Source organism: Denticeps clupeoides, chromosome 3 (assembly GCF_900700375.1).
Source record: "Denticeps clupeoides chromosome 3, fDenClu1.1, whole genome shotgun sequence".
In the NCBI taxonomy this organism is placed as follows: domain Eukaryota; kingdom Metazoa; phylum Chordata; class Actinopteri; order Clupeiformes; family Denticipitidae; genus Denticeps; species Denticeps clupeoides.
This window is the reverse complement of record NC_041709.1, coordinates 16,982,014-17,261,869: the sequence shown is the minus strand read 5'-3', so window position 1 is coordinate 17,261,869 and position 279,856 is coordinate 16,982,014. Positions and strand designations below refer to the sequence as shown.

Below are 279,856 nucleotides of genomic sequence, written 5' to 3'. Positions count from 1 at the left end.
TGGAGGTGGATGCAGCACCACAGCAAGACCTCAACAAGGTCTTGGAAGAGATCCGTGCACAGTATGAGGCCATAACAGACAAACACCGGCGTGATCAGGAGACCTGGTTCAATGACAAGGTCAGCATTCAGTCTTTCTGTGTGGGCGCGATGCATGGCTAGAAATGACAGAAAAAATACCTTATAATAATTACAGTTAGAACCCTATCATCTAGAGACATGTTCTTGTGCCCTCTTTTATCCTCATTGAGAATTATAAAGAGTCATGTGGACCCATAATTAACTAAATCGCAGAATTACATGGCGTGGAGTACGTGCATCAGCATGACAGCGCATGGAATAATCCTTTCATTGTGCAGTAAAAACACATGATTATTGCATCAAGAAAAGCAAAAATGTGCATTGTTTCATCTCTAAAACTACAACCTCTCCATACCTCTGCTTTCCACAGTCAGTGACCCTGAGCAAGGAGGTTGCCATCAGCACAGAGTCCATTCAGACGTCGAAGACAGAAATCACAGACCTTAGACGTACCTTGCAGGGCCTAGAGATCGAGCTGCAGTCCCAGCTAAGTATGGTAAGCTGAACACGAAGGTGCAGAACAAAGAAAAAAGGGGCAATGACAAACAATGAGGGGACTTTGGGGGGAAGGGTACTTTGTAAAATCAGAACATACTGCACCAAAATACAAATGAAGTTGTAGCATTCAGGAACAACTGAACATGGTCTGATGATTGCGATTTTCCAGCCCCGTTCTTGATCCCGGTTTTCAGAGAGCGCGGCTCATCCACAGGTGTTTTTGCTCTGTTCCTCTTCCCTGCCGTTCACACCCACACCACAAGCTGCAGCTACAATACATCAAATCCGCCTGGAGTTCTGCAAAACATGTTATTGCCATAGCACTGCAGTGCACTCTGGGTATTGGACTCAGATGGAGATGGAAACCACACCATACGCGGTTGTGTAACAGGATAATTAGCCTCAAACTTTGTCTCAGCTGACTCCGCAGAGACGTCATTTGGAGAGGGGTCATTTTCTGAGCTTATTCAAATTTGGACTGGAACTGCGATTTATATGTTTTGCATCAAAATGTTAAAAAAGTGCTGCATAAAAATGAAATAGAAACAGTGAGGCATCACACAATATCTCTCAACACACCCCTCGTCCACATGACATTCTTTTCCCCCTTACTTGTTGTAAGACCCAGTGGGTTGAGCAATTTTTTTCCTAAAGCCGGACCATTCTGGGAGAGCTATGAAGTGAGTCAAAAGGAATGTGGGATATTTTGGAAAAGGGCAGGATGTTCAGAACATCTGAAGCTTATCGTACTCAGGTGTCGAATGACACATGCTTGTAACTTTTATTTCCGCACAACTGTTTTGTGTCTCAGTTTTAGAAGGTTGGCTGTTGGGGAAACTAATACACATGCACAATTGAGCCTGAAGACCGTGTCATTGTTGGCACATTTTTTACTATGCGGTCGGCAATTGTGTGCAACACAGAATACTGAAACATCATCAACATCACATCGACATCATCTCATTTACACTCGCAAGACTTGCATTACTTAATACTTGCATTACTTAAGACTTTCTCTTCCAGAAGAATCTGGCTTCACAATCTTCCCAATCTCGTTCCCATGTACAGAAAGGAGCGCTGGAGAACACACTGGCAGAGACAGAGGCCCGTTACAGTGCCATGCTAGCAGGCTACCAGAACCAGATCAACATGCTGGAGCAGGAGCTGGCACAGGTGCGGGCCAGCATTGAGCAGCAGGGGCGTGACTACACAATGCTGCTGGACATCAAGAGTCGGCTGGAGCAGGAAATCGCCACCTACAGGAGCCTCCTGGAAAAGGAGGAGACCAGGTAGGTACAGCCAATTTACACCCTTCATAAAAATGCAGATTTAAAAGAGCAAAAAAGTCTACTCACATTAAATTCCATCATTTGTTCTTTTTCTAGGACTCCAGGATCAGGTAATAATCATGGGAGAAAATATGACACTGTAAGTATGATAGACATCTTGCATTAATTGCATTTCTAATTTCTTTAGGTGGCGTGACAACAACTGTCACAACCAAAACTGTGCGAACCAACTAGACACCAGGAAGGTTGGCTTCAGAAACACTCAAAGCCCACTCAACACTCAAGTGTAATGTTAGCAATGCTTGCAAGGTGATGTAACTGGTTCATATTCCCCCAGGAAGTGTTACAGGCATAATAAATGAACTCTCACTGTGCTAGAAGTGATGAATGTGTTTCTGAAAATAAACTACTGGTGACAGCAGACTTTTACATTTCTTATTGGGTTTCTGTTTTTCCAATTCGTGTCAATTTGTGTCATCCAAATTACAATAAGAAGAACAAGAAGAAATATCTGGGTTCATGAAACTTTCAGTTACAATTTCCTGAAATTGAAAGTATTCACTGGGTATGAAAGGTCACAATTCACATGAATATAATAGATTTGCCACAATCATTAACCTGTATTGCTTCGGTATATTTGCACTCAAAACCACAACTGAGACAAGGTGAATGTGAGCATTTGCCTTCATGTTTGCCTTTAGACCAAATAGGCACGCCTGGTTGGCTAACAGCCACTGGCTCTCAAGAGCAGAATTACGACAGAGGATTACGACATACATCTACAGTGATCCCTCTGACACGGTTGCCTGGATACAGTCTGACTTGGAAAACAAACTGCCGTTTGTAATACAAAGAGAGGCTTTGTTAACTGCATCTTTTATCTGCAGTGACCATTAACCCCAGTGGAAGTCATCACTGGGTGCAGTGAATTAGGAATGTTGCATATTGGGAGGATTCTTTGGGAATTGATTGTCATATTTGAATATGACTAAAAATGGAAAAGGCAAAAAAATTGTGTCATGCATAAACATCATTTATGCATTCAGATAAAGGCGTTTCACATTCTTATTTTTCAACTTATTTGCTGCTTTATTCGTCCCTTTCACCTTCATTCCAAGGACTGCACAGTATGCCAGGCTCACCTTGCCAACCAGTACTATTCACACAGCAACAGCATGACTACCTGCATAATATATAGGGTTAGGGTTAGCATATAGGGTATATATACACCATATATATGGTGAGCTAACACTAACCTACTACACTTGTCTAGACTCTTCTATGTCTTGGCCCCTCATGGTGGAATGAACTTCCCCTTGAGGTCAGAACAGCACAGTCACTGAGTATGTTCAAACAGCAGCTCAAGACCTTCCTCTTTAGAGAATATTTAGATTAACTTGTAACCTTCTCATTTTCTGACTTAAGTATAGAAACTACAACAGAGTGAATAAAAAGATTGTATTCATAGTTGGGGACCTAGTGAACCAAAATTGATCACTTCATCAATGGTAACATGAAAGCATGTTGTAAGTCGCTCTGGATAAGGGTGTCTGCCAAATACCTTAAATGTAAATGTAAATATAGGGTGTGCTAACCCTAACACTATATATTATGCAGGTAGTCATGCTGTTGCTGCGTGAATATATGTATAGAACACCCTTTTTTGAGATTGAAAAACCTGATCTGTCAGGTCACAGAGTTCTTCAGAACTAGAATGCTGTAGTGTCTGGCACCAAGCCATTATCAGATCTTTGCAAGATGGTGCCTCCAAGGATCTGTTTTTTCCAGTACATTGTCCTTTATTCTGATGAAAGATGCCATCCCAGCAGAACATTGCATAACACTGTCTTAATCCCCTACTGCATCCTGGGGAAATGCAGGATTCGTCTTACATAAGACCTGGGCACCTTTTTCTATTCTTCTGCGGTCAAACTCACTGGTAATTGGTCTGTAACTACACAACAACTAATTGTGTATTTAACAGTTTGAGCCTTTGAGCTCACTAGCTATGAGCCTTTGCTGATTCGCCAGTTTTCTTTCCATGGATCATGTTAGGTAGGTCCACCACTGCAGACCAGAATCATCCCACATTTACACCCTCATCCAAAGCGACTTACAATAAACAGTGACAAGGACAGCCCACCTGGAGCAACTTAGGGTTAAGTGTCTTGCTCAGGGACACAATTTGAGGCCTTCTTGTTTATAGGTGAATGTGTTACCCACTAGGCTACAACCACCCTGCGAGCTGCAATTTTGGACCAACCATCTAACTATCATAATTTGGTCCTTTCAAAACTCATTCAAATTCTTACAAAATTCCACTTACTGCCTAATATAATCAATGATATTCAACTGGTATTATATTGTGGTATTATATTCCAATTTTTGTCTGTGGTTTGCTGCAAGGGAATTTTCTCCACCACATTGTGCAGCAGCAGTGTGTGACAGGGCAGCAGAGAGCAGCTGCCGAATGTCAAACACTTGAGAAGCAGAAGTGCTTCTTTGCTCAAGCAAAAAGCCACGAAGCGTTTTTGTGGTTGCCACACCCCTCATCTTATCAACCCCAGCTGTGGCCTCATTCTGCTGCAGCCTGCCCAGCTGCAAAAGCGGGACCTTTATCTCCAAATATATTACTGACTTTTGAAATATATCAGTTCAGTGTCTGGTTTTACTTGGAAATCATTGAGTCACACATGCTCTGTCTCCACTCTGCAGTGAACCAGATTTTACCATAAATCAGCATATGGTTCATATGCAGGATTAAAAGAGATTCTATAATTGCAATGAATTACATTATCTCCTTTTCACTGGTGTTGTAAAATCTATATACATACAATAGATTTCTGTAGATACATTTAGATACATTTCTGCATGCTGTGACCATAGCAGCCAGTGTTGGACAAAGTACACAAAGTATGTATTTGAGCTGGAGTAGAGATACCCAAGGCAACATATTTGACTTTGTTTGGAGTAGGGGAAATGTAAAAAAAAAAAAAAAAGATCTTCACAGATGGAAATACTTTAGTAAAGTAGCGATAGATACTATAGTACTATAGAAACTACTTACTATAGCAATACATTGGATTTACTTCATTACTGTCCTCCAGTGCTAGGACCCCCTAGTTGGCTGCCAACACTTTAATGTTAGGCATTAGTCTGTTTTATTACGTATTGGGTTTCCTATTTTGAGTGCGTGGTCAGTGATTCATTTTTTCCAGAACTGACTTAACTTCTTTGTTCTTTGTTACTTGCTCAGTGTTTTTCCTTCTGGTGCTCCATCTTGTCATGTGTCGGCAATGGTTTGTCTGTTGTTGCTTGGATTCAGATGGCTGTACTTTTTTTTTGTTCTTTGGACCTTCTTTTGTTCCATTTAATGTTCAATAAAGTCACCCGTATCCACCTGAACTCCTGCCCCTTAATGCTTAAGAGCTCATCTAATATTTCGTTCTGGAATAAATGTGTTTTAACAAAATGCATTTAACCCATCAAAGTCTTGCAAGCAGTGGGCAGTCCAGCAAGTAGTGAGTAGTTGTGTACCTTGCTCAAAGGGATCTCAGTGGCACCTTGCCAGTTTGGGACTTGAACCTGCAACCTAACAGTTAAGAGTTTGGCCACCACTGCCCCTTAAAAATGTTTGATTATCGGACAAATTAGGTATTCCTGAGCTGCCATTTATCCAGAGATGCTTTTAGGGTCTATGGTATGGAATATAGAACCTGATATTCCAGTTTTAATATCAACAGAGTGATATCAGATTAGGCTTTAAAAAAACAAAGCTCTACTCATGTGTTTCTAAACATTTTATTAATCCTTGTTTAAATATACATAATTCTAAGTTACTTTATGAGTAATATTAGAATGTCATGTATTTCATGAAAATTCCTGTCAACACTTAGGTGTGTCCTGACATTGACTACAGAATAAGAGCGCCACCTGCTGCATTGACATGAAACTGTCTTGAAAATACTTGGACAACTGTGATGTCTAGGTGCCCCTGATTATGATAATAAGAATGATATGAGAATGGCAAATGCATTCATATATCTACATTTTAACCAAAATATAAATCTGAAGCATAACAATTAAACAAGGGAAAGGAGTGTAAAAATTTTGAATGAGTGAAAAAGTAAAGACAGGGTGATGTGCAAGGCAATTCTGTAACAACACTTGCCTATGAACCAGAAAACCACGAAGCCTCAGGTTCAAACCTCAATAATGGAGTCAGATAAACAAGGTCAATGCAATTGTCTGATTTCTTCCCCTTCTTCTTCTGCAGAGTTGGAATTCCATTCTGTGGTACATTTTACACTGTCAACAGTAATGCATGAGTCAATAGAGACAAATAGATGGCTGTTACACAATCCCATATTAAGCCAATGTACCCATCTGTAAATCTCTAGTAAAACCCATCAACATGCATATAAGTCGATCTCTGTGTGTCTGTGTGCACATGTGCTAGTTTCACGATTGTGGGCATAACCTGATTGCAATATAGAAAAAGAAAAAAGCTTAAATATAAACATAATTTTAGATTTCATTAGGAAGTGAAATAGTATATTTTACATTACATTACAGCTATGTGGCATCCAGGTGCATAGATACAAATTATATCTTAAATTCTTACAGATTCGGTTGTTGTTAAATTATAATTGATAATTGTCTGGATAATTATCAGAAAGATATTCTAAGGATTACATTATAAATTTATAAAATTGTCATTCTGATGGGGTCGATGCAGTAGTTTACTGCACACTGTCCCTGATCATTATGTTTGTCCTATTTTCTTGTCGCTTGGGGGCACTGCTGGCTTTCAGATATTCACAGCAGCATGATGCTGCCACCATGCTTCACACTGGGGATGGTGTGTTTGAGGCGATGTGCAGTGTTTGAACATCTTGTCTGATTGCCAAAAACTAATTTTTGGTATTATCTGACTAAATAACTTTTTTCCACTTGACCATGGAGTCTCCAACATGCCTTTTGGCATATTCTACTTCAGTATAAACTGTATAAATTGCTAGTGGTCATTTTGAACATCGCCCGTTCATTGTTGGTATTTCGTCCCTCAGTACTGCTTGCATTTACTTAACTTTTTATTATTGATTTTTCGGTATTTGAACCCCAAACTGTCCCCGCAACTTTTTGGTAATGGGTACACTTCTTTAGCCGCAAGGTCATCATTGCCCCCTAACAGTCCCACACATAGTTACATGGTCCCATAAAACACACTTTCAATCATTAGCCTCCTAGAATACACAAGTACATCAACATCAAACATCGGTCTGTAATTTTTGGGCGATTTCACTCTGCCTGAAATGCCAAGCAGTACCCTGCTGTACAGCGCCATCTACAGGAGTGGACATTGTAGTTGCATACTGATTCTCATCTCTACTGACCTCAATAAAGTAGTTTGCAGGATCCACACTCACAATGATTTTAGGGATCAGAATTGACTCATCAATATTGATACCATGCAGAAAACACGTTTTATTCATCCCATTTTGTGGGTCTCACTAAGATCCCTCAGTGTGCTCTGGAGATGGAGGGTGTTTCCATCCACTCTGTGAGTTCTCTCCTCCAGCTTGAAGATTACATCTTACATCTTGAAAAAGCACAGATGGGTCCTGGACAGTGGTGGATAGCAACAAAGTAAATGTAATTTCTTACTGTACTTAAGTAGGTTTTTTTACTTTTACCCTGGTACATTTTTACTCCACTTCTTTTTCAAAATGCACTTTTTTACGTTTAATAATGTAACCGTTGACCTGTTAGATGTGGAGCGGTGCATCTCCTCCTTGCCTTGTGCTTCCCTGACTGATTTGACTAGTCTTCTGTTTAAGTAGTCATTTTGAGCCAGATCTGGACAGCAGTATTTCTGCTGCCTCTCCTGATGGTTTTATTTTATTTTCCTATCCTTAATTCTGGTTATGTTCGATCTCCTCTGGTCTTCATGTCAGTTATAAATGAATCCCATAGATATCTACCTGTCAGGGGCAAAGTGGCATACAGAAGTAAAAGACCATTGTCTTGGTTAATTTCTAATGTCAGATTTGTATTTATGACAGAGCCATGAATAAATTGATACAGAAGCTATTTGCGTATAGGCATTTTTAACCAACATTTTTTATTAAAAAAAAAACTTCAACTACACTCGTACTACATGCAGAACAATGCAAATACAGTAACCACAAAAAGGCCAGTCATGTAAGCTGAAAAACGCTGGCAGACTTCATGATAAGCCCTGTAGCGTACCACACATACATTTATATTTACGCTTTTATCCAATGCAACAGGCATTTATATGGATTTGAAGAGAATTATAGACAATAAACTGTACACAATACATTTTTCAGACAAGGAAAATATTTAATCTGAAAAAATAACATTCATTTACCTGCTTATTTTGAAAAAAATAATTAGACATTACATTACATTTACGGCATTTGGCAGACGCCCTTATCCAGAGCGACTTACAACGTGCTTTCAAGTTACCATTGACAAGGCAGGTCCATACACAGAGACATTTTGTATAGATTTGTCAAGAACTATAGACAATGTGTCACCGTCCACGGAACCAGAACGTTAGCGCGTGTAGGAGGAGACAAGGAACCCTGGTGCGGTGTGATGCAAGGAGTTCCCTCTGACTTACTATGCGAACGCGAACTGGCATGAGCCGCAACACCACACGGATGTTGTTGTTAAAGTACAATTTAGGATGGGGCAGGATGAGAGGAAGGAGTTGAGAAGAGAGGAGAAGATTCGGAAAGAAGAAGAGGAGCCAAGTCTAGTTTGACGGGTGTCAATCACTGACTGAGTGGCATCTTGCCAACGAGTCACTATTACCTCGTTTTCGTGTTGCTCCCAGTCACATGGATGGAATCATGTGACAGTACGCCCACCTCTAGGGCCGAACCCCGGAGTGGAATCGTACACTGCCGCTACACTGGAATCGCTACACTGCCACTACTCAGTCACCAAGGAAGTGTCCAGGACGAAACGACTCAGGATCCAGGACCGCTCCTCCGATCCCTAGCCGGCCCAGTGCACCAAATTCTGGACCCCCCGACCCCTGCGCCGAGAGTCAATGATTCGTTTGACCGTGTAAGCCAGTCCCCCGTAGACGATTCGTGGTGGCGGCGGATCCGGAGCCGGCGGATGAATAGATGATCTGATGAAGGGCTTCAGCTTGCTGACATGAAATACTGAATGGGAACGGACAGTAGGTGGGAGTTGGAGATGATAGGCGAGGGGATTCAGCCGGCTGAGGATCTGAAACGTCCTGATGTACCGAGGGGACAGTTTGTGTGACATGGTCCTGAGACAAAGAAACTTCCGGCATTTATGGGGCGTCAGGATTGGATTCCGGTGTGGAGCCCAGCTGCAGGCAATCCTGACAGAGCCCCCCCTCCAAGGGCTACGTCCTCGAAGCCCCAACAGTACCATCAGTGGAGGCGGCGGGGCGGACGGCGGCAACCACAGGGCTCCTGCCCTGCTGTGTCCTCCCCTTGGAGGACCCGGTCCCTCGGGCTGGCTCCCCGGCGTGGTCAGGCGTGGCGGCCCCGGTCCCTCGGGCTGGCTCCCCGGCGTGGTCAGGCGTGGCGGCCCCGGTCCCTCGGCCTGGCTCGCCGGCGTGGTCAGGCGTGGCGGCCCCGGTCCCTCGGCCTGGCTCCCCGGCATGGTCAGGCGTGGCGGCCCCGGACCCTCGGCCTGGCTCCCCGGCGTGGTCCCGCGTGGCCGCCACTGCACACAATAATCAGGGCCGATCCATCTGGGTACGTGTGGGCCCTGTCTCCACACGTCTCCTCTGACACGTCTTGTGTCACCCCCTGCACCGCGCAGGGAGATTGTCCCAGAACCTCCGGCGACTGTTCCAGGCACCCCAGGCTGGTGCCTTCTGGGACTATGCAGCCCCTCTCGCTGCCCGGCCCTGGTGCCAAGGGGGGGGCATTGCCAGACCATCCGGCTAGCCCCTTCTGCGTCCGTTGGGACAAGCAGGCCCTCTTCCTGCCTGTCCCAGCTGGGTCCTCATGCCTACCCGGGGGCTCTATGGCACTCCACCCCTCTGGAGGCAGACGCAGGCCCATGCCTGGCCCGCCCTCCTCACTGGCTACCGGAGGACCCAGCTCAATCGCTTCCCCACCTACCCTCCCCTCAGGAGGAGTCCCCAACCCGAACTGCACCCCCCCAAAAAATTCTTTGGGGGAGCACCCCCCCCGGCTGGACTTAGGGGTACCTTGGGGCTTGTCCACCTCGCCTTGGACCAGCACATTCGGGTCAGGAACCTCCTCCCTGGGGTTCGGCTCCGCGGCTGGGTCGCCATCTAGTGGACACAAAGAGGGGAAGTGGGGGCGACATACGGACACATATGCCACGCACACACACACAGACAGAGACAGACAGAAGAGAGGGTCGTCTGGCTCCCTCTCTGGGCTCTCCGGGACCTCCTCAGGGGGCACAGCCAGGATCTCGGGAGGTGCGACCTTCTCGTCGCCCGCCAGTGCTTGGTCTTCTTGCCCCGGATCCTGACTGGCGCTGGACGTGGTGGAGGGGCAGAGTTCGATCCCTGGCTCAGGCTCTGGCCGATCAAACTCTGCCCTCAGTCTCTGCTGGAAGTCCCGAAAACTCCTGTCTGTCTCTCCCTGCTGCCAGAGGGCTGCGCTCCAGCCCCATGCTGACCCAAGCAGACACGCGAGGATGGTGGTGGTCTTATCAGTGTCTGCTGCCCCACTGAAGGGTCCCGGGACAATTGGGCTGTCCCACACGGGGCTGGGCTCGTGGGTGGAGATGGTGGTAGGTGTGTGGTGTGGAGGGGGGTGGACGTCTTCTCCAGCAGGTGTGGGCGCTGCTGCTGCGCTGCCATTTCTCTGGGGAACGTCTGGGCAGAGGGAAGGCGGGTCAGCGACTGGAGCAGGAAATAAAGTGAAGTGATTGTCACATGTGATACAAAGCAGCACAGCACACGGTGCACACAGTGAAATTTGTCCTCTGCATTTAACCCATCACCCTGAGTGAGCAGTGGGCAGCCATGACCAGCGCCCGGGGAGCAGTGTGTGGGGACGGTGCTTTGCTCAGTGGCACCTCAGTGGCACCTTGGCGGCTCGGGATTCGAACCGGCAACCTTCTGATTACGGGGTCGCTTCCTTAACCGCTAGGAATGGAGGATTCCCCGCGAGGCAGTCCCGGCAGCGCAGTTGCTGGCTGGCGACCTCCCGTCGCCCTCTTCCACCAGCTTTCCTCACACTGCTGGGAGGGACGTGGGTCTCCACGGACCTCGTGACGATCCTGGATGGGCGTGATGGGCGGAGCCATCCCGGCACCAACTGCCCAAACGGCGTCATCCTGGTCGTCGTCCGTGTCAACCTCGTACCCCCGGAAGTCACATGGGTCATCACGGACGCCGCAATGATCTCGGACGCGCACGCTGGGCGGAGCCATCCCGGCAACGACCGCCCACCGAAAATCCACGTCATCATCGCTTTCATCATCAGTGTCCTCCCACCGGTGACTCCGAGGGTCGTCCACCCTGCGGACGACATCCGCAGGGAACGCCGCCGTTGTTTCCGCTTCTCACCCCCCTGGAAGTGACGTGGGTCCCCACGGACCTTGCGACGATCGCAGACTGGCGCGATGGGCGGAGCCCAACTCTCGTCTCCCGTGCTCTCGTCGTCTGTGTCGTCCCAGTCCACGGGGAGCCTTGCCAGCAGAGCGCAGAGTTCTTGGCTCGACATGGCGAAGATCGTGGGGGTCGCATCTTCTGCGCTCGCTGCCCACGTCACTTCCTCGCTGCTGCCGACGCCAACGTCCTCGCTCCGCCCACTCACCCGCCGACGTTGTCGCTTCCGGGTTTCGCGGAGTTTCCCGGGGGTGACGTCATCACTTGGCACCGTGTACCACGGCTTCTCGGGGAGAAAACGCTCCACCAGAATGGGCGGCGCGTCTCTCCCCTGGCGTCCGCGTTCGCCGCGCCGGGCTGCGTCCTTCGCGGCGTTTCTTCTCCTCTGCTTTTTACCTCTGCGCTTTTGGGTAGGTCTCTGGCATTCTGTCACGACTACGGGCTTACGGGGGAAGGAAGCGCAGAGGTCTGACATGCTGGGAAGGGGTTTTTATTAACAAATAAACAAAAAAACACAAATAAAGACTGGCGTGGTGGCCGAAAACAATTTAACTTAAATTACGAACATAAACTAACCCGTAGGCGTGTGGCGATTGCCAGAACTCAAATTACAAACACTGTTATCAACTGAAGTTCACGAAAATGCCAGAGACCCAGAAGGGGCGGAAACTTCCGGCATTTATGGGGCGTCAGGATTGGAGTCAGGTGTGGAGCCCAGCTGCAGGCAATCCTGACAGACGTGTTGGTCCGATGCAAAGCACTGCAGGTATCGTCCACAAAATCACTTTGCACAAAATCACTTTGCACAAAATCACTTTGCACAAAATCTTTGCGCTTTTTACTTTACTCTTTTTTTTTATGGCTCTTTTCTTTAAGCATTGTCTTTCACTCATTTGCACACCTTCACCCTACCAGTTACACATTTTTTATGTTAAAGACGTAAAAGTGTAATATTTGGTTATATTTGCAATATTTGCAAATTGGTTCATTGTACACTTGCATCATTTGCAATACTGTGGTCTGTAGCAGTCGCAAAAAGCATTACATTGCATATCATACCATGTATGACTATATATGTGACAAATAAAATTTGAATTTGAACACTCGGCGAATGAAGGAGAGGGTTTGTTGGCATCCTGGATGGCCCGAGGGCACAGAGGAGTGACCCCAGTGCAGCACATACCGGCAGGTGTTGGGGACATACAGGTGGGATGTTGGCTGGGCCAGGGTCGGACGTCTGGGCAGCCCGGACCTTAGTCTCCAGGGACCACCAGAGAGGACACAAGATGCGGTGAGGTGGGAGAATGGGTTCAGAAGATAAGGAATCTGGAGTGTGCTGTTGGGACAGGGTGTCGGCTTTTTAGTTCCTGGAACCGAGACGGTAGGACAGATGGAAGTTGAATTGTTCAAAGAAAATGACCCACCTCGCCTGTCGTGGATTGAGTTGTTTAATGGTAATTAAGTTTTTGATGATCAGTCCAGACCAGAAAGGGGATGTCACAGCTTTGCAGCCAGTGTCACTGCTGAGTCAGAGGGAACTTCCGTGTGAAGAAGCAACATGGGTGCAGTGTCAGGTGAAAAGGCTGTGTAGAAGGTTTGGTGAGAGCAGTGAGTGGTGCTGAGACTGTACTGTAACCAGGGATAAAGCGACGATAGAAATTCGCAGAGCCAAGAAACCGTTGCAGCTGTTTTAGCATTGTGGGTAGGGGTCACTGCCACTGCTTCCAGCTTCTTTCCAAGGTGGGTGAGTAGATGAGGACGTCATCCAGGTAAGCATACACCCACCGTCCCAGCATGTCCTGGAGAGCATCATTAATGAACTGCTGAAAGACGGCGGGTGCATTGCAGAGTCCAAAGGGGATGACTAACCAATGGGGGCGATGAATGCTGTCTTCCACTCGTCGCCCTTTCAGATACGGATGAGGTTGTAGGCAGAGTGTCGATCCAGCTTTGTGAAATACTTGGCCACCAAGAGGGCATCGAGGGTGGTGTTAGTGAGTGGCAATGGTGTTCAATTTTTTACTGTGATTTTATTCAGGCCACGATAGTCCACACCATCTCAGACCACCATCCTTCTTGGAGACGAAGAAGAACCCTGCCCTGGCTGATGAGGTTGATGGGATGGTGTCGTTCTGAACAGCCTCTGCCACAAACTGCTCCCTGGCCAATTGCTCTGCTTTCGAGAGAGAGTAGAGATGTCCTCTGGGTGGCGTGGTCCAGCAGCGACAGGAGCAGCGCGATCTGCACTCTGGAAGTAGGGTAACGGAAGTAGGGTAAAGTGCTTTGCCGCTCCCCACGGTCCCGTTCCATCGCTCCGGGAGCCTGAGACTGGGAGCCGCGGGTGCCCAGCAGCCACCTCATGTAAACGGTGCTGCAGTTGGCGAACCTCCTGTGACAGACATTCTATGAGGTTCGACTGGTGCGCTACCCGATCACATAAAGCCGATCACGGGGTGGCAGTAGCCTAGTGGGTAACACTCTCACCAGGAGACCCAGGTTCAAATCCCACTTATCCCAATCCCATTGTGTCCCTGAGCAAGACACTTAACCCTAAATTGCTCCAGGGGGACTGTCCCTGTGTAACTACTGATTGTAAGTCGCTCTGGATAAGGGCATCTGATAAATGCTGTAAATGTAAATGTAAAACAGCAAAATCCACGGGATTCACAGTAGGCTCAGTCATTCTGTCATGGTCCATGGAACCAGGAGGAGACAAGGAACCCCGGTGCAGCTGGATGGTCACCCGTGTGCTTGGGGAGATCCGTAGCGAGACACACCAGGACCAGGATACGAACCCCATGTACTGGTTGATTGGTTTCTTCCCAGTGATTGGTTTCTTCCCCGAGTCTGATCAGTTGACAATGACGACGACAGACAGCGAGGAAGAAGATGGTGATGTGGGGGTAAGCTGGTGGAAGAGGGCAACGGGAAGTCGCCAGCCAGCAACCATGCTGCCGAGACTGCCTCACGGGGAATCTGCCTCTCCAGCTCCAGTTGAGGACACAACTTCCATCTACCCAGAAATTCCCCAGCTGAACGGCAGCACGGCACCAGCACCCCCGCCTGCTGTAGAAGATGTCCATCAACCTCCACGCCACACGGCCACCACCACCAGAAGGAGACCCAGCGGCGAAGCCGAAGTTCAGGAACGAAGATCCTCCACAGGACAGGGAACAATGCAGGAAGCATCAAAGATGTGCGGAGACAGGGCCCGCAAGTACCCAGAAGGGTCGGCCCTGTTTGTTGTGTGCAGGTTAGAGGGACCAAGGCCTCGAGCCAGAGGGTCCAGGTCCTCCAAGTGGAGGACACAGCAGGGCAGGAGCCCTGTGGTTGCCGCTGTCCACCCCGCCTCCTCCAGTGATGGTACTGCTGATGTAACCCGTGGAGGGGGGGGGGCTCTGTTAGGATTGGCTGCAGTTGGAGACATCACCTGTGCCCAATCTCGACAGCAGATAAGAGGCACCAGGCAGATGCCCATCGGCGGCGCCGACATTCTTTGTGAACTCTTTGTAAACTCTTTTGTGAACTCTTTTGGTTTCTGTTTTTTGTGGACTCTGCAAGTTATGTGTGTAGTTTGAGTTCTGGTAATCACCATATGCCTGTGGGCTAGTTTAAGTTCTCCCCTTTGTTTCCCCTGTTTTCGGCCATTGTGCCGTTTGGTTTCTGTTTTTAATTGTTCCCATTATGTCCCGCCTCTGCACTTCCGTCCTTTAAAGTGAACTGATTGTCACATGTGATACACAGCAGCACAGCACACGGTGCACACAGTGAAATTAGTCCTCTGCATTTAACCCATCACCCTGAGTGAGCAATGGGCAGCCATGATAGGCGCAGTGTGTGGGGACGGTGCTTTGCTCAGTGGCACCTCAGTGGCACCTTGACAGATCGGGACAACCTTCTGATTACGGGGCCGCTTCCTTAACCGCTAGTCCACTAGACCACTGTCAGGTGTCAGAACAGCAGCTGTGTCTTTCCTGTGTGGTGGGGGAGGCTCCAACAGCCTGTTTGGAACTTTGGAAAAAGATCTATAAACAATGAACTAACTATAATATATAGACCAGTGCCACAAAAAGAAGCTGTGCCTTTCCTATGGGTTGGGGTGGGAAGACAAATGCTCGGGTCTGTAACATGAATAACATTATTGTTGAACACAAAATTTCCTAACATTCATAACACACAAAATAAAATCATACTTATGAAATGTTACGCATTGACTCTTCACTCATTAAGACAGCGTACACGGGGCATCTTTGCTGGTACCTTCAGAGAATGAGCTTGGAACCCCCTCCAAATTGATGCAGAATTGATACATGCTGAGAGGCTGAATGCGACTAGTGTATATATCTATGAGTGAATCCAAAGGGTGATGTACTTGAGCCTTTACAACATGACAAAACATGCCGTGCCTGTTTTCAGTTAAAGCTAATGTTTTAAAAATTAAAAAAACTGTTTAAAATTAACTGTCACTGTTGTGCATTTGATCTCAAGCGATGCCAGATCTCAAGCGTGACAAGTGCTGTCAAATACAATCAAGTGTTTTTTATTTATAAAAAATAAATTAAAACACCTGCATTTTTATGTAAATGTTTGATAATTGTCAATTGTCAAATGTTTGTTTAAATATATAAAGCTAAATTAATATGAATATGTGAATATGAAACCATAAAAGTGTTCAAAAAATAAAATGCTCAATATGTAGCAAGGTTATTTAAACAACGCATTACATTTATACACAGGCAGAAAAAATAATGACTCAGAAAGGGATTTAAATATGTTCACTTTTATTTAGGTGTTTGGAATGGAATGTCAAAATAACTTTTAAAGCAGAAAATGCATTTTTTTATAGTGTTTACACCTTGTATTGTATCCTTCTCTTTTTTATTTTTATTTTCTTTAGTAACATCAGTTGTGGGATTGAGGCTTTACTTCTTGACAACCTCCACATCTACATCCTCTGAGCGGGAAACCACCTTTCCATCCACAACTTCCTCAACGACCGTCCTTACTCTCTTGGTCACGACTGGTTCATCTGAGGAGAGCAACATGAATTCAGTCATTTCAACAGCCAACGAATGTTGAGATGTTCTCAGCCAACCATAGCAAACATTTTTGACATCTGATTAAAAAATACGGTTTCTGAAATCGCTTACGCTTGGGAGGAGGAGGAGGAGGAGTAACTTCAACAACCTTTGTTGTGACTACCTTTTTCCTGAAATCGCAATTGAAATCTAATGAACTATTCTGCAGTACTTCATAATAAGAGAAAAAAGTTTATGTTTGCACAGCATTCAATGGAGAAACAACTGTTTATTCAGCAAAGAAAAAAATAACTCTTCAGGCATTTGAATAACAAAAAAAAAAAAATTATGAATTGCAAATGTGTTCGGCCTGATCTGAAAATAGAGCAACGTCTACCTTGTGTCCTCCCCGTCCAGCAGCCTTCTGTACTCGGCGATCTCCAGCTCCAGCCTGGTCTTGATGTCCAGCAGCAGCTTGTACTCGGTGGCCTGCCGCTCGATGTCACCGCGCACCTGGGTGAGCTCCACCTCCAGGTTGTTGATGAGCACCTGCAGATGGCTCAGCTGCATGCTGTAGCGATGCTCTGTGTCGAGGAGCGTCCCCTCCAGCGCCGCTTTCTGGCGTTCGCGAAGGCGCAAATAAGCGCATAATTACTCAATACATCAAACCGCAATGTTATAAAAACAAAACACTGGACTGGAGGTCTTTACCAAACTAAGCTGTGACTGCAGTTCGATCTCTAGGGACTGCAGGGTGCGCTTGAGCTCGCTGATCTCACAGCGCGACGTCTGAATGGACTCTGTGCTGGAGGTCACCTGCTTGTTGAGCTCGTCAAACTGCGAAAGAAGCAAAGGTCGGGTTCATAGGTCACTTTTACGCCTTCCAACGGGACAATAAACGCTTTCTGTGTATGTGTGTTAAATGAGATACTGAGGGAGTTTGCTCACCTTGCCCTTGTACCAGGCCTCCATTTCACGTCGGTTCTTATCAGCAATGCCCTCGTACTGAGTGCGGATCTCATCCAGAACATGGGTCAGGTCCTGCTGGGGTGCAGCGTCCACCTCCACGTTGACTGAGCTTGAGTTCATGTGGGCGCGCAGGACAGCCATCTCCTGCAATGTGACAGGGGTACATTCTCTTGCAAATTAAAGTCAAATTCGACTGCTCTTCAGATGTCTAGGTGTGTCCACACCCAGAAAGATTATCGCCAGTGCAACTCATTGGCAAATAACTTTAATCAGTTTACTAAATCTAAAAAACTAGTAAAATCATTGACCTTGAACCTGAAAGTAAAATGTGCTGGATGCACTGTACACACCTCCAGATGGTTCTTCTTGAGGTAGACCAGTTCCTCCTTCAGGCCTTCAATCTGCATCTCCAGGTCTGAGCGGGTCATCGTCAGCTCATCCAGAACCTTCCTGAGCCCAGCGATGTCCATCTCCACCATCTGGCGCATGGCAAGCTCATTCTCATACCTGTTACGAGAAGCAGTCGACACATTTCATTAATTTTTTTCACAGGCCATTGATTCATCTCATGCTACTCTATTAATGACAGCAATTTGAGACGTCATATTCACTTGATTCTGAAGTCCTCAGCAGCAAGCTTGGAGTTGTCGATCTGAAGGACAATCCTGGCATTCTCCTGGCTCGCCGCACTGATCTGCAACGGAAAACAAGTAGACATGTCGTTCAGCGTAGCCAAAATACAGTGCCGTTTCCAGGGCAGGGTTTCAACAGAAGCACACATCAGAATATTGTCCTCATGTCTGCCACCATGATGTAATTCCAAAACACTTAAGCTGACGGCAGTCCGTCAAAGAGAAACTCCTAACCGGCCCGACAGTCATGCAGCTGTGCAAACACAACGAACAACTGGCTCCCGGAAAGGGCTAATGCCCCTAAGCTTCGTAATTCATGCTTCAACTTTTCATTTCGGCCACAGTACTTATGCAACTGAATTGGTCTGTTTACGTTTCACCGTGACACTCCTCAGGAATCTTATTAGCTCATACATGACATAAGTCTGGTGACTTCAAAATCTTTTGTTTCGGGGCATTAAAAAAATCTTTTGTTGATGGCTGGAGTTCCGGATTTTCTGTATTAAGGAGAATCCAGAAACATAGCTGGACTTTATTACTGTAATATTATTAGCCATATATGATTGTTATTATTATCACTGTATTGTTCCAACAGATTTTTTTGATGACAGTGGTGTTATCCAGCATTATTCTCTATCTATGTTTTTTGTCTTCTTATTTGTCCTTTTTCATATTACAGTTTTTTTACAAATAGTTTTTTTATCTGTTTATCAGATATAAAATAAGATTCGGCAATTAAATCATTGCCACCTGATATTACAGTGGCAAGTAAAATAATTTTTGTTTACCTTTTTGCGCAGGTCGTCGATGATGACGAAGTACTTGCTGTAATCCCGGGACACGATGGTCCTCTTCTCGTGCCACTCGCGGATCTGGCGCTCCAGCTTGGCGTTGGCGCTCTCCAGGGATCGCACCTTGTCCAGGTAGGAGGCCAGGCGGTCGTTCAGGTTCTGCATGGTGGCCTTCTCGTTGGTGGACACGCCGAAGCCATTGTCCCCGCTGAGCGCGCTGGACAGGTCGAAGCCGCTCCGGGTGCCGGCGGCGTAGGAGACGCGCACGCTGCTGCCGCCCGCGCCCCCGTACACGCTGGGCGCCCTGCCGGTGGCGATGCGCTTGGTGTAGCCGCCGGCCAGAGACATGGAGGACGCGGGTCGGCCGCTGGAGTAGCTCAGGAGGGACGCGGAGCTCATTGTGAGGACTGGAGAGGCTGGTGGTGACACCGGACCTGGGCGCCGAATTTATAGGGGCAGAGGGGGCGGGGCGCGCGTAATTATTAGCGGTGAGATACGCATCTCCGCAGGTGTGGCACCAGGGCGCGTCGCGGCGCTGCACGCAGGACAGATCTTCTGCTCCGATGACATTCGTTACGTGATCGCTACCGCAGATGAAAATGCCAGAACCATATTTCATTTCATTAGTTGGACGGGGAGACTGAATCCAGACTTCAAAGACTTAAAAAAAAAAAAAAAAAGTTCTGCTTTTTCATTGTAATGTGCACTTTGGTCAGTATCTGGTATAATATATAGTTAGGGAGAGCAGGCAGTAAATCACTTCAGTAAAATCACAATCAGTAAAACCTTCAGATGTTCAGGTGTTCACAGCCGCTAATAAAACCACCAGCCTGTAACTGTCTGTTGAGTTAAAGCTTGTTCACCCATCACTCACATGTATGAGACCAAGAGAGATCATGATAAGCTCAGATAAGTTCTTCACCAAAGCAGGACAGTACACACCACATGGATTTCACAATAATAATTCAACGATAACGTTTAAAATGTTGTTTACTGAAAGTCCACTTGTGGGTTTGCAGTGAAAATATAGGGCATTCTCAAAATATGGGCATTTAATGTGGGCAAATGTTTTTATCAAAACAAACACCGTCAATACAAACCAGAGTATGGAAGAGTTTTCACCGTCTTTTTCACCATCAAAAAATATTCATTTTAAATATCTTTTTTTTACCTTAATCTTTAATGAAATGGAATAGCCACCTTCATAAAAGGTGATACAGTGATGCTGATGGAAGATCCTAAGGCAAAACCCACAAGCAAGTAAAGTCATTTTAAAACAGCAATAATGATAATTATTCTTAAGCACATTTATCCTATAATCTTCACTGGACCATCCCTCTAATGAAGTGGAGTCACCTTTCAACTGAGGAGTGGTAACCTTCCTAAACTATAAGCTTCCTAATCATCCCAGAAGCTCTGAGGCAGGCAAAACTAGCTTGGTAAAAAAAAACCTTGCTACAGGTAACCATGTTTGGCAAAATGGAATCCTTTAATGATTAATTGCAGAGAGAAAATGTTGGACGTTGAAATGCGGGTACATTACATGAGGTGGTGACAGGCGTGTCCAAGTGGCTGGGTGATACAGGTAAACCTGTTCCCCTGCTCCAGCCTGATGAACAGGCAGATTGGGAGACATTGCAAGACAATGGGGGTATTGATTGGTGCCCCTGTTGGTGGACTATTGTGATGAAGATCACTCCTGGGTCAGTTCACATCTCCCTCGAAAGTTCAAAAGTAGAGAAGTTGTAAATGTACCTAAAAAGTGGCACCCAGTCTTTAATCCGCCCGAATCTGGCGTTTCTCAGTGTCTCCTTATTCCATTGTTTTATGTTTAAGGGGTGAAATTAATGGGTTTGGATTGGCCAGGTTTTTAATGTTTCAGTAGTCAATGTGTTTCGTATATTGTAAATCGTTTGCCTTCAAATTAAGGTCATTCTGTTCAAAGATTGTTGTGCCAAAAGGTACAGTCTCCTCTAAAATTAGATGATTCAGCAAGAGGACATTATGACCATAATAACTAAAACCGCACTTTTACTTTTGGCACTTAAGGACATTTCGAAGGCATGTTGTACTTACATGGATCATGAACAAAAGAAATCTGTGCATGTCTAGAGTTAAGTGCTTTTGAACCCGCCAAAATGAGTCATTTTTGAGATGTGCCACGGAACTGAATGATTTATGACGCGACATAAGTGAATCACCGTAGCGTGCGCAGATGTGCCTGCATACGTTATGAGTTTCTTACGACTTCCTGGCATAAAATGCTTTTAAGATGAACAAGGTTTTGTGAGACATCCCCATTAACAGTTTAGCTCTTGTAACACCTGTTCTAGCCAGACTGATGGCTGTCTTACAATGTCCTCTTCAGTCTACACCCGAGTCTAGACAGAATTCTTCAGCAGTTAACAAATGTGACTACTGAGTCTGTGTACAGGCCTGATGGAACATTCCTGCTTTTGCACATGATGCAACATGTGTTCTATCTCCTAATTTGCTAAAAAGATCAGGGGTCAGCATCTTGTGGTTCAAAGGCAGAACTAGGAACAGAGTTTAAAAAATGACCTTTTTTATTGATCCAAGTCAGGGTCAGATCATCATGATCAATCTGGCCTTGTTGAATGTTATGAAACAAGACAATGTCTCGCCAACATCATAAACATGCTTGTACAGCATTCATTCATTCGCCATCATGATCATTTTCCCGCACAAACATGGATCTGTTATTAGAACCTATATCATGCCATGTATTTTGGGGGTATTATTAATTACAAATACATGATACAGCAGTAGAATTAATCATGTTAAAATTGTGAAGCATATGAACATCTTCCACATTTAATCAATCAAACAAAATTCACACTTCATTTATTGAAATACATCTTAATACAAACCTCATTTCACTACACACAGTGAGCTCCACATACTCATCATTCTGCACATAACACAGCTAACACTGTCCTAACACAAGTTAGGACAGTGAGTGTCTCGTGATCAGATGTATATGATTAAGAAGTTACATTCCTGCCCTAAACCTTGAGGCTTTTATTCAGACAACCACCAACAACTTGGAAAAGAGGAGTGGGTGGCACATGGGGCTGCTTGTTCATAGTGATGAAGTTGAGACAGAAGTTCAGGAGCTCCACCCAAATGAGATAGCAAGGTTGCTGGAGGCAACAACTCATGACTGGCCCGTTCTGTGAACAGAAGGCCATGGGGGGGTGTTACACCTGTCAGGAGGTCAATGGCCATGTGAAAGTGAAAGTGACTGTTTCTGTCATTGTGATACACTGGTTCACAGCACACAGTGCACACAATGAAATGTTTCCTCTGTATTTAAAGGTCCCATGACATAATATTTTTTTGCTTTTATGTAAGTCTTAGTGTCCCCTAATACTATATCTGAAGTCACTTTCTGAAAATCAGCCTTGGTGCAAAATTACAGCCATTATGAGCCAGTCCAACAATGTATGTAGCTTTAAATGCTAATGAGGAGGAGAAAGGCAGGACGAGGAAGAGAGCGGCCTATAGAAGTGTGGGGGCAGTCGCGGAAATAACAACATTAACACCATTCACCAACCACAATGTCTGGTGCAGACAGAGATCAAATTAACCCTCTGGTTCTTCAGGGTCTCGCATGATGAAACTAAAAAAATTCATTTGTGCTCGTTTTTACATCCAGTCACCATGCAACTGCAATGCTTTGCTCATTTGCAAGCCCAATGATCGGTGGAGCAAATTTTTCAGGGGAGGGGTGTGAAATTCTCTGGGCAGACAAAGAATAAGTAAGGGGAGGTAACCTTCCCTATTATGACAACATAAGGGGCCAAATTCCAGATCCAACCGATCCAACTGAAATTGCCACTCTGAACGGCAAAGCAGAATAACTACAGTAACTAGTTACTGTAACTACTGATTGTAAGTCGCTCTGATTAAGGGCGTCTGATAAATGCTGTAAATGTAATAATGTAAATGAATAACCAAAGCACTCTTTATATATATCACCATTTCTAGCCACTGCAGGACCATAGACAGGCTTGCGGAAATCGTATTAATGTGAAAATAGAAATTTTCATTTGTAATGGAACCTTTAATCCATAAAAACTTTGTTAGCAGTGAGCAGCCATAAAAGGTGCCTGGGGACAAGTGTTGTTTTCGTCAATGAAATTTATGACGTGACCTTTTTGACGTGATGAAGAGGAGATATGTAAATGCTGGTCCTGTGATAACTATAACGATAATGATAACTATAACAAATTATATTGTAATATTGTTTACTAATAAAAACAAAAATGGATCTGGAATAGATATAGAGTATTATTGAGTCCATAAGGAAATAATAACATAATAATAAGATAATCTTGATTTAATTATAAAATGATTTTGACTAAAAAAAATTTGTTCTGTTCTTCTAGGTGCTTGCACTACAGAGCATCCAGAAAGAATACACAAATCAATTTCCCCACATTTGGTTATGTTACAGCTTTATTTCAAAATGGATTAAATCCTTTTTTAATTCAGATTTTAAAATCTAAATTCTACACACAACACCTCATAATGACAACATGAAGAAAGTTTACTTGAGGTTTTGGCAAATTTGTTAAAAAATTCACAAAGTATTCACAAATATCCATTACCATGAAGCTCAAAACTGAGCTCAGGTACATCCTGTTTCTCCTGATCATCCTCAAGGCCGAACGCAACTATGACGTCGACAACCAGACAGACTGCTGGCAGTCCAACTCGCCCTGGACACACCAGTTGGAGGGGGGCGTTCATCCATTCCTCGCCCTTACTGATCATAATTACTCTGGAAAACGTTCCAGAGAGGCTTGACGCCTCAACCCATGACAGGCCAGGAGGTCGCTGTTTTTCAGTCGCTTTCCTACCGACCCGGCACCAGGATCACCAAGGCTGACGCTGTCTCTTGGCTGCACTTGGATGATGAACACCCCTGCATCTAGGACACCATCATCCCACTGGTTCACATCCTTGCCCCGTACAATGCACCCTCTTCCAAGCAGTCACAGTGGAACACACAAATTAACCCCTTTTTCTAGCCACTCCACCTGACCGAACCCATGGCCATCTGACCACAAGTACTACAATGGGGACATCATGACTCCCTGTTCGGGCATCATGGCCACCAACGCACCCAAGAATTGATCCAGTGTGTCTTCTGGTGGGCAGCTTTCGCTGGTGACGTCACTGCCTACATGGCCGCCTGCCCCTATAAGCCCCCAAGGCCTCCTGCTTCCATTACAAAGACCACACTTCCCCTGTTCCACGTCTCACCAGACAATCTCTAATCAGACCACAGTTCATGGCACCGTTCTGGATATCACCCCGACAGCCAGAAGGAGCAAATCAACCAAGCACTAGAGAATTACCTGAGGTGCTAACCCACCTCCTGGTCCAAGCATCTGCTTCTCGTATAACTGGCCCAGAACCAGCACATCTCATCTGACACAGGACAAAGACCATACGTCACAATCCATGAAGCGACAGGCAGGGTGGAATCACCACTACATTGGTCCCTTCCGAGTCCACTGCCATGTCAACCTGGTTTCCTACCAGCTGTGTAAGTCCCTCCATGTAAGTCCTGTTTCCCACATCTCCCACCTGATCCTACCAGAGATCAGGTCCCCCCGATGGTGGGGAGGCGGCCATGACAGTTAGTCATCCTGTGATAACAAAATATGACTGAGACTACTTTTTTGACTTGTTCTGAACAGGTGTTGACATTTACATTTGCAGCATTTATCAGACGCCCTTATCCAGAGCGACTTACAATCAGTAGTTACAGGGACAGTCCCCCCCTGGAGCAACTTAGGGTTAAGTGTCTTGCTCAGGGACACAATGGCGGTAAGTGAGATTCGAACCTGGGTCTCCTGGTTCACAGGCGAGTGTGTTACCCACTAGGCTACTACCACCCTAACCAATTATCATTTTAATTTCTCTACCTGGGAGGAACAGTCCCATTAAACAGACTGCAAACGTTTAGGCTACAGACACTGATGCAAAGAGAACTGATGCAAATTGTTTGGGCAACATTCTCTAACAGCAGTGAATGATGTTCTCTATGCTTGAAAAGATGCTTGGAGCGCTTATGTCTGGGAAAATTTTAGAAAGATTTTGTTACAAGTAGCAGAAAAATGCAAAGAATTCCAGGATGCCTTTTTGATATGATCCAGTCTGGCATGTTCTCTGATCGTGTTCACAACAGGTGCAGTGGTGGCCTAGCGGTTAGGAAGCGGCCCCGTAATCAGAAGGTTGCCGGTTCAAATCCCAATCTGCCAAGGTGCCACTGAGGTGCCACTGAGCAAAGCACCGTCCCCACACACTGCTCCCCGGGCGCCTGTCATGGCTGCCCACTGTTCACTCAGGGTGATGGGTTAAATGCAGAGGACAAATTTCACTGTGTGCACTGTGTGCTGTGCTGCTGTGTATTACATGTGTCAATCACTTCACTTTTTTTTATAATTATATGATTGTATAAAGCTGCCCTGTTGTGTCTGTTCGCTGTGGTTCGCCGGGAGGACACCGCCAGCCCCCTTTTCCCTGACCAGTGTTGGCTTTATGTTCTGCAGGGTCCTGACGCGCCCAATGGGTTTTCCGGATGGTCGAGGACGCCTGCCCCATAGTCCAATGTCTGGTGGTGTTCAAGATTCCGTGTATGAACTTACCCGCGACACCACCGTCTTGTCCGGATTCCAGCTATGCACCTTCGGTAATCGCCAGTTCCCCGCCAAGTATCATGCCATGTTTTTATCGTTTCCCCAAGTGTGACAGACTCTCGGCGGCCTACGAAAGCTACCGTGGGGTCGAGAAGATCTGTCATGCCGTCCATGTTTCCCCTGGCGATTCCGGAGGCGGGGAGTACCAACAAATTTGTGTGGCCGGACCTTGACAGTCTACAAAAGCTACCGTGGGGTCGAGGAGATTTACAACTACAATGTTTTACAATGTTTAAATGTCCCCTGTCACCTTGCGACCCCAGCCCTGCAACTTCCCCTCGGTTCCGGACCGTACTCAAGCCTGCCACGCTTCTGTTCTCTCCCTCCACGGCCACCACAAGTTCTCCTTACTGACCACACTCAGCAGCACCCGGCCACCCCTCTCGCCCGCTCACCAGCGGCCTCCCTCTGCCAAGCCTCCCGCCAGCCAGCCACTGCCCCAGCGTCCACGGAGCTCACCTCCTTTCCAATCACCGGATCCGAACATGCCATGTCTGCCCGTATGCCCCCAAACTCTGGCAGTGACACTGACTTATTCTCACATTATAACCATTTCTCTCTCCAAATAGGCAAAAAAAAATAATTATTGATTTGTCTGGGCCATGTGTGAAATTGTTTCTTCCACAAGCCTGAGCAATTAATAACAACACTAGTAATAAAATGATAAATGATACAGGCGATGGTGGTGCTGGGATTGAGTGCCTTCAGGAAAGAGTGCCCTCTGTCTAATTAGCCTTTATCTGCTACTTGGGGGGGGTGTCCTTAAATTTTTAAATAAAAACATTCAGTATATCTACACTAGCAGAGGAATTTACTAGGGCTGCTACTAACAATTATTTTAATAATCAATTCTGTCATTTTTTTTTTCAAAGAATCTGATAAAAAAAAAACATTAATTTCCAACCCTTTATGCAAACAAAAGAATGCTTTACATCTGTAAAATCTAGATTCATTTTTAATAAAGTGCTACCTGAGCTGCCAGAACAATAAATTATTTATGTAAAAAAGAACAATACAAATCAGAAACTTTAACAGGATTTGTTTGAATGTCAGACCTTGATCTCTACACTACAATGCAGCCGCTCACACTCGCAGGCACACGCACTTTTGCAGATGAACACATTCACAAATTCTCACACTAACACACACAAACACACACACACACACTTACTCTCTCTCACATGCTCCTGTCTCAGGCTCGATCTTTGCCTTCTGCAGAAAACAGCTGCTCAGATGATTTTGATGTGGAAGGGATGCAGAGGTAAGAAGTGAAGTGATTTTCATTGTGAAACCCTGCAGCACAGTACACGGTGACACAACGAAATGTGTCCTCTGCTTTTAACCATCAGCTTGGTGAAACACAGCATGAAAGGGCAGCAGTGTGTGAGGACGGTGCTTTGCTCAGTGGCACCGTGGCAGTTCGAGATTCTGTTGTCACGTGGGCTGCTGACGAGCTTGCTGTTTTGTCGTGGGAAGAGAAATCGGCGGGTCAGACCAGACGTCTGCTAAAACAGACCACACTGTGGACCAGTCATATTGCGTTGTCTGTTTTAACGTGTGTAGTGTTGATCACAAGCAGCGTCAGGTAACAGGCGTTAGAAACGCTGTTTAAAGCTGTGCTTTCTTCTTAAAAAATGCAGGCAAATTTTCATTAAAATGCTGGTGAATTATGGCCCATATGGCCTTGTATCTTTCCTCTACCTCCGTAGGGCTCCGCCCTGTCTATGAGGTGCCAAACTCTGCAGAGAGTCTGCTGCTGCTTTTCCAGTGAGGACTGAAAATTCAAGGGTAACGGGTTGTCCAGCAATCGACTGATTATGGGTCCACTTCCTTACTCACTTGGGAAGTGATCACTGCCCCCAGGTGAGCACTGATGGTAGACTGCTAAATGGCCACACCACAGAGTGCAACAAATTCCATTGGGTTCACGCTTTTTGGCTGAGTCATGTTATAACAGGCCTTGTGAATTTGACACCCTGAATTAGTGTTGTGACATGGGGGAACCCAATTGTAAATGTGCACAATTGAGGAGGTGAGTCACCTTTGATCTGTGAATGAGCAACACGTAAAACTTTTGCAGCGGTGCACAGTATGAAGGGCAGACGAGTGGCTCCGAATTAATGTAAAATGCTTACTTGGTGTTCAGTTGATGGTCCAAAGACTGAGTAGACTCACTGATTGAGTGCTGCTGATGAGTTTTCCCCTCTTTTTATGTCCATGAACCTACTTCTGCAGTCCTGTGGCAGTCACAAGATAAGTGCACATGACAGTCTTTGGTCTATTTTACTGTGCGTAAACTTTTGGACTGTGTATAGATTGTGTATATCTTTGCACACATTCCATTAAAACATATTAGTAGGGGTGCAATGATTCATGTTCATAGATCAATGCTGCGATATTCACCTGCTCCATTCTGCAATTGGGTTCACTTATATCATGTAATTTTTGTATCAGAATCATGGCGCTTAATCTCTGACATACTAACTGACAAAGTTGATTTTGTATTGTTGAAGTGATGGGAAGATCAATCCAAAAAAATTAATACACACTCACACACATGACATACACAAAGGAGATGGTAATGGCAGTGAGGAAAATGGTTGTTTTTAGTTGTATTTTCAGATCTACAAGTTGTGTCATTTATAAAAAATCTGAAAGGCAAACTGACTATATACAGTCGCAGAGCAGCTGAATAGGGGAAGTAGACCTGCCCAACACACTTAATTCTGATTTCAGTTTTGTTTCAGTTCTGTCCAAAATATCAACTTCAAAACATCTTCTGAAATCAGTTGTTAAAAGTGGTTAGTAAAAGTAAGCTTTCCCATATCACCCACCAAACTACTTCCTTCTCTAAAGAGGTGATAAAACCAGCCCATGTGACCCAACATGCGTAATTAAATTACCAACCCCACAGGTTCCACCCATTTCTGTACAGGGTCCAACCAGCTATTTGAATAAATTGTGTGATGCCAATGCACAAACAAAAAGCAGGATTAGGCCCGGAAACTCACTTCTGAGGTCCAACAGCAAAAAAGAGACATACACGCAGTATTGTTAGTGCTACCTAACACAACCAGGAGTGTGAGGTTTAAAGGGACTGAACAGATGCTGTGTGTCATGTGGGCATGGAGTGTAATTTCTCAGTGCTTGACTATGAATGTGACATGAGTCACATGTGAATAAGTGAATGTGCTCTGACATGAGTGGATGGTGACTGTGCCGCAGCAGAGGTAGTGCCAGGTGTGCCCCCCTCTAGAATGAGGCGCAGGGCGGAGTGTACAGGTTCGGTGGACGTCCCTCATCTGCATCGCATCCAGGATGTCATCAGCCCTTACCCAGTTCTACACCTACATTGAGCAGCCCTCCCAGTGGATTATATATTGGATTAAATTCCACTGGTGACCTCACCATCACCACACCTGATAATTTAGTGATGGTGATGGAGGTCCCAGGTTGACTGCCATACTCTGTCCCTTGGCCTGTAGTTAGTCTCCGCTGATTAGCCTGCTCGTTCTGTCACCAAGTGGCCACCCCAAGCCGTGCATAGCAACCCCCCTAAACACAACTGCCAAACCGTCAGTTGGTGTTGGACCTTATGGGAACAGTGGTGGCACACCGCTGGACGTCACGTGATTCTTCAGCGAGTTTTGGCAGTACTCAGTCAGGGAAGGAAATGTGCCCAGTCCACAGGGTTGTTCTGACATCAAGCTCACAGAAACCTTTCCAGTTCTGGTTAGTTCTCTCACCCTGTCCATTTGTTTGTGGAGGATAACCTGTGCTCCCAGCCTCCGGAAAAATGCCCTCCACACATGAGAGGTGAATTGGGATCCGCGGTCTGACAGGATCTCCTTTGGCAGTCCATAAAACCTGAAGAGAGACTCTACAAGTATATCAGCAACTTGGAAAACATTCAGAAGAGATGCCAAGAGAAGGAAATGGGACATTTTAGAGAAATTGTCAACTATCACCATGTTGGCAGTGAGTCTGAGTGGAGAATGTCTGTGATGAAATCCACGGCAATGTGAGACCATAGCCTGTGTGGATTTGGCAATAGCAGTAGCTTTCTCACTAGCAGTTGTTTCAAGTACATGGCGCAGGATTGATGTGCTGTTCAACTTCCCTAGGCAGGTGTACTTACGCTTGTTAAGCTTGTTGGTCATTCTTTCCCAATTAGACAACTGTTGAAGGGACAAATGTCTTACCTTCAGGGCACCCCAGAGGAGCTGCTTTCGGTCATGACACCTGCCTGAATCCATGCCTAATGTCCTCTATGAAATTCTGTCCTGGGTGTGATGGCCACTCCATAGTCCTGGTCTTGACATTATAAAGTCTATCTTGGATAACATGAACAGACATAGTTATCTGTGATTAACGCTAGGGTGCCCCTGGCCAACTAGGTTGCGTCTGATCACTATCTTGTTTACCCAAATGACCTCTATTTCCATAATTAGTTTCCTTGTTAAGCCCTTGCCTCCCAACATTCTTGGGTTAAATAGGGTTAAATTACTTTCCATTTCTAGGCACCCATGCTTGATTTGCGCAAGTTGCGCAAGTGTGCCTTCTGCCTCTTCCTCATTGTGACATGTATGTACAAACATTCTGTAGTTTCTGATGATATTCGGCCAACTCGCTTCTGAAGGTGGTTTGCACCGTGCAAACCATTAGTTTTATATATATATATATATATATATATATATATATATATATATATATATGTGTGTGTGTGTGTGTGTGTGTGTGTGTGTGTGTGTGTGTGTGTGTGTGTGTGTGTGTATGTGTGTGTGTGTATATATATATATATATATATATATATATATAACTAATATATATATATGTGTGTGTGTATATGTGTATATATATATATGTGTGTGTGTGTGTATGTATGTGTGTGTGTGTGTGTGTATATATATATATATATATATATATATATATGTTTATATATGTATGTATGTGTGTGTGTGTGTATATATACATACATACATACATACATATATATATAAACATTGAAACAGTTCATAAATATCATATTTCACATTTATATATATATATATATATATATATATATAGATAGATAGATAGATAAATGTGAAATATGATATTTATGAACTGTTTCAATGTTTGTGTGAATATAATTGATTTATTATCTGTTAGATAAATGGTTATGTCCTGGGCTATAAAGACTAGCCCAAGTTTTCCAACAGAAGATTTGAGAGACTTTGTCACGACTACGGACTTACTGGGGAAGGAAGCGCAGAGGTCTGACATGCTGGGAATGGGGTTTTATTATAACAAACCATAAATTAATACAACTAAACAATGGCGCGGTGGCCGAAAACAATTTAACTTAAATAAAGAACATAAACTAACCCGTAGGCGTGTGCCGATTGCCAGAACTCAAATTACAAACATACACACTGTTGCCAAATGAAGTTCACGAAAATGCTGGAGATCTGGAAGGGGCGGAAATATCCGGCATTTATGCGGTGTTGAGCACAGCTGCCGTCAATCCTGACAGACTTACCATTTATTATTTATTTTTAATGCATATATTTTTTCAGTGGTCCTGCACAGGAGGATCTTCATGCCCCCATTACAGCACTAAACAGAGAGTACAGGAAGTACCATTCACATTCAGCATTGTTTGAAAGTTTAGCAGTCTAAAAAATATTTTTTTCTTCATGAAGTGTCTTTCCTTTTACAAAATGTTGAAATGTTGAACCTTAAACTATGAGTAAGCATCATTGCAAGCATATTTTCCTTTCAACACACTCAGTCAAACACTTGAATACCAGTGTCCCTCAAATACCAAAGACTAAAATGTAACTTAATATGTAAATTCTTAAAGTGTGTGATTCTACATGAGCGTGGCATAGCTGAGTGAAGGGTTAAGTGTTCATTATTCACACAAGACAAAATTACTTTTGTTACAAGACAGCTTTAGATCTCCATCACCTTTGGGATGGCATTTGTCACACCCTAAGAGGAACATTCCCCAAACCTGTGATTCCAGATGCCCATCAGCACAAATCACTATCCACGTATCCATCTGTGTTGTCCCCCACCCCCCACCCCCCTCAAACCAATTGTGTGTGTATTATGAGTAAATTTTTTATCAAATAAACCCCATGGCCAAGAATATGTCCTCACCAAAAACAATTCCATTACTTGACTCATTAATATAATTTACTGAAAGGCATTCAAATTTTAAACATTAAACTTCCAAACATTAGCTTGTACTCTTGTTTCACTCTATCCATCCCACGACTAAAGGCAGAATGGTTTATGACATTTATGAGAAAAAAAAAACATGTCCAGCAGCTCAATAAAAGTGTTTGCTTTTGCTGTCCAATAATGCCAGGATTAAACACAAGCAGATGCTTACTGGATTGTTTTGTACTCTTAAATGACCATAAAACACGGGGCTTAAGAAGCTAAGTGGGTTTTGCATTGAAGAAGGTTTCCCCATTTCTTCTGCTAAACATGCTGCTTTGTAAACAGCCTCCAGCACAAAGAGTGCTTGTCAGTCAGAGAAAACAATTATTTGTAGGAGTGCCCTTAATGACTTTTAGGAGAATGAGGACAGGCAAATGCCTCTATGTACCCAAACATGTTGGGGCAATCCAACAGAAGTCTGATTCAAGCAGAACTGCTGGTGTGTCTGGCGCTTGCTGGTTTCAAACATGAATGCATAATTAGTTTAATTTGTATGTTTAGTCTGTCCAATTCAAATTTCACACAAAAGGCCACCATTTAATATCTTGTTTGTATATGGGAGAATGGGAGGTGAAAGAAATCAATTATCCCATCTCAGGTCTCTCCAGGATCCCTGGAGAATGAATCTGCAATGTTGAACATGAATACAATTCCCGTATTGGATGACAGCACAGTAGTAGTCACCTCAAATATCTCCAGATCCCTGGACTTGCAGTTCCCCCCTACACATTATACTACTTGGCATGAAGGTCATTATTAAAATGCAGATTTGGGTAAGGAGTTTAATTCTGGTTTATGATGTATGCAGATGTAAGCAGAAGTCGCTGTGATGCTTTTTTTCTGAAAGACTGAGGAATGTGAGTTTAATCCTTCCTTTTCAGAATTTTGTTTCCCTTGAGACCATAGTTTTAATCCCCACTAAACCTTGACCTGTCAGGCCGTTTTACAATCATGTGCTGATGATAAATACAAGCACATGTGTGTTTGAACGAAAGCCCCTTTTGTATGCCAGCGCCTTTTTTTTTTCAATAATCTATTTCTGATGTTCTGGAGAACCTGCACTGGGGGTCTCTTCTGTCCATAGACCCTGCAGGACAGGCAGCCCGGTGTCTTCGTGCTTTCAGATCTGACTGCATCTTCTCGGAGGCTGTCGTGAGACCAGACTGTTTTTCTGGGAGAGTCTTGCATGCCTTAGAACAGGCCGAGCCACATTCCCAACCCACAGTCACACGGGTGAGAGACTCACAGATCCCAGGCTCACAGGTGAATCGCAGGCTGGGTGGAGCAGTAGTACGAGGGAGCGGATTATTTGATGCTATCAAACTCATACATCTCCATACTTTGATCCACGCCCTCTTGCTGGGTGGATGGGCAATAACAGGGGACTCGACCTTCACCCAGTGGGAAACAGAGACTGAGAGAGAGGAGTGACGGTATGTAAAGTGGACCTTACCTTTCCACAGAGTGCATGTAGGCCATGATTTGGCGTTGATGTTTATGTCCTTTACTTTCAGTACTTCAGAAACAGACAGTACAGTTTCATTTGATTTTCAGGGGAATAAATATATGTTCCTGACACCTGGCATCCTGTTATATGACAGGAACAGACAAATGTGACAAATTCTCTCACATTGTGATCTGACAGTTGTTTTGACTTTGCCTTTAAGCTCTAAAAGTGTGTCAGGATAGTGAACTGGATGTTGTGCCCTGAGACCGGATGCCTTGTGCCACAGCAAGCGTGCCAAACTCCACCCATGTCTACCTCAGACTTCTTCAAACAGCAATGTCAAATGAAATGAACAATGAAATGAAAACTATTTTACAAAGAAAACAGACGTGCAGAATACATCAAAGATGTTGGGCTAATGCTTACCTAAAAATAAATAAATTAAAACTGTCCCTAAAAACTGTCCCTAAAATGTGCAGATGCAGGAAAACAGTAAAGATCAAAAAGACAAAGTGGAACTGAAGGCATCAAAAGGAACATTTTCCTAAAGCCACATGCAATGCCGTTAGACAAGTAGACTCCTGTAAATGGTACTGATTACAGTCATTAGAAGTTATTATTTTTATGAATTAGATTCAGAACTATTCTATTCCCACAAAGACTTGTTTTTTTCTGTCTCATATCTCTCATATATTTACTTCGGATGGTATTCCGTTTATATATTTGTATCTATTGCAAATTGTGATTTATTTTTCTATTTCTCAATGAGTAAAATATTCATCACATACATACACATACATATAAAAATCCACACAAATCCACAGATTTAAGTTCAGAGGAGTGTGTGAAAAGACAATCTTAAAATATGCAATATATAACAGAAGTAATAAGCTCTTTATATCATAATAACGAATGATAAACATGCTCTTCACATATATAATGTGTCAAAAAACACAAAGTCCACACACAAAGACCAAATAGTCCAGATACCTTTCCACTCAGTTTGCCTTCACCTTAGCTGAAGTCTTCAAAGAAGGTGTGGCCGATGATGAGCATACAGATAACTGGAGGACTCTGCCCATTTGACACCAGGAGCAAACAAACAGACACAGGTGTATACGGTTGCATCTGAAATCCAGTCTTCTTCTCATAGCGTGTATCTGCCTCTCACTATATGATCATATGTTATCAACAACAGATTAACTGGTGAAGGCAAATGTCTGTAGATAAATATTATATTAACATATATTTATTCATGTACATAGTGCTGTCAAACGTAACAGGTTGATTATTTACAAATTTATAAATATTTAACATTAAATTCTAAACACTAACACTAAAATATTTAACACTAAATTAAAACTAAATTGACGCAAAGGATACAACTGAGCCAGAGACAATCACTACATATGAAGAAACACAGTAAAGGACACCAGCGAGACTGCTGTCAAGGCACTCAAACAGTGGAGAAGCATGCCTGTAATGAGAGTGGAAATCATTTATAACCACAAACTAACATAGTTTATTACATTTTTTTAATCATGATTAATAAATAGCAAAATGTTTATTTATTTGTTATTTTTGAAAACCAATTAAACAATTAGCCTTAATGTACAGCATTTAACAGCAAGTTTAACATTTAAATAAATATAATTTATAGACAGCATTTCTTAATTATGAACCCTTGTCTGTCTTTATTAAAACAAAAACCCACCGAGTCATTTTATTACATCTTGCCCAAGTCATAACTTACTCATCTGGTGACACGGTGGTTTTAAAAACCATCCATTAACCATGTAGCTACAAAAGTCAGAGTTACATTGACATTACATGAGTCCCTCCATTATCCTCAAAACACACAAAACACGGCAATATCAACACAGCAATAAGCAGTAAATAGTGCAACCTACAATAAGGAGAGCGAGTGAAAAGGAGGGAAAGAATGGTTATGCAAACACATTTGGCACCAATTGAGGTATTTCCCACAAGCATTCACACCCACACAGAGGCCAAAAAAAAAAAAAAGCTAAACTCGGCCTGCCTGTCCCAGCATGCAGCAGTGTGTGTTTACGGACTTTGTCTCTGCAGCTGATATTGTAACAGGAATGAAAGTGACCCAGTAATCCCGGATCAGAGAGCTCAATAGCCCGCCGCTGCCCTCGTGGATGTAAGCGGCGCTCCCACCCACTGCTCTGCCCTCCCAGGGCTGTCGTCACAGGCACCCGCCCGGGCAGCGGGGGTGGCTGCAGACACCGAGCTCACCGAGAATCCCTAACTCTCTCTTTCTGCCCGGCCACAGGGGAGCCGCTGGGCAACGGAAGGGTGTCTAGAAGGCAAAGAAGGCCAAAAGTGAGAACAACCCAGACCCCAGTGGCCGAGAGCAGGGGGAGCCAATGAGCTTCTGTCAGGAGTGTCTGTTCCTGTAGACGTCCTGCCAAGGCGACTGTGGAGCAAGAGGCACATTGGTGCAGGAGTGGTGTAAGTCATGCTGGGTAATTCACTGAGTAAACATTGACCAAGTCAACAGCTTTGTCTAAAGCAATGTGCTACTGCCCCCCTTGGCAGTGTGGCGCTTCTGCAAAACCTTCTTATGTTTTATTAACAAATAGGCAGAGGCGGTATGGAGAAGGTGGACGATGCAGAGTGGGCCCTGAGGGGTCTCAATGATCGCCTGAGGGACTTTCTGGCGCACGTGAACAGGCTGCGCGAGGCCAACTGCCACCTCGAGCAGCAGATTTTGGAGTGGGGCAGGAAGAATGTGTTTTACCCCCACGACTGGACGGAGCAGGAGAGGATCATACAGGAGCTGCGGGCTCAGGTGAGCACTTCAGAAGCAGTCACTCCTTGCACAATATCAGATGCCATCATAAAACGTTGCACCTCATTTATTATCACCATAGCCAAAGTGGCTATCAATTCTATCATTTCAGAAACTGACGGCATGCTGTTGGCATTTCAAGAACCAGATAGAAATGTACTTTTTCGCGTGCTTCTCTACAATTGTTTATTTCTATTGTGATAACTTATTGTGGTTGAGAATAATCACTGCATTGTCTTAGTGCCTGATCTGGCCATGACCACTCCTTCATTTACTTAAAAGCTTGCTTTGCAGACCTAGCCCAAATAAAACACAGTGGTGTCTTTTATTTTTTGTGCTGTAAAATGCCTGGGGCAGTAGTTTCAGGATAGTATGCTGTACTGATTTTACACCACGAGAGAACCAAATTTGCGTTGATTGTGCTTACTTTTTGGCTGAATAGGGCAGGCAACCCAGTCAAAAGAAACTTCCTGACAAAGCTAATTTGAGCATTTTTCTGCACAAATGTACTAATGGCCAATTAGAGGATCAAAGAGCAGGAAAAATGTCATTTAATATAAATACAAAAGAAACAAGGCATGATGGCCAAAAGCAAACAAGCACAGCACGAAGCTCAAATGGAAACAGCCTTCCAGTAATGCTTGGGGTGTGGGACAAACTAACAATTAAAGGACTTTAATTACCCACACCAAACTAAGTATTTGATCCCCTATCAGCAATATTTCCGGCTCTCATTTGTATTTTATATAGGTATCGAGCTGACATCGGAAGGTTCTCAACTAAAAGACAACTGTCCATAGATGTCATGACAGCAGAACAGGGCAGGAAAAAAGATGCAATTGCTCGACTCAAGCAGAGCCGGAAAACCAAACACAAACACTCCAAACTCTGCACCATGGCCAAGACCAAAGAGCTTTCTAAGGATGTAAGTGACAAGATTGTGGACTTACACAAGGATGGACTGAGCTACAAGACCATTGCCAAGAAGCTGGGTGTGAAGGTAACAACGGTTGATGCAATTGAAATGGAATTATAATGATAATGAGAACAGTGTGGAATTAGCCCAGAACTACTCGGGAGGAATTGTCAATGATCTCAAGGCAGCTGGGACTATAGTCACCAAGAAAATAGTTGGTAACACACTACGCTGTGTAGGACTTTGCTGGGGCAGTGCTGGCCTGGAATTTAAGGAAGCGGCCCCGTAATCATAAGGTTTGAATCCCAATCTGCCAAGGTGCCACTGAGGTGCCACTGAGCAAAGCACCGTCCCCACACACTGCTCCCCGGACGCCTGTCATGGCTGCCCACCGCTCACCAAGGGTGATGGTTAAAAGCAGAGGACACATTTCAGTGTATCACTGTGTGCTGTGCTTCAGTATTTCACAATGACATTCACTTCACAGTTTTTATTCTGCCAAGGGGTAAGGACAACTGGTCCCTATAAAAGGGAGGATGGATGGGGCGATGTACCGTCAAATCTTGGGTGAGAACGTCCTTCCCTCAGCCAGGGCATTGAAAATGGGTGGTGGGGGGGTATTCCAACATGACACCAATCCAAAACACACAGCCAAGGCAACAAAGGATTGGCTCAAGAAATCATGTATTACAATCTTGGACTTATTCTCTGTGGAGGGAACTGAAGGTTTGAGTTGCCAAACACCAGCCACAAAACAAGATCTGCAAAGAGGAGTGGTACAAAATCCCACCTGAGATATATGCAAACCTTGTGGCCAACTACAAGAAACGTATATCCTCTGTGATTTGCAAAGGGATCAAATCATTGTTTCATTAATGAAAATGCAAAATAATTTTTAACTAATGCATTTTTCTGGATTGTTTAGTTATTGTTCTATCTCTCACTGTTCAAATAAAACCACAATTGAAATTATAGACTACTTTCTTTGTTAGTGGAAAAACTTGCAAAATCAGAAAGCACTGCTTTATTCCATTGGTTGACACTGAATGAATGTCTCATACAGCTTTGCACTTTTTTGGGATGACTGTGACTAATTTTGTTATAATTTTGTAGAGCACCTTACACTCACTGACACAAGTCGATATTTTCTTTTATTAACATTATTTCAAGCCTTTTTTTAGGGGCACAAGAGGGAAACCCCTAGATCAGTGGTGCTTAAAGTTTTCACAATAAGAATCAACACCAAAATATTTTCCATTCGAAGTAGCACCATTACGCCCTGCATTAATAACACTAATAGTAGAGTTTTTAACAATTTAACTAGTTTACACAGGATGCAATATTATTCGTAATATGAATAGTATTAATATTAAAATGACTATGTATAGTATAGTTAATACTGTACTGCATTAAAAACAATCACACTGAATAAAAATGCACAACAACTGTGGATATTACTAATCTGTCAAGTTGTGCGGGTGAAGGATTGAGGAGGCGTGGAAGCTCGGCATTAGGTGAATAACAAATAAAATATTATTAGATACAAGTACAGTAATACTGACAGGCTGAGCCAAACTCAACAATATAAACCCAACAATGTTTTAACTATTTGTGTTTTAAGGGACGTCCACAACACTGACTTAAACATAAATCCACATAATCCACATTAAGACAAAAGAGACCACAGGGAATGATTAAGAAAATAGTTTTCATCTTTTGTATCGCTGGGAATTGGCACGTATTTTCTTCAGACTTTTCCTCATAGCAGAGCATCTGAAGATCCGACAGGTTTGTAATTTCTCTGTTTAACTTGGCAGATAAGCAGTTTACTCATGGAAAACGCCCAACTGGCACTGCAGTCAGACAACTTCAGATCCAGAGCCTCAAATCTACGGACAAGGTTGGTAACTTTCACATATGACCAGCATCAGTGTCACCACGACTGCACTACTGCAAATATTAGCTAATATTTATATAGATAGTTAATATAGCTAACACTTAAATATTTTTTCTCTTGATATGTTCATTTAACATTAACAACAACATTGTTCACTAAATTCAGTACTGAACCATCAAGCAAAATCTATTTTTTATTTATCTGGATGCATGTCTGTAATTATTTTTAAATTAGCTTTTTGCAGTTAATAAAGATACCTTCTGAAATAAAGATGGAAGAAATTTAATCAACTACAATTATCTTCCTTAAATAGCATAATTAGTGAATACAGAAGGTAAGAACTGGTACCACACCCAAAGTTTAACAGAGGAGTGCTTGTGGGGACACCTTCCTCAGTAAATATTAGCCTACTCACAGCAGCGTTTTAGTCCGAGCCAATAGATAAATTAATAAACGATTGTGTTTCACAAAACAAAAATAATTTTCAAGTGAAAGCATTGTGAAAGGATTCTAATATTGGGCAATTCCTTAGGCACTTTCGTTACCTAGGGCCACATACACCAAAGTTAATCATTTCATGACACAACATGGATCATCTTCATTTCACACATGACTGTTCCTTGCGGTGTCAGCAGGAAGAAAAACATAAAATGGTTTAAAGCAGTTGCTCAGATGACAGGCTATACCTGTTTTATGATATTCCTTATATCACATGATGTACGACTGAAATGTCACTGCACATTTCTGTGTACCACAAGGCACGGGCAGCATTTCTTACAGTCCGTTGCTCTGTGTTTTGCTTGCCATGTGTATTATAGGTTCATCAGCACAAACACGGTTCCCCCGTTGTTGTTTTTTGCTTAAGGAAGAGAACTCAGCGTGCAGCACTGGCATGTTAAACACTGAGGTCTGTGAGCCAGGAGCTCTTCACTGTGGTTTGCTGGTTTGCACTGCGCAGCTGAATTACACCTCTGCTCTTCAAGCTGCATACAAACACACCCGTGTTAGTGCTGCATTCGCACTTTGGCCCTGCACTGATGTGGAGTGACATGAAGGCATCAGGGCCAAAAACACACATTAACCCCTTAAAGGCCACAGCATCCACGGCAAAATGATGGCTTGGGTTTTTTCAAACATTATCCTGGCTGTATACTTAGAAACAGCAATTATGTATAGTGTGAATAAAGTGTAGCTCACAGATACATTGCTCAAGAAGTTTATACATTTAAAGGACATGTGCATATAAACGTTTTACAATAACTCTAGTAATTTATTACCAATGAATCACTCATGAATAAAATTAATTCTCAAAAGAAAAACCATCAAATTTACTCTGGGCCTTTTTAATTTTTACTAGATGTAAAAGTAATTTCCAGGCTGTTTATTTTAATAAATATTTAAAATAGTTTTTGGACTTGTTAATTCAACACTAATTCACGAAAGTGGCTGCACCATGAAACTCCTTTAGGCCCTGTACCTACAACTGCAGTGCAGCACAACCACAGACATTATTGCAACTATTACAGGTTTCCCAATAATGTTGGGAATGTAATGACTGTTGTGACAATAAATCTTTATTAAATGACGACAAGTCATTCCATCTACCATTTCTACCAAAAAAGAAAATGTAATAAGGTTGAAAGATATAAAAACCACTTTTTAAATTTAGCATTGTTTAACTGTGCATTTGTGACCTGCGTCTTGTGTCTTCATCTCACAGGTATGAAGTGGAGCAAAGGGAGACTGGTCGATTGCAGCAGCAGATGATGTTGTTGAAAGAGACCCTCAAAGAGGCGGAGCAAGCAAACAGGTTGCAGGAGGTGGAGCTTAGCAATGTCAGGGATGAGCGAAAGCAAATGCAAGAGGACCATGAAGTAGGATTCCACTTGGACCTGTTTGCTTATGTTTTTATCTTAATTAGGCATTTAATTAGTGTTAGTGTTTGATATTATATTATTATATATTGTACACTGCTCAAAGACCTTCTAGATCTGAATGAATGACATAATTTTATTAGATACTTTGTTCTTTACATAGTTGAATGTGCTGACAACACAATCAAACAATCAAAATTATAGATGGAAATCAAATTTATCAACCCATGGAGGTCTGGATTTGGCTGATCCAACTTTGATGTAATGTCCTTAAAACAAGTCAAAATGAGGCTCAGTAGTGTGTGTGGCCTCCACGTGTCTGGTCTCCTGCAGGATCTCCTCCCAGACCTGGACTAAAGCATCCACCAGCTACTGGAAAGTCTGTGGTGGATAGAGCGAGACATGATGTCCCAGATGTGCTCAACTGAATTCAGGTCTGAGGAATGGATGGGTCAGTCCATAACATCAATGCCTTCATCTTGGAGGAACTGCTGAGACACTCCAGCCACATGAGGTCTAGCAGCCACACACTCTGTCACGTTTCTCACATGTGCTCAGTGTAAACCTGCTTTCATCTGTGAAGAGCACAAGGTGTCAGTGGCCAAATTTGTGTTGTCTAGCCAATGCTCAACGTGCTGTACGGTGTTCGGCTGTAAGCACTTGGAGTTACATTGTGTTGTTTAAGTGTTCCCTTTATTTTTTTGAGCAGTGTATAATATTATTGCCAAGTTTATTTAATTTTTTTTTTTACAAAGTAAGATTTATTACTACTTACTACTTTTCCTTCTCACTATTTTTGCCCATCAGACATTGATTACTCATTGATTTCACACACACACACAAACCCACAACGTTACACTTTCTCCAGATTTCTTTGTAATCTTTTGGACCCTTCCTGGGAGTCTCTCTCTCTCTCTCTCTCTCACACTCACACACACACACACACACACACACACACAAACCCACAACGTTACACTTTCTCCAGTCCCCTTCATTGTGTGTGTTGGCCCTGATCATCTGATGATCCACTCTTTTTTCCTCCCTCCTACTCTCCCTCCCTTTATCCTTCCCACTCCCCTTCTCTGTTACACTCTCATCTCCCCCTCACCTCCCTCCCTCTTTCCAACACCCTCTCTCACACTCACACATACTCAGTGTTGCTCTCCGTGGCTGATTACAGGAAGCTCTCGCTCTGCAGCAGCAGCAGCAGCAGGCCAGCCACTGTGACGATGCACTAGCACGGTGGGCTGTGGGGGAGGATGGCAGAAGGATGGAGCTTTCCCAGCTCCTTGACCGCATCAGGGTGCAGTGCGAGCGCATTGGCGCTGCCAGAGGCCCAAATCCAGCCACGGGACTCTCAGAGCTGGAGTCTAGCAACGGCGCAGCAGCAGCATGCAACGGAGCCAGTGTCGCACAGGTATGCAGAGAGCCATTCTCATCCTCCCTCCCTCTGTTATATTTCTCATCCTACTCTTCTCTCCTCCTCTAACTGCTACCAGACACACCCTGCTGATCCATGCTCGGGACATCTGTCTCAGGTACTGCAGTGGGAAGAGGGGGAAATGGTGGGGGAAGGGTTTGAGACAAATACAGTTTCAGTTTAGGTCTCGCAAACCAGGATGCTGGCATCTTGCTTTAAAACACTACCAATCAGGGCAATTCTATCAGTTGAAATCCTCTCTCTATGCAATCCCTCCCATTTACTCTCCAGAATTTTTTGTATTGCATTCTTCATCCATATTAACATTTATGCATGAAGGAAGAAAGGAAGCAGAATTTCCTCAGTACTTTTGTCTGTGTTGAGAGTGGTAGTTTTTCATTTTTGTTGCGGATGTTCTATTCTGTTTGCTACATGCTTAGATGTGGAACAACGATGACTGGGCACTTCTGTCAATACTAAAATTCACCACTGTGTGTGATTCACAAGGAAAAACCTGACCAAAATTAAACAATTTAGATGTGTTCACATGCATTCATACACATTTAAACAACTGTGCATTTATTTGTTCCACAGTTTTAAATTTAACTGAATATTTTAGTATTTAAAAAAGCATTTATATAGCAATTATAGCATTTAAAAATGTATGGAACATTATGAAAATGAACTGCAGCATTAAAATGCAATATGCAATATTTCAAATTACGTAATTGATAATTTATGGAAAAATAACGTACTGTAGATTTATTAAAGCTTTACCATTTTCATTCAGACCAGGATTGGATTTGCATTACTCACCTCATATAGCATGATATATACGAGGTGTTTGTGTTTGTGTGTGTGTGTGTGTGTACACAATACACAGTATATAAATACTGGTAGATGGAATGATTTTATAAATATTTTATAGCTGAATAATATAAGGCAAGGAACATCATGTAATATTTTTGCTTAGGTGTGCTTTATAGACATTTAAACATTCAGATTACTTAATACTTTACTTAATGTAAATGCATCTCTTATTTCCTTTCAAGGACATAACATTAACATAAGTTAAGACATAGATTACTTACCTTAATTAAGTACTGCAATATGTCTTTGTGACCTTTAGGTTTAATGATAAACTGGCATTGATGTCTTTAGCCCTGAAACAGACATGGGATTCCTAGAAGGTGCCCTCCATTAATATTTGAGCAATATTCAAATGACGTGATCCCAAGAGTATCCTTTCCTTAACTTGACAGCCTTGGGTGCCCTTCTCTATTGATCTGCATTGACAGTTAATTGTCTTCCCGTCCACTTATTCAGTGGTTTCTGATTCGAATCCCGATTTGCCAAAGTGCCACTAAGGTGCCACTGAGCAAAGCACCGTCCCCACACACTGCTCCCCGGGCGCCTGTCATGGCTGCCCACTGCTCACTTAAGTTGATGGGTTAAAAGCAGAGGACACATTTCGCTGCGTGCACCGTGTGCTGCGCTGCAGAGTTTCACAATGACTTCACTTTTTGTGACTTCACAATGACTTCACACTGGAAATTCACTTTTTCACTTTCACTTATTCCACATCAGCTGCTTACAGTGATACAGCTTTCTTCACACTTCTCTATATTTTAGTTCAGCTGTGTATGTAAAATGTTTCTGTGTTACAAACACATATGTTTTGCAGCAACGGGCAGAGGCAACATGGGCCCAGGTGATCCAAGGGGAAGAAGCCCTTAGAGAAGCCAGGGCTGAGCTGGCAGACGCGAGGAAACAGTGGCACAGTCTACAAATAGAAATAGAGTCACTGCATGCCCTGGTGAGTCAGTTACCTAATTGCAAGAAATTTACATCTACCTAAAGACAACTGATCTCACCCCCTTTATGCCAACAGCCTATTTTCTATTGTGATCCTTCAGAATGATAATGCACCCTACAACAATGTACAAATTACTAAATCAAAATTTCTCATATCTCAGTCTGATTGATCATCAGTAGCTCAAAGAAACAAGTTGCGGGAAAACCAAGTGAGATCTACACAAGATTTAAAGAATCTGCTGGTAACTTCCTTGTGCCAGATACACTGATCTCTTCAGAAGTCTTCTTCTGGCCCATCTAGTTAAAAAATGACTTGGTGCAACATAATGTTAAAGGTTAAAACGTTAGAACAAGTTAAGGTTAAAATGTTAGGACAGATTGGCTGAGTGATCAGTGAGAGGCCTACAGTGATGTTATATCACGGTATAACCCTTTATATGGTCTGTTGTTACCCCGATAACTGACCCCAGGAGAAAGGTCTGGAGACCTCTCTGCATACCACGCAGCACCAGTACTCCTCTCAGCTGCAAGATCTATCCCAGGTGGTTCAGGACCTGGAGGGGGAACTGGAGTCAGTACGAGAGGGTCTAGCAAACCAGCGGCAACGACACAACCAGCTACTTAACACAAAAATGAGATTGGAGGGTGAGATCACCACCTACAGAAAACTTCTGGACAGCGAGGAAGGAAGGTAATTTGGTTAAAAAACTGTAAATTGTGTGATTAATATTATGAAAATCAATTCATTTGCTTGAGACTGAAAACGTTTTAGATAGAAGCTTAAACAATAATAGATGAAATATTTCTGCAAAGGTAAGTTCTAAATTGATATAAACAGTATATATGCAGACAACACAATGTAACTATTTCCATAAATATAGCTATATATACCATGGTATAATACGACATTTGTGAGTGCTGGAGACCATTGGGTGGACATTTTTACAAACTTTCTGCAAGGAAATGAAAAATAAAACATGCGGCTGCACTAAAGGAGGATTCATTTCATCTCTCAAACTTCTTGCTTTTCTTAATACAAGGTTTACTGGGATCACTTAATCCTTTGTTTACTCAAAAGATTCTATTAGTCTTGTTTTTCTAACATGTGGCTCTTCAATAGATGTTAAACACTAAGCCACAGACACAATTCTCACTGCGATGGTAGCAGACGCTACCCCAAACAAACCTAAGCTGGTGGATCAACTGCTCTTAAATACAGAAAAAACGATTATCTGCTGTCCGTAAAGTTTGCTTTATAATGAAAATAAAGGTTCTAGGTAGCATTAGATGAGTGATACTGCTGTCTGTCTCTAGAGCACTTGAAGCTTTAGGTGTTCAGGGTACGTGTAGGATTTCAATGGAAAACAAATGCATGTCAAGGCAGATAAGTTCTTGTAATTACTTTGATACTGAAACCAAATGAATTGGAAAAGTTTTCTTTGTTCAGGGATACTCCCTTTCCTGGGAATTCAAACAGTTCAATTCTGAAACCCATGATTTTCCAGTTCGTTAGAGTTGTTCAACTTAATCAAACTTAAAACCAAAAATAAAACTCAATCACACCGCACAGTGTACAGTTTTTTGGGAGCACTGATGACAACTGATTTGCATCTATGCTCATGGTTTTAAACTACACAACAGAAAATGTAGGGACCTTATAAAAACTGCATGAGCACAACAGGTTTCATATAAGAAATGCAATAACTTAATAATTAATGTAAAATAGTTGATTTCTTTCAAAAGAGGCATTCATGAGATGCCTAGTTTTTAGAGGTGAAGACATAAGACATTTTAACAAAAAAAACATGTATGAAGACAAGTATGAAGGGTACTACTACAACATCACTACAATATTCACTACAACATACAAGTCACATGGTCACATGGGCTCAGCATTAGAAGGAATCAGATCCAATCAGAATCAGAAAACTTTATTAATCCCAAAGGAAATTGCTTAAATGTTAATTTGCTTAAATTAAATGTTGCTTCTCATTGTTGTGTTGTTTTTGCACTGCAGGTACTTTACCCAGGAAGTCAAGGTAGGAGGGTTGAAGCCATGGAGAGGTTCCATTATTGAGGTTCATCAGAATGGAATAGAGCTGAGTCCAGATGACCCAGAGGAAGTACAGCCAATCACAAAATTCCACACTAAAGACTTCAGAAAGAGCCCAGCAATTCTAAAAAGGCAGAAGAGCCTTGTAATACTAACAGGTGGGTCAAATGCCTGTGAGATATAAATGTATGTACATTTATATACAGATTATTCCAGTCAAATGTGTATGTGCCTTATGTTTATGCAGAACCAGATGGGAACAAAGATGTGAAAATTGCCACAGTGAGGACTCAGATCTTGCAGGGCAACATGGTTCAGGAGAGTGCAGAAGGCCATACGACCGTAGAGTGAGTCCAGTTCAGATCTGATTATATAAACACAGAAAAAAGTACTGCAAATAGAAAGAAAACTGATGTAGTGTCAAGCAATGAAAAGGTTCACATAGACCACCACTATGATTTTCTGTTAGATGGGCCATTACAAATTACATTTTTCCACATTACTGTAATTGAGTAGTTTTTGAGAGTAATTTGTAAGTTTATAAGTTGTTTTTAAATTAGGTAATTTTACTTTTACTCGAGTACATTTTACCCAAGTTTTTACTAAGTAAAAAATTAAATGCAGAAGAAAAAAAATTCACCTGAATTCACCTGTTCGCAGACAGCAGCACCTCAATATGAAACAAGGCATCTTCTCTGGGTCCAAGCTTTTAAATGCTGATTATCTGTACAGCCTTACAGCCTGGATCCTGAAAGCATGTGGTAGGAAGTACAATATCCCATACAGTGTATCTGGAAAGTATTCACAGTGCATCGGTTTTTCCACATTTTGTGGAATTATCCATTTATTAATCCATTATTCCAAAATGGATTAAGTGCATTTTTCCCTCACAATTCTACCCCATAATGACAATTTAAAAATAATGATTAAATTTTAAAAAGTTTAAATAAAAAAAAACAAGAAAGGACATGTACATCACATGTATTCACAGCCTTTGCTCAATACTTTGCTGAATTACCTTTGGCAGCAATTACAGCCTCGCGTCTTTTTGAATATGATTCCATGATTCCACAAGCTTGGCCAGTTTGGCCCATTCCTCTTTACAGCTCCTCTCAGGCTCCATCAAGTTCAATCAAGGACATTCACAGAGTTGTCCTGAAGCAACTCCTTTGATATCTTGGCTGTGTGCATAGGGTCGTTGTCCTGCTGAAAGTTGAACCGTCACCCCAGTTCAAAAGCACTCTGGAGCAGAGTCCAGGAGGTGTCTGTACATTGCTGCAGTCATCTTTCCCTCTATCCTGACTAGTTTCCCAAATCCTGCAGATGAAAAATATCCCATGCTTCACTGTAAGGGTGGTTTTGGTCTGGGAATGGGTGGTGCCTGGTTTCCTCAAAGTATGACACCTGGCATTCATACCAAAGACCAGAGAGTTTTGTTTCTCCTATTCTGAGAGTCCTTCCGGTGGCTTTTGGCAAACTCAATGTGCCATGGACCTTTTACTATGGAGTGGCTTCCCTTCTAGTCACCCTTACAGTGAACTACCATACAGATCTGATTGGTGGATTTCTGCAGACATGGTTGTCCTTCTAGATGTTTCTCCTCTGTCCACTCTGAAGCTCAGAAAGAGTGACCATTGGGTTCTTGGTCACCACCCTGTCTAAGGCCTTCTCCCCCGGTCACCCAGTTTAGGTTGCAGGGCAGCTCTAGGTAGAGTCCTGGTGGTTTTGAACTTCTTCCACTAATGGTTCAAAACAGCAGATTTTTTTCTGTAACCTTCCCAAGATTTGTGCCTCAAGATTATCCTGCCTTTGAGGTCTACAGAAAATTCCTTTGACTTCATGCTTGGTTTGTGCTTTGACATGAACTGTCAAATGTGGGACCTTATATAGACTGGTGTGCTCATTGGTCTAAATGTTCCATAAAAAATTACTAGTGCTGTTCAAAGAAACAAGTAACTTTTACCCAAAGTAAATTTAGAATTAAGTAATTATTTACTTAGATTTTTAGATTGGTACTTTGACTTTAAAAGTACTTTTGAATTTAAGCAAAGTAAAGATACTTTTACTTAATTACATTACAATTACAGTACTCTTTTCACCTCTGATTATTCGGTATGGTTGGGTATGATTTGCTAACATTGCAAAAAGAGAATTCAAAATCAATAGGAACCAGCATGTCTTGACCTAAATGTAACCTACACTAAAGCAGACATTCTGGTCCCAAAAGACCATGTTGAGTGTGTTAATTTGGTCTCGACACCATCTGCTATGGCTTTACAGGCCATTGCTTGAATGGCAGTTCCTGTTTCAACTGGTGCAGATGCAAGCAGGTCTCTCCTCACATCTGCTTCTGTGGTGCTTTTGTATACAGTGTGATCTCATGCACTGAAGTGCTAATGTTTTTTTGGGTGAACTCTCTGTCTTAAAGATGTTGTTCAAATCACAGAAGTAATCAGAGAGTATTAAATTCGGAGTGGCTGGAAAAGGCTCATCTTACAAACACTCTGATTCTCATCCATTTCCCAGGAATTCACAAGAATAGAAATAGACTTAAGCATAGAATCAGGTTTATTGAGCCATTACATATTTTTTTTATAATATGACTGTTATTCCATAATATGAAGGTGAGAAAGTCTATATTGTACATAGGTTTTCTTGTGAGACGCCAGTAAAGGTTCATGGAGGATGTAAAGATGCTTGGCAGTGTTTACCCCAGTAATCAGTCCTCCTTCAGCTACCTAAGCCTGCCCAAATTATAGGTAATTACCAGGTTTGACCAGCTTTCCCTGTAATGAAAGACTGTCTTAAGAAAAGACATTTATGCCCTGTGGAAAAGAGGTCCTAGGTAAAACCCCCTAGGGATAGTAGCAAAGAAAGACATTTTGAAGAGCAGTAAGTACCAGTAGGAGTTCATTTGGATGTCCCTCCTTGCAAGTAAGAACACGAGAGCAGAGCAGTAAAAAAACAAGTAAAACAAATCTGCTCGATGGTCATTGATTAGATATAAGAAGCAGTAGCATGAAAATTCCTCCACCTTTTTTCTTTTAAGGACAGAAAAGTCATTATGTTCAACTTAATCATAGCGTAATGTGTAGTAAGAGAATATGTTGATGAAAGTAGTCTTCAATGGACCTCCAATGTCCATATTTTTGCATGTCCATCTTTGTGCAAAGTAGAACTCTGCAATATGGGAATTCATGTTACACAGAATTAATTAAATAAATAGTTAGACCAGTAAAGAAAAGAAAATTTGACTGGCTTGTCAAGAAAATTGAATATAGTTAAATGTGTTTCACTATTAGCTATCGTACTCTCCTTTTTGCATTAATTTCTGACAATGTGGAATCATTAAATACAGCCTATAGTCTTATGTGGAAGTGGAGTAGTAGCTGGGTATATCATTTAGGGATTGTGTAGTTATGTTTTTGTAGTTGGATTAGCCTTAAGTCATTGTAAGCTTAAGAAGACAGCTGTAAATGTCCTTCCTGATACTTCGGCAGAGCCAATAATAATGACAAAGACACACCCAAGTGTTTCTCTAACTGTAGACAAGATTTCACGATGTACTGATAATTAAGCCAATTACACAAACATGTTATGCTTTGTCTCTGTAATAGCTGTATTATTTTTTGCCCTTTTTTGATCAAGCTGTTGATAATGGCTGATGGGTGGATTTAGGAATCTTGCACATGATCACTAATAAAATTTATGTGATAGGGAGTGGTTACCTTGCTGGAACACACACCCTGTCGACGCATACATATTGTATTGCCTACTCTGACTACTTAAAAGTTCCCAGATACAAGGATCTATGTTGTGTATTTCAGTTCCAGTCTAACCCACATGATCCCTCATGCAGGGCAGAGAAGATTGACACGGTGATAAAGCAGTGGGAGGGCTCCTTCTTCAAGGGAAACCCCAAACTACGGAAGAAGTCAGTGTCGCTGCGCTTTGACCTGCACATGGCCGTGGCCAGCGAGGCCAGCTCCCAGGCCAAGCCAGACGGCCTCACGGACGTGGAGGTGCGCTTGGTCATGAAGCGCTCCCGCAGCATCTCCTCCATCACCCCGTGACATCGCTGTGACTTCCAGCTGTTGTCATGTCCCGGATCAACACAGCAAATTGAACACAGACACACACCTAGATCAATGTTGCTCACATGACAACAGCAATCCCCTAACCCCCCTGAGCAGATGCTAGAAATGTCCCTGAATCCTGGCCAGAAAACATGACTGTCATCACACTTGGCAAAGTGGCAGATAATGATGTTATCGTGGTGAAACTATCATCAAGAAATCACTGTGAAAAATATCAATATCAATGAGCTCTCCCAGCATTACATTCCGTCTGAGAAGAACATAGCAATGGCCTACTTTGTTACATAATGACACAGAAGTCGTTCCCTTTAGCGACCAAAAGTATGCGTATTTGGTCATGGACATGCAGTTTATCAATTATTCCTTTCACTCCATTTAACGTCTTAATAAAATATGTTACTGATATATTTCTGAATTAAGTGATATAAACACAGGGAATGCTAGATTCTAGTTGTTACTGATTGTTGGCGTTTTTTTTTTTTAAGTTTACGTTTGCTGTGTGCTCAAAGTTTTGACAATGGCATGGTATCATTGAATAATACCGAACAGCAAGAAAGAGTTTACTACGTATTACTACATATGTCTTCTGAAGAGTTTTTCGAGTTCCATATCCTCCCACAAGGTTTTTGCCAACTCAACTGACTCTGGATCAGTTGCCTTGCTTTGCTTGTAGAAGCTGTAATGTGGGATTGAGGATCCGGTGTTAAGGGCAGGGTTACTTTGCGGTTGTTCTGACAGACTGTTTTACCAAATAAAACCAGGAGGCGGCGTATATTTATGAAAAGCCTTCACTTTTCTCACATGCTTCTTAGTACCACTAATTTAACTCTCAAGTGAGTCTAGGGATCGTTACCAATATCTTGCTGACTCTTTGTCCACAAATGACCAATGTCAGTTAAAAAACACTTTAACTTTGATGTATTTATTTGAATTATATTTATTACATGAAAGGCAATATAACTAAACACACTTGTTTCTTCACTTGAAAAGCACTGCAACTGTAATTTCCCCTGAGAGCATTAATCAGAACGCCCCCATGAACAAATTCTATGTTGTTTATAATCTGATGTTGTTCTAAGTGTTCAGTAACGGGCCTTAGATTATCCAAAAACCCTTATTTGCGTTCACTATTGCAAGCAATCAGAACAGAAATTCTTTCAAATCCACAATGCATACTAAATACGCATATGAAGTCTTGTAGAATAAATAGGATAAGCTTTATTAGTACATTGAAATACATGTTTTTTTTTATTTTGTCTTCTCTTCAGCACCAAAGATAAAAGAAACTAATGTGCTTTGCTGGTCATTGACTGACAGTACAAATGTTAACATTTTAACATTTCCTATCTATGCAGATCTTCATGTGCTTAATTTGCTTTGTGGAAAACTTGAAACAGATTTTCATTTTGGGAACCCATTTTATTTTACAAAGAAAGTATGCATTTTACGGTGAAATTATTTAAATAAAAAGCAAAAACAACACTTTATCTGTTCTCATTGCACTTGTGTTTTATGTTAGAAATTGACTTTTAAATATTTAACCTATAAAAATCTCCCTTATCCCTCCTGTGCCTGATATACATAGTTTTCCATGAACAGGTTATGGTAATGCGACCTTAGCAAGTTACTGTAACAACAGTGAATGAGTATAATGGACCAATCCACTTAAAGGCTTCCTTAAATCCTAACCACAGGAATACTAAGAGTTTATGCACAGTCCATTTAGAACCAGCTTATGTAAAATGTTTGAGTTTAATAATCTGACCTAAGACCAGAAGACCAAAAGTTAACCCACCTGGAATGCAAAAAATCTAAAGAGTCTTTGTACAAGAGGGTCCAAGCACCTTTGTGTGGGGTCCGTTTCTGGTTAATGGTGTCACCGGCCACCAGGTGCATTATATGCTTGTGTTTTGTGTAAACAGTCTTTTAGTCCTAAATCTGAGATTTAGCAGTGATGCGTTGGATTAAGTGAAGAATGCTGCTGCAGAGCTGAGATGGGTTGTATTCAGCAAAGACGTGACAGACGTTTTCTGCGCCAGGCTCAGTGCCCTTTGTGATGATGCCAAACAACCTGTGAAAAGCAAATAAAAAAACTTAAAGCGTTGCCATACACATGTCCTACACATACACTATGTAGCCTGCTATAAGCAGGAAGATGTTATAGCACAAGCATTAGACATATTACATATCTGACTTACATACCTTGCTGATTTGCAATCTTTCTGCCACCTAAAGGAAGGAATTTGAGGCAGATGTATTATAATAATGTCAACTAATGTCAATGTCATTTCTCGGATGTTTAATTTTACTCACCTTCTATCTTCTGGGTCTTCACCACCATAGCTCAAGAGATGTATAGGATAATGGCGCCTAAAGAAGAGCCTGAAAAAAAGAAATGTTAAATTGGTGCATTAGACGACTGCGTGTTGCCTGCACAAATCACAGACTGACTTTGCAGTGGGAAAGTGTTTGAAGTCCCTTACTTCCTTTGTATGTCTGTCAGTGTCATGCCCTTTGGTGACACCATTAAGTTGACAATTGTGGGCGTAATCTGGTCGGCCTGACTCTTGAAAATGATGGACACAGCCCTCTGGACCGCACAAGAACCTGTCAGCATCTCCACAGGAACAGCACTCAGGAACAAGAAGTTGGATGCTTGAGGAGACAGACACACAAGCCATTAACCAGGGATGGACGGATGGATGCATGAATAGTGGGATCAAAATTTTAAGCATTCTCACCAGCTTTGGCCACTTCTTTATCTGTATCTTGGCCTCCTTGCTCTCCTTTCTTGAGATCTTAAACGATAGTAAAAATGTATTGTCTACCAATATTCCTTGAGTCTGGTATTTCATAATAAGATGAATGTCCTGCAGGTATCTTTTGCAGCAGTACAATATGCATCATCACTCATTAACTCTTGTTTTAGAAATCATGCACAGATTTTTCTGGAATGAATAAGTCCCATACTACCTTGAGAACAGATGACCAATTTGCTTGGTAAAGCGTAGGCTGAGATGGTGTGCTGGTATATCAGAGCAGAAAGACTTCCTGTGTGAAGAAGGTAATAAAAAATATAAAAATATAAATTTCAGTCAAAGAAAGAGACGGATCGGAATTTCCATTCTCTGAAATTAACACATTTTACCACTAGAGGGCAGCAATAAAGCAATTAAGATAAAACAACAGTGAGGGGGAGCAAAGATTTGTCTTGAACTTGTTTAAGCAAAGTTCGATTTACGCACAGAATGCCGTCATCAAGGATCACGCATAACGAAGTTATACGCAGAGGGGAGTTATGAAAGAACACTGAGTCAAAGGGAAACCGTCTTAACCCTTAATGACCAGCATGCAGTCTCCGAAAAGACCAGTGTAGTTTTCAGCTATAGGACTATAGTTACACACTAAGGGCTGAAGATTAAAAATATTTTTTACTGCTTGTTTAATTCTCTAATATATGTGTTTGGTCAAATTTTATGATGATGATTTCACTAAGGCAGTAAATGTAACATTCTAATATATATATTTTTGGAGAATAGACATATACACCTTCATTTAAACTATAAACCATGTTTCTCAATTTTAACTGGTTCCTAAAAAAATTACCACACAGTTACCAGAAACACAATTCTGGTGATTCTGATGCACGTGCGTGAGACGTACATTTTGAAGTTGAGCTGCTGACTTTGCGAAAGTGAAGAGCCTGGAATGTGTCTGACACCCACACCCACAACCAGGATGTGTGCTCTTAGCACTGAAGTGCGTGTTGCTAGAGCTGATAAGCCTTAATGGCCCCACAAGTCAAGTTAAGTGTCCTGCAGAGTCAGGATGTTAAGAAGAAAATAGGCTCAGAGGAATGTTCAAGTCTAAATTAATCAGGATTGTTAATAATAAGGTCAGGATTGTTAATAATAAGTAGTACACCATACACAGACATAATTATTTATTTACTTGCTATTAGTATTTGAGAACTATTAATAATTTAATTAAATCATTGTGGAGCTCATTTTATGATATCTTGAAATGCAAACATGACTCACATGAAGAGGGCAAAAAACAAATGCATGCACTGCTTTCAATTTGTAGTGTGCAGAAGTAATTAAAAGCTAAATTATAATAAAACTGGCAACTATGATATAAAAACAATAGTTATTTTAGATTAAATACTCCACAGTTCCTTTAACATAGAACTATGTTTCAACTCATAATTCTGAGTGGTACAACAGAACATGAAGCTGAGAGAATGCTCACCAAAGTACTGCTCCTGTGAAGAACCTTTGACACGAACACCTTTGACTGAGGACTCTATGAGGAAGTGCTTTATGTGCTCTGATGAGTTTTCTAGAATGAGTAAGATACATTCAAAAAGCATATGTGATACCACAGAATAAAACACATGAAATGCTGAGTATCACTGAAATACAGTGCTTATGCCTTTTTATTAAAGTATGCATAGTTACTGGGAGCAGCAAAAAAGATCAAATACCCAATAGCAACACAATGTTAAAAAGCTTCAGAATAAAGCCTGTTTACTATGGGAGCAAGCCTGAGGTTCTAATGTATGTCTTTAAATCTGAAACTGAATAGCCACACCTGAAGCCACCACCCTTGGCTTCAACTCATCAGTCCTGGACCATGAGGGTGCGGTGTTGCCCCTCCTATCCCAAACATACTTGTTTGATTTAACAAAAAACAACAGTTGTTACCTTTAAAAACAGGTAATTGTAGTTTATAATTTAAAGCATGTTAGAAAAGAAATTAAATTAACATCATGATATATGTTATAATATAACAAATATATCTTAACAGAACACATTAACAATTTTTAAAGTGCCATGTCGGATGATATTTTAAGCAATTCAAGCCAGGCCATTCACTTGGGGACAATGCCTTTCATAACATAATGTCATAATCTTAACAATAACCACCCAGCCCAAAATGAAATGAAATAAAATCAATAAATGAAACAGACCATATCACAAAGGTGATGCACCAGGATACACCACTTGTAGAGATTTTGACCTACCTGCTTTACAGAGAGACGTGGGATTGGTTGGGACTTTCATTGCCAGATCAAAAGAACCCTTATATGATGTACTGTCTCTCACCACGAAGGATCCAGGTTCCTGGTCTCTAAGAAGAGCATCAGCTACAGAGGCAAACACACACATAAATACAAACAGGGAGCGGTCATGTGTTGTGGGCAGTTTGAAAGCCCTTTAAACTAATTGAATAGTGGTGTGCGGTGTGTCCTGGTTCTAGATCTATTCTTTACCTTCTTCTCTGGTAATTTGAGGACGAAACCAATACTGTGATGTGTCCATGACAAATTTCATGTTGGATTTACTCCCTACAAAACCCAAAAGGAATAAGTCACATTTTCTACACAGAAGATCACAGAATTATCTTCTTCACTATTGTGCGTATACTTCAGTTACCCAGAAACTGCCTGCTGTTCAAGCAGAAGGTCTTATCTTGCGGGGAAGGGGATCTGGATCCACTCCTCGTGTGGAAGTTCTGATTGACATTAACAACTGGAGACAGACTTGGCACTGGGGTTCCATTAACAAGGACCACAGGGATGTCCGTCAGTGAAACCCCCATCAAAGGAGGGCAGGTGTTGGGGTGCAGCAAGGAAACTCCCTGGTTCTGCATCGGTGTGAAGGTCCGGTTGGTGTGTGAGTCATCAGTGAGTGGATCATGAGGACTGAACAGGTTACTGTCCAAACAGCTATCGTTGTCATCACTGAGCAACGATTGGCAGCTAAGAAAAAAATGTGACGAGAAACAGTTTTCATAGGTAACACTTACACATAAAGTTAAAAAAAAAATTTTTAAATCATATATAATGTCATAAAAATGATTGTCACTGGTTGGAAGGATTGCCTACCTTCCCATTATGTAGCTGGTGTCAGAGACTGGGGAGGTGGAGAGGAGTGAGGTGGCGCTGCCGTGGTGGGTGCCACAGAGCATAGGCAGTGTCACTGGGGAGCCAGCCACCTCACTCTGATGGGAAGGCAGCCTCTGCTGCCGCCGGAAGCTGTCACATGGTACTGGCCGTGAGGATGAGGGCGAGCTGGAGAACACCACACTACCCTGAGGACTGTAGGAGCCCCGACGTCGAGGAACAGAGTGCAGAGTCAAGGACGCCACATTACAAAAGGGGGTGCTCTCCACCTGTTTCTCTCCAGAGGAGCATCCCCTGGACAATAGAATACACCCGGTGACAGTTTTCTCCTCAGGTGAATCATCTGGAAAGAGCATGATCAGAATTAATGTTACATTCCCTCCTTCCATCAGGGGACATGAATTGGTGACTCTGAATTGTCCATAGGTGTGAGTGTGATAGTGAATTCTGTGTGCGTGTGTGCCCCACCCTGGCTGAGTCCTCGCCCTGTGCCCAGTGTCCCTGGATAGGCTCTAGCAGCCAGGACTCTGAGTGTGATTTAAGTGGTTGGGGAAAGTGAGTGCGCTTAAATTGTGAGCCCTTAGGTACCCTCATTCTGTACAATTTAAACTAAATTTCATCCAAATATCATTCAAACAAGCGGTGTTGGCAGAAAATGGATTGTTTCAAGTGGAAGAATGTGTTTAAAATGATTTACTCTTACTCACTTTCACCTGACAGAGTAACTAACTTTCTCAGTTAACATATAAACCTAAATCTGCAATTTGCAAACACATAAAAGGAGCATTCGTTGCTTTGAAGTCATCTAAGTCACCCCCTTCCTTCCTCAACAACACCTTCAGTCTAACTTTCTCTTTATCCTCCCAGTACAGGCATGTCCAAAGTTCGCCCTAAGGGACTGCATGACAGTGGGTGTGAACACACAAATGTACTTTACTTTATTACTTATTAAAAGCAAAAAAACATTCTGATATGTAACAAGTGAAACACAGGACATGGAATAATAATACATATTAGGGTCTAGAAGGCAGGAGGCAGGAACACCCTCCCAGGTCACAGGGTGCAAGTCAGGGAATCACTTGGCATATTATAAAACATTGTTGTGGTTCTTCCCCTTAAATCATTAAAAATAAAATTCAAATTTTTACTACACTACTCAAAAAAAAAAAAAGACATCCTAGATCTGAATGAATGAAAAATTCTTATTAAGAATTCTTGTTGTGCTGACAACAACAAATTACAGAAGGAAATCAAATTTATCAACCCATGGAGGCCTGGATTTGGAGTCACACTCAAAGTTAAAGTGGAAAAAACCTTACAAGCTGATCCAACTTTGATGTAATGTCCTTAAAACAAGTCAATATGAGGCTCAGTAGTGTGTGTGGCCTCCACGTGCTAGTATGACCTCCCTACAACGCCTGGGCATGGTCCTCATGAGGTGGTGGAAGACCTCCTGAGGGATCTCAGCCCAGACCTGGACTAAAGCATCTGCCAGCTCTTGGAGAGTCTGTGGTGCAACGTGGCGTTGGTGGATGGAGCGAGACATGATGTCCCAGATGTGCTCAACTGGATTCAGGTCTGGGGAATGGACAGTCCACAGAATCAATGCCTGAGGATCTCATCTCGGTACCTAACGGCAGTCAGGCTTCCTCTGGTGAGCACATGGAGGGCTGCAAGAAATGCCACCCCACACCATTACTGACCCACTGCCAAACCGGTAACCGGTAAGCCGGAGGATGTCGCAGGCAGCAGAACCTTCTCCACAGAGTCTCCAGATTCTGTCACATCTGTCACAAGTGGTCAGTGTGAACCTGCTTTCATCCGTGAAGAGCACAGTGCACCAGAGGCCAATCTTTGCCAAACGTGGGGGGGTTGGGCTGTAAGCACAACCCCCACCTGTAGACGTCGGGCCCTCATACCACCCTCACGGAGTCTGTTTCTGAACCGTTTAAGCAGACACATGCACATTTGTGGCTTACTGGAGGGCATGTTGCAGGGCTTTGGCCTGCATGTGAAATCAATTGTCAATCAGTGTTGAAAAAGTGAAAGTGAAGTGATTGTCACTGTGAAACACTGCAGCACAGCACACTGTGCACACAAAGACATGTGTCCTCTGCTTTTGACCATAACTGGTGATGGTCATTGGTGAGCAGTGGGCAGCCATGACAGGCACCCGGGGAGCAGTGTGTGGGCATGGTGCTTTGCTCAGTAGCACCTCGGTGGTTCGGGATTTGAACCAGCAACCTTTTATTCATGAATCCGATTCCTTACCCGCTGGGCCACATTATTTAAAACATTACCATACTACATTGGATACAGGCTCAAGTCACTTTGTAGAGGCTTGAAAAGAGATCTATTCATTCATTCATTATCTATTGTTATTTATTTATCAGTTCTGTGGGACAAGCTGACTTGGCTACACAGAGTGTTTCAGCAAAATGATTCTGTGATCCATAAAGCACTGGTAATCCCTCTTGTCATGCAGGTGTATACATGCCTTGCCCTCCTGAACTTCTTAGCAAAATGGTGCTTGTTGCTGCACCTACCACTAAAATCTATTACAATGTTCCCTGTTATAACCAGATATCTGGCTTTGACCAATCTATCAAAATAACAATAGATTAGAACTACACTACAACTTTATGAATTAATGTCCCATGCAATTCAATATGGTTAAAACATACATGAACTAATACTGTTGCTCTCAAACACAATATTTTTTTATATTACTGAAAGATATTTGTCTACATGCATGAATTATGACATTGATTGTTTTAAAAAGCAAAAACTGTTAGAAGAAACACCTTAGGAACATGTTGGAAGGTGTCTGGAAAAGAACATTCCTTGAGGCAGAGGGTGTGTCAAAAGAAACAACTGCCCGCGCACTGGCTGTACCAAGCCTTCACCAGAGCAGAACAATTACATGTTTATGTAACACCATTATAGCGTTGGAATAGGTGAATTTCCATCACCCCAGGATATGGTAATGTAACAAAATACTATATTGACCATCTTCAATATTTTCCCTGACTGCCTCAACACTAAATAGCAAATGTACGCTCTTTGGTCCCCAGTTGCTGGTTCCTCTGAATATGTTTTTTCATGGAACCACATGTGGTAATTAACTTTTAAATAGATCGCTTTAGATGATCTTAAATAAATGAGATCAGGATGAATGCTGTTCATGTATTATTACCCTTTCCTGGCATATCGTGTCATGTGATCTGTCTGCCAAATTTTTACATTTACATTTAAGGCATTTATCAGACGCCCTTATCCAGAGCGACTTACAATCAGAAGGGATAGGCACAGACCCCCTGGAGCAACTTAGGGTTAAGTGTCTTGCTCAGGGACACAATGGTAGTAAGCAGGGTTTGAACCTGGGTCTTCTGGTTTTTGTGATGTACTGTGCCTATTTTCCAAGCTTTTTTCTCCATTAAAAGACCTGAAGACTGTCCAGGATTCCATTTACATCTATGCATGCCTATTAAATTCACTAATGACAAACCTATTGAAATCCAATTGAGTCCATTCCTTGGATTAAATAATTACTCACAGTTGACTTGAAAGCAAGAGCGCATTAAATAAAGGATTGCTTTTTTGTGTGTAGCCAATTACCTTTATTCAGTGATTTGTTTGTAGTGTGACTACGAACAGGAAGAGGCTCAAAGGTGGGATCTAGTTCCAGGATCATCTGATTCAGGTTGTCCAAGGACATGTCCAGGTCCTCTTCAGCCTTGTCAAGACTTGCACTTTGGCCCACAATTCGACTGGATAGCATTTGGGACATTCCTCTTGCCATAGGCATCACTCACTCAAAATAAAATAAAAAATCTGTGGTAAAAAATAAATCAGAAGAACATTAAAATTACCATTGAGGCAACATATCGCTCACTCTACACTGTGAAGCTAATGCTTAGTGATAAAAACTTTATTAAGTCTGTCCACGTGCTCCTGTCGATAAAACAGCACAGGCACGTAACATTTTTTGGTTATCATACAAATTGGTAATCATAGGCAGAGGAAGTATGACGCAACACCCTGTCTTTATCAGAAATTGTGAAGGAGGGCTATGACACAGGAGCATGAGCAATCACTGTACACGCGCCTGTCTCTCAGACAGGGCAGGGCAACCTCTGAATAATGCATCACAGAGAGGTTGCCATGGGAACTAGTACCATGTTTTCTCTTAAACAAACCAAGTGACCTGGTGCATTTACATATAAAATATATTTGATTAATGTACATTCATGTGCTGCCTTAAAAAATTAAACTGGCCTAAATACCTGAAGTTACAACAGTACAGATGGCCAAAATTGTCCGAACTGCTCAAAATATGTGCATTCAACTTTATTACAGTTTTAGAACAAGGTACAATAAGAGGCAGTATACAAAAGAGGGACTTACCGTATGTAAAAAGTTTCTCTGTCTCTTTCTCAGTCCGTTACACTTTACTCCTTCTGAGGTGCAGTCATCTGGAGAATGGGTTTTGACATAGTTTATCAACTCCACCCACACTCTTACTAGCCAATCAGTGACTTAGTCTCTGAAGCTTTCATTGATTTATACATGACTGCTGATGTGCTTTTGAGTAATTCTATTTTGAACATCAAAAGTTTTTTAGGCTTTGTTGCATTACTAAATGAGGTGAAAGATGTAGGAAAGATGTAAAGAAAGATGTAAATCAATTACATAGACAAGAACATTAAGAAAGGATATAGAAATATTTTACTGGGGCAGCCATAGTAGGATTAATATAATTCCAAAATAGAATGATTTATTTTTTTGCCTCAGCATTCTAAACCATCTAACTCATAATGGCAATGTGGGAAAAGGTTTACTTGACATTTGGGGGGAAAAAAACAGAGAAATCATGTACGTTACAGCCTTTTCTGTAAACCTTTAGCTGCAAATACAGCCTCAAGTCTTTTTTAATATGATTGGCACACCTATCCTTTGCCAGTTTGGCCCATTCGTCTTTGCAGCATCTCTCAAGCTCCATCAGGTTGGATGGGAAGCATCAGTGCACAGCCATTTTAAGATCTCTGGAGAGATGTTCAACCAGATTTAAATCTGGGGTCTGGCTGGGCCACCCAAGGCCACTCATTCACAGATTTGTCCCCGAAGCCATTCCTTAACATCTTGGCTGTGTACCTTCAAAAAGTGCTCTGGAGCAGGTTTTCATCCCTGTTTCTCCCAGTCTCCCAGTTCCTGCAGCTGAAAAACATGCCCACAGCATTATGGTGCCACCACCATGCTTCACTGTAGGGATGGTATTTACATTTACATTTACAGCATTTATCAGTCGCCCTTATCCAGAGCGACTTACAATCAGTAGTTACAGGGACAGTCCCCCCCTGGAGCAACTTAGGGTTAAGTGTCTTGCTCAGGGACACAATGGTAGTAAGTGGGATTTGAACCTGGGTCTTCTGGTTCATAGGCGAGTGTGTTACCCACTAGGCTACTACCACCACCTCAGTATTTGCCTAGTGATGAGCAATGCCTGGTTTCCTTCAAACGTGATGCCTGCCATTCACACCAAAGCATTCACAGCTTTGTCTCAACAGACCAGACAAATTTGTTTCTCATGGTTTGAGAGTCCTTTGGGTGCCTTTTGGCAAACTCCATGCCATGTGCCTTTTACTAAGTAGTGGCTGCCATCTGGCTACTCTACCATACAGGCCAGATTGGTGGATTACTGCAGAGATGGTTGTTCTCCTAGAAGGTTCTCCTCTGTTCACAGAGGACCTCTGGAGCTCTGACAGAGTTACCATCAGGTTCTTGGTCACCTCCCTGACTAAGGTACTTTTCCCCCAATCGATCCTTTGTGGAATAAGGCTGAAACATAAAAAATGTGGAAAAAGTGATCCGCTGTGAATACTTTCTGTATGTATTGTACAACATCAAATCAAGTACGAAGATGCTGTGAACCATTTAGTAAAGAATGGACTGGACTAGTCTATTTGTACAAAATTATTTTCAATTAATTGAAAGTGACATTTTACTTTATGATTGACTTTGTAATTGAACCCAATAATTATTAGATCCATTCCAACAAATATAGTGAGGAAGGGGGATTATTTGAAACCCTGCCGAAGCTTGCCCACTAACAAACAAAAGTCTATAATTTCAATGTTTATTTGAACAGTTAGAGACAGAAAAATAACAAAAAAAATCCAAAATGATGCATTAATAATAATTCAGGAGGTGTATTGGAAGAACCATTCATGACTCATGCAGCCGAGGTCTTTCATCAGCTTTAGCAGGTTGTGGCAGAACTTCACATCAATGAATGCATAGAGGAAAGGATTGAGGCAAAAAGGAAGGAAGGCTATAGTCTTGACAGAAAAAGAATCACAAACCAAATGACCCCAGAGGACATCTTTCTCATGTAGATGGCACAAGACTGGCAGCGATGGCAAAGTAGCAGTCTATGCTAATGAAAGTTCCTCCTTACGGCTTTTAACCATCAACCTTGGTGAGCAGTGGGCAGCCATGACAGGTGCCCGGGGAGCAGTGTGTGGAGACGGTGCTTTGCTCAGTGGCACATCAGAGGCACCTTGGCGTATCGGGATCTGAACTGGCAGCCTTCTGATTACAGGGCCACTTCCTTAACCACTAGGCCATCACTGCCCCAACATCCACCTGTATAATAGGTTTGTCAGTGGGTCAGTAAAGGTGTGGGGTGGGGTGGCATTTCTTCGGAGGCACACATGGAGTGGGCCTGCACGTCTCACGCTACGCTGGAGGGCCCAGCAGTTCAAGGGGCACGCAGGCCCTGTCCCTGCATGCCCTAGATGGAGTCTTAGGAGCTGCCCATTCAGCGCCCTTTGGGATGTGCAGGCACTCTCTCTGCATGTCCCGGCTGGCCCCATCTGACACCCTGGGGACTGAACCAGGCCCTCGTATATCCTGCCCTATATACCGGCAAAGAGGGGAAGTGTGGGCGACACAGACACAAAACACACACACACAAAGATGTTCCTTTCATCTAGCTTGAGCTGAACAGTGACATTTAAACCACAAATCATTTGATGCTTTGGAGCAAAAACACAAGACAGGTAAATTAAATTTTTTCTATATGAATATAAGATGCTCTTTGACACACTGGGGCAAAAAAGTATTTGGCACCAATTGTCAAACTTCAACTGCGAGAGACAGAATGTAAAAGAAAATCCAAGAAATCACATTGTATGGTTTTTAAAGAATTTAACAGAAAATAAGTATATAGCTCCTAAAAAAAATAAGTATAATAGCTCCTAAAAATAAGCAAGAATTATGGCTCTCACAGACCTAGTTCTTCTTAGTTCTTCTTTAAGAAGCTCTTCTATTCTTCACCTGTTTGAACTCTTTATCTGTATAAAAAACACCTGTCCACACCTTCAAACTGTCACTTTGAAACCTCCACCATCGCCAAGACCAAGAACATCTAAGAACACCAGGGACTAGATTGGACACCAGCACAGGACTGTGATTACCCTATTTACAATAGGCAAGCAGCTTGGTGAGAAGAGATCAACCTTTGGAGAAATTATTATAAATTATTCAAATTTTCTATAAATTAGAAAAATAGAATGACTGAAAATCTCACTCAACCCTTAGGCTCCAAGCAAGACCTCACCTCGTGGGGTACAAATGATCTTGAGAATGGTGGGGAAACAGCCCATGGGTCTTTGCGTAGTAGAATTCATACTAAAAGTGTACTTATGATCAAAAGACGAAAAAAAATTACCAAAAATACATTACAAGTAGCGAATCACCATCTGACTGATCATTTACCATGTGCAATACTGGAGATGAGGGAGGATGCTGTCCCCCCTGATATAAAAATATTCAAAATTACCCCCCTTCTAAGATGAACATCCCCCATTCCACCATTTGTGTTATTTTATTAATGAATGCCTAGGTACCCTGAGCAAGAGGGCACCCGTGAATAATGCACGTGCCAACTTTTTTCTTTTATTTACCTCAGTAAGTGGCATAGCAGGTGTTTCTTAAAATTAAGTTTATATTAGTATCTCTTAATATAAAAAAGAATAAGACCACATGAATTTACTTGTATAGCTATGGAAGGCCATGTGTGTCATAATTTTACACTAAAAACACGTTTTTATGAAAAAAACGTTGCTTTGAACGGTGATTGTAACGCCTGTTGCCTGAAGCAATATGGCAAGCCACCAGGGTCAATAAACATCACTTTCACAATATGATTTTTAAGTTAATATCTAAAGAACACCATGAAGTTGCAAATGAACAATGTAAAAAATGCCATTCAAATATGCACAACACCGGTTTTTACACCATTTAGTGGTAAAACGGTATCCGTGTGCAAACAGCATAAAAAACGTGTTCCTTGAATTCCAAGACCAAGTCTCCTTCATTATGCATTTTCCTCATGTTATTACACTTAATAACTGATCAAAAGAGTAAATTCACACCAATGTAAACTTAACACTTATCAGACTAATAAAGGATTATCTTACTTTATGCTAATTTGATTCACTTTGATTCACTTGTTTCCAGGTCAGAGAGGTTTTTGGCTGCAACTCTTCCATGAAGACCACTTCCAGCCTGATTTCTCCAGACACCAGATGGGTGTATCTGGTTGCCAAAGGTTTCTGCCAGTTTTGAGATCTGACCATACACCTCAATATAATCCTGCAAAACCCTTTGTGCATGTGTACCTGTAAGAAATTATGCTGGCAAAAGGTAGTTGTTCTTGAACAAATACACAGGTTAAGACAACGATCTTTATTAAAAATAAACTGTGATTTTTAAAATAGTTGTTAGTTTATAGAAATGTTCACACCTGCCTAAAACCTTTGCACAGTACTGTGTACTAGGTGCCAAGTAAACATCCTTTTGTACATCATGGTCACACTGGAATAAAATGTTTGCGATTTATGCATTTTGTGTATTTTATATCTAATAGTTGAAAGGAAATTAAAATGCATGTATGGAATACAGCCTCTTTCCATCCGATATAAAGTGTGTGCCACCTAGTGGACATCGGCAATCAAAAATAAGGACCTTATGGTTTTGAGTGCTAAAACAATAAGCAGTGATATAGTCTAACTGCTCAATTGTTGTATAACTTTGTTCATGCTACACACACATAAAAACACGAGTATGGTGCAACCATTAGTGTGGTCTGACCTTCTGTGTTATTAATTGGGTCCAGACAGTCCGCCTTAATTAGTTGTGAAGCACACAAGGCAGAGATCATTATAATACAAGAAAACAGCATATTTACGCCATCCTGGCAAACATTCAACGGTTTAAAAAAACTTCACGGAGACTGTCTTTTTTTAAGAATTTGCACACAGACCACTAAGCGATGTAAAAAAAACGGCATCATGGACCAGGCATCTGCTAAAATAGACCACGTGTGACGCCTGGTATAAAGCGCCCGCTCTGTTCAGGCGTTGGGAACATCTGCTTTGATGGAAAGCCATGTGTGCCTTTTAATGTGTGGTTTTAAGCACATATTAGAAAAAATAGCCTAAAATTGAGTCTCTTGTGCTCCACGGTCTCAGGTTAGATTAAGAGGTGCACCCAAAAAATTTTTCCCCAGCCTTGTGGCTTCACCAGCTCTAAGATTGTTAAAATCCTGCAAGAAAAACAATTCACGGTTGTTTGAGGTATGTTTAATTACATGTCTTACATTTACATTTACACTTACATTTATGGCATTTATCAGACGCCCTTATCCAGGGCGACTTACAACTAGTAGTTACAGGGACAGTCCCCCCCTGGAGCAACTTAGGGTTAAGTGTCTTGCTCAGGGACACAATGGTAGTAAGTGAGATTTGAACCTGGGTCTTCTGGTTCATAGGCGAGTGTGTTACCCACTGTGTGTTACCCGGTGTTACCCACTAGGCTACTAGCATGTCTCTGGTCATGGTGACTGTGGGCGCCAATTCGCTCACATGGGGCAAGCTGTAATATGACTGACACGTGTCCTAGTGCTCTTCCACAAAATTTATCAGATGCCTTTATCAGGAGCAATTTACAGTCAGTAAAATAAAAAATAAAATCCTCAATCGTGTTGAACTCAAAACACTTATTTATTAAAGTTAAATGAACAATACAATTATGTCATCTTGTCTTTGGTCGTGCTCTATTTCTCAGAGACCTATGAGACAACTGTCTTCCATTGTGTCCAGATCCAAGGGCTCACTTACACTTACATATGCACGTGTGTGCATATGCATTAAAATCACTTAGTTGCCATAAGCTACTCACAGTGGTAGGGCAGTCATTGTCAACCACTGCAGCACAGCAGCACATGGTGCACACAGTATAATGTGTTGGGACGGTGCTTTGCTCAGTGGCACCTCAGTGGCACCGTGCCGCATCAGGATTCGAACCCATAACCTTCTGATTACGGGTCACTGCTATTACTGGACAGAATAAATGTATATTAATTTCATGGAAATGTGAAGGTGAGGAGCTGATTAACGCTGGAACTACTTAAAAAAACTAGTGAATCAAGGTAATCACAAGAAATATTTATTTAAGACAGTATATAAAACGTGTAAAAATAACACATCTACATCAGATCCTCCCTCTTACAATAAAATACAGGACCCTGTAAAAGACTCAGTGTGCAAATGAACTGTGCCATACCTCAAATCAAACCACTTCTCACGGTGGATAGCTAGGCAAGTTAAAACAGTGTCTACTCACAAGGTGACTGTCTTTGGTGCCATCCACGGCATATGCTAACACCGGAGGCAAATCCGCAAACAGCCTCCACCCCACCTGGCGTGGAGCAGCAGTTTCTCTCCTTGAATAGGTAAGCTTATGAAATACTGGCACGTTACCCCCACCCCTTACAGCAAAGCCCACAAACAGTCTGACTCACCTGTCCTCTCCAGCTCGCCGTACTGTTGTCACGTGGGCTGACCAGCACACTGTTTTATTGTGTGAGGCTAAATGGGTTGGTCAGACCAGACGTTGAACCAGGTATCTGCTAAAACAGACCACATGTGATGCCTGGTCCAGAACATGCGCTTTGGACCTGGTATCGCACAAGCATGTGCACAGACCAGACACTGATTCAATTAGAAATGCTGTTCAAAGCAATGCTTTTGTCAAAAAATGTGTGTATTTAGCCTTTGAGGTAATTATGGCACATATGGCCTTCCATACATAGCAAAGCCTACTGAGTAAAAAAAAATTTTTTTTAAAGCATAGCACATGGTGCACACAGTGAAATTTGTCCTCTGCATTTAACCCATCACCCTGAGTGAGCAGTGGGCAGCCATGACAGGTGCCCAGGGAGCAGTGTGTGGGGACGGTGCTTTGCTCAGTGGCACCTCAGTGGCACCCTGGCAGATCGGGATTCGAACCGGCAACCTTCTGATTATGGGGCCACCAACCGGTAGGCCAACACTGCCCCAGTAGTAGTAATAATAATAATGACATGTAACCTTCCTAAGAGGCCACTGCGACACAGCCCCCTTCAACCTTAACTACAGCAAGCCAACAGGGCAGCAATCAGCAGGTTCACGATGCGTTTTTAAAGGTAACGCTGTAAAGCGGTATTTTGTTTGCAAGAAAGCAGCGTAAAAACCTTGTTCAATCCCGAATCCCCGTTTGGTTTCAAGCACCTTAAAAAGTCCATTCTGAACACGCCCTCAACACAGCCCTCAACACGGCATCAGGTGTCACCCAGATAGTCTACTGTAGCAGTGACACTTTGTCTGTAGCCATGACAATAGGTTACAATCAGAGTGCAGCACACACAACGGCATTTGAGTAAAAATTCAAAACCTGACTGCTTTGGGTGTAAATCTGACACTTACATCTGAGTAACACCCACACCATGAATATTGTTTTAGGTTACTATAAAATATAAATTATGTTTTCACTTAACCAGCGATTTAAAAGGTACACAGTTAGAATCCCACCATGTGTACTGTCATTAGCACAAAATATGTCTGATGAACAATAATGCGTGGTCAATGACCAGAAGAGACCATAATAACAAAGGTTACTATTTGTAGCACACTAAGTTGTCATGAATCCCCTGTGAAGCATGGGGTGGAAACTTTATGTTTGGGGCTGATTTCTGCAAAGGGGACAGGACAACTGATCTGTATTAAGGAAAAGATAAATTGGGCAATTTATTGTGAGATTTTGGGCACATATCTCCTTCCATTAGTGAGAATATTGAAGATGAAACATGACTTAATCTTCCAGCATGACAGTGATCCCAAACACACTGCTCAGGCAATGAAGTGGCTACGTAAAAAGCATTAAAAGTTTCTGGAGTGGTCTAGTCAGATTCCAGACCTCAATCTTATTGAGAATCTGTGCTCAGCGACTGCCCTAAAACATCACAGCTTATGAGAATATCTGCATGGACGAATGGGCCAAAATTCCAACTACAGTGTGTGCAAACCTGGTGATTACCTACAGAAAACATTAGACCTCTGTCATTGCCAACCAAGTTTACATTACAAAATACTGAGCTGAACTTTTGCTATTGACTAAATACTTAATTTCTGCACTATGACAAAAATTCAATGCAATATGATTTCGGAAGGGAAGGAAGTAGGGGATACATGAGATCACTTCACTCAGTTACACAGCAAGTTGAAAGAATTTATGAAATTCTTTAACACTTAAATAGTTACGAATAGAGAGAAGATTAAAAGCACAACTAACAGCTCTTTCGATATTACTATGGAAAATAATCTTCAAATAGCAGACCACCGATTAGAAAGCTTCAACCTTATTAAAGAGCATGAATTAATTAAACTAATCCCGTCGTCAAATCAACGTACTTCTACAACGTAGATCTACTTTCTACAAGTTTCTGACAAGAATATACTGTTAATTTGTTTTAAATCATAATATTTAATGAAATAAAAATGTATATTATTGTCACAACATAGACTCTAAGTGCAGATCTTTTTATTAAAAAAAAATCCTAACAAGTTGTGGGATTGTGCTGAACTATCAATTGTCTGGTGTGTGTATTGAAAGGTAGATTGTGTTTAAGCAGCTTCAAGGGGTTGTCATCATTATCTTACTCAGGTTGTCAATCAGTGATAGTTTCGGGTTCCCCTGAGATGTAAATTAGGTGGCAGGGCTTAGGGATTTATAGTGACCGTCACTATAAAAGAAGCTGTCAATCCAAACCTTGTATTTTTCCTTAATCCTGTCAGGATTGCCTGCAGCTGGGCTCCACACCTGACTTCAATCCTGACGCCCCATAAATGCCGGAAGTTTCCGCCCCTTCTAGGTCTCCGGCATTTTCGTGAACTCAGACATGAACTTGACTTCAGTTGGTAACAGTGTTTGTGATTTGAGTTCTGGCAATCGCCACACGCCTACGGGTTAGTTTTAGTTTTTCATTTAAGTTAAATCGTTTTTGGCCACCGCGCCAGTCTTTATTTGTGTTTATTGTATAATAAAAACCCCTTCCCAACATGTCAGACCTCTGCGCTTCCTTCCCCCGTACGTCCGTAGTCGTGACAGAATGCCAGAGTCCTCCCCAAAAGCGCAGAGGTAGAAAGCAGAGGAGAAGAAACGCCGCGAAGGACGCAGCCCAGCGCGGCGAACGCGGACGGCAGGGGAGAGACGCGGCGCCCGTTCTGGTGGAGCGTTTTCTCCCCGAGAAGCCGTGGTACGCGGCGCCGCGTGATGACGTCACCCCCGGGAAACTCCGCGAAACCCGGAAGCGACAACGTCGGCGGGTGAGTGGGCGGAGCGAGGACGTTGGCGTCGGCAGCAGCGAGGAAGTGACGTGGGCATCGAGCGCAGAAGATGCGACCCCCACGATCTTCGGCATGTCGAGCCAAGAACTCTGCGCTCTGCTGGCCAGGCTCCCCGTGGACTGGGACGACACGGACGACGACGAGAGCACGGGAGACGAGAGTTGGGCTCCGCCCATCGCGCCAGTCTGCGATCGTCGCAAGGTCCGTGGGGACCCACGTCACTTCCAGGGGGGTGAGAAGCGGCAACGGCGGCGTACCTCCAGCGAGGAGGTGGGCAGCCTCCAGCCCGAATGGCCAGAGTACTGTCTCTGGGAGTTGATCGCACCCTGGGTCCAGGATGTCCGCAGGGTGGATGACCCTCGGAGTCACAGGTGGGAGGAAACGGATGACTAAAGCGACAATGACGTGGATTTTCGTTGGGCAGTCGGGGCCGGGATGGCTCCACCCAGCGCGCGCGTTCGAGATTGTCGCGACATCCGTGAAGATCCACGTGACTTCCTAGGGTATGAGGTCGACACGGACCAACACGAGGATGACTCCGATTGGGCAGTCGGTGCCGGGATGGCTCCGCCCATCATGCCCGTCCATGATCGTTGCGAGGTCCGTGGAAACCCACGTCAGTCCCAGAGGTGCGACAACAGTGAGGAGGAGGATAGCGATGCGGGGGTAAGCTGGTGGAACAGGGCGAGAGGAGGTCGCCAGCCAGCAACTGCACTGCCGGAACTGCCTCACAGGGAAGATGCCCTCCCAGCTCCAGTCGCCGACCCGCCTTCCCTCTGTTCGGACGTTCCCCAGCTGAACGGCAGCGCATCACCAGCGCCCCCGCATGCTGGAGAAGACGCCCACCACCATCTCCAGCGACGTGCTCAGCCCCGTGTGGGACAGCCAAATGGTCCCAGGACCCTTCAGTGGGGCAGCAGACACGGACGAGATCACTACCATCCTCACGTGTCTGACTGGATCAGCATGGGGCTGGAGCACAGCCCTCTGGCAGCAGGGAGAGACCGACAGGAGTTTTCGGGACTTCCAGCAGAGACTGAGGGCGGAGTTTGATCGGCCAGAGCCTGAGCCAGGGATCGAACTCTGCCCCTCCACCACATCCAGTACCAGTCAGGATCCGAGGCAAGAAGACCAAGCACTGGCGGGCGACGAAAAGGTCGCACCTCCCGAGATCCTGGCTGTGCCCCCTGAGGAGGTCCCGGAGAGCCCAGAGAGGGAGCCAGATGACCCTCTCTTCTGTCTGACTCTGTCTGTGTGTGTGTGCGTGGCATATGTGTCCGTATGTCGCCCCCACTTCCCCTCTTTGTGTCCACCAGATGGCGACCCAGCCGCAGAGCCGAACCCCAGGGAGGAGGTTCCTGACCCGAATGTGCTGGTCCAAGGCGAGGTGGACAAGCCCCAAGGTACCCCTAAGTCCAGCCGGGGGGGGGTGCACCCCCAAAGAATTTTTTGGGGGGGGTGCAGTTTGGGTTGGGGACTCCTCCTGAGGGGAGGGTAGGTGGGGAAGCGATTGAGCTGGGTCCTCCGGTAGCCAGTGAGGATGGCGGGCCAGGCATGGGCCTACGTCTGCCTCCAGAGGGGTGGAGCGCCATAGAGCCCCCGGGTAGGCATGAGGACCCAGCTGGGACAGGCAGGAAGAGGGCCTGCTTGTCCCAACGGACGCAGAAGGGGCTAGCCGGATGGTCTGGCAATGCCCTCCCCTTGGCACCAGGGCCGTGCAGCGAGAGGGGCTGCATAGTCCCAGAAGGCACCAGCCTGGGGTGCCTGGAACAGTCGCCGGAGGCTCTGGGACAATCTCCCTGCGCGGTGCAGGGGGTGACACAAGACGTGTCAGAGGGGACGTGTGGAGACAGGGCCCACACGTACCCAGATGGATCGGCCCTGATTATTGTGTGCAGGTACGAGAGTCCGGGGCCGCCACGCGGGACCACGCCGGGGAGCCAGGCCGAGGGTCCGGGGCCGCCACGCCTGACCACGCCGGGGAGCCAGGCCGAGGGACCGGGTCCTCCAAGGGGAGGATACAGCAGGGCAGGAGCCCTGTGGTTGCCGCCGTCCGCCTCGCCGCCTCCACTGATGGTACTGTTGGGGCTCCGAGGACGTAGCCCTTGGAGGGGGGGGCTCTGTCAGGATTGCCTGCAGCTGGGCTCCACACCTGACTCCAATCCTGACGCCCCATAAATGCTGGAAGTTTCCGCCCCTTCTAGGTCTCCGGCATTTTCGTGAACTCAGACATGAACTTGACTTCAGTTGGTAACAGTGTTTGTGATTTGAGTTCTGGCAATCGCCACACGCCTACGGGTTAGTTTTAGTTTTTCATTTAAGTTAAATCGTTTTTGGCCACCGCGCCAGTCTTTATTTGTGTTTATTGTATAATAAAAACCCCTTCCCAGTATGTCAGACCTCTGCGCTTCCTTCCCCCGTAAGTCCGTAGTTGTGACAAATCCTCCTTTTCCATTTATCCTTTTACCTCACAACAACAATGTCTCTGAAACCTATTCCAGTAGCTATCTCTTACAGGCTTAGGAAAACATACGCATGCTGCAGAGGCTCTGTTACCAACAGTGGTGAGGCAGTGGTGGCCTAGCGGTTAAGGAAGCGGCCCTGCAATCAGAAGGTTGCCACTGAGCAAGGCAGCGTCCCCACACACTGCTCCCCGGGCACCTGTCATGGCTGCGCACAGCTCACTCAGGGTGATGGTTTAAATGCAGAGGACAAATTTCACTGTGTGCACAGTGTGCATCACAAGTGACAATCACTTCACTTCACTTCAGACATTTAAGCATTTCTGATAATTACAACTATTTAAAGTCCTACTACATGCAAATTACGCAAATTACAAACACATATTGGACAGAAGTGCTACCAAATTAAATACATAGTTGGTTTTCACACGAGACACATGTCTCCCCACGTCAACAGTAGAGACCAAAACCGAACACAACCGTGACCCCCCACTCCCGCTAGGTGATGGAGCCGATCAAAGGAGCCCAGAGAGATTGATCTAATGTGGTGGCAGAAGCTGTGTCAAGACTAATATGGTCCAAAAATTTCTATATTGATTGATATTGTGATCATTTTTATTTTTCCAGTTCATGAGGACTGTCTTCTTAGCAATGCATAAGGCGGTGAAAGCCATGTGGGATGTGTTCTTCTCTGTTGTGACACCCTCTTGGTCGCCTAACAAGCATACTGAAGGGGAGTCTGGAATGGAACATTTAAGACACTTTGATAAGTCTTCACAAATCCTGTGCCAGAACCTCTGAACAGGAAGACAGAACAAAAGAGCGTGGATGTAATTGTCAGGTGTATCACCTGGACCAAGATGTAAGACCCATCCTGAACATCCCATGACCTGTGTAGTGCGCTCTATGCAGGATTTTGTATTGTATTACTTGTAAACTGGGATTTCTTATCAGTTTAAAGGGTTTTAAACATATCTGAGACCATAAATTGTGGGCCTGTATATTTAGGACAGTAATTTGGGGTTTTTGATATTAAGGAATTCTGCCACACTTGGTGGCATTTGTAATTTGATTAGACTTAAATTTTTTTACTATAGATTTAACTTGTTGATATTCTAAACATCTGTTCTTGTTAATGCCATATAGTTTAACTAATATGTCAAAGGGAATAAAGTCTATTTCTTTGAACATATGTTCCAAGTATTTAATAACTTTACAACTCCAGTCTGGGAAGTTTATCATATTATTGTTTAGTAGTATGTCAGGGTTGTTCCAGATGGGAGTATGTTTGCATGGGATTAATGAAGACTGTTGGCTAAGAAATAGTGGTGAAAGTTAGGTAGATCTAGTCCTCCTTTGTCCTTGGTCCTTTGCAGCGTTTTTTAAGCTAATATGCGGGGGTTTATCTTTCCAAAGATCTAAACCAGTCAGGGTGATGGTTTGCTCAGGATCATTGCGAATAAATAATTCATTCTTGGCAAAACCATCGTTTTTATTGAAGCGACTCTTCCCATCAGTGAAATGGGTAGAGACTTCCATCTAGCTAGATCCGCTTCTACCTTCTTTAAAAGTGGGATGTGGTTTAATTGAATTAAATCTGCCAGGAGTTCTGGAAGGAGCAGTTAACTGGAAGAACTGTAGATTTTAACCAGTTTATTGAATAATCTGAGACTCTTGAGAAAGAGTTTATTAATGTAATTACCTCAAAGAGAGTGGTTTCTGAATGCTGTAGGAAAAGTAACACTTTATGTTTGTCAGGATTGACTACAGCTGGGCTCATCACCTGTTCCAAATCCTGACAGCGCACAAAAGCCGGAGATTTCTTCCCCTTCGGGAGGGACGGCATTTTAGTGGACTTTAGTGCACTTGTGTGAATGTGTGTATTTTGTGTTTGTTCTCCCCGTTGTTTCACTGTTTTTTGCGGCCACCGTGCCATTGTTTATTTGTATTTATTTATTGTTCATTAATAAAACCCCTTCCCAGCATGTCCTGCTTCTGCGCTTCCCTCCCCCATCAACACGCCGGCGTGACAATGTTCTACATTCTTGCACTTTATGCCACTCTTGAGACTGAAGCTGGAGTTTCCAAAACCGAATTTGTGTAGGGCTGCATATAAAAATTTCCAATTAACTCTATCGAAAGCTTTCTCTGCATCAAGTGTATTTGTTGATGAGTGCCTCCCTTTTATGAAGTTTTGTCAGGATGAATTATGAGAGGGGTTATATTCTCTATTCTTTTTGAGAGAACTTTGCAGATTATTTTAAGGTCAACGTTAATAAGGGATATTGGACGATAGCTGGTAGGCAATATAGGGTCTTTGCCTGGTTTTAGCAAGAGACTAATGTCGGCAGAATTCATATTTGGTGGTAGACTGTCATTTTCCTTGGTTTCCTGCAACATTCTGTAGAAAGTTGGGGACAGAATTGTCTGGAATTCTTTATAGAATTCTGTTGGAAATCCATAAGGACCTGGGGCCTTATTGGACATACTTTTGGACATTCCTGGAGTTCATCTGGTGTCAGCAGAGAATCCAGAGCCATCGCTTGATTGTCTGATAATTTTGGAAGAGTTATATTACTAAGAAACTGATTAGATGGGTTTATCTGTGGTGAATATAAAGATTTTATAAAGAGTCCCTGAAAGTGTTGTTAATTCTTTCAGGGTCATATACAGAGGATGTAGTTCCTGAGGCAACTGGGGAAGTACAGTCTTCTACAGGAGCTGCTGATCCAGTTCAACACTGCGGTCATTGAGTCTGTCCTGTGCTCCTTCATCACCGCCTGGTATGGAGTAGCCACTAAAAGAGACAGGATCAGACTGCAGCGGACTGTATGGACCTATACCTCTCAAGATCCAGGAAAAGGGCAGGGACAATCATCTCAGATCCCTCACACCCTGGACACAGACTTTTTGACCTGCTGACACAGGAACAGCTTCTTCCCCCTCGCCATCTCCCTCCTAAACAGCTGAAACTGTCACACTGCAAATGACCTTCAACATTGCACACTGCACTTTATATACACTCTGTTTATATGATTTAGTTTTTTGCCTATTTATTCATATGTACATTCTTACATAGATTTATTTATACTCAGTAGATATAGCTATTTATAAACAGTACAAACAAATTCTTGTATAATAACACGTACACACATCCTTGCACATTGTTGTTGTCTTTTGTTGTTGTTGTTTTTTTTCTACACTGTACTTGAGAGACAAATTCCTTGTATGTGCTAGCACTTACTTGGCCAATAAATATGATTCTGATATACTGTTACCCCAGATAAGTCTTTAACTGCACATATTGTTGTTTTTTCTTTCTTTATTTTTAACTCATTAGCTAGAATTGACCTGTTAGATTTGTAAAGATTTGTAAAGATTTGCCATTTGCCATTTTTTATTAATAATTTCATTTAATTCTAGTTTTGCTTTACGTATTTTATTCGATATCTCCTGTTCCTGGCAGGTTACATAGGTTTCTTCTAAGGATTTAATTGTTTCTTCCAGTTCCTGACTACGTTTGTTTTCTCTTTTCTTTTTATGTGATGAGAATGTAATGATTCTACCTCTCATCATAGTTTTGCCTGCTTCCCAGAGAACTGATGCTGATGTTCCAGGGAAGTCATTATAGTCTAAATATAAAGCCCACTCTTATTTGAAACAATTACTAAAATCTTCATCTTTAAACAATGATGTGTTACATCTCCAGTTTTTACATGGTGGAATGGCCTTCTTATTTATTAGAGTTAAAGATACAGGAGCATGATCGCTGACAGCTATAGGATGTATTTCTGTGTCTGAAATTTCACTGCTGACCAAGAAATAATCCAGACGAGAGTAAGAGTGACGGACATGTGAGAAGAAAGTATATTCCCTACGGTTGGGGTGAAGAGAACGCCATGCATGCAAGCTGACCTGAGCCTGTCCATTTCTTTATTTAGACCAAAGTTGAGGTCGCCCCCCCAAGAACAAGTGCGCAATCTAGGTGTTCAGAGAGTACAATGAAAAAAATGTGGAAAAATGAGGAGTCATCAGCATTTGGACCATATATACTGACAATACATAGCTTTTTGTTAAGACTAGATCATTTAATGATTAGAAATCTACCTCCTGGGTCTATAACTGTGTTGAGTATTGTGAAATTAATGTTTTATATGTATTAAGATTGCTACCCCTCTTTGCCTAGAGTTATAGCAGGCTGAGAACACATGAGGAATCTGCAGCTGTAGCAGGTCTATGAGTCTCTTGTAATAAAACAACGTCTGCCTGTATTTTTTTAAGCTGGCTAGATATTTTTAACCTCTTCTCTCTGGAGCCAGCTCCATGCACATTCCATGTGACAAACATTAGTGTGCGCATAGATGAGTGTGTGTAGCTAATGTTGCACGCTGGGTGTGATGATCAAATTAATAAAATATGTGTGAGCGTGTACATGCGTCTGTTTGTGTATGTCCTATATGTCTGTGTGCGCTGTGCGGTCGGAGTGGATGTGTTGACGCAGAGTGTACATGTACATGGTTGTGCCGTGCAGGTGTGTAAAGATACGGGGTGTTGACTGAGTAGGAAAGCAGGTGATCGGTGCAGTAAGAGGAGTGAAAATTACAGAAGGACAAGCGAGGAAGGATGCCAGTGAAAACTTGACAGAAACGAAAACATTGTTATCAACACTTAAACGCTGAGAAGATTGACGGTATAATTTGTTATGACGTATTAAATAAGCGAATTGACATGAATAAGCTAGACAGATAATAGTGGAAGAGGAGGAGGGGAAAGAAAACATAACGGATTCTTATCATATAACCAGGGAGTGGTGTTGATGTCGCGGTAGAGCTGCCCGTCCACGTAGAGCGGGTCCACGGCGATGACAGCTTCTGGATGCCCTTCAGGATGAATCTGCGTCTAATCGGGAACAGAACTTTGTGTCGGTCCAGGATCTCTTTGGGGAACTGATCGTTTACGCTTAAGTCTGCTTAAGTGTCCGAACTTGGCCACGATAGGACGCAGCCTCTGGGCTCCAGGCCTCTTGGCTCCCAGCCGATGGACTCTTCCGAAGTGGATGTTTTTCACAGTGTCCTCCGGTAGCTTCAGGTGAGTCTTGATATAGTTTTTAACCGTAGCCGCTGTGTCCTCTTCATCAGATTCGGGGATACCTGAAAATACCAGGTTATCTCTCAAAATGCGGGCCTGGAGATCGATGACAGTCTCTTTCATTTTTTTATTTTCTTAATTTAGATGAAGCACATTTTCTGTTTGGAAGAGACTTGACCGAGTCCCGTAGTGAGGCGTTTTCTGCAGCCAGTGTTTCCACCTGTTGCTGACTGAATTCGAATGATTCCCTCAGTGATTTGAATTCCCGGTGTAATTGATGTGAATTCCCGGTTGATCTCGACCAAGGACAACCTCGCGTCAAAGCTGGACAATCACTGAATCCAGAATGTCGGCAAAGTCTTTACCCGTCGGGGATGTTGATCCGGGGGAGACTTCTTTTGGATGACGCCGTGGAAGATGTATTCTGGCTCTTCTTCATAACTAAAGTGTCGAAGTACCAGTCAATGTATTTTTGGAGACTCCTCCGCGTCTGACATCACCTACAGCATTTCTGTCACCTACTTCTCAAACAAGAGTGGTAGGTGGGCTCTAGAACTGTCAATCGGCTGTTAAAAAAGCTGACTTCATCTCTGGCCTCACTACTCTCCACTCCCTAGACTTCCTGGCGCTAACAGAGACCTGGATATCCCCTCAGAATACAGCTACACCTGCTGCCCTCTCCTCTGCCTACACGTTCTCCCACACTCCTAGGAAAACTGGGAGAGGAGGGGGTACTGGCCTTTTAGTATCACGAAACTGGTCCTTCTCCCTCATCTTAACATCTCTTCATTTGAATTCCATGCAGTCTCCGTTTCTTCTCCTGTGAACATCCTTCTCATTGTCATATATCGCCCTCCAGGGTCACTTGGGACCTTTATTGATGAATTGGACCCTCTGCTCAGCATTTCCTCCTTAGACACCCCCCTAACTCTCCTCTGTGACTTCAACCTTCCACAAGCCAAACTCCAATCATCTTCAGCACAAAAGTTAAGCACTTTGCAGCAGAGCCAGAACGGGGTCAAGAAAGGCAATGAATTGAGAAACAGGACATCCTTTTATCTCACAGATCTTACTAGGTGAAACAAATATCGAGGGGCCATGAATTGACTTTGGTGAGGATGATCTGGAACAGGTGTCAGACGGGGTTGGTAGTGCGCAGTAACAATTTTATTTACAAGTTCACAAAATAGCATTAAGTTCAATACACATGTAAATACAAATATTTTTGCATATAAATTCTTAGACACAATTTTGGAAAATAAACGAACCCAAATATGTAGCATAATCTTCTGTATTCACAAGTAAGATGTATAACTGTGATATATTATTAGCACAATTTCACAACTTGTTTCCACGTTTGTGGCATCGTGAACAGATCTTTTACTTTGGCTGCTTTTATAGTCTAGCATCCTTCTAGGTGTTTTGAAAATGCTCCAAAGCAATGTCTTAAGGGGAGAACGATGTGGTTGTCTCCGTTTCCATAGCTCCAGAGGACCTTCTCCTGGAGCAGGAGGTGTACTGGAAAAAGCGCTCACGACTCATACAGCCGAGGTCTTTCATCAGCTTTAGCAGGTCGTGGCGGAACTTCACGCCAATGAATGCATAGAGGAAAGGGTTGAGGCAACAACGAAGGAAGGCTATAACCTTGCTAATATCCATGGCAAAAAACAGTGCATTGTCATATTTACAGTCTTCGCTCCCACCCTGGGCCTCGTACAAGGTGGACATCAAAAGGACAATGTTGTATGGAAGCTGGCAGAAGAGAAAGACAGCCACAACAGCAAAGATGACCTTGATCGCCTTATTCTTCTGAAAACTCTTTGACAGGACAAGAGTCTTCACGATGCCCACATAACAAAACACCATGACCACAGCAGGAATGACAAATCCAAAGAACATCTGGGCCAACTGCATGCCCACACGCAGCCTCATGGATTCCTGGGTGTACAAAATGCAGATTCCATTGCTGTTGACTCTGGCGTAGACCATCTCTGGAATTGACAGGAAAAGAGTCACAAGCCAAATGACCCCAGAGGACACCTTGCTCATGTAGATGGCACGAGACCGGCAGCGATGAGCTGAGACAGCCTTGGTGATGGCAAAGTAGCGGTCTATGCTAATGAAAGTGAGGAGGAACATTCCACTGAAGAAGGTCACTTTGTAGACTGTGTACATGACCTTGCACAGGAAGATCCCAAGTTGCCATTTAGACATGAGACTGGCTGCCCAAAATGGCAGAGACAGCGCGAACAGCAGGTCGGCTATGCCCAGGTTGAGCAGGTACATATCGGTCATGGTTTTGAGCCGCATGAAGTACAAGTAGGTAAGTATAACAAGGAAGTTGCCGACTATGGCAACCAGGCATATGAGCGAGAAGATGATGGGGAAGAACCAGTCACGAAAACTACGACTGGAATTCTTCTCACACAGCTCCACAGTATCATTGTAATCATATGAAGTGTCATCAACTGTTGTTTCTGTGTGCCTGGCCAGTTGTGATGTGTTCTCCAGCGCCAGGCAACCCTATGACCAAGACAGCACATGGTCAGTTTATCGCAGAAAGGGTGTATTGGTATTTACAGGATTAACAATGGCTGCTACGCTGCCCAAAAATTCGTATAGTTCTGAGGACCACCGGAAATGAATGCTTTTCCTTACTGATAGGTGCCAGAGTATCAGAGCTGATCCAAGGATTTTGCCTAAAGGGAACAGGACAAAACAGTCTCTTTAAAAGTATAAAGTAAAGCATAATTTCTGAACAGTCTCAGGGAACACATTACACAACAAAATAACAAATGCAAATAGAGCCACATAGTGGACAAATGGGGGATTGTGTGCATGAGAAATCATAGTCTTCTTTTCCTTATATTAACCTTTTACTAAACCTTTACATAATATCTATTGTAAAATAGTTTTTTTAATCGTAAGATGACATATCAAAAAATAAATGAGTAGGACAGGGATGAGATGAAATTAAAGGAAGGATAGACTTCATGATTATGATTAATGGTTTTGATTATCATACTCATGATTAAAATAATCATTAAATGTTTAATGATGTCAGTAATCAACATTTAAAAAATGTTTTCAATACCGGGGCCTCAAAAAAGTTGCACCGAGCATCCTGAGTTAATAGTAAAATTCACACCACAGGGTGGCACACCAACACTGGGACATGTTCAAAAAAGATTTTTACCATGATCTTTATATAACTGACTTTTCTTACATATGATTTTAAGAGTTAAATTTGGTTGTGAAAATTATTATTATAGAGTTTCTTGGGTATCTTTTCACTATAAAGATCTATAATTTCTCCATCTCATCATACTTGAATGGTGGTAGTAGCCTAGTGGGTAACACACTCGCCTGTGAACCAGAAGGTTCCAACCCCACTTACTACCATTGTGTCCCTGAGCAAGACACTTAACCCTACGTTGCTCCAGGGGTGACTGTCCCTGTAACTACTGATTGTAAGTCGCTCTGGATAAGGGCATATTATAAATGCTGTAAATGTAAAAAAAATGAATGACAAGCCGACCCCCGCGTTGCAGCTTCCAACCCAGACAAGCTGAAGGGACTTCAGAGACACACACGATCATTCCATTCCAATCTGGTTCAATTTTGTGCTTTATTTTGTTTAATGTTACATTTTGAATAAAAAAAAATACCATTAAGTAACTTACTGTATCATAAAGTGACTGTTAGTAGGACAGTCTATATCTGATTGTAAGTAGCAAGATAAGATATTTCATTGTTACACACCTGCAAGAAAAGTCATATTTTCTCCTTCTTCACTCTTCAGATGTCCTTGATTTGGGCAGAGAGTGCTCTTTTACACAGGATATGTCTTTGAAATGGCAATCTGGAGACTCACGTGTGAGTTCATGTGTGAGAAAACACTTGCCTGCCCACTTCCCTCCCCCAGCTGTAGAAGAAATGTGATATTTTAACCACCAGTCATTTGATGCTTTTGAGCAAAAACACACTACAGGCGTGTTTGCCCTCAACATGAGAGTCGAAATTACTGAGTTTTCTCTGTATGAATGTCAGATGCTCTGAGACACCAATAAGTGAACAACTGTTCAGACATAAAAGTCATAACAGTTGTTTCACTTCATATACTTGACTAAATGAGCTCTTTTGCATAATGCTGTTCTGTAGTAATTCAAAAAGATGCCCTCATCTTTTTTTTTAACATTCTCTCATTAATTTGTTGTGCTCTACAGCGTCTGAATTGAACTCTGTCACCAAGACTAGATACAAAGTGTGAAAGTGTTGTTAGTTAGTTACCTGGCCATTGGAAAATGTTGAAAAGTTTTGACACCAGCAACTTTCAAAAATGGCATAGAAAGTGTGTCTGAGTCAAGGTCAGTTGGTTAGTTAACTAGTCTAATCCTATCAATTTGGTACTAACTGGAGTGTAATTCCTGGGAGATGAAGAAATGTCACTCTTACGAAATATGCCAATTGCTCAATAATTTAAGGGTGCACTTTGTAAAAATCCAAAAAATCCATGCTTAGGATACTTTACACTGTGACAAATAGGGAAGTAGTGGATTAACTCTGGCTGATTTTTGCAGGCCAGCAGCGGAACCTGAACTAATTGGAAGAGGTACATGGGTCTACAAACGATGGCCAATAGCTCACCACCTGCAGCCGCAATGCTGACATTCCTCATCCTTATGACCACACACCATCATCCATCCACACACCATCCTGCTCTGGCTCACCCTTACAATCTCCTCAGTGGCTGAGCACATGCCACATTCTCCACATTGCCAACAGATTTGCCTTCAAGACCGCATCTCTGTAACGTACCATAATGTACCCACATTATGCTCATTCCCAAGCAAACACCATGATGCAAAGGAGGCATTCAATAAAACACAAGCTAGGTGCATCCTTCTCAACAGCCATAGGACAGTTGTGTTGAGTTCTTCTGGGGAGCCACATCTTCTTGTAACCTTATCTATCACCTCTCTGTTTCAGAAACACAATGCAGGAAAAGATTGTAAACCTTTTTCACGTTGTCATTATGCGTTGTTGTGTGTTGAATTCTAAGGTAAATCTATTTTGGCATAAGGCTGTAACATAACAAAATGTGTAAAAAGTGATGTGCTGTAAATACTTTCCTGTAAAATAGTAGATATACTAGGTTCTAAATGTAACATTTAAACAAAGTTACATACTGACATATAGGGAACATGTGTTTAATATACATACATACATACACACACACACACAGTGGGGCAAAAAAGTTTTTAGTCAGCCACCAATTGTGCAAGTTCTACCACTTAAAAATATGAGAGAGGCCTCTAATTTTCATCATAGGTATACCTCAACTATGAGAGGCAAAATGAGAAAAAAAATCTCACTTTTTAAATCTCTAATTTTTAATGAATTTATTTGCAAATTATGGTGGGAAATTAGTATTTGGTCACTAACAAACAAGCAAGACTTCTGACTCTCACAGACCTATAAGTTATTCTGTAAAAAGCTCCTCTGTCCTGCACTCATTACCTGTATTAAAGGCACCTGTTTGAACTCATTATCAGTATAAAAGACACCTGTCCACAACCTCAAACAGTCACACGCCAATCTCCACTATGGCCAAGACCAAAGAGCTGTGTAAGGACACTAGAAACAAACTTGTAGACCTGCACAAGGCTGGGGAGACTGAATCTGCAATAGGTAAGCAGCTTGGTGTGAAGAAATCTACTGTGGGAGCAATTATTAGAAAATGGAAGACATACAAGACCACTGTTGAGCTCCCTCGATCTGGGGTTCCACGCAAGATCTCACCCCGTGAGATCAAAATGATTACAAGAACGGTGATCAAAAATCCCAGAGAGCTGGGACCAAAGTAACAATCAGCAACACACTACGCCACCACGGATTCAAATTCTGCAGTGCCAGACGTGTTCCCCTGCTTAAGCCAGTACGTGTCCGGGCCCGTCTGAAATTTGCTAGAGAGCATCTGGATGACCAGAAGAGGATTGGGAGAATGTCATACGGTCCGATGAAACCAAAATAGAACTTTTTGGTAAAAACTCTACTTGTCATGTTTGGAGGAGAAAGAATGTTGAGTTGCATCCAAAGAACACCATACCTACTCTGAAGTATGGGGGTGGAAACATCCGGTCGACTGATCCGTGTAAAGGAAAGAATGAATGGGGCCATGTATCGAGAGATTTTGAGTGAAAACCTCCTTCCATTAGCAAGGGAATTGAAGATGAAACATGACTGATCCCAAACACTGCCTGGGCAATGAAGGAGTGGCTTTGTAAGAAGCATTTCAAGGTTCTGGAGTGGCCTAGCCAGTCTCCAGATCTCAACCCCATAGAAAATCTTTGTAGGGAGTTGAAAGTCCGTGTTACCCAGCAACAGCCCCAAAACATCACTGCTCTAGAGGAGATCTGCATGGAAGAACTAACCAAAATACCAGCAACAGTGTGTGAAAACCTTGTGAAGACTTACAGTCTTTCAACTAGCATGTTCACTTGTATATGGTCAGGGGAAAACAAATCAACGTTTTTAATGATGTTTGCGCATGTGATGTACAGGCACGCAAGAAAGAGAAAGTAGTGTTCCCTTCATCAAGATGCAGATAACTAACAAGTGGTTCTTTCTTGTTAAACTTAATTATGCATATCCTGAAGACATATTTTACCTTATACTAATGAATAAGTCCCTACCCTCCTATTCTCTTTTTTGGATAAATAAATAATAGAGTTTAATAGAGTCCAGTTATGTGCTTGAACATAAAAAATGTTACAAATTCTGCAAAAATAATGCTGAACATCTTTATTAATTACTCTTCAAATGTACAGCATTGTTGCATAATTTTTACATCTACAGTACAAATTTGGGGTTTTAATGTTCTTATCCTTGAAAGTTGGAAAATTAATTTTTAAAAGGATAGTGGAAAAAGTATGTGAACAAAGCCAGACTGGAAAAAGGCAGGGTCCTGTTTTTAAATCTCTGGCTCACACCACATCCGTAGTGTCCCCAGAGAGGTTTGCTTCTCAGGTGTACTGATGTTTGCGGTTGTGGCTTTCAGTTTTCACAAGTGCTAGGAAACACACAGTGTCAGTGCAGAACTTTCAGGTGTGCAGAGTGAGTGCAAGGCAAAGGCTGCACAAAGAAAAAAAAATGGTGTTAAAGATGCCCATGCTCAACTTGGCATCTGGCCTAAAGCCTTCTTGCCACCAAAGGGCCACTTTCAAATTGCCAAAATCCTTGGGGGTAAATATGTAGATAAAGGTTGTGTTTCAGCTGTTGAGTAGCAACACACCTCTGAGCGCGAAGGACTGTTGAAAACAGGAAACCAGCTTCAAAACCAACCTCAAACTATTTCAGCTCCCTGTTCTTTTTATGCAGCATTGCCTGTTACAGGGTTCATTGAAATGACAGTCACAAAACCCTGAAAAAAAAAAAAAAAATCTCTTTCAAAATGTGCATTAAATCTATTATGGACTTGCTCTGTGTTATGTCAAAAAAAGGACATATCTGTAAGCATAAGAGCACAAAAACTACCAAAACATGGTGTGTTTTATTTAGGGGATACAAACATTTGTTGCCATTATACATACATATCAAAAGGTGAATTTTTATTTTTAAAACTGCAAGTTGCTTTGAAGATGCATGAGGTGTTGCTCAGCCCAACACAGGATGGATCTTGCGACACATAAAACACAGATTTCTGAATGCACAGCAGAACACCTTTCCACAACACTGAGAGCTCGTAATTATCAGTACATCAATAAAGCACAACACAGCATGGACACCTCTGCTAACTAACAACCAGCACAGATGACACTGACATTATTTAATTCCCTTCAATAATTAAATATTTGTGGTAGATGCTTACGCTGAGAATTACTGTACTGTAGTGGCACTCTCATGTTTCCCAAGGCCAGCTGTGCTTTCACTGCGGTACACTCAAGACAACTACCGTACTCCTATGAAAAATTAATGATATAGTTCTTATAATTGCTATGCAATTGCATGATCCTGCCTGAAATCAGTCATAGTTTTGTGAAATTCGTTCCACAGCGTCTACATAAACGTAAGCCACAATCGAGCAACTGTTATCTTTTGTGCGTTCTGCACACAGAGTGTGGAGAATACTGCAGTCTTGATTTAAAACAGCAAAAGCACTGCCACATGCATGAAAGCATTCTATGGAACAAATGACGAGAATGGGCTCTTCGACTGCTTATTTGATGGCAAGGTTATTATATGTTGTATTGCACATAAAAAAGAAACCCATGACCAAAAAAAAACAGTTACTTGCACTAAAAGCAATATACATTTTTTTTTATATTTAATGCTTTCACAACACAGTACTATCTGAGATGGTGGCTCAATGCTGACATACAGATATAAACAAAATGATGAGTAAATCAAGTAACAAGTGAATGTATTCTCGGCCACCCTTCAGCATCAGCTCAGTTGTGAATCTTCTGTTCTCCTGGATATGTAAAGGGGACAGCATAGTCCTTTCCTTTTGGGGCGGGGGGGGGCGGTGTACAGAGAGCCCTTCAGCAGGGCCCTCATAGGTGAGAATCTGCGTGCATGGCATCCTCAGTGGGAGCACATGTTGTCTCTGAGCCAGTGTTGCTGTCACTGGTGCATTCTTCCATGGCAGCATCGGCCACGCTATCCTTATCCTCCGACGGCCCCTCCTCATTTACAGGCTGGGCCTGAGGATGCTCAGATCCCTTCAGCTTCTCTGTTTTCAAAGCAAAGAAACATTTGTGCATTTTAGCAATATCCATGACCAGTAGCATCAGACATAATAGTTTAATCACAAATCATGCATATGTGATATCAACAAATACTGACGCCAAAAAGAAGAACGAAGTAGCAGATGCACCATGAGTCAAATTCAAACACAGAAAGATATGAAAATTCAAATACAAAAGAAGACAAAGACAAAAACACAAGAAAAAAAAGAGGAACTGCTCCATTTAACACTGCAGTGGTAGAAGTTTATGAAGCATTCAGGCAAACCGTCTACCTTCCTTTATACAACCCTACTGACGAGAAGGTGCACAGTGTCAGGCTGGGTATGTGTGAATGGTTGGTTGATTTCCTCAAGTCCATTGATATTATTAATATCATTTACTGGACATTTTACTTCCAATTTATAATTTATCATTTATCTTAATGCTGTCACAAGTGTAGTTTGTCTTGTTTCATGCTTCATGTGCTTTCATGTGGGTTCAAGAGGGGTTCAAATCCTAAATAGTCACGGTGCCACCGAGGTGCCAGTGAGCAAGGTCCCCACACACTGCTCCCCTGGCACCTGTCATGGCTGCCCACTGCACACCAAGGTGATGGGTTAAATGCACAGGACACATTTTGTGTCTGCATCATCATCGCCTGTATCAAAATGACAATTACTTCATTTTCTTTCATTTCATTAGGAAGGCTTCAACAGGATTAAACAGGTTGGTAAAGTCAATATAATCAGCAGCTCATTATGGTGAAGAAGGAATTGCTGCCATACAAACAAAAAAGGTGTACACTGACCACAAACAGTCGAGCACTGAAATCAACAAAAATGGAAAGAGGTATAATGATCTCTTGATGTGCAGTGAGTGAGCTGTACAGTCGCCATAAGCAGTCCAGCAGTGAATCACAGGACATTATTCGGTTTGAGTGGGACATCAGCAACCTATGTTAGAATTTTTCTAATATATTTTTGAGAACTCTGTCATACCTTTTTACTCAGCCATTGCTCTCTTAGCTTTATGTTGCTTTAACACTACTGAAGCCATTTAGCATTTTTTGGTTTATGCGTAGAATTATTCTACAGCTATTTTGATCAACTATGATGCATATTGTTCACCTTGAAACTTTTCTAACTCTCTGGGAGCATTACTTGTATCCGTGGCCTCTGGGTCATCTTCGTCCTCTTTCTTTCTTCCATGGCTGTGGCTATGTGAAAGGTGTTTGCTGCAAATATGGGAGGGGCCTTGCTGCTTTCCCTCAGCAATGGGTGTGGCTGGACCTTGTCCCGCCTCCTCTCCGACCTCCTTCTCTGCTACACGCTTGCGGGACTCCTCAACTGCAGCCATCTCCGCTGATACTTTGTCCATATCCACCTCCACCTTCATGCAACACAGCTGGCAACACAAAACCACACATAGCATGAGAAAAAAGGTGATCTAGTGAAACCCCAAAACTGTATCCACCCACCATGTTGTGGTCAGCTGACTAATGAGTAATGGGTGAAATAGGGGTTCTGATTAGGTTAGGTTTGAATTGCACCGCTAGGCTTAACAAGGATGCAGTAAATGTGATTGAAGTTCCATATTTAAAAAAACTATATTTCAATGGTCTAGAAGAATGTCTACAGGTAATTTCTGTCTGCACATTTTGTATTCATAGGTAAGACTCCAGACCCCCTGCCACCTGCTCAGGAAATGAGCAGGTACACAAAATGAATGAGATGAATGGATGTTCCTTTAGAGTATTAATTTTGGTGTTTGATAACTTTTGATGTACCAATTTTTTTAAATGCTTTGCTTTGTAATGATTCATTAGTACAAACAGGTTTCTGAAGAGTATACCTGGAACCAAAGCCATAAACTACAAGGAATTAAAATATACCCGTTTCAGCTCGTTTGTGAAGGATTCTGTGGCTTCAAGAAATTTCCTTTTTTTGAGCTGGTGCCGGTCCTCGATCTGCAACAGTTCAGCTTCTAGTTTTCTCTGTGGGTCAGATACCGCAACACTTTAGGAAACACTTCTCTGTGGAATTGCTTGTCTCTACGACAATGGCTGCCTACCTGGTGCACCATCAGGGACTGAACCTGGCGCTTGAGAACTTGCATGCGAGCGGTGGTGACAACAGAGCGCACATCAGGGACGACACTGTCACTCAGGATTTCACTGATCAGTCTGTGGTTGCGCTGGAAGCGTGCGGCAGCTGTGTGCTTCATGGAAAATCCATCATCATAGTCTGCGAACAGAGCAACAATGGGAGCTGTTATCTATCTAAGAATGGTCTACCAAACTATTGTTTTGTTATGCAGTTTAAATGTCATACTTCATGTTGTGTCAGTTCTGAAATAATAGTAACATAATATTAACCTGGAAAATCACTTTGGAACTCATTAGCCCCATTTCGGATTAAGTCATGATCACAAATGTCTACGAAAAGTCACAAATATGAAATGCAAACAATGTAAACCAAGTTAGATCCTACATAACCTGTAAACCAAAAATGTAGCTCAATTAATGGATAATTGAGTTTAAAATGTTGTCATTTTATAATGGGATGAGCTGCCATATCTGCTTCACTGAGTTCCAGAAAGGCAAAATGCAACTGCAGCAGTGAAACAAGCTTATGTTCCAATTAGTTTCCAATTAGAATATATTAGTGTATGTGAGGTGAAACAATTCTGATAAAAAAAGAATATAACACAATAGGAGTTATGAAATTAGGTAAAATAACCACTTTGTGTATACAGTAAGTGTGATTGTTTTCTACACAAGTGAACATTTGAGTTTTTTATTGCAGTTGTATTTAAAAGGTCATAAATTGTTTTATGGAATACATGGGCGAAAAGCAAACCACGCACCTTTCATACCAGGGAAGTCCTTGCATTTCTATGAAGTCACCGTCTGATGATAGATCTTGGTAAACCTTTAACAAGAAAGATGCTTGGGGGCACTGGGCATGTGTCTGTCAGTGGATCGTCTCTTTTCTAATCTAGAATGTGGTGAGTACGTCTCAAGTGACTTAACATGTTAGCGTAGTCCTGTGAAAGTCTGACCCCATTTGGGATGATTAAAGTGTGATATATGCAGTTGCATTTTGCCTGTCTCAAACTTTAAGTGATAACCCAATGATACAATTTACATTGGGTTGTATTAGTAAAGGCCTTGTCCCACCTCAACATCTCAGGAAGTAGCACCACAGACAGCTCCCCTTTAGTAACTAGATTTATTACTATATTAACTTCATGGCACTCATACATACCTACAAGACATGGAATAGGAGTTTGGGACTTAGTGAGGTTAAGGGGATATAGGAAAAGTTCAGCCATGTTCACTACTTACCTGATTAAAAGTTGTTGTCAGTCATTTGAAGATTATCAACAATGCCTTCCTTTCAGATCCTTAGATAGAATAATCTGTGTTTAAAAGTGCATTTCAATAATTTGCCTAGTGTTGCCTGTAGGTATGTTTCTACAAATGTAAAACCATTATGTATAAAACCCTAAAATAATGCCTGTAAGGTGAATAGGTGTACAGTAATCAACCGGCTGAGGAGCTGATTCTGAATATCCGACTATTGCATCTGACCAAAAACATTAGGTTTATTCACTGAAAAAGGCAGAACTCTAATTTCTATTATTCTTGGGGAGCTAATAAAACACATTACATTACAGCTGCCATCAAAAGTAATAATTAGGGGTATGCAAGTATTTTCATTCAGAATACTGGAGAGACTGGGCCAAAACCAGGAACCTACCTGATGGAGCAAGGGAAGAAGATGACAGCAGGTTATCATTACATGGATAGTTTAATCTCTCTGTATTAAACTGTAATAATCCTATATTGACAATCTCAGATGTCTCTGATACACTAAGTGCTCGCGGTCTTTGTTGGCCTTAGTCCTAATTGTGTTCCCCTGTTTATATATTTGCTTCCCAATTTCACCCTCCCTTTGTCTGTTCTTTGTTCCGTATACCATTGCCCACAATGTATTTTGTTTGTTGTCACCCTTCTACATTGGCTTGGTACATATGTACTTCTTTAGCCCCTGCTTTAAAATTTCATACATGGCCACTCTGCCTACTGCCTTTAGCCATTTATTTTGGAATATGCATATATATCTACACAACAATTATAAAACTCATTAGTCATTAATTATGAAAACACATACTGAAACGCAGATACACACTGTGTTTGTGCACTCATGACCTATGAACCGTTTGCACATCCGCAGCCGTCAAAACCACACTGTTAAAATCTGACGCTGTTAAGGCCGTTGTGTGAGTGGAATGTGTGAATCTGACTTTGTACTTGTGCTTGTAAATTCCTTGTCAACAGGTCAAGATTTGAACTTCCCCGAACTACTTCCATATAAGAGAAAAATGACGTCACAAAGAACACATACCGTCGGGGTCTTCAGCTGGCTGAATAGTTAGGTATGGCTCTCCCTTGTCCAGACGGGACTGGCGCTGTCGGCTCTCCTCTTCTAGGGCTGCCTCAGCACGGTTTTTTGCGTTGACATAGGCCAGGTAGGCTGGCGAGTTGTGGTAGGCCTTCATGCTTTCATTGTACTCAATCTGAATGAAACAGTTGAAAACTGGTGACTGGGAAACCAATATTCAGCCAGGTAATAAAGCAGACATTACAAATAATGGAACAAAAGAATTACATGCAGAGTTTCATGACACAACATCTATTCAGGCCACTTCCGCCGGTCACCCAAAGCCACCCCATCAACACCTCGTAAAAACCAACCTTCTCTGCTTCGTACTCATTCAAGTATTCCTGTTTCTCCTCATCAGTGAGGTCCCTCCACATGCCACCGATTATCTTCCCAATTTCCCATAGCTTCAGATCAGGATTGGAGGCTTTTACTTGGTCCCAAACCTGGTGATGAGAACCAGACATGGCCGTGGGGTGGGGTTGGGTTGAGTCGGTGGGGGTTATTTACTCTTTTCTTATTCATAAACCAATAAAGAGGAGGCCATACTAGTGCCGTTTTTTTAACCTTCCCTTAAAGTCTAACTCCTATCCCCAGAAAAATATTGCATTATTTTTTATTGTTTTTTTATGTAGGAATTTGAGGTGAAAATATATATACAAGCCATTTGTAATACATCATTTAAGCCCCATTATATATCTATTTATAGCCCCATTATATATCTATTCAGTCTCTGGATGCTAAATGGCTTACCTTAGCTCCCAGATGAGGTCTAATATAAGAACCGACCAACTAGAAAGGTGCTAGAGTAAGCTGACAATGGGGACAAAGCTTGTTTATGAATGCTCATAATGCATGCCTTCCTTCCCCTACCCTATTCTTCCATCCTAATATGTTGTTCTTGTGTGACAACACTGAGGGACTTTCCACTGGATGATACAACAACACTTTACACGATGAAGCAGCCAAGCAGTCTAAGATTCTTACCTTCCTACTATATCGCATGTAGGGCATCAAAGGCTTATCTGGGGGCTTGGGAGGTTTTGGTATAGCAATTCCTGAAGAGTTCTACAAAAATAAAACAATTTAATAGAACGCAACTTTATAGTTTGGAATTGTTTGTCTGTCTATTAATAAATATATGTTTAATGGAAAGGAAAATGTTGGAAACAACCCTGAGTCCACAAAGCTAAGATTGATGGGCGTTCGCTAATGCTCATCATAAATTGAGGGTTAGTTTTTTTTTTTTTAAGTATTATATCAAAATGACACCTATACAAAAGTATATCTTTATTGGGGAAAAAAAATGTTAGTCCAAGACTTGATTTTCCTTTTATCCAAGCAGTCTATTATTTACAATGCGACACGTTCAGCCATCAGAAATGCTTTAATGACTGCCTGAAAGTTTGTGAAGACACTTAGGTACTTTTAACTCGACGGAACCTAAATGTTCACCGGTGGTCCTACCGTTACCCGACTGTTGCTGCCTGTGTTTCCTCCCAGCCTGTAGTTGTTGTAGGCCAGATGGCTGTATGGGTTGTAGCCCACAAACCCAGGAGTGTTAGGCATTTGCTGATGAAACAAGATACACGGATGAGAAATGATATAATGTGAAAAGACAAGAAAGCAAACACAAACTAATTAAAAATAAACTCATGAAAGGACACAAGCCAAAGAAGCAAAATAAAGAATGGTCTGTGATCATGCTAAAGGAACATGTCTCCTGATTTTAAAGAGAAAAAACATCTAGTGCATTGGCATTCTTGACATCTCCTACACAGAAACTATTGTTCCCAGATGATGAGATTCAGTGAATAATGCCACATGCTGCTGATCGCATTAGCAGGTTACACATTTGTCATCGTAATTATGCCATAACAATACAACAATAAATGGAAAGATAAGCTGGGTGACACCACATATACAACGAAAATTATTCTTCTGGAAAAACTTAACAATCATTAGGTCATTATAACATAAAAATACAGCTTGGGGTTTTGGAAACACACTAAAAGACGCGCTGTGATTCATAGTGAATGTTAATGAAGTCAAAGGGACTCCCTCTCTAATCTCAGATCAATCTTGTGTGTCTGTCTGTGATACTTACTGTAGTAGGGGCTGGGGTGGGGGGAGGGGCAAAGGATGGCCTTTCTGTCATGAGGGAAAAAACGGGGAGACATTAATGACCATTAATGATTAAAGGCCGCTCTTTAGAGAAAAAAAAATGCTCTCACATTTGTTCTGAAAGGTCTTTGCAAACAATGTATTAAAATATGATACCTTAATGGTTAAATTTGGACATAAAAAAACTACATTGTGGTTGATGCTAAAATAGGTTTGCCATTAACTATAAATTATGAAGGAGGGTCAAGAGGGACTGCAAAAGTCTGTCTAAGCAGTCTTGCTAAACTGATGCATTAATTGATCTAGTGTGTTTTATATTACGGGAATGATTAGCATTGGCTCTACTGGCTCTGCAGTTTCTACCTAAATGGACCCAACGCACTGTACGCAAGTCCTTACTTGACATCTCGGCAGATGGCAGATAGAAGGCTATTCCCGGCACTGAGTCTGTAACAAACACATTATTCAGAATGAGGAATGATGCAGTCACGGGCAGCGTCCCCCCCTTCAGACCTTGAGGGGGCTCTGCAGTGACAGAACAGAGATGTCAATGATGCCAAACAGCGTTCAGAAGCAGTGTGTGTGTGTGTGTGTGTGTGTTGGGAAACAATGACAGCTGGGAGGAAACGGACAGATCAAGACAGCCGACAAGAGCAACTCTGTAATTTCTATTTCGCATCTGAGTTAAAGTTTGTTTCCACAAAATAAACAGCCTGTAGTGCGATACACGCCGATGTCACGGCGAGCACGACGTGGCTTCGGGGTTTTAGAACAAAAAGCTAAAAATCTGGCTAGCTGGCTAATTAGCTGTGTGAATGACAATGAAGGCACAAACCACACTACGCCTGTTATAAACGTTTGGAGTCCAGTGCTCGTCGTATCGGACGTGATTAACTACGTCGGTGGGGTTATTGTGATGAACTGGGAGTAATAAATTAGCCCGGTGAGCTGACAGCCACATGCAGCCTGTCAGCGTTACCTGACGAACAGTTCGACTTAGTGCCCGGACAGACTGTCGTCACAAAGTAGCAAACACTCCGCGTCCACAAACAGTCTTCGCGAAGAGCAACAAAGACGACGGACGGAAGGGAACGGAAATCCGAGTATTCCGTCCGCAGGTGACGAGGCGGCGCGCCTCTCCGTGCGGCGCCTTGTCTTCCCGCGGCTGGCTAATGCTAACGCTAACGCAGGCTAGCGGACTTCCGCGAGACGGCAGGCTAGCATGCTAACGGAGCCCGGCGACGCACGCTTACTGTACGCAGCCCCGTAAATGTATCTTACCATGGTTCAGAGCTCAAAACGCATCACGGGGCATTTTAGCCTTAAGGCAAGTAGGCACGCTTAATTGCGTTTGTCTAATAAGTGATCCCCATTAACCGAAACTGGAGGACAGCTCACCCCCAAATGCCTTTGTTCGGAACCCTGCGTGCTGAAATAGGTGGGGTGCAAGCAGCATAAATTAAGAGCACATAATTCCAGTGTATGGAAGTCTCTAGAAGACCTTAATTAAAAAAAAAAACCCATCAACGTCATTATTACCGCTGTGTTGTTATTATTATTCAAATAGTAATCTTATTGTTTTCTTTCTTGTTATATTACTAATTATTATTATTATATTAATAATGCCCATAATTGCATTCCAAGACATCATGTAAGCGAATTCAATTAGGTGAGTGTTTTTTATATAGTTGCAGGTGTCTACTTTTTTTTTTAGCTGAATAGACACAAATTTACTAATTACTAGTCCATTTACATCCATGAATGTCATACACCAAGACTCTTTAACCTGCATTAAATCGAATGGTTTGGTAATACAATACGTAACATCTGAAATGATGTTAGTACCTTTGCAGTAGCTAACTTATTTAAGTTGAGGTAATGGTTTTTTAAAACTGTTGATTCACGGTATCCTATTACATTGCCATGACAGAGTAAAAACGCATCGTCAGTTGCCAAGGAATTAAGGATATGAGGGTGAAAAGATGTGGATGTCAAATTTCATGTGTCTTAAAGAAAGCACACGCTCATGTTTGCTCTCTTTTCCCCTTTGTCTAACTGGGAAGCTGCAACTGAGAGAAAATTAGGATAATTATTAAGATAAAGCTACACAAATGTTCTCAGAACCCAATGTTTACAAGTATGCCATGTCCATTGTATTCTGTCCAATTTCTTTGGCCTGATCATGGCAGATGTTCTGTAGAAAGTGCTTAAAAGACAGAAGATGGGTGGGGACACTTCCAAGTTCCTGCTGAGAATGCGTGCACCTTGTACACAGTTAAGGCTCAGCTAAACTTGCAGTTATTCACACTTCACATGTAAGGCACAATAAAGCTTGAACTTGAGCATGTACCTTCTATACAAACCTGTGGTGACCTTATCACAGATAGAGCACTGACCTAAATATTTGCCAAATATGTTTTCTGGTCAAGCACAAATATTCTGAAAGGTATCATGCCATTTAGCTACATGAAGTGCAATGATGATTTTTTTATTTGCATATAAATTGTAAGTGCATCCTTGGTAAACATAATTAAGTAAACATTTGTCTGAGATCAGTCCAGGGCACCCGCCTGTGTGTCACCTGTAACTCTGGCAAAGACAAGGTGACGCTGACCTGATGGCTTGTTTTAGCAGGTCACAGTCGGCTGTTTCTGTTCCTCTTCCCATTCTTGCACAGTAGAGGGCAGTAGCTGAGCATCTTGCTCATCATGAATCATTTTATTCCCCTCTTACCAACCTGCTATGAATACCCCTATATAATTCCCAAGGAAATTATAGTTTCTAAATATATCTTAAATTAATTCATATTTTAACCATAAACCCATGTTTAAATGAAATCAAATTATGTGAAATTAATGCAAGATTTGCTTGCATTTTTTCAATCATCCGCAGTTAAATAATCTCCCTCAATGAGAGGATGGGACTAGATCAGTTTATTAAACATCAACAAGACATTATTGTCATTGTACAGTCTGGCCATGTTTACACTGATTCAAACAGGACAGAGGGGCAAACAATTATTTTAGAATTGAAAGTGCTTTAAACAACAATGTACAGGAAACAAATCGTTGCCTTTCCAGCACCTTGTAAAACAATGTCACAGTGCAGTTGATCTAGTGCAGGTCAGAGGTTATATTGTCATCAGCTAAACAAGCACTATCTATCAGAATATCATCAGGAGATCCCACCTTCTGAATTGGCAAAGGAAGGCTAAAAAACATCGACTGTGCTTTTATCTATGTTCTTGATTTAAAGCTTAGACCTCTGCCAGCAAAATGGCACACGTAATATCAAAGGAGAAAAATACGACCACAAAAAAAAAATGGTCGTTTGTCAGCAGCCATATCACATTAGTAGGGAATCCATATTCCCTTTTTTTATTCATTTTGATTCAGTTGAGAAATACATCATGACTGGTTGTCATTTTAGTCAACTCCAACACAGTTGTTCTTAGGGGTGCGATGTGTTCAGAAGGAGAATTTAAACATCAAATAGGTGGCAATCTTTCACTAGAAAGTTTTTCTTTAATTTTTTTGGTGATACAGGCAAATTCTCTTGGAGCGCTGTTTTCTGGTAAACAACAGATGTCTATTTTACTGTTACAAATATCCTCACTGTCATAGTGATGAACCTCCAAACTTGACAGTGGGCAGCAAAATAGATCCAGTACTGACAGGGCAACCTGTGTGGTAAATACAGGAACAAGGTGCTGTACCTTCTAGGTGGCAGGACTCCATCAGGGCGCAATCTTCTCCACGTACACAGTAGAGACAGTGTGGGCCAATACTTGGGTGACATTAAAAATGTCTTAATTTCTTTATTTAGCTGGAAATGTGCTATCTGAACAGATGACATGACAGATATGACAGATGTCATAATTATTATCAAGGCTTATATTCTATATATTTTCTACATTTAGTTCCGGATTAATAAAGGGTTTGTTTGTTTATTTATTTGTTTGTTTGTATTGACCAGTCTAAAATATGGGTATGCAAAAGTTCAGTTAAAAAAAAATCAGTTAATGTTGAATTCAGAAACACAGGAGGAACTGGGGCAAAAATGCTACATTGTTAATAATCAAAAGACATGCATTAATTAACAAAAAATATTGTTTTGGATTATCTTGAAGTCAGAAAGTATGTGGCTGTGTGTTTTTAATGGTCCAAGGCAAACAACACAAAAAAAGCCATATAAAAGGCATTCATTCAAGACAGGAGGAGGCTGGCAACACAATAGCAAAGAGAAAAGGAGCCCAGAGGTGTGAGCTTCGTTGTGCTTGCAATAATTATCTTCCATTTATCCCTCATGTTCTTTTACCTACCTAAGACCAAATATTATATACTTTCTAATGTTGCATTAGCTATTTTTGTCATTAGAATGCCCCCCACCTTCGAGTTGCATGGCTTTTTTCTCAGAAACCCTTTACCACTATATTGAAAGCATCAGACATTTTAAACACAATTTTCCTCTTACTTCTCACATTTGTCCATGAACCGCATAATAAAGGATCACCGTATTAAACCATTTTAACTTTGTAACAGACAAACACAGCCTATGTCTCCTGTATCCTTAAATCAACGCACCTCTGCACTGCAGCACTAGTAGTGTCATTAACACTGATGATGACTGGTCAGACTGAGGACTTCTTCCTGGAGTCAATTAGTAACCCAATGCTCTCTGGGGAGGATTACGTTCAGTTTCCATTTCTAGAAATGACAAATGCTGACCTTAAGAAAACCTAGTGATCCATCCCTTCTCCTGTTATTCATGCTCTCCTGCTGTTTACTCTCACCATCACGCCATCGCACAGATTACACACATTTGTCCTTACAATTGAATTATCCATTTTAATGTTACGGATGTGTCTCCTCCAATAAAGCTAATTGCTTCGAGTGGTAATGGGGGGAGAGCAGCGTGTTTTCTTGCATGTGTTTCTCATTTCCAAAAATATTTGTGGGATCCCTGTTTCTTTTATTTTCTCGCTAATGATGAATGCTGATTTATGCTGATGCAAAGACAAACAGTAAAACTATCATTTCATGTCTATGTTATGACACTAGCTACATTCTCAGTCAGCAATGGATTATCATGCCATGACAAGTAAAATAGACAAATAGGGTGCATTGCTGCTGTCTCTGGTGCAGTCTCTGGTCCCAGTGAGTGTGAAGCACAAATAAAGCGCTCTGTGTGCCTGGATAAGACAGAAAAGAAGATGAACTGAAAACTGAATTGAACACGAGAGAAGCATCATAGAATTAGTACTTTCGGGCCCATCTGCAGAAACAAGATTATCCTATCAGCAATGCGCAGAGTTCCCAGGCCCAGTGCTGCTGCCAGTCTCTTGAACAAATAAGCCTGGGAAAGCTTGTAGTCAAAGCTATGGGGGTGGTGGAGGAGAACAGACTGGGGGAAAGGGGGAGTTGCAATAAAGAGCATCTATTCTCAGACTTCTAAGCTCTCAGAGGTGGAGTTTCCTTTTTCAAAGTCTTTTTCCCCCCCGACCATTCTCTGGATGTTGTGAAAAGCCCGGGCTTATCATCAATGGGTAATTTAAAACAGAAAAAAAAAATAGCTGCCTCTGGTACAGCTGCTGCTTCATGTTGAGATTGCAGGTTTTGGTTGCACAGAACAGAAGGGTGACATAACAGAAAAAGTACAGTCTCTTTGTACATAAAGCCATCAGAATTGTGGTTGCGAGGTATAGTAAGGCGCAGAGGGTATAAAGTATGAATAGGTATGAAATTAGTTATTAATTATTAATTTAAACTTGAGCAGCTATAGAGCTTTAGCGCGAATGTGGGAAACAAAAATGCAGAGGGAGTGAAAGAGGAGACACTTCACTTCTCCCAGCGCCTTAGCAAGACCTATTAAACTGAAACAGTTAGCAAATAGTAAGAGCTTTTCCTTCTCATAAAACACTTTAATTACATACAGGCAACCTCTGGGAGGTCAGCGGTCATTCTTCAAGTATTGTTAATCCCTAATCAAACAATTTCCTGAAAAAATACAAGTCTTCATTGGGTATGAAAGGAAAAGAAAATGTTGGACGGTTTGGTTTAACTTGCATGCACGCTCTAGCTGTGAATGGAGAGTTTTATGGTAGCTTTGTGCATTGTGTTGTTCACTTTGGGTCTTCCATGTCAGCAAGTCTTTTGGACAATGAGACTTGGAGCCCTTTTTTCAAATTGCAAAAACAGATGTTGACATGGGGCTTGTTTTCTGATGTAAGGTTGAAGGCATCTTCAAGATTTGCATACAAGGATTTCTGTAGTGTAGTGGTTATCACGTTCGTCTCACACGTGAGAGGTGACTGGTTCGAAACAGGGCAGAAACAGATTTTAGCGGGGGGGCAGTGGTGGCCGATCAGTAAGGAAGCAGACCCGTAATCTGAAGGTTGCCGGTTCGAATCCCGCACCACCAAGGTGCCACTGAGCAAAGCACCGTCCCCACACACTGCTCCCCGGGCGCTTGTCATGGCTGCCAACTGCTCACCAAGGGTAATGGGTTAAAAGCAGAGGACACATTTCGTTGTGTTCCCCGGTGTGCTGTGCTTCACAATGACAATCACTTAAAAAATTAATTCATGGAAACAACACTTGTTAATTGAAAATCGGTATCTGGAAGAAGAGAAGCTTTTTTTTGTTGGTGTGTAATTATTTCTGTCACCCAGAACTGATGTTTAAGTTTAAAATAGGTGGAGCACATAGTGATGATCGACAGCCTTCATTCTACAATTCTGGATGATGTAAACGTTTTTGCTTGTTCCAAAATTGTCCAAATATGTGCCCTTAGACACACAATCTCATGCTCATCAGTATTCTCTGCCAGCAATATTCACCAAACTGCCCAATGTAGCAACAGTGAGCGCAAGATCCTGTCTCCTCTTTCCTCCCCTGTTTACCTCCAGTTTCTTTTCTCATAATAAAACATATCATTGGCACTGTCACAAATGGGATCTCTGTTAAAGTCATCTTGGAACCACTACCAAACCAAACATGCCGATAGAGTATCAGCACTTTTATTTAAGAATTACGGCTGCCAAACTGGCAAATCTGACATTCCCGACATTCCTGGACGGGCATGTTGCTCAGTTAATACGCTACATTTTAGTCAGAGTAGCCTGTAGCATTAGATGGCTTGATTGTTTGAAGGAAGAAAAAAACAGAACACAAGTGTGCATTGTATTATCTCTGCCTTTTAATTTTTTTTTTATTATCTGAATTTTTGTGCTTTCTTTTTAGCATGTGATTTTGGTCCATTTTTGTGTGGCTAAACATAACTGCAATATCCTAAATGAAGTCTAAATGAAGAAATACTCCTAAACCAAAAACCTGTAACACTGAACACACTGCAATACAATACAAGCATAATATAAAGTATTCGTTTTGAACATTTTTTTTTCTGGCACATCGCTGTACTGGTCAAATGGGTTTTCTTCTTACAAAATAGTCAGTCGGCATCCAGACGTTGCTGTAGCATGTAAGATGATTATACTGTTTTAAAAAAAAAAAAGCAGTTTAATAGTCCAATCATCTATTTACCTTCTCTAATGTAAATTAGAACTAACCAATTCAGTACAGTTGTTTTTTCAAAACTGAGTAAAAATGTAAAGTTAACGATCACTGTCACTTAATCAACATTGACCATCGACCCACTCAAGTGCTCACAGTACAATATAGAGACATACTCACCTACACAAATGCACAAAACTGTCCCAACAAAATCAAACAAAGATATAGATAGACAGGTATATTTTCATAGAATATTTCAAATACCAGTCCCCCCAGGTTTGGGGAGGTTTTAGGGCAAGTCCATCCACAGTTACAGCAAACACTTAACAGCCAAATTGGCCCACGGGAGTCCTTGTAAGGGCTTCTTGGCTTTTATGTCACTCTCTGACGGATGCCACCGTTAATTGGTGGCAGTCAAGGTCCCCATAAAGCTCCAAAGGCCCAGGCAGTTTCAAGCCTGTCTTCTGATCCACACACCAGCATTTTCCCCGATGTCCATCTCGAGCTGGGTGACACTGCAACCACAAACAAAAGCAAACGTTGTAAACCGAACTGAGTTGGTCCGGCTTCAGATTCACACCTGCACTACGGATTTGTTGAGATTGAAGGTACCTGCTTGGCATGGAAATTTCCATTTTTATCACAGTTGGGTATGGGGATTGTGTAGAGGTCCTCATGTGTCCGGGTGCTGGATACAAGCCTGTCCAGTGCTCTCTGGAGTTCAGCACGGCAGGGGGCCTAAAGCAGAAATATGTTGCTTTTGGTCACACTTGTCTGCTACAATTTACCATACATATCTGGATGCATCACATTATTGAACAAACTAATTTACTTGTGAAGTGTAATGAGCATTCAAATGTACATGCCGCAAAATTTATATCTGTCTCTTTGCAGTATTCTTTTCATTAATTTGATATCCATAGATGGTCTGGAGATTATATGGATTAAAAGGATGGCGCATTCACCAGAGCTGCTTTTGGATCCTCACGTGCATTGTTGCTCCTCTGGTTGGTGGACTTAGCCGGTTGGCGGGCCAGATTCTTCTGGATGCAACGCTTATCCTGTGGGCTGCAGCGGATGTTGCTGTTGTTGGGATGCTCTGGGATGATCTCTTCCTGCCTATCCACAGCTGTAGGAACAAATGAGATCAAGTGGACTGAAACAAAGTCTTCACTAGGATCCCTTCAAACACACATGCAGAAAAATGTTACGACCAATATAAATATAGTATATAGTATATTATATATAGTATAAAAAATCTATAGAAAAAGAAATACAGCTGCAAAAATGGCTTTTGACTGTTGCATAAGTGATCTTTATTTAAGTAATTAGATAATATTATTCCTCTGCACCCCTGTCGTATCAAATATGTTGCTGAAAGACGTGGCTTCAGGCCAGCTGATTGACATTACATTGAGAGATCGTAACAAAGTGATCTGGTCAACGCCAGTGCTCAGTAAACAATGTTTATAGTGGCACTAAGAGTAAAGGTGTCGCAGGTTCTCAAAACTGCAACTCTCCTCATGACCTCATCATAGTTTTTCTAGCTTTTAGACAAAAACACAGCTGCCAGTTTTCCTCTGTCATATACAATGGACCCTGCCAGCTGTATCCTCAGGAAATAGTTTAAACTCCTAAGGAAATGGCAGAGGTGGCTCATTACTACAACACAGCAGTGGATGTAAAGTCATTTCAAGGCTGGCTGTTGACTTCATAGTATAAGCTGTACATATTTTAAAAATACTCCGTAGGAAATTCATGTTTAGATGAATGGAAGTTTTACAAATAAAATATATTACATAATTTAGGGCTGCTATTTATGTTGTTCTATCAGTTCCTCTATTGGTCTCCTATCAGTTGGCAAAGCAAGAGTTTGAAGGGTCAGTCTAATCAGGATGACATGGAAGTATTTTTGGAATGCAGCTGCTGAATACCCATGTCAAGCTATAGTTCTGCTGACCAGATGCCAAAGACCACTCTGGCTTTGTTCTTGCCTTGACAAATTTAGAACGGGTACTCGGCCCCACTGAAAATGCCCTGTGAACTAGACTCAGTAAACCCTGTCCCATGCAAAAGCAAATGGTAAATGATCCTCCTTACATGAGCTAACATATAAAGTCAGATACAAATCCACAAATTCAGATCTAGTGTTTTATGTGCAGATGAGAATCCGTTTTAAACCAATTCACCTATTGCACATGGATGGAGGGAGAACTTTAGGAAGGTTTGAGCCGGAGAGCAAATTTAGACATGCAGTAATATCATGCATCATAAAGCCTGTCTGTTCGGTTCTTCTAACCTTTCATGCCTTTAGCCAAATGCCATTCTTCCCTGCACTTTAGGTATGTCTACTGCAGTGAGACTGTCATTCACCACTGTTGTTTCTCATCATCGTGCCCTTTTAAAACCATACCTTGTCATTTACTGCTTTTTTAGCAAAATGATGCTTTAGGTTTTTTAGACCAGGGAGTTTCCCAATGGTTCGTGGAAAGTGCCTTTGATATTTTTAGGAGTATAAACAGATCCCTGTTATTCCATCTCTGTGAAGAATCAGATATTTTCCCAGGAAAGCAGATTCTCAGCTCTTTTTGGAAGGATGTTTTGCTTCACTGTGCACATCCAGAAACCACACTATGGGCATGATTTCTAAGTATTTGTGCTATTGCTTTGTTTAATAGTGCCATTAATAATAATCCTGCTTGAAATTTTGTTTTTATTCTAGTCTAGTGAAAGTTTGGACATTCTTGGTCTTTTACAGAAAGTCAATGGCAGAAACAAATTGATCTGAACACCCACCCAACCAGCATGTTTACAATTGCATTCTGCAGTTTCAAGACATCAGATCTGGGTTACATTACATTTTTTGTCAAAAACATGGAATATTGGGTAACAAACTAACAAAAATAGTTTAAAATGACCTTCCTTCATGACTGCTCTTTTTGTACTGTAGTCCAACTCCTTATCTTGTAGATCATAAGTATGAATGTAAAGATTATACAACTGACTGTAGCTTTGTATGCATACTACCTGCCTAGATTGGCTGGCTCATAACATGGAATTTGTGATGTTTATGTTCATTTCACATACAATTCAAATTAAACCATGTAACCATATAAATTATATATACACTGTTTTATATTTGTTATGTCTAGCAAGGGTCTTGTTCTGTTTTTGAAATGGTGTTATATCGTCTGACTCCCATATTCTCTTGTTGCCCTTTTGTAAGCAGCCAAGTACCTTTCCACTGCGAGCCGCCAAGGACCACAAATTTTTTGCTAAGAGAGTCAGCCAGATTCTGGTTGTTCAAGGAAACATTAGAGGACTGCAAGCTTATGTGTAGCGCTGGAATGCAGGAGACGGTTGTGGTACTTCAAAAGCCAAACAGAGAAGTGAAGCAATGTGTAATTCAACCACTTCCACCACTAATTATACTATTAATTTACCATTCAGCTCATAAAGATGGGAATAACTTGCTTTTATTTGTTTAAATCAGTTTAATGCTCACTGAATTGTGATCATTTTAAAAGTAAAATGGTTATGTCAAATTGGAGCAGAACATGGAGTTCTGAGGAAAAGAAAATTTGCAAACGAACATGTGACAAGCATGGTCTGTGCTGATTCTGTAGGAATCTACAGTCATCTTCTCCATGGAAGAGTCTTGATTTGTCTCTAAGTGCTCTTGCTTATGCCTCAATTGTCTACAGGCCCCTGTTACCCCTTTATTTAGTGCATTGTTGTACTCAAATACTTCCCATCAACTATTTTGAATGAAAACCTTTTTGATTTCTCACATAATGTCTACCAGATTTTCTAATAAAAGCAAACTTAAAGGGCCACAAAGTTGATTGTGTGAGTACCAAAGAGGTCTTGTTTTCAACAAAATGAACATCTTGAGTGCAAACTGCAATTTGTGTGTGCAGAAAAGAATTCAATTATACACTGTGCTTAATTGACAAAGAGGAAAACTAATGTTCATTGAACCTTCCAGGCTTTAGACTGTCATTTTTAGCCACTGTCTGATACTGTGTATAAGACATACATGTATTCCACACTGTGTAGCAGTGAAAATATATTTGACCTTAGTGCAACTGGAGTAATCTTCTGTTTCAATCAACTCCTTGCATCATTACTCTGTGAGCACCATTACAATACAATCATAACAGTCCTGATAACAGTCCAGGGTTGATTTAGGATTAGTCTTTTTTCTTTTTTTTTTTCTTGATTACACTGATCTAATATGATTATAACAGTGACACTTCATACTGGTTTTGACCATTTTTGTGGAGGTTTATTTGCATTTCCTTTCATACACAGTAAAAAGTGTCAATTTTACACTTAAAGAGTGTCATAAAGAGTATAATTTCGTCCCACTTGTCCCCATTAAAATATACTCTATGGCCAATGTTCACTCAGAGTTAATTAAGAGAGTCAGCCAGATTCTGGTTGTTCAAGGAAACATTAGAGGACTGCAAACTTATGTGTAGTGCTGGAATGCAGGAGAAGGTTGTGGTACTTCAAAAGCCAAACAGAGAAGTGAAGCAATGTGTAATTCAACCACTTCCACCACTAATTATACTATTAATTTACCATTCAGCTCATAAAGATGGAAATAACTTGCTTTTATTTGTTTAAATCGTTTTAATGCTCACTGAATTGTAATAATTTGTGTAAAATTATTTAACACAGAGGTTTATTCACACTGTTAGAGTAATATGATTACACCTTATAGAGTTATTTTCAACTACAAATTTAGTTTAATAAATAAAACTCTAATGTGATATAATTTTTAGTGTTTTTTACATATTCATCATTTTACTGAATGCCTGTGACCAAACCTATGTTATGTGGCATGTTTTGACAATATCATTACACCGATGGGTATTTGCTGCCAACATGTCCCCACTTGACATCAGTAAAACTATATTACACTTGTATCGTACGGTATCAAAGGGACAGATTAAGAGACTGGGTTGGGGCAAGTCCATTTTTATTTGAACCTAACAAGATGCAAACATTACACTTACACTAACATTCCCCCCTGAGGCTCATCAATATACCCCATCTTCTGCCTAACGTTAAGTGAATGCCCGCTAACGCCCCTACTGAACTGGGCGCGCAATGCATCCTGGTACTAATCCACACTGTTTTGAGTTGACTCTTCACACCGTGTCTGCAGAACTTTACACTGACTTTTAACTCTGCTTTTAGAATTTGTTTACTCCTCATATCATTGTAAATATTTAAAAAAATGTAAATAGGTTTACTCTGAAATATCAACATTTTTTTACTGCGTAGGTATTGCATCTATCCTGACATAGTGTTCTTGTGACTAAAAATCTTCTTTTGTCAGGTAGGGAATTATCCTCCCTCACCTCACAAGTAGCGGCTCTCTTCGGTTTACTTATTACATGGTGGAAACTGGTGGTACCATTATGTGTTGTGGGCCAAGAGAAACACTGATCTACCCCATCATTAAAACCAGTGACAAGTGAGGTGAGAAATATTGATTACTTCATTACAATATGCCCTCAACCAAACCCATGGGGGGGTGGATAATAACAGCAGTGTAGCAAGTGAACAGTCAGTTAATGTGTTAGAGGCAGGACGAAGCATCTGATTACAGGGACAGATCACTTTCAAAATGTCAGCTAGTCATGACGGAAAAGTGACATATGGGGTTGAGTAGCTACAAGCCATTTAAAGGCCCCAAGAAAACCCCTTTCCACCCCAAAGGTGGCCTGGCCAAATTGACCACAGGACACCATCTTAGGGCTTGTGGAGACCAGGCCATGATGGGTCAGTGTAGTTTTGGTAGCACATGGGAGATCTACTTCATTTTAAGGGTCTTTAAACTTGTAGCTGACATCTACGCTGTCTTGTTTATTTCTTTCGCTTTCACCTCCCACATTTTTTATGCACCGTCAGCTTGACTGATAGTTATGGCGTGGAGACCGGGAGGCTGCAGTCTTGCAGAGCTCTCTGGGTGGCATCTGTTTGTCATGGACTTTCACTGAGACCATCCTTAATCGCCTGGGCAGGCCTCTGAGTTGCCTGGCATGTGTATTGTTGTTGCTACTAGATTTATTTCACCATGTGTTTCTGGTTTTTATGGTCTGACTGTCTTATATCTGTTTATTTACAGCACTTGTTTATTTGGTTTGAATTTTGTTCATGACGAACATGAGTATGATAAATGTGTCCATAAATATAACAGTCTAACCTCATTGGCAGAGACTGTCTCTCAGTCTCTCATTGGCAGGGACTGAACAGTCTTCATGTAAAAAGTTGCGTGCGGACAATTCCCATATCACTTTGCACGACAAAAGAAAAATCTGTTTTACGTAAAACGTCTCAATGGTGCAGATCAGACATAGTACACTGAAAAGTAAGCCAAATATCTTAATGTCACAATTATGGTTTAACAACCTCACTCTGTGGCTGTTAGGCCATTATCTCCCTGTGCTCTGGTATGTGCATTCCTGCTTTCTCCAATCAGTCATCACTGCATGAGGCTTTTGTGTCTTAGTGGGATGTAATTGTTAATTACATTTATCAGCGCTGTCCTGCCAACTGCTATCTCAGTACCTGTTATCTGAGCTACAGTGATCATTATTTGCATTTGCCTACACAGTAAATTACCACATTTTGCCTTTGAAATTGAGATGGAATCAAGAAAATGGTGCCGATTGTTCAGGCTGCCAAAGTGGAATGTGGTCTGGGGCTCAGTACGGTAAACAAGCACATTGCTGACGTTCAGACGAACAAAGAGGCAGCAGAACTTCACTTGATGGACTTATGTGTGCGATTAACTGAAGTCGTGCGAAAGAGAATTAGCACTGATAGCAACCGTGGCTGCTTAATTGAGCAAATAAAACAAAAAGTTTTTAGCAGAAAGTCTTCTTTCACATTTTGAATCTGATTTTGTAAACCTTCTATTTTTACCCACACCATTCACTGTTGCTAAGTCCAGGACAGCACAAAACACTGGAAGTAAGATGCATGCACCCCTCACTTTAATAATGAATAAAGCCGAGAGTGTGCAAAAGAAGTTTTCACTCTGCCTTTTACCTCCTTCACCAGGTACCGCTGAAGAGCTACGCTCGCAATGCTGATATCAGACTTCCTGAGCAGGTCCACTGAGCTTACTTTATGACAGGCCAAGGTCTGGACATTCAGATGTAGTTCACAGCTTCAGGCTCCTTGGAGGCCTGGTGACGTTTGCAGTAAGCCCACCAGGCAGCCCATAAACCCAAAAGTAGAAGAGGGTATCCACCAAAATCGTTCGTTTTACGACCTCTGACGTTGAGCAAAACATTTAGTGGAATTGGGCAACACGGCAGAGGAAGCCAAACTCTCCCCCCACCAACAGGCATCCATCGCTCCCTTTCAATTTTATTGTGTGTTGACCAGTCCCACCCGCCCCCGCCTCATCTCTGATTTCATTTAGTCACGCTATGTGCCAGGCTAACCTAAGAGAACAGCAGATTTTTTTTTTTGGGGGGGATTCTGGCAGGCTGTATGGCGGTGAGCTCATCTGCCTAAAGCTGGCTCGCCAGCGTTATTCTCTGAAATGAAGGGAGCCGGAGCCGGAGCCAGGAAAACAGCTGCTCACCCAAGAAACCAGCGAGTTTGGCTCAGCTTTACTGGCTAGAGGCAACGGAGAACACAGGTAGAGCAAGCGGCACAGTGAAAAATTTACAGCCACTTGTAATTTTGCGGGACATTTTTATGTCTCAAATTTGAGAGTACAGAAGATTTCAACATGTTCTTAAGTTCGCGTTTGATTTATGTTCAGTGTAGAGCCAACCATTTTTTTTTTTATTATTATTTTCTTTCTGGCAAAAATGACCAGATGCATCAAAGAGAAGTGAAAACATCTGCAGTGAAATAAAAATGAAGATATCTCCTCTAAGGTGATGAAGAACATGTGGGGATGGAAAGTCTTCAACAAAATGCTGGATTGTAGGAGTGGAGACATCATTAAGAAAGCTTTAATATGTGTATTAAGATGATTATGGCATGGTATCCTCCTTCAGCTATTTTGTATTCACAGAACCAGACCCCTGTATCCTGTGCCCCGAATAACCTTAACACCACCACAGCCCCTCGGGGCTACTGGCTAATGCTTAAGGTCTCAAAAAAAAAAAGCAACACCTCGGCAGTCGCTGGCAAGGCTGTGCGACGCCTGACTCACTTTTTCCGACAAAATCAAATGCACCCTGTGACAGAATCAGGAGATGATGATTGGGTCCCCTCAGGCTGTAAATTCTTGTATGAATGCCTTGTGTGTGTGTGTGTGTGTGTGTGTGTGTGTGTGTGTGTGTGTTTTCTGTGCAGGCATGCATGTGTGTTTACCTGGTCTGGAGCTTACGAGAGATTAACCTGAACAGGCATTGCTTTATCAGTCCCTCTCTCTCGCATACACACACACACACACACACATTCACTCAGACACATCGCCTTTGGTGCTGACGGTACAGAAATGCAGTGACACAAGCCAAGCCTTTCAGTTATGAGTCAATCAGTTACAAACACACACAGAGAGCATTTATGAATGAATGAACAGAAATGTATGTTTCCTGAGACTTGAGTAAACAGGCGGGTGACACGTGTCATGTTCCCGTAATATCAAAATGGAATGCTGGGAAATCCCATTTACAGGCTTTGATGTTGTCGGTGTTGGAAAGTGAGACCCACTCACCTGTATGCTCCTCCACCTCGCGCTCGTCGGTGCACACGCCCTGACCGTGCATGAGCAGGTGTAGCGGCCGCTCCACGCCGCGGGGCGGGTAGCAGCGCAGGCCCGTGCTGCAGCGCGGCGAGTAGACCCCGCAGTGGGCACCGCGGGCCAGGGCGCAGGTGGGGCAGCAGCCGCAGCCGGGCTCCCGCACCGTCTCCCCGCAGCCCTCTGGCTGCCGGCAGCCGGCGAGCTGCTCCTCGGTGCACACGGGGCAGCGGATGGCCTCCTCGCCAAGGCACAGGGTGGCCAGGGTCAGCACGCCGCTCAGCGCCCAGACGGACCAGCTCCACCAGTGCAGCCACCTGCCAGCCTGTCGCATGGCAATCCCCTCCTTTCTCTCGTCCTCAACTGCAACTAGCCTGCTCTCTCTCCCCTGCTCTCCCTCTTCTCTCCCTCTTCTCTCCCTCTTCTCTCCCTGCCCTTTTCCTCTTTCAGCCTCGCTTGTTGTGCCTCTTTATTGCGGCCACCTCTCTCTCCTCTCCTCTCCTTGCCTGGTTTCTTGCCACCCCGTTTCTTTCAGTCTTCCCTCTCTCTCCCTCTACCCTGTCTCTCGCACTCCCCTGCTCTTTATCGGTGTCCTCTTTCTGATCATTCTCTAGCCCCCTCTCCCGTTACATCTCTCTCTCTGCCCTTGCCCACTTTTTGCTCTCTCGCTTCTCCCTCCCTCTCTCTCTCTCTCTCTCGCTGCCTCCCTCCTTAAACTTGTACCGCTGCCTCTGTAACCTTTTAACAGGTCCCTTTTCCCCCCACCCCCTGCACTAGAGACTGTCCTCGGAGGGAAAAGGGAGGTAAGTGTCCGAATGTCACCACTCTCTACGTCCCCCTTTCGCAGGACAGCAGCACAAGAACAAATTCGCAGGGCTGGCAGCAGAATGTTTGGGTGATGGCTTCTGCTGTGCTATATCCAGAAGCCGGTCCTCTTGGTGTTGTGCAGAATTTACATGGAAATAGTAGAGTGTCTCCACAGCAACACCAGCTTTCTCTCTCTCTCTCTCTCTCTCTCTCTCTCTCTAGCCCTTGCTGATCTGTTTCTTTGACTGGCTCCACATGAGTAGCTCTCCTTGGACTTTATACTGACCTGTGGACACGCCTCCCTGTGCAGCAAGAGAAGAGCTGAAAGGCGTGCGTACACACACACACACACACACACACACACACACACACAGTGAAGAAATCCAGACGAAGCCACACTCTTTGTCTCATGCAACGTCTCTTTTCCCTTCTCCCCTCACTCTGGCTCCTGACCCTTTCAACTTGTTTTCTTGCATTTTCCACCCATGATCACTCTGTTTCTCCACTCCCTGACACATGAACCATGTCTTTGGCCACATACTTGAACACAAGGTGAGGAAATAACATCCACCCAAATCCTCATTCTCAGACTGCACTCTCATTCTTTCTACCACCTTTCGCTACTTTTAAAGCAGCTGGGAATGGTGAAAAACACTGGTGTGGCAGTGAGCACTGTTCTACTTTATGTCTGACATTTCTGCCCCTGAGTTTGCATTGAGAGGAAGGTGAGGAGCATTGCACTAATTACAAAGCTGCACCACCTCCAGCCCTGGTCTAGATCATTATCTTAACTCTGTGTGTCTGTGTGCGTGTGGACACATCATATAGGGAATGTTTATATTTGGGTGGCTGTCTGCACCTCAGGTCCAGGAGATATCGTATCACTGTTGCTCTCTCACCCTCTCCCTCTACATAACACTACTAGAAAAGGAAAATGGATGCTACTGCCCTGCCCCCAACAGGTCTTAAAAAACATTCCTTCCCCCTCCATTAGAGGGCTTAGCCAGTTGACATTAACTGCACTCTCAAGCAAGCATTGTGCGGCTTGTATATTGACATCATATCTGTATGGATTTATTCTCTGGCCAGTAAATGTGTCCTGTGCTGTGTGTGTTTGAGGGTCATTTATATATGCCTCTTCTGAGCATAGAAAGTGTGTATAAGTGTGTGCATGTGTGTGTGTGCGCATGTGTGAGTGTTCCACTTACACAACCACTTTCTTTGAAGGTCGACACTGATCCTCTTTGTTCTTTTTGGTGCAGAGTTTGCTGCATGCAGTCTTAGCTCTAGAGAAGGGACATGTTGCCAAAGATACTGTCTTCTTCATGTGGTTTCTGCAGTAATACTGGCTCCAGAAAGATTGAGATAGAATGGCTATACAATACTTACAATACTGATATTTCACATTTTTAATCACAGAATAATCACTTATCTATAAATTGCAAACTGTGCATTGCAGACTATACAGTGTGGTTAATGTGTTCATTGACATAATCATGCACCAATGAAGCAAGCATGACTGCAGCATGCCTTGAGATCCCCTCGCATCCCATACTCCCCCTTGTGGCAATCTATGACAATTAAAAGTGTATTATAGAATTATATATACACACACATATATATTGTATAAGGGTCTTTTCACAGTGCTCTGCCATCATTTGTCACTGTTATTGCTCAGAGCAAACATAAAGATCCATCCAAAATAATTTTATTTTAAAATGATATCAATTATGACATACACTGCAAATATGTGAAATGCAAAATAAACTCTTACACAACACAACAGCATAGTGCACAATCATTAGTAAATCTGCACATTAGATTGTGATACGTGTTATACTTATACAGTGAATGATTACATGAAGGAGCAGAAGGAGCATAAACCTGCTGTTCAAAGGCTGTTGGTGTGGAGGAGATGACCAGAAAAGGTGCTATATCGGTTGACTGTGTCCACCAGTGTCCCGTCGCTGCTTTGCAGGCGCACAAACACCTGGTCACCTTTGTTGAGCTTCAGCACAGCACTGTTAGCTGCGGTTTCCGAGTTTAACCTGTCGACGGCAGCTGCACTGGCCACAACCTGAAGCAAGTGAAAAGCATTAGAGACTTTGCACATGTCAACATTAGAGACTTTTTCTGCCCAAAATTCCCGCAGTACGACTAGTGGTATTAATATGTCGATATATAGCTCGGCGTCTTTGTTCAATCTGTATGATAACCATTATGCCAGTGCCATAATCTGTATTTTAATGAATGTATCCTCTCAGCAGCACTTCTCAAATTAACAATGCTTTTAGATAAAATTGTTTACATAATTGTGCTATATTGCTTTTTAACATGAAAATTGTGCTATATTGCCCATGACATGAAAATTTCAGATTATTTAACATTAATATGAGTTCCCCTAGCCTATCTATGGTCCTGCGGTGGCTAGAAATGGCTATAGGTGTATAGAGTGCTTTGGCCATTTTGTTTCACCGTATAGAGAGCGGCAGCTCAGATGGTCGGATCTGGAATTTCGCCCCTTATGTAGTCCTAATGGGAAAGGTCACCTGCCATTTCTCATGCTTTGTCCACAGAGAGAACTGAACTGAACTCCATTGAACTGACCATTATGGCTTGCAAACGTGTGAAGCATTGCAGTTGCTTGGGGATTATATGTAAAAATGGGCATAAATGTATTTTTTATTTCTGTCACGTGAAACTCATACTGTTCCCTGAGGAAGAGGAACATGGTACAACACAAGAAGTATGTGTATAGTCACGAAATGGGGCAACAGGGGGAGGGGCCATGCCCCCAAATAAAAATACCTTTTTTCACTATCTCCCCTTTAGAACAGAACCGCTCTTCACCAAGCTAAGCGGCGCCAGGGCGGGGGAACGTAGTGTTGTACCACATTCCTCTTTCACAGAGAATAGTGGTTATATGCATAACCTGATGTTCCCTTTCAGTTGACATATAAACATGGCCCGCCCAGCAGAACTGAACCAGAGGAAAATGTGGGGGACTAAGAACTCCCTGAGGTGACAGTAAGCAATGCAGTAGCCACTGAAGAGGAAATCACATACAGGCGATAAAAATGCACAAAAGTGGACTACAGCAGCCAAGTGGCAGCCACGTAGATGTCCCCCACTGACAATCCCCCAAAAATTGCCTAGGAAGTAGACACAGCTCTGGTAGAGTGTACCCTAACCCCCACCAGCCTGACCATTCCCCTGCTATGATAAGCGAAGGAGATGGCCTCCACAATCCAATGTGACAGATGCTGTTTTGACAGAGGCTGGCTTTGAGCTGGCATCGCAAAGCAGACAAACAGCCACTCACATGAACGAAAAGCCTGAGTACGGAGTACGTATGCCTGCAATGCTCACACTAGGCCAAGCAATGAAGGCACCTCATGTCCGTTGCAAAAGGTGGTGGAGAAAGGGTGTGCAGCTCAAAAGCCAAAAAACTTAAAGCCAAAATGCAAAAAAGACTTTGGCTTAACTTAAGGCGCCCATGCCACACGCACTCATGCAGGCTTCTGAACTGAGCGTTGATAACAACTTGGGTTGTCCTTGTCCTCTTTGGTCCGGATGATATGGTGTCCCAGATTTCCAAAAAGAACTTCGAAGAACAGTCTCCCATTTTGCCACACTCGATTTTAAATGATCCCTGGCCCAGTGAAAATGCCTGAGCTTGTGGATCTTGCTTAGAAATGGCTTCTTCTTTGCACTGTAGAGTTTCAGCTGGCAACGGCGGATGGCACGGTGGATTGAGTTCACTGACAATGGTTTCTGGAAGTATTCCTGAGCCCATTCTGTGATTTCCTTTACAGTAGCATTCCTGGTTGTGGTGCAGTGTCGTTTAAGGACCCGGAGATCACGGGCATCCAGTATGGTTTTACGGTCTTGACCCTTACGCACAGAGATTGTTCCAGATTCTCTGAATCTTCGGATGATGTTATACACAGTTGATGAGGATAGATGCAAAGTCTTTGCAATTTTTCGCTGGGTACCACCTTTCTGATATTGCTCCACTATCTTTCTGCGCAACATCGTGGGAATTGGTGATCCTCTACCCATCTTGGCTTCTGAGAGACACTGCCACTCTGAGAAGCTTTTTTTATACCAATCATATTGCCAATTGACCTAATTAGTGTTAATTGGTTTTCCAGCTCTTCGTTATGCTCAAATGTCCTTTTTCCAGCATCTTATTGCTACTTGTCCCAACTTTTTTAGGATTCGTTGACACTGTGAAATTTTTAATCAATATATTTTCCTTTAAAATTATACATTTGCCATCTTCACGTCATTGCATTCAGTTTTTATTCACAATTTGTTTAGTGTCCCAACTTTTTTGGAATCCGGTTTGTAGTTGAAAATGAGCAACCTTGCTCCAACAGGTCCTGCAGAAATTTTGAATGCCCTCAATGAAACAGATTGAAACAGCCCCTGGTTGAGTAAGCCCTGGAGCTAACATTAGCTGGCAAACCTTTGCATTTATGTTTATGACATTTGGCAGACGCCCTTATCCAGAGCGACTTACAACGTGCTTTCATGTTACTATCAATAAAGTAATCAGTTCTGGTTCACGAAGACTCATCATTTTATCAACTCTGTTGTAGTTTTTCCTTACATAAGACAGTCTATAAGAAAGTTACAAGTCAGTCTAAGTATTGTAAAAATAAAGGTCGTAAGCTGCTGTTTGAAAATACTCAGCGACTGTGCTGTTCTGACCTCAAGAGGAACTTCATTCTACCACCTAGGGGCCAAGACAGAGAAGAATCTAGATGAGTGTCTTCCTCATACCTTCAGCGGTGGAGGGACCAGTCAAGCAGTACTTGAGGGTCGGAGAATGCAAGGTGCAGTGCGTTGTATAACAAGGGCTCTGAGATAGGATGGTGAAACCCTATGTTTGGCTTTGTAGGCCAGCGTCAGTATTTTGAATTAGTATTTTGGATGAATATTAGTCTGGTTTTGGTGGGATTAAGTTTGAGATGATGTGCTACCATCCAAGATGAAATGTCAGTTAGACATGCAGCGTATGTACATCTGAGGGAGGAAAAGAGAAGATGAGTTGTGTGTCGTCAGCATTGCAGTGCTAGGATAACCCATGTAAAGACATGACCTCACCAAGTGATCTCGTGTAGAGGGAGAAAAAGAGTACTGAGCCTTGAGGGACACCAGTGGAGAGTCTACGTGAGACAGATGTGGATCCTTTTCAAGTCACTTGGTAACACCGCTCATCAAGGTAGGAAGAAAACCATTTCAATGATGAGCCCTGAATTACAAGTCTCTTCAAGATGGACAGGAGAGTCTTGTGGTTAACAATATCAAATGCTGCAGACAGGTCGAGGAGAATAAGAAAAGATGAGAGTTTTGCTGATCTGGTCGCATGTAGATTCTCATATACAGCCAGAAGGGCTGTCTCTGTAGAATGACCTGCTCTGAAGCCAGACTTTCTGGGCTCTAGGAGGTTGTTCTGAGACAGATGATGTGATAGCTGATTGACGAGGGAGACACTGAGAGACTGATGATCTTTGCGAGGGCCAGTAAGGGGCCACCATAATCAAGCACACCCATGACTCTCTCCAGTGTATGTGAGATCAACACCACTGGGGAAAATGCATAAAGGAGAACATTTAGCCATATGTGAGCTAAATGTGTGTTTTCTCTGGATGCAAACAGATCTACACCTGCCCTGCCAAACGGATCCGAAATTTGATCCACTGCTTTTGGGTGGAGCCTCCATTCCTTCACACAAGACCCCCTCTGGAGAGGAGATCTGCCCCTGTGTTCAGATGACCCAGAATGTGGATCATTCTCAGAGTCAACACCTGATGCACACTCAAAAACCAAAGAACACGTGCCAGGCACAGCAACAATGGGGAGCATAGCCTCCCCCGTCTCTTTTTGTGCGACACCACTGTCGTGTTGTCAGTCCTCAACAAACACGTGACAGCCCCATAGAACATGGAGACATTTCCAGCAGCTCCACTCTCCCCTTGTCGCAACTCTGTTGCACAATGCACCCCAGCCCACTAGGGAGGCCTCGTGGAGATGACTTTCCAAAATAGCACATGGCCTATTGGTGAACCCTGTGTTAGCAGACGGGGATTCCGCCACGGAAACGGAGAGGACATGCACGTTCACGACACTGTTACTCTCCGCTGGAGATGGCGTGCCGTGTTTAAATTGAAGCCAGCAACAGTAACTCACGCATTCGTGAGTCCGAGAGGCACCAGAGCTATTGATGATGCAATCAGACCCAGCAGACGCAGATAAATTCATAAAGGCAGTCTGTGTCCCGAATGAAATTGGGTGAAACAGCCATGCAGCATGGCCAGCACAAGAGCAGATGTGATATTTTCTGAGCCGGGGATAGTGCGCTCTTTTTCACATTCACTAAAAACCCAGATGGTGGAGGTGCAACAAGAGAGCAACTGTGCGTTCACCTTTGATTGTGAAATCACCACCAGATTGTCCAAGTACGTGAGAATGTGAATGCCCACCCTGCTTTCCATGCATTTCGTAAAAGTGCGAGGCAGGTGGAAGGGCAGGACACAGTATTCGTACATGACCCCTTCAAATCTGAGAAACTGCCTGTGATCTGGACGCATCTGTCAGGTCTATTGTAGTGAAACAATTACCCGAGCTGCAAGCCTGTATGAAAGGGCGAAGCGTTAACATTTTGAAGTTGTACATGTGCAGGTGCTTGTTCAACAACCCAAAATCTCTCTTTGGAACTACAAGGTAATGGCTGTACAAGCCGTGTATTCGCAAGATTAACAGGCCTGTTTATTTTGTCTCTGAGAGTCTCCACACCTCTGTTGGACACATGAGTCTGAATCACACCAGCGAAACACGGTGAGCGTGTTTACTACCGCATGCCGTAACCCCGCACCACGGTCCACTCTACCCAGGGCGACAGTGCGCATGCACACCAGTTGACCATCTGGGCAGCAAGATGGCCTGCGGACGATTGCACAACAACGTTTATTGTATTTTTCACACCACATACAAACACAAAATTCTCTTTTAATACATAGTGGACCTTGCCCCAGAGCACAATAACCCCCCACCCTACCCCCATCCCTGAGCACAGAGACTCGGTGACTCGGGAGGACCTTGTGTGGGTCCTTGGGAGACTGTGAAGGGGAAGAACATGCACTTTTGGGACAGGGACCCATTACATGAACAGAGTGGTGCTTTCGGGCAGCCACAACAAATACTGGACAGGCAGTGGTGTCTCCTGTTTCCAACTGGTCCTCTCCACTCATTCCCCATGTTAGGATGAAGAAGAAGGTTCTGATTTTGACCATGCAGCGATGGCGCTCAATGCCTGTGCAGTTCGCCTGAGACCAATAAATCTTCTCCAGCTGTTCCGAGGAGAAATGACAGTGCTTGGAGGGGAGAGCAGCAGCACCAGCAATCTCTCGATTATGGCTCGAAGCGCGATAGGTGGCCAGTGAAGGTTCCATTTTAGGGAGACTGACCAGGCCCACCGCATCCATGCCGTCCAGATCCAGGAACAACGAAGAGCCTAAAACCCTCGAACCTTGTTGGCTTTTGTGCAGGTGGGGGAAGGCCACTCCACCTCCAGTTTGGCAGCAACCCAACAAAACAGGGTGATGAAGGATATCTTCTCGTAGTCCTGATGAACCCCTGCAGCACCAGGGTTCGGCTGCATGTTTTCCTCGTCAAAAGATTTGCCCCAGCGCGCTCCTCAAATGTCAGACACCATTCCAGCGTCGCCCACCAGAGCCGGCCACAGAACTTGCTCAACTCTGGCCAGGACCATGCCAGTCTAACGTGGACAATTCCGTGGACATACCTCATGGTGATCTTTATTGAAGATGGAGAAGCCACAGCCCTGAGGACAGGGACAGTGGTCTTCCCTTCTACCACGGGACATCATTGTGGAATTTTCCTGAAATCAGTGCTCTGAAGAAAAACTAGTCACCCTCGAAGTGAAGAGCATGAGAATTGAAGAGGATATGGCCTCAACAGGTGGTTTTATTGGGGGGCGTGGCCTCTCCCCCTGTTGCCCCATCTCCTGCCTATAGGCGTGATTAAAGGTGTCTTCAACAGGGCACACAGAGGCATGGTTATCCCATACTTCAGAGTGACTTGACTGAAATGGACAATGGGTTAATTTCATTTTTTCTCAAAAAACTTCATGTCTGTGGTAAAAATTGTGGTTGGTGAATGGTGTTGATGATGTAATTTCCAAAAATGCCCCCTTGGTTCTATAGGGTGCTATCATCCCACCTCTCTCCTCCTCATTACCATTTAAAGCTACAGACACAGAAACGGCATGTCATTGTGGAACTGGCTACAAGTGGCTGTAATTCTGCCCCTTGGCTGAATTTCAGAAAAAGTCTTCAGATATGGTACTAGCTGACCACTAAGGCCTATATAAAAGGGAAAAAAATATTGTCATAGGATCTTTAATTTACAGAAAAACTTGTTCTGTTGCAGATCAGTTACACTTTGTTGGTACTTTAATCAGTGCATTGATACCACGAGCAGTCTGTATAAAACACAGACGGCTAGTTTCCCCTCAGTTTGTTCCAAATTTTAAATTTGACACAGATAAAGACCTCTTATATTTTTTTTCACAGGTATTTTGTTTTTGTAATATATCGCTTAATGATTCTCACAAAATATATTGCAGAATCCATGTATTGTGATGTCGTCATCATCATCATCATTGGCAATGTCGTGACGTGCCTAGTAATTCCCAAGTACAACTAGTTAAAACTTGAGAACACAAAACAAATAGTTATGTAGAAAATGATATTACATACCACAGTGTTAAGGACCAGCTCTGTCTTCAGCCTCGACCCCATCTTCATCACACGGTAGCTGAAATGGTAGACACCAGGTGATGGACAGGTGAACTTGCCAGTGGACGAATCATAACCCCCACCCAGATTGGTGATCACATCTGTGAACTTCAATATGTCGTCTTTGCTGAACTGTTCCTTTAGTGCTGCATAAAAGGCTACATAGCCGCCATGTCCTACTGTTTCTCCACTTGGCCCAGGTGGGCCCGGTGGTCCAACTTTTCCGGGTGGACCTGCGGGTCCAGGTAAACCTCTTGTTCCAGCAGACAAAGGTATGACTATCCCATTTGACCCTGGGTTGTGAGCACTTCCCTGGTCCTGATAAGGGTCGCAGACCAACCTGCAGGATCCCTCATGGCTTGCATTGTTGGGTACAACAGTGCAGGTCAGTGTGAAGGTGAGTACTATGATTACTCCGGGTGTCCAATGTTCAGCCATTGCTGCTTCCACTGTCCTCCTCAAATGGCACAGCTATGACCAGGACTATGTCTTGTTTGTGCCATTTAGGCTTACTAATAATTGAACTTTGTACCAACATTTTGCTTGGATGGACAAATTGTTAACAGGAGCAAGTGGCAAAGATAACATGACCTGTCTTTTAAGAAGCAGGTGAATAATATACAAGGTTGAACAACAGCCTCGCCGCATACTCATTTAACCCTCACCCACCAGCACTCTGTTGTTTCTATTGCCATGATTTATATGATTCATTTCCACACAAGTGCCTGATTATTTCTTTCCTACCTCTGGTCATGAACTCTTGTGGGCATCAATTACCTGGAAAAAACACATACGCAGCATGCTCATGAGAGAGCTGTATTAAATTTTTCCCCACAAGAAAGGACACACATGAGGACAAAACATTGTTTTTTTCTGTAAAGCAGCTGTCAGTATGCATCTCTATGAACAGCAAGTGTTGTTTCAATAAACTTCCCTGGGCGCAGAGTTCTCTGGTGCAACCAAATTGCATAGTCATGGTAAGATAGATTTAGCTTATTTTAGTTGGCATCAGAAGTTAAAGTGAAGGAAAACAAACTTTAAGAATGCCTAACGTGCCTTAACATACCTTAGCCTGGTCAAACATAGACACCAAAGCTGGATAAACTAGCTGATCAACCAGCGTAACCATCTTAACCAGTTTAACCCGGTTTCACCCCTGGTCATGCTGTCTTATCGTTGGGACACAGTATGAGACTACGCTGTTGTACGACTTTGTACCACAAGAGGGTGCCACAGTCCTAATAATCTTAGAGCATTTGTAAAATGTTTTTTAACTGTTGCAGAAAGGCCGTTGTAAATATTGCGAAACGTCACTGTTATTTCACGACGTGGTTTCAGCGAACTTTAGAGATTAAAAACCTGCGTCTGACCCACACACCCGTACCGACGGAACCGACGACGCAGGAAAGAGGCGCTGTCCACGTGCGCCGTGACGTCGTGTCGCGCGCGCTCAAAACGCGCCGCGCGGCAGCGGCAGGGAGTCTCGTGGCGGGACGCGCGCACGGAGCGGGGGACGGGGGCGCGGGCGCAGGCGCAGGCGCAGACATGGAAGGTCGGTACTAATTGGAATATTAATGTTTAAAAAAGATTTGACCATTAAAGACAACAAAAAAGCATGTCATTGGAGGCTGAAGGGATTTTGGCTGAGTGAGTGTTCTGTACATACAAAAAGACCTATCATCGGTTACAAGTTTTTTTTTTTTTTAAGCTAGTCATCAGCAAAAAAGTTGTTCAGAAATGACACTGTTCCCTATTGATGGCATTTTCAGAGCCAGAATCCATAGCAGCAGACCAGAAGATGGCATCTATGGAGGACGAGACAATTGGTAAGTTAGTGGGTGTTGAGTTTCAGCATACCCCCACTTTGACTGTTGGAGTTCCCAAAAGGCCTGCGTAATTGAACTATGTCAGGCAATTCGACATAAAACGGCACAGCTGTGAAATGTGTAAAGAATTTCAGACTGTTCTTTCAGACCGATCATTTATATGGCGATGACGTATTATGAACGTACTACTTTGCTAAATATAGTGAGTCATGTGCCTAACAAATTATGCATGTTTAGTAGCAGTTCTTGAGGGTTTGAAGAATGGCATACGTATGCAAATGACACTGGATTTTTTTTGTCAGATTACATTAACATTTTTATGGGAATTAATTCCCATAAACTATCTGTGGGTCTCAAAAAATTAAAAAAAGTGAAAGTGATTGTCATTGTGAAACACTGCAGGTGGTGCAGTGAAATGTGTCCTCTGCTTTTCACCATCACCCTTGGTGAGCAGTGGGCAGCCATGAAAGGCGTCCGGTGTGTAGGGATGTTACTTTGCTCAATGGCACCTCAGTGGCACCTTGGCGGCTCGGGATTCGAACCGGCAACCTTCTGATTACGGGGCCACTTCCTTAACTGCTAGTCCACCACTGCCCCAAAACAATTTTATATATTTTTTATTTGTATAAATTTTATTTATATCTATTATATTTTTAATAAAAAATATATGCACATTTTAACAGCTTTATTCTTGTTTTTCATAGACCTCAGCTGGACAGGAGGAGTAACTAAAACAGAAGAAAAGCAAGAGCAAACAAAAGGTGTGTTACAACTTGTACACATACACCCACATACAAACACAGAAATCACTTATTAATAAAAAAAATCAAACTTCCAATACTTTCCTTAATAAAGCTTTCCTTAATAAAGCTTTTAAACCACTAATATATATTTTGGCATTGATACCAAAGCTGTTCCTGTTGTATCTCCACTCATGTGCAACAGTGAATGTACAGTGTGTTAGTCTATTTCTGTCATTATCTTCACTCGCCTACCCATCCGAGTACACATGTGTGCACACAGCCAGACCATCACCCACTTAGTTTCGCTTGCATTTACACAAAGGCCTTTACATAAATGCATGTGCATATTATAAGTATGCATTAATGTCCAAAGTGTCTCTTAATTTTTTTTTACACAGCCAAATGACCATTGTTCTGTTCAGTTGGTTTGTGTTAGTGTGTGTGTGTGTGTGGTTGGCTGGACTTATATAATACCCTTCCAAATCTTCGTTTCTCTGAAGTTTCCATGCCTGCTCGGTGTCAACTCGGCTCAACAAGCTACTTCTCATCTTGTCACTTGCCACTGAGACCACACTGTGGTTACTGGATGCTCTGAGCTTGTCTAAGGCCATCATACCATAGTAGCACAGTCACAGGCTTACATACTTTTTCAAACATAAAAAAATATTCTGCAGTGCATTGATGCATTTTAGAATTAAGCATGGAGGCAGGGACATAAAAAGAAAAACTTTCATTAAATTATTGTACTTAAATTACTTTATAAACCATTAAATTTAGATAGAATGGCAGTGGTCAGCTAAAAAAATTTGAGGCCATTTTGACTCACAGCCTCAAAATGGCTAGTTGTAGACTCGCTGGCTAGTGATACACAGGAGTACAGTGTTATACTCACTTAGCCAATTTCATAAATCTGAAAATTAAGTAGACTTTAGTGTCATGTTAATTTTCTCATCTCCACATATAAAAGTTGGCTTCATTCAGAGACCGGCCATGATTCTGCATATCTGTGTATGCAGAATCATCTGTTATGAACCTTTACTATTAACCTTCAGAAATAGACTTTGGCTGTATTTGCCAGAGAGAATTTTTTTTGCTGACATAAGATGTGTAGAAAATGGGCACAGTTGTAAAAGTGGTAACAGCTACATAAAAGTTATTGGGAGACTTTCGTGTCCATTTCTGGAGGTCAAGAGCAGTGGACGCACTGGACTCGGTTCTAGTATGTTTCTTGAATCGCCTCTATCTACCTTAAAGTAATGTGAAGTGAAAGTGAAGTGATTATCACTGTGAAACACTGCAGCACAGCACACGGTGACGCAACGAGATGTGTCCTCTGCTTTTAACCACCACCCTTGGTGAGCAGTGGACAGCAATGATAGGCACTCAGTGGCACCTCAGTGGCACCTTAGCGGTTCGGGATCTGAACCAGCAGCCTTCCAATTATGGGGCTGCTTCCTACCCACTAGGCTACCACTTCCCCACTTTGTGGACTGTAGGAAAAACCCTCCCCATTGTCTAGCATACAGGGGATGTAAGAAGCCAATAGAGATCACTGTGTTGAAATGTTGTCTTTGGTGTTTGTAGGGCAGGAATTTGGTGGGGCATTAAGATAAATTCCAGTAAATACAAAAATGCCACTGTTGAATGCCAAATTAGGGACGGTCCAGAAAATTGACAAAGTCATTGCTGTATTAAGGAGGTGGGAGGATGATGATGATAATTGTTTTCTTATTCACTGTAAGAAATGTTATTCACCTAGAAATGTTGCATTTAGAAAATTTTTCAACCTTTTTCACTCTGAGTGCACCGGTAGTACTTGTCATTATGTAACAACACAACTTTCATTGAACAGAGGATCTTGTGAAGGAGGGAGAGGAGGACATGGAGGAAAAAAGCATAGAGGATGGAGACATGGATGAGGAGGAGGTGGATGAAGAAAAAGATGAGAAGGAAGACGGAGCAGAATACATCTCCACTGATGCGCAGGACATGTGCCCCATAGATTATGCCAAATACAAAAGCCCAACTCCACATAACGACAATGCAACAGCTACCTCAAACCCAGCACAGCGCAGTAATGGGGGCAGGCTGACCTGCGATATCTGTGGCTTGGCCTGCGTCAGTATCAACGTGCTGCTTGTTCACAAGCGGAGTCACACTGGTAAGGAAAGCCACATCCTCCACCAGTAGTAAGGTCCACACAAAAATGCACAATGATTTTTCTGGTACCCAACACTATTCAAGATCATGGTGTGTTGTCGTTTTCATCAACGAAATTTGTGACTAAATATCATAGTCACGTGACTAAGATAAGACGCAGCAAAAATGCTGATCATGTGATGGTAACTATAACCAAATATATCATGGTATATTGTTGACAAATAAAAAGGAGACTAAATATGGTTTACAAAATAAAAACTATGTTAAAATGTCGATGGAGACAAGATGAGGATGCCTGTACATGATGAGGAAGGAGGACGCATACGCACGAGGCGAGACAGGGGATTTATTACATGGAGCACACGACGGGAAATATCACAAAAACATGACCCAATGGCGAACAGAAACAAACAGGGCATTATTAAGCACAGGACAGACACAAAACTCCAGTCCCAACCTTGGACCTGGAGTAGCCCCTTCTGGTCAGATGCTGAAATCTTTTTTAATCGCGTTATTACATCTCCGTTTCTGTTTCCTGTATCTCCCAGTCAGTTCCACACTACACAATTGCTGCTATAATTAGATTTCAGGATATTTGTGATGGTTTAGTTGATGGGTGTGAGAAAATGACAAAGCGATCTTTGGAAGCACTTTCATTACAATGAAGTGGAAAAGAAAACAGAAAAACATGGAACAATCAGAGTGTCTTCCGAATCTGGAACAGATTTGTAATAAGATAATAATAAGATCATTTAGTTTTGATTAAAAAATGGGTTGGACTAAAAGGGGACAAACAAACCCGCAGGCGTGTGACGATTGCCAGAACTGAAAACAGTTGTACACATAAAATTGTACGGTCCACATAAAATGTCGCAGCCTCGATGGGCTGCTCAACAAGTCCTTTATAACCGCCATGCTGTCATGCAGATTGGTGCCAGGTGCATCTCCAGGTGCACCCAGTCGTGACAGACTGGGTTAAATAGAATTGCATTACTAAAAAAGAGACTAAAATACAATTTTCATTGACTAAAACTAGACTAATTCTCTGAATTTCTCATAAAAATATAATGCTCAGACTTATAATGAAATGAAGATTAATAATAATTCAAATGTTCACTTGACTCAAAGACTAAAACTAAAATTAAGAAAGACCACCAAAAATACCTATAATAGCAAGACAGGGATATCAAAGATTTGACTTCAGTGTACATATAAAATATATTTCTATTTCTTCCATATTAGAGGTTCAGACCTTTTGGTACTCTTCTGATTAGATTATTGTTGCCTTCTATTGTGATTATTGTTTAATCGTGTTCCAACAGGCCTACACTACGTTTTTTTATATACTGGTGATAATGGCAAGCTTGCACTCATTGTGAAAAGTTTGTGAACCATTGCTCCTCTTATGGATCCATTGCAAATAAAGCATTTTCTGTTTTCCAACATTTTACCAGAGATTTATCAGATGCTGCTTTGTATAATTACTAAAAATGATCAATTCTGCATGGATCGTTTATTAGAATGGATGTATGCAACAGTTTAAGAACTCTTCCGCTATTCTGTATGTGGGTCACACTGGACTCTTTAGTCTGAATTTTGCTCTTAAATGTGTATTGCAGGTGAAAGGCCATTCCATTGCACACATTGTGGTGCATCCTTTACCCAAAAAGGAAACCTACTTCGCCACATCAAACTCCACTCTGGAGAAAAGCCCTTCAAGTGTCCTATGTGCAGTTATGCCTGCCGCCGCCGAGATGCCCTCAGTGGACACTTGCGCACACATTCAGGTATTATGCTGTTCTCCCAAGAGTATACACCCTACAGTGTGTACCCAAACAAACATCTGCATCAGATCACACATGCATCTAGTATGAAGGTGACTACTGTATATGCTAAACTGAAACATAATGCCTTGTTCTGCTCTTTTCACGCTTCATACTTAAACACAGTGGAGAAGCCTTACAAATGCAACAACTGTGGCCGGAGCTATAAGCAGCGAAGCTCGCTAGAAGAGCACAGAGAGCGGTGCCATGTGTACATGCAGAGTAAAAATGATGCAGAGAGAGGTGAGCACACACACTTTAAAAATGCATGTTCATGTACACAGACTGGCTTCATACTTCATACTAATACTCAAAATATTAGTTAGTTACTTAGATATGCTTTTATTGTCATTGCCCTGAAACAGGATGCTACATGTACAATGAAATTGCAGGGGCTGCTGCAAACAGTCAAAGACAGACTGCGGCAGTGCAGACAGTCGACAGTACAGGCGGTAATCACTGCCGTACATACATACGGCAATACAGATAATATACACAAATATCCACGATAAAACCCAGTATATTTGGTAGACACTAGACATAAAGTTATGAACAACAATTACACACAGTTTACAGGTCATACTAAAGATTTTTTGTGTAGAAATATATGTATGGAAGACTCTGTAGATAGATGCACATGTTGAGATTATTGCACATAGCTTGAGATTGTGGCAAACAGCATCAGTTAGTACACATTGTCTGAGACTGGTAATGGTTTGAATTTGTGTGTATTTAGCACTTGTGGGAAGAAACTGTCTCTGAGCCATGTTGGTCCTAGTACTGATGGACCTGTAGCTGTGCAGGATGGGCCTGGTCTCTGATGAGTCCCTTGACTCTGATGAGGTAGCAGTTTGTGTAAATGTCTTTCAGTGAGGAGAAGCGGCAGTCTGTGATTTTTTGGTGTAGTCTTGACTACCCTTTGCAACCTTTTGGTGGAGTTGTAGACGGTCACCACCAGCCTCTCGCTGATGTCATTTCTCCTGAGCACTCTCGGGACAGTGCAGATACTGTGCCTTCTTAATGACCGCCATTGTGTTGGCATTCAGAAGAGGTCGGTAGAGATTGTGGTGACCAGGAAGGTGAGGGTGTGCACCCTCTCCAGACTGTCACCCGTGATGTAGAGTAGGGGTGGATCTACTCTGTACCTTCTGAAGTCCAGAATGATCTCTTTTGGTTTTTTAGTGTTCAGAGCCAGGTTATTTGCCAGTCACCACTCCAGACAGCCTCAGGACCTCATCCCTATAGGCAGACTCATCCCCGCCTGAGATCAGCCCCACCAGTGTTGTATCATCAGCAAACTTGACTATTGTTAAGCACACATCCTTGTAAGGGAGCCTGTGCTTAGCAACTGGGTGGAGGACAGGTGGGGTCCCAGGCTTACTGTCTAGGGCCAGTTTGTGAGGAGCCTTTGATCCTGGAGCAGGCGAATTGTGGGATTCCCAGATCAGATGGTTAACTGTCCCAGTTTACTGGGGATGGTATTAAAGGCTGAGCCGAAGTTGATAAGCACTTTGACAAAGCTTTCCCAATTCTCCAGGGGACTCCTGTTTGCTTTGTAGGAAAAGGATGGGGGCGGGGGCAGGCTTTTATGTGATAAAAAAATTGCACATTTTCCTTATCCCCCCTTCCCCGGTACTTAACCACACTCAAGAAAAACGTATTTCAAACAGCGAGCGGACAGGCCAAATGCCTGAACTGCAGGTGTGGCAATGACGGGAAATTTCTAAATGATTTAATGAGTCATCATGAAACCATATGCTAAGCGTGATCACATGCAGCTTATGGCAAAAAGTATGCAACCTCTCTTAGATTGCCTCTGAGCATGCTGTGTTTCATCCCACTTTGTAAACACACATTAAACTTCACATTATGAAGCAACAGAAATACATGGAAGTTTTTTTTTGTGAGAGAAGCAGCTTTAAGTTTGTTTAGATTCATTAGTCATTTAAATACAATTCAACTCCCCAATTACTACTTGATAATCATGTTATGTAGGTCATGGGTCTTCTGGTGAGAGGCATTAAGTCAAACATAGACACATTTTATGAGAGCTCAGCCAATGTAGGACAAGCGCATTCAGCGTGGTGTACCTCCACAAACACTCACTAACGTTGTCCAAATGCTCTGGCAACAGCCTGTGGCTAAACTGTGGTGGCTTTTGAAAGTCAAGCTGTGACAGCATGGTGAGGAAGCACATCCTCCGCATGCTGCCCTTGTTTGTGGTTAATCCTCATGTCCCCATCTATGAAGCGAAACACAGCAGGAAGTCACTAGTACGTCATACCTGCAATCTGGCGCACATCAATACGGCAGCTGCAATTTTTTCAAGAGATTGTTATGGTTCAGAATCTGATTGTGTCTAAAACCCTCCCTTTTACCCTTTTAGCAGCATTTACATGAGTACATTTTTAATTTTTGCAAACATTTTTGCACATGGCAGAATTTCTCAAGTGACCACAGCAGTTAGACCAAGCTTTATTGTGTTCTGTTTGTGTGACTGTGTATCTAGTCTGCAGTGCCATAGTTCTGAACACTCAGCATTTCTCCAAGACAGTCAGAAATAGTCCTTTCATGCAGTTCAAATGCTATTCTGCTCTTATGCTTTCTGACAGCCCTAAAATATTCTAGAATGTCATCCACAGGACACAAGCAAATTAACCTTTTGTTTTCTGCAGCTTCTGGAGATGGCATAACCAATGGTGCCAGGGCACACCTGGGCATGGAGCGAGCATTGTTGCTGGACAGACTGGCCAGTAACGTAGCCAAACGCAAGAGCACCATGCCCCAGAAGTTTGTTGGTGAGCAAAATGGGAACATTACAGAGCAGTGATAAAAGGGAGGGGGTGTTAAAATGCAGCCACTGATCATAATCTATGGTTATTTGTTTTAACGGTTTCGTGACACAAAGGATGCAGAAGAATGAACAAAGACTGGTGTCTTTGGGCAATGAATGGGCAGTGCACTGTAACACTAAAACCCTCTTGATAATCTTTAACACATTTAGCACTGACAAAGGGGAACTTGTTCTTTTTATAGATTATGACTTGAATTTGAATGATAACTTTGCTGTGTGGGAGCTGAGTAGTTGATGTTAGAAAAAACGACATTGCATAATTAGTGTAATTAGTTCATGTACTTGTATATCTGGGGGTGAATTTGAGGCCAGTATAGACAAGAGAAGTAGGCTGCTACTATATTGTATTAAGAAAATTAAAGCCCAAAAGATGATTCGTATTTATTGACCTTGTCTGTCATGGTGTCTTGCCAGTTAGGTCAAAAAATATATGTGATTCGTCAACACTTCCCAAAATGCGTGAGTGTGTGATGGTTTCAGTGCACGGTTACACGTCTTGCAGACCCAGGCAGGTTACTTTCGAAATCAGACAACAAAGCCTAGTGTAGGAATCTTATCGTACTGACAAATAAACTGAAATCTCTCAATATGACAACCACAGAGGAAAAGAGAACTAATGTCTTTAACCACAGAGAGAAAAACAGTCAAGGGAACGAAACGTGAGCAGGTGCTGCTTTTATGTTTTGCAGCTGCAGAGTAGGCCTCTTGCCGTCTGTTTCTGGCCTGAAATGACTACATAAAGCCCTGGAGCTCTAAGACTTATTGCATTACAGATTCCAACCTCCATATCCAGTTGGTGCACTGGGTAGTTCCAAATCACAATACAGTAAAGGCCCTGCAGTAGGTTAGCCTCCATGTCTGATAAAGTGTTGGCATGTATTGCAACGCGTCATAAACAGGGGGATAGAGCTGAATCCTATTGCTGTACTCAAAAATGTCATACTAATATTTTTATAACCATGTGAATGAATACAGCATGCACTGAATTGAGCACTTTCAGCCTGAAAATGACATGTGTGGCCACATTGCTGCAATACTGTTATGCTTTAGTTAGGGCACTATTTCTACAGACTCCAGCAAAGCAATGTTGTGCAAAGCGATGAATTTTGAAGATTTTTTCATCAAAATTCGCACACAAAAGTGAAATTACTGCTGCAATTACTTTAGCATACTTTTGAGATCAACAGCAATGCAGGCTCATTTTCTCTCCCACTGCTTTTGATTCAGAAATAGCATGACTAAATTTATTTTGTTCTTCACCATTCAAGGTAGCTATAAACACCAACGGTACACTACTTTTGAGAGTACCTTTTTTCGCTGATGTGTGAGAAACAAAGACCAGAATAAATATCTTTAGGTGGCTGCAACATTGTGTGCCTGTTGCCTGCTTGGCCACCTTGCTGGATGTTCTGCAAAGTAGCAGTGGTGAGAAAGCAGTGGTGGTGAGCTGCAGAAGTGAGAAATACATGTAATTTGTGTGCTTTTTAGGAGAGGCTCCTCTGTGCCTGGATCTTGGCTACAACAGAGACAGAGACTCTATCCAACAGAGTGAAACTGAGAAGCCACAAAGTGCCACCATCCCAGATGTCCTCAACCTGACTCCAGCTTCTGAAATGGATCAGGGTGGATGCAGGATCATTCCTCTCCCTCTCTGTGCCCCTCTTTCTCTGACTGCTGGCAGCAAGCTGGACCCAGCAACACTAGGTCTTCCCCACATGACCACTCACCATGGGATAGACTCCCCCCACCTTGACGGAAGGATGCAACCCCCCTCAGAGGGTCACTGGAGTCTCCAGCCACTGTTGTACAACGTGGGACCCCACTTTGGGCACAGCCTTAACAATGGCATTTCTTTTCCTCCTCATCCTCTATCACCGGCTGGGCACCCATACAAGGTGCTGCGTGTAGTGAAGGGAGAAGGGGAGACGGTTGGGGCTTACATGTGCACCCACTGCCGTGTGCTCTTCCTTGACTACGTCATGTTCACCATCCACATGGGCTGCCATGGCTTCCGTGAGCCCATGGAGTGCAACGTATGTGGGCACCTGAGCAGAGACTGCTATGAGTTCTCCTCTCACATTGCTCGTGGTGAGCACTTCTTAGACGTCAAGTAGCATACATAGGCTTTATTTTATTGCAAAAATGTTCATTGCAAAATTATTGTGTATATTTCTACCTTTTGGAAGGTACCAGTGAGATGGATCCCTACATTAAATCCTATGTTAGAATTTTGTTTCAAATACAAAACATATTTTCATTTTGAATAGTGATTTACCTTGTTTTGGCAATTTTTGGTTTTTACGATGACCCCTGGCAATTAGGATCAGTTCCAAGCAAGGGTAGGTGGGTCAATACCCAAACCCAATGCTCCACCTGCCCAACTCACAACCAGCTGTCCCAGGGAGACTGAAGGTGAAGGCCCACCAATCCACGAGGAGATGAAAAGATTTGAGAAACTTTCAAGGAAACAAAAAATGTGTATATGGTCATACTGACATTTGCATCAGCAGCGTTATGTAATGTACAACTTGTCTTGACTATGTATCAGATATTATGTATCAATATCTCTTACTGTATTATACAAGTATTTCATTTCTATTGATTATTTTGTATTTGTAAAATTAATCAGATACAGTTGATTACACTGTCAGGATTACTGATTTTCAAAACTGTCTGGAGTTGCTTACTTTATGCGTGTCAAATTGCACATAAAATTCCAGCATCTCTCTGTAGTCGTTATAGAACTTTGAAGTGCTCTGCCTGTACAGGGCTTAAACCTGCTCTATCCCCATCAGCGATTTATAAATGCCATAGAACTAACAGTATAAGATGTTTGCTGAGATGTTAAATGTTCAGCCATTATTTTGACCATGTATGTAGTGTTCACAAAGAAGATGTGCCACAGACAAGACGCTGCATAAAACAAAGGTGCTAAAAAGCAATCCTTGTGATATCAGAGGTCACATGCATGGTCGCTGTTTTTAGTGCTGTGGTTTGCAGCTCACTGAGACAGTTTCAGAGCATACTCCTCTCTTCACAGCTCATGAGCTGCGTCTGCTTCCTGCCCTGGATTTCCCCTCACTATAAGGAGAAACAACCTCTATGCCACACGTTCTGAACAGGATCTGAACACAACTGACCAATTCATCCAGAAAGAGCACATGCTTAGAGAAGTTTGCCATTCCTATATGATCGAATGAATATTTTTCGGCATATGATAATTTTTCGTAAACAAAATGGCTAATTAGGTTCAAGTCAGCATTGACTTTTCAGTACAGGCCAACAAATTGCAGATGTCTAGTCCAGAAGGCCATTTCAGGACTAGAGAGTTTCCTGCTCTCTGCAGGGTAATAATGAAACTGATATGTATCATAAATGGGATGTGTACCTCTAGTGCCCTCTGTTGGCATACTGTTCAACTGCAAGGAAATTGAATGCCCATTTGTTGACCCTGTGATCTACTCCAAGCCTTTAATTATTTTTCAAAGCATCTAAAAACCAACAAGTAACTTTCTGTTTAAATTTACTAACTTTCTTTAGTAATAATATTCTGTCACGTATGGAAGACATCATTGTTTATTTTGAGGAAACAAAACATTTAAAAAGAGCAGAAGACCGGCTCAAGGACCAAAATTTCTCTCACATATGCTTTACTACAAACAACCAACACAGATGACCAACTCGGACTAGAGGGCAGCTTATATTCATGTAGGTAGACAGGTTAATTACACAGGTGGAAATCATAATTAGGACTGTCGTGGCACCTTGTGCGCCGATAAGGCCATTAGATATTTATCAGAAGCTGGGAGGTGGGGTGCATTAGTGGCTGGCGTCACGTTGGGGGGCCTGGGGTGTTGAAGCGGGCACCGCAAAAGCACTGGGTAGAGTCACAGGGTTGCAATGGCGGTCAGCCACTTGATGGGGACTGCAGATTCGCTTGGCCAGATGAGAGAAATGTGAGACAGGCAGAGGGAGAACGGCCCAAGAGGAGAGGTGATGAGTGGGCTTTGCGCAGATGGGATACCTGAAAATCCAGGCTGACTCAGAGAGACCGTGGTAGGGACAGCCGGTGGGAGACAGGATAGACTAGCAGGGTACCCAGAATGGGCCGATGTAGCGGGGCTCCAACTTCTTAGCTGTGGAGGGCATGGGCAAGCCCCTGGTGGACACCCTGACACGCTCCCCCAGATGGAAGAGGAGAGAGGGATGTTACCACCAGTCAGCTTGCCTCTTCATGGATTTCGCCATGTGGTTAAGGGCCCGTGGTGTAAGTAGCAGGGACATTGGGATGGGACACAGGTTTTTATGATCTGTGAGGACAGTGCCCCCACACCCAGATCAGAGGCATCAACCTGGTGCAGCAGGACGCGGGCCAGTTGAAACAACGTTTGAAGTCATCAAATGCCCGCTGAGTTGAGGTCGTCAACAACAGGTGAGTAGACTTGCCTCGGAGCAGGAAGGTCGGAGGTTGAGCCACTTCACTGTAGTCTCTGAACCCCTGGAACTGCTGTAGCTGCAGGATGGTTGTGGGGGCAGACCAAGTGCTGACAGTGGAGGTCTTGGCATGGTCAAAGGAAATACCCTGTGGTAGACACCCAGTGACCCTGTGGGTCACATGAAACGAGCTCTGTTCCAATTTGACAAAAAGCCGGTTGTCCAGGAGGTGCTCAAGTACTGTCCGGACATGGTGGACATGGGTTGAGAGGTTGGTGGAATAAATGAGCACGACGAATTGGTCCAACAGGTCCTGTAGAACATTGAAGTGCTTGGAAAGGTGCTGGGCTGTTGGAAATGTCGAATGGCATGACCAGGAATTCGTAGTGCCCTATTGGGGCTATGAACCCAGTTTTCCAATTGTCCCCCTCCCAAATCTGAACCAGGTGGTAGGCGTTTCTGAGATCTAGCTTGGTAAATACTTTTGCCCCAGTCAGGAGGCTGAAAGCAGTGTTGAGGAGCTGGAGGGGGAACCGGTTTCCGGTAATCAATGCATAACCTCAGTTCCCTGTCCTTTTTACCCACAAAGAAGAAGGGTGCTGCAGCAGGTGAGGTGGAGGGCCAGATGATCCCGCTGACAAGAGATGCCTGAATGTAGTTATTTACCAGGAGTAGAAAGGAGTAGAGGTGAACCCGGGGTGGCAATGCCCCAGAGAGGAGGTCGATGGCCAGATTATAAGGCCAGTGAGAAGGTGGTTGAGAGACCTTGTCTTTGTCAAAAATGGCCAAAATGTTTCGATAGCAAGAGGAGACTTCCTGTTTTTATGTGAGCGTGGCTTGACTTGGCATGGGCCTGGTTTTTTGTGGGGGCGTGGCTTGGTTTGACGCGGGTGTGGTTTGACTTGCCATGGGTGTGGCTTGGCATAAGCATGGCTTTACTTGACATGGGCGTGACTTTGCTTGGCATGGCTTGGCTGGGGTGTGTCTTTGTGTGGCTTGGATGTAAGGGACAGGGAATTGGCATGTGATTGTGCAGGACTGTGGGTATCTCTTGGGTGTGGCATTCGGGTTCATTGGCAGCAAGGCAGAGGTAGTCAAAGATGATGCGGTCATGGGGTGTGGCTGTCAGATAGAACACCACCCAGGACTTGTAGTATAGCAGAACTGGTGCTGTTTGGAAAAACACCTGCCTTGAATTTAGGGATCATCCATGTAGGCCAATGGTGGCTCAAGGACAAAACTGGAAACCTCTTGCCACAACCCTCAAAAAGTCCACAACATATTTTCATATCTATTAAACCCTCCAACTCCCCCTGCTCCAACTTCTATAGCAGCTGAAGATTTTGCCAACGTCTTCACAGGGAAGATTGAGCAAATCTGCCAGACATTCTCCACCACCACAACTCTACTCTACCCTCTGAAGACTCGCAGACTGCCCTAGAACAATTTTCTCAGATGAAATCATCCAAATCATATCTACAGGCAATCCAACCACCTGTCCACAGGATCCAATCCCCTACACAATACTCCAAACAATCTCTCCTGACCTTATTCCCTTCTGTCACTGCTGGAGTTCGGGGACGCATTTGCAGGCATGCTGGGAGCAAGGGGACAAGTCGTCGCACGGGGAGCAGACATAGGACGCGCTGGGGAGGAGGACCGGAAGCGTTTGGTCGGGGAGAGGGAGGCCGGAGGTAACGGGAGTGGAATCGTGGACGCGCCGCAGCGCGGCGTGGAGAGAACTAGGGCTTCGTGGGGGGTAGCGGGGAGATCGTCTTCTTACAAGGGTCAGGCAAACTCAGTGTCAGTGGCAGGCGAAGGTCGTGGTGTCGAGGTGGAATCCGTCCGTAGATCTTCGTAATAAAGGGGGCAGGCAAGGCTCGTGGTCAGGGACAGGCAAGGGTCGTGGTCGTGGATTCTAGTCAGCTGGGCGTGGGAAAAAAAAGGCTAGCGTCTCTGGGGAATAGATTCAACTCAAAGAGCGGGCAGCGTCTCCTCGGAGTTACCTGACTTTTATACTCTACGCTGCCCGCTCTCATTTCCTCTTCCGGGTTGCCGTCTCTCTGTCTGGTCTGGTGCTCTCTGGTGGGCTGGAGGTGTATTGGCTGTGACAGAGCCCCCCCTCCTAGGCCCGGCTCCTGAAGGGCCCGGCAAATCAGGGTGGCGGTCATGGAAATCCAGGAGAAGGGCTGGATCCAGGATATCCCGCCGGGGAACCCAGGACCGATCCGCTGGTCCATAGCCTTCCCAGTCCACCAAATATTCTAGGCCGCGGCCCCGCCTCCGGACGTCCAGGAGGCGACGGACCGTGTAGGTCAGAGAGCCGTCGATGCGCCGCGGAGATGGTGGCAGAGATGGGGGGGGTTGCAGAGGGGATGAGTGAGCCTTACGGAGGTGGGAGACATGGAAGACTGGGCTGACACGCAGAGTGCGTGGAATGGCCACCTGATATGCAACCGGGTTGATGCGTCGAGTCACTCTGAAGGGTCCAATGAAGCGGGGTCCTAGTTTTCGCGGACTGGACGGCATAGGCAGGCCTCGGGTGGAGACCCAAACTCTGTCTCCGGGATGGTACATGATGGCCGGCCGACGGCGGCGATCCGCCTGTCGTTTCATGCGCTCCGCGGTGCGGTTGAGGACCCGGTGAACTTGGGACCAGACCGTGTGGAGCTGGCGGAGTCGGTTGTTGACCGCCAGCACCGGTCCCTCGACCATGGGCGTGGGGAACCATGTAGGTCTGAGGCCAGTGACCACCTCAAAGGGGGAGCGCTCTGTGGCCGAGGAACTGTGCTGGTTCCGTGCGAGCTCCGCCAAGAGGAGGTGTTGGGACCAGGAGGTTGGTCGGGCCGAGCAGTAGCAGCGAAGGTAGGTCTCCACCTCCTGGTTGACCCTCTCGGTCTGGCCATTGGACTGGGGATGGTACCCTGATGACAGACTGACCGATACCCCCAGTTGTCCCCAGAAGTGACGCCAGAATCTGGCGATGAACTGGGGGCCGCGGTCAGAGAGGAGGTCTACTGGGGGTCCAAACTGCCGTACCACTTCTTGGAGGACGACGTCGGCGGTTCGCGCAGCTGTTGGGAGTCCTGGAAGGGCAATGAACCGGCCCATCTTGGAAAAACGGTCCACAAGTACCATAATGGTGGTCATCCCTCTTGATCGTGGCAGTCCCGTGATGAAATCCATGGAGACATGGGACCATGGGCGATGGGGGCGAGGCAGGGGAAGGAGAAGGCCTTGGGGTCTTTGTGTGTCGGCCTTGTGTGAGGCGCAGGTGTTACAAGCGGCAACGTATGCCTGTACATCTGAGGCCAGGCCTGGCCACCAGAACGTCTGCTGAATGTTGGCCAGGGTGCGCTGACGTCCAGGGTGTCCGGCCAATGGAGTGTCATGCCCCCATTGTAGGACGCGTGGTCGGAGAGGGGGTGACACGTAGGTGAGGTTGGGAGGCGTGGTCCGAGGTGGGGGGTGGTGTGTGTGATCCGCAATCACTTCTTGCATGAGGGTCCAGCGTACGGGGGCCAGTAGGAACGGCTGGGAGAGGATAGGGGAGGACGGATTGTCCTCAGCCTCTGGGGTGTAGCGGCGGGACAGGGCATCAGCCTTCGCATTCTTGGTGCCGGGGATGTAGGATACGGTGAATTCAAACCTTGTGAAGAACAAGGCCCACCGTGCTTGCCGTGGGTTAAGGCGTTGGGCGTTTTGGAGGTACGCCAGATTTTTGTGGTCTGTCAGTACCAAAAATGGGTGGACTGCCCCCTCCAGCCAATGGCGCCACTCCTCCAGGGCCAGTTTGATGGCCAGGAGTTCCCTGTTCCCGACATCATAGTTCCGCTCCGCCGGGTTTAGTCTTCGGGAGAAGAAGGCACATGGGTGCAATTTGTGGTCCAGGGGGTTGCGTTGCGATAGTACCGCCCCCACTCCTAGACTAGACGCGTCAACTTCAACGACGAATGGGAGTTGGGGGTCTGGGTGGAATAAGATGGGGGCCGTGGTGAATAGCTGTTTGAGTTTACTGAATGCCTGCTGAGCTTGGGGGTTCCAGTGGAGTCGGGTTGGTTGGCCTTTAAGGAGGGAGGTCATGGGTTGTGCCACCTTGCTGAAGTTGCGGATGAAGCGACGGTAAAAGTTGGCGAATCCGAGGAACTGTTGTAGCTGACGAATGGTGGTGGGTACAGGCCAGTCCGTGACTGCGGTTGTCTTGATGGGATCCATAGCAATTCCTTGGGGGCTGATTTGGAACCCCAGGAAGGAGATTTCCGCTGCGTGAAAAGTACTCTTTTCCAATTTCACAAAGAGACGGTTTTGTAGAAGGCGCTGGAGGACCTTTCTGACGTGGGAGATGTGGGTCGAGAGGTTGGGTGAGTAAATTAGAATGTCATCTAGGTAGACGAACACAAATTGATCCAACATGTCTCTGAGGACGTCATTAACGAGCGCCTGGAAGGCGGCTGGGCTATTCGAGAGACCAAAGGGCATTACCAAATACTCATAGTGTCCGGATGGCGTGATAAAACCCGTCTTCCACTCGTCCCCTTCCCGGATCCGAACGAGGTGGTATGCATTCCGGAGGTCCAGCTTAGTAAAGACAGTGGCCCCTGCCAGGAGTTCAAAGGCGGTGTTCAGAAGTGGGAGGGGGTACCGGTTCTTTTTAGTTATCGCGTTCAGCTTCCGATAATCAATGCATGGCCGCAGTCCCCCGTCTTTCTTACCCACAAAAAAGAACGGGGCAGCAGCTGGAGAGGTGGAAGGACGGATTATGCCGCTAGCCAGGGATGCCGTGATGTACTCATCCATCGCCTTTCGCTCTGGAAGTGAGAGCGAGTACAGTCGGCCTCGTGGTGGTAAGGCACCAGGGAGCAGGTCAATCGCCAGATCATAAGGTCTATGGGGGGGCAGCTCTGCTGCCTTGTCCTTGTCAAAGACCGCAGCAAGGTCATGGTAACACTCAGGGAACCCCAGTAAGGAGGAGGTGGTGTCATGTGGAGATCGAGGTGTGGTCTCTGGCAGCTTTTGGGTCACATCGTCTCTAAGGGGAGTGGTTTCAGCTAACGGGCGTGGTTTGCAGTCTTGGACCGGGGTCTTGGTCCTAGGCAGGGAGCATGGCATGGGTTGAGGGGCGTGGCCGAGTCTCACCGTTGCTACATGTGTGGGTCCAGAGCGGTTCGGGGGCGTGGCCTGTCGGGGTTGGTGGTGGATGCATTGGCGTCCCCACTGTTTGATGGTGCCTGTGGTCCAGTCAATGTGGGGCTCGTGGGTGGTCAGCCATGGGTATCCTAACACAATTGGGTCATGGGGGGTCGTGGTTAAGTAGAATGTCACGGTTTCCACATGATTGGGCTCAAGGCAGATTAGAAGGGGTTTGGTTTGGAAAAGGATTCTGCCTGAGCCCAACGGGCTGCCATCCAGTCCCATAACCGCACGGGGGGGATCACACCGGGAGACAGGGAGCTGGAGTCGGGTGGCCAGATCGACGTCGATCAAGTTCATGGCCGCCCCGGAGTCCACCAGCGCTCGCCCCTGATGGTGGCCGGGTCTGGGTTTATTCCAGCAGACGATGATGGGAAGTGAGCAGCGGGTGGTGGCTCTGGGCATGGCCCTGGTCCTCGCCAGGGGACTCCAGACCTCAGGGAAGCATGGGTTTTTTCCAGATGGGTGTGGTTTTATTCGGCGGTTGGGACAGACGGCGCTGAGGTGGTTAGGTTCTCCGCAGTAATAGCAGCGTCTCTGCTCTTCTCGGCGCTTTCGTTCCTGGGGAGTGAGTGGGGGTCGGGCTCGGCTCATTTGCATGGGTTCGTAGGATCGACGGGGGGGCGGAGCCCTAGGGGCGTCATGCAGGCGCGCGGCGGGGGCACAGTGGAAAGGGGCGTGGCTACGTCGTTCTTGGTCGCGCTCAGCGTGACGTCTGTCTATGGACGTGGCCAGCGTGATTATACTGTTCAGCGTGGTTCCCCAATCGCGATTTACCATGTCGTCTTTCACCGCCTCCCGGAGGCCGTGGTAGAACGCGGCGGGGAGCGCGGCGTCAGTCCAACCACTGTCGCTCGCCAGGGTTCGGAATTCAATCGCGTAATCGCTTACGCTCCGATTTCCCTGACGTAGCGACAGGAGCCGCAAAGACGACGCGCGCCGCCCGGTCTCTCCCTGAAACACGGTCTGGAGGCGGTCCAGGAAGGCGGGGACAGACAGACAGATCGGGTCGCGTCGCTCTACCAGCGGCGTGACCCAGTCCAGCGCGCGTCCGGTCAGCCGCGTAATAATATACGCGACCGCCGTTTCTTCGTCAGGGAGGTGGGCGGCTTGGAGGCGGAGAAGCAGCCGGCACTGCGTGATAAATCCGCGACAACTCTTGGAATCACCGTCATAAAGTGGCGGGGGGGCCAATCCCGCCAGGGTGGACATACGTGACTCTGGAGTGGCGACTGCAGGACCGGGACAGCTGGGCTGGGACTGCAGCGAGTGGACATGTGCCGACAGGTCAGCGAGAGCGGAGCTGACCTGGAGAAGTGCGCGTTGTTGCTGGAGCTGCGTGTCTTGGTGATCCTGGATTGCGATGTGCTGCAGCTGTAGGAACGCGGTCAGCTGACCGAGCGTCTCTTGCATGGTGGACATGCCTGCTGCGTCAGGAGATGGCCCGCTCTTACTGTCACTGCTGGAGTTCGGGGACGCATTTGCAGGCATGCTGGGAGCAAGGGGACAAGTCGTCGCACGGGGAGCAGACATAGGACGCGCTGGGGAGGAGGACCGGAAGCGTTTGGTCGGGGAGAGGGAGGCCGGAGGTAACGGGAGTGGAATCGTGGACGCGCCGCAGCGCGGCGTGGAGAGAACTAGGGCTTCGTGGGGGGTAGCGGGGAGATCGTCTTCTTACAAGGGTCAGGCAAACTCAGTGTCAGTGGCAGGCGAAGGTCGTGGTGTCGAGGTGGAATCCGTCCGTAGATCTTCGTAATAAAGGGGGCAGGCAAGGCTCGTGGTCAGGGACAGGCAAGGGTCGTGGTCGTGGATTCTAGTCAGCTGGGCGTGGGAAAAAAAAGGCTAGCGTCTCTGGGGAATAGATTCAACTCAAAGAGCGGGCAGCGTCTCCTCGGAGTTACCTGACTTTTATACTCTACGCTGCCCGCTCTCATTTCCTCTTCCGGGTTGCCGTCTCTCTGTCTGGTCTGGTGCTCTCTGGTGGGCTGGAGGTGTATTGGCTGTGACACCTTCATTTCTCACATCATAAATGATTCTATTATATCTGGTCATGTACCATCTGTCTTTAAAACAACCAGGGTTCTAATCATCAAGAAACCCACCACTGATCCAGCAGACATCAACAAATACAGACCAGTGTCTCTTCTCTCATTTCTTTCTAAAGTCCTTGAGTGCTGTGTCTACAATCAGCTATCACCTCATCTGTCTCAGAACAACCTCCTTGATCCCAACAAGTCTAGCTTCAGAGCATGTCATTCTACAGAGACAGCCCTTCTGACATGCTGCCAGATCAGCAAAATTCTCATCGGTTCTTATTCTCCTCGACCTCTTTGCTGCATTTGATACAGTTAACTACAAGACTCTCCTGTCCATCTCAAACACACCAAAAGAATTACAATTGGATGAGCAAGGTGAGAAGTTTGTGCTCCAGCTTGTTTTATTCATTAGATGATTGAAAGTCAAGTCCATTGTACTTCTTGAGTTTTGTCCAGTTGGTTTCCTTAAAATGTGTCAATGTGCACATTGGCAATTGTGAAAGCTGCATCTTGCTTATTGAAGACATTCCTGTCAGCACACGTCAGTAACTGCTGTGGATCTCCTTAAAAGCCTTACTGCAGACATTTTGAACAGCATTTATGCATTCGATGCTGTCACAATGGCTGGACATGGCGAGGAAGGAGGACGCATATGCACAACGTCACGGGACAGGGGTTTAATACATAGTACACAGGACAGGGGAACATCACCAGACAATGACCCGACGGTGAACAGACACAACAGGGCAGCTTTATACACTCATATAATTATACACAAATGAACATGATCAGGGAACATTACACAGGATGAACACGAACCTCCGGACCCGGAGTAACCCCTGCCGGACCGGATCATGACAGATGCAAATGCTGGTTTTAGAACAAATACAACCATAGATCAAAGTGACTTGTTTAATCGCATTCTAAAAAGCACAAATCAGCTTAGGCTCAATTCACATTTACAAAAATGTACTGATCCAACCATGGAATTTGAACTGAATTTTAGTTCAGAGGTTTATCAGCACTCATCAGTCAATATTGATTTTTATGAGGTGGAATGATTGTACAAATAATTGAATAAATCGTGGTGCACAAGTTTGTATTTATTTTCCACTGGGTCAGAATTATCAACAAAGCAAATGGAGGTTTAGCAATTGTGTTCATAACCCTGTTAATGAAATCAGCTTCAGCTCATGGTATAGACAGCAAGGGTGCACCACAAATGGAAAAAATACTCAAACTATTATCTAAACTAGTTAGTATTAATGTGTGTTACAAACCAACATGCATATACAGTGGGTACAGAAAGTATACAGATCCCCTTAATTTTTTCACTCTTTGTTATATTTCAGCTAGATCATTTTTCCATTTCCATTTACAGCAAGTATCAGACCCCCTTATCCAAAGTGACTTAGAATCGGTTACAGGAAGTTACAGAATTGTTGTCATTTTCGCAGATTTATTAACAAAGGAAAACTGAAATATTCAGACCCTTTGCTGTGACACTCATATATTTAACTCAGGTTCTGTCCATTTCTTCTGATCATCCTTAAGATGGTTCTACACCTTCATTTGAGTCCAGCAGTGTTTGATTAAGTCTGATTGGACTTCATTAGGAAAGCCACACCCCTGTCTATATAAGACCTTATGGCTCACAATGCAAGTCAGAGCAAATGAGAATAAGGAGGTCAAACAAACCGCTGAGCTCAGAGACAGAATTGTGGCAAGGCACAGATCTGGCCATGGTTCCAAAAAATTACTGCGGTATTTAAGGTTCCTAAGAGCACAGTGGTCTCCATAATCCTTAAATGGAAGACGTTTTGGACAGGACCCTTCCAAGAGCTGGCCGTCAGGCCAAACTGAGCGATCGGGGGAGAACAGCCTTGGTGAGAGAGGTAAAGAAGAACCCAAAGCACACTGTGGTGGAGCTCGGTTTTCTATTCCCCATTTGTGGGAAGTAAGGGCACCTTTGTTTTGCGAGGTGCCCTTGCTGCATCAGGGTCAGCAGGAGATTCTCTGACTGGCTGGTGTGGCATTTAATAACCAGCTCACAAAGTAAAACACAATGCTGAAATAGCTCCTTATTCAAATTGTCAGTTCCACCTTAAATACTTCTCAGCAGGTTGCAATACCCCCACTGCGCCTTTATGGCAGAGTGGCCCGTTGGAAGCCTCTCCTCAGTGCAAGACACATGAGAGCCTGCATGGAGTTTGTTCAAAAATACCTGAAGGACCCTAAGATGATGAGAAATATGATTCTCTAGTCTGATGAGACCAAGATAGATCTTTTTGGACATAATTCTAGGTGGTATGCACTGCACATCACCTGAACAATACAGTCCCATCAGTGAAGCATGGTGGTGGCAGCATCATGCTGTGGGGTATTTTGCAGCTGCAGGGACGGAACGACAGGTTGCAATTGAGGGAAAGATGAAAGCGGCCAAGTACAGGAATATCCTGGACGAAATCCTTCTCCAGAGTTATCAGGACCTCAGACTGGGCCAAAGGTTTACCTTCCAACAAGACATGGACCCTAAGCACATAGTTAAAAAACAACAAAGGAGTGGCTTCACAACAACTCTGTGACTGTGCTTGAATGGCCCAGCCAGAGCCCTGACCCAACTGAGCATGCCTTGAGACCTAAAAATGGCTGTCCATCAACGTTTACCATCCAACCTTCCAGAACTGAAGAGGAATGACAGAAATGTCCAAATTCAGGTGGGAAAAATATGTTGCATCATTCCCCAAAAGACTCATGGCTGTATTAGATCAAAAGGCTTCTACTAAATACTGAGCAATAAATACTTAGAAATAAAGAAAATTATGTACCCACTGTACCTGCTTAGCAAAGCCTATTAAGTAGTAGTAGTAATAATATGTATAGTAATAATAATGCATTATTACAATAATAATGTATTGTAATAATAATATGACATGTAACTTTCCTATCAAGCCACCATGTATCAAATATATATTTCCACAAGTCTGATCAATCAATAACAACTCTTATCTGTCTTCAAAACCTGTCTTCAGAGCCCTGTGTCTAATTAGCCTTTACCTGCTATTTGAGAGATGGTCATTTTCTTGTGTTTGAAGGTCCTATTTTTTTCCACCGTTTCAGTGCAGAGAAATGCTGGAATTTTTTACATTAAATTTACACACGTTTTTATAAAATTCTTAATCTACAATTATATTATAACCATTCATTCGTTTGAATATTGGTCTGAATGCTTAAGAGCAGTCTTTAAAGTCAGACCTCAAGGTGGCGCTATGGCACAGACCGGTTCAAACGTCTCCCCGAATTCCTCATGCGCTCATTTGCATGTCCGGTCCCTGTCAAGCCCGCCGCGGTCCACGGCTCTGCGACTAGCCTGCTAGAGCTCCGCGCGGAGAGGGGACGCCGCGGTGCGGCCGTAGCATGTCGTGAGTGAGTGAATCGGTGTGGGTCGGCGCATGCGCAGTGCGCCCTGTCTCCTGTGTGGGCACGAGAGGACATCACGGAACAAGTCGCTTCCAGGCGCCCCTGCGCGATGACTCGCGCCTCCCCGGTCGCCGTGTAGAACCCCGACCACGATGCTAACCTTGTCGACGTGTTCGGGGACCGCAAGTCTCCCTGGCGCCGTTTAAGTTGTCGCCAACCCAGATGAAATAACGTATGGAAACAGCATGCGGGAAATGGTCGGAGGCTGCTGCGTGTGTTCTGATGAGCGGGGCTGGGCTGAGAACCCGCTGGTGTATTGTGATGGACACGGGTGCAGCGTCGCAGTGCATCAGGGTAACTGGCCTTCACGTATTACACCGTTGTTACGCGTCGGCGGGACGCGTGTGCGGACGTCCGTCGGCGGTGCGACGCCGTGAGCCTCGCGTCGCGGGTTCCGTCGCCGCGGAGACGGTTAGCCGTCGCTAGCTCTTCTGCCTCTTCTTCTTCTTCTTCTGTTTTTTTTAGTGGCAAGGCTGCGTGGGCCTTTGGATGCATTGTCGGCCGGGCGCTGCGCAGCGTGCTTTGTTGACATCACGCTGTTCCTTGGTACCGCAGCCGAGACCATTTTGTCTTCGGTGCAGCGCGGGTCTGGAAAGTTTTGAGCTGGAAAAGTGTGCCGTTGCAATAATGTCGTATTGCGTGGATAGACGGGGGCGGGGGGAGCGTGGACGGTCCGAACGATTTCTGGTGGGGTGGCAAGAGTGTGCGGGTTTCCTGCAAAACTCAAAGTTGTAAACCAGAGATTTCAGATGGAGGGAAAATCAGGACGTGTTTAATGTTTTTTTCCCCATTCAGCAGGTTCATTACTGAAGTTTTAAAATTTCAGACTAGTCAGAAAAAAGGTTTCCAGATTCACTGTAAAATGAAGCATTAGTTATACATGCACTGCAGATTTGCAGTGATTTTAGAAGGTAGTCTCCACGCTTCTACGCTTCTTCTCCTCTTTTGGCCCTGGGGGGAGGTGTGTCCCCGTAGTGCGCTCTGGTAAACTGGGTTACCTCGGGTCATCCACAAGCACAGTCGTGTGTTGGTGCCCTCAGGACTGCAAAAAGTGGTGGCTAGTAGGAAGGAAGGAAACACGTTGTGCAGCGATTCCGTTTTCGTGGTCATCTGAAGTTATGATCTGCTGTTCCCAGTCTTAAGGAGAACAGGATCCCACTTGAAGCTTGGCATCTCTCTCAATGTTTCTTCCTTTCATAAAGCTGGTCTTGCTTTTTTTGAATTTCAGATATAAAGCTCTGTTGGATGCACTGTGTGACGGTGAATTTCGTGAAAGTCATTGTAGTTATATTGAGGAGGCTTGGAAAGATGGAATGATTGTATTCAGAACATATAATGATATTTGACTGTAGTACAAAGTCTGCTTTTCATCATGTCATCTTTTAGAGATGTTATATTCTGTAGTTCAGCAAGTGGTGGAACTCACACCGTTGTCTGTGGTCTTGCAGCATGCTACGGCATTGTGCAGGTGCCCACCGGACCGTGGTTCTGCCGAAAGTGCGAGTCCCAGGAACGAGCAGCACGAGTGGTAAGACACTGCTAAAATAATAATAAATAAAGTGAAGTAATTGGGATACAGAGCACAGCACACGGTGACACAACGAAACGTGTCCTCTGCTTTTAACCATCACCCTTGGTGAGCAGTGGGCAGCAGTGACAGGCGCCCGGGGAGCAGTGAGTGGGGACGGTGCTTTGCTCAGTGGCACCTCAGTGGCAATTGGAACCGGCAACCTTCTGACTACGGGGTTGCTTCCTTAACAACTAGGCCACCACTGCCCCAGAGTGGCACATTTGAATGGATTGGAAATCTGTTCATGATTCATACCTGTCATGTGTCCCAACATGACCTGAGCGGGCAGTTTCCAATGACAAAGGAATTATGAGTCAGAATTTAGGCTACGCCCATGACCATCACTCTCTGATGTTGAGTCAGCGTTCAACGCCCCCTGAATCAGAACATCTTACTCATGATATATTCATCTCAATACATGTTGGCATGCTTCTTTTTTCCATTATTATTTGGAGAGACACTGCTCCATAGGTCAACAGAGTTTTAGGCCAACAGGTTACATTCAGGATAAAGGCCTCTAATGTAAAGGAAGAGGAATACTAAACAAAAACTGTCTAAAACTGATATCAGAATTTCTGGGAGTCCCAACTTATTACTCGCTTGCACATACGTGAAAAATCAACTTTAATTCTTCAGGGCAGGGCTGCCATCACCATATATAATTATTTTATGTTTAATAGCCAATTTTCTGCAATACACATTTGAGTAAACAGGAACATTCATTGATCTTTTAATCATTGTGTCAAATAAATTATATTATAAATAGGATATATGAAGTGAGGTGAAGGTGATCACAGTGCACACAACAAAATGTGTCCTCTGCTTTTAACCCATCACCCTTTGTTAGCAGTGGGCAGCCATGAAAGGCGCCCAGGGAGCAGTGTGTGGGGACGGTGCTTTACTCAAGGGGACCTCAGTGGAACCTTGGCGCTTCGGGATTTGACCCTGCAACCTTTCAGTTTCCTTAACCGCTGTGCCACCACGGCCCCCATATCCAACTAATCGCATACAACAAATTTTGGGTTTACAGAAAAAGCTACTTTGAGCGGAACATCCACATCTGTCTGAAGTGTGAATCAGGAAGCAGGCAGGGTCTTGACAGTAGTTACCTTTCCAGTTTCATTTTTGATACTGATTTGGCTGAATGTTGTTTGTTCTCATAAACAAATTACTGAGCTGCATTCGTTTGCATAATGGAAATCCATCTGCCCTAAGGTTTTGTGATTACTCACTGCACTCAAAACTCTAGGTCCCAATCCAAAACCGTCCAGATTGTCTTCTATGGCGGTCAGGTTATTCTCTGAATCCAGTGGCCATCGTGTCGCATTTTAAAATGCCAGCGTTTGTGATCTTCTATCCTCCACTTCCTTTCAGAGATGTGAGCTGTGTCCCCACAAAGAGGGTGCCCTCAAAAGGACTGACAGTGGAGGTGAGCGCCTTAATTCTTTCTCAGCCCATGCGCCCATGCTTTTCTAGTACTCTTGCAGCCCTGTGTTTTTAACCGATGGCACTATGTGTCTTGTTTGCATTATCGTCTTCTTCTGTCCCAAGGGTGGGCCCATGTGGTGTGTGCTCTCTACATCCCCGAGGTGCAGTTTGCCAACGTCCTCACCATGGAACCCATCGTCCTGCAGTATGTGCCACATGAGAGATACATCAAGGTTGTTTCCTCAGGCTTTTGTCAGTCCTCTCGGCTCTCTCTCTGCCTGTATTTCAGTCAATAAAAGACACAGTCGTGTGTATCGATCAGTGACTTTATTTCTAATTTTGTCTCTCTGACGTGCTTTAGACGTGCTATATCTGTGAGGACCATGGACGGGAGAGCAAGGCGGCCTGTGGTGCGTGCATGACCTGCAATCGATCAGGCTGCAAACAGGCATTTCATGTTACCTGGTAGGTAATTAAATATAGTAATATCGAGTAATTCTTACAATTAATTATTGGATTTTTGTTCTAGAATCTATATTGCGAAATCGAATAGCTAAATATAGACTATCCTAGCATTTTTTATGTTTCCATTTCCTACAGTTACCTGAGATACAGAGATTGTAAATTAAAAATGAACAAAAAGGCACATAATCCTCAGTTATGAACAGTATGCCCAAAAGGTTATATTAATATGGTTGCAATATTGTCTTATTTCTGTTTGTCATTTTGTAGCCAAAAAGATATATGTGTCTGAGTGTGTGCACACTTGTTTCTGATTCTGCAGTGCTCAGATGGCAGGTTTGCTTTGTGAGGAAGAGGGACCAGAGGCAGACAATGTTAAATACTGTGGCTACTGCAAGTACCACTACAGTAAAATGGTGAGAGTTTTCCATTGCAACCTGCAGACGGACAGTTGTTAACAAAAATAACATTTATTTATTGCTCAATACAGAATTATTGAGTGAAAACCCCAAAATGCTCCCCACCACCAAAATGTCGATTCACTGATTCACCACAAAACTAAAAAGTATGGGGTAAAGTATGCTCATTATTCAGTTTTTTTTGTGTGTCTTTGACAGCAAAAGAAGATGCGCTCATCCAGTGATAACACAGGCGGCTCATTCAGTCAGCCCAGAGGTCACTCCACGTCCCCATCACAGGACAAACACAGCTCCCACCACCACAGGCCCCGCAAGGTGAGTGTGTCATGGCTCTGTGAGGTGCCATCATCATCTGTCCATTCAATCCTGCCAAAAGCAATTGATGTGAAGCCTGTGTGCTGGTGGCGATGGTCTTGGTATACCTGAAACATAAAGGAGCAGTCCTGGGAGAGGTGATTATACCAAAAACATTTTAATAACAGAAAAGTAATACTTTATTTATTTTTGACTCTTTTTAACAAGTGCTCATAAATGGCAAAAATATGAAAAATTGATAGTTAAGCTATTTTGAAGCTATTTTAAACAGCAGACACTCTAGTCAAACCGCAACGAATATGTAGAAGACAGCCAATATTATTGTTTTTATAATACAAAAGAGACTTGCAAGTACATGTCTCATACACAACTTACAGGCCCACATACGTCAACAATGGAAGCAAAAAAAGACATGTAAGTGTGTTAGAGATACAATGAGAAATTCTGTTTGCCTGTTATAAAAATAACAATTAACCAAGAAACTAATCAGCAATCAAAGACTACAAATTGCAATAAAAGATGACTTTGGTAAAGTGTTCATGTATTGTTCATTGTTTCCCACCATTGCTGGGAGATAAAATACAAAACAATACTTGTGCATAACTGGTAAATGTGGTAGTCGTTAAATGAACTTTTACTGTACCATGTGTTTTTTGTGGGGGTTTTTACAAGAGTTCATGGATTGTGTGCGTTTGTCATTTCCTGACCTGTGCTGGCATACCGATTTGTCCTAGTTTACTTTGTAACACAATTCATACATATCAAATCTTTATTTTAGGACTTTCAATTGTTTAAAAAAAAGGAATGATTGAATGGAACTATTTTTCAGTGTTTCATATAAAATTACAAATTACACTCTTATTTCATATTCACCGTACCTTTATGGTATTTCTTTCTATACAAATATTTCTCAGAGCCACAAGGACAAGACCAAGCTAAAGGAGCGGCACAAGAAGGCTTCAGACAGTAGCATTCCCAGCCTGGGCTCCTCTCTTTCTAGCAACCTGGAAAAGGTCTGCTGGCCTCACACACATACTCATTTTCTCAACATGCTCAGTAAACTGCCAAGATGCTTAATTGCATCAAGTAATTATTATCAAGTAAAAATGAGCAAACAGTACATTTATTTAAAAGATTAATGGTTATTACCATCATTACTTTAGGGACCTGCCTTCATTAGATTGACCAGATTAGCATGCATGACGTCATACATTAAATTAACAGGTCTTCACTGACTGAGGATTTTGCTGGGTCGTTTGTCTATGTAGTTGTCTTCCAGTCACCACAGCAGCAGCAAGGATGGTGAGGGAAAGTCAAAGAAGTTGAGCTCTCATGGCCTGGGGTACCGGAGTAAAAAGTCTGGGAATCCAGGGAAAAGCTGCTCTTCTTCCTCTTGCTCCTCAAGCCCCTTCAATGCAGGTAAGTTATTTTATTCCTCTTGTCTACATGCATACATTTTTAAAAGTCTAACCTTATTACACACACACAATTTCAGAAAACCAGCATGAAGAAAGCTGGAGCACCCAGAAAAAATGCGAACATTGACCATCTCAAACTATTTACTCTACCCCACATCTTTCATCAGGAAAAAAAAATAATGTTTTTCACATTTTTAGATCAAACTAATTATAGATCAAACTAATCCATATCATTGAATGCCAGTTGCCTGTTAGCCATTGCCTGTAACCTGTAATTAGTTTGATCTTTTGCACTTTTCCCAACTTCCCAGGTGGTGCCTCTCTGTCCACCAATACTGAGTTCCTCCAGTTTTCCAGTCACCTTGAACGCGACCGTGAACGTGACGTGGAGCGCAACACCACTGAAGAATCAACCGAGGTTCGGGAAGAACGAGTAAGAACTAATATTCAGGAGGAAGAGGAGGAGGAAGAGGAAAAAGACGAAGAGGAAAAAGAGGCGGAAGAGAAGGAGCAGGAAGAAGAAACTAGGAAAAAGAAAAGAAAGCATCACACTCCCCCTCTACAACCACCTGCCTTGACACCGGCCAATGGCCCACAGGGCCATGAGCGACTAGAAAGTGATGCCAATACCTTCGAGACCAAAGTCACCATCTCCACCTACGGCTCCATCATGCGCATCACTTCCTCCTCAGGCCTGGGCTCGGGGAGCAAGGTGAAGCTCCAGATTGTATTAATCCTGTGCCTCAACAAATCCTGTATGCTGCATGTGGTTACTGCACAACAGAATGTGTTGTAAGGACTTATTTAACGTGCATGACGTGAAGTCTCGGTCCTGGTGGGCCTTGGCCACTAGAGGCCACTATTAAGTACAGGAAGATTGAAATTATTTTTTTAAGAAAATTGTTTTTGCTTTTGTGTTGGTCTTAGTGGTCCCATAATACTATATCTGAAGTCTCTTTCCTGAATTACAGCCACTTTTATCCAATCGCACAATGAGATTTGCACTAATTTTTATGTCCAATCACCAAACAACTGTTATGCTTTGCACATTTTCAAGCTATGATGGTTGGTGGAATTATTTTTTAGGGGAGGGGTAGGAAATTCTCTGGCCAGACAAAGCATGAGAAAGGGGAGGTAACTTTTCCAGTTTGAGCTGCCACTCTCTTCTGTTCTGCCAAGGGCGGCAGAACACTGGCGCAGGTAAACAGAATGTGTTTATGGAACAAAACAGAAATGCAGAATTCCAGGCTAAAAATTGTACATGAGTTACATGAAACATGTGTATGGACGGACAAAATCAAGCAGGGGTAAAAGGGAAAATATGACAGCTGAAAACAGAAAAAGTGTAAACATAGACATGGTAAAAGACAATCAACACAATGTTAAATCCAATTTTCTGGTGACTTCAAGCTACTCTTAGTCATCAAGGCAGTTACTTATTAATCAAAGAGCTTTTTAGTAGCATTTATTGATCAAGTGTACTGTTTCTACTGTTCTGAAGGTGCGCAAGCTGTCTTCCAAACCCAGTAGCAATTCACTCCCATCTACCCCTCCTGTTCTTGATGAGGCCGGCCAGAAAAACCGTTCGTCCTCACCCAGTCGTGAGAGACGTCACCGTGGCAACAAGAAGAGCCGCCATGGGCCTGGTCGGCCACGGGGAAGCAAGAACAGAGAGCGCGAGAGGAAAGAAGATGATCACCATCATCACCATCACCACCACAACCAACAGCAGCAGCAGGGGGCACCAACATTCTCGTCTTCCCTTTATCCCAGCCCTCCCAGGCTGCCCCCAGCTGCCTTCCCAGCATCCTCCAGCACTGTGCGTTCCACCAGCTCTCTGCTCAGCTCTGGTGAGGCAATTGGGTTTGTGTGTGGGTGTGTGTGGTGCTTTTCTCTTAGCTTCCTGTCACTGAATACATGTGTGAGTGTGACTTCCTGCTCTAGGTTTGTTCACTGTACACAGGATGTGCATCATCAGTGCGCTGCTGGGAGGGGAGGGGTGATCCTGCGCCTCTGTGGGTGCTGACATGAGACATCTTGTCATCTGCAACCTGCAGTGAGGTTGCCTGATTGTGCTTTCCTCAACAGAAAGGCTGCTGATACAAATGTTTTCATTTGCTGTCGTAACAGACAATTGGCTGATTTATCAATGGGATCACTGAATAAGATCTTTAAATGTACTTCAATAATCTGAGAGATAATCTGTAGGAATTCTTAACTGTCATAATTTCATAAAGTCTACTCAGTGGTACAGAGATTAGATATCCAATATAAAATGAGATAAGATGATCAATGTAGAAATAAGCAAATAAATAGTCCTAGAATAGAAAAAATAAAACTGTGAAACAGTCGGTATATACATAAAATATATATTTGTGACATTTTACATGTGTACAGAGTGGGTAGATATACACATATTGCACTTAAGAGAAATGGAGATGGTGTACTTGATGTGTGTGTGTGGTCAGCTGTTGTAGAACCTGACAGCGGTTGGCAGGACCCTCTGAATCTCTCCATCCCACATTGTGGGTGCCGCATCCTGCCACTGAAGGACTTGCTCAGTTCTATCAGGGTCTCCTGCATGGGGTGGGATATGTTGTCCAACAGGGATGACAGCTTAGCCACCATTCTCCTGTCACTCACTACTTCCACTGGGTCCAGAGGGCATCCTAGAACAGAGCTGGCCCTCCGGATCAGCCTGTTCTGTCTCTTTCTGTCCCCAGCAGAGATGCTACCTCCTCAGCAGACCACACCATTAAAGATGGCTGAGGCCACCACAGAGTCATAAAAGATTGGGCGCTTCACCCCAGAAGACCAGAGCTTCCTCAGCATATACAGCCTGCTCTGCCCTTTCCTGTAGATGGCCTCAGAGTTGTGAGTCCAGTCCAGTACCTGTAGCTCTCCACAGCAGAGACAGGAATCAGAAGGTCTCCCAGTTAAGGAATCAGAAGGTTGCCGGTTCGAATCCCGATCTGCCAAGGTACCACTGAGGTGCCACTGAGCAAAGCACCGTCCCCACACACTGCTACCCGGGTGACTTGTAATGGCTGTAAGGGTGATGGTTAAAAGCAGAGGACACATTTCGTTGTCACCATGTGCTGTGCTGCAGTGTATCACAATGAAAATCACTTCACTTTCACTTCACTTTCAGCTATGTCCATGGCCATACCCTGGATGTTTAATGGTTGTAGTGGTGGATGTTTGTGCCTGCGGAAGTCTACCACCAGTTCTTTTGTCTTTCCAGTATTGATCTGGAGATAGTTATGCTGGCACCAGTCCCGAGTCAGTTCACTGTACTCCTTATCATACCCATTTGTGATGAGTCATCCGAGAACTTCGGTAGGAAGCAGTTGGTGGAGTTGTAGGTAAAGTCTGCAGTGTAGATCGTGTAGAGGAAGATGCAGACCACCCTGTCTGACACAGCCCTGAGTCCTCACATACTATGGTCGGTTGGCGAGGTAATCCTGGATTTAAATGGTGAGGTGATGGTCCACTCCTGTGTACTCCATCTTGTCCCTCAGGATTGTGGGAAGGATGGTGTTGAATGCACTGGAGAAATTAAAGAACATGATTCTCAGGTCTCCAGGTGAGAGAGGGAACGATGTAGGAGGTGAATGATGGTGAATTTTTCAATGAAAGAAAAATGTATCACAAAAGTGTTTCACTACAACTTAAAATATGTTAAAATGTTTGCATGACACTATCACTGCATCTACAATCAACATCTGCTAAAGAACCAGTAGTAATGCATAATTAAATTCAATAATTGTATATTGGCATTCATCTTAGCTCATATTTCTTTGTTGTTTTCTCAACATGCAGTGTACAAACCTGTATGATGTATCAAAGTTTATTATAAATTGCAAGATTGATTAATGTTCACAGTTTAAAGTAAATCCTCTAATAGTCTGAATAGATGTTTTAAATAAAGATCCTTTTCTGGGCTATTTGAAAGGATGTGAGATGTTACCTAGATTCGATAAGGCTTCTGTGTTTATTTTTCCATAGGAATCTACACGAGTCATAAGGAGCCCCTGTCTTTGGGCGGGAGCGTGTGCAGCACGTCTCTTTCCTCTGGTCTCCTTCCGTCCCACATGTCCTCTCTTCCAATTCCACCCAATTCTGCTCCCAACACACAGGTGAGAACCTGCAATGTTAGGTGAGGTCAAGCTGCTTATCAGTTAAGTTATTTATTTTCTGTTATCTTGGAAAGTTCATATTTTCTTTCAAAAAACAGAAACATCAGTAGAGCTTGCTGATTACTCAACAACCTATCTAGTTATTCTAGTTAAACTCCACAGGCTATGGGGGGTCGGCACTGTCGGGTTTTTAGGATCAACTTGAGTGTTCTGCAGTTATCTATGCCACTTTGTTACTCATTAACGTCCTGATGCAGTCTTGTCTATGCAGATTAAAATCACACACTGCATTCTCTTATACCTGTTTTGGCCACATTTTGCTTTTTATACTGATATTGTATTAGAGTTTTCTGATGTGAAATCCCTGTTTTTGTTTTTTACTTTAGGTTACAAGGCTCACGTTGTGGCTAGTTTGAACAAATATTTTTGATCCAGTTTGTTGGCTGTTTTTGGTTCCCTCCACAGATGCATTCAGGCCCCAGTGTTTCCTACAGCCTCAGCTCCTCTCAGGCCTTTGGCAGCTGCCTGTCAGCAGCTCCTTCACTACCTCCTCTACTCAGCCAAGCACAGAGCTCACTGCCAGGTACAATACATCTGGAACGTATTCACAGTTCATTACTTTTTCCACATTTTGTTATGATCCAAAATTGATTAAATGCAGAATTGAGAATTCTACACACAACACCCCATAATGCCAACATGAAATTAGTTTACTTGAGGTTTTAGCAAATCAATTTTTTTTTAAATCTGAGAAAGTATTCACAGCCTTTGCCATGGAGCTCAAAATTGAACTCAGGTGCCTCCTGTTTCTCTGGATCATCCTTGAGAAGTTTCTGCAGCTTAATTGGAGTCCACCTGTGGAAAAAACAGTTGATTGGACCTGACTGGAAAGGCACACGCCTGTATGTCTAAGGTGACAGCTCGTGTCAGAGCACAAACCAAGCATGACGTCAAAGGAATTGTCTGTAGACCTTCAAGACAGGATTGTCTTGACACAAATCTGGGGACATTTACAGAAAAAATTGTGTTGCTTTGGAGGTCCCAATGAGCACAATGGTCTCCATCATCCATACAAAGTTCAAAACCACCAGGACTCTTCCTAGAGCTGGCTGGCCACTTAAACTGAGAGATCGGGAAAGAAGGGCCTTAGTCAGACATGGTCACTGTGGACAGAGGAGAACATTCTAGAAGGACAACCATCTCTGCAGCAATACACCAATCACGCATGTATCAGGCCAGACGAAAGACACTTCTTAGTAAAAGGCACATTGCCAAAATGCACCTGAAGGACACTCGGTCCATGAGAAACTAAATTCTCTGGTCTGATGAGACAAAGATTGAACTCTTTGTATGCCAGGCGTCACATTTGGAGGAAACCAGGCAGCGCTCATCACCAGGCCAATACCATCTCTACAGTGAAGCATTATGTGGAGATGTTTTTCACCTGCAGGAACTGGGAGACTAGTCAGGATAAAGGGAGAGATGACTGCAACAATGTACAGAGACATCTTGGATGAAAACCTGCTACAGAGCGCTCTAGAACTAATGACCCTAAGCACACAGACAAGACATCAAACGAGTGGCTTCAGGACAATTCTATGAATGTCCTTGAGTGGCCTAGCAAAAGCCCGAACTTTTCAATCCAATTGAACAGCTCTGGAGAGATCTTAAAATGGCTGTACACCGACCCTTCCCATCCAACCTGATGGAGCTTGAGAAATGCTGCGAAGAGGAATGGGCCAAACTGGCCAAGCAATGTGTGCCAAGCTTGTGGCATCATAATCAAAAAGACATGAGAATGTAATTGCTGCCAAAGGTGCATGCAAAACCTCAAGTTAACTTTTTTCACATTGTCATTATGGGGTATTGTGTGTAGAATTCTGAGGGAATATTGCATTTAATCCATTTTGGAATACAGGGTTTCCGCAAATCCTTAAAAAGTCTTAGATTTGATTTTCCAAAATTAAGGCCATAAATCCTTAAATCCAGAGTTTAAAGGTCTTAAAATTACTGCAGACTCAAATGAAAGAAGCCTTCAATCATTCAGTAATCCGCTGGTCGCTGGGCACTGTGCACTTCCGGGTTTCCTAAATGCACCGTGCACATGGAAATGACCAGGAGCGGTCCTAGCCTGTTTGGAGCCCTGTGCAAGCATCTGGCCTGGATGCACTGCATGTAGCTAAACATGCTGAATGTGTGGTGGGAATTTCATTATGGAGAGTAAAAGAGGTGTTTGAAGTGAAAATGGTTATATATCCACCACACCGGAATGAGTCATATAAGAAAGAAGAGGGGAGTACAGAGAACAGATATTCTATACCCTGCTGGAAGTTCCTCTAGCTTGTAGAGAAGTAAAACAGATGTGTTGCATACTGACCATTTTTAGCACTAATCCCCATGGAGCTCTTTGCTTAGCATCATAAATACCTATGAAAATTTCTTATGGAAGGTGTACCATAAATACCTTAAGTTGAGCATGTATTGTGTATGGTCTCTATGCACTTCATAGGCATTTTGGGGGAGGATTATATAACCATCTTTGGCTTTGTTTTAGAGTCTGATTTAGAAGACTGCCGTTACCCATGTCAGGGTAGCTCCCCACGAGAGAGTCTTTCCTCACAGTAAGTAACACTGTTCTTCTGTGTGTGTTCTGCAAGCATTCTGAACTGGTCTATGTTTGCCTCAAATTGTAAATCATCGATTTGAGGAAATACATATAATGTGTTAATGCATTGATTATGTCATTTTACATACATTTACATTATTTATCAGACTTACAATCAGTAGTTTCTGGGACAGTCCCCCAGGAGAAGCTCAGGGTTAAGAGTCTTGCTCAAGCACATGGGCAGTTATTAGAATTTGAACCTGGGTCTTAGGCGACCAACCATAGGCGAGAGTGTTACCCACTAGGTTACCATTACTTATACATTTTTCTTTTTTTGTTGAATTGTTTTCTCTCCACCCTTCTACCCCAGGTCTCCTATGAGCAGCCTGCCCCTACTATTTGACCAGAGGGACAGTTTGGGCCACACCAGGCCACCTCTAGAGAACGTTCCTCCAGCTAGCTCCCACATCGAGCTCCTGCTGGAAAAGCATGGCAACGGAGAAATGGGTGTCAACAGTAAGTCCTTCATCTGCTGATTGAACAATGCAGGTGCAGCTAGGGCATGGAATTGTAATATTATTACCATTAATTAACTAGATTTGTAAGCTTGTGCTCTGCACTTTACACTGAAGCTGCTCATTTGTACTGTGATTTTTTTTTTAACTCTCAGAGCAGGCTAGAAACTAAAAGACTTGTCTGTCCTCCTCTTCCCCAGTTGTGGAGATGCTCCAGTCACTTCACTCCCTGCAGCAAGAGAACCAGCGGCTGCAGGACCAGATTCTCAGCCTAACGGCCAAGAAGGAGCGTCTCCAGTTACTCAATGTGGAACTGGCTGTGCCTTTTATGGCCCCTGCACAGACTTCCATTCAGGCTCCACAGGCCCCTCCTCCTGCCCCTGCTGTCTCCACACAGATGAGCTCTCTCTCCTCCAGTCATGGTGAGCACATTTCCCAGTACCAGATCTGTTAAAGCTAATAAAAGGAACATATAGTTTGTATTACAAATTACAATTATAATTATTAGATCAGATTACAGATTTTACATAACAAAATGGGCTTTGATGGAGCATTGTCACTGCATAGTACCCATTTTCGTTGCATTTCTGTTAGGGTACTAGTGTGCGTAAATTGAACCCAAAACACATGGAAGAGGTATTTTGGGGTCAAATGAAAGGATGTAGCTTTTTCTTTTTTCTTTTGTATCTTGCAGCACTAAACAATTAGCACAACAGCATGTGATGTATGTTCATATTTGCATTTGGTCACCATGAAAATAGTTACAATGTTGTTGCTTCTCTCAGTGTAGTGTGAGACTTTATCAATGGACCACCAACTGTGACAGTCAATAATTTCACAATTGAAACCTATTTAACACCTCAGTGATCAGCACCACAGACAGCTCCTCTTTAATTAGCCAGGTACTGAATTTCATTAATACAGTATATTACTTCATACTATATGATGAAATACATGGGATGGGGCTCAGAATGATTGTCCCAGAAAATGGTGCCTGTAATATGTCCATGAAATTGTAGTTTGGGTGACTGGCCCCTGTTCTGTTTGAGCCAATTTGGCTTTTTAGGTTTTATTTGGTTTAGTCTGATCGTGGGTAATTACCTTGTAGACAGCACAATAATTCCTTACCATGTGAATATAATATTTTTATTAAATATTATTTACAGCATACACTATCTGAGGTGATATCCAACAGCAATTAAGGCTTTGCTGGGTGAACTGGCTGTTGGAATATAAACTTTGTTCCTCATTCCAGTAAAACTTTTATCAGTTTTTTATGCAGTTTATTCTGCAGCTGTGGCTTCTGGTAGTTTCCACAGTCTATACATGAACTGTGTGTGTAGGTGGGTGAGAGTGTTTATCTCTGTCACCCTCACTGAACCCCTGTGTTTTTACCTCTCACCTCAGACCCCTTGTGCACCAGTAAGAGCCCCCTCACCAAGAGCTGTTTCCTCAGCGACAACTCTTTCATTGCCTCTTCTGAGGTGAGAACTCATCCTACCATTTTCCTTTTCTTTTTTTTTACTTTCCAGCCCATAGTCTTATTCCTTTTAACAATGGACCCATAGATCACTTCATACATTCTGTGAGCTTTGATTGTTTTTAAGGAACAGACCAATGTGTTGAAAGGTGTATTCCTGGTTGAAGTGCTAGCTCTCACACTGAAAATTGTAGAAAAATGAAACCTTCAACCTTCAATTTTATGGGAAACAAATTGTATGACTAAAATAGTCATACATTTTATGACTATGACCTGTTCCACAATTATTGGTCCCCTAACAATTCCTAGGAAATAAATCTAATTGAAGTTTCCTTGGGGTATAATGGAACATGTGAATGGAACATCCCATTCAAGTAAGGCAGGTGTGTGTTGCCCTTCACAAGTCAGGCAATGGCTACAAGAAAATAGCCACTCACCTGCACCCACCCATATCTACTGTCAGAGGAATCATTAAGAAGTTTAAATCAACTAGAACTAGAATTGTGGAACAAGCAAAACAGTGAGGAGGAGTTTTCAAAGTTCACTGTGGTAGCATCTTGGGGTCACAAAGTCTCCAAAATAACCATCAGGTGCTATCAAACAAGCTGTTTGGGAGGCATAGACAGAAAAGCACTTTTCTCACTTTTAATCATAAACACAAAGGTCTTGAGTTCATTAAGCGTCACTGGGGCTTCAACTGGGACTGTGTGTTTTTGTCAGATGAGACCAAGATAGAGCTTTTTGGCAAACAAACACTCTAAGTGGTTGAACACAAAAGATGACTGTGCAGAAAAGCACCTCATGCCCACAGTGAAGTATGGGGCAGGATCGGTGATGCTGTGGGCCTGGAAACCTTGTTAGGGTGCATGGCATAATGAAATTGAAATTTGAAATACCAGTTATGTAATTTGGCAGATGCAGGGGCCACAGCCTGCACCAATCAGCCTGACAACAGGGCTCTAATCATGGGCTGCTCCTTGATTAGGGTCCTGTTAAAAGGGACAGGAAGGAAGCAGACAGACGTTAATGTGGACACAGTTACTTACCCTGTGTTTGATTTCAGTTCCTGGCATTATTCCCAATTTATTCCCTTGTTAGTGTCGATTCTTTTGTGTTTTAAATAAAATCCCTTTTTTGCCACAATGTCCTGCTTCTGCGCTTCCTTCCCCTTCTGACCTCGAGATGTGAATATTTGTGGTTGTTAGGACAGGGAAAGGTATTAATTACACTGCCCTATCTCCTGTTCTGGTCAAATGCATAAGACCATATTCTACTGTGTATTCTGTATATTCTACTTAATACTTTCTACAAATACTTTAGTACATTGTATATTTCACATTATTAGTGTGTGTATATTAACATTTAGCATTTTATGTTGGTGTTGCTTTTGAAATTGGAGTGCTTTTTTCCATTACCTTGATGAATGTGTTCTAGGTTACAGTTTATACTGTTTAACTGGTCTATGTGGTGTTATGAAACTTCGGTGGGTGGTGGCAAATACAAAGTGTGTGGCATATCTCATGGTCACAGATCGAATGTAAATTGAATGTGGATTATTTAATGTAATGGCTGGAAAATTTGCTTAACCTGTCTTCCACATAAATAATACAGTTGTACCAGAGCGATTTATGATATTTCATAATGCAGACTGAGGGCACTGTAATAATTTATTTCACCCAGAGCACTATGTTTTAAGAGAGTATAAAATGAGGGAGGGGTTATTTGGTGCATTACCAAAACAACTGTCCTGCCCTGATGGCTGGAAACCACTCTGTTAATGATGGAATATCTGCATACATGTAGAGTGGACATTCATCAGCAACAATTAGTCTTGAATCCCACTGGAATCAAGTGTTTACTAGTGCCTAAACAGTTAGACTGTGTCATTATTTCATAGTTTGTCAATGGCTGTTTTTATTCTTTTTGTCCTTTTTCTTTTCAATTGTTTCATTCTAATTTTAAAAATGACCTAGACAGTAGTTTACATGGATTAAAGTAAGCTGTCATGCAGCAATGATGCATTCTGGGAAATTATGCAAGCAAGGGTATTATGTTTTAATCCATGATACTGTTGCCTCTTTCCAGTTAGTTTTGTTATTCAAATAAATGTTGGGAACATTATGTGTTACAAATTGAAAGGAAGTTAAGTTTGTTGTATGAAGTTGACCAAAGATTGTCTTTTTATGTTTTTCAGGAATTCCACTCTGGAAGCCCGTCCCGCAGTAGCTCCTCCCTCTCCTTCCAGAGCACCCCTCCCCCTCAACAGAGTCCTGCATCTTTTGGCCAGCCCTTGCTAAATGGTTTGGGGCGGGGATTAGGTGAGGGGTTTGCTGGAATTGGTGGTACTGGTAGTGTGGTGAGCGGCCTGATAGCTGGTCTGACAGGAAGTCCACAGCTATCTATGGATGGTGTGCTGGGTGTGATTCAGTCACCCATCCAAGGCACCTCACAGACTCCTCTATCAGCACTACAAACACAACCCCTCACCACCCATACACTTCCACAGGGCCATCAGCTGCTCAAGAGTCTCAGTCCGTAAGTGATAACCTTTTAAACTGTTATACAATTAAAGATGACCACATTTGTGGGGAATTTAGAAGACCTTTCAGCTCATATGTTGGAACTGAGCACAATGGGCACTTTGTATTTGTATTCCAAGTGTGTCGGTCCAAAATGGCTAGAAAATATATCTGAAGTAGGCAGACACATGATTTTTTTTCCCATTACCGTTCATTTAATTCAATATGGCTTCTACATTTTTGAAAATTCTGAAAATGTATATTTATATATGAATTCACTTAATTGTCTTTACATGCAAAAGTATACATTTTGGAAATTGTCTTTACATGCAAAAGTATACATTTTGGAAATACCTAGCATTTTAGTGGTGGCCTAGTGAGGGGCAGTGGTGGGCTAACGGTTAACGAAGTGGCCCCAAAATCAAAATGGTGATTATGAGGTGCCACTGAGCAAAGTACCATCCCCACAGCTCTCCAAGGGTGATGAGTTAAAAGCAGAGGACACATTTCATTGTCACTCTGTCACTCTTTGTCACATTCACTTCACTTTACTCCGGATGAAAGTTAATAAGAATGTTTTACTACCAGTGGAACTGATGTGGACTTTTAAGCTAGAAGTTAAAACTTTGACACAGTAGGAAGTTCCAGCAGGTTCACAGCCTTATATAGACATCAAATTTGCTTTCAAAAACAGAAAGGATTTAGAATTGTTGAAATAAAGCACTGATAATACATACAGTGCACTGATAAAGCACTATATGTTTGGTTTGATATGCAAATTGTGCTACATTTCCATATGTGACAAGTAAACAAGATCCATCATCTAGAATGAGAAAGTAGGGCTGTCATCTTCTAATTTTAAACTCAGTTCTAAACCATTAAAAAATGGTTAGAGTTTGTCTTCTGGGTGTCAGAAATAACTACACACCTAAAAGAATGGGCTGGGGAGTGGTTAGATTCTGCTCTCCTAGATAAAATAAAATAGAATGCTGTCTTTCTTTTTTGTGTGTGTTTATTTCTGTGACTTGAAACAAACAGCCCTTTTGCACTACATATTATATAGTACATATTAAAAACCTTTAGAGTTTGTAAAGGTCCATGCAAGAAAACCAACAAATATGGTTGAACTTGACTTGCCTGAGCATATGCTTCTGATCAAGGTGAAATGTCTATGAAAGTTTTGTATGTAAATTTCTTGTATGGTTTGCATTATGTAAATATTTATGCATTATTCTTTTTTTTTTAAACCATACACTGGACAACCATTCTGTCTCAGAGGAAACTGGCCTTTTGTGATATATGTGTTGTGACCATGGTAAGAGCGGTGAACGGTGTTTTGTGTTGTAGGTCGACTCTGCTCTCTGAGCAGCAGAAACAGCTGCTTCTCCAGAAGCAACAGCAGCAGCAGCTCCAGCAGTTCCTCACCTCACAAAACTTCACACCGGTAAAACACAACTCTTGCTGTGGTGATGTTCATGGCTGTAGATGTTCATCTACGGATGATTAACTCTTAATAGATAAATTAATCACCCCTCAGAGGTTACTTGTATATAACATGCCCACATGTCTCTGACAGGAGCAGCAAGTGGTGGTCTATCAGATGCTCCAGCAGCAGAGGCAGCATGAGCTTCAGCGCCTGAGTGGCACACTCTCATCAGCCCCCTCTGCTGCACTGTCGAACACCATGATCAGTCAGTCCCCTGGCCTGCTCCCCTCGGCCACTGGCTCTCCCCTGCAGGCCAGCCAGGGAAATGCCCTCTTTGGCCTGCAGGACAATGCACTTCACAAGTCAGGGGTGAGTGAGTAGTTGCCATTTTTTTTTACAACTGTATCCACCCAAACCATGAGGTCCTCAGATGTCCTTAAGATGTGTCTGTTTTCCTATTTTCAGTCAGTGGGCGAGAAGGGTGGGGACAAGAACTGAGTACTTTTATTTCTCGTCTCCACTGGAGCTGAAGTTCTCTGCAGATGAGAAGGAACAGCCTAGCCAAATGATCTGCCTGGAACCTTCCACTATCTAGGTCTCCCACCTTTCTTTCCCTTTACCTTTATGAATGTTTGATGGCTGTGTGAGACCGATCATATTACAAGTATTACCATTTCAGCCTGCTTTTTATAGGCGAGAAATATAGGCAGCTTTGTTAAGAGAGCAATGATGGTCTGGCTGTTTTTCAGTTGCACTAATTGGTTTGCTAGACCATATTTTGTAGCTAGACTCTTCTTACTCTGAATGAGGTTCCGACTGAGAAAATACACGTAGACCCAGAGCGTTGGCCTGTCTTCCAGCCTCATCAAAGCCCTTTGACTGAACAAACTGGTTTCCTCCCTTGTGGCTTGGCATAGCTCTGGTTCTATGGAAGTGTGGTCGTTGAGTTGCATGGTGGCTCAAATGTTGGTTCACTCGCCAGTGTGTGTTTGTCTTCCTCTCTGACCCCTTTTGTCGGGCAAAAGCGGGTTTTGTCTCTGAGACAAAAGCGTACTTGTCACCTAATCTCTTTACAACTTCTAGTCCTTTCTGTAGAAACCAAGCCGAAATCTCTGTGTCAAAGATGAGGATCTGATAACGCTGTTTGAACCAACATTCCACTCATCCAATCCAAAAACGGCATACCCCAAAAAGTGGTTATTATGGAAACACAAAGGTTTGGTTCAGTAGCAGTAACAATGTAATCACAATTAATCAAGTAGTATGTTTGTCATAAGGCGTTATTGAGCAGTTTGTATCCTTTTCTTAAAAACTTCTGTTTCAAGAAATGTGCCAAAACGGCAACATTTGCCTCAGTGTACACTGATGCCCATGTGGGTCATTCCATGCCAGATCAGGTGATGATGAAGGCCCATATTCAGAATCTCAAAATGTATCCAATGTTATCTTGGAGGGCAAAATCATTATATGATTCAGTAGTCATATAATGATTTAGCTAAATTAAGAGCTTGGTTTAATGCAGTCACTAATAAAATATGCCATAATAGAATGTGCATTTAGTTGTAACAAAAATGTATGTTTTTTCAGTTTACATTATCTCAGTTACTTTCTAGAGACTAGTTGAGTTGTTTCTTAATTCAAGAAATGGGAAGTCATTTTAAACCATTTCAGTACCTGTAGCATTGGACCCCGTGGTCACTTTGAGCCAGAGAGGTGCTGTTTTAATAATTAGCACCAGTTATGCTAATTGCAGGCGTCCTCCCTAGAATATTTTGCACTTGTTAGTTTGTTGTATCATATTTGAAATATGCTACGCATTGTGTGAATGCACTTTTAATTAGCTGCCTGATAAATATGTTAAGATGCATATGGAAATAGACACATAAAACAAACATTACGGACATTCTGGCCAATCAGTGGCCCTTATGTTTCAACTTTTGGGAATAAGCACCAGTGTAGTCATTTTAGGTGTTGGGCTGTTTATGTATTTATTTCCCTAATGTTACAAATGGGCAAGATCTCCATAATCTGATGTGGCATCAATGACCCATATGTGATCTCAGTGTTCTGAAACGATGAGATATGTCCCACGTCCTATGTACAGTCATGTATAGTACAATAATCAGCAGCTAGCCTACAAGGAGCCAATTCAGGAAAAGAGAAAATGTGGTACTAAATAGATGACTAGGAATTAGATTCAGACTTATGTTAGATGTTTTGCACATTATTCAGAGGTGTCAGTGTTTTTAATCATTTTTACTATTGTTATTATTATTAACTATTGGTTTAGTAAGGATGCTTCTAGTAATGACTGACTACCGTTGTCTATAAGCAGCTTAGTTGCCTTAATGATTGTGATAAGTTCACTTAAAGAGTCCAAAGTCCTTTTCTCTTAATATTTGTCCCGGCATGTTAGGTACACTATTGCAGTTTAAAGCTTTTAAAGCCGAAGAGTGAAGAGATTTGATCCTGGCCTTTATATAAACAGGAATATATGAGAGTAAATAATATGAAGTAGTATTATTGTAATTATTAATACTGAATTAAAAGTAATATTTTCTTTTTTAAATGAAGGCAAACTCCCTTGTTTTGAAAAATAGTGAAGACCATATATTATTCAAATATATAATCTCATCGTGCTTAAATTGTGAAGTTTATAAAGATTTTTTTTTTTTTTTTTTTAATGGTATTTGCTGCTCATGTTCATTGCCATACTTTTTTTTTTCCTTTTCCATGTGGCACATCAGGGGTGACAGTTTGGCATCTCTATCCTGTGACAGTTGCCACGTTTACGATTTGCTCCACTAAATATTCCATTCACCAAAGTATCTCTTAGTTTTCTCTTCAACGTCACACTTTATTTAAATGTGCATTACACATCTTTTTCTGACTGAGGTACCAAAAGGAAATCAAAAGTCCCCCTGTCCTCTCACACTGTATTTTGTGGTAAATTATACCTCAGTCTAGAAGCTTAACAAATAGGAGATCAATTAATTTTAGAATCCTTACTGGCTGAACCTGAAGTAACACTCACTGTTGCCTTAAAGCCGACCATACACTAGGACAGTTCCGTGTCCGCAATCCTGATTATCCTCAACAGAATGGAAAAGGCCTTTTTGGCTTCACATACTCTTTCGGTGCTTTTCCAAATCTTCACTTATTAAATGTTGTATTGACTGTCCTCTGTAATTGTGAAACGAGAGTTTTAGTCTAAGCTAAAGAAAACTCCCTCAGGGCCTCATTCATCAGTGTGTAAACTGTGCATATGTTGAAATTTGTTTATCGTTTCTTTTATCAATCATGAATAACAATACATCAAATGCATGATCGATTGAGCAAACCCACAGTTTAGTAAATCTACTGATTAAAAGTAACTCAGTGACAGTGTTACACTGGGCGACGAAATGAAACTAACTTTTAAATGAAGTACAATCTGTTGGACAATTGCAGCATCTAGTGGTCACAATGTGATTACAATGTGATTTTTTTATGTGCTAAAACTTGTACTGTCTGAACAAACCCAATATATTTAAAAAGAGGGCACACAAACTGATAGATTTTTGCTGGTTGTTTAGAATCAGTACTATTGTTCTCTTCCTTTAATTGGGTGGGTTTGGGTTTTGAGTTGAGCTGCTTTCCTAGCTTTCTGAGCCTTTAGACAGAACATTTTCTTTCAGTACGGTCTACTAGAGGGGGGAAATTTAGTCACTAAGATCAGGACTTCTACTTACTCATGAGTTAAGAACTGTGTATTGTGTTGGTCAGAGGTTTTGTTGCTGCTGTAAAACACATGATTTGGGGTTGAATGAGACTCGATGAATGAGGCCCAATTTTCTGCAATAAAGTCCAGACAGGATTGAGGAAGTCAGAAATGTATAAAGCATGTGTTTAGTAATGAATCCATCATCTTATCAAATAGGAAAATGAGAGAAGTAAAATGCCGCAAAAGAATGTTTGAGTAACCCTGATATGTTGCACTGGGGCACTTTTTTTAAACGTTGAATTTTGAGTACAGATTGTTAACTGAAATACATGTTGTGGGTTTTTTGGGAATCAAAGTAACATGTTGCATATTATGTTTGTTGTTTTATGTATACCCTTTTGTATTACGACATATTTAAATAGTGATCTCGGTGACGTCAGTGGAAATGGAACAAAAATGTTAGCATGAAATGCAGAGAATTATTTCTCCAATTTAAAGGCGTTAAGACTATGCATTTTTGGTCAATTCATTTTTTAAGCTAAATTAAAGATAACAATGAAAGCACTTTGTTTTAAAAAAAAAAGTTGGTGTGTTGTCACTGTACATTGAAAATTCACTTGATTTTCAAGTTAAATTTGTCAATATAAAGATTCCCTGTAAAGTATTTTGGTATTTTTTATGTACAACAATAAACCATTTAGACAGCTGAACTTTTAATGTTAATAAATGTATTTTACTGAAACGTTCAGATGTTTTATTTGACAATGTTTGAGTGAGTGAATGTTACATACCTGCTTTGTCTAGCACTAGTGTCTGGCTGGACAGTATACAGTATCAGCATGTACCTGTATTAGAGTTTAGCTTTAAAATGGTCAGATAGATTTATTTTGTCATTGTTGTTAACATGTGCCATGTTGGAAAATACACTTGGACTAAAGTAAAGGTATCAGACCCAGTGCAACAGGTTTATAAATCCTGCACTTAGCCATGCCATCTCCATTCACAAGCATTTGTTTTAAAAAATCAAATACAATGTTGTTCAGAACAGCTCAGTGACTTCATGTGAGGCCACCTTTGCAGTAAGATGGTTTGTGACTTTTGATCTCTGCTATATACTCCACGGTCAATTGTGGAATAATTGGCCAGTAGAAGATTTAGGAACAACAGTGACATGTGTAAAAGCCACCAGAAAGCTCTACAGATTCTCTAACTAAATATTTTCAAACTTCCACTAGCATTATCATAAGCACAAAAAAGGCTTCAGCCATACAGTGGGCTAAGACCCACCCTGGGTGAGTCCCCACTCCTACACCCAGTATCCTGGGATTGGCTCCGGAAGCAGTAAGTAAGTGACTAAAGAAGCTTCGTGGAACTGGTATCCAGGGCCAGGCAGCTGCATGCAAGCCTCACATCACCAAGTCCAATGGCAAGCATTGTATGGAATGGAGTAAAGGCAAGACAAGTTTATTTATTTATAGAGAACATTATCATACACAGTGGTTATTCAATGTATTTTACAAAATCAGGAGAAATAAAAAGGAAATGGCATAATAAAAATAAATTTATTAAAATAATACATTTCACGTGTGAGAAAAGCAATAGAAAATAGTTCTGTTTTTTGCATCTGTTTAAAACCTGTGTCACCACCAACTGGCCAGATCCTGCAGCACTAAGGGGCCTATCAAGATGATAATGTAGAAGCAAAGAAATGTAAAGCAAGTGGATTACGAGTCCACTTTCTCTTACCCACTAGGCCAACCACTGCCCCCCCAGCATAAGTCGGGCCCAGAACTCTGAATTAGTAGTGCTTTAAAAATAGATCCTGTACTCAACTGGAAGCCAGAGAATTGGTGTCATGTGATCTCTTTTCTTAGTTCTGGTTAGGACTCTAACAGCTGCATTTTGAATTAGCTGGAGCCGTCTAATTGACACCATTAAGGCACACCAACACGGAATTAGTAATAACATGTAATAAAACATTGTGTTACCAACTGCCATTAGCACGGATGTAAATGGATTTTAATGACGGAATTTATCTTGGGGCAGTGGTTGGCCTAGGAAATGGAAGGTTGCCGGTTCGAATCCCGAACCGCCAAGTTACCGCTGAGCAAAGCACCGTCCCCACACACTGCTCCCCGGGCACCTGTCATGGCTGCCCACTGCTCACCAAGGGTAATGGTTAAAAGCAGAGGACACATTTCGTTGTGTCACCGTGTGCTGTGCCCGTGAACCACATTATGACATTTTAAAAGCTTCATTCCTTTCAATTATAATAGAAGAATTGAAAACAGTTGCATAGGTTAAAGAAGCAATAAAACTGGCCAAATTGTACAGTATCTAGTGCATCAGCAAACGTGGGATCAACTACATCCTTGTGTTTGGTTCAACTAGGTGTCATCAGGTTGGCCATTGGAAGATCTGAACGAGGAATAAGTCGCGGAAAAAACGCCAGCGCGGGCCCAGGCCGTACTGCGCCGCGACTGGGACGTGCAGCCGGCCCGGGCGCAGTAACCGCTCTCCGCCGGACGGGGGCGCCTCCGGCGGCGCAGTGTGCAGCCCGGGCGCCATCTTGGGGAGATCCCGGAGGTGGTGACAACTGTGTGAAGCACATCAATAATGGGATTACCAGGCTCCAAATGACGCGTTTTATCGTTTTCGCGGCCTCGGGATCTGACCGGAGCGGATGGCCTTTCTGAGCGGCTGAGCTTTCTTTTTTTTGGGTTGCTGCTTGCTTGCTGTGCTAGACCTCCGTGGTTCAGGCGACCCCGCCTGTGGTTGGATGGCCGGCTAGCGAGCTAACCGAGCTGGTCTGTGCGCCACTCCGGACTCATCTGTGGCCTGCAACTGCAATGGAGCAAGGGTGGTGACGGCGGTGTTTTTTTTTTTTTCTCTCTCCCCCCGTTTAGCGTTTTAGCCCAAAAAGTCGCACGCGGGACTAATCGGCCGTCCGATGATGTTCCTGTAGGAGCCGCCGCACGCCAGCGCGCCACCCTCGGTTCTCACTAGTGGATTAGCCGCCCTCGCCCGAACATCCACACCGAGAGACATGTCATCCAACTGCACCAGCACAGCGCCGGTGAGCGCCAGCAAAACCAAGACGAAAAAGAAACACTTTATCGGACAGAAAGTAAAGTTGTTCCGCGCCAGCGAGCCCATCCTCAGCGTGTTAATGTGGGGTGTCAACCATACGGTAAATGCGCCCGCTTCTCCCGAGCCCGGTGCGTGTCGGACCCGCCAGAGGAACGGGTAGCGCCGGCTGTCAGGCGGGGGTCATTTGCATGGATTTTACCCGCCGAACTGTTTTCATTCTCTGTGTGTGTGTGTGTGTGTGTGTGTGTGTGTGTTTTGCATTTAGCGGGGCCTGGTTCATTTATAATACCTGAAGTTCGCAGACAGCAACTTCTACAAATAAGCAGGCGGCTTAGGTGTCACCTACTTAGTGTGTGTGTGTGTGTGTGTGTATATATATATATATACACACACACACACACACACACACACACACACTTGGCACCGGAATAAAACATGGTGCCGCCCGCCTCCGCCGTGTGCTGTGCGAAGGGGTGTGTCGGGATTTTTGCCCGTAATCTATTGTTTGTTGCCGTCACGCTGTTTCGGTATGCTCGACTTGTTTGAATCTCGCTTCGTTGTGTACGGGGTGTGTTTAAACCTCTGTACTTTATACTTTATTTTACGAAAATACTCAAACCAACCGGTTTTATGGTGAAATTTGGTCCCGTGTTAAGGACGCGCCGTGGGTGTCACGATCTGGCAACACGTAGTGTTTACAAACGCGCAAGTCTCTATAAAAATTGCTTTGTACAGAAACACTGATGATCAGCATCATGATGTTCTAATTAAACGTTCAGTTTTGACCTTTGCATATTCTAGTCACTTAGTTTAGCATGGCCATGTACATGGTTCAATTTCTATAACCATATTTATCATTAGGGTTAATACGTCTCATTATATTTAAGGTGGTGGTGTTGCCAGTTATAAATTGGACTGAGCAGTATGTGGGGGAAATGCTTTTCTTTGTCGTATTTATTATGATATCATAGTGTTATTGTGGAGTGCGAGTGGTACTGATCTTTTTTTCTAGATATAATGAGAAACAGGTCATTTATTTGTGGAAATCCATATCATAACTGTATGTTAATAAAGCATTCCAATGTCTTCGATATGGACAGTTTCTATGTGCCAGGACCTTTTACTTTTTGTCATTGTGCATAAGACCAGTTCCACCCTGCATCGTTTTAGACTGCTCCATCACAGCAGTTGTTCATTTTTAGACCTGGCAAATTAACAGCTTTCCACTTAGGTTTCTCAGTGGGACTGGTGTTTTATGCTTGTATGCAAGGATCAGCCACAAATAAATGTCCTGTCCTGTCCCTCAAAACATTGTTGTAATCGAAACACATTTCTTCCCGTTGTGGTAGTTACCTTCATAATTAGTATTGATTATATTGAAATTAGATTTTTAAGAATGATTCTTCTTCTGGGTGGCTAATGTTTAGTTTTGTATTCATCTAAATTAATGTATACTGTAGTTCTGTAATAAATTGGTAGCCAGTGTATTTATCATCTGAGTTGGATGTATACAGTGGATCTCAGCAAAGTCTCCACTTTTTCCTAAAGAGGTCCATGTTTTTAGTTTCAAAAGCAATCTTCATAATCACATAACTGTATCAGCTGCTTATGAATTGCAAATGTAGACCCAAAGTGCGTTTGGGGTTAGGGGTTGTCATTGGCTTAGCATTTTAAATGGGTTTTAGTCGATCAGATCTGAGAACTAATGGCGTACAAACGTTTTATCGCGTCTGTAGATCAACGAGTTGAGCAATGTGCCTGTCCCAGTTATGCTGATGCCTGATGATTTTAAAGCCTACAGTAAGATCAAAGTGGACAACCACCTATTTAACAAGTAAGATGATGTCCATCTAAAACGTTACTCGTCTTAAACGTGTGAAACATGCTTAATTCCAACATGATTATTTGACAGAGAGAACCTGCCTAGCCGTTTCAAGTTTAAGGAGTATTGTCCCATGGTGTTCCGTAATCTGAGGGAGCGCTTTGGAATTGATGACCAAGACTATCAGGTAAAATTGCTTTATTTAAAACTGCAAATCGCTTTGTTTCATGTATGCAGAGCATGTGCACACTGGAGAGTATAGTTTTGGAAAAGTTTAAATCGGATTAACTTTTCTGACTCTGATTCATTTGCTTATAGCGCAGTGAATTTTCATTCACCACAATGCTTTGTGCTTTTTTATTCCCTTCTGTTGTTGAAATGTCAGACTTTTTTTCTTCATCGCTAGTTTTTCAAGTTTTGAAAAAACTCGGTTCACCCAACACCCTGGCGTTCCTCTTCTCATTTTAAACTTACGATATTTCAGCATTCTGTATGTTCGCTGTTCTTGCTGATGTCTACTCACTCCCCTGCTTTCCGTCAGAACTCTTTGACGAGGAGCGCTCCACTGAACAGTGACTCACAGGGGCGTTTTGGCAACCGTTTCCTGTGCACTTATGACCGCCGCTTTGTCATAAAGACCGTGTCCAGTGAGGACATTGCTGAAATGCACAACATACTTAAGAAATACCACCAGGTGAGTTACAGTCAGTTACTGAAAACTAAGGCTTTTCACTGGCTTTTATTGCTCAAGTGTCCAATCGTTAGCATTTTTTGTTTGTTTGTTAGTATTATATAATACAATTTAAACAGTTAAAAAAAGGTTTTGCTCATGATCTCTATGGATATATATTCACTTTTGCTTTGGCCTTGTTCTCCTTTTGAAACAGTTTATTGTGGAGTGCCACGGGAACACACTCCTGCCCCAGTTTCTTGGTATGTATCGGCTAACCGTGGACGGCGTGGAAACGTATATGGTGGTGACCCGCAATGTTTTCAGCCACAGGCTCACTGTACATCGCAAATATGACCTGAAGGTAGGCGGGAACTCATGACATCATTGCACACATTACTAAAATCCTTTTCACTATCCTTCTTGTCAAAAACATATTTTCCTACATTTTTTTCAGGGTTCCACAGTATCTAGGGAAGCAAGTGACAAAGAGAAAGTAAGCCCTTTTCATGTAACCTTTCTGTTATAATTGTGTAATTAATTATCTGGATGCTTTATATTTTATGGTTTTATAAAAGTAAGTTCTTGAAGCTTGAGAAGGAAATGTAAGTTGCCTTAGATCTAATGCAGTCACCCATAGATATGGACTACAATGGAACATATCTGTGGTACAGTCAGAGTGAATAGTTATGACCCAGGTTTTATGAGTGATAAAAAGAAGAAAAACTACATACTTCACTCCATAATTGTGAGATGTAAAATTTCAGGGTGTTGAATGAGTTATTCGTGTTGTTTGGTAACTAGTTGCATTTCATTAAGACAGAGGTAAACTGCAACAGTACATTTAATGGTGGCAAGCAGAGGTGTGTATTAATGTAAAGTGAAGATGATCAAACATTTTTTTTGTTATAACTATAGCATTTATTCGTTCCCCTTCTTCCCAGGCAAAGGACCTCCCTACCTTCAAAGACAATGATTTTCTTAATGAAGGCCACAAGCTACAGATTGGTGACGACAACAAAAAGTTTTTCTTAGAAAAACTAAAACGTGATGTAGAGGTAGGTACACTTATGTCAATAAGTCCCTCCTCTTCATCATAATTCAAAACATCCATAAATATAGTCTCTTCACCTCTCAGCCCAAGGTTGAAAGAAACCTTGGGTGCCATAATTGATGATTGGCTATCTGGCCATGCTGCAGCTTTTACAGAAATGAGATCTTATCAAAAATCAGATGTGATGTATGCAGGCCCTGGTTCACTACATGTCCTCGATCACAGTATCCTCCTCTATCAGCATCTACAGAGAAACCCCTACAGCCATCCAAGAATCCAACAGGGCACGTGACACCCCCACTACTCATTGACTTCTGCTGGTTTCCCATTGCTGCCCAAATTCAAGATGCTAATTCTGACCTACAGAGTGATGTCAGGGTATACTAATCATATTGAACTCAGTCTGGAAGACTTATGTGTCCCAACCCCTGTGTCCTTCCTTGAAATGTCATCTGACATTGTTTTCATCCAGTGTTCTCTGGTGGTGTAATGAGAATAAGGGCATCAGTATTCTTAACCCGTTCTTAAAAATAAAAACCTTCTCTCTTAAACACCCTTGCAGCTTAAAAGTTGCATACTCTGCACTTTCTTACTTGATCTCCATGCCATGTCCTATTGAGAAGATAAACATCTCAGTTATTAGTGGCTTTGGATAAAATCATGTGATGAATAAATGTAATACGGTGCTGTACTATTTTCTGAATCTCTTGAACAGTTCCTAGCCACTCTGAAGATCATGGACTACAGTCTTCTGGTGGGCATTCATGACGTGGAGCGGGCAGAGCAGGAGGAGATGGATGTTGAGGGGGGTGGCGAGGAAGAGGAATATGAGAATGATGGACTGGGTTGTGGTGGGGCCCTGACGGGGTCTTTTGGTACCCCACCAGACAGCCCTGGCAACCCACTCAATTTCACAGGCTTCTTCGGCCCTGGAGAGTTTGACCCTTCAGTGGACGTCTATGCCATCAAAAGCCACAACAGTAAGCAGAGCTTGTTCTCACTTTTTTATTTTGTTCCCTCTGTTCCTTTTTTCAGTTTGATGTAGGCTGATGTTCTTCTCCCAATGCTTGTTAGGTGCTCTAAAGAAAGAGGTCTACTTCATGGCCATAATTGACATCCTCACACACTATGATGCTAAGAAAAAAGCTGCACATGCTGCCAAAACTGTGAAACATGGGGTAAGTCACATAATATTGTTTAGATTTATATATTTAGATATTTATTTAGAAAGAAAGATATCTTCTATACTTAGAGAGTACTGACCTGCAATATATTGACCCATACTCAACAGCCTTGTGATTGCGTTACTGTGGGTAATTCCTTGTCCTTGACCGTGCACAAAGTGTAGGGTGGTAGTAGCCTAATGGGTAACACACTCACTCTTGAGACAGAAGACCCAGGTTCAGACCCCACTTGTTTCCCTGAGCAAGACACATAACAGGGGGGGCTGGTTTTAAGTTGCCCTGGATAAGGGTGTCTGCTAAAGGCTGTACATTTATATATATGGTAATCACATTATTTTTAGCATGTAACCTTTAGCCCATTTTGCAAGTTCTATAAGGGCACCTCACCTTACAACATAAATTCATGTAGATCATTATTAATAAAAATGTACTTTTAATTCTGTTTATTTTATTTTTTCTCATAGGCTGGCGCTGAAATTTCAACAGTGAACCCAGAGCAGTACTCCAAACGATTCTTTGAGTTTATGTCAAACATCCTCTCTTAGACCCTCTGTCGTCCTCTTTTACTACCTGGTCACTCACAGTACCTTCATAGATCTCACTCTTGTTTTCTTTGCCTTTTTTTGTGTTCTCTTTTCCATCCCATTTTCTTCATCCTCTCCCTCTCTCTTATAAATTAATACAAGAGAAATACAGAATGGGGCAGGTAAGGGGTGAGTGAACGTTGGACTGTTACTGAAGCAAAGCGGCGACCACACCCCCACCACCCCCAAACTTCCTCCTACTTTTTTGCCCTTCAACTCTGTTCTGAAAAAAAAAAGCGATGGAAAGGTCTAAGACAGTGTTGTACAGAACATACAACCCCCTGCAACCACACACATTTCACACCCATCTGTTTGATGCCAGCATGGGAACCTGTCCAGTAAAGCCTTGAAAGTCCTGACTAGCAGTTTAACGTCTGGTAGTAGCTGGTCATCTAGGGAACAAATATTTTTTCTCCCGAACACAGTGAAACAATCACCCTCAATTAAAGATTTACTGTCAACAGGAGGTCAAACCCAGGTCAATGCCATCAAAAGTCTCTTCAGTCACCATTCAGACTGACAAACTAACACAAGCCCTGTATCAAGATGGGCAAACAGGAAAAAAAAAAAGAATTTGTGTGGACATTGTAATGTCAAATTGCATGGCTAATGAGCAGATATCACAAAAAAAAACATGTTTAAACACCAAAAAAACCACTGAGCTCTTTATATGAATATAAGTGTTTGAATGTTACGTTGCCATATTGTTTGAAGTCTCTTGACAGTTGTGTCTGTCAGCTTGATGGAGGTCAATTTAAAAATGGAAAAAAAACAAGAAGGGGAAAAATGGTAAGGCAAAGACCTGTTTTATTACCGTAAGACTTGTTTTATATTTTGTTTACATTCATGTAGCATCTTTATGTTTGTATACAGTATTGTTTTGTTACCAAGATACTAGAAGAGGAAGTTACTTGAAAAATCATCCAGTGCATATTAAAGGGAGTTTAATCTGTTTTTTTTTTTTTCTTTAAAGTATGTTTTATATTAATTGGTTTTACTGAAATTGTTGGTAATGCGACAGTTGTAATGATAATGCTCCACTGTGTAACAATGTTGTCAGTGAAATGTTCCTTCAAGAGAAAGAAAAGTGTCAGTGTGCAGGAGACCAGAGAGCAGTCAAAATTTTAACGTTTGTTGTCTTAAAACTCATAACTCATTATGAATGCCAGCACTAGAAAGGACTCACCATCAGCTCTCTAATACATAGAAGAGATTTCAGTAAATGGTGAAATCTGTGTACATTCTGTGTTCTGTCTTTTTTTAAATCACTTCAGGTGATGTTATACCTGCTTTTTAGAAGAAGCCTTGCACCAATGGATAGTCCACATTTGATCAGAATTTAAAATTGAATTTCTTTATTTCCTTTCATCCTTAATGCTGAAATTCTCAGCATTTTAGGCCTGAACTAACTACTCTTGACAACTCCAACAAGAGTGAAAAATGAAATACAATATGTTCCTGTTAAATTAAGGAGGTAAACCTGAACTACCATTACTTACAAATCTTTGGATGAGTCATTCTCTGAGTAAGCCGCACAAAGCTCTTCAAAACTAGTCAATACCAGACACACAGTAAAGATATGATCTGTACTGAACTAGTAACAAACCATTAAGAAAAAGACTTGGAGCCTATAAACATTAGTAACAAATGTCTGAATCGTTTATTGAAAAGGTAAACTAGGATAAAGAAAAAAAATGATTTGAAGAGTGATGGATAGAAGCTGCCTAATCCATTCTGGCCTTTAGAGTGCGCGTGGTGATCTTGTCTTTCTCACTGGGAAGAAAAGATAAAAATATGAAAGTAGGTACATACGAAAATGCACACGTTTAAAAAGACAGACCAGTAATGTATGAGACGTGTGAACTCACATTACATGTACAATGACACCCATTCCTGAAACAGCATCCCTGTCAACAGCATTCAACATGGCCTGTGAAACGGTCTCAAACAGGTCCTCTGGTTCCTATACAAATAAAAAAAAAAAGGTTCAACAGCGTATATATTCATCTACTGGGGAAATATATACAGAAAGTAATAATGCCATCTTACCATGTCTGGCACCCACAGTGATTCACACATGCCATACATCTGCTCTGAGCACGTGCCACTCACAACAAAGTCCTCCGTCACCATGGGGCATCCAATCAGGTCAAGGGAGCAGATGAAAGGCTCAAAGGTCTTGGGGTCGAGTCCAGCAATAACTGGCTCAATGTAGTATGGACCAAACCTTTATAATGAGACAATGAACCTCTAGATCCATAAATAACATCTTACACTCACAAGAGAACAAAATGATATACAAAACAACTCGTATAACAGCAAGAGTGGCCTAAAACCTTAACTTATAGTCCTGGTTTTTAAGAACTTCAACAACATATCTACAGTATATTAGTTTAATGTTGATGGTTTACTTCACGAGGGGAAATCTTGGTATGTAAACCTACAGATTTTCATGACATACCTCCTTTCATACAGCAAGTTCGACACCATGCTCATGAACGTTTTAGGCTTGATCTGACGACCCTCCTTCAGCTCGTACAGGTTAAGTCGAAACTTAAGTCTCTGAGATCTGTGACCGGGAAAGAAAAGCAGGGAAGCCAATGAGCTGTTAATATTATAAGACACGTACATCGAATCGATCAGGAACAGCTCCAAAACAGTTATTTGCATTGAATATAATTTGCTCCCTGGTCATTATAAAGGCCAAGGTCTGGATCTCTTACATTACTCCATGGAGTAGTGTACTATGGGAATATGATTATATATATGAATAGAATTACACTGTCTGGACGTCAGTGGCGAGCCCGGCCAAGCCAATGTGGAGCCTGTCTCCCATCGGGAAGATCTTCTGAAAGTCGGTGGTAACCATCTGAGCCTGGACTCCGAAGCGGCGGTCGGCAGCGATGGCAACACAGTTCTTCCCCCGCATCGCCATGACGGCACCACCGTTATAGGACATTATAGACTGCAAAACACGAACAAGAATTATTACGAGGCTGCGCCGATCAGGAACAATCGGTCCAGACACCGGAAATAGTGCAATTATAATGGGAACAAAGGCGATTTATGGCGACTCTATAACAAGTGCTGGCGGCAGCAGGTGATGAAACCCAGACCACCAGGCAGCTAGTTCCATCAGCAGCTTAACCAGACCGGGAACTGGCTACTGCTTTCGGTTTGTAATCGGTACCAAACGTGTAAAGTTAACATTACAAACCTGCGAACCGACAGACGCTTCGTGTAAATTAATGTATTTCTTAAAAAAAAAACTCAGCTCTTGTTAATGAATTACGATTCGCTTAAATACAACAGTATTCTCGAGCGTAATAGAGCGCACGTCATGATGCTAAGTGGCTAACTGCAGCCAAAAGGAACTTCAGTGGCACAATCGCTTACGCATGACACATTTTCCCACGTTTTATAGAATATGTGTTGTGGCGCTTACCATGGTGAAATGAATAAAGTTCTGCTTTAGCTGAATTAATATTAATACTCCTTGTTGCGGTAGTCCACTCCGCAGTGACTACACGATTTCCAGCACAGGGCAACAGAAACCCTGTAGCGATCACGTCACATATTGTAAGCACATTGATTGGTCAACTGAATTATTGGCCACATTAAAAAGATTTTATTGGTCCATTAGATGGCAAAGGGGCGGGAAAAAGAATAGAGCGTGGTTGGCGCGTGAGAAGTTATCTAACGCCTATTTGATGCCCAGTGCACTCAATATTCGGTAATGTTCGTTATTTTAAACAAAGAGAACAAAATTATTTTTGATATATATTTTTTTATATATTTGGAAAAATAATCAAGGCCAACCAGCCAGTCAGAAGTTATACCTGTTATAAATATATATACACACACATACATACATTGCCAATTCAGAGCGATTTACAATCAGTATTTAATGGGTCAGCCCCCCTGGAGCAATTTAGGGTTAAGTGTCTTGCTCAGAGCCACAATGGTAGTAAGTGGCATTTGAACCTGGGGCTTTATAATCTTCTAATTCATAGGTAAGTTTGTTACCCACTAGGCCAGTGTAGTTACCAAAATTATACTTGTAAATCATTACATTTATAAAATCCCAATAAAACACCCAATAATCAAAACTATGTATAGTCCATACTAAAACATATTTTTGATCCATCTTGAAATTCATTAATCAAATTCCACAAGGAGAACAAGAATTAAAACCTACAGCTTCTGTTTAGATTTTTGCAAGGTAAAAATGTTGGGAAACCACAGTAGGCCACCATCACCCACGCCCACACCTGAACAGTTATTCTAGATTTTATTAAAAATGTCCAAACTTTAAGTTGTGTATGCCTGACTCTGTTATAAGTCATAATACCAAGAAAAAGATCATAATACTTTTTAGAAAAGGTTTTGAAAATCAGCAGAAAACAAAAATCTTGAAAAAAAAACAAGCACAAGGGAGTCCAGTCTCTCAAAATCAAATTCATACACACTGCATTTGTGCTCCAACACAACTTGCCAAGTAAATTCCAGTCAGTTCACAGCAACAGAAAGGAACATAATAATTACTTTGCTTTAACAACACTGTAACACATTTAAAACCTGTATTAAATAAAACTCAAGAGGCATTGTCATGTGAAAGAACATTTTTTACTCCATAAGAAGGTTTGAATAAAAATTATAAAAAAAAAAAAAAAAATTACAAAAACAAAAAAAAATGGCTATTTAACCTAAAATTTAAGACAATCTGGTACTAAATACATGTGTAACACCTTATCTCAGTGAAATAAAACAGATTTGCAGGAATATGTAATGGAACCCTCATCTTTTCATGAAGTTCTTTTCCAGGGATACAGCAGTCCTCTGAATGGAGTGGATGTTCCTCTTAACTCGATCCTCTAAAGAGGACGTGGCGGCACTCTCTAGCTTCATCTCACTGAACACAGAATACAAACAAATGAATCTGGTTAATGGCTTTGGCAAATGGAAAAGCTCAAACAAAGCAACCACAGTTTTGAGGTCTCTAACGGAAAAACACACACACACATTCATAAACAGTAATAGTGTGGACATTGTCAGGGCAGATCTGACCAGTGCCTCATTAATAAATGAGCAAGCACAAGCTACGCTACGATTATTGGGAAAGAAAGGTAGCAGCACTGACTGAATGAAGCTAGCATGTCGGCCATGTTTGCTCTCCAGTGCCTTGTCCTCCTCATCTTGCTGTTTGTATTTCTTCACATTGCTCTCGCGTTCTCCTTCCCTTTCCCGAGCAAAGTCAATCATCTGCCTTCTCTTTTTCTCCAAGTCCTCAGCAGAGAGACCCCTGAAAAAGAAAGGACATTTTCATTTTACTATTCCAGACACACAAACCCAACACTGCTGCCATTTCATGTATAGAACGTTTTTAACTTGGTACGGTTGGTATTGTGGGGTCTGTGGTAGCGCTCTGGAGGTTTGGGGGACGTGGCAGGTCTGTGCTGAGATCTTTTCTCTGGCTCGTTCCTCTGTGATCTGTGAGAGAGCGGAGAGCGACTCCGGTCCCGTGAGTGATTCTGTGTTCGGCACACCGGCAACTAGGAAACAAACCGACATTCAGCCTCAATGACTTGCTTTGGGAAGACGACAGAAATAAAAACAGAAGCCATCCAGAGTCGTACTGACCTGCAACCCATACCCAGATTTAAAAGGACTCCGAGACTTCAGAGGGCCAACTCCGTTCGAACGAGACCTAGTACGAAAACAACATGGTCAGCAAACAATCTAGCAGGTAAATATCACAAAGTCTCATCTAAGGCAGCAACAACGAATCGATTAAATCGAGTGTGTGCAAAACCAGAACAAGTCCTGACATTCAAACAAATCCTGTTAAATTCTCTAATTTGTTTTGTTCTTTATTTTTTTAAATAAATTATTTATTAAAAAAAAAAAAAGTCTATATTTGGCAGATGTAAAGCATACATGTGTATGTTTTTGTGTTAGTCCATTTTTATTTTATTTTATTATTATTATAACAGCTCAAGGAGCAACATGTTTGTGCAATTTCTAAAGATTTTGGTTCTGTTTCTGAATAAAGGGTTGGAAATGAATGCTTTTTGATAAAAAAAAATAATCGACAGATTAATCGATTATTAAAATAATTGTTAGTTGCAGCCCGTCTAATCACTTACTCGTACCTTTCTCTGGGTTCATCCTCCTCAGAGTTTCTCCGCCGATGCTTGTCCTTGTGTCTGTGTTTTTCTTTCTTTCTCTCCTTTTGTCCTTTTTCTTCTTCTTCTCCTTTTCCAGATTGTGACGAAGCTGAACAGAGACAGCCATGAGTGCAACAAATTGCTGCTTTGTACTTTACAAAAGAAACTGCAACCAAAATTATAGAGTTGTTTTCTGACAACTCTTTACATTAGATTTTTGCCCCCTTCCATACCATTTCTTTGATTTTCTTCATTTTCACGGGGTTTGTGAGAACCCCTCTCTTTTTCTCTTCTTCCCGCTTTCTGAGGAAAAAAAAAGCACATGCATCGAATAGAAGAAGTTATTCACTAAATTCTCACATCAAACTACTATTGTCATGGACGTGATGTAGTTATTGCATGTAATGAATCCTGCGGTTTACCACCGTATATTTTCATTTATAGCATTTATCAGACGCCCTTATCCAGAGCGACTTACAATCAGTAGTTACTGGGACAGTCCCCCTGGAGACACTCAGGGTTAAGTGTCTTGTTCAGGGACACAATGGTACTAAGTGGGATTTGAACCTGGGTCATCTGCACTATGTATATCCACAATGGAGGATGACTGGATCACTCTACACATAAAACACAACTTTGTTACAACTTTGTCAGAGCCGGCCGCTGACCTTATTTCGAACAAAGGGTCCTCTCTGATTTTGGCAGCCATGTCAAGTGATGAAGCTGCCACGTTGGGGTTGAAGATGGAGCCAGGAAGAAGGCCGGTGTCGGAGGACGGGCCGCTCTCTGGCTCCTCGTACTGCTGCGTGATCTGCTTGTCGACAGGACGGCCGAGCAGGTACTCGTCACGGGACACCTGTCCACTCGGCCCCTGGTACATCCAGTCGAGGCGGTCATCCTTCTTCCTGCAAAGAGCCCGTCAGCGTGTAAAACCCAGCGCAGGTTAAAACCCAGACGTAGGCGCGTATACGTACTTCAGGGCGCCGGTCTCCTGGGCATATCGGGTGATCTCCTCTCGGGCGCGCTCGGCTCGCAGCTCTTTCTGCAGCTCCTCGATCTTCTTCCGCTCAGCCTCGTGCTTCTGTTCTACCTTCCAGACGCGCTCGATGTTCTTCAGGGTCTGAGGATGCCAACTCTTCTTCAAGTTCTAGATGAGAGGATGAAGCCAGAGAGCCAGGGAGGAGCGTCAATACTTCGAAATATTTTTAACTTCTGTGTGGCGGTCTTCAGGTATACATGGCCGCCAATTAAAGCAAGTAATTAAGAGCGAGGCGCCGCAGAATCTTAATATCTTACGAAGTCGAGTTGTATATAATGAGACGACAAAATCACTACATGGTTTTAGGGGTTACAGTGTACTCAACATTTACACAGGACAAAAGACTAGAGACAGGTAGGGACGTAGAAAAGGTAACCTGAGGTGTAAAATAAAAAAACGCGTTTTGCTAAACCACTTAGCATAACAAATATGCTAACACTACGAACGAGCAAATTAAAGAACTTACGAGATCGCCGCCCCCCATCGTCGCAACGCTGCGTTTCTCTCCTGCCGATCTACCGTTTGTAACTATTTATTAAACAGGGGGAAAATGACGGCGATCAAAAAGTCAGTCCCGGCACGTCGTCATCGCGTCCTCGTCCTCTTCTTCTTCTTCGTCGTCGTCCGCTTGTTTTTGTGAGGCTGCCGCCAAGCTGTGCCGCTCTGCCCACTAGCGGCCACATCCAGCATCGACGCAGCCGCTTGGACGCACAGTGATGGACCTGTGTCAGGCGCTGTGACCGTGGATGGCGTGTGTGCCGCGAAAGACTGTGAACAACGTCAAAACAATTATAATAATTGTAACAAATTGTTGGCAGAATTTATTGAGTGTTGATTGTGTACTTTGAGAGCAATAAACAACTAAGTGATGGCGGTGGTGGCCTAGTGGTTAAGGAAGCAGCCCTGTAATCAGAAGGTAGCCGGTTCGGATCCCGATCCGCAAGGGTGCCACTGAGGTGTCACTGAGCAAAGCACCGTCCCCACACACTGCTCCCCGGGCGCCTGTCATGGCTGCCCACTGCTCACCAAGGGTGATGGGTTAAATGCAGAGGACAAATTTCACTGTGTGCACCGTGTGCTGTGTATCACATATGACAATCACTTCACTTCACTTTAAGCGGTTAAGGAAGTGGTCTGTTTTGGAAGGCTGCCAAGGTGCCGCTGAGCAAAGCACCGTCCCCACACACTGCTCCCCGGGCGCCTGTCATGGCTGCCCACTGCTCACCAAGGGTGATGGTCAAAAGCAGAGGACACCTTTCGTTGTGTCACCGTGTGCTGTGCTGCAGAGTTTCACAGTGACAATCACTTCACTTTCACTTTCATATAGCCTGTGCAATGACCTTATAACCTTATGTAATACATGATTTCTTTTAATGGAAAGTTAACTATAGAAAGATATTCATGGGTTTTGTCTGCAGTCTGGCACTAAAGGTGCAAAAATATCTTATTTATATATATATCTTGTTCTCTAAAAGATCTTATTTCCATTACAGCTGAAAAAACACATAAAGGGAAGTGTGTAAGTATGTGTGTCAGTGTGAGTGTTCTGTGTTTTCTTTGATTTTGTATACTATCTGGTCATTGTTTGTGACATGTTACAAAGAAGGATTCCATCCAATCCACATGCTTCTGTCTAAAGTTTTTACAATTGTGTATATACCATAGGGTTCCATACCTGTCAGTTTACAATGATAGAAATGTGAAGAATGATTAAATGAATATCAATTTTATATTTTTAAAATACTGCACTGCATCAATTCTTCTACACCTATAAATACTAAACACTCTTTAAAAACTTTATTTTCCTACTATTGCACCTTTTACTTTTTTATTTAATTATATACAGGTAGGTAAAGTTGTGGGAACATTTTTATCTGTATATGACAATAAAAACTTGAACCAGCAGTTCAGTTTGGAGATGACGAGACATTGAATAAGTATTTGCATGGTCTGTTTCGCAAAAAAATAGAGAAATTCTTCGACATGGGCGAGAGAGATTGGAAATGTGAGACAAGCAGGAGACAGAGTTGTTTATGGTTAACCCAAGGCTGTGTGTAGTGATAGAAGGAGAGATTGTAGAGTCGTCCAGGGAGATTTTAAGATCCTGCTGTGGGGAGAAATCAGCTGAGATGACCTGTTTTACACATATTAAACACAAGACTCACAATGATATCAACATATAAATTTTTATTATAACAAGCCTAATCAAATAAAATTTTCTTAAATTATTCCATACAACTATTTTGATTTAATTATTTTCATAACTACAAAATAAACAAATGCAAAATGTAAAAAAAAATAGGGTTAAATCTAGATTATTGAACTTGCAAAACAAACTAAAGATATTTTAATTGTTTTTAATTGTTTACTTAAAAACTAATGTTAATTCCAAAAGGAAGTAATTATGATATTGTTGCCTATATTGTATTAACAAGAAATAAAGGTTTTAATTAGGGCAAATTCTCCCGTGTGATGTCCAAATCTTTTGGAAACCGCTCTTTTTTTAAGTAAGCACTAACACTGATTTATATATAAGATTTGAGCATCTCCCATCATCAGCACCTCGCAAACGATGAAGGGAGGAAGAAATCATTTCACTTTACAGTTCATACATTTATGTCAGCTTTTGGAGGGCTTTCTTGTTATATCAAGCCAATGCTTCTGTCTTTACATTTAAATGGTCATGGGCAATTCAGGAGTAACATTTGAAGTGATGACTGAAGCAGTCAAAGGCATTTCAAAACCCGTAAACAATAATTCTGCTCGTCTTGCTGCTCAAACACCAAACAAGTGTTGAAAATGCAGATGATATCATTATATACTTTGATCAACATTATCTGCCTGATGAACAGCTAACATATATTCCTTCAAAAGTTATACATTTTAATAGGAATAATAAATAACATTTAAATGTTTTATCAATTGAAATTTCTCATTCATAAACCTGTTAATGGTTCCCACAGCAGTTTTCTCAGATCCACATCCAGTCCTGGCTCCTCAGTTCCGAGGTTGACCACAGTCTTCCCGAGCCCACAGCCGTACTCAGCTGGGTCCCATCACAGCAGCCGCACCCGATGTTAGTACCAAGTGACCAGTTGTGAAGCGTCTCTAGCAGCACGTACTGGCAAAGAAGTCCAGAAATCTACAGGCTCCACTAAAAAGCAAAATGTGCATAATCTGTTGTCCATTAGGCCTCTAAATGGCATCCGCCATGAGCTGCTTCTGAACTGGCGTGAATTTCTAGTATGTCCGATGCCGTGTGTGGTTAGCTGGATTGCCCTGGCATCGAGGCTCAGCTGCTCTCCGTCTCCGTTTGGGCTTTAAGGGGGCCTCCGTGGTGTCGGGTGCCGCCGTGTGTGGCGAGGGCGGCAGGGACAGGGTGGGGTCGTAACCTTTTGCCACCCCGGCGTCTCCGTTGACCCTCTCCTCCCTCTGCCCGCCTGGCGAGTCGTGCGTGCGCATGTGCTTGGCCAGGTGGTCGCTGCGCATGAAGACGCGCGGGCACACTGCGCAGCTGAACTTCTTGGCCCCCGTGTGCGTCTGCAGGTGGCGCTGCAGCTCGTCGGAGCGGGTGAAGCGCTTGCCGCAGAAGAGCCAGTTGCAGACGAACGGCCGGTCCCCGCTGTGCCAGCGCAGGTGTGCCTTGAGGTGCGAGGTTTTGGCGTAGGCCTTGCCGCAGCCCGGGATGTGGCAGTTGTGCAGGTGCTTCTGCCGGCTGTCCTCGCCGGACGACGCGGGCAGGACGCCCTGCCCCAGCTGCTCGGCGTGTACGCAGTTCGGGCACCGGCACACGGCCTGCCCCGAGGCCCTGGAGGTCGAGCGCCGAGCGGATTTGGGCCGGGGTGCCGTGGCCGTGCCCTCCTGCAAGTCCTCGAGCGTGTAGGGCGGCTGCTGCTGCGGTTGCTGCTGCAGCATCTCAGGCCCCAAGGGCTCCATCTTGAAGCCGTCTTGTGGAAAGAGGTCCGAGTGGGTGGCCGGGGCCAGCTGGGCTGGAGACAGGCTGCAAAGCTGAGGCTCGGAGCCGTAGGGCCCGAGTGACGACTGCAGACCCATGGAACCCCCCTGGCCCATGCCTGGCAGCCCCGCGCCCTGCCCGGCCTGCAAGTCCATCCAGCTTCCGGTGCCGGTGTGCAGATCCCACCACGATGGCACGTTCATGTCATCGCCGCTGCCTCCAGGGGGCGCTGTCCTTAGCCAGGGCTCGTACGGGTGGGCCATCGACGCAGAGTCTGCTGTAGCCAACTAGAGTGCGGTACAATGTGATGAGGAAGGTAACGCGGAGATCACAGTGTGACTGCAGGCCGTACGTAGCATCTGACCATGGCAAGAGATCTGGAAGAACAGTAGTTCAGGGGTAAACAACATGGAACAGCACGGCGTTGCGTACGAACAGTGCAAAGTACGTTTAACAATCATTACTGTATTAAGAACAAATTAAAGCCCTTTTTACCCAACCTGCATGTAACTGTACCTCTTCGCGATTTCAAGAAATGAACATACAACCAACACATGGCTGCGTGCAAGATATGTGTACCCACCCAGCTCGTTGTGCCATTATTTCTGTTACTCATCTCACTCAGGATGATTTATAGCTTGTCCCGCCAATACATCCAACACCCAAAGTCATGCGCTACAATACACACACCCAGCCGCAACCACTTTATTCCACAAATATCAGATTTAAAACTGTCCAATCTGGCAACACTGCGCACCCGGTCCAATCTCCTGCCCTCCTCCCAAGTTACCTGTAATAAAACTTGCTCATGGCGCTGTCACAAAGCCAATCTCTGTCGAATCCTCTTGGCACCACATCTGTGATCAAATGCGGACAGATTATGAATGTTTTTACTCAAGAACGGATGAACTAGTAAATCTGGCATTCGAGAAGGGCCGCAATAACAATGTCCCCCGTCATTCTGGCACCACCTACCAATATTGCGCTTTTGTGTAGAACATGAGAGTGCAAAATGCTGCAGCAGTTCTGGCTTTGAGGATGTGAGACGCATGAAAATGTGCAAACATGTAAACACTTGTGAAAAGCCTCCTGCATCACACATAAACACGCCCACCCCCAACAACGCGCACGCAGACACGGGTTTCCATGGGCACCACCTTTCTCACGCTGAGTGGCCACAGGGAGACGGCAGACAAGCCCGGGCACGGCCTTCACCCCACACACACATCCGCTGCCAGGTACTTCCCACGGACAACAGGCGAGCGGAGCCGCGGAGGAAGAAAACAAGTCGGCGCTCTGCAAAAGGCCGCCGTACGCAAAAAAACGGCCAGGAAAGCAGCCGCTCATGGGCCGATCTAAGGCCACGGGGAAGGAGGGGTGTTGACAGAACACCGGCCCGCGCCCCGGGAGCCAAGAGGAAGGAGAAACAGGGAGGTATGGCTCCAGGCCAAGCTCTATTTGTATGTCTGTTCAGGTTTTTTTTTGAAGACGGCACCCGGCAGACAGCAGAACCAGTTTTTTTTTATGAATCACACGTGATTTACAACCACAGGCCCCGGGGCGTGTTGAAAGGGGAGGAACTCGCTGAAGCGGCCCACCTGCGAGTGGCTGGCTGCGGCCAGCGTCAACAGAATTTTTCTTTCGCCAGAAGAAGTAAAAAAAAAAAAATAAAAAAATCCAATCGACATTCGACCACAACAGCGCCCAACGCATAATCTCCCGAGCACGCGGCGCGCGGCCTACGGCCTCATCGGTGACTCACTGCAGGTCAACTGTGAGATGACACAGCAGTTGCATTAACGACATCGAAATCCCGTTTCTATCCCTTTAATCGGATCCTTCTGCATGGACGTCATGCCCTGGTCATGCATAATGGTAGCCCTGAGCCGCTGACACCAGCTGCTTCAGCAGAGGTCATGTCTACGGCTGTACGGAGAAGCATATCATGTGCTGTCTTGCTCTGAAACACCAAATATTTGGATTACTAATAGGAATTGAACGTAAGGGGTATTCAATGTGAAAACCCCAAAATTGACTGGAGTTCCACAGAACGAACAGTCAAGCTGATTTACTCCTCGTTGCCCTAGAGACAAAGTGTCCTGCTCTGTAATTTCTGGGGAATGCCAGTAGGACGGGAGCAGCTGATATCCTGTGCTGACACCCCCCCCCCCCACCTCCCGCGTAAACAAACAAGTCAAGGAGGGAGACCTTCTCCAGTCACAAAAATGCTGCGCCCATGGGTACTCTCCACGAAAACAGCTGGCAAGGAACGCCTGGGCCGGGAGGCCTTCAAAGGAGGTGGAAGGGCCTGTGCACAATAACAAGGTCGGCCATAAAACGGGGCTGACCTGGACCTCGCACAGCCTCTCATTTGCGAATGTCTCTCCTGTGAGCGCATATCCCGCCATCCACAACCCAATTCGTAGGTGCCCTTGGTCAATTGAGGCAGGACAGCCTGTGCATTGCACATATTCCATTCTCTTCCCTAATAGAATTATTATAATTTCTGTTATTTTAGAAGAAAAAGACATCAGTTGGAAAGATCGTTACAGCGAAAGGGCCAAAAGTCTACGTAATAGGCTGAGTAAAATAACCAAATCGCTCGGCCATTGCGCAGCTACCCCACAAAACGGACTGGGTGACGAGTTCTGTAGAGAAAAGTATTAAAAAGTCTTTTTACATTTGTCCCTGACAAAGACACTTAACCTTAAGTGTCTCTCTGGGGGAGCGACCCTGTAATTAGTGAATGTAAGTCACTCTCATCTTAGAGCCAACTTTGAAAATGTGTGCATTCCTCATTTCCCTCTTCTTCCTTTTTAGGTAGAGACAGATGCTCCAAATTCCTCTCCAACAAAAGTATACCAGGCATTAAAAATTAGACAGTTCACACTCATTCAACAATTTGTTACGTGAAATGGATGAAAAATGTGGGAATTTTATCACAAAGGTATTCGGGTGAGGAATTTTGTTCAGAGAGCATAACTTCTTTTATGCAATGATTATTTATATTATGAAGATTCCAGCCAGTCTAGTTTATGTTCCATAATCTGGCCTATACATTCGATTGTCCTGTCAATAATCGTAATCGTTGGCATTATTAATTACATCATTATAAATTCTTAAATTAATTTTTTATTGAATGTGCTCCCGGTGTTCGCGTTACTCATCATTACGCTAGTAACTGTACTGCTTTTAACGATACAATTAAGAAATTAATTAGCCTTTTATAAATAACACATTTAGACAATTAAATAAAGGACTTCTAAAGGCTTTCAATTATTTTTCAGGGATGTCTGGTATAAAACTGATTACACTAATTCTGCTAATAAAAGTGAAATGCTGTGTGGTTCTGCTCATAAAAAATGAAATACTGTAAGGTTCTGCTAATAAAAAATGAAATGCTGTGAGGTTTCTTCTAATAAAAACATGAAATGCAGTGAGGTTCTGCTCATAAAAAAACATGAAATACAGTGAGGATCTCCTAATAAAAGTGAAATGCTGTGATGTTCTGCTAATAAAAAAGAAAATGCAGTGATGTTCTGCTAAATAAAAAAGGAAATGCAGTGAGGATCTGCTAATAAAAAAGGAAATGCAGTGAGATCTGCTAATAAAAGTGAAATGCAGTGAGGTTCTGCTCATAAAAAAACATGAAATACAGTGAGGATCTCCTAATAAAAGTGAAATGCTGTGATGTTCTGCTAATAAAAAAGAAAATGCAGTGATGTTCTGCTAAATAAAAAAGGAAATGCAGTGAGGATCTGCTAATAAAAAAGGAAATGCAGTGAGGATCTGCTAATAAAAGTGAAATGCTGTGAGGTTATGTTCATAAAAAAATGAAATGATGTGAGGTTCTGCTAATAAAAAATGAAATGATGTGAGGTTCTGCTCATTAAAAAATTAAACGCCGAAAGGTTCTGCTAATAAAAAAGGAAATGCAGTGAGGTTCTGCTAATAAAAGAGGAAATGCAGTGAGGTTCTGCTAATAAAAGAGGAAATGCAGTGAGGTTCTGCTAATAAAAGAGGAAATGCAGTGAGGTTCTGCTAATAAAAGAGGACATGCAGTGAGGTTCTGCTAATAAAAGAGGAAATGCAGTGAGGTTCTGCTAATAATCCCCGTCCATGTGAAACCGCGCTCATCCCCGTTTACCTGCTTCTGCTCCGGGACCGGGGGTGAAGGAGCTCCGTACTTCTTCGGCGTGGGACGGACGGACGGACGGGCGGACGGGCGCTGGGAGGAAGTTTATGGGATCTGAGTTTTGTATCTGCGGCTCCTGAGAAACTCCACCTTTCCTCTGGATTACTGCGCGCTTTGAAGATGCGGCGGCGGCGGGGGGGGGGGGGGGGGGGGGGGGGCAGAGCAGATGGAGAGAGAGAGAGAGAGAGAGAGAGAGAGAGAGAGAGAGAAACTTTCATTTCTTCATTTAGACTGTTTGGATGCAATGTCCCCCGCAATGTCAGTGAATCGATCGATCTGATTAGGATCCAGATTTGGAAGCATCTGCCCCGCTGAAGAACAGCAGCAGCACAACCTGCGTCCACACGAGTTGCAACTTAACTCCAGTCCAGGTGAGGAAGGACAAATGAAAACCCCTGACCTGCGGTGCAGTTCATAAAAACGCAAAAAGTAGCTGCTTTACTCTTCTCAAAAATGAATGCAACAAATGAGACTGTCTGTGTTTGAACAAAATAAAAAAATGCCCAAAAAAACCCCCAAATCGTTTCACTCAGATGGACTTAAACCACAGCAGCAATAGCCCTTGTGCCTTAGGTCCCTCTGCAGGCCATGTTGTCCTTCTTGTAATTACTGTCTGTAAGACTGTAAGTCCAGCAGTGGAAATGTAGTGGTGCAACCTTCTCCAGCAGGCCGATCGTCCAGTCAGGTCCACCGAAAAAGCATGAAATGACGTGAAATAAGACCCAGGTAGTCAGCGCTGGGAACCCACTCGCCACCATCACGGCCTGCCCTGTGCAGGTTGCCAAGTAAACAGTTTTTTTTTTCCTTTTTCTCGTGTTTATCCAGACATCAGTCAGGACTTTTTTCCCCCGTCTTGGCATGTTGTCAAAGCTCACGACACTGTGTCTCAACACGGCTCAGCTGGTTCCTCACAGCTCACATCTCCATCCGTCTTTGTCCGCTGAGTAAACCTGCTTTTTGCAGGTCAGGGTGGTGTGCCATGCTGCTTCAGAGGCACGGCGGCCTAAATATTCTTCAAACAAAATCACCCACTCGAACACAAGCGCCACCGCTTCAGCGGCAATTATCATTCTTCCATTCTCTGCGGTTTAATAATGTGAAAATAAAGAATCAGGACATTTTCAGAAATGTCAGCACCCTTGGTTTTTGCGTCCTTAATCAACAGTTTGATTTTTTTTTTTTTTTTTTTTTTTTTTTTTACCCCTGGCCCATTCAATTCCTGTCTTGTCGCAGCATGTTGGCAGAGCGGCACTCAAATCATCTGACGGAGACCACAGGCAGACAGGCGGGAAATCAAGACGCTCTCGTGTCTTTCTTTTAAAGCAGGCTGTCGTGTCCGACCAAGTCTGGCTTTTTTTTTCTCTTGGGGGGAAAAGTGGCCGTAAATCTCATTTATCTGCTGTAGATTTTCCTTAAGTGACACACAACACAGTCTTCTAGTTCCTCCGTTGATTTCTAGCAACATTGCTGGAACCGTCCCTAAACTTAAAATATAAAACATATATATGTTCATATGCATGGTTCTACAGGCGAATGCTGAAAGGGCCCATGCTAGAAAGGCACGGTCGTTCTCAGCTTGTTCTCAAGGATCGAGCTAGTGAACTAGGACCACACACAATGCCTAAACAATGTTTACCTGGTATTTTCCAGAGTCAGGAACGGTTCCATGCGGATAAAATGCTTCTAAACCCAAAAACAGACGGCTTCATAATGTTCAATTGTTGTCCAACTCACATGCATTAAACGGAGAACTAACAAATTCTCAAAGCCCTCCTGTTCGAATTGTTCTCTGTTTGGCTGCGTTTGTGCCGTTTTACTTTGACTTCACAATTAGTCGGTGTTCCTCATTTGTTGTCATTGTTAATCCGCTTGCGGCTCAATTGAGAATTCACAAACCATCGCTTAAGCCTTATTTAAACCTTTCTCACTGCACTGCAAGTTCAGGGGCTCTGAATGGCTTCACGTCGAGTTCTAGGCGTTGTTCCCATGGGCCCCGTGCTTACTTTTTCTGTCTGGGTCTCCTCTCAGATTTTTCCGAGAATCGTCTGTGTTCTCAAACTTTTGCTGTGGCACCTATGCTGCATTAACACTCACAACCGAGGAAGGAACCCAGAGTGGCCATACCTGTTCCAAGTTGTTCAAATGTGGTAAGATGTTCCTCAGAATACCATTCCACTAACGTACAACACTCTTCATGTATATCACAATTGTGTTTTTTTTTTTTATTGAAAAAGAGATCGGAATTGTGGACAGTGTAGGTATGTGCGTAACAGCCGTTTCTTTTCACAGTGTGGCCAGTGTGAAACAGCTCAGTGTACAATTCCCAGCCGCTGACATTTGTCACACGTTGTAATATGGACACAATGGCTTGGGACATTCCCCTTAACAGAGATTATTAGGAAAAATAAGAATACAGGAGAAGAGTGCAGAAGAACTTCCCGTCCTTAAGAACCCAGATAAGACATAGTGGCACATTTGATTTATTCTTGCTTATTACCGAAAATCCCAGAAGAGGAACTGAGGTTTAGAGTCACCTGCGTTTTTTTTTGTTTTTTTTTTACGTAGACACTCATTCAGCACACTCGTCCACCCCCACCTCTCCTCTCCTCCCGCCTCTTTCAACTTCAAACCCAGTCATTTCTGCAAGCTGCACTTTGATTGTGCCAAACACCTGTATTTTTGGGAAGAGACTTCCTCAACTGTCTCCGCCTCCCATCTTTGATTGTTAAACAGCAGTGGCGCCGTCATTACTGTCTGTACGGCCGAAGCCGCCCAGTTCCCTCCACTTACCCTCCCCCACACAACACTGCTTTATCTTTAATTGGTTGTAGATTCTTCTTCCCTTCTTCTTTTTCTTTTTTTTTTGCATCCTGCATTTACCTCCTGTGCATAATCCTTAATCATCCTGACTGTGCTGTTCCTATTTATTTGAGGTGCGGGCCCCAAGACGTTGTCTGGGTTGTGTAGCATAAAATCTGGTTTGCTCGTTCCTTGTTTGCTTTGTTTTGTACATGTTCTTAAGATGTACATGTACGCCTTAAATAAAAGTCACAGATACAATTCCTTCAACCTAGAAACTTATTAAAATGGCTTTAGTGACTTTTATCCTTACAGAAAATGAGAATTTTTACAATATCGAGCTGTTTGATTCAAACTTATGACCAAGACACTGGAGTCCCAAATGTACCAGGAACAAAACTTAAAGAATGGATCAGTGATTACAGCTTCCTTTTGGTGTGTGTGTGCGTCTGCAAAGCAATAAATTGCATGTCTGAATGCCTCCTCCACTGAATCACCAGTTGAAGTCTTTCTGTCCGGAAAGGGCTGTAAATGTATTTACAAATGTCTGAGCTTCCACTGAAACTCACAGGCGATGACTGGACTTGCAGGAATGTACTGCATTATGTACTGTACTGCATTAAGGCATACTATTGTAGGTATAAATGTCTAAACAATGTTTTTTTTTATTTTGAAATGACTGCATAATTGAATTAACCACGATTCCATAATTGTAACATTGCATTGTATGTCTCAGATGAAACTTCTCCAATCTTGTCATGGAATGTTAAAAGCCTCCGCCGTCACGTTAACCTGTTTCAACATGCTACGAAATCATGTTTATATTGCTTATTTTCAGACAATTCACATACTATGAGGTGAAAAAAATGTTGTGTAGTGACTAAATGCATAACTTTTATTATGGTACAGGCACCAGAAACATTCATAATTCAGCGCTTTGATTTCCATCTTATGACATTTATTGAGTTCTGCCTGAATTCCACACGAACAAGAGCAGATCAGTGATGCAGCCTTATTTTTATAGTGCACATTAAACTCAAATGCTATTACAATTATTACAATTTATTTAAATCTCTATATGATTATTCAAATTTGTCCCAGAACGAAATATACTTATATCATGGTCTATTCACTTTATCCAATCACTAAATTAAAATTGCATTAAATTACCATGATCATTGTACACATCTGTTGCTATTATATTATACTTTTAATGAATCAGTTGTACATTAAGGTACTGCTAATTATTAATTTAACACATTAGAAGTACATTTGGTGTGTTAGCTGTGAATTCTTTTGACCCAGCTCATTTAATTTATATCATCATCTACTTTAATATGCTAAATATATTTTAAGCAGTGCATAGAATCAGGTCCTAAAAAAATATTTTTCACAATTATTTGTAATATCAGGTAATATCAGGAACGTACTGTAATTAATTAATGGGACAAAATATCTTCAGTGCAGAGCTGTAGTGCATCGTTGTATAGTGCACTCATGTCCTGGGTTTGTAAAGCCTTTGATTTCATTCTATTGTCTAGTGTACTGCATCACGCTGTTAATTGCTTGTCTTTGTAAATTCAGGATAAAGCAATTTTACGGAATAAGGGTGGGTTGGGGGGATAGGTGCTTCTCTTTGCTCTTCAAAGCTGATTTTCAGCAGAGGAGAAAAAGGAGATCAGTGCAGCCTTTCGGCAGGGTCTAATCCGGCCTCCTCCCATGCTCTTCACTGTTGTGCCTGTCTCTGGACCGAACGATGAGAATCAGAAGGGCAAAAAGGCAGAGGACAGGCAGCGGGAATCACAGCAGTCGCGTTGTCTGCAGACAGTGCACTACCTCCCCCCCGCCAGCTCCCATAATACCAGGCTTTAGCAGCAAGCACTGATCCCTGCCACCCTGTCTTCACTTCCCCACCTCGCCAGATTAACGTCTCCTCTGCTAGCAGCCACCTGTCCATCCCCCATGTCGATCCTGGCTCGGCTTCTAACGATGGCCAGGGACGGAGGGGCGTCGGCTCGGCCGGTCCGTCACCCACACAGGGTCGCAAACGTGCAGATGGAGAACTGCACTTTATCAATGGACGCTCCTGGAGGGCATGACTAATGGAACGCGTCAGCCGTGCTTGTGCAGTGAGCGGATGTGTGTTTACAGAGTGTCTGTCGGGTGAGAGTGTTGTCTGGGTGTGGCCGTCTTGTGTCTGTATCGTGTTTGTTTTTACTTACCGTCTTTTTTTCTGTCCGCATTTGTTTTGTCTCAGCAAACACCGACCATTTGGACGGCCAGGGCCTTGTCAGCGGCGGACAGGAGATGAAAGGCCAGACGCAGCCGGAACACAGCAAACCATCTGGAGTGATAGAAACGTACACACAGACCACAACTTCAGAACTTATACCACCATTCAAATGTGTTGGCTTATTTACAAATGACCTCATTTTTTATAGGAAACTATAGATTTTTTCCCATTAAAGAAATTTCAAGTGGATCAATTTGTAGCAACAAGGCTCGTGATCAGCAAAAATGTGTCTTTTTTTTATTTTTGGTGTTTTTCACATTCAATTCTTTATAACCTCAGCAAATCTAGAATGCCCAAGGTCTGTCAAGCTATTATTGATGCACGTGGAGGTTTATTTGAGTAAATTGCTATGCATTAATCATTTTTTAACATTTTCTATTTGATTCTAATTTATTCTAATATTTGGATGATTAGACTAATTTAAAAACATTCAGTATAATATTTGTCAAAGATCTGAATTGTTCTCCTTGTGGGTGTGAATTGACTTTAGTTTTGAAGGTCACATGTAATTGATATATAATTTCTTATATATTGTTTTGCATTCAGTGTATTACACAACTGCGCTGGTTTAACGTCAACTGTTCATAACATATATGTTTTGTTCACTAAACATTTTTGGAAATTGTGAACTGTCCAAGTACGGCATTTTTCTAAACCATTCATTCTTCCACTTTTAGTCTAGAGCATGTTGATCAGCACTAATCCCACAAACAGTAAAATCAAATGAAGAAGGCCGACAAACAACCAAACCATATAGAACAGAGTGAGTCAGAACAGAGGAATGTGGCTGCTAAAACGAGGTGGTGATGGACTTTTAATGAGCTTCCTGTCAGATGTCGACATAATTTCCGTACAGCCATGCGAGTTTGACTGGTACTTATTTTAACACTACTGCGCACACAGCCTGACAACAATGCTGCTTGACAGGTTCAGGCATAAAACTTTTTAGCTTTATGGGTTGTTCATTTTTTACGAGATTCTGGGCTGTTCCTGGAACCTATGGGCCGCTCCTCAAAGCCCCACTCACATCACATGTGTCATGTACGTGCTGCCATCAGCAAAGGTCCCTCAAAGTCAGAACTGCAGAGGCCATATCAGAGCCTCCTGTCTCAATTTGTCACAATGCATTTGTGCCCTGATCATGTGCCGCATCTGTCAATCAAGCTCAAGGTAAAATAGCATGCAGTGTTGTTATACTAGGTGTAATTGTGCCTTGTCATACATGTACTGTTATATTTGAGACACGTGTAAAGCAGATTTAGCAATGTTTCATTTAGGATGAATAAACTAGTCATTTCATTCTTCTAGCATCTCACCTTATTGATGCTTAAACTTAAAAACTGTAAACCCCTCTTTTATCTCAATGCATTTTGCATATCTTAAAGCATTTTCTTAATGCATTTAAAAAAAATTCTTCTAAGGAGACTACATAAAAGTCGACTTTAAACCAGCTTCACGTGTGCATTGCATGGCTGCACCGAGTTATATGGGGTGGCGTTGCGGTGTCCCGGGGCAGTGGTGGCCTACCGGTTAAGGAAGCCGCCCCCGTAATCAGAAGGTTGCCGGATCGAATCCTGATCCGCCAAGGCGCCACTGAGGTGCCACTGAGCAAAGCACCGTCCCCACACACTGCTCCCCGGGCGCCTGTCATGGCCGCCCACTGCTCACTCAGGGTGATGGGTTAAAAGCAGAGGACACATTTCGTTGTGTGCACCGAGTGCTGTGCTGTGTATCACAATGACAATAATTTCACTTCCACTTTTCACTTTCATATAATTAAACGTAAAGTCGCCTGCGGCACATTCAGTCTTTAGGTGGCGCCTTTTCAGGCCAGGCACGCCTGAATAAACTTCATTTATTCCAGAATGAATTTGCCCATTTGAAATGATTTACAGTATGATCTTGCTAGCCACTTGACAGGCGATAAGGAAAAGGAAGGAAGGAAGGAAGTTGGGTAGGAAGGAAGGAAGGAAGCAGAGCGGCGGGCTGTGGGCGCGGTCACGTGACGTCTCCGCTGCGACCTGCTCCATCCGGGCTCGCTGTCCGGTTCCGAGCTAGACGGAGGGAGAGGAAGGTAAACCCCGCACGCCGGGAGCGGCACCCGACGTTCCGGCCCGCGTCTGTGCTTGTTTGTTCGGGCTGAATTCGCGACGTGATCGCTGGCGACGTCGCTGTCGCAGGCCGCGCCTGTCAGAACGGCGAGATGACGGCGTGTGTGACGGATCGTTGGCGGGGTGGCGGGGGGTCGTCATCATCATCATAATCATCATCATCAATAACAACAACAAGTTTCGACCGCTTGTCACGAACGTGTGCGTTTGCTGCGGCCGGGGTTGGAGGAGATTACGGCGGCCCTGTAATCCTCGTCCGCGGAGCGCTCCGGTTAAATGTCGTTCTTTCGGAGGCCGCGTAATGCATCCGCTGCACACAACCACCTTAAATATGAATGCATGGCAGATATTGGCAAAAAAAATGAGTGAAAATGAACACGATCACCTTTAATTGATTGAATTTGGTACAGAGCTTGTGGTTTTGTTGATCCGTTCACGCCATGAATGAGAGAGGGACTTCTTCTTTTTCTATCCCCAGGATGGCTGAGCCACCGCAGTCATGTGACTGTCTTGTGTCACTGCCCCCTGGCTCCCGAGAGGACCATGTCATATTTGGTAAGAATTCCGACCGGCCCAGGGACGAAGTCCAGGAGGTCGTTCACTTCCCCGCCGCCTCACACCCGTCTGGGAGTTTGGTGGAGGTAACTCGTTCTCCACGTTCTGCATTTGGTTATATCCAATTTTCTTGTCAGTCTGTCCATTACGGGTGGGGCGGAAATAATGTTCAGTAGCATTTACACAGTTCAGACGAACATCACGAACAGGAAAAAAACAAATCAAACCAACGGCAATAAACATTCATATACAGCAGAATATTTACTGTATTGGTGCTGCTATGATGTCCTAAATTCAACCTGCAGATACTCACTCACTCACTTTCCATAACCGCGGCTGCTGGAGCCCACAGTGGGTGCAGGGTGCAACACACACACACACACACACACACACACACACACACACACACTTACACACTCACACCTACAGTCAGTCACCATCCACTTAGTTTGGACAGCGGGTTAATTAATATACATTCATTACTATATATTTGACACCATGCCAACAAATGCACAGTGGACATATAATTTTATATAGAAAAGTTATTTGGAGCGATAATTCAAAATGTTACAGTACTAATAATTCAGAAATTGTTGTATTGTGAGCAGTTTTCGGGAGGCATATTGACTTTTTCTCTTTCTGACTGTAATGGCATGGCTTTATACCCTGAGCAGAACATCAGCATACTAATACTACTAATACTACTAATGTTAAATCATATTTTATCATTGTACTACTGTACAAACTGCAGCAGGCTGTTGTTAAATGTCATTCGTCATGGACTTTCCCTCTTTGCAGTGCACGTATATATCCATCCCCCAGGCGGAGCACACTCACGCAGTGGTTCTCAGTCGCCCTGCCTGGCTATGGGGGGCTGAAATGGGAGCTAATGAGCATGGTGTGTGCATTGGGAATGAGGCGGTGTGGACCCGGGAGCCCGTGGGAGAGGGCGAGGCACTGCTGGGGATGGATCTAGTCCGGTACGCTTCACATAAGCACTTCAGTGTGTTAGGATTTTCTACATTTACGTTTACATGTAAGTCGCCTTATCCAGAGCGACTTACAACGTGCTTAAGTTACCATTTTCTCTCTTTGCTAACCAATCTAACCAAATATAGGTTAGCAATTTTTCTCTAAAAAATAGTACTAGTTGCTACTGTCTCCTTGCAATAATTGGACCATTTTGTCCAATGATGAGTATAATCAGTCCAGCAAATAGCTTTTTTATTTGCTATTTAAAACATTGTGTATAATATTACAGCCCTGCTTATGAATGTAAATCATGTCTAAAAACAAGTCAAGTCAGAGAATAAAGTGTAGCATCGGTGAAATCACATCACATTCAGTACTAAACATTTGAAGATTTAAGAACATCTTCTTAAATACACACTGTTATTCACAATGCTATTTTCATAGCAAAATATGTATGTAATAAAATGGCCTCTTTGTATCTGTATCTCCCAAAAATAAGACATTTTTTCTGCAGATTTGTTGTCTTACATTTGAGCCCTATACCAATGAAGCAAAATGTAGTAACAGGGAGGTTCTTTTATAGGTTAGTTTAGAGTGTTTAAGGTAGATAGGTACAGATTGTATTTCATATTTTAACTGTTTGACAGTTTGGGACTGGAGCGAGGGGACAGTGCCAGGGCTGCATTAGGTGTCATCACTGGACTGCTTGAGCAGCATGGCCAAGGTGGGCCATGCAGGGAAGACCCTAAACCCTTCAGCTACCACAATACCTTCCTGCTGGTGGACCGGTTAGAGGCCTGGGTCCTGGAGACGGCCGGGAAGCTATGGGCAGCACAGCAGGTGACAGGTAACTCCAGGTCTAACATCACTGGCTCAAAATCACAGGTGATTCTGTAAAGCACAAAATCTCTCAGCTTGCACTCTTATTTAAAAAAGGTTTCAGTCACGTTCATGTTTGTTCATGTGTTTCTTGGCAGAAGGAGTAAAGAACATCTCCAACCAGCTGACAATAGAAACTGAAATCGCGCTGGAGCACCCAGAGCTGCGCAGTACTGCCCAGGCTCAGGGCTGGTGGAATGGTGAGGGCGAGTTCAGCTTCAGTGCTGCGTTCAGTCCAGATAACCCTCCTGCCAGGATGGAGTTGGCCAAGCAGCGCTACAGGGGAGGCACCGAGTTGCTCAAACAGCACAATGGTGGGTGTTGAGTAAGTGACTGTGTGCTTTTAAGTGAAAGCAGCAAGCAGCTTTTCTCACTCGGCCTTGCTTTGTGACTGTTCGTCAGGCTCAGTTACTGCTGAGGTAATGATGACGATCCTGAGGGACAAGGCCAGTGGCATCTGCATGGACTCTGAAGGCTTCCGCACCACGGGGAGCATGGTGTCTGTCCTGCCCCGGGACTCTGCCTACCCCTGCATCCACTTTTTCACTGCCACCCCAGACCCGTCCAGGTGCTACAAGTCTACATGGCTACGAACTACACAATTTTCTGGTCTTTGTAAATGGTCACCAGAAGTATTTTTGTTCTTATTAGGTTCTTATTAGGTATTTTTGTTCTTATTAGCTAATTAGGTTCCTGCTAATTCTGTGTAGCACTTATCAGTTCAATTGTCCAAACACAAGCACAAAGAGAAAGTTGAGTTAGACTATCCAGTTTTGATATTTTGACACATAGACACATGCACATATCCATCACATGCACGTAGCAAACCAAATTATTTCTTGGACTAATTTTCCGTAATAAAATACTGAACACAAATAGACAAAACATGTTGATTTTGAGCTGTAGTTTAAAAATGCTATACTTAACATTATGGAACATGCTATCTTAGCAAAGTAAAAAATGAATAGAAAAAAGCATTTTTGTTTTGGCCTGTTTATTTGTCAAGGTGTGTTCCGTAACATTTTCCTTTGCACTTTTTTCTTTTTATGTGCTTTCAGGTCTGTGTTCAAGCCTTTTATTTTCTCAGAGTGTATGACTCCTGTGCCCAGGGTGATCTCACCACAATATGGGCCTGAGGACCCTGTCAGAAAGCAGCCTCGCTTCCGGAGTCAAGTGGCCCGGGAGCATGACCTGTACAAGGCCCATCAGCATGCTTTAAGCAACATGGAGACTGACCAGGTAAAACATGGAACACGGTTGTTTACAGAAGCCAGGGGATGATGGAAATCCAGTGATTTTGGTGCCTGTTTGAAAAAAAATATATATAAATATATATACATATTGCTTTTGCATTTTTAATGCATTTGCATTAAAAAAAAAAATTTATCCTTGTACCCACATATTCTCCTAGGAGGCCGGAGCATCTCTTCAGGAGACCCTGCGTTACCTGGAATCCCAGTGCTTGATGGACATTGGGGCTCTGCTCAGAGGAGAAATACCCGAGGAGGATTTAGGCGACCTCTTCTTTGATTGTGTGGATACAGAGCTTAAGTTCTATCAGTGAGAAAAGGCAGGTATAGAGGTATCCTTAGGCACAGAGAGATGGACACAGCATACTGATAATGGCCTACCAACTGCCAGGGGCTGTAAGTGTGTTCTGAATAATGCTGAATTAGTTTGAACATTTTACAGCTGAACAAATAAATCAAAGTCTGTAAATGTAAAAAAACAGCCTACATAAGGTGTAGCAGAAGAACAAATGAGCACCGATTCCAAAAATCTGAAATTATATATGGATGAAACATCATTTAAAGTTCTGTGGTTTAGTTGAAGCTGAAGTTGAAGCCAGGGTCTGGCCTTGGTTGCTGTTGAATTGCTTATTGTGTTTTTCTTTTTCTCCAGATGCTTTGTTTGGAGAACACTAGTGCTTACTGATTTGATGAGAAGATGAAGATGAATGTGCCCTACTGTCCAGTCAGATTTACGTGTCATAGTTTCACAATACCATGCGGTCTTGTAGTCAGTTGTAGTCATTTACGCCCAGGTCATGTGCAATTACAATAAAGGGTTAGAAGGACACTATTGCACAACGTTAGGGAGAATGTGTATGTGTATAGGTTTCAAATGTGTGTGTTTTAGATTTGGGCTGTTCCATGTGTAAAACCAGCTACTCATCACTCCGAAAGTCAAAGGATGTTTGATTACTTGCTGGATGGCCAGTACAAATTGATAAATCTTAAGATGGGTCAACAAAGGAATTGTTAAGATTTGCATTTACATTTAGAAATTTTGGGAGACGGTAAAAAATTGTGTAAATGGTACTGTAATATAGGAGCTGTTGAAGGATTGCATATCTGCTGAAAATAAAGGCTTACATGTGGACGTGTACTATTGGCCCTTGTATTTGTTTAGAAGAAAATTCACAGATTGGTCATGTATTCTGTATTACCTTTACGCTGTTTAGCCAACGCCTCATATTGCAGAAACATTAGAATGGGCTTTGGTACAAGAATGACACCTACAGGTGTACTTGGTGATTTTTTTTTTTTGTTTTTGAAGGACCACAAATGTACAAGATATTTGTTTGATTCATATACGATGAGTACTACATATGCATGCACTGATATACAATTAATACATTGCGGCTATTGGTTTTTATTATGGTTTGATCAATTTTATACACCTTTGAGCATCTAAGCGCATGCACAGATGAGGCAATGCCTGCTCTTAACTGAGCACACAAGGGTGCTTTCATTCTGTATCATTTAATTTGGCTTGCACAGCTCTTGGGGGTGAACATAAACCTTAAGGCAAGTATGCGTCACATTTTCAATTAGCTGTACATTCTGAACACACGCACAATTGGGACAGGTAGCATCTCATGTAAGGCTAAAGATAATGGAAAGTGAAGTGATAATAAAATGTGTCCTCATCCATTAACCTTAGTGAGCAGTGGGTGGAGACGGTACCTTGGTCAGTGGCACTACTGCAAACACACACACGCACACGCTGGCTCCAGATGAGGTGATGATACATGACCAATAGGGTAATCAATAGATAAAAGAAATGTATAAGAACGAAGTATGGCATGGTTCCATGCACTGACTGGCTGTTGTATTACTGCGCATTGCAATAAAATTCTGCTTATAATTTCCAGTTTCCTGAACAAGTTTTCAGCATCTTCTTCTCCATGACACATGGACTATGCACCATATCTGTGGTATGATATTTAAAAAGAAAATGCAAATTGAGTCATGTGCATTCACAACCAGTTAAAATGCAGTTTGCATTAATTCTGATATTTTATTTATTATCATTATGAATATCTTTTTTTAAAAATTATTAGTTTACTCTTGTACAGGTAAATAATCCAAAAGTAATTACATATACTGATTATTATACTGATTCAGTCTGCGAAAACTTGTTTTTGCTCCAGTTATTGATTAATTTGGATTTGCAGATTTTTTTTAGAATAAACTAAGTAATGATTATTAAACTAATACGTTACGTTCGATTGCCTCCACCATGGGCACTGTGACTCTAGGTCGAAACGATGCTGTGTTGCCAGGTCTAATTTAGTAACCCAATTAGTTTTAATTACCGATGTGCGATTCCGATACTTTATACAAAAACTAAATGTAATTGGAAAGTCAAACTAAAAAGTGTGTCTTCTTCGCTCCATGAGAGTGCTGCTGGGGGCGGGGTCTGGTGATCAAACATGTTTTTTTGTGACGTCTTTCTGTGACGTCACTGAGTCACGTCGACGTGTGAGGAGCAGTATTTATACCGGCACGTTTTCTTTCAGTTGGAACCGTGGTACAGAAAAAGAAGATGCGAAAATATCGATACGTCTGATTTGCCTTGTCATGAAGGTGTCATCCTAAAACAGATCTCCAATCACTGAAATCAAGTATCTAAGTAGTCTATGTTTTGTATATACTAATATGTATATTATTAAAAATAAGACTATGTCTAAGACTATGTGCAATATGAAGTGAAGTGGCAAATAAGCCTACCCCCTTGTATATTATATATAATATATTTATATTTATAATGCCCTTGTATATACACTCTGCAATGTCTCCTGTACTGTTTTATACCATACTGTTTTATACTGTCTATACTGTCTATATGTTTTGTGTGTTTTGTGTGTCTTGCACTTTAATTTACTTAATTTACTTTACTTGGCAGACACTTTTATCCAAAGCGACTTACAATAGGAAGACACCAGCAATTCTCATTCGGTTTCTATAGATTTTCAGTTAAAAAACTAAGAGCCCTGATAAGGCCTAACTTGTCAGGAAAAGAACATGCTCAGAAATTGTTAAGTGCTAGACAAATTTTTGTGTGTTAGTGTTAGACTCGTTTGAAATACTAAACAAGTGGGTTTTCAAATGCTTCTTAAAGCTGGTGGTAGTCTCGGCTAGTCAAATGGAGCAAGTTGGGGCAAGTTGTTCCACCAGCCAGGGACAAACAAAGGAGAATAGTCAATTGGGATCGGAGACCTGTGAAGAGGGAATTTTTAGTCTCATTTTGTTTGCAGATCTGAGAGAGCGTGCATGAGTGTAGCGTATATATATTTTTTGCGTATATGTCCGGAACTGGCAACACTGCTGTGACGTCACCACGATGCAAGAAAACGCCACTTGCACCGTGTTGCTACCCAGCCGTACGTGTTTGCCGCGTTCGCTCTTTTCCGGTGTAAGGACGTTGTCTGTGGTGCGCGGTGATGTGGTGGGAACCCTGAACCGAAACACCTTTAGGCTCTGGATTTTCGTACCGGAGTGAAAAGGACAGACGAGGGGGTCCCGTTAGCCATCTGGCTAACAAGCGCTTGTCAGAGCTAGCCCGCTTGCTCGCCTATCCCAGCGTCACTAATTATGTAGCGTGCGAGCATTACAAGTCTGTAGGATTTCATGTGGAACTTTAGGGAAAAGCGCGAAGAGGATGTAAGTCCCCGTCCCCCCCCTTTCTCTCCTGAACATTTAACGTTGACATGTTGATTCAGGCGTGCTAGTGGCCGAGTGTGTTGAAGTATTCCAGCCCCTGTCCGTCGCTGTCTGTGTGCAGTCGGCGAGCTGCAGCCCGATGGAGGCGACGGAGCCCGGCTACACGCGCACCAGCAGACTCGGCGCCGAGGACGGGGCCGGAGAGGCCCGCGTCTCTCCGCCGCCCCGGGTTCCTGCTCCGGACCACGACGACGAGCTGGTTCGGAAGAAGCGACTGCTGGAGATGATCGAGCGTCAGATCGCGAGTAAAAGGAGGGACTTAGCAATGAAGCGACAGCTGCGCCATGAGGAGCCTGCCGGGGGACAGGTGAAGAGGAGCTTCCTCGACCAGGACGCACCGCGACCGAATTGTTCCGAATCAGATGACATCTGGGTATGCGTTTCACTTTGCGTGTCTTTAAAACTCGCGTCGGACACTTTTTCAATAACTGCGGGGTGGCAGCACTGCACGACATTAAAACTGACGAAGGGCATGATGGATGCAACTAGACTCCATCCTTAAACCAAGTACCTCTTTTCAGCCTGCAGTAACCGTAGTGCCTCTTTGCACGTTTTGTCCGTATTGTTCGTCATTCTCGTCACACTTCGTACAGGTATGAAGCTGCCGATGATAAAGTAACCTTGAGGAGGATTGGGAAGCCCGGGCACAGTCAAAACTGTCCTTAACGGAATGTGTTTGGAGCCGTTATCTGTGTGGGTTGGACTGTGTTATTGTAAATATGCAATTTTCTTAACTTTCTTTTTTTTTTTTTTTTTTAAATCAATGCGTCAGGCAAGTAAGTGCTGGCCCTGTAATCAGAAGGTTGCCGGTTCGAATCCCGATCTGCCAAGGTGCCACTGAGTAAAGCACCGTCCACACACACTGCTCCCCGGGCGCCTGTCATGGCTGCCCACTGCTCACTCAGGGTGGTGGTTACATTTACATTTACATTTACGGCATTTGGCAGACGCCCTTATCCAGAGCGACTTACAACGTGCTTTCAAGTTACCATCGATGAAGAGATCAATTCCGGTTCACTAGGACCCCAACTATGAATACATCTATTTAATTCACTCTGTTGTAGATTCTGTACACAAAGTTCGACAACAAGAAAATTACAATTTAATCTAAATATTCTTTAAAGAGGAAGGTCTTGAGCTGTCGTTTGAAGGTGCTCAGTGACTGAGCTGTTCTGACCTCGAGGGGAAGTTCATTCCACCACCGAGGGGCCAAGACGGAGAAGAGTCTAGATGAATGTTTTCCTTTTACCTTCAGAGATGGAGGGACCAGGTGAGCAGTACTGGAGGCTCAGAGTATACGAGGTGCAGTGCGAGGTGTAATAAGGGATGTGAGGTAGGATGGTGCTGCTCCATGTTTGGCTTTGTAGGCCAGCATCAGTATTTTGAACCTGATGCGTGCAGCTACTGGGAGCCAGTGGAGGGAACGTAGCAGAGGGGCGGAGTGGGAGAATATGGGAAGGTGGTTAAAAGCAGAGGACACGGTTGATGGTTAAAAGCAGTTCTGTCACAATGTGCTTTGCAGCAGTGTTTTACAATGACAATACTTCACTTTTAAAAAAAATGTGCTTTTTTTTCCATAGGTCCCTCCCATCCCTGAACCGGAGAGGGGAAGTTCATTTGTCTTTTGGAAAGACGAAGATAGCTGTGTGAATGGGGGGACCTCTGGGCCATTGGACATTTCCACAAACCTGTTTCCAAAACCCAGGACAAAGGGTATTTTGAAGCACCATTACAGTGTTGGCCACAGACTTGAAGCGGTGGAAAGAAAGGTTGGACAATGCAGAGAAAGTGTTTGTTTCTCTCTCTCTCTCCTTCAGTTCTTTATATATTCTTTATATTTCAGAGTCCTTCTCCTCTCCAAGATCCAGATGAACTTGAGACAGTGCACACCCAAGGGACACTTCATCACAATCACACTTCCAAGAACTTTCAGCGTTTCCTCAGTGTGCTTAACAAGGGGGTGGACATAGACAGGCTGTCTGCTATCGTCAATGCAACAGGGTCTGCGGGATCTGAGAAAATGCCACCGGGCCGCAGCTCCGCACCTGAGAATACTTTTTGCCATCAGGACCAAAGGAGGACCTCGTCTCCGTCTCCGACTGCAGTGAAGGACTATTACAACAACGAACCAATGAAGGACAGGTCTGTTTATAGAGGAAGTGCAGAGGAAAGAAAAACTCTGCCCTCACCTGAGAAAGAGGAGTCCAGGAGGAGCAAAGCAAAGGACAAGCACAGCAGACGTAAGAGAAGCCGCTCTAGGTCCGTTTCTTCTGAGGATGAGAGGGTAAGCAGGACGGAGAGGGACAAGAAGGAACAACTGCAAAGGATTCAAACCCTTCTCCAGACTGTTGGGCTGGAGCTGGGAGAGGATGAAGTTAGCCGTTTGACCGAAAGGACCAAGGAGAGGCTATATGGGAAAAAGCCTCAAAGGAAGAGCAAAGACTTAGACGAGGAGTATGGTCTCAACCCAAAAAGCGACCACGTTCCATCTAGTGTAACTCAGCTTTCTCGCTATGGCTCAGTTCAGCAGAACAACGGCAGCTGTGGTGCCGAGACCGCTGGAGTCTTAACTCCGAGCCACCTCTCTGCTGTAAACCATCACTCCACACCCACGACGGCAAACTTCCCTCACATTCTCCAGACTCCATCGTTACCCGGGCCTTCCTCGACAACTCCGAGCCACCTCTCTGCCGTAAACAACCACGCCACTTTCGTTACCGCAAACTTCCCACAGATTCTCCCGACCTCATCGTCACCCGGGCCTGCCGGCGTCTCTCATGCATATTACAACAGCCAGTACCACGTGGCGAACAGCTGGAGCTACATGCAGTGGAGCGGAACCCAGTCGTACGCTGCGCGGCACCCGTACCTGCCACAGGCCACCCAGTATTACAGTCAGGCAAGCCCCAGTATTACCCCAGATACACCCAATTACTGCTCCGCCGGCAGCTTTTTCCTGCAGTCCGCAGCCGTGGGCAAAGAAATGGCCGAGACGACCAGATATCGGTGTCTGAAAACCATCGAGACAAAACCGTTGCCTTGTGCAGCCAAGAATGCTGAAGTTGCCTGGCAATCAAAGAAGAAGAAAAAGAAGGTGATCGAGAGATCAGTGTGTTATGGGCTAATATTCAAATGATTGAATATTGTATTGTAACATATATATATATATATATATATATATATATATATAACATCTCACACCCCAAAAAGAACAGCCTGTACCAATTAATGTCTTCATTTTTCCTTCTTTTCCCCCCATGTTTTCAGTTTGTCCATAAAGGCACTTGTTTGAGTGTGAACGTCCCACGTTACAGAACTGTTGATCATATCTGAAATGGTGGTAATTAATCTGATTTCCTTTTTTTTTTTTTTTTTTGTAGGGAGCTGGGCAGAAATTTACCATAGGAGCAACACCGCCAGCAGCATCAGTGAGCACCTCTGAGACTGTCCAGTCGCTGAATACCTCAGCAAACAGTCCTTCTAATAATATCTCAGATCCTCCGCCATTTCCAGGGGCATTGAAAGACTTGGCCAAGCTATTCCCAAAATGGACTTGGTTGGACTGGTATGGAGATCATGCTTGGGTCGTAGGGAATAAAGTGTATACACGTAAGGGAGTTAGAGTTAAGAGACCACATAACATCCAGAGCATTAGCTGTAATAAATAATAATTATTTCTGAATGTAATTAAACCTTTTTTTTTTTTTTTATACCCAGTACTGCTACTAGAGCTAGTGCTCGGCCAGTACATGTAGGTTCATATAAAAATATTCATTTCTTCAGCAGTCTGAACAATTCCAATTTTTATTTTATTATTATTATTTTTTTGTACCTGAAGTTCTCATTTACAAAGTCCATAGTTTTCTTTTTCCCACTGGGGACATAGGGAGGAAATTCAAAAGAAGTTCCAAGTTGGGACCAGTACCATAACGACACCAGGACTAGTGCAGTGTAAGTGGAACGATTTTCTAAAGACAAAGCCTTCAAATGCATATCTGATAAAACAGCAAAGATAAGAAATTTCACACCACATGTAACCTGATGTTAAATGGCCTCTAATTCTGTTAATTCTGTATACATGCTAGTGTAAAATGTGTGTAGAGAATCATTGCTTTTGTAACACTACAAGATTTGTAGTTTTGACTGAAGCATTGAAATATTTTAATGTAAATAGCAACATGAAATAAGTTACAAAAAGAGAGAACTTGGGAAAAATCCATGGCGCTGTGATTTGCTTGCCTGTGACACTGTGAGGCAACTGTACTTTCTTTACACATTTTGCATATTTACAATGCAGCCCCGGTGACTTTTTAAAATTAAAAAATCTCCCCTGAGAGGCTATTTCTGTGTTTCTAATGTGGATGCGGGTTCTTCTTGGTCACAACTCGTCCTTCTCCTCCCCCTCACAGAGGCATGCTTCTCTCTGGCTGTTCATGTAAGGCCTACAGCCCAGAGTCCAGACAGTGTTGAACAGTGTGTCTGCCACTGCCTCGCATGCTGCAGAGAAATAGAAAGGACCGGTAGGAAACATAAGCTACACGGATATTATGTCCACATTTTCACATGAGCTAACCCTTAAGAACTAAGACAAAAATTGACTGTAGTATTGAGTTATTAAATGTTTAATCAGCACAGTACAAACAAATACTCAGAGTCGTGCTGACCTTTGAATGACTTCTTATCAAGGATACTGACCTTCAACCTTTGATACAAAGCCCAAGCTCTTCTTGAGGTCTGAGCAGATATTGTGGAGACACCAGCGGAATTTGGAGTCACAGCGATACTTATTGGACCCACACGTGTCGTAGCACAGGTCCAACTGGTTGCAACACTTGGTCATGGCTGGGACCCCAAGATCCACCTGGAAAAGGAGGTTATAAAATCAGGTGCAATCTTCTACATTTTAAAAAAGCCACATTGGAATGCCATTATATCTACAACAGAGTGAATAAAAAGTGTCTTGATTTTTCAGTTGGGTGCGAAGGATCAACATCAGTAACTCGGAGATGACTGAAATAAATGTAATCCAGGCCAGATTTTTCCAATCAAGGCCCAAATTTGAAAAAACTTGAGTTTAAAAGCAGTGAATAATAGAAAAATGTGATAAACACAGTGAGTGTGTGACGGTGACTGCTACGTACAACGTTGGGTACAGGAAGTCCCAGGAAGTAGGAACTACATCCATTGGGCTCTGGAGTTTGGTAGTCAGGACGAGGAATGGGAGCTTTTCCTGCAACCAGAATTTGACCAACTTAATCCAGGATTTGCTGAAGCTGTAATCCAAAACTGAAGCAAATCACATTTGATGACAATTGATGAGTGAAAACAGATTGTGAAATTAGCTAGAACTTCATTTGGAGAGGGATGCAATCTATGAATGATGTAATCTGTGGAGTTGTATTAGTCACAAGAGGTCAAAGGTTTTTCCCCACCCTGATTTAGGTCAGTTACTGGGGCTAATAAAACTTATCATTAATTATAGTTTGTCAAGTAGTAATTAAATCACTTAACAAAGCCAAATGAAGCTGGAGAACAGACGTTCAGCAATCTGTTACTTTTACTACTTACTTTTAATTTAACAGATTTCAACAGATTTTTAACAATTTCAATAAAAATCACAAAGCTGGGGTTCTGACAAAGTACTAACTCCAACCATTAAACAGTAAGATCAGGTGATCACTATAACATGTGTGGTTTGTTTTCCTTCCATATTTTCATCATTCAGGATTAGGAACTTGGTCATTGACTATAGGTCGTCAAAAGGCTGAATTTGTACCACTCTCCTCTGTCTGATGGTTCTGTCTCAATACCATGACGGTACATGAACATATCCTCCCTTACCATAACGGCAGCGATACTGGCACACACCATCCCGTCCTCCCAGAAACTCCAGCATGGAATCAAAGTACCCATTCACAGCCTCAAAGCTGCCGCGCAGCGAGTTCAGGCCCCAGTCGTCGTCGTCTCCATCTGTCTTCGGTGCTTCAGCAGCTTGCGTCGGTACAGCGCGCCCCGTTTCCTCCTGAGCCAGGTCTGACTGGAGAGCGAGGCACAGCACCAGCAGGAAGGCCACAGACGAGCGGCAGCAACAAACCATTATGTTGACCAGCAGCCCGGAGCAGTGCTGCTAAACATCCGAGCCCAGGGAGGAATGCACAAATGCTCCTTCTCACATATGGCCTCTTTGGAGGCCTGAACTTTGATCCAGACAGCAGAACAGGCTCCACTGCGAGGGAACGAAGGTCAGTCACTATCTTGATTTCGTTCCCACATATTTCCCAATGGCTATGACAATGATTTCAATTAGGTATGTAATCAGACCAACAAGTGACAGTCACTGTAAAGCAAGCGATTTTAAAGTTAAAATGGCCACATTTAAACATAAAATATTTCAGTGGCTTCTTGGCGGATCAGTATTCGAATCGGCAACCTTACTTACCTTCTAGGCCACCACTGGCCCTTTATTTGATTACCAAGAAGTGATTAACAGATACGGATGGGTTACCACTTGGCATAAAATTTTATATCTATATAATAATAATAATAATAATTAATAGTTGCCAGTTGCATACTATGTTAGTTCTTGGATATTAAAACTCAACTAATTACATTTAAAGGGTCTCCACACAATGTAGTTGACTATTTTAATACATTTTCATTAACAGAATAGATTTGTTAAAGACTCTGTAAGTGATTTTCCAGTCACAGACACAGTGAATCACATAAAACATCTACATTTGCTCCAAGAAAACAATACACTCTAAACAAAATCCATCTCCAAAAATTCAGTTCAATGATATGCATAATATTAAAGCTTACACCATAAGTGCTTTTAAAAAATATTGATATTAAGCTTATATGGGCTAGTCCAGGCTTACAGCTGAATGTTGCTAAATTGATGACTGACAAGAAATTACACAAAATGATTGTGTGTGTATATATATATATACACACACACACACACACACACACACTTCAGCCTTGAGCCATCATTACTTAATTACTCTTGATTTCTGATCCTCTCAAGCTTCTCATCTCCATGACAGAGTTGCACCACACAATCCAACGTCTGAAGTGGCCACTGAAGTGTGTAGGGGGCTAGAAATGAAATCAGCCAAACTTCAAGGTTCACTCCACCTTCACCACCTCAGTGTTTCAGCTGGACTTGTGTGACAGCTGGAATAAAGAAACATCTCACTTTAAAACATCCTAAAGTACATCCTGAACAGGAATCAATACAATTACTACATCACATAACTAGTGCACCAGTGCAAATTTGAAGTCTTTGACCTAAGGCATGCCCTCAAACACCCTTCTAATAAATTTCATGCTGTTAAATCTTCCCAGAGGAGTGCAGGGGAAAAAAAAGTGAAAGTGATTGTCATTGTGAGACACTGCAGCACAGCAAATGGTGACAACAAAATGTGTCCTCTGCATTTAACCATCACCCTTGGTGAGTAGTGGGCAGCCATGACAGTGTTTCACAATGACAATCACTTCACTTCAGTGCTGGACACAAACCTGCAGTTATAGCTGCAACTGCTGCATCTCCACATGGCAGTTGTGGCCTAGTGGGTAAATAAACTACATTTGATGGTGTATCTGATTAAGAATTAAACCCAGTTACCTTTCTTGCTGTTGCTAACATACATTAGCTGTGTCTGGATCCTCTTCAAAAGAGCATGGGCTGAGGCGAAGAAAGAGTCCCCTCAGGACAGAGGACCCAGATTCTGGATCATGAAAAGCTACAATTATTCTGTTTGCTGTTCACAGTGTTTTGATGCAAGACACGTCACACCTGTTTTTTTAATTAAAGCTCCAATTCTGTAATTATTAAGTCAGAAAACGGCCAAAATAAATCAAATAAGACAAGACATTTTCCTGTGATACAAAGCTGAACTAGGACTATGACTTGCATTAGTTTAGTTAGTTTTTAGTTGAAATTCTGATGACAGATTAAATAACTGAGCCACTGTTTCAGCTGCATACAGCAATTACTCTACGGCCCTTATGCAGATTTCAATCTAGAGACATTTCATACAAAATATCATGTCCTTACCACTATTATCTGAAGAGTTTGTCATTGCAGACCCCCTTATATAGAGAGATGTTGACATTGTCAGTGAAGTTGGGGTTTCTGGGGCCAGTTTGGTGGTTTCAACACTGTTCAGGGCACCAGTTGTGGGCGGCTGATCAGACATGTTTGAGTTTCCTTCACAGGATGCAGTACCTCCAAACTGACATACAGGCTCTGGTTCTTTGATGGAATTATAGAAATTTAGTCTGTTGGGAAAATAAAATAGACACACAATATCTAAATGTATACAATGGATTTAAGAACAAGTACATGGCAGATTTTTGTGATGTTTAGCAAAGTTTTGCTCCATTTGAGTAACCTATAACTTGTAAACAATCTCAAGTGGACAGTGATGGCCTAAGCAGGCAAGGAAACGGACCCGTAATCAGAAGGTTCGAATTCCCAAACCACCAAGGTGCCACTAGGCAAAAGAACTGTCCCCACACACTGCTCCACAGACGCCTTTCATGGCTGCCCACTGCTCACCAAGGGTGATGGTTAAAAGCAGAGAACACTAGAATAATACTTTGTAGAAGTGGCTACTGTGGTCTTACCTGATGTCCTCCAGAGGTTTCTGTTCTTCTTTGATCTTTGGTTCTTCTGTGTTTGTTAATTTCATTGTTTCTTTTCTCATCTCTTCTTCTACCTGTTTATCATTATTCAGCAGTTTTAATATTCCAAGTACTTAATCTACAAATAGGCATCATATTCACTTTCCAGTATATAAATCCATTAAACATAATACTCCTTAACAAACAGACCTATGTGCAATGTTTAGCCAAGTGTACTAGAATAAGCATTTCCAATGTTCAACTACTTGCCTTTTCCAGAAGCCCTCTGGTAAGTTCAGTCAGAGGCTCATGAGAAAACTTGCAGCTTTCTCCTAGCAAACACTTTCTGCCTAAATGAAAAAACTTGCATGGAAAGGTACTTGCAACTTGTGTCAAGGAGTATAGATTTAATAAATATTTATTGTATTTTTGTAATGTACTTAAGCAATATTTAAGATGGTACCAACATTTTAAGTACATTAAAACGGCTTCATAGTCCTCACAAAGAACAAATGAAAAGATATTGTGCATATAGATGCAGTTTTCTTTCGAACAGCAGCCTTGCACGTAGAATTTACAGAGCTCGTTCTTCTTTACTCCTTCAAATGTGTGCTCAAAGTGGCAGTCATCTCCCTAAACACAAAGAGAGACTCTCTTCACTCAACTCTCAATTCTGATTCAATTAAGCAGTGAAATCCAAACTCTTTGTACGTTTACCTTAATACACCGTCCTCGGAGAAAATGTTTGCAGATCAGCCTGCCACCAATTTCCAAAGAGTTCAGTTCTTTGAACTCCTGTGTCATGAAGGGTTTTCCTTTCTGAACTGGTTCGCTAGACTGGGCAGTGCATAAATGGTGTCTGGTAAAAAAAAAATCTTAATATCACATTTATTCAAGGCAAATTGATTTCTTTGACACAAACCTGATTTTTTGGCAGTGCATTTTTTGACAATTTCCCTTCCGGTTTGGGCTGTCTTCTTCCTCCCTTAAAGGAACCATCATCCCTATTCATTAAGCCTGAAGAACAGTTAGCCGATGCCGATTTATTCTTGTTGGTCCAACTTCCACCTCTGTTGGTGCAGCCTCGTCCCCTCATTAAATGTGCTCCACCCTTTATGGGCACAGTGGCTCTTCCTTTGTTTTGAGAGAGTGCTCCACATTTCTGCTGCACGTTTTGTTTGTCCTTTCTGCGTCCATGCGGCATGTGCTCTAGGAAAATTAACATTACACAAAATCAGGTTCAAGTAATTATTATTCTACATAATCAGAAATGAAAGCCCCTTACAAAATATCCCAAGGATGTACTTGAAGTGATGTTAGTAAGCGTGCTCCTCTAATATATTATTCACACCAATACACATCAAATTACAAATCCAGTCGTACCTTCCGCAGCAAACTGTAATTTGTTTGAAGCGCAGATAGTTTTAGTTGATTTCATTTCTGCCTCTTTGGTTTGCCGATACTGATTTAGTTCCTCAAGGAAGTCCTGCTCCTTCTGCTCATAATTGAATGGTACCATGCAGTAATTACTGGCCTCGGAATCATAGGAGCCCCAGAGTTTCCTGCCCCGCTGTGTGTACAATGATGAGATCAGTGATAAAATAATTTCACAGCTAAATCTACACCACCAGTTAGCACAAACAGGAATATGACTGAAAACTCAGAACATGTGTCTAATGGAGGACACTAAGGATAAGTTACCAAGACAGTACATTTAATAGTCTTATAACAAATATAAATGATGAACTCCCGTCTCACCTTCTGACTCTTCCCAACTCCCGGGATTTCCTGTAGGGCCCTTTTTCTGGGCTGAGATGGCATAGTCAGGGCCGGAGGGTCTGAGGTTTGTCTAAAATACAGATACGGTCATCACAAAACACACTACAGGCTGATCCAACTTTGATGGCCTTAAAACAAGTCAAAATGAAGGTCAGTAGTGTGTGTGGCCTCCACGTGCCTGTATGACCTCCCTACAATGCCTGGGCATGCTACTGATGAGGTGGTGAATGGTCTCCTGAGGGATCTCCTCCCACACCTGGAGGAGCATCCACCAACACCTGGGCAGTCTGTGGTGCAGCATGTTTTGGTGGATTGAGCGAGATATGATTTCCCAGACATGCTGGATTCAGGATCTGGGGAACGGCCGGGCCAGTCCATAGCATCAATGCCTTCATCTTCATTTCAGGAACTGCAGACACTCAAGCCACATGAGGTCTAGCATTGTCTTTCATTAGATGGAACCCAGGGCCGACCGCACCAGCATATGATCTCACAAGGGGTCTGAGGATCTCATCTTGGTACCTAATTGCAGTCAGGCTACCTCTGGCGAGCAGATGGAGAGCTGTGCGACCCCCCAAAGAAATGCCACCCCACACCATTACTGACCCACTGCCAAACCGGTCATGCTAGAGGATGTTGCAGGCAGCAGAACCTTCTCGTCTCTGGACTCTGTCACGTCTGTCACATGTGCTCACTGTGAATCTGCTTTCATCTTTGAAGAGCACAGGATGTCAGTGGCAAATTTGCCAATCTCTGGCAAATGCCAAACGCGCTGGATGGTGTAAGCAGAACCCCCACCCGTGGACATCGGGCCCTCATACCACCCTCTTGGAGTCTGTTTCTGACCATTTGAGAAGACACATGAACATTTGTGGCCTGCTGGAGGTCATTTTGCAGGGCTCAGGCAGTGCTCCTCCTGTTCCTCCTTGGACAGAGGTGGAGTTAGCGTCTCTGCTGCTGATTTATTGTCCTCCTTCGGCCTCCTCCATGTCTCCTGATGTACAGGCCTGTCTCCTGATTGCACCTCCCTGCTCTGGTACTACGCTGACAGACACAGGAAAACCTTCTTGTCTTCTTGTTCCCTTTATTTATTAATTTATTAGCAGTGTTTAGCCTCCTGAGACCCAGACCCACCTGTTGTGTCTGCAGTGGAGATGACTTTGTGAAGATGAGAGTGAGAACCCATATGAGGAAGATGTAATAAACAAAGACACAGTGCCATCTGAAGCATATCGCAATCATATCTGGGCCAAAACCAACATGTAAGAATATGAGATTTTTGATTATGAGCAAAAAAAAAGATTAGCACAAAGAAATCTGTTACATGACTGGTGGATGGATGGATAGATACTTTATTAATCCCAGAGGGGACAAAAAAAAGACTTGCTAAATTCTTTTTCTATGTCTTATATTCATGCCTGTTTTGGAAGAACACAGACTTAAAGATGATTGGAGCCCAGAGCACTGCTTCAATCTTATTAACAAAAAAAACTAACAAAAAGCTCTTGGATTTTATTGATTTATCACACTAACGAAATCCTGTTGTAAAATTTTCATAAAATTAGGTACAATTATTAGTTGTACTTAACACCCAAGCACTTGACTTACATGAAAAAAAAATTCTAAATACTTTTTTTTCCCCTGAGTGTCAAGAGGATGTGAACGGATGCTCACCCAGCGCTCTCGCCTTCATCGTGACCTGGTGGCGCGGCAAACAGGCTGGCAAAATCCATCGCAGCTACGGCCCACCATCTACCGCAAAGCACGGAGCTAAAGGCTGCTTGAAGTACGTGAGCACATGCTCACAGCATTCGCCACACGTTAGTTAAGGTGGCGAAAGAGTACACGGGGGTTATATATGTATTTATACAGGACAAGAATAAACGCGGTCGTCTTATTTTAACACGCCGTGGACGTTTAACAGACACAAGTTAGTTCCAGAAAAAGAACCTTCGCTGTCACTGTAAGAGCCGGAAAGCGCGTCTCCATGTTGGTTTAAACCGCGGCCACGTGACCTCAGAGCTGTGTTGCCATGTGTTGTTAGAAAAGTGGGCTATAAAAAAACCCCTAAATAGGTGTTTTGGCTCATCAAACGAAGCATTTTTGCGCACGTATCAAGCACACGCATTTGACGTCTTTTGCATGGTTGTATATTGTTATTTTGGTGTATTAATCTCCTACAATTCGTTTGTAATTAGCGGACATGGCAACATATTCATGACCGGTGTCTGACGTCAGATACGGAGACGCACGCACGAGATAAGCATGTTGAGATCTAAGTAAATGAAATAAATGAAAACAGTCTCATTAATAAGTGAGTATAATTTCGTCTAACTGAGGAAACCCGTGAGCGCGGCGAATTAGCTAACATTATCCATACTTACAATCAGCAAACTGGAGAAACCCAGGCTTAAATGTCATACTCCGCTGTAGTAAGGGGGGTTCCCAAATGATCCCAGAGAAAGCAATATGTGGACCCCTTTTAATTCCAATGACATTGTTCTTTCTACAGAGTTTTGTTGAAGTTGGAGCTGCCAAAGTAGAATTAGGCTCCTTTTGGATCATATAGTCAAAGGAATACCCTTGTCTTGCACTTAGGTCTGTAAAATTTCTTCTGCCTTTCACAACAAAATGATGTCAATCTGGCTTTTCCAGGGTGACCACAACCAAGGCCAAAGTTAGGATCAGATATAAGGCATCCTTGGAGGCCACTCCAAGGCTTCGTTCACATGGACATCTGAACCAGGCTTATTTTCTCGCGTCAGGTTTGTTTGTGGCGTCAGGTGAGTGCGCACTGAACAGCGACTGTTTTTTCAGCTTATTGGAGCAAATTAATGCCTCCACACGGGCGTTCAGCACCAGCGTATGTATGGCGTCCAATAAAGGCTGCATGCAACGTTTTCTTGCCGTCAACTTCTGCTGAAACATGAGAAAAACGTTGCTATTGCGTTTACACGACAACTACATGGTGTTCAATTGACATCTTGGAGAACCAGATATGTCCAATGGTTCTTTACAGGAACTGTGAGAAACAATGTTTTATGAAAACTGTAGGGGCAGTGGTGGCATAGCGGTTAAGGAAGCGGCCCCGTAATCAGAAGGTTGCCGGTTCGAATCCTGATCTGCTGAGGTTCCAGTGAGGTGCCACTGAGCAAAGCACCGTCCTCACACCTTGCTCCCCGGGCAGAGGACAAATTTCACTGTGTGCACCATTTGCTGTGCTGCTGTGTATCACAAGTGACAATCACTTCACTTTCACAAACAAGAAACACCTAGACTGTAAGTTTTAAGAATACGTTGTAAGTTTTTAGAATAGTGATTCATGTTTTCAATTCAGAACTACAACCCAAGATCACCCACGTATAAACACTCTGGATAGAGTAATTACTGCTCCCAGAGGTCAATGCACAAAACTACAGATTGGGCATCACGTCTGGCATTAAAGTCAAGTGTGTCATGATCCGGTCCGGAAGGGGTTTAAACCCTGTTCGTTTCTGTTCGTCATCGGGTCTCTCATGTGTAACATGTCTCCCCTTCCCTCCCCTCCCCTGTTGTGCGCCATTAAACCCCTGTATCGCGATGTCGTGCGATTGCGTCCTTCTATCTCGTCACGTCTTCGTCCTCTCTCTGTTCACCTGCCTCGTCATGCCTAAAGGCTGTGACAAAGTGAAACGAGGGTTATTAAAATTAATCTCATAATTTATGCAGCACGATGTAGACGTGGACGATTCTGCATCTGCAGTGCACAACATAATCGATTATACCATAATGACGTTGCTTGGTGATTTTCTGGTTGTGGCAGAAAGCAGTGGAAATAATGACTGTGGCCTGAATAACACGTGTCTGCTATTCTAACTCAATCAGTAAGACGGAGTCTGCAGCCTTGTGCTATTCAACACTCTCACTTGTGTTAATGAGAGGATCACTGAAATGATCTCAGCACATCCTTTTGTGGCAGGGCTGAAATGCAGTGGAAATGCAGTTTTTGGGGGGGATTAAGTTCTTTTTCATGGCAAAGAGGGACATTGCAATTTATCTGATCACTCTTGATAACATTCTGGAGTATATATGCAAATTGCCATAATAAAAATGAAAGCAGCACACTTTGTGAAAACCACTATTTCTGTCATTCTCAAAACCTTGTGGCCACAACTGTAGTCCTTGTCGGGTCTTGTTTGTCCATGTGTTTCCACTGTCCTGTATTATGTGCTTTTGTTGTCCCTCATCTTGTGAAAGTTGTGCATATGCGTCCTCTTCCTGCCTGCACCAACCGTCTGTTTCGCACAGTTAATAATACACCTACATTTTTGGTGTTTTGTTTCCCAACACAGGGAAGACAATCACTGATGGCAATGGAGACTGATTTAACAAATTTGAGACTGTCCTTATATGAAATATTTGCTAGGGTTATATAAGTTACCTAACTTATTAGTTAGGTTTATAGTTATAACAAAACCTTTATATATCTATAGTAGCCTGTTTGTATGCTGTTTCTGTGCCAAAGAAATTACACTTTTTGATATTTCAGGTTGATTATCATTAATGTTGCCCTTTGGGCCTTGGCAGCATGCTGTGATAGATAGGTGGGCCTTAAAGTTGAAAAGGTTGAGAACCTGGGCCATAATTTGTTCTCCAGTCTGAGGAATTGCTACATTTACTGATCAAATGTCTTTTGGTTTAATTTTAAATGTAATTTTTATTGTTTACAATCACAGATGCAGAATTTTGCTGTTTAATACAAGCTAAATGGCCTTATAAACTACAAGCATGCTTAAGAGGTCGAGAAAACTTTATTAATTAAATCAGATCAGAGATTTAAAAGATTGAATATTATTACTTAAAAGTAAAACATGAGATGTATGAGTCTCATATAAGACGCTTATATGCATGCAAACACAGGTGAACACAGTTCATGGGGTGGCAGCACCTCTCCAGTCATTTGGCTGAAGCACCCACCACGGTTTTGCACTCGGTTTGACAGCTGTTTCACTTTTAGCACAAGTGAAACAATTTCAAAAGTTGCTTCTTCCTTTATCTCTTTTCACGAACTGTTTATTCCTGCTATCCTTGCTGCTGATCTGGCTGCTGATCGCCGTTAATGAGGGGCTCTGTTGCAGTCCCAGAATCCTTCTGTTGTTCAGGATTTTCTGTATTGCTGACAGCATCCCCTTCACCTTCATTCTCCATTTCATGTGGCCGATCACGTTTAAAGAAACCACACTATAGGATAGAAGTGGAGAGAAAGCACATTAGTGCATAATTGGTGACATTGCACATTTCATCAGCAACACCAGGTTTCCCACAGAAACACAGTTTTTCATTTCACAATGTACTGTCTAACATATGAAGCTGAAATGGCAATGGTTTCATATTGTACCTTGTAAAGCACCACACATATAAGAATGAGTAGAAGCAGCCCTCCAAACCCTCCTGTACCCACAATCAAAGCTTTATTGGGAGGAATGATGAATTCAGCTTTCGTAGTACCCTGTAAAGAGGCAAATACATGCTAATGTCAGCATGGATGTACAGTAAAGCAGAAATCAGCAATGGAAACAGAGCCATGGTTGTATGTTGGTTGTATGTTGAGTCATAGCATTAATAAAATGTTACATAAATTGTTCACAATTAATTCATTAATTAAGTTAGATTACAATAGGACATTTAATCGGACAATCCTGTCAGAAACAGTTATCCATGTGAATATTCCTGTGCATTTCAATGTGATAACAGGCATGTGTTGCATAAACGTAAGTTTTTTTTTTAGACTCTTTATCATAAGAGAAAGTTACCTGCGACCAGTGAAAGTCTGTACTGGGTCCTTGAGCCTACAAATAAAACAAAAAGACTCTGTAGAAGACTATTCTTTTACTGACTATTACATATCGATCATTTGGAAGCAACTTACTCCTAGGCCTGTTCCTGTCTGGATGTAACGGGTTTCATTGTAGCTGATCTGAACCAGACTGCTGAACTGCCCTGCTACTCTGTTTTCTGAAAAATAGAATATCTGAAAAGACAATGTTTATTCATCTCTGCACGGGACAATAAAATGGAATTAGTATGTAATTAGTAAAACATCTAATAGTTACCCCTTCATTCAGACTGAACACTGCACTCACAGTAAGTCTAAATCGGACAGACTGTAATTTCTCTAAACTGGGAATGCTACATTTCATAGTTTTGCAGTTCAATTCCTTAGTGCAGTTCTGTAAAAAAGGTGTATGTAGAGCTTTGGTTATTATGCCTTCATTTCATATAACACATATTATGTTGACAAATCACAGAATTTGCTTACAAATCAAAGGATAACTTACTTCTGTTACAATACTCTTTGGGGTTCCGCACTGTATGAACAAAACTCTTAATTATTACTTGTACTGTTATTTCATATTTGATGTTATATATCTGGCTAGTTATTGAAGAAATAAACATTATTACCATAAGACCGGATACATTTGAGTTTTGAACTTCAAATTTGTTTCCAAGTATCCAAGGAAAGGTGAAGTTGACATTCACAGGAAGTGACATGTAACCCATGTTTGCAATCTGTAAGAGCAAAGCAAAATCAAGGCATCAAAAATGAACCAAAAGAAAGTGCATGAACATAAGGACATTGATTTACCTCAAAAACATGAATAATATCTTTAGGTCCTCTGTCTTCATGTGAGTAATTGATGTAAGTGGTGGACTCATGAGGGGCATTGAGACTGCGAAGAGATGCACTGACATTTTCTGACATGTTCATTCAATGTCCATATTTTTAAGTTGCTTAATCATGTTTAAAAAGTGAGGCCCATGACACATGCACATGGTTACACTGGATGCAAAACCCAATATATATTAGTCTGACTTACAATTTCACAGCCAAGTCAACAGCATATTTCACAGGAATGGCTTTAGATACGCTGGTTGTGTTTGGACTGCCATTGTCACTGTGGGGGGAACCAGAAGGAACAAACAATACATAATTAAACACTGATCATGACCACCCATCTAATATTGAGCAGGTCCCCCGATTTTTTTTTCAAACCCGCTCTGATACCTGGAATAGACCTAGATGCCACTAAAAGAACAAATCACTCAATTCAGGTGTTCCAATCACATCCATGTAAAATCAACCACCTAGGCATGCGGAGTTATTCTAAAAACATTTTTGAAAATCACAGAGGTCAACACATGCTTTCAGCAGAGTCAAGAAGAGAGCTTTGTGGAATGGTTTTACATGGCTGAGCAGCTGCATCCAAGCCTTACATCAAGTACACTGCAAAGCATTAGATGTGGTGATGTAAAGCATGAAACCACTGGACTCTAGAGCAGTGGCACGTTGCTCTCGTGCTCCTTTATCTGGCAATTGGATGGATGAGTCGGAATTTGGCAGATGCCAGAAGAAGCAATACGTGGGGACCTTACCTTGCTAAAGGGGACCTCAGTGGCACCTTGGCGGTTTGGGATTTGAACCCACAACCCTTGGGTATTACTGTGGGTTAATAATCTATTAATATTTATCAGGTATTCCTAATTCTAAATGATTTATCATATGTTTTTATACCAGGGTGGCCTGCTATAAAATAAATAGCATGATACACGTAACATAAAGTGAAAATTGTTCTTCACATTCCTTCTTTATTTTTCAAAACATCTTTAATGTCAGTCCATGAATGACCAAACTACAGTATTCGACAACAGCTATCAACCAAAACAATAAAGAGCAAAAAACCCAGTACCTGTGCGCTGCAATGGTCATTGATAAAGTATCATCCCAAATTTCTGCTTTTCTGGAGACGAGAAATGAGCTATTGAATGTGACCTAATGAAGACAGAGAGTGAGGAAAACATTGTAAATGGTAGGCGAGTTAAAGCCACATGATTTTCTGGGTAGTGCTTTTATAAATGTCTCTGTACCATACCTCAGTTTTACTGCGGAAGACAGGAAGACTCACACTGCATATGGTTTCCTCTGGTTTATTGTTATCACCTTGACAATTTGTCAGAATTCTTCTTGAGGCCTTGTTGTGTGAAGATACATAGAATTATGGAATATGCATGTGGCATTTCTAAAATGTCAAGAGAATAATTTTTACTGATCTATTACCTGCAGGACATCTAAGTTGGAGAAAGAAAGGCCTTTGTGGTAGTAGAAGGTGAGAGTGGTGTTATACGAGTCATCCTTGGTATTGGATAATGTCAAAATCACATTTAAATATTCATGTTCCATTACAATCAGTGCTCGAGATCTATAAAAAAAAAAGAATTTACCACTAGATATTACTATATACTACTTAAATTCATTAAAATATTTTATTATCACAACACAGCATCACAACACAGCTAATACAAACTACAAACTATAGACAAATAGAAAGATGCTTACGTGAATGAAAAATTCAGTTTTAGCCTCGACACACATGTGCCATTACTCCCACATGTCTTCTCAAAAGGCAGCTGTTACAGGAAATAAATGCAGCTTTTTCAACATTTAAGTTCGTAATCCATCGTATGACATATCTATCTGTTGAGGACTGACTCCGGCTCAGAGTTCCCGTCCGGAGTTTTACGTTGTCTATGTTGTCTTCCTAATTTCCTGATTGAACACAGCCGTTTGTCTGTGTATTGAAGCAAGGCTGATGTGTTATGTCCTCGTCCGATCACTGCTTTTTCCACTGTACCCATGGCTGATGTTTTGTGTGTTTCTGGCCACTGTGCCTTCTTTTGTTTATTAAATCCCCCTTTTGTTAGTTGTGTGTTCGTGTCTGTTTTTACCTGCCCTGCCTTGCCACCATGACACTATCTGCTACATTTTAATAGTTACTTTCTTGAGTAATCAGTAACTTTTTCTGTAATCAGTAACACAAATAATTTGGGGTCTATCTAGCTGAAGGATGTAAAAATCATGGACCTCATGCAGAGCACACATATCCAGGCTTACCTCCATTGTGGCAAAGTTTTTGTTCTCTACGTCAAGAATGCCATTTAAGTTGGAAGACTGATTCCCGGATTGTGAAAATTTGAGTTTAATTGCAACAGGGGAGAGTGTATCAGTCACACATTTCTGAAAGATAGAAAACATTCAAGTTGCTGTTACAACAAGTATATGTACTTGTGGCGAGGTAGGGGTTCGGTCCAATATGTCTATAATACAAGCCATATTGCTGGATGTCGGTTTGAGGCACGTACTGGCATGTAGATGTCATGCTTGGCACAAGTTGTCTCCTTTACTTTCAGGTCCAAGACTGAGCTTGTTTTTCTGAGTGCTTCTGTAGTTTTGGATAAAAAAGCTCGGCTCTTTGGTCTAACTGAGTCCAGATGAAGCTCATAGGTTATTGTAATTGCCTTAGTTGCTGTGTCTGAAGAATAGATGTAGATAGAAAATTAGAAACTCCCTTTTAGGACTATAATGTTTCCCACTTGTCTCAGACAAAATTAATTTTACCTACCTATGGAGCTATTGGTTTTTTCTGTCATTTGGAAGCACACTGTCAACTTCCCCAAATTTATGTCCCCATTTGAACAGTCAAAGTTGTCAATGTTTATCTCCGGATGTTCAAAGTTGATATTAGCAGAAACACTAAAAACTGGCCTGGTCCTGTATCAGAACAAGGTAGAAAGACAATTTTGTGATTTGTCCAACTGCATTGTTTTAGAGGTAATCTTATTTAAAATTATTATATACAGAGTTGCTAATGAAAATGAATATAACAAATAAAAATGATTAACTTGCTAATTATGGACATAGAATGCATTTATTACCTCAGAAGTACAGCCTTCCCATGTCCACCCACAATGATATCAGTCAGTCCATTTTGTTCCATATCCATTCGCCCATCAATGCTCACACCAAAGTGCTGCAAATTGTCTGATAATTTCCGGGCTTGGATATGCTAAAAAATGAACAGTCAGATTCAGAGTCCTATTATAGTAGATGACTCGATCAGCAGCTTATAATCATTCATCAGTTTACTTTTTAAATGGGTTGAATGTGAATGTGGAAGACATGTTAGCATATCCAGAATTTCTGGAATTACCTGGCTGAATTTCTGCTGAATTCCCATTTTTTCCTGACCAAGGTATATATAAATTGCCCCTCGCTGTTCATCCTCCAGTGGGGCACCGACAGCAACATCCCTCAGACTGTCTCCATTCAGATCTCTGAGAGAGGTAATGGAGGAGCCAAATCTGCCTGTGAAAGCTGTGATGTTAACTTGGCTTACTAGTTGAGTCTGTGAAGAAGAGAATTCATATGTGAATTCTTTCCACTTTTAAATTATTATTTTAGCATTCATGACTGTAAAATATTTCATTTAATTGCATTTAATGCAGTTACCGCTGCTGTGAGGGCATAAACGTAAATCTTGCCCTCTCTCCGAGGCTGGGTTTGGTGAAATAAAGGTGCCCCCACCAGAAGAAAGTCAGTTTCACCATCAGAGTCTAGATCCAGGACACATATTTCAGCTCCATAGTAGGAGCCAATCTAAAATGTCACAATTAAATTTCACAAACTATTAATAGATAATTAATCTAAATGCACTCTCAGAACTGTGCTTTTAGAAATGAAAAATGGAAAAAACAAGATCAAAGCCAACCTGTTCACTATCAAGTCTTTGAGTAACACTCCAAGCAGCATCCTTTCTGAAAAAAACAACCTGGCCTTTGTGAGAATACCTTGGAGCTCCAGAAAAGTACAGAGAAACTCCATTTTTCATTCCCGCAGCTACAGAGTATCCTACAATCGGCATAAAAAATTATGACAAAATAATTGGCATAAAAATGAATGAATGGCATAAACAATGGTACATATAGTTAAAATTATATACATTAATAGTCTATACAAATTAAGTTTTGTTATATGGTTAATACAGATACTGACTTTCAGTGAAGGACCCCTTTTGTGATCACCTTATGTGACATCTGCATGAGGATCCGGTAGAAAACCCCACAATCACAAGACACTTAATGAACTGCTTCATTTGAGCAGCATTCCACCTCTTTAGACACTTAGACATTTAATGGGTACTGGCATGCCACCATGCCATCTGGTGCTGTAATTAGTGAGGCCGTAGCCTTGTAGGTAACATACTCATCTATGAATCAGACCACCACAAGGTCACAGGTTCAAACCCCACTTACTACATTTACATTTACAGCATTTTACCAGACGCCCTTATCCAGAGCGACTTACAATCAGTAGTTACAGGGACAGTCCCCCCCTGGAGCAACTTAAGGTTAAGTGTCTTGCTCAGGGACACAATGGTAGTAAGTGGGATTTGAACCTGGGTCTTCTGGTTCATAGATGAGTGTTTTACCCCTAGGCTACTACCATCCCGAGCCTACCACCTGAGCCGCTCTATGACAGTGTTTCCCAAACTGAGGTGCACAACAATGGGGAGCAGAGGGGCCTAAGGGATTTGTAGCACAAGGTAGTCCCGCTGGGAGTGCAAAAATCCCGCTTACCACCATTGTGTCCCTGAGCAAGACACTTAACCCTAAGTTGCTCCAGGAGGAGCAAGGGGAGCATTTTAAATGTAAATGTAAATGATTAATTGTTCTATTTAGAAGACTTAGGACATGGAATTGTACTAGAAAGTATGCCTAATTATTGTGACTCATTAAACTCAACAAGCTATAATGTCAAAATTACATTTAATGAACAAAAATTATTTTCCATATGTGGTTCAGAACAGAAAAAACTAACCCATGTATGAGTCCTTTTCCATATGTGGGTCAAAAATTTCAGTTTCATTTTTAGAATTCACTTTTCTTTCATAAAGGGAACCACGCCAACTGTTGGAGCCCACTGATCCCAAAACCAGTGTATTCTGTAAAAGAACAGGAACACAAATTTTGTGTCACAGTGCAACTTAGAAGGCTTCCAGTAGTAAAATGTTCATCAATCTTTGTTAATTTAACCTTAGTATACACTGCACTGAATCCACTCTGAGACACTTCTTTAAGCAAGTTCCCTCCAAAAGCATTTTTGGAACCTGAAAAAGGCAGTTAAATAAAATATTTTGTCTAAGTGAAAATGATTTGTATGTATAGTCACTAAAAACACATTATCAATGAAAAAGAGCAAACAAGTTACCCTCAATGTTGAAGATTTTAACTTGTAAGTTGTTCAGGAGTCCCGTTAGTCCATTGTAATTCTCAATGTAGAAAGTATTGTTGACTTTTGGGTCAGATGCTATATGCATAAGATTCTCTATTTTCACTTCATTACCAACCTGCCAAAATTAGAAGTTTCACCTCAAAATGAGAAGTTTCATCTCACTGATGGTCAGCTACTGGTCAAACTGCTTTAAAGAATGTTTTTAGGCACATTCTAATTTCATGCTAGCAAATAACAAAGCGGATGTGATAAAGGTGGGGAGCGAAATTACACAATGGTATGATTTCAAACCTACATGCTCGTTTTATGACTTTAGATTCATCAACACATACACATGCAAATCGATATGCCTATTAGTACCAGAGAGGGTACCAGAACCTTAATAAGTTCATAAAAAAATCATTGAACAAAACATTCTTCAAAAACAGATTTAACAATAGCATGGGACATTTTGTAGGATGGCAACATAGAGACATGCACTTACTGCAATAATATAACGGATGACGGCATCATTATCAAGTTCCTTCAGCAAACGTGGTTTCTTTAGGTCAGAAGGATTTCCATCAGTGATAATGACTATGACCTTTATTGCATCTGGGACTCCACCAGCTGTGGGGTTCTTAAAAAGATTTTCACTGGAAAAAATGTTACATCAATTTTAGGATTCATTTGACTGAAATTAGATTAATAAAATATTACATATTTATTTTCTTTTGACATACTGAACACGTAAAATGTTTTATAGGATGTAAAAAAATGTAGTTCTACTTTCATTCTTGCTGATCCACATAAATTGCTTAAAAGCAAAATTTTTCTTGGACAGATGATTAATTAAAAAATTATTTAAGTGTATAAAATCAAGCAGCGATTGATTCAGGCTATCTTTACAAACATTTTTTGTAAAACAAATGTCTTGTTCTGAAGAGCTCAATGACTTCATGTGATATGCCACCATCTTTGCAATGAGATTGTTTGTGAGAGTTCATACCTGCTGGACATTGTGAATGAGTGCTGAAGCTGAAGTGTTTAGAAACAACACCAACTCAGCCTTGAAGCGGAAGACTACAGTTGCAGTTGCAGAGAGAGTCAAAGACTGCTATGGTGTATAAAAGCTGCCAACTAAAGAGTTCCATACTTATATTTGTATTATTGTAAGCACAAATGGAATGGGTTTCCACAGTCAAGTTGCTGCACACAAGCCTCCAGTATAATTTCATTTCAGGAAGCTTCCATACATGCTGTCTGCTGTACAGTTTATTTGACTTTTACTTATGTTCCTCTATGGGCACTTCCTTGCATGTTCTCCGAAAGTAATAATGAATCATAAACTATTTGTAAGTCAATGCTCCCCTGGCCTAGATGAGAACATCAGTTTTATTCAGTTTAAAACAATTGCATTCTACCAAGATCATGTACACTGAAAAAAAGAACATGTTGGATTTACTTAATTCAATAGTGGATATAGGTTGCACACAGATTATTTGCTTTGACAGCAACTTGAATAATTGTGTTAAATTAACACAAGTTATTCATATTCAATAAACAAGTGTATTTTGTGTTGATAAAGTATGAATGAAACATGTTTTGTTAAAGTAATTTAAGCTCTTTGAACATTTTAATCCTTCTCAATTTTATCACTTTTTCTCAACACAATTTAATAACATTTACTCCAATACTGTTTGGTCACTTAAAAACTACATATTATTTTCATATTACATGTTTATATTATATTCTAGTGTCACAAGTTTACAATGGAGACCTTAAAGCATATTGTTTGTGTTGTTCTCTTCCAAGATGGTTGCCTGTAACCACTAGTAACAAAATGTCTAACTACACTGCAGTGATAGAAGCTAAAGAATCAAACTGACATTATTGTTCTACTGTAATACAAGTCAACAGCTTTGTCAGTTTTTTAGTGTTTTATCAACTCAACCACAACAGAAATTAGACGTTTTCTTTTGAAAAGGGTTACAGGCAACCATTTTGCAAGAGAACATTACAAACATTCTGTTCAAGGACTCTATTGTCAAGATTAAATTAAAAAAATTGTAATTGTAAACAATTTGATGTAACTATTGACCTGATTAATAGAACAATCATTTATGTCTAATGTCTAATACTTTTCTATTAACATTGTCTAATTCAGATACAAATTGGTAAAACAGCTTTGCATGTCAAAACCTTTATTCAAAAACAAACAGTGAACAGTAATACTGAGTGTAAAAAAATCAAACATTGACATTATCATGCCATCTTTGTTTAAACCAGCATTCAAAATTCTAACTTTTATTCTAAATTATAAACATGGATGCTTCAGGATGAGGACCTCTGCAACTTCGTCAAACTTGCTGTCTGTGAGGTAGACTGTGTGCTTGACTACCTCCTGGATCAAGCCCTCTAATATATCAGATTTGAGTTTTTTGGAAAGCTGCGTTGGCCTTCTCAAGCTTAATTTCTGAACCATATGTGAAACGGGGAACACGAAACAAATCTGGTCATGGAGCCCGTGATGACATAGAAGCTGAAAGAATCACAGTGCTGTCACTAGAACAGGGTGAGGTGTCATCAGGATTGCTGCTTGATGAAAAGGAGGAATTGTGTTCATCTTGTTCTTGAGGTTGACAGGATGTGTATACAACTGTGAGTGTCGCTTTGTCCTGCATTTCATCCATTGAAGTTAAGTTCATAAATTCGTCGCCAAAAAGCGAGTCCATGAACTGTAATCAGAAGGGTTGCGTTATTTTACACTGAGTCTTTATCTCAGTCTCCAATTCAGCCAAAGTTGAGGGCAGACCAAAAGGAAACATGACCCTCTGGCTACTGTTTGGTCCAAGGATAACTCTGAGAATAGCTTGAGTTGTCATGGTCTCACTTCACTGTCTTTGGGAAAGAAAAAGAAAAATTAGTATCAGTTTTATAACATGAGGAGTTATTCAACAAATCTTATCTTTTACTGTCAAAACTAATATTTTAAGAATCTGACAACTAAACCCTGCAAAAGACAAAACCCGCGAGCAAATAAAGTCATGGCACTTATTCAACGTTTATGTTACATCGTTATGTTACTCTCAAGACATTAAACTACAATTGGCTGAGATTTTCACAATATTAAATAACTTACCGACAGAAATCGTGGTGTGAAGTTCCGTGAGTACTTGGACCTGACCATGACTGTTAACTTCTTCGAGATTGCGTGCGATATCACGATAGTACTTTCACATCAGTACTTTATTGAGTCACTTCATCCCAACATGATCCGAACAAATTCGTGTGCCCTCTATACAAACCATGTAGTTTATAAACTATACAGTTATGTTTAACTTTAGAACATGAGACAGTTGTGTTAAATAAACCCAAGATGCTTAAATAAATCCATGACATGGAGAGTCTCTTTTTTCAGTGTAGGAGGTCACCTCCTTATGGCCACCCTATGACATAATGGCACTTAGAGCCTGAATACTTTTTAATTTAATTAAATGTTACACTGTTGTTACACTGGAATACAAGTGCAAAAAAACACTTACACAACATACTGCATTGCTCCATATGTGTTGGTCAGAGCTTTCATGTGTGGCTCTTTTTCTAGTTTGTCAAAGGCATGTCTATTTTGAAAGTCCTTAAATGTGAAAACGGTTCTAAATTTTGTAGAGAACTGGACAGCTGCAAACTGAAATGAGAAGATCCTTCATTATTATACATATAATGTTATTAGCCCAAGATTAATATTTGACTGAAAAAGGTTGTGATAGTCTTTCATTGTAGTTTAAAGACAACCTGTATTGATGCATTGGCAAAGTGCTTCATGATGTTCTTGATGAAATTTTTATTTTCGTTAAAATGGGTTGTTTCCATGCTCCGAGATCCATCAAAGAGAAAGACAAGATCAACACTCTTCTTAACACATTCTGAAATTAAATGAATGGGAGAGCTCACATTCAGCACTTGTTAAAGAGAACAACTGGAGATTGGTCAGGAATGTTCACTGTGGTCTGACACAAAAGATCAGACCTTGGAAAGCTGATTGAAATTGGGAAGTGACAGTCAGCTGGTCATTGAGCTGATGGCATAAACTGTTGAAATATGGGGTCCCATCACACTCATGAACCCAGGCTGGACTGCAGATCTAGTGAAAGGCAATAAGACTAATATTAAACATTTGACAGAGGTTCATAGTTTTTCAGAAATCCCACTGACTTTACCCTTAGGGTTTATTCCGAAGGCGCTGAATACTCATAAAGCAGTATTTAAACATATATGAAGGCCAAAACCTGAAGACTGGAAGATCAAAATCCACAGAAGTGCATAAACCAACCATTGTGAGACAGAAAAAGGTGAGAAACTCACAGTGAACTGTACAGGTGATGTAGGTTTCACAGCCATCGACATGCCCATCACCTGAACAGAGTCCTCTTCTGTGCAATAAAAAATGAGCAAAGCTGCTATTATGTAGACACTTCCATTAAGATTTTGTCATTTGTAAAAGCTTTACCACTCCTGTTACTAATATTATGTGTAATATTATATTATCATGGTCACTTTAAGGGATGGGCAGCTCGGAGGAAAGAGTTCTTTTTTTTTTTTACGAAACAGAGCATATCAGATGTTGTAACAGGATGTGTGACTCAAACAGACAGTTTCATAAATTCACAAGTAGGAACAAAGAACGACATCACAATTTTTGAGGTCTAGTCTAATGCAACCATGTAGCAGTGGCCAACACAATGCAAAACCAGTACTTGAGTTAATATTTGTGTACTTTGGGAGTTGAATTTAGGAGTCAGCTATTTCTTAGTGATTCTTAGTCAGTTATCCATTCTGGAACTAGGATTCATCACAATACAATGTACTGTCTTTACTGCAGATCTTCCGTAACATCCTGGCACCCCTGACCTACAGGGTGATCACATTTCTTTGTCATGGTTCTAGTCCTGAATATCCTTATGTGCCTTTCTATGCCTAATTACATCATTATTTAATCCTCAGCTTTCCTGACTAATCAATTTCTTAGTTGTGTTTTTATGCTGACATTTTTTGAAGATTTACATTTTTTATAGTGTTTACAGCGGCTTAGCGGGACCTGATCAATCACAGCCGCTGCTCCATTAGGCTCGATTGATCAGGACCCTTTATAATTGTACCTGCAGGACACACAGGTTGTTCTGACTTGAAGTTCTACAGGGTTTCATGGTCATGTTGTACAGGGTTTTCAGTTTGTTTCTGTATGTTTAGGCACACACTTCTCCACCACACCAGTTTCAGGCAAATCTGACTTTTCAGTTTGGAAACTGGGTAGTGTTTATGTAGCCTGTCCTGTGTCTTGTAACCTTAATTATCCTATTCCAATGCATGGCCATGCAATAATATTTTTCTTTTTGTCACCAGCGGGGCTGAGCATAGTGTCATACACAAAGTCAAAACAAAATGAACAAAAGCTTCAAAATAAAAGCGAAGAATGTTAATTGATCATTTCAATAATTCATGATGTATGAGGCAACTACTAAAAACATGTGCACATTCAACACTGAAGTCAGCCTATAAGACACAAACATACCTTTTATATCAAGTGCTTTGCAAACTGTACTTTCACTTGAACACTTAAAGGTGCCACCAGTTTTGTTTCTTTGTAAGGGTGCACTGACAACGATCCTGCAAATGAAACAAAAACAAACAAACAAATATTTATTTATTAAAATAGCTCTTTTCCTATTTTTCCATGTCTGCTGGTCTTCACAGGCGATTGAGCATTATAATGTGAAAATTAAACATTATTAGAGCAGAATTATCTCAATTATATGGTGTCTGGGTGTATTAGCATATGGACTATTAAATAAAATTACAAAGTGATTTGCATTGGCTTGGATAAATATATTTTAATATATTAAATTTAATATATTATTTTTAAATATGTATTCCTTCAGTGTCTTACCCACTGCCATTTTCAAACTTGTACTGCAGTACTTTGTATCCAAAATAATCTTCTTCGGGTGTGCTTCCATTGTAGATCAAATGATTTTCAGTGTCTATGTTGAACGCCAGAGAGACAGAAACAGCTGGGGGGAAAGCAACAGAATATTCATTTGTCATTTTTTTCTGAATAGTCTTCCAGCCAGATGTTCTGTATTTAATATGTACTGGGAACAGCTATCACAAATATTTGTGTCTCTTGTGCGGCCTTTCTGTGTTTTTATAGCTTTTTTTTGGTCCCCAGTATGTAACTTATGCTAAAGAACAGATGGCTTAGCTATCACAGCTGGTGTTGTGTGATTCATGCAACTGAGAAGTATGGGATAGTCTTACGGCAGTAAAGAGGTAAATTAAATCTAAATCTGACTGTGATATTCAGTTTGAGAAGAACTGAATAAATGCAACATCCAAAGAATATATATGTTGGTCATACATTATACACTAACACAAAAAAACAATAACAATATGCTTTCTTAATATTCATATTCAGCAATATTCAAAATATGTGTGAAATTATATTCTGTGCTTCAATTCAAATTCCATATATAACGTTCTATATTAAAAATGTGTGTTTTGTTATGATATTGAAATAACCAGGGGACTCCAAATGTACAGTTCATTAGCAATCATTCAATGTAATAAGGTCATTACAATCTGCATGGTACTCTGTGAAAAAATCAAACTTTTAAAAGGCACTTTTATGGTTAGAATTACAGAATAATACATGTTTGATGTGTCATGGTCATTAGTTGACATGAAATTGCCAGTTTTTACCTTGCAGGTTAAAATCAATTTAATCTTTTTCATCATTTGATGCAATACAACATGAGTCTAATCAGGGCACAATATCTCCGCTAGACTATTCAATTAAATGAACAGGTAGAGGCTACGAAATAAGAATCATTATAATTTATATATAATTTAAGTTAAACACAAACACCAGATAATCACTTCTGCAAGTCAAGTTGATGAAGGTGCCAGGGAATAAATAAAATCACCAAACGAAAGAAATTACAACCCTGGTGAATTTACAAATGGTTCCACCAGCGTGACAAGAACGCACTTTCAGTTCCAACCAGTACTGATTCAGTTATTTTCCACCCACAGCAATCTCACTGTAACATTCGTGCCACCTCTGCCACGCCCCCAGCAGTCGAACTCTCCCATGTATTAGTGTGTGTTCTTCCGGGGCTCACTAGTACCCTGATTATTCCCACCTGTTCTTCATCACAGGTAAGTGGTGGTAATCACGGGTGCTTAGTGGGGTAATGACTTCTGATCGGTGATTGGTTAGTTTAGCGGTAATGGGTCTGTCCACTCCTCTTTATAACCAGCCGGTCCCTCTAGTCCTGCGTTTGGTCTCCCTCACACAACCAGGAGTTCCTCGCCGCACTGCATGCTGGCCTTAAACGGCAGTGACTGTGAACCCCACGGTAGGACAGGAACTCAACTCTCCCCTCTAGTCTCACTACAGCTCACTACACGCCGCAGCTCCCGGAGACACCGGTTCGAGGCCTGTGAAGGACAAGGGCGATCTTCAGCTCTCACGCTTAGGGCCTCGCTGAGGATCCTGCAACAAGACCTCTTGAGGAGAGGCGTGGCACTACAAGAAGGGACATTTTAGTTGTTTCATTTTTTCCTGAGTTGAAAATAAATACGCCATTCTCATTTTTCAACCTGCGTCCTCCATTCATCACCTGAGCTAGAGGGGAACGTGACACTCACCCCAAAAATGTGCTGTTTGCAGCCTAATTCTCCCATATTTTTGTGACAGATACTGGACGAAAGGATAATGGCAATTATACAAAATATAGACACGAAAAGAAAATGCAGACATAGTAAACACTACTTCGGTTGGTGTCTCTTAATATACACAATAATACCAAACAAAAAAGATGTAGAGAAAAGAGCTAATGAAATTTCTGCAAATACACCAGAAAAAAACATACATGACACAAACACATTAGATACATTACTGAAACATAGTGATAATTAACCAGAATTATTGACCACTTGCGACTAGAAAACAAAAAAAAATAATATATTTTAAAGCAGAAAGGTGTTATTGGGATAAAATATAAAGCCCATGAAATAGATCAGGCCTTACATCTAACCCGCAACCAACCACCGCAACCTACCACCAAAGACAACACTCTGTACAAATAACATCTATAAGCCAACATGGTTGAAAAATAGCCCTGGTAAAGGTGACGTGATTCCCCACAAAGCGCTTAAGTTCCCGGTGGAAGTATGGCTATTCGGTCCCCACAGTGACGTTTGCAATGGGCAGAAGCTTCCTAGCCCCAGGGTATACCACAGCATCTTCCACTAAGCCGTTTCCCAGCAGGCTGGGATTGGCAGATGGGGCCTCTCTTCAAACATCAGCTGAACATCAGAATGAAGAATATTAAGTTGAATGATGAGCAGTGATATTACATGCTAACTACAGTTGTTGGAGCAGTTCACACACCTTTTCTGGTTGTAAGGTCCGAAGATGATCATGACATGTTATGTTGAACCTCTCACACTGGCCTGTTCGAAATTTTGCCACTGTGCTTGCATTCTGATCATGGGTGGGGAAGGCTTGTGTAAACATTCTGGATTGTCTTGGGTAAGACACTCGCCTATGAACCAGAAGACCCAGGTTCAAACCCCACTTACTACAATTGTGTCACTGAGCAAAACACTTACTGATTGTAAATTGCTCTGGATAAGGGCGTCTGATAAATGCCATAAATGTAAAATTTTGACAGGAACAAATGGCTACTGTGTTCAAGGAACAACTCTTTTTTTTTTTAACATTAATAATATTAGACAATCCCAAGGCCAAGGACTTGTTTCTTATGCTGAACCGGAGGGGCCGTTTGTCCCTTTACTACTAGCACGTCAGTGTTAGGTTTGACACCTAATTTATGGGTAAGCCAGTGACAGTTGCTGTAAAATACAGTTGGTCAAAGAATGCCTGTGTGACTATTGTGAAATTAGAGCCTGTATCCAGCAAACAGTCCACTGCTATTCCCCAATATCAACTACAAACACAGGACAATTAGCAATAAATTGAGAGGGGAGAAGCGAGCGAACGCTGTTAAAGGTCGAGCACATGCTGTTGTATTTTATATAAAAGGAGCCAGAACGGGGGGGGACTTGTGACTCACAGCAAGTGGGACGTGGCCCTTTCTCAGCAGCAGACATCAGACCCTCCCTGTCCCTGGATTCTGCCACCAGCACCGTCCCCGTGGCCACCTTAACGCACAAAGGCAACTATTGTCCCCTCCGGCCGCCCTAACAGCAATCTCATTTGTACTTTAGATAAATAAGTATTAAATGGTGACTAAAAGGCTTAGATAAAGAAAATAACATTTATCTGGCTGCCAGATAAATGGCAGGGCAAAAACATATAGAAGTCATTCTTTTTTACTAGAAGCTATTCAAATAAAAACGCAACATTATAATATGCAAAAAATAAAGCTCTGTAATTCACCTTTTTATTATTTGTAATGCTTGAAGGCAGTGATGGCCTAGTGGGTGAGGAAATGGACCTGTAATCCCAAGGTTGCTGGTCCACCTCCACTGAGGTGCCACTGTACTGCCCAACACATTGCTCCCCGGGCACCTTTCAAGGCTGCCCACAAGTGATGGGTGCAGAGGACACAATGACAATTGCTTTCACTTAAAGCACACTTTTCATGTGATATCTCAGCCCTTTATTACATGTCTAATAAAATAATACATAATGTTCTTTGGATGTGGCAAATGCCAGAAGTTTATTTAAAAGCTGAAACTCTGTGAACGTCATAATCAAATGAACAGTCAGCTGTGCTGTAGTTAGCCCATACATGGTAAAACATGTAAAGGAAGTAAAACCATGACACACAATGTTCACTTGTGTGACAGACCTGTGGTCTGATCAAACATTAATGCAGCTCAAACTGGCTGTGCAGATGCAGATCAGTTGGAGGGCCCATGTTGTTTCAATCTCCATCCAAGCTGGTCAGCACTACAAACTCTGATATCAGAATGCCTCAGTGCTGAAACGGATGAACTGGGGCTGAGCGCACTGTGTGAGTATGATTATCACCCTTAACAAGATGTGCAGGTACATGAACGTTGCTATAGCTTACATGTTTCATTCACATCTCCAAATTCCACATATCACGATGCATGTTTACTTTTTTGCGATGTGCTGGAAAAACAAACCTGGTCTGTAGAAGCCACATTTGAGAAAGTACAGATTTAATAAAAGTCTTAATAAAAAAATACACAAGACGCCTTTAGCTGTCTTCAATTGGTCAGAATTGTTTAGGTGCATATATAAATCCTATTGACCCAGCTCTGACATGCCTACCAAGACAAAATCATATTTTTATCATGACATTTTCTAGTGGAAATTATACAAAGTTTCCAGGCACCATCTAGCCTAATAAGTTGTACTCCCCGTCTTTACACTTCTACTGCAAGCAACACATGTAGGCGGAGTAGGTGTGAACTGCAGTCTAAATGTGAAATGATAATTACCATTAGGAGTCTACGTGATGCTACACCTTGTTGCAGAGCAAAAGCAGTCTTGCACATTTGCTGCCTAGTGCAAAGACCCCAGCAGTCAAATCTCAAGTAAAACTACATGATATCCACAACCTAGTTTCCTCAGCCATCAAGTCATCATAAATGCCCTGTATGAACAAACTTTATATAGACAATGATGTATTGTTTAGATTGTAATTTTTTTGTGGTGCATAATACTGTTGAAAGTGAAAGTAATTTGTTTTTGTTATTGTTTGCAAAATTACGGGAATTTAGTGTCTAATTTAATTCCTTCTCTAATTTCAGTTGTATCAGTTATAAAAAAAACAGTTATTTCAGTTGTATCACAGCCAATTTTTCCCAAACGTCACAGAATTTAACATGACTGCCTGCTCCATCAGCTACTTTAATAATACCACCTTCTTTTACAGCCAGCTCTGGAGGTCATGCCCGCTCCTGCGACAAACACCCGAACAGGCCCATCAAAAATGGTTTTCTAATTAAAATTAGTGTTGTGTTTTGTTTGCGAACGATTTGTTCAAAAAGTACAAATCTTTATAGGGAATGTACTGAACAGAATCCCTTTCTCAAGTGATTTGTTCATTTAGCAGCTCAGTTGAGCTGTCAGCAGCACAGCTAGTGAGCATTTATTCCATATCCTTGATATCAGATATCCAAGTCGTCAACTAGTTTGCTCTTTGGCAGCACTAGTTGGCCATTTTGCTGCACTAGTGCAACAAATATTCTTACTAGTCAGAATCCACTAGTCACCCCATGGATGTTGACGTTCACGTTAGAGCAGGATTGGGGAAGGGACAGGATGATAAGGCAAAGGTGATATGTGAGGAGATAAAACAGGAGCGATCTTACTTGGTAAGATGTGATTGAGAGCCAAGTCGAACTGACAAAAGCCAATAAATGAGCAGCTGGCAGTGGCCATCTTGCCAATTTGCTCCGTGTTGCTCCTGGTCATGTGGATGGAATCATGAGACAACTACTATGTGCATTAGTAGTACTAGTGGGGCACAAAATGTCCACTAGTAGTACTAGTTGCCCCAAATGCAAATTAGTGGGTGGGTGAGGCACAGAAATGGAACTGTAAGAGGGATGTCCCAGGTCCATGGCATTCTGTGCTTTTGTCTTGCATAAGAGGTTCCCCACCTATGTCCTTGTCAAATGGCCTCCCCCAGGCAAGAGGTGTGAAATGCCAGCCAATTGCTTGAGGTGTCACGACTCAGGAATTTCTTTTCCTTTTCCATCAGGAACTGGGGTGTTTTTCCCCGGGCTCTCCCTGTTTTCTCAAGGGTCAAGCGGCTGTTCTGCAGCTTGGCTGCTGGCTTTTATCTCTCTTCCTCTATCCCTTTCTCTAATGCTTGGTTTTACTGCTATTGCTAAAAAAGAGAGAAAGTGAATGTACTGTCAGATAATGTATGACTATGAATAGGGTGTATACTACTAGTGGATGATTCACTGGAAAATGAAACCAAAATGCTAAACATCATTTAATTTCAATGTATTTTAAAAAATTGTCAGTTTTTCAGACATTTGAAACATGGTTACCTATTCAATTATTGTTAAAGCTAATTATTTTCATTACCCAGACATTCAAAATCAGTTTATATATGTTATATTGAAAAGTGCATCAGGCTTAATTAAAATATTCATATAATGCAACATAGTTTCAATCTGAGTACTGGCTATTATATATTAAACTTTAAGATGCTGCTACCAGTGGACTAGTACTAGTGGAAGCAAGTGGGAAAGATTTTGATTGGTCAATGCTTAAACTGTGTGCTAAAAGCCATAATGTGCATGCTCTGGATTACAGAAAATTGTACTCTTAACAGGCTCACAGTATATATTTATTTTAAATTTAAAATCTATCTTAAAATACAAAATGCACTTATCATAGAAAACAGTGGGTGTCAGAGCAGCACAGTGTTATACGCGTACTGTCTGAAACCAGCTTATGGCTTTGACCAGTAAAACGGCAAGAAGGTTCAAAGTGCAGTTCAGCAAGCTCTTGAAAAGTATGTGGTGGGATCATGAGGGTGACGCACAGTGGTGCCGTTAAATATGTCATTATTTTGTGACAAGAACAGCGCTTTCATCTCTGAAGCAAGCGCAAACCCTACATGTCACATTAGGGTGCATGTCCCCCTTTTTTTTGTTGCCTTTTTTGTTGTTTGCATCATCACAACATTCTGCTTCTGTCATGTTTATAAGTCTTTCAGACTATAATGCATTTTTGGCCATTTTCAATGGAACCTTTTCAGTGCGTACCTTCATAGTCGTACATTATCTGAGAGTACATTCACTTTCTCTCTTTATTTAGCATAGCAGTAAAGCCAAGCATTACAGGGTTAATATTTTCTCATTTTTGCTGGACAGCCAGGTCCCATTTCTATGTCTTACCCACCAACTAATTTCCATTTGGGGCAACTAATTCTACTAGTGAACAAGTTGTACCCCACTAGTACCAGAAGTGCACTTATTTAGAGCGCATTAGTAGTACTAGTGGACAGTGTGGACCTCCACCAGAAGTACTAGTAAACATTTTGGCCTCACCAGTACTACAAGAAAGGTCAAACAAGTCTTTAACAAGTTAACTCTACTACAAACAGGACTTCCAACAAGCAATGGTGGGCAGTGGGGGCCTAGAGATTAAGGAAGCAGCCCTGTGATCAGAACATTGCCGGTTTGAATCCTGATCCGCCAAGCTACCACTGAGGAGCACTAGGCACCATCCCCACACACTGCTCACCAAGGGTGATGGTTAAAAGCAGAAGACACATTTCCTTGTGTGCACCGTGTGCAGTGTTTCACAATGACAATCACTTCACTTTCAATGACCATGAGACACATGCATCTGACTGTCTTCACACGCTCTCATGCCGCTCTCACAATCATCTCTCTCTCTCCAAATAGGCTAAATATTTTTAGTGAAATGTCATTGACATGTATTAGATCTTTTCCTCCGTAAGTCTGAGCATTAACTAAAACAGCACTAAAAATAAACCTATAACCTGTCTCACCCCCTGACAATGGAACAGACAGGTCAAGACTGGGTGAACGGGGCAGCGTGCTGTTGGTGGAGGCGTTTAGTGGAATGTCACTCTCACCTGTCTTCAAAGCTTGAGAGCCTTGAACATTTAATATGACATGTCGAGAGATGACATCACTAGGCATGCCCAGTCAAACTGCTATTGTATGAAAAAAAACATTCCATCTGACTTTGAAATTTTATTAGCCTTTGAATTTGAAACAACTGAAACAATGTTTTTGAATATTTGGTGTCTACAATTTCCCTGTAAATAATTTTCAATGGCAATAAATTCACAGTAAAAAGATTCAAGGACCAATATTCGGTGTGCTCAAATTCAACTCCTGAAATTCAGGGTCATCCATCAATATAAGCATGAGCAATCGATCAATGATCAACCCCCCGCCCCATAAAAGATCATGATTTATAAAGGAGTTTATTTTTACAAAGAAATCTTTTGAACAATTTTTTTGTCTTCTGTTGTGTTCGATGTAACAACTGTTAAATGTGTGCACTGCTCCACTGGGACAAATAGAGGTCTCTGAATGTAATTGAATTGAACTGAATTTACCCTTTCGCAGGCACAATGCAAAGATTATTTAATGCAGGAAGGTTACAGGAAGGCCACACCAATAGCAGTTCCTCATATTTCAACACATATGACCATAATGCACAACAATTAAAATTAACTCACATATGGCTCCAATTAAGATGGCATTGTAGAGATGTTGTTGATCAGGCATCTTAAGTCTTCTTTGACAAATTTCAAAAAAGGATTGCGAGACTACGCACATGTGTAATGTAACATCCTGTCAACGTCTGTTATTTCCTTTTCTCTTTCAGTGACCCCACCCTCACTCAGTCGCTCAAGTATGGAAGGCCAAATGGGCCATAAACCAACTGCATTTTAAGGCTTGGTTTTAGGCTAATAACACAAGTTTTTATGACAAAGGCTTTATGAAAGGCCAAACGGGCCATAAATCGTCTGCATTTTAACGTGTGGTTTTAGGCTAAAAACATATGCTTTTATGACAAAAGCACTGGTTAATAGTAATGTTTCAGTCTTTACCTGATCAGTTTGCGTTTTCTATCAATATGTCAGAGTTAGGGCCTGCCACACGGTAAGTTTGTCTCTGCAGCCTTTGTGACATGGCACGTGCTGCAGCTGCCTCTGGATTGATCCGAAGCATACTGGCTCTCACTCTGGATCTTTGGACACGAATGCCCTCTGCATGCAACAACGCCCTGACAGCTTCTTAGCCAAGCTGATCATTACCACCAACTCCTCAATAGTGTTGTCCAAATCTGCGTCACTCATGGCAGAATATGACATGGACTTCAGAAGCCAAATGCCTGGAAAAAAGAACAGAATTCAGCCTAGCCCTATGTATGCACATAAATCAGGAATGATGGGACACAGGTGACTGTCAGGTGACGCCTCAGATGACGAATTGTGTTCCTTGACACATGCAGGATTTCAGCGATCTGTGTGCTGGTGAAGCCACAGCTGTGAATTGATCACTTCATCGATGGTAGGTTGAAAGAACGATGTAAGTCGCTCTGGATAAGGGCGTCTGCCAAATGCCTTAAATGTATGTTATGTTTCATGTTCACCGTGTTATCGGATGTCTCCCCTGTCTTGTTCTTCACTGATTAAACCAGGGTTTTGTGACATTGTGCGAAAGTGTCCTTCTTCCTCGTCATCTTTTCATCATCTCTGTTCACCTGCCTCGTCATGCCAGATGGTTGTGACAAATGTAAATGTGACAATGGAATGGCATAACTGGGTGCACCTCTTCTTCCACCGTGAGGGTGTGGAAGCTTTAAGAATTCCACCGTGATGAAACCATGGGAAAATTTATGATTAATGATCAAAAGTGCATTTCATTTCTTCCTGAAGAAATGACCTGCCACTCGTGGCCTGCCACTGTAACAAAAGAATACATTTTACGCATTATTTTTTATTTGACAAGGGGCTAGCCGTAATTCAGGCCCATTAATAAAATTTGTCAAGCTGTGCTAAGCCGACAGTACATTTAGATAAGAACGTAATAGCACTTCACCATTTGACCACCGTAGATGCGTGGGGAATATATGGTGTATACGTGAGGTTTGTATGTAGATGCGTGGGGAATTTATTGGTGTATGTGTGATGTTTGTATGTAGATGCGTGAGGAAAATATGGTGTGTGCATGAGGTTTGTATGTAGATGTGTGAGGAATATATGGCGTAGGCATTAGGTTTGTATGTAGATGCGTGGGGAATATATGGTGTATGTGCAAGGTTTGTATGTAGATGAGTGAAGAATATAAGGTGTATGCATGAGGTTTGTATCTAATTGTGTGAAGAATATATGGAGTATGCGTGGGGTTTGTATGTAATTGCGTGAGAAATATATGGTGTACGTGCAATCTTTTCTTGATATATGGCCTAGGGGGCGCCTCATAGGGCACCACCCATTTCAGACATTGTTTTCTGCTGTCTCAACTGTGCCCGATAAATTTGCTGGACCAAGACCTAATGTGCAGGTTGGGCTCAATTCTGTGCGAAGTTTTGGAAAAAGACTTCATATACAGTATGACCACTAAGACCTATATAAAAGCAAAACGGATCCAACCCTGTGATGTTTGCCCATGTACCCCCGAATGCTGCCGCTGCTATGTGGATGATATTGAGAATAAAAACCCCAGTAAATTCTGAAGATCCTGCTGACTTCTTTGCTGACTTAGTGTCAGGGATCAGTCAGGGCAATGAAGAATGGATGCAATTGCTTGACTCTTTGTCAGGATTGACGGCACCTGGACACATCACCTGTGCCCAATGCGGACAGCCATTAAAAGCCTGTGACTCCGCCCCTCTGCAGGGATGGCATTTTTGTGAACTTGACCTGGCAACAGTTTATGTGTACTTTGAGTGGCAATCGACACACGCCTGCAGGTTTGTTTTTGTTCTCCCCATTATTCCTCGTTTTCGGCCACCGTGCCGCATTTGATTTGTGATGATTATTAAAATCCTTGTTCCCATCATGTCCCATCTCTGCGCTTCCTTCCCCCATCAGACCGCCTTGTGACACTCATGAACAGGGGGTTTTAATAACAACAACTGGAAGCTCACTACACACATTGAGGATACATTTATTCACATGAAAAAAGGTGCACACAATCAGGGTACTAGGAATATGCACAAGCTTTTTACAATGTACATTTTCACAAAGTGCCTAACAAGTAGAACAGTGCTCAAAGCCCAAGGTGAGCAAGCCAGGAGCAACAGTGGCAAGGGGAAAAAAAAACTCTAACAGGAAGACCTTGAGAGAAACCTAGACTCAGTAAGCAGAACTGATCCTGCTCTAGTCAACCCAGAATTACAATGAAATACGTCCATTAAGCCAGTAAGCCATCTCCCAGAGAATGCAGGGAGCAAGGTGGGTTATGAGGGACGAGCAGGTTACTAAGATAAACAGGAGCAAGATCATGCAAAGCAGAATCTTAAAGTCAGTATGATACTTAACTGGAAACCAATGCAAAGAAGTCAATACAGGCAAAATGTGATCATATTACACTAAATGTAGATTGAGGTTACTTTAACATTACTTTAACATTATCTTTAACAAGAGGGAAAAAAAGACCATTTTATGTTTTCAAATTGTAATAAAATGTAAATGTTACTATTGATTTATATACTGTTGACCAGACCTGATTCAAAATTCCAAAATATTTTCCAGCATTAAAAAAAAAGCTAATTGTCTGGGCAACATTCTCTATCAGTAGTCAAGTTGTTGTGTGTCAAACAAATTGTGAATTTTGAAGATCAGGGAGCTTGGTACAGAGGATGCGTTAGGCTGATCGAACCACGCTCTGTAGGGCTCGCCTGTCCTGCATGGTGATGTTCCCCAACCAGGTTGAGATGTTTCCCATCAGGATGCTCTCTATGGTGCAGGAGTAGAAGTTCCTGAGCACCTTGGAGGGCAGTCTGAAGTCTCTGAGGTGGTAGAGATGCTGCCGGGCCTTTTTCACCACGGTGTTGATGTGACAGGACCATGACAGGTCCTGCGTGATGTAGACACAGAGGTAACGGAAGCTGTCCACTCTCTCCACTGGGCTCCTGTTGATGACAGGGGTCTGGTAGGTCCTCTCCTGCTTGGCCCTGAAGTCCACTATCCTTTGTCTTGCTGACGTTCAGGTGGAGATTGTTCCTCTGGCAATAAAACTAAGGACAAACAGGCTAACCTATGTTTGAATTTCATAGGTTTTTTCAATTAACGTTTCACAAGGTTGATTTAATGGTCTTAATTCTGGAGCTGTGCTCACCTTGACAATCACTTCACTTTTAAGTTCTCTGGGGAGTTTCCTGGCCATGCATGAAAAGGCATTGTTCTTCACCAAATTGTTCTTGGATGGTTGGGAGAAGTTGCTGTCAGAGGATGTTTTGGTACCATTCTTTATTCATGGATGTTTTTCAGGCAAAATTGTGAGTGAGCCCACTCCCTTGAATGAGAAGCAGCCCCAAACATGGATGGTCTCTGTTGGCTTTACAAGGATGCTTTACTGTTGGCACGGGACAGGACTGATGGTAGCACTCACCTTTTCTTCATTGTTCCAGATGCCCCAAACAATTGTAAATGGGCTTCATCAGAAAAAAAGGACTTTATCCCAGTCCTCAGCAGTCCAATGCCTGTACTTTTTGCAGAATATCAGTCTGTCCTTAATGTTTTTCTTGGAGAGAAGTGGCTTCTTTTCTGCCCTTCTTGACACCAGGCCATCCTCCAAAAGTCTTCGCCTCACTGTATGGAGGGATGGAGAGGGAATATATGAAGGGATAGAGAGGAGCTATAGACAGCTCAAGAAAAAGGTGGATGAGCAGGAAAAGGTTGGAAAAACAAGTAGGGAGGGAAGAAAATTCAAGAAGGAGAGAAATGGAAGATAAGATCCTCCATCAATTGGTCAGAAAGTCAGAAAGCAAAGACAGAAATCTCTAAATCTGAAAGCACAATCTTATTTAAGGGCAAGAAGTAAAATTACAGCTCCCCTTAGAAGAGAGAATGAACAACAACAAAACACTTAAAACAAATTACAAGTATAAAAACGTCTATCATTCTGTAATGACGTGATTCAGCAGGTAGGTGTCACCTACTGGCACCTTGAGGTCTCTTCCCTTGTGTGTTCAGTCCCTGTGGGTCATCTGTGGTGTTGACAGCCAGCTTGCATTCAATTGTATGTATATTTATATACATAACAAAATTGATATTTGCTCATATTGAGTGAGTCCATTTCCTAGTGGCTAAGGCAGTTATTTACAAAGCACCATTTGACATTTTACAACATTCATGTTTATTCTTTTGCATGTGTCACAAAATGTTTCTGATCATCAAACACATTTAACTATTAGTCAGTCAAAGATAACACAAGTAAACACCAAAATGCAGTTTTTAAAAGATGGTCTTTTATTATTTAGAGAGAAAAAAAAAATTCCAAACCTACATGGCCCTGTGTGAAAAAGTAATTGCCCCCTGAACCTAATAACTGGTTGGGCCACCCTTAGCAGCAATAACTGCAAGCGTTTGCGATAACTTGCAACGAGTCGTCTACAGCGCTCTGGAGGAATTTTGGCCCACTCAACTTTGCAGAATTGTAATTCAGCTTTATTTGAGGGTTTTCTAGCATGAACTGCCTTTTTAAGGTCACAACATCTCAATAGGATTCAGACTCCAAAGTCTTCATTTTGTTTTTCTTCAGCCATTCAGAGATGGATTTGCTGGTAGTGTTTTGGGTCATTGTCCTGCTGCAGCACCCAAGATCGCTTCAGCTTGAGTTGACGAACAGATGGCCGGACATTCTCCTTCAGGATTTTTTGCTAGACAGTAGAATTCATGGTTCCATCTATCACAGCAAGCCTTCCAGGTCCTGAAGCAGCAAAACAACCCCAGACCATCACACTACCACCTCCATATTTTACTGTTGGTATGTTGAAATGCTGTGTTACTTTTACGCCAGATGTAACGGGACACGCACCTTCCAAAAAGTTCAACTTTTGTCTCCACAAGGTATTTTCCCCAAAAGTCTTGGCAATCATTGAGATTTTTTTTAGCAAAATTGAGATGAGCCTTAATGTTATTTTTGCTTAAAAGCTGTTTGCGCCTTGGAAATCTGCCATGCAGGCCATTTTTGCCCAGTCTCTTTCTTATGGTGGAGTCGTGAACACTGAGGAATTGAGGAAAGTGAGGCCTGCAGTTCTTTAGATGTTGTCCTCGGGTCTTTTGAGGCCTCTCGGATGAGTTGTCTCTGCGCTCTTGGGGTAATTTTGGTCAGCCAGCCACTCCTGGGAAGGTTTTTGCCATTTGTGGATAATGGCTCTCACTGAGGTTCGCTGGAGTCCCAAAGCTTTAGAAATGGCTTTATAGCCTTTACCAGACTGATAGAGCTCAATTACTTTTGTTCTCATTTGTTCCTGAATCTCTTTGGATCTTGGCATGCTGTCTAGCTTTTGAGGTGCTTCTCTGTGACAGGTAGCTCCTATTTAAGTGATTTCTTGATTGAAACAGGTGTGGCACTGGGGGTGACTACAGAAATTGAACTCAGGTGTGATAAACCACAGTTATTTTTTCACAAGGGGGGCAATCACTTTTTCACACAGGGCCATGTAGATTTGGAGTTTTTTTTCCTCCCTTAACGTAATAACGTAATCCTTCATTTAAAAACTGCATTTTGTGTTCAATTATGTTATCTTTGACTAATAGTTAACAGTTTTTGATGAGCAGAAACATTTAAGTGTGACAAACATGCAAAAGAATAAGAAATCAGGAAGGAGGCAAATAGTTTTTCTCACCACTGTATTTATTGCTTTAGCTAACATTATTGTCCAGTGTGACTACTGTGGGTTCTGTGAAGCTACATAAATGTGGTTGTTGTTACTGTTGAACCTTCAGGGAGAAGTCTGCGATGGGACACCCCTGTGTCAGGCAGCCAAGAGAAATGATGTCCACATTAGCAGAAAAATATTGTGTTAGAGTCTCTGTCGTTACTCCCCCACTGGCCTCAATAAGCACCGAGGGAAATTCTAGCTTCAAAAACTGTGCCACTCTGTAGAGCTCCTGTGGAAAACAAGCAACAGGATTAAATGTACAGGATGAAGGGGCATTATGAGAAATGAGAACAGAAAGGGGTATATGTCACTACTCCAGGTTTGATTGGGAAGGAGGCACAGAAGCATGACATTTTGGCAAGGAATATTTAATACATACAAAAAAGAAACAATGGCTCATGGGTCAAAATGGAAAGTTAAGTGATTGTCAAACACTGCAGCACAGCACACGGTGCTGGCTCGTTGCAAGGCCCATTTTTTGGGGGGGCAGTGGTGGCCTAGAGGTTAAGGAAGCGGCCCCGTAATCAGAAGGTCGAATCCCGATCTGCCAAGGTGCCACTGAGGTGCCACTGAGCAAAGCACCGTCCCCACACACTGCTCCCCGGGCGCCTGTCATGGCTGCCCACTGCTCACTCAGGGTGATGAGTGAGCAGTGTGTGGGGACGGTGCTTTGCTCAGTGGCACCTTGGCAGTTCTGGATCCGAACCGGCAACCTACTGATAACGCGTACGTTTTCTTACCCGCTAGGTCATCATTGGAAACAGGAAGGAACTGAAACAAAAACAAGCTATGCATATTTCTACATTAATGTTGCAGCAACTCTTGTTTGTGGCATGCACTCTTTTAATGGGTCCTGATCATTCGTTCTTAATTGGTATCAGCTTGAAGTGATCAGGCTCTTGAACCGAGATGGCGGCATGACAGTAGCTCGTAGCGGCCTCTCCGGTTACACAAAGTGTCACCAAAGCATGTCTTCCAACAGAAACCCTGACATTAAACGGAGAGTCTGGGATCACAAAATGGCCAGCATCTCTATTTCCTGCAGAGACTGATGAAAGCCCATCTACCACCATCCATCCTCACCAGTTTATGAATACAATCTTTTTGTTCACTCTTGTTGTAGATTCTGTACATAAGTTAGACAATAAGAACGTAACAAGTTAATCTAAATATTCTCTAAAGAGGAAGGTCTTGAGCTGCCATTTGAAAATACTCAGTGACTGAGCTGTTCTGACTTCGAGGGGAAGTTCATTCCACCATCGAGGGGCCAAGACTGAGAAGAGTCTATATGAGTGTCTTCCTTTCAGAGATGGAGGGACCAGGCGAGCAGTACTGGAGGCTCGGAATATACAAGGTGCAGTGCGAGGTGTATTAGGATGTGAGGTAGGATGGTGCTACTCCATGTTTGTCTTTGTAGGCCAGCATCAGTATTTTGAACCTGATGCGTGCAGCTACTGGGAGCCAGTGGAGGGAGCGTAGCAGAGGGGCGGAGTGGGAGAATTTGGGAAGGTTGAAGATTAGTCGTGCTGCTGCATTTTGTAGTAGTTGTAGAGGTTGGATGGTACATAGTGGTAGACCAGCTAGAAGGGAGTTGCAGTAGTCCAGTCGTGAGATTACTAAGGACTGAACCAGTAGTTGGGTGGCCTGGGTTGACAGATAAGGGCGGACACGTCTGATATTGTAGAGGAGGAATCTACATGAGCGGGAAAGATTGCTGATGTGAGTCCAGAAGGAGAGTTGGTTGTCTTTGCCACACATGCTGCATCAGGAATGCAACCAGCATTGTGAAGGACTATACACATCCCTTCACCCTCCTACAATCCGGAAAAAGGTACCAAAGCATTTGGGCACTCACTATGAAATAGCTTCTTTCCACAGGTTATGCACTCAAGCACTACCTCTGTTATATTGAGTAGTATTATCTATTATTGCGGTGTTCCATTTAGCACAGCAGTATTTGCTCTTTTTACTTTGTACATTTATTGTTGTCTACATGGTTAAATGGTTAAATGTTACACTGGCACTGCCTGTGTCCCCTGTTTGCCCTTTATGTAGCCCAGTTTGTTGGTGTCGCACACGTGCACTTTATGTTAGTATGTAACTTTGTTTAATTGTTAAATGTTACATGTAGCACCAGGTTGCGGAGAAACGTTGTTTTGTTTCACTATGTAAAGTCTAACACGTATGTAACTGAAATGACAATAAAGCTCAATTTCAACTTCCACCCATTAATTGGATGTACCAGCACCCGCTGTGGCTTAACTGAAAATGCAACACATTTTTAAGTGCAAATTATTATATGAAAATGAAAGTCACCATATAGCCATTTCAATAGCTTCTATATCTTTTTTTCTATATCACCCCTCTCTACTACCCTAGTGCATGCCTTGCACATTCAGCACCTCTGGATGCAGCTTCTACAGTCCTACTGTAGCATTAATGAATGACTTGCCATTAGTTTAAAGTGTAACTTTCACTTTAAATAGAATTTTCTAAAAAAAAAAAAAAAAAGGAATTTTAATCAATATCATCCCTAGAAAAACAATATCGGTCAATCTCTAGTGACAATCATGTATTTTATACTTCAGTTGGCGTGGCTCTACATAGCTTTGGTTAACCTTAATATAAGGTGCAAATCATAAGGCATACATCGTAATTTCTCTCTGAAGTTTCTCTGAAATCTGTCATTTTGCCCATTGACTCCTATTTGTGAGAACAAAAATGGAGTTGAAGAATGAGCAGGGTAGCCTGTTTATACATGACATAACAAGACCTTTGACCGAGGAAAAACTCTATAATTATCTTAGTGTGGCAAAGGTGATCACATGGCATGCTGCATTTTGGGCTTGCAAACCTTTAACTTTGTACTTAATAATCACTCAAGAAGGATAAAAATAAACTAATGATACACATATGCAAACACTACAAGACCTGTAGTCATCAGAAATTAGAAATAGAACTTAATAATAAGTTAAAACTGACATAATCTTGTTCTGTTTACCTCAGGTTTGAAGTTGTCCAGCATGATAACATCTGCCCCAGCTTTGGCTGCCTCTTTTGCCTCTGCCTCATTCCTGCACTCCACTTCGATCTTCGTGCTGAAGCCACACACCACATGAGTATCAGCCACAGCCTGAGCCATGAACACAAGGAAACCATCTCAGAACTGCTCAGATACAACTGCATATGAATGTTGACCACCCACTAGATTCATTTCTACAGTGAAATGAATGTCAAGCGAGCTAGATTTATGCCGTCATCAAAACAGACTGCTGCCCCTGTCTCAGCTGGGTGCGTGACATGCAAGACCTAATCAATATCTTGATTGATCATGTGACATCTGATCTATAGTTATCATTTATATATATATATATTAGATATCTACCTGAGTGATGCTACCCACTGCGGCCACATGGTTGTCTTTCAGCATCACCATTCCACTCAGGTCGTATCGGTGCGTGGACACCCCACCCACCAGCATGGCGTACTTCTCCACCAGTCGGAATCCAGGAGTGGTCTTTCTCGTGCCAGCTAGCTGCCCCCGCCAGCCAGACGCTCTGGCTACACTCAGGAGCTGCGAGCAGCGCGTGGCAATGCCAGAGGCGCGAGCCAGACAGTTCAGAGCAGGGCGCTCTCCAAGCAGGACGTACCTAGCAGGTCCTCTCACCACGGCCGTCCTAGTCGCTGGGTGTGGGCCTGAAGAAAGAGAAGGTACTGTCAGTCAAGTCTGCGCTCTGATCAGGCTGCTGAATGAGGTGTGTCGCTTTCACTGCCTCTGGTTTCTTCTTGTTTGTTGGCCTACAGGAAGTCTTGTGGCAGCATATCATGGTTGTGGTCGGGGATGTCTCTGCTGCATTTTTACGTACATAAAAAAAAATCTAACAAAGACCTGTCACTCCTCCTCATGCTGTATTAGCGACACTAACTGCTCTCACCCAGTGTGTGGCCCTCAGCGTGACACCATTCCACGGTGCACCCCAGCTCCCCGAACACGGCTGCGAAGAAGGGACAGCCTGCCAGCACGCTGCCCGGCGACTTGCACAGCAGCACGGCCTCCACTTCCCGCGACCCCACACATGCCCCGGCCAGGTCAAAGTTGGGCACGTCCTCTCTCAGCCACTCTCTCGCCAGCTGGGCCAGCGCCTGGGGGGGAAGGATTTGCGAGAGGTCGCCGGACATCTCCAAGCCTGTTCACTGTAAAAGACATCAGACCATCACAGTCACAATCATGCATGTTCTACAATAAATATTTCATTTTGTTCTGACAGATGCCTCTATGTTCTTCAGTGCCTCTGCTTTGTGCTCCAAGCCTGTGGAAAGGAATGCAGATTATGTCCAGCATCGCCGGTCAACTGAGCTTTGCCCTTTGGCTGAAGGTTTCACGCACAGCCAGCGATTGGAGGCGTTCTAAAACACAGTGCGACTTTAAAATCCATGACAGCTTCTTGTGGCGATATCGAGCGACACAAACAGCACAAACGTGCATTTTCGGACATTTTTATTGACTGTTCTCGAGCAAGCCAGAAAACGTCTCTAACGCGCCGTGTAGAAAACGCCACAAACTGGTCAGTCTTCGCATCGGACGGAAGGAGCGTCTGTAAGCGTGTCCCCAGCAGGGCCCGGACGTCAGCGTCCTGTCACCCGCGGTGGCCAGGGACCCCGCAGAAGAAGGGTTAGGGGAGAACGCGGTGTTGTGCAAGTTTTATTTCAACATGTGAGGCCACCGTTTGTAGGGACCGTCTGTAAAGTGCACTTTTTTTACTGCATTAAAGTAGCGCTAAGGCCTCGGGAAAAGTGAAAAAAGTGTCAAATCCCTCATTATTTCTTTATTGAGACCCCAAAGCGTTGCATCTAACCCTTAGTTACCGCCTATACTGTAATAATATATTATATTTCCAAACTTAATTTCTCTTCTAAGTGTAAGAAATTGGCTGATTGAGTAGCCAGTTTCCTTTCTTCCAGTAAGCAGCTTTTTTTTTTCGTATTTTTTCTGGAAGGGATACTTGATGTGACATTAGTGGACCATCTCTATTGTGCTCTTATGTCAATTATAGCACCTTCCGTACATCTAAATCAGCCCCTAGCTCTTTAGACAAATAAACAAAATCAAGACACAAGTGTAAATTCAATATGAAAACAGGAATTGTATTTTTTAACCTTCAAAAACATTTATGTCTATTTAAATGAAAATCAAATCAATTAATACATTCGTTTACAGTACAATAGGGACGAGGAGATCACAGCACATTCACATGATTGTGCTTTTCAGAAGAGCAGTGAACAATGAAAGGCTGTTTGACCTGGCTGGGAGGGCAACACAAGACAAGATATGAAGATGTGCAGGTAAAACAGGCAAGATAAGCTCTTGCTTAAAAGTGCTTATTGGATAATTTATCAGGCAGACCGTCAGTGTTATATTAAGTTATAAAAACAGTTGTAAGCATCAGTGCAATGTGATCACATTGATGAACATAGGGCACACTTGCGGGCGGTGATTTTCGTGGCTGGGGGCAAGTAAAGGAGCGCAGATGATGGGCCTGGGAGGAGTGGGCTTCGTGGCGAGATGCCTTGCGCCCTGGGAGACAGACGGTTCCGAAGTCACTGTGGAGTAGGCGTACTGGAATATGGCTGGTTGTAGCGGATGGGGCACCTGGTCGGATCGTGTCCGAGGGCAGGACTTTCTCATGGTCGGGGACGGTGCGAAGGACTGGCAACATTTGAGAAGAAGGGTTGTGGGTCAGGCGGTCAACAACAAGGATCAAGAAGACAACATTGGCACGGAGCCAGTGGGGTTGACCCTGACCTCTTCCATTTCCGGGTCGGCGTTGTCCCTCTGGAGGTCGAGTAACCATATAGCACTGGATGGAAAGTGTAAAAGACAGTATAGGAATTGTTGGAAAAGATCATTTAAATCTGATACTTACCACATTTTTTACTGACATTTATTCATTCATGCCCTCGGAGCATACTGACATCAATTCTCATTCCACGGGCTGTATTAATCTGTAGTGCGCTGCGCGGCGCGCATGCGCTCTGACGCCGCTCCCCGGTTCCCGGCGCGGGCGTCGCCGCCTCCGTCTCGCCATACTTGCGGCGGGATCCCGAGAGCATCCGACGCCAGGCGGGGCTGCGGCGGTAAGAAGCGACCTCACGGTCACCGTTTAGGACCGATGCTCGCAACGTCCGCGTTCTCCGAACAAAGCAAATCGAAGACGAAACGAAATGAGTTCGCGTTTAAGCGATTCCTCCTTCACGATGCCGAGATCCGTCCGTGGTGCTGATGTTAGCCGGTCGGCTAGTGGCTTGTGTCCGGTGGGCAAGATAAAATCACCAAATCCCGCTCGGAATCCATTCACAATCATGAATATCTGTGTCGGATCTGATTTCTTTTTGCGCAGGCCTTTCTTCTGTTGTTCGCTGCCATTTAATCTCTTTAATAAAGATTTAAATTTTTTCACAACGAAATCCTCTCTTATTCCAGCTGGGTGAACAATGGAATTGCAAGTTCTACTGGCAAGGTTTACCAGAGCTAACCAAAGGCCTGTATTTTTTTCAGGATGAACCGTGCTTTATCATGTCCGCCTTTTAAAGAAATGCAATAGATAACCAGTTCCAGTCATGCTGACTTCTCCTGTGGAAAACTACTCAGTTACATTAATAACATTTTTAAACCATTCTCTCTATCTGAGACAGACAGACATTTTGGGAACATTTGCTCATGGGAAAATGCAAGAACCACCTTACACATCATTTTAAAAAGTCAAGAACTATTCCAAACATTGTTGCCAGCATTAATCTGATTGAAAGTCTGAATAGTTCCCAAGTTGATATGACGACAGTATGAAACCAAAAGGTTTGAAAAGCAGTGCTCTCACTTCTTTCTGACAACGTTAAAGGTGTTTGTAGCAATATTTCATTTTAAAAGCACATGCTTGTCTTCCCGGTCCATGTCAATGTGTATGTTTTAATTGAATGTATGAAACATCAGCATTTTTTAAATGGAAAAATAATAATACAATACAGCAGAAACATGAAGTATTGTTGGAACTTTGTGAACTCCCCCATGCACTAATCTAGTCATTGAATTGTAGGTAGTAAACCTCACCGGTGCAGCGCCACCTGGTGGATGGCTGTATGGTTTGAATGGCGTGAACAGGTTGCGCTGTGGTATCAACATCCTTGTCGAATTCCCTGTATTGGGATTTTCACTGCTAGTACACGCTTGACAGAGTTCATGCATATTTAAACTTTTCTTCCTTATTCACAGACTGTTCATGTTGTTCAAGGAAAAAGAAGTCGAAAGACTTCATTCAGAAGACCCTAATCTAGAGTGTGTTCCGATCCATTAACAGATTGGAATGCTACTGGGAACACTGACTAAATTTGCAGTTTTGGAGTTGCCCGATTCAGTCGTCATGCATTATGAATTGGTCATTTTTTTTCTTACTTTTACCTATACGCCCCTTAACAAGTGCCAGTCCATGAAGATAGTCAATGTATTTCTCCAGTTAGTGTGAAATTGTTCACTAATAATATTTAACTACGTATTATCTTGGAAAATGTGTTCTCATAGCCTTGTTTTGGTAATGACCCATTCACATTTTTTCATTGTATTTGTACAGATATGTCTGAGCAAGACCCAACAGTGGAGCAGCTAGCTGCCATTGCTGCAGAAAATGAGCAGACGGAGACAGAAACGGTCAACTACAAGCCCCCAGCCGTTAAAACCATCCAGGAGATCCACGACTTAGACAAGAATGATGAAAGCCTGCAGAAATACAAGAAGTCTTTACTTGGGGGTGACAGTGGCAATGGTACAAATTTGGTGTGTGTGTGTCTGTGTTTGTCCCGGTTTAAGTACTAAATGTGCTTTCAACATCTGAAGCATTTATATGTGTTTTATGTCTGTTGCAAAGAATTGTACAGAAATTAACAACAAAAAAAGTTAGTATGAAAGAGACTTAGAACAAAGTAACTTTCTTGATGTTATTTCGGTAAATTTTGCTCTCTAATAGGCAATTGTACTGTTTTTAGTTGCAAACCCCAGTGTTCCAAATGTTGAAGTGACCACACTGACCCTGGTGTGTGACACAGCCCCAAGTCCTATTACCATAGACTTACAAGGTGAGGAGCCATAACTACTTTTCATTATGTAAACCATTTAGAAAGTTTGCACTAAAAAGTGAAAAAGTTTGCACTAAAAGTTTGCACTAAAAAGTGAAAAATGAGCTTGTACCCTCAGATTAGAGTCTGAAGATTTGAATGAGGGCATACGTCCATACATGCACTAAATAAATATTATTACCGCTGCATTTTTACACTGCAGTATGGAATCTTTATATAGCCACTAAATTAAATAAAAATAGCCTGTCTCTAACCTCTGCAGAATGTTTATCCTTTGAAATAATGTGGAAATTGTGTATTTTCCACTTCATTCAATAGGATATTTTGAGACTTTGAGAGACCAGTCTTACATCTTGAAGGAGGGAGTGGAGTACCGAATTAAGATAACTTTCAAGGTGAGTTGACATGTGCGTTGAATGATCTGAAGTGCTGTTATTGACCATGAATTTATTTTGCAAAGACTAGGAATAAATGTACTTGCACGTACTGTCGCCTTGGGCACATAAAGAAAGAAACATGTTTTTATCTAAGAGTAGTATTATTTCTTATCCCAGTCGAATGTGTACAGTTAATTCAAGACTGATCATTCCAACGTGTTGTGTAAATATAATAATACGTCACATAAATTTTTTAATGTGCTATGAGTTGCATCTAAAGAGCCAACTCTTTATTTCACAGGTCAACAATGAAATTGTCTCAGGGCTGAAGTTAATTCAGGAGACCTACAGGAAAGGAGTTAAGAGTGAGTATTTATGCATGCACAGACATTGAAAAGGAAGCTGCTTACATTAAATGGCTTCAACGTCCTTGCATAGCCTTTTTTATTTGGTTAAGGCATTACCTTTTGTGATTCATTACTTTTTACCTTACACTATATAGTTTATAGATATTGACCATCGTACCCCCTTTATCCCAGTTGACAAGTCCATCTACATGTTGGGGAGCTATGGCCCACGACCAGAGGAGTACGAATTCCTCACCACAGTGGAGGAAGCACCCAAGGGACTCCTGGCATGTGGCACCTACCACATCAAGTCCAGCTTCACCGATGATGACAAGCATGACCACCTTTCATGGGAGTGGGTCTTGAGTATAAAGAAAGACTGGACCGATTAAGAGGCCTTTCTCCTTCAGTCCTCCTTTCTTCATTCAGTCCTCCATCACCTTTTAAGCCATAACATTTCCTCAGTGTTTCTGTGTAACCATCTCTACCATTTGCAACCTATATACCACATGTAACATTCTACAATTTTGTCTTCCATCGTCTAGCAAGAAAATTGTAGGGGAGACGAAAGGGAAATTGGGAAACACATTTCTGTTCCTCCTAATTTTGCACTTTCTTTCTGCTAGTATTCTACTGTAGTCTAATTTTTTTTTTTTTGCTACACCAACTTCTGCCTTGTAAAATGTGTCCTTATAAAAAGAAAAAAAAAAAGAACCATGTTGCTGTAGGTGCAGCCTTCAGCTCATCTGGAAGCATCTCGTCCCTCCTTCCAGTTAGCGGTCGACTCTATTGCTGTCTGTCCTTTATTGAGGGGCGCCATGTTCAGCAGCGGATGTCTTCAGTGTCGCTCGGCATTATGGAAACGCGTTGAGTGAGCGCATGTGCGACTGAAGCAGTGAGAGGGATAGAGGCGATCTGTCTTTAGCCTTACATGGCAAGCAGAAGCAGCTCTTAAGATGGAACGTGAGGGTACATAACTTTTTTTTTCATGTGTTGATGGTTGGTACATGGTCTTATTACCAGTACTGGTGACAGCTGATGAAACGCGGCAACACAACATTGCACTAGCTTGAGATAAACCATGGAAATGGATCACATAGCCGTGATTAATTAACAAAGCTTGTCATAAGCAAATTATGTTTCATCAAACTCAAGTTGCACTTTGCTCAGTATTTTGTTGACTGCACGTAAAAACATCTACTAATTATGCTTTTTATTAAATGATGCTGTGCATTTTGATGACATCTTGCACATATTAGCAAAAAATCACTTCCCTTCTCATTCCCTGCAAACTTTTTCCCCAAACAAACAACGTTACATCAAGGTATAAATATATACGATATCAAAGTTGGAGCCTTTTTTGGAATCAGTTGCTTCCACAGTTCCTCCATTGCCACGAGGCCTTACGTAACGCGGTTCACCTTAATTCGCTGACATGTAATGACTTATTTGTTTTCATTTGCCTTAAAGAGCATTTCTATCGGCTGGTAGAGGTACCGTCGCACCTTTCCCCCAAAACCTGGCAACAAAAGGGTAGGAGAGCGTGAACGGGAGCACAAGTGTTGGGCTTGGTGAGTCCTACTCATCTACGGTCTTTTACTCACTTTTACTGTCTGACCATTGGCTTGGAAATGTTCCGGAGAGATTTATGTAACGCCAACAAAGTGTTTTATCATCTTATCCTCACAATGTGTTGTGGAAAATGAGATGAAACTCCTGGAAGCTCACAGCTTTGGTGGGACCAGAAGTAGAACAATGTAATCTAAGGTATTTGGTTCTTTCCAGCAAAAGCCCAAAAAGTAATGTTACAAGTTTCTTTGCACAATGGTATATGACCTGTACTGTTGAAAGTAAAAAAAAAAAAGACTGAAAAGTTGAGGATGGGTGGAAACAATATTGGTAGTGACTAAGTGCATTTATGGCCCTAAAGTGGCTCATCGTAGGTCTTTTAACATTGTACAGCTTTGGAGTGTGGCAGTTTTGGCGTGCTGGTGTGGTATGAATGTTTTGTCATCATTTGTGATTGTTGGTCAGTAAAAAAAAATTTTGTCCTCCCCTGGTGTTCCTTTTTTAACACATTTCATGAACTTCATTGGCCGATAATGATTACTGGTAGACATTAATGCAAACATGACCCAAAACATTATACACCTGTTTTCTCTCTGTTATTATTATGTTTTTTTTTGTGCTGTATGAAATTAACATAGCATTTAGACCAGTTATCACAAAAACAAAAATATGAACAGTACATGCTGCTGTGTCAAATACATAGCACTAGTAACAGAAAGAAATTAAGCAAGTGTGTTTAGCTTTGGCAGTAGAGCAACAGACATGACATCCAGGCCTGGAGCTGCTATGTGGGAAAAATAGACTCGTATTGACCTGTCATTGTAGGGCTAACGGCGCTCTAATACTCAATATTATTGATCTGCATGGTTGCCATGAGGCACCATGGACAGTTCCTTTAAATGAATGACATGAGCCTCAGGCCTAATGACCAGAGGTGGGGACGACAGTGGGCACAACCACACGCTGTTGTCACGTAGAACATATGGTACTTGAACTGAGCAGAAACGCTGTGATTCCTGCTGAAGTGATGCTGTTTCCAGGACAAGACGCCCAGCCCTGGATACCCCGAAGACTGTTGAGCCCACAGTGTTATATAATGAAATTATGGATCACATGACGTACTGTGGGATGCTGTTTGTTTGGACTCCCAGAGCTGCATTCCTTTCCATCGTGGGTGTACTATAAAAGAAATTATTGGAGCATAATAATACACTAAAGAGGGACGTGCTAAGGGTTTGGCTGCCACCAGCCTGTATTGAGTGACAAATAAAGAAATAAACAAAATGGGACAAATAATTGAATTTTCATATATCCATAATGCCGTATAATTATTTTATGACTATTATTATATTTTTGGAAAGACTTTGGTTTGGAAAGGTACCGGGTATTACGTTGGTCTAGGTCTAGGATCCACAGCACCGGTTTAATGGTGCCGGGGACAAGGTCACCTTGAAACATATCCGTTCTTTTCGGGCTCGTCCGATCCTTCATCGTGCTGCATCTCCGTTCGGAATCGCTGAACTTGTCGTTTCTCGCAGTGCCCTGCAGTGAAATGAACTGGACCGCGGGGCAGCCTAACTTGCCGGGGGTTCTGTTGTCCAATGGGTGGCGGTGACGCTGCTGGTGCGCGGAAGCTGAGCTATTAACTGTTCTTCGTTTTATTCCACCGATATACAATCGCGGTTTAGTAAAGGCGGTTAACCTCAGATATCCTGGTTTTAACCCTACATTTCCACCCCCACCCCCCCCCGCTTCCCGACTTGACCTGAGCGACGCGACGCGCGGTCACGACGCATGACGTCACACGCATCCCCTCTCTCTCGCTCTCTCTCTCTCGGGAGTACCGCAGCAGCGTTACGTGACACAGCGTCCAGTCACGCACGCCACCGCCTCGTCCAATCAGCGGGCGGGCTGGGGGCTGGGCGCCGCCGCGGAGCTCCGCTCCCATCAGCCTCCGAGAAGCTGCAGGTCGCTGGCCCGCGGGAGAGACGCGTCGAGTTCGTTTTCTCTCTCGTGTTTTTTTTTTTTTCGTTGCTGTGCCGTGGACGACGTAGCGCGCCGGGAGTCTTGCTTTGCGGCCGTCGGCCCGCTGGAGAGAAATCAAGATGATAGCCGCCCAGCTTCTTGCGTACTACTTCACCGAGCTGAAGGATGACCAGAACAAGAAGGTGAGCGATGTCACCCGCAGGCCGCATCCTGCCTCTACTTTGTCGTTTCGGTCCAGCGTCTTAACGCGAACGCAGTAATCTGCACCGGGCGCGTGCGCGCGTGCGTGCGTGCGTGCGTGCGCGCGCGCGCGCGCGCGCGCGCTGACAGGTGTCAGGGAATTATGCGCCTACAGTCCAGGCTTCGTCAAATAAAATAATTTTTTAAAAAAGTCACTGATTACTGAATCACTTTTTTAAAAAATGGTATTAATTCTAAACTCCAGCACATTAAAGTAAATGTCGCGTACAAAGCGGAGTACCAATTTAAATCATGATTGCACATCATCTTTTCTCAAATTTCTGTGTGAGATCAAACGTCTCTGCTTGTTGGCCAGATCGATAAGTACCTGTACTCCATGCGCTTCTCGGACGAGACCCTCCTGGACATCATGTCGCGCTTCAGAAGGGAGCTGGGGAACGGCCTGGGCCACGACACCAACCCGACAGCCACGGTCAAGATGTTACCCACCTTCGTCAGGTCCATCCCTGATGGATCAGGTAGTTTTTTTTTTTTCTCCAAGTGATGGGAATGAGCCGTAGTACGACATGCTCACATTATTCCTGAAATCACGATGGCGCCACAATACAGTCATTTACCACAATACAGTCATATCATTTGTCATTTGTTTAACAAAATTTAGCTTTACATCTATATTGATACTGGACACAAGAGAATGGATTATTATAGGAAGCCTCAATATGTGGTTACCACATCAAATCTTGTCCCACCCCCAATCTTGTCTATTTTACTTGTCTAGCATTGCAAATCTAATTCACATTTTATAAGCCTTGTCTAGCAGCTCACAAAAATCTGCTGAGCTTTTTTTTCAGGCCCTGTTCCCTGTGCTCTACCTTTGTTTTGTGCATCCCCAGTGTTTAATGCACGCAGGTCAGATGGCATCTAGCTCCATTGTCCAGGATGGAAAGCCAACAGATGTCATTGCATGTTGTTTGTAGCATTGGGGCTAACATTTACTTGTTAACATTTTGAAATGTAGAATGCTTTACATATTTATACACATAAACTCCCAAGATGTTAGAATAACATGATTGTCAGTGGTATAAAATATCATTTTTGAACATTTTAAGTGTGTCATCAGTTAACAGATTTGATGCATCTGCTGAAGTATTCATAAAGAGGTGTTTTATTTTATGTATGCCAAGCATTTTGAAGAAGGCCAGTTTTGTTTAATTTAATTTTGTTGCAACTGTGTCTAGTTAATTACAAAATGATTTTCTATTAATCAATGACAAACTTGCATTAGTGAACAAAGCGACGATTGGAACCTGAGACTAATTGTTGCTGATAATGGGTCAGATATTCCGTTCGTTAATTGTCAGATGGCTGGACTTTTTTTTTTTTTTACAAAAACAAGGACATTTCTAAATGTAAGCATGTGGTTGTCGGTTGTAGTACACATTTAAATCTGAACTATAAGGCTGGTTAAAATCATTGCTTGCATTATTAATAGCACAACAGTACCCCCCCCCCATGGGTACTCAGACCACTTGAAACTATCAGAGAGGTCAAACTTAAAGCCATGGTTATATCACTGTCTTTCTATTTTTAACTGGGCCACAGTCAAACGCATTCCTGCAGAAGTGATCATTCACAGTGATTTTAAATGACTACATGCTTGTAATAATATGAATCTGAATCTGTTTGGTATGTCAGCTCCTCAGCCATGTTATATATATGTTTTATATATTTTATTGACAGAAAAGGGGGATTTCATAGCTCTGGACTTGGGTGGTTCGAGCTTTCGTATTCTTCGTGTGAAGGTGTCTCATGAGAAGAAGCAGACGGTGCAAATGGAGAGTCAGGTCTACGAGACCCCTGAGGACATTATTCATGGGAGTGGAACACAGGTACTTCATTTGTTTGCAGTTAAAGATGTGGTCATTATTTTTTGGTAAAATGCAATAAGAAATTGAATAACATTGTTGTATACTTTCTGTTTTTTTTGTTGTGTAGCTATTTGATCATGTCGCAGACTGCCTCGGGGACTTCATGGATAAACAGAAGATCAAGGACAAAAAACTTCCTGTTGGGTTCACTTTTTCATTCCCTTGTGCCCAAACCAAACTAGATGAGGTATGCAACCTGAGCTAGTCAAAATGTATCAGTGAGATGTGATCCTACTATCATTTCAAAGTCCTGAAGTATTGTCAAATGCTGAGGCCTTTTTTGCTTTGCATTTCCATTCATGGCCATCAGATAGGACATAAGGCCCCCGGAAACAGCATTTGGTGGAGTCATGACGGCATAATTTGATAGAACTTTTTCCTTTCAGGCTGTGTTACTGACATGGACAAAACGCTTTAAAGCAAGTGGAGTAGAAGGAATGGACGCTGTCAAGCTTTTAAACAAGGCTATCAAGAAACGAGGGGTATGTAGTTCTGCAGTGGGCAGCCATGACTGTGTGGGGACGGTACCTTTATCAAGGGGACCTCAGTGGCACATTGGCGGTTCGGTTCCGCAACCTTTCGGTTATGAGTCCACTTCCTTACCCAGCTTTTCCACAGTTGAGCTTTATTCCAATATAATAGCTATATAACATTAATGCTCCAATACTACACATCCATAACAAATGTGTGTGCAACTTAGAAAAGTGATATCATTTAGAGCAGGGGTCACCAACCCTGGCCCTGGAGGGCACTTGTCCAGCACATATTTGTATTTACCTTCATTTAGCACACCTGATTCAACTTCGGTACTCCTTATCACCCAGTTCTTCAGTGGAAGCAGATGTGATGGAACATTTAAAAAAGCTTAGCTGTGCAGGACTGGTGCCCTCCAGGACCAGAGTTGGTGAAGCCTGATGTATAGCCTAACTCTAAGTATGATGGGTTGAAAAGTGAACTTTTGTCTGAAAATCCAAGTGCAAGATGCATACATTGTTTGTAGCCTCTTCTGGTTCATCAGAAAAACATTTGTGAGTCTTATGCTTATACTAGTTTAGTAGACTTGATAAAAATAACTGTATGTTTTGAAATTGTAAGGACTATGATGCTGACATCATGGCTGTGGTCAATGACACCGTTGGGACAATGATGACCTGTGGCTTTGATGATCAGCGCTGTGAAGTTGGTATCATCATTGGTAGGTCTGTTTTTATCAAAGCAATCAAAAACTTCACATTAATCCCCACATGGTACATGCATGTTTAGATGTTTATTCATTATATGTAAAAATGTTTTTGAAATTTGAACATTTCAGCAGTTGCTTATAAATGATCCAGCAGTATGCAGTTAGTACAAAGAGATGTTTCATGTTTACATTTGCAGAACTGCCTGTATATGTTTAACAGAGCAATAGATCAGTAACTTTATGAATAATAATCTTGTTAAATGATTTAGAGCTGTAATCAGGCCCAGCATGAGCCTCACACAATCTGACCCAACTCGACGATGTGTCGGGAAATGTGCAGGTTTAAAACATAATCGCCAGCCTCGGTTTCACCTCCTCAGCATCCATTTTCGTATCTCATGCAATAATCATATTTTATAAAGCAAATTTACAACATGCAAAACACTTTTACCAATCAGTGAAACAAATTTACAAGCATCGAGTCATACGGAAAGGATAGGGAAGTTTGTGTTTGCTGATCGATCATTTACCACATTTACCAGCTCAACCCAACCTGTCCAATTTACAGCTCTAATATGATTCCATTGCTTTCTGTTTCGACCGAAACAAAGGCACAGGAACCAACGCTTGCTACATGGAGGAACTTCGCCACATTGACCTTGTTGAAGGTGACGAGGGCCGCATGTGTATCAACACAGAATGGGGGGCGTTTGGGGATGATGGCTCACTGGAAGACATTCGCACTGAGTTTGACAGGGAGATTGACCGCGGCTCCCTCAACCCTGGGAAACAGCTGTAAGTACAGTTTCAATTGATTTGACATTCAATTTATTCTGATCTATTGTTTAAACAGCAGCATAAAATACAATACTGCTTTGGCTATTTCTGATTGTGAATACGTGTGTGTGTGTGTGTGTATATGCATGTAAATGTGTGTAGGTTTGAGAAGATGGTGAGCGGAATGTACATGGGGGAGCTTGTGCGTCTGATCCTGGTGAAAATGGCAAAAGAAGGTCTGCTTTTCGAAGGCCGCATTACACCAGAGCTTCTAACAAAGGGGAAGATTGAAACCAAGCATGTCTCTGCTATTGAGAAGTAAGAATTCAAAATAGATTTTTTTCATTCTATTTCTGTTAGCATATAGATAATATTTAGAATTATATTTAGCTATAATAAATTAACCACTATTGCACTACTCTCTTAGTTTTGTAAATCAATCATCTTCAACATTATTTGTTGCCCCCAGTTCGTTTACTTGTGTATATTCAAGTCTTTTGTATTCACCATGTCAGGTATAAATGTAATATTTATCATTTCTAGGAGCAAAGAGGGCCTCACCAAATCCAAAGAGATCTTGACCCGGCTTGGGGTGGAGCCGTCACAGGAAGACTGTGTGGCTGTACAACATGTCTGCACCATTGTCTCCTTCCGCTCAGCCAACCTCATTGCTGCCACCTTGGGTGCTATCCTTAACCGCCTTAAAGACAACAAGGGTGTTCCCCGCCTGCGCACTACAGTGGGCATTGACGGCTCTCTCTACAAAATGCATCCACAGTGAGTTATGAAGGGCATATAAATGTCATCTCATTACAGTGGAGCATTGAAAACATTTTTGATCATCCGGGCTATTTTTTTTTTGTTGAAAAAGTGAAACATCTTGATGGAACACTCTCTGCCATATAGGTATGCCCGGCGCCTCCATAAGACCGTCCGACGTCTGGTGCCTGACTCAGACGTGCGCTTCTTGCTGTCGGAGAGTGGCAGCAGCAAGGGAGCTGCCATGGTCACAGCAGTGGCCTACCGCCTGGCCGACCAAACCCGGCAGATTGCACAAACGCTGGATGAGTTTCGCCTCAGCAAGGCCCAGCTGCTGGAGGTAAAAAAGAGGATGAGGGTGGAGATCGAGAACGGCCTGAAGAAGAAGACCCATGATACGGCCACTGTGAAGATGTTGCCCACCTTTGTGCGCAGCACCCCAGATGGGACAGGTGATATAAATAGGAAATAAATGTTATAATAAAGTTTTAGGTTTAGATTTAGGTGTAGACTTTTGGTTTTGATGTGGGTTTAAGATTAGGTTCATGATGAGGTGTTTGCATTAAGTGAAGATGCTTCCAACCATTACTGTTTACAGATATAAGTTTGGTTTGTGTTTGTAGATTAGACATTTTGTTTTAATTGAAATATTAGGGTTTGACTATGATTAGTCTAGTTTTAGAGTTATGTTGCAGAGTTAGATGTATGATTTACAGGTTGTCATTCTTTGTTTAATGTGCCTTTTGAAATCTAACTTCTCAGAGAATGGTGATTTCCTGGCTTTGGATCTTGGTGGGACAAATTTCAGAGTTTTGCTTGTGAGGATCCGCAGCGGGAAGAGGAGGAGTGTAGAGATGCACAATAAGATCTACGCCATTCCCATTGAGGTCATGCAGGGAACAGGAGAGGAGGTACTGCACCACAACACCATTGTGCAGTACTTGTATTATAAGAAAACTCAGACAATAGTCATGTTGTTTGCACGTGTCTCATCTATTTATTCATTTCAGCTTTTCGACCACATTGTGTATTGTATCTCGGACTTCTTGGACTACATGGGGATGAAAAATGCTCGGTTGCCCCTCGGCTTTACCTTCTCCTTCCCATGCAAGCAAACAAGCTTGGATGCGGTGAGGAAATATCAAAATTCTAATAACAGCATAAACACTGCCTACATTGGCTTGCTTAGTATAGCAGCATAATATGAATCATGTTCTAGAACCTTTTTCTGTAATTGCAGTATGGATATTTTTGCCTTTTAATTGACTTAGGGGATCCTTGTCAACTGGACTAAAGGTTTCAAAGCGACTGACTGTGAGGGGGAGGATGTGGTGGATCTTCTCAGAGAGGGTATCAAGAGGAAGGAGGTAGGAACAACAACAGAATTCTGTTCCATTACATTGCAGAAAGGTCATTGATTAGTGTAGAGGTTGTCATTTCTGAACGTTTGTGTTCATTTATTTATGTACTGTATATCCTTGTACATGAGTGGCTCTCATGCTTTCCAGCTATTGAGGATATTAACTCAACTACATTTAAACACATAGCTGCTGGAGGTATTATCAAAAAACTTCTAGTGTACTCTTCACCTAGATCTAGAACCTACCACATACCGCGTACCACAGTTTGAGAACCAAGTCTGTACACTAACAGTCTTTGGTGTTGAGTAAATCTGAATGCAATTTCTTACAATTTGTTTATTTTTTTCTTTTTTAAGGAATTTGACCTGGATGTCGTTGCTGTGGTAAATGACACTGTGGGGACAATGATGACCTGTGCCTATGAGGAGGCAACTTGTGAAGTTGGCTTAATTGCAGGTATCTGTCCTTCAATTTTAAATGACTGTTGCAGTTTGTACAAGTCAAGGCTTGTTTAATTTTTTATTTCTTCATACCAGTCAAAGCATCAAGATATACAGTTGGACATTTAAGATCATTGAATTGACTGAATGTGGCATGGGAAGAAAACTAAGCTTTCATTTTTGGTGTGCATTTTAGGCACAGGAAGCAATGCCTGTTACATGGAGGAGATGCGAAACATTGAGATGGTGGAAGGTGACAAAGGCCGCATGTGTGTAAATATGGAGTGGGGTGCCTTTGGTGACAATGGGTGCCTGGATGATATTCGTACAAAGTATGACCGTGCTGTTGATGAGAACTCACTTAATGAAGGCAAACAGAGGTGAGTTTGAATGTCTTACCTGCAAAATAAGGAGTAACTTTGTACTTGCTGAAACATTTCCATTATCTGAAGACTAAGAAGACTTCTCACATTAACCCACATTTATTGAATTACTACTTTTGAGTAAATACTGATGTAACTCATACTTTTCCTAATTCTCACTGACATATCTCCTTGGTCCATTTCAGTCTTGGTGGAACATTACTTAATTGAATTTAATTGACACACTGCAGCTGTTCCTTTATGTATGCCACAGTTAAACTTCTGTAAGATTGGGCACCGTCAATGCAACCAGAGACTGTACAATTTGTCTTGGTGCAGGTATGAGAAGATGTGCAGTGGAATGTACCTTGGAGAGATTGTACGAAACATCCTGATCGATTTGACAAAGCGAGGCTTCCTCTTTAGAGGTCAGATTTCTGAGACGCTGAAAACCCGTGGCATCTTTGAAACCAAGTTTCTCTCCCAGATTGAGAGGTACAGTATCACTTAAGAAAACAGCTTTGTGGGATTTATGTTCCTCATATCTAGCGGATATTTAACATGGCGCCTGTATTTCTGTAGTGATCGGTTGGCATTGCTGCAAGTGAGGGCCATCCTACAGCAGCTTGGGCTGGACAGCACGTGTGATGACAGTATTATCGTTAAAGAAGTGTGTGGCACAGTGTCCCGCCGAGCTGCACAGATATGCGGTGCAGGAATGGCTGCCGTCGTAGACAAGATCCGTGAGAACCGTGGACTGGACCACCTGGAGATCACTGTGGGGGTAGACGGCACACTCTACAAGCTCCATCCGCAGTGAGTAGAGGTTATTTTCTTTGCTTTAATGCCATCAAACACACCAATATTAAATAAATGATTTAATGTATCAATAAAGTGTTGTTGATTATTAATATTAGTATAATACAAAGTATTAACAGTTGTCCAACCAGCTGTAATTGCAACATGAAAGCTTGTTGCAAAATCTTATTTGGCCAAAACTATAGTTTTTCTATAAGCATATTCTGAGAACAAAATTCCCTGAGTTACAGTTTTAAAAATGGCTTTCAACATGGATCGCCCAGTCAGAGTGGTTTCATTCTAAAATGAAAGCTTGGTTTTCAGGCTTATTTAGTTTTTGCTCTTCCTTTTTTTTCTTTTCTTTTTTTTTTTGCAGTTTCTCCAGGATAATGCACCAGACCGTGAAAGAGCTTGCACCCAAGTGTGATGTCAACTTCCTGCTCTCTGAAGACGGCAGCGGTAAAGGCGCGGCCCTCATCACTGCTGTGGGCGTCCGCCAGAGGGAGCTAGAGCTTCAGCAGCAGAAATGAAGCCCCACAGCCTAGTTCTCCATGTTCACCTTTTATCCACTGCAAGGTTTTCACAGTAGCCGCAGTCAGACCTTCACCAACTCGCACTGCCAGAGAGAACAGAGTATTAACTTGCCAGAGAAAATGAATTTTTAAAAATTATTTATTGCACACTAAATATGTGGTTTAAGCAGCGTTTGTGAGTTTCCCCTTGGTATGGTTATTGTCCAGTATCTAAAGGCACCCTAGTTGTGAGATTTTTATGTGTGTGTGTGTGTATTGTGCCAGTTCCACCCTCTATTTTTCTAAATGGGGCTATAGCTATTAAATGAACCTATTTCTGTGGCAAACTGCTACTTTCATTCTTTAAACTGTGGAGTTCAGCTTTGAGATGGATCCTTTTTTTGGATCTCAATGTCATATGGCATTTAACCTCCTCTGAAAAGGCACTTTAAAGAAATAACGATGTAAACGCTCGGTGTAGTTGTTGTGTTTTAGTGGTTTTTAAGGAACTCTGTTTAGCTGAGAAACGTAATCAGCACGCCACTGAGAGGGATTTGAGCTGCTATGAGAGCGCATTCAGAGACTATCCATCAAGGGCTAGGTGTAACCGAAGGTGGACATCTTAAGATCAGAAACCAAAATGTAATTTCAGTCAACCAGTTGAAGGGCGAGTCCTTGTGAAACAATGCCTTCTTGCCTCGGTCAGCATTCTTGCCCTGTGCGCTGAGTAGGTGTGCACATCTCAGAATGTTTGCTCAGTGTGATCAACACCTTCAAATGCTAGTCGCAGTCTGAAAATACCCCTAAGCCAATAACAAATTTCTTAAAGTTTGTTTAAGAAATATCTAGTTTATGCAATCATGAGGAATAATTCAATGCTGGCATTAGCCTACCAAAGGGACACTATGACTTGTCCTAGTTCCAGTGTTAACCTGTTGCTAATTATGAGTGGATTTCGTGTGAGTGCTATGTTCCCCTGCTATGTTGTCTTAGTACCTAATGTCTTGGAAAAAACGTTGACTTTGTGTTTAGAAAATGAATTTCACATCAAATTACAGATGGATCAATTAAATATGGAATGTAAGAAACTGTCTTTTGTTGGCTTGCATCAATACAGACAGAATGGTTACTGGTCATCCTCCTTTTAAATTAGAACTAGACAAGATAATAGACTCAGGTGACTGGTTTTGTTCCTAGTGGACACAATCTTAGGCTTTTATACACTAATGTCACTAACATGCTGTAGGTGTCTTAATTGTGATTTGAAGTTTTCCTTCAAATTGATAAATAGAAAGTCCTTCTTAGTAAGCAATCTAACGTTCAGGATATTCTGGTTTCACCACAAATCAGTTATGCTGCTTTCAATCTGCCTGATGGTCTCCACATCTCTGTGACTGATCTGTCCCTCTCCTTCAGGATGTCGCCATCATATGGGCTGAGCTGTGAAAAATAAATTATTGCTGAAAAATATTAAACTGATTGTCGCCTTACATACCTGTGGTATACCAACATTTATTTGAATTTGAATATTTCACATACTGAAATGTTAAATGACAGTAACCTTTCTAATGTTGGTAAATATTGTCATGAAAACTTCCTCACTATCCAGAACTGCTTATTTCTAATCAGGCTTGTGGCTTCCAGAGCCCATCTTATGACATGGGGCCCAAAGCAAGGACTTACCCAGCCAGCCCAGTACAATATTTGCTTTATTAACATGAAGTATATTATTTTTTTGTGTGAAAATGTGCAGAAAACAATGTGAAGTATGATATTAAATATTGGCCTTTGTTGTACATATTCGGCACAATGAACAAATAAACCTTGTGGCACAAGGCATCACGGCACAGCAGTGCAGGAAAATGCTGTTTGGTCACCGGAAGTGACTGCAGGCCGCAAATGTGTCAACGTGATACAAATGGTTGCCAGGTGTGCTGCTGTCATGCAAAACAGATACTTTACCAACATGATTGATGGTGAAATGTATGGAGTCATAGAAATTGCCAAAACATCGGTGATGGGCTTTGGGTGCGCTTCTATTTTAACTTATTTTAATACATCAAAATGATCGCTCAACAGGTACATAAAATATGGCCTTAGAACTATATGGGATAAACAGTGTGTATAGCGTTAACACGTTCTTTTGACGTTCGTTTGGTTTGCTTTTCTCGTGGATCTAATTTAAACTCTTTATAACGTTCTAGCATTTCAGATTAAACACACGCGCTTATTTTTTTAAAATCTATGGCAAGCTGAAAAATCTTCCTAAACCTGGCAACATTTGAGTCTCTATTTACCCACCATCTCTGGCAGGCAGCAATGGAAGCGAGAGAGCTAAGTCGTAAGAGAACCGCAGAGAAAATTAGCATGTGAAATACAGATATGACACTTGTATAGAGTCGATGCAGTGGCGGATCTGCTGCGCTTACGCTACAAAAATGAAAACAAAACGTGTTCTCGCGTGGAACGTTTGTTAGCGTGCTGATGATAAGTTAGCCACCTAGCTAAAATATGCTAGTTATCGTAAGCTAACTCTGTCACGGCCGTGGAGGGTCTGAGCTGTCAAATTTTGTTCGTTGCGCTTTTTATAAACAATACTGCTAAGTCCCAATGCCATATATTTCTATGTTTATGGTGATGTACGAGGGTAGTGCATTTCACCAGCTAACTCTCGTAGCCAGGTGCTAAGCTAGGCGACAGTTTTTTTTTTTCCTTTTTTTCTTTTTTTCTTCTTTGTTGGTTTAAAAAGTGGGGTTTTGGCCCAGTAAGCTTATTAGCATTAGCCGGGTTACTTCAGCTTCCAGGAGTAGAGAATGACATGTTGTGCAAATTTTTTTTTTGTCCGCTCCATGTCGATATTATCGACAATCCTGCACTCTAGCTAAGGTCTACGTGTAGCAAATCAGCTTTTAAGAGCATTTCTGTTTAGACTACATTAAAATCGTTACCTGTGCTCCAGTTATGTTGGAACCTGAGCTTTTTTGAATGGGTATTTACGTGTTGTCATGTACAGTTAAAGCAGGTTCTTTGGTTACTTTGGGTGATAGTAGCACATATTAGTACCAGCGCACGTTCACAGGTTATAGTTAAACAAGCTGTGCTTCAGGGCAGACCTGGTTGACCCCGGCCCTCCACACGTGACCCTAAACATGACCTCTGGTGCTGAGACAGTGCACTACATTCACCTCCACAACTCCAGCCAGTCAGTGCTGGAGGCCCTGCGCTCGCAGCGGCGAGAAGGTCTCTTCTGCGACGTCACAGTGCGAATCCACGACGCCTCCCTGCGGGCGCACGCCTGTGTGCTGGCCGCAGGCAGCCCCTTCTTCCAGGACAAGCTGCTCTTGGGCCACTCAGAGATTTCAGTACCTCCATTAGTGCCAGCGGAGACGGTCAAGCAGCTGGTCGACTTCATGTACAGTGGTTCTCTCGTGGTGCTCCAGTCGCAGGCACTCTGCATCCTCACCGCCGCCAGCATCCTGCAGATTAAGACGGTCATCGACGAGTGCACGCAGATCATCTCTCAGAAGAGAGTCGGGGCCGCCGGGGCTGGCGCCGGTGGAGGTGGTGGCAGTGCGGGCAGTGGGGTTGCCCTGCCAGGTAGTGGAGTCCTACCCAAACAGGAGGAAAGGGGACGGAACAAAAGCAGAGATGGTGTCAGCAACGGCGCCAGCAGCAGCTGCTTCCAGGGCTTTTCCAACTTTACTATGGGCGACTGTGCTGCTGCCGCCGGCAGCCTCAGTGCTAACATGGCCAGCGCTGTTGTCGGCACTCCCAATCAGGGAGGACCAGGTTCCTTGGATGCTCCCAACAACCTGGGGCTGATCTCGCTTGGTGACATAGGACCTGGACCCATGTGCAGGGGTGATGGTTTGGCTTCTGTGGCAGCTGCAGCGTCCTCTCTGTTGAAGTCCGGATCGAGCTGTGTGCAAGATATCAGGTACCTACTTATTACCATTATGATAACTATCAATTACGTTAGTAGCATACCAATACATTGTTCCAAACTGTTTTCTCCAGTATGCCCACCCCAAATGCACATTATCATCTTTTCCTGTCCTCTACATCTCTGCTCAGGATGAAATTATTTGTTATATTAAAATAACAGTTAACTTTATGTGTTTTACGTGTATTAGTAGTGTCTGTATCATTAAAACGAAATGGCCGTCCCTGCAACATGGAACGTCGTTTAACAACTTCCGGTGCTTTCAACACACTTTCACACACCCACTTGCCCCAATGGCTCCACATCCCACACTTTGGGAAGAACAATATTACTAATTAGCTGTGAATTGACATAAAAAGTAAAAAAAGGGACTTGATTAGATTGTTGTAGTGCACTTAACTTCAGCTCAGCCATGGGAATAGCAGTTCAGGGGTATCTCGTGTCGTCAGCAGGGATGGCCTCCGCAGTAGCGTTTCGGATCTTGGCTCCGTCGGCGAAGAGCTTGTGGTGGGGATGGATCGATACAGTGAGGATGAGGACATGGAGGAACAAGACCGGGGACGAGATGGCGATGTGGAACGAGGAGCGAGCCATAGCCGTAAACAAAGGCAGCCAATCCGGTTACAGGTAAGCATTGCCATGACGCTGTTAGGACCGTAACATACAGTGAAATCAACAGTATTTTAAAGACACCATTTAACTCTTGTCTGAAAAAAATGTTGGGTGTGAAAAGTTGAATAAATGCCCCTGCTGTAATAAATACGTCTTAACTAACTTTCCCTCTGACAGGTTCTTGGAGGAGAGGAAGTAGTGGTGAAAGACGAGGGTGTGCAGGATGCAGATGGCGCTTTGTTTGGGCTGGCAGAGGGCCGACAGGAACATGAGAGCCAGGAGCAGATGTCGTATGAGCAGGTGACCATGGTGGCTGATTTATTGGAGCATTTAACCATCTTCTTGTCCACTCGTATTAAATAAAGCAAAACATGTATATTTTATACAGTTCCTAAGCTGCTATGTCAAAGAACCTACCCTTTTTTGTGCTTTACTTAGCAGATGCTTTTATCCGCAGCGACTTATAAGAGGAAGACACCAGCAATTCTCATAGATTTTGAGTTTCAAAACTAAGAGCCCTGACTTGTAAAGAACAGAACATGATAGGGATTTGTTAAGGGCTAGACTAATTGGGTCTGTCAGGAAGACAGACCATTTATTATTGTGCTATGAATGGCAAAAAAGAATATGTCTTACGTTAAAGACCGCCACGCGAAGACCGTCAAACTTAAAGAAACAACGGATTTGTAAAATAAAACTTCTTTGAAGTGATACTGCAGTACCACAGTAAAGAAGCCCCATTTTACAAATCCCATGCCCGCAGCTGTGACCAATGCCTGGACAGAACCATCAAAATTTCCCCTGGAATTTTGGCTTCTAGTTATTTTTTTTTTTTTGTGAGTGTGTGCGTGTGTTAGACTCGTTTGAAATACTTTTTAAACAAGTGGGTTTTCAAATGCTTCTTAAGTGGTGATAGTCTAGTTGAATGGAGCAGGGCAAGTTGTTCCACCAGCCAGGGACAAACAAAGGAGAATAGAGATGACTAGGATCGGAGACGCTGTGAAGAGGGAATTTTTAGTCTCATTTTGTTTGCAGATCTAAGAGGGCGTGCAGGAGTGTAGCTAGGTGGTATTGTATTGATATAGGAGGGTGCAGTTCCATTTACAGCCCTGTAGGCGAGCAAGGATTTAAACTCAATGCGAGCAGCTACCGGGAGCCAGTGGAGAGAGGTGAGAAGAGGCGTGACATGGGTGTGTTTTGGCTGATTGAAGATGAGGCGGGCTGCCACATTTTGAACCATCTGAAGTGGTTTTATGGTGACTGCAGAAGCTCTAGTCAGGAGAGAGTTACAATAGTCGAGTTTAGAGATGACCATTCCCCAGACCTAACCATCATTGACTTCCTCTCTTACAGGAGAGGGTTTTCTATGAGGAGCCATCCGTGTTTCCTGAAAGCTTCTGGCCTCAAGCAGATACATCTCAGTCCCTGACGTTCAACCCTAGAGGCAGAGTGAACAAACCACTGTCTCCCCCACCTTCAACACAGTCAATCAACAATCAGGTTTGTCTCCAGTTTTATGTATACAACTAAATCTGTGCAGTGTCTGAATTTGCAAAAAGTATGCAATTTTATTTATTTACGAAATTCAATTTATTTCGTGTATTAAGTGACAGTATTGGGAAAATAACTTTTGCAGTGCAAGATGCGTTTCGCTGCATGTTGTACTGGTATAACTATGTATGTGATGAATAAATCTTGAATCAGTGATGTCTCTTATTTAATAAAATATTGCATTTTGAAAGTAAGTTTTTGTGTGTTTCAACTAATGAAACATTAGTTATTTTATGTGAGTTTCTATTGATTTATTATATTGCAATGGCATATTTCAATAATGAACTCCGTAATTGCAATATTAGTTTTTCCCGACGTGCAGCCCTAAAAGAGCCAAAAAGAGTTCAGACTTTGCACAAATTGCACAAATCAGCTTTACCATGTCTGTGTTACCTGAGTGCAGACTTCATACTACAGTAACTATCAACTTCGTAGGTCCCTGCTAGCTGGTTAAATAGCTAACTTCAGTTTATATGTCTGCAGCAAAATACACTGACGTCAGTTATATATTGTATATATTTGGTTGTTTACTTCATTATTCTATACATTATTTACATTTGTTATGCCCTGTAAACATTAATATGCATAATGCTCACATATAGATGTATTTTTTCCTCTCACCCCAGCTGCTTTTCCAGTATCCAGCGAGCCAGGCTCAGTCTTCATCCTTCTTTGTTGGTGGACCAATGGTGATGGACAGCATGGCTGGGGCAGACGCCAGTCAGCAAACCCAGCCAGCAGCACCACCGACTCCTGCTCCTTTGAGCACACCCGGAGCCTGCACAACGGGACCTTCCCCATCATCCCAGACGGGGTCTGAGACATCTTTTGACTGCACCCACTGCGGCAAGTCCTTGCGCTCCAGGAAAAACTACAGCAAGCATATGTTCATACACTCTGGTATGTTGCACTCTGATCAGTAGTGACATTTACATTTACAGCATTTATCCAGAGCGACTTACAATCAGTAGTTACAGGGACAGTCCCCCCCTGGAGCAACTTAGGGTTAAGTGTCTTGCTCAGGGACACAGTAATAGTAAGTGGGATTTGAACCTGGGTCTTCTGGTTCATAGGCAAGTGTGTTACCCACTAGGCTACTACCACGCTGATAAATGCCATACATGTAAATTAGATTTCAGTATCTATTAATTGTGTAAGTTAAAAAAAAAATTATAGCTGATTATTAATATAATTAGCAGTAAATAATACAAAATAGTCATAGTATCAAAATTGTGAGTTTTCTTATATTTTAGGTCAACTTATATGGGTCAACTTTGTGACAATATGATAAGTTTACATTTCTGTAGTCCGTGGTCAGCGGTATGTTTGTCTTTCAGGCCAAAAGCCGCACCAGTGCAGCATCTGCTGGCGCTCCTTCTCATTGCGTGACTACCTCCTGAAGCACATGGTGGTACACACAGGCGTGCGGGCCTTTCAGTGCGCCGTCTGCGCCAAGCGCTTCACACAGAAGAGCTCCCTCAATGTGCACATGCGCACTCACCGCGTGGAGCGCACCTTCTCCTGCCCAGTGTGCAACCGTGCCTTCACTCATCGTACCCTCTTGGAGCGGCATGCCTTACAGCACGCCCACGGGCCACCTCCCCCTCCCAAACCACCTGGCAGCAACCCTGGGATAGGTGGCGGCAGCGTACCTGGCCACGGCTCATCTACCTGAGAAAGACATTTCACTCGGCGTGATCTTGACGCCAATGCCACTAGAGATTGGCATTGGGGGGGCTTTGCACGGTAGGGAATCTTTCAAGTTTAAAACACACCTGATTGCATGGGAATATTTACTTTGGGGACGTTTTTGAATGACATACCATTACATACCTCAACTCATGAAGAAACTGAAAAACAAAGAACACCTCTTTAATGTGAAATTGTTCCTCAATTTCAAATAAGATGTCTGTATTGTGTAAGTGTTACTGTTTTTTACTGTTTACTTTGCAAAGCTAGCCTACCTTTCATTGAGTCAGGTATTCCCATGCGTCATCATGTGGTTTTAAACTACAGCCACAAAAAAAAATCTATATATTGCTTTTGTCGGTAGTTTGTCAGTGAATTATATCTACTTATAAAATGCTATTTTAACATTTTGTAATTATTTACAATGTCCATGATGGGAATTGGTTTAAAAAAAAAAAAAAAAAAGAAGAAAAAAAAAGAAGAGAGAAATCAGTGTTGATATTTGTTGTAGCGTGTGCCTGGTGTCATGCTGGTAGATATCTGTGATGTGAATGGTACTTAATTGAGAGAATTATCCCAATGCCCAGTCATGCTATCATATGCTGACACATTTTCTGTGGACTCTTGCAGCCACGCTGAAAAGCAACCTTTTTTAAATGTGCAGTTGCTAGGAATCAGCCCCAAGATACTGATAAGACGCAGGTATACCTTTTGGGCATTCGTTCAGTTTTTAATCTGCTTAATGCTTGTTGTTGCTCTTTCCCCTCTTTATGTCCTTTTGCAGTGTGGCCACTGCTGAGCCTATTTTGTACAGACATGGTAGAGGGGTCAATATTGCAGTTCTGGAGTTTATACTTAACAGTTGCATGTGGTTTTTAAGTTAGTTTTCTGTATTTGGTGCTTACAGACAGGTCCAAATCTGCTTCATGGTTCTGGATTGTTCTGAAGTATTTTTTAATGTACCTAATTTACATAATTCATAAGCCTTTTCACAAGATGACGCCAATAGCTACAGTTGTGATATTTAGATCTTATTTAATCTTAGTGACTAAACAGAGTAAAGTGGGCACTCTGTTTTGAACGTCCATTGCATGCCAAACTGTACAGATTGGTCCACCTTTGTGTGGCTGGACACACTTATGCCTTTTTCTTTCTACAGAAAGCTGTGTGTTTTAGTGGCAGCGTTAGATGCTTTTGTGTTCATCATTTAGGATATACATTGTGAACGTGATTGTGCATCTTAAAGCACTTGGGTTTACTGAATAATTGCACAACTTCGCTTTGTTCATATAGTCATGTTAGTTTTAGCACTCTATATGCATTTTCGGACTAAATATGCTTTGAAAAGCCGTTTCAGACCTCACCGACTAAGATTTATATTTTCAGTAGTTAGGGATGAGTGTTTTCTCAGTACCATGTGCAGTACAGTGCAAGACATATGCAGTCTTTTAAACTCACCTTGCATCGTTATATATACCTCAGCAATACACTGTCGTTTTTTTGTTGTTGTTTTTTCTTAAGGAAATGAAAAATTGGTCAATTTTTAAACTACACATATAAATCTCAAATTACTCATCATTACTCCCAGTCTATGTAGTATTTCACACAGACTAGTACAGCTCTTGTGATCTGGGGGTAGAGCTTCCGATGGCGACGCAGCCTTCCAGCCGGACTTTGCAGCGCTCTGTTGCAGGTAATTTATCTGAGTGCTGGAGCTCAGTTTACTCAAGCACAAGCCTACTCAAGACAACAATTCCCGGCTGCAGTCAGTCACGCAGTAGTTCTTGATGAAGATAAGTCCAGGAAATCCAGATTAGCACCGTTGTCACAGCATGTACACATCCGCTGCAGTCACTGCTGGATGTGTTCTGCTTTTCAGTTCTTATTTTTCCTCATAACAAGCATTAGCCTACCTATGACTCTGTTAATGAACACAAAACATAAGCTCTATGATAAATGTTTTGGTGGTGGGCACATCAGTTGAAAAAATACATAGTTTATTTTTTTTTTCCATTATTATTTTATTAAAGGGGAATGTTCTGCTAAGCCAGTAATGATGACACTTTAAACTTAGCATTTATAAAGATTTAATCATAATCTAATAATTTCTCAGAAATGTAAGCACATTAATGAATGTCAGCTGCATGTGACCAATATACAGACCAGCAGACCCGATTTCAGCCAAAGGAAGAGAGATGGAGTCTCAAGTCAGTTTTAATGAAAAATGTAAATCACCGATTTATGGCAACACGTTCACGTTGCATTGATATAATACATGAATTATGAGGTGTGTTGTGGGCCGTAAACAATTGTGTCTGAATGACTGAAATTGACTTGAGTCCCCATGTCTGGTAAGCAGCTAGCTATTGCTTAGCTATAAAGGCCAGAACTACCTCATTAATATTCATTAATATCCCTGCAGTTATAGAATAATGTAGATACAATGTAACATTTCTGCCACACAACTTCTGTAGATTTGATATTATCCTTTGACTACTTGGTCAAAGTTAGTTAATCCATAAATGATATAAGATGATATTTAATCAAGTTGAATCATTCTACCATGCTGATTGAGTTTAATCAAGTGTGCAGAATTCCACAAAACTTAAGACATACTAAAAATGATCTGAGTGACAATATTCAAGAGGTGCTTGGTGTGGTGAAACCACTCATTATGGTGCAGAGCTGTGTTGCACCTCAGTACTCTCTCCCATTTAAATAAATTAGGAAATCACAGAATGTAAAAAAAAAATAATAATTGTCCATGAGAAGCCATTGAAACATGAACTTGACATTGAGTCAAAACTCAAAAATGATTATATAGAATTTTGATGGCACTTTATTTAAAGAACCTTGTCACAGAGAGACTTTACAGGTATGCATATGTTTATTAGTTAGGGTTATAGCATTCATAACTAAGCAGAGTGTTAATTTGTTCCATTCTCAATGTACCTGTTAATGTTCCGACCTTGACATGTTTCAGTGAATTCCTGGGTCCTGCACCAATCACGCAGTGTGCCTATACGACCATCAATACCTTCGAAAGGTTCGCTCGTAGCCTGTTACTCGGCTAAAGAAGAAAAATGCAACTCATTAGGTCCCCACAATAACAGTCCCCACAGTGCGATCAGTCTCAATTTTTCCCTTTTTAGCACAGCTTCAGAAAATGATGTGACTGCGAGTTTAAACTACCTTTCAGAAGAGTGCAAGCCATATTGAGAAATTCACTGCAGAAACATGATGGCCATCACAGAGCACTTACTTGCATTCATAGGCATATTCATAACAGTAACCTGAAAGCGTTACGACCTCTTTACCTTAAGGTTTAACTTGGATATTTAAGCGTACTCATGACGTGCTTGTCCTTGTGCAGTTTTCATCATTCGCATTTCAATTTATGTAGTAAGAGTCTGGCAGATTCAGTAACAACAGATCAGTTCGTGCTTTTGACTGGCTTATAACAAAGTGTTCAGCCTAATTTGCATAGAACGTCCTCCTCTCTAGTAGCAGGAGGACTGCAAGAGGACATCAACTCAAGGTGAAAAACCATGCGTGGAGCTGGATTTATTCAGTGGCTTTCAGAAGTACATTAAACAGTCCGGGAGAGTCCGTTTAAGGGAATTTAATGAATACAAAGAAAAAAGGCACGTGGGCCAAAAACAGGGAAGAACGTAAACAAACCCAAAGGCATGCTGCATAAAGCCAGGAGGAAATAAACGCAAACAGGAAGTAAGGCAGTCTCTCCACGTGAATAAAGCAGCCCAGTTCTGTAGCCGTTGTCCTCTTTTAAGCAGCCCTGGTCAGTCAGGCTGGATTGGTCGATCGCATCTGAACCCAATCAGGTATCTGATGGCACCGGCTGCATGCGCCCACCCCCTGGGCGTCACAATCCTGGTCACAAAGGAGACGGATGACTATTTTAATCTTTCATTTAGTGATTCACACGGCTTTGGGACTAATGTCTCTTTTGCTAGACAAAATAATGGGGGCCTCCTTTAAAAGTGAACGCCATTAAATAAATTCAGCTCTTATTGAGACAATCACTTAACATGCCACAATGGTCACCAACACCAGCCTGTCAACACTGGCACTGGAAATGATGTGGTTTGTGTGAAAGGAAGTTCCTCAATGTGCTCAGTTTTCTGTCGTTACTCTGCCTTTGAGCATTTGATGGCTCAGATAGACCCTTACCTGCATACAAAAAGTCCCAGATTATTTAAGGGTCTTTTTTTATTAATTGAAAATGCAATGTTTCTAATGCGAATTACGTGAATTTGAAATATATTTACAAGCAATATTTCGGTGTAATTTTAAAAACCTGATTGTTTATTCAAACAGTTTAGTGTTATTAACGCTTGTGTTTGCAGTTAACTGATTTGCATTTGGATGAACCGAAACTGAAACTTTAAGGGAAACACAGTACTTGTTTACTATGAATAATTTGCTCTTACAGTGTAAGGACTTCCTATGTTATTGCAGATGTTTAATGTATGTGTATTCTTACGTATTACTGCTTTTTCTTTTGCATCAAAGGTATAAATGTACGTTGATCACCTTTCTTCAGACTAACAGCTCATGTATTTTCAGAATGTCATCTTTTTTAAATGATTTTTTACTTTTTTTTTTTTTTTTTTTTTGTGGTCCTGGTCTGTTTTTAAAATATCCTCCATTAAACAATGTACTATTTCTTGAGCCGGTGTCTTGAAATGGTCCTTTCACTGTGTGTGCCACCTTTTCACTCCCAGGAAGTGGTGGTTTAGAGGTTATGGGAGAGAATCCTGACCCGCGAAGGTTCCACTGAGGTACCCTTGAGCAACACACTGCTCCCCAGGCACCTTTTGTGGCTGCCCACTGCTCACTAAGGGTTATGGTTAAATGCAAAGGACGCATTTTGTTGTGTCACCATGTGCTCTGCTTGCTGTGTATCACATTGGCAAAACCACCTTCTTTAAAGGACCATGTTTAAAAAAAAAAAAAATAGGCT

General features: G+C 42.5%; 23 protein-coding genes and 2 long non-coding RNA genes across 45 annotated transcripts in view; 10 read left to right on the top strand and 15 right to left on the bottom strand.

The window, feature by feature from the left end:
- The window catches only part of LOC114785964 (keratin, type I cytoskeletal 19-like), a 3,661-nt gene extending 1,371 nt beyond the window's left edge, over positions 1 to 2,290 (top strand). The window contains exons 4-8 of the mRNA XM_028972622.1: positions 1 to 119; positions 451 to 576; positions 1,647 to 1,867; positions 1,964 to 1,977; positions 2,055 to 2,290. The exon at positions 1 to 119 is cut by the window's left edge and continues 43 nt beyond it. Coding sequence (XP_028828455.1) covers positions 1 to 119; positions 451 to 576; positions 1,647 to 1,867; positions 1,964 to 1,977; positions 2,055 to 2,101 — 527 coding nt within the window. The 3' untranslated portion in view covers positions 2,102 to 2,290. The remainder of the gene's footprint in view (positions 120 to 450; positions 577 to 1,646; positions 1,868 to 1,963; positions 1,978 to 2,054) is intronic.
- A 13,950-nt stretch (positions 2,291 to 16,240) lies between these two features.
- Positions 16,241 to 19,333, bottom strand: LOC114785963 (keratin, type I cytoskeletal 13-like). Its single transcript, XM_028972621.1, has 8 exons — positions 18,888 to 19,333; positions 18,079 to 18,161; positions 17,818 to 17,974; positions 17,447 to 17,611; positions 17,210 to 17,335; positions 16,896 to 17,116; positions 16,631 to 16,689; positions 16,241 to 16,509 (listed from the first exon to the last, which is right to left on the bottom strand). The coding sequence occupies exons 1-8, from the start codon at positions 19,287 to 19,289 to the stop codon at positions 16,403 to 16,405; spliced, it is 1,320 nt and encodes a 439-aa protein (XP_028828454.1). The 5' UTR covers positions 19,290 to 19,333; the 3' UTR covers positions 16,241 to 16,402.
- A 13,741-nt stretch (positions 19,334 to 33,074) lies between these two features.
- Positions 33,075 to 52,058, top strand: krt222 (keratin 222). Of its 2 annotated transcripts, XM_028972619.1 has the most exons (12): positions 33,075 to 33,270; positions 35,584 to 35,762; positions 35,894 to 36,102; positions 38,836 to 38,918; positions 40,636 to 40,789; positions 41,970 to 42,206; positions 42,289 to 42,327; positions 43,894 to 44,025; positions 44,495 to 44,715; positions 46,042 to 46,235; positions 46,325 to 46,424; positions 49,937 to 52,058. In XM_028972619.1, the coding sequence occupies exons 3-12, from the start codon at positions 35,905 to 35,907 to the stop codon at positions 50,148 to 50,150; spliced, it is 1,572 nt and encodes a 523-aa protein (XP_028828452.1). In that variant the 5' UTR covers positions 33,075 to 33,270; positions 35,584 to 35,762; positions 35,894 to 35,904; the 3' UTR covers positions 50,151 to 52,058. The 2 variants fall into 2 exon arrangements, with proteins under 2 accessions (XP_028828452.1, XP_028828453.1); XM_028972620.1 differs by lacking the exon at positions 42,289 to 42,327 and having other exon boundaries at positions 33,076 to 33,270.
- Positions 51,573 to 60,649, bottom strand: LOC114785961 (tensin-4-like). Its single transcript, XM_028972616.1, has 13 exons — positions 60,490 to 60,649; positions 59,701 to 59,916; positions 56,065 to 56,425; positions 55,613 to 55,938; positions 55,450 to 55,524; positions 55,201 to 55,323; positions 54,426 to 54,515; positions 53,148 to 53,225; positions 52,916 to 52,972; positions 52,658 to 52,829; positions 52,488 to 52,556; positions 52,377 to 52,403; positions 51,573 to 52,245 (listed from the first exon to the last, which is right to left on the bottom strand). Exons 2-13 carry the CDS (start codon positions 59,888 to 59,890, stop codon positions 52,107 to 52,109), a joined length of 1,707 nt encoding a protein of 568 aa, XP_028828449.1. The 5' UTR covers positions 59,891 to 59,916; positions 60,490 to 60,649; the 3' UTR covers positions 51,573 to 52,106.
- A 17,816-nt stretch (positions 60,650 to 78,465) lies between these two features.
- ccr7 (chemokine (C-C motif) receptor 7) lies at positions 78,466 to 81,237 on the bottom strand. The gene is made up of 3 exons (XM_028974006.1): positions 81,125 to 81,237; positions 80,021 to 80,061; positions 78,466 to 79,885 (listed from the first exon to the last, which is right to left on the bottom strand). The coding sequence occupies exons 1-3, from the start codon at positions 81,138 to 81,140 to the stop codon at positions 78,809 to 78,811; spliced, it is 1,134 nt and encodes a 377-aa protein (XP_028829839.1). The 5' UTR covers positions 81,141 to 81,237; the 3' UTR covers positions 78,466 to 78,808.
- Positions 81,238 to 84,895: 3,658 nt separating this feature from the next.
- On the bottom strand, positions 84,896 to 94,157 carry LOC114786796 (SWI/SNF-related matrix-associated actin-dependent regulator of chromatin subfamily E member 1-like). 6 transcript variants are annotated; one of them, XM_028974255.1, is made up of 11 exons: positions 94,059 to 94,157; positions 93,060 to 93,107; positions 92,644 to 92,687; positions 92,004 to 92,108; positions 91,524 to 91,604; positions 90,851 to 90,982; positions 90,501 to 90,672; positions 88,162 to 88,334; positions 87,983 to 88,084; positions 87,219 to 87,495; positions 84,896 to 86,096 (listed from the first exon to the last, which is right to left on the bottom strand). In XM_028974255.1, the coding sequence occupies exons 1-11, from the start codon at positions 94,114 to 94,116 to the stop codon at positions 85,918 to 85,920; spliced, it is 1,371 nt and encodes a 456-aa protein (XP_028830088.1). In that variant the 5' UTR covers positions 94,117 to 94,157; the 3' UTR covers positions 84,896 to 85,917. The 6 variants fall into 6 exon arrangements, with proteins under 6 accessions (XP_028830088.1, XP_028830091.1, XP_028830089.1 ...); XM_028974258.1 differs by having other exon boundaries at positions 87,252 to 87,495; XM_028974256.1 differs by having other exon boundaries at positions 92,010 to 92,108.
- Positions 94,158 to 99,837: 5,680 nt separating this feature from the next.
- On the bottom strand, positions 99,838 to 111,050 carry LOC114785954 (insulin-like growth factor-binding protein 4). The gene is made up of 5 exons (XM_028972597.1): positions 110,912 to 111,050; positions 108,873 to 110,024; positions 101,137 to 101,300; positions 100,784 to 100,909; positions 99,838 to 100,686 (listed from the first exon to the last, which is right to left on the bottom strand). The coding sequence occupies exons 2-5, from the start codon at positions 109,228 to 109,230 to the stop codon at positions 100,549 to 100,551; spliced, it is 786 nt and encodes a 261-aa protein (XP_028828430.1). The 5' UTR covers positions 109,231 to 110,024; positions 110,912 to 111,050; the 3' UTR covers positions 99,838 to 100,548.
- A 47-nt stretch (positions 111,051 to 111,097) lies between these two features.
- Positions 111,098 to 119,027, bottom strand: c1ql1 (complement C1q like 1). The gene is made up of 2 exons (XM_028972598.1): positions 118,493 to 119,027; positions 111,098 to 111,780 (listed from the first exon to the last, which is right to left on the bottom strand). Exons 1-2 carry the CDS (start codon positions 118,967 to 118,969, stop codon positions 111,595 to 111,597), a joined length of 663 nt encoding a protein of 220 aa, XP_028828431.1. The 5' UTR covers positions 118,970 to 119,027; the 3' UTR covers positions 111,098 to 111,594.
- A 757-nt stretch (positions 119,028 to 119,784) lies between these two features.
- LOC114785953 (zinc finger protein Aiolos-like) lies at positions 119,785 to 130,606 on the top strand. 2 transcript variants are annotated; one of them, XM_028972594.1, is made up of 8 exons: positions 119,785 to 120,083; positions 120,301 to 120,357; positions 121,062 to 121,118; positions 122,953 to 123,261; positions 124,880 to 125,047; positions 125,210 to 125,326; positions 127,759 to 127,881; positions 129,426 to 130,606. In XM_028972594.1, the coding sequence occupies exons 1-8, from the start codon at positions 119,795 to 119,797 to the stop codon at positions 130,049 to 130,051; spliced, it is 1,746 nt and encodes a 581-aa protein (XP_028828427.1). In that variant the 5' UTR covers positions 119,785 to 119,794; the 3' UTR covers positions 130,052 to 130,606. The 2 variants fall into 2 exon arrangements, with proteins under 2 accessions (XP_028828427.1, XP_028828429.1); XM_028972596.1 differs by lacking the exon at positions 119,785 to 120,083 and adding an exon at positions 120,085 to 120,178.
- A 12,323-nt stretch (positions 130,607 to 142,929) lies between these two features.
- LOC114787034 (protein AF-17-like) lies at positions 142,930 to 165,818 on the top strand. 2 transcript variants are annotated; one of them, XM_028974746.1, is made up of 21 exons: positions 142,930 to 143,023; positions 144,526 to 144,605; positions 146,022 to 146,076; positions 146,199 to 146,308; positions 146,437 to 146,540; positions 146,860 to 146,953; positions 147,155 to 147,271; positions 148,186 to 148,284; positions 148,540 to 148,690; positions 149,001 to 149,401; positions 150,191 to 150,539; positions 152,698 to 152,828; positions 153,294 to 153,411; positions 155,383 to 155,449; positions 155,804 to 155,949; positions 156,149 to 156,370; positions 157,356 to 157,432; positions 159,623 to 159,963; positions 161,295 to 161,391; positions 161,524 to 161,742; positions 161,839 to 165,818. In XM_028974746.1, exons 4-21 carry the CDS (start codon positions 146,261 to 146,263, stop codon positions 161,869 to 161,871), a joined length of 2,814 nt encoding a protein of 937 aa, XP_028830579.1. In that variant the 5' UTR covers positions 142,930 to 143,023; positions 144,526 to 144,605; positions 146,022 to 146,076; positions 146,199 to 146,260; the 3' UTR covers positions 161,872 to 165,818. The 2 variants fall into 2 exon arrangements, with proteins under 2 accessions (XP_028830579.1, XP_028830578.1); XM_028974745.1 differs by lacking the exon at positions 142,930 to 143,023 and adding an exon at positions 143,059 to 143,371.
- Positions 165,819 to 167,625: 1,807 nt separating this feature from the next.
- LOC114786081 (phosphatidylinositol 5-phosphate 4-kinase type-2 beta) lies at positions 167,626 to 174,719 on the top strand. 2 transcript variants are annotated; one of them, XM_028972899.1, is made up of 11 exons: positions 167,626 to 167,883; positions 167,983 to 168,152; positions 169,903 to 170,000; positions 170,079 to 170,175; positions 170,530 to 170,682; positions 170,876 to 171,022; positions 171,116 to 171,154; positions 171,603 to 171,716; positions 172,428 to 172,692; positions 172,787 to 172,890; positions 173,361 to 174,719. In XM_028972899.1, the coding sequence occupies exons 2-11, from the start codon at positions 168,123 to 168,125 to the stop codon at positions 173,439 to 173,441; spliced, it is 1,128 nt and encodes a 375-aa protein (XP_028828732.1). In that variant the 5' UTR covers positions 167,626 to 167,883; positions 167,983 to 168,122; the 3' UTR covers positions 173,442 to 174,719. The 2 variants fall into 2 exon arrangements, with proteins under 2 accessions (XP_028828732.1, XP_028828731.1); XM_028972898.1 differs by having other exon boundaries at positions 167,983 to 168,266.
- A 394-nt stretch (positions 174,720 to 175,113) lies between these two features.
- Positions 175,114 to 177,313, bottom strand: psmb3 (proteasome 20S subunit beta 3). The gene is made up of 6 exons (XM_028972901.1): positions 176,926 to 177,313; positions 176,261 to 176,445; positions 175,942 to 176,049; positions 175,530 to 175,707; positions 175,349 to 175,443; positions 175,114 to 175,253 (listed from the first exon to the last, which is right to left on the bottom strand). The coding sequence occupies exons 1-6, from the start codon at positions 176,926 to 176,928 to the stop codon at positions 175,205 to 175,207; spliced, it is 618 nt and encodes a 205-aa protein (XP_028828734.1). The 5' UTR covers positions 176,929 to 177,313; the 3' UTR covers positions 175,114 to 175,204.
- A 441-nt stretch (positions 177,314 to 177,754) lies between these two features.
- On the bottom strand, positions 177,755 to 181,339 carry cwc25 (CWC25 spliceosome associated protein homolog). The gene is given in 10 exon segments (XM_028972900.1): positions 177,755 to 178,392; positions 178,621 to 178,782; positions 178,869 to 179,032; positions 179,121 to 179,187; positions 179,633 to 179,715; positions 179,718 to 179,756; positions 179,881 to 179,950; positions 180,316 to 180,552; positions 180,622 to 180,794; positions 181,153 to 181,339. Coding segments are annotated over 10 exon segments (1,128 nt in total). The 5' UTR covers positions 181,171 to 181,339; the 3' UTR covers positions 177,755 to 178,277.
- A 1,653-nt stretch (positions 181,340 to 182,992) lies between these two features.
- sp6 (Sp6 transcription factor) lies at positions 182,993 to 188,908 on the bottom strand. Of its 3 annotated transcripts, none has more exons than XM_028973698.1 (2): positions 188,789 to 188,908; positions 182,993 to 185,018 (listed from the first exon to the last, which is right to left on the bottom strand). In XM_028973698.1, the coding sequence occupies exon 2, from the start codon at positions 184,902 to 184,904 to the stop codon at positions 183,927 to 183,929; it is 978 nt and encodes a 325-aa protein (XP_028829531.1). In that variant the 5' UTR covers positions 184,905 to 185,018; positions 188,789 to 188,908; the 3' UTR covers positions 182,993 to 183,926. The 3 variants fall into 3 exon arrangements, with proteins under 3 accessions (XP_028829531.1, XP_028829533.1, XP_028829532.1); XM_028973700.1 differs by having other exon boundaries at positions 182,993 to 184,928; positions 188,789 to 188,854; XM_028973699.1 differs by lacking the exon at positions 188,789 to 188,908 and adding an exon at positions 185,432 to 185,869.
- Positions 188,909 to 193,038: 4,130 nt separating this feature from the next.
- LOC114787115 (uncharacterized) lies at positions 193,039 to 196,527 on the bottom strand. The gene is made up of 3 exons (XR_003749301.1): positions 196,425 to 196,527; positions 193,858 to 193,979; positions 193,039 to 193,379 (listed from the first exon to the last, which is right to left on the bottom strand). It is a non-coding gene; the product is annotated as an uncharacterized LOC114787115 (long non-coding RNA).
- Positions 195,831 to 200,833, top strand: scrn2 (secernin 2). 2 transcript variants are annotated; one of them, XM_028974896.1, is made up of 9 exons: positions 195,831 to 196,002; positions 196,518 to 196,680; positions 197,393 to 197,574; positions 198,214 to 198,413; positions 198,544 to 198,759; positions 198,848 to 199,013; positions 199,504 to 199,684; positions 199,857 to 200,015; positions 200,348 to 200,833. In XM_028974896.1, exons 2-8 carry the CDS (start codon positions 196,519 to 196,521, stop codon positions 200,007 to 200,009), a joined length of 1,260 nt encoding a protein of 419 aa, XP_028830729.1. In that variant the 5' UTR covers positions 195,831 to 196,002; position 196,518; the 3' UTR covers positions 200,010 to 200,015; positions 200,348 to 200,833. The 2 variants fall into 2 exon arrangements, with proteins under 2 accessions (XP_028830729.1, XP_028830730.1); XM_028974897.1 differs by having other exon boundaries at positions 195,832 to 196,002; positions 196,518 to 196,594; positions 199,857 to 200,833.
- A 2,237-nt stretch (positions 200,834 to 203,070) lies between these two features.
- Positions 203,071 to 209,485, top strand: LOC114786831 (uncharacterized). 7 transcript variants are annotated; one of them, XR_003749254.1, is made up of 7 exons: positions 203,071 to 203,394; positions 203,516 to 203,827; positions 205,035 to 205,223; positions 205,298 to 206,548; positions 206,835 to 207,405; positions 207,864 to 208,340; positions 209,180 to 209,485. XR_003749254.1 is itself a non-coding variant. In XM_028974356.1 (7 exons), coding segments are annotated over exons 1-7 (2,037 nt in total). In that variant the 5' UTR covers positions 203,071 to 203,361; the 3' UTR covers positions 207,866 to 208,393. The 7 variants fall into 7 exon arrangements, 3 of the variants coding, with proteins under 3 accessions (XP_028830189.1, XP_028830188.1, XP_028830190.1); XR_003749255.1 differs by lacking the exon at positions 209,180 to 209,485 and adding an exon at positions 208,427 to 208,811; XR_003749253.1 differs by lacking the exon at positions 209,180 to 209,485 and having other exon boundaries at positions 207,864 to 207,974; positions 208,141 to 208,393.
- Positions 207,509 to 209,935, bottom strand: LOC114786834 (group XIIB secretory phospholipase A2-like protein). The gene is made up of 4 exons (XM_028974359.1): positions 209,296 to 209,935; positions 208,596 to 208,684; positions 208,150 to 208,315; positions 207,509 to 207,951 (listed from the first exon to the last, which is right to left on the bottom strand). The coding sequence occupies exons 1-4, from the start codon at positions 209,549 to 209,551 to the stop codon at positions 207,833 to 207,835; spliced, it is 630 nt and encodes a 209-aa protein (XP_028830192.1). The 5' UTR covers positions 209,552 to 209,935; the 3' UTR covers positions 207,509 to 207,832.
- Positions 209,936 to 210,084: 149 nt separating this feature from the next.
- Positions 210,085 to 215,858, bottom strand: LOC114786832 (zinc finger CCCH domain-containing protein 8-like). The gene is made up of 11 exons (XM_028974358.1): positions 215,536 to 215,858; positions 213,841 to 213,931; positions 213,466 to 213,652; positions 213,005 to 213,291; positions 212,800 to 212,919; positions 212,607 to 212,715; positions 212,353 to 212,462; positions 212,086 to 212,177; positions 211,514 to 211,737; positions 211,082 to 211,184; positions 210,085 to 210,630 (listed from the first exon to the last, which is right to left on the bottom strand). The coding sequence occupies exons 1-10, from the start codon at positions 215,592 to 215,594 to the stop codon at positions 211,096 to 211,098; spliced, it is 1,368 nt and encodes a 455-aa protein (XP_028830191.1). The 5' UTR covers positions 215,595 to 215,858; the 3' UTR covers positions 210,085 to 210,630; positions 211,082 to 211,095.
- Positions 215,859 to 218,632: 2,774 nt separating this feature from the next.
- Positions 218,633 to 240,332, bottom strand: LOC114786455 (integrin alpha-M). The gene is made up of 31 exons (XM_028973592.1): positions 240,190 to 240,332; positions 231,894 to 232,017; positions 231,519 to 231,613; positions 230,312 to 230,379; positions 229,976 to 230,090; positions 229,742 to 229,872; positions 229,492 to 229,634; positions 226,452 to 226,602; positions 225,944 to 226,082; positions 225,769 to 225,842; positions 225,554 to 225,677; positions 224,445 to 224,584; positions 224,186 to 224,332; positions 223,887 to 224,081; positions 223,612 to 223,742; positions 223,299 to 223,447; positions 223,039 to 223,208; positions 222,791 to 222,913; positions 222,236 to 222,306; positions 221,957 to 222,098; positions 221,772 to 221,870; positions 221,589 to 221,671; positions 220,719 to 220,796; positions 220,487 to 220,571; positions 220,303 to 220,410; positions 220,179 to 220,208; positions 219,954 to 220,070; positions 219,770 to 219,871; positions 219,654 to 219,689; positions 219,239 to 219,349; positions 218,633 to 219,081 (listed from the first exon to the last, which is right to left on the bottom strand). Exons 1-31 carry the CDS (start codon positions 240,287 to 240,289, stop codon positions 218,923 to 218,925), a joined length of 3,540 nt encoding a protein of 1,179 aa, XP_028829425.1. The 5' UTR covers positions 240,290 to 240,332; the 3' UTR covers positions 218,633 to 218,922.
- A 6,032-nt stretch (positions 240,333 to 246,364) lies between these two features.
- Positions 246,365 to 250,783, bottom strand: LOC114786456 (nicotinate-nucleotide pyrophosphorylase [carboxylating]-like). Its single transcript, XM_028973593.1, has 4 exons — positions 250,289 to 250,783; positions 249,739 to 250,049; positions 249,355 to 249,486; positions 246,365 to 246,582 (listed from the first exon to the last, which is right to left on the bottom strand). The coding sequence occupies exons 1-4, from the start codon at positions 250,530 to 250,532 to the stop codon at positions 246,400 to 246,402; spliced, it is 870 nt and encodes a 289-aa protein (XP_028829426.1). The 5' UTR covers positions 250,533 to 250,783; the 3' UTR covers positions 246,365 to 246,399.
- An 882-nt stretch (positions 250,784 to 251,665) lies between these two features.
- On the bottom strand, positions 251,666 to 252,337 carry LOC114786457 (uncharacterized). The gene is made up of 3 exons (XR_003749204.1): positions 252,294 to 252,337; positions 252,157 to 252,211; positions 251,666 to 252,060 (listed from the first exon to the last, which is right to left on the bottom strand). It is a non-coding gene; the product is annotated as an uncharacterized LOC114786457 (long non-coding RNA).
- A 66-nt stretch (positions 252,338 to 252,403) lies between these two features.
- Positions 252,404 to 257,256, top strand: LOC114785264 (rho GDP-dissociation inhibitor 1-like). 2 transcript variants are annotated; one of them, XM_028971246.1, is made up of 6 exons: positions 252,404 to 252,488; positions 253,976 to 254,167; positions 254,388 to 254,477; positions 254,796 to 254,872; positions 255,156 to 255,219; positions 255,394 to 257,256. In XM_028971246.1, the coding sequence occupies exons 2-6, from the start codon at positions 253,978 to 253,980 to the stop codon at positions 255,591 to 255,593; spliced, it is 621 nt and encodes a 206-aa protein (XP_028827079.1). In that variant the 5' UTR covers positions 252,404 to 252,488; positions 253,976 to 253,977; the 3' UTR covers positions 255,594 to 257,256. The 2 variants fall into 2 exon arrangements, with proteins under 2 accessions (XP_028827079.1, XP_028827080.1); XM_028971247.1 differs by lacking the exon at positions 254,388 to 254,477.
- A 1,522-nt stretch (positions 257,257 to 258,778) lies between these two features.
- On the top strand, positions 258,779 to 268,206 carry LOC114785263 (hexokinase-1). The gene is made up of 18 exons (XM_028971245.1): positions 258,779 to 258,938; positions 259,313 to 259,475; positions 260,698 to 260,846; positions 260,953 to 261,072; positions 261,272 to 261,367; positions 261,981 to 262,080; positions 262,680 to 262,863; positions 263,008 to 263,163; positions 263,389 to 263,622; positions 263,752 to 264,056; positions 264,367 to 264,515; positions 264,615 to 264,734; positions 264,876 to 264,971; positions 265,322 to 265,421; positions 265,602 to 265,785; positions 266,107 to 266,262; positions 266,350 to 266,583; positions 266,942 to 268,206. The coding sequence occupies exons 1-18, from the start codon at positions 258,876 to 258,878 to the stop codon at positions 267,093 to 267,095; spliced, it is 2,763 nt and encodes a 920-aa protein (XP_028827078.1). The 5' UTR covers positions 258,779 to 258,875; the 3' UTR covers positions 267,096 to 268,206.
- A 1,156-nt stretch (positions 268,207 to 269,362) lies between these two features.
- Positions 269,363 to 279,482, top strand: zbtb45 (zinc finger and BTB domain containing 45). Of its 2 annotated transcripts, none has more exons than XM_028974814.1 (6): positions 269,363 to 271,014; positions 271,473 to 271,647; positions 271,810 to 271,932; positions 272,986 to 273,132; positions 273,810 to 274,083; positions 274,521 to 279,482. In XM_028974814.1, the coding sequence occupies exons 1-6, from the start codon at positions 270,227 to 270,229 to the stop codon at positions 274,856 to 274,858; spliced, it is 1,845 nt and encodes a 614-aa protein (XP_028830647.1). In that variant the 5' UTR covers positions 269,363 to 270,226; the 3' UTR covers positions 274,859 to 279,482. The 2 variants fall into 2 exon arrangements, with proteins under 2 accessions (XP_028830647.1, XP_028830646.1); XM_028974813.1 differs by having other exon boundaries at positions 271,470 to 271,647.
- The last annotated feature ends 374 nt before the right edge of the window (positions 279,483 to 279,856 follow it).

Excerpts from the sequence above, each read along its gene's own strand:
- ccr7 (XM_028974006.1), bottom strand. Across the intron at positions 79,886-80,020 it reads TGATACTCTGGCACCTATCA|GGTTGCCTGGCGCTGGAGAA; the intron begins GTAAGGAAAAGC and ends TCTTGGTCATAG.
- LOC114786081 (XM_028972898.1), top strand. The coding sequence starts at position 168,123 with ATGTCATCCAACTGCACCAGCACAGCGCCGGTGAGCGCCAGCAAAACC. Across the intron at positions 170,176-170,529 it reads TTGATGACCAAGACTATCAG|AACTCTTTGACGAGGAGCGC; the intron begins GTAAAATTGCTT and ends GCTTTCCGTCAG. Across the intron at positions 172,891-173,360 it reads CCAAAACTGTGAAACATGGG|GCTGGCGCTGAAATTTCAAC; the intron begins GTAAGTCACATA and ends TTTTTCTCATAG.
- scrn2 (XM_028974896.1), top strand. The coding sequence starts at position 196,519 with ATGGCTGAGCCACCGCAGTCATGTGACTGTCTTGTGTCACTGCCCCCT. Across the intron at positions 198,414-198,543 it reads GGCAGCACAGCAGGTGACAG|AAGGAGTAAAGAACATCTCC; the intron begins GTAACTCCAGGT and ends GTTTCTTGGCAG. Across the intron at positions 199,685-199,856 it reads GCAACATGGAGACTGACCAG|GAGGCCGGAGCATCTCTTCA; the intron begins GTAAAACATGGA and ends ATATTCTCCTAG.
- LOC114786796 (XM_028974255.1), bottom strand. The coding sequence starts at position 94,116 with ATGCTGCTTGCACCCCACCTATTTCAGCACGCAGGGTTCCGAACAAAG. Across the intron at positions 92,109-92,643 it reads CCACCCCAGCCCCTACTACA|CAAATGCCTAACACTCCTGG; the intron begins GTAAGTATCACA and ends TTGTTTCATCAG. Across the intron at positions 88,335-90,500 it reads GCCAGCTGAAGACCCCGACG|ACTATGATGATGGATTTTCC; the intron begins GTATGTGTTCTT and ends CTCTGTTCGCAG.
- LOC114785953 (XM_028972594.1), top strand. The coding sequence starts at position 119,795 with ATGTTTTTTAACTGTTGCAGAAAGGCCGTTGTAAATATTGCGAAACGT. Across the intron at positions 121,119-122,952 it reads AAAGCAAGAGCAAACAAAAG|AGGATCTTGTGAAGGAGGGA; the intron begins GTGTGTTACAAC and ends TTCATTGAACAG. Across the intron at positions 125,327-127,758 it reads TAAAAATGATGCAGAGAGAG|CTTCTGGAGATGGCATAACC; the intron begins GTGAGCACACAC and ends TGTTTTCTGCAG.
- LOC114785954 (XM_028972597.1), bottom strand. The coding sequence starts at position 109,230 with ATGCGACAGGCTGGCAGGTGGCTGCACTGGTGGAGCTGGTCCGTCTGG. Across the intron at positions 100,910-101,136 it reads AGGATCCAAAAGCAGCTCTG|GCCCCCTGCCGTGCTGAACT; the intron begins GTGAATGCGCCA and ends TTTCTGCTTTAG. Across the intron at positions 100,687-100,783 it reads GAAATTTCCATGCCAAGCAG|TGTCACCCAGCTCGAGATGG; the intron begins GTACCTTCAATC and ends TTGTGGTTGCAG.
- LOC114786832 (XM_028974358.1), bottom strand. The coding sequence starts at position 215,594 with ATGGATTTTGCCAGCCTGTTTGCCGCGCCACCAGGTCACGATGAAGGC. Across the intron at positions 212,178-212,352 it reads CCAGAGGGCTTCTGGAAAAG|GTAGAAGAAGAGATGAGAAA; the intron begins GCAAGTAGTTGA and ends AATGATAAACAG. Across the intron at positions 211,185-211,513 it reads AAACTCTTCAGATAATAGTG|AATCTGGGTCCTCTGTCCTG; the intron begins GTAAGGACATGA and ends TTCATGATCCAG.
- LOC114786456 (XM_028973593.1), bottom strand. The coding sequence starts at position 250,532 with ATGTCCGGCGACCTCTCGCAAATCCTTCCCCCCCAGGCGCTGGCCCAG. Across the intron at positions 249,487-249,738 it reads CAGTGGGTAGCATCACTCAG|GCTGTGGCTGATACTCATGT; the intron begins GTAGATATCTAA and ends TTCATGGCTCAG. Across the intron at positions 246,583-249,354 it reads TGGACAACTTCAAACCTGAG|GAGCTCTACAGAGTGGCACA; the intron begins GTAAACAGAACA and ends TGTTTTCCACAG.
- psmb3 (XM_028972901.1), bottom strand. Across the intron at positions 175,708-175,941 it reads AACTTGCTGTATGAAAGGAG|GTTTGGTCCATACTACATTG; the intron begins GTATGTCATGAA and ends CTCATTATAAAG. Across the intron at positions 175,444-175,529 it reads CACTGTGGGTGCCAGACATG|GAACCAGAGGACCTGTTTGA; the intron begins GTAAGATGGCAT and ends TTATTTGTATAG.
- LOC114787034 (XM_028974745.1), top strand. The coding sequence starts at position 143,263 with ATGCGGGAAATGGTCGGAGGCTGCTGCGTGTGTTCTGATGAGCGGGGC. Across the intron at positions 148,285-148,539 it reads TTTCTAGCAACCTGGAAAAG|TTGTCTTCCAGTCACCACAG; the intron begins GTCTGCTGGCCT and ends TTGTCTATGTAG. Across the intron at positions 149,402-150,190 it reads GCCTGGGCTCGGGGAGCAAG|GTGCGCAAGCTGTCTTCCAA; the intron begins GTGAAGCTCCAG and ends ACTGTTCTGAAG.
- LOC114785263 (XM_028971245.1), top strand. The coding sequence starts at position 258,876 with ATGATAGCCGCCCAGCTTCTTGCGTACTACTTCACCGAGCTGAAGGAT. Across the intron at positions 258,939-259,312 it reads AGGATGACCAGAACAAGAAG|ATCGATAAGTACCTGTACTC; the intron begins GTGAGCGATGTC and ends CTTGTTGGCCAG. Across the intron at positions 261,368-261,980 it reads AGGCTATCAAGAAACGAGGG|GACTATGATGCTGACATCAT; the intron begins GTATGTAGTTCT and ends TGAAATTGTAAG.
- LOC114785264 (XM_028971246.1), top strand. The coding sequence starts at position 253,978 with ATGTCTGAGCAAGACCCAACAGTGGAGCAGCTAGCTGCCATTGCTGCA. Across the intron at positions 254,168-254,387 it reads TGGGGGTGACAGTGGCAATG|TTGCAAACCCCAGTGTTCCA; the intron begins GTACAAATTTGG and ends TACTGTTTTTAG. Across the intron at positions 254,873-255,155 it reads GAATTAAGATAACTTTCAAG|GTCAACAATGAAATTGTCTC; the intron begins GTGAGTTGACAT and ends TTTATTTCACAG.
- LOC114786455 (XM_028973592.1), bottom strand. The coding sequence starts at position 240,289 with ATGTGCGTAGTCTCGCAATCCTTTTTTGAAATTTGTCAAAGAAGACTT. Across the intron at positions 232,018-240,189 it reads CATCTTAATTGGAGCCATAT|CTGTTTCTGTCTCTCTGGCG; the intron begins GTGAGTTAATTT and ends CTTTCCCCCCAG. Across the intron at positions 220,071-220,178 it reads CAAAGAGTATTGTAACAGAA|AACTGCACTAAGGAATTGAA; the intron begins GTAAGTTATCCT and ends CCTTTTTTACAG.
- sp6 (XM_028973698.1), bottom strand. The coding sequence starts at position 184,904 with ATGGCCCACCCGTACGAGCCCTGGCTAAGGACAGCGCCCCCTGGAGGC.
- LOC114786834 (XM_028974359.1), bottom strand. The coding sequence starts at position 209,551 with ATGGTTTGTTGCTGCCGCTCGTCTGTGGCCTTCCTGCTGGTGCTGTGC. Across the intron at positions 208,685-209,295 it reads CCAGTATCGCTGCCGTTATG|GAAAAGCTCCCATTCCTCGT; the intron begins GTAAGGGAGGAT and ends TTCTGGTTGCAG. Across the intron at positions 208,316-208,595 it reads GACTTCCTGTACCCAACGTT|GTGGATCTTGGGGTCCCAGC; the intron begins GTACGTAGCAGT and ends CTCCTTTTCCAG.
- c1ql1 (XM_028972598.1), bottom strand. The coding sequence starts at position 118,969 with ATGGCTGAACATTGGACACCCGGAGTAATCATAGTACTCACCTTCACA. Across the intron at positions 111,781-118,492 it reads AGCTGGTCCTTAACACTGTG|GTTGTGGCCAGTGCAGCTGC; the intron begins GTATGTAATATC and ends CACTTGCTTCAG.
- zbtb45 (XM_028974813.1), top strand. The coding sequence starts at position 270,227 with ATGACCTCTGGTGCTGAGACAGTGCACTACATTCACCTCCACAACTCC. Across the intron at positions 271,648-271,809 it reads GGCAGCCAATCCGGTTACAG|GTTCTTGGAGGAGAGGAAGT; the intron begins GTAAGCATTGCC and ends TCCCTCTGACAG. Across the intron at positions 273,133-273,809 it reads CACAGTCAATCAACAATCAG|CTGCTTTTCCAGTATCCAGC; the intron begins GTTTGTCTCCAG and ends CTCTCACCCCAG.
- LOC114786831 (XM_028974355.1), top strand. The coding sequence starts at position 203,362 with ATGTGGAACTTTAGGGAAAAGCGCGAAGAGGAT. Across the intron at positions 205,224-205,297 it reads TTGAAGCGGTGGAAAGAAAG|AGTCCTTCTCCTCTCCAAGA; the intron begins GTTGGACAATGC and ends TTTATATTTCAG. Across the intron at positions 206,549-206,834 it reads CAAAGAAGAAGAAAAAGAAG|GGAGCTGGGCAGAAATTTAC; the intron begins GTGATCGAGAGA and ends TTTTTTTTGTAG.
- krt222 (XM_028972619.1), top strand. The coding sequence starts at position 35,905 with ATGGAGAAGGTGGACGATGCAGAGTGGGCCCTGAGGGGTCTCAATGAT. Across the intron at positions 40,790-41,969 it reads AAATGCAAGAGGACCATGAA|GAAGCTCTCGCTCTGCAGCA; the intron begins GTAGGATTCCAC and ends GGCTGATTACAG. Across the intron at positions 44,716-46,041 it reads CTGGACAGCGAGGAAGGAAG|GTACTTTACCCAGGAAGTCA; the intron begins GTAATTTGGTTA and ends TTTGCACTGCAG.
- LOC114785961 (XM_028972616.1), bottom strand. The coding sequence starts at position 59,890 with ATGCCTATGGCAAGAGGAATGTCCCAAATGCTATCCAGTCGAATTGTG. Across the intron at positions 52,404-52,487 it reads GAAGACCCAGAAGATAGAAG|GTGGCAGAAAGATTGCAAAT; the intron begins GTGAGTAAAATT and ends TCCTTCCTTTAG. Across the intron at positions 52,246-52,376 it reads AAAGATTGCAAATCAGCAAG|GTTGTTTGGCATCATCACAA; the intron begins GTATGTAAGTCA and ends TGCTTTTCACAG.
- LOC114785963 (XM_028972621.1), bottom strand. The coding sequence starts at position 19,289 with ATGAGCTCCGCGTCCCTCCTGAGCTACTCCAGCGGCCGACCCGCGTCC. Across the intron at positions 17,612-17,817 it reads TCAAGAAGAACCATCTGGAG|GAGATGGCTGTCCTGCGCGC; the intron begins GTGTGTACAGTG and ends GTCACATTGCAG. Across the intron at positions 17,336-17,446 it reads AGGCCTGGTACAAGGGCAAG|TTTGACGAGCTCAACAAGCA; the intron begins GTGAGCAAACTC and ends CTTCTTTCGCAG.